This window comes from Acomys russatus, chromosome 1 (genome assembly GCF_903995435.1).
Source record: "Acomys russatus chromosome 1, mAcoRus1.1, whole genome shotgun sequence".
NCBI classification, from domain to species: domain Eukaryota; kingdom Metazoa; phylum Chordata; class Mammalia; order Rodentia; family Muridae; genus Acomys; species Acomys russatus.
Window position 1 is genome coordinate 122,789,802 of NC_067137.1, and position 288,358 is coordinate 123,078,159.

Here is a 288,358-nt window from a genome sequence, read left to right on the forward strand (position 1 = left end):
AGAAACCCCGGGGCTTGAACTGAGGCCCATCTGATGCCCTTTGTTTCCGCCATCTTTGTGTTAGCATTTCCTGAAGGGAGCTAGCAGTGGGTGGTGCAGAGGGATGTATTAGCCTATTCCTAGCTTCCTCCCCTCTTATTATCACAGATTTTTAACCTGTACCTTGTAATGGTAGTCCTCAATTATTTGGGGGTTAGTAACTCTTTACATCTTAAAAATTATGTAGGACCCCCACCCAGAGAGATTTTATATGATTTCTAGCTATGGACACTTACCATATTAAAGTTTAAAATTGAGAATGAGAAAAATTTAATTATTGTTTAATAAACAAATTGTAAGTTAACATACAAATATTATACAGGAAGAAAATCAGTGTTTTCTAAAAACAAAACAGAAGATAGTGAACATAGTGGCACTGCTTTTACTTTATTAATTTTTTTTTCCTAATGCCTGGCTGAAAAGAAACAGTTTCCATCTCACATCTGTTCCTGTGTTCTGGCTGTTGTAACACCCCGTAGCCATAGCCTCTGCACACAGGACAGAGTGAGAGCAAAGGGGCAGATGACATTTCAGTACAACAAGGAAATGGCTGGGGGCTGAGAGGATAGCTCAGAAGGGCAGAGGATTTGCCCTCTCCACCCCGAAAACTGGATTTTGTGAAGCCCTGGGTTTGCCCTCCAGCATTGCAAAAGGAGCAAAGATAAACGAAAAGGGATTGGTGGTTGGTTTTTTTTCTCCCCTTCCCTCCCTCCCCCCTTCCTTCGTTTTATTCCTTATTATTTATTTATTTATGATGGGGTGCTGTGCACCTGTCAGTGTTCGTGTGTGGAGGTCAGAGAACAACTTGGAGTTGCTTCTCTCTCTCCATCAAGTGGCTTCCTGGGTTTGGAAGCAAGCATCTTTACTCACTGAGCTATGTTGGCTAATGTTTTTTTTTTTTTAAGACCCACTCAGAACCAACCCCTCAAAGTATTGTGAACCGGCTTAGTGTCCCTAGACCACACTGAGACTCCTGACTACAGACATTTTCTGTGTACCAGGGTTAGTGAAATTACCGTATCTTTGATTAGAAACAGTGTCTCGGGTCATTCTAGTTCAATCCTCCAGCTGAGGAAACAACTCCACTGAACCCACTCTAATGTTTGAAGAAGCAGCAGCCAGTCTTGGTTTCAGTAGCACTTTAATGGACAGAAAAGAGTTTTCCATGCGGAGAAGACACTTTTTCTGTAGCGTCCACTGGCCTTAACTCTGCATCCAGTGAGTCCGATACCCTTCATTGTATTCATAATAATCTGAAAACCACCCCTTGGGTGGGGTCATATATTTAAATCAGGATCTTCATAAGCCAATTGAGCCCACACAAAATTCCTAATAGGCTCTAAGATAGGTTTGCTCAGGGCTTATTCTGTGCCTTGCTGTGGTCAGTTTCCACAGATGCTTAACATTAACAGGCAAGAAGATGCATACAGTGGTGCCCACTCATCTGTGGGGAATATGTTCCTGGATTCCCAGTGGGTAATTAAGACCCCCATGTATGTGATGGGTTTTCCTATGGAAAGCTGAGCAGGGTAGGCACGGTAAGAGACTGATAGCAATGCAGAGCTGTTTCAGTGTGGAGTAAAATAAGAGTTAGCTGACCACAAACCGTGTGATACGGCAACAGTTCATTTGGGAGTCAAGAATCCTGCCTGGATTGGTCACTTTCCATCACAGCAACAAAGCACCTGAACCGGTAACTTAAAGGAGGAAGACTGTGTTCTGACTCACAGTGACACGAGTTCAGTAGACAGCTACCTGGTTCCACTTCTCCGGCTTGGTGACGCAGAGTACCATGGCGAGGGGGGATTCTCAAAAGCTAGAGGAGGCTGGCCTAATGGCGGCAGGGACTAGAGACGGGTGGAGGAAGAAGGAAGAGGGCAGAGAGGAGAGAGACAAGTGGACTAGACTACTTCTGATGATAGACTGCTTCCTAGCAGCCCGTGTGTATCTAATTCACCAGTGGATCAACCCATCGATGATGTTTTCCCCTCAGGATCCAGTCGTCTCCACATACTGTTGCCAGCAGCTGGCAGCAAGACTTTGAAAAGGCCCTCGGGAAGGGAGCGTTCCTTTCCACTGGTGATTACCAGGTGAGCAGCATGTCCTGCAGGGGGGCACGCAGCATGGAGGAAAAACGGAGTACAGCACCCCTGAGAGCTTACCGGGATGCTCAGTGCATAGTTTGACATTTGAAAGCTGCTTATTCTAGAACTTGCCATTTTGTCTTTTCAGGCCATGTAGTTGCTGGTAACTGAAGCTGTGGAAAATGAAACAGAGAAGAAATGGGCCTATTGGGTTATTGCTAGTGGCATTTTCCCCCCTCGTACTGGAATCATCAAAACTCAGGCTTTGCACACACAGTAGGTAAATGACAAAGCACTGAGACAGACAAGATTTCACCGTGTAACTCAGGCTGGCCTCAAGCTCATCATCTTCCTGCCTCTGCCTCCGCACCACGCCCAGTTTAGACTACTGTATTATTAAATTCGGGGACCAAGGCACAGTGGCACGTGTTTGTCTCATTGCCCACTGTTGGCCTTGCTTCTCCATCATGCCTTCTGCCTCTTCCCTTTCGCTCCTGCCAGGTGTGTAGTGCTTTGAAGTCTACAGCCTTACAAACACCAATCACCTTGCCCAACCAGCACAGAGAGGGGACACACAGAGCGTACCACCAGGAACCAGTACAGGAGAAACACGGGAGCTACTTCTGTTAACTCCTCGAGGGATTACTCTTTGCATTCCTCACGCCTGGGATCTTGTGGCCCGTCTTGCTGGCTTCCCAGTGTTCGGCATCCCCCTGTGCTACGGCACCCTATATACCGATGCTAAAATCATCTTCCTTCCCCACTGATCTGGAACATGCCACCATCTGGAGTCCGTTTATAGCCTCCCATCACCCTTGGGGGTAATGTATTTTCTCACAACCTTAGAGAATCTGCATCTGTCAAGACCTCTCGATCGCCCTCCTTAACTTAGGGCACCAGGGTAGGTAAACGACACTGTGTTCTGGAGGAACGACCTTGCCCCAGCTGGGAACAACAGAGAAGGCTTTTAAGAGGAAGTGTTCTTTGTTGTGTGCAAAGATGCATAGATTTTCTTAACCAGAGAAGGGAGATTAAGACATGACTGGCCTGGATTTGATGCTGCCTGATGCTTACATCAACTCTTTCATTACTCTCTTGTCATCCTGGGCATTTGACCATCAGGATTTGTTGTTCCTTTATTTGTCTGTTGTAGCAAAAAAACAAAAACAAAACAAAACAAAAAAAACCCAACCAACCAAAACAAAAAACAAAACAAAACCCAAAAAAACCCAACCTACCTACCTAAGAGGGCCTGATGACTATGAATACCTAACTTAAAAGGTTTCCAGGGTGACAGCTATACACAGTGTATGAAAAGGCACGGAGTGGTTTTGTTTCAAAACTCTCAGTACAATGACTAGAAGAAGAACTCATGTGGTGGGCGCACATCCACCTCGGCACCTACTCCCATGGGCACTTTGTTTGGCTGGAGTCACTGATGCAAAGAGGAAGGGAAATGTTATCATCCGCTGGGGGTGTATTTGCATAAGGCATAGTGCATGATAACACACACACACACACACACACACACACACACACACACACACACACACACCCAACCAACGCTGTACCACACAGGTTTGCAATGAGCAGTATGAGGGTAGATAGCTCTATTTGTGATTCTTGGGGGAAAAAATAAAATAAAATAAAGCAAGCCTAACATTTTAGATCTGAAACATGTTTCATTATTTTGCTACATTTCTCCCAATTGCATATTCATTTCGTAAAGACCACAAAAATAGCGTGAGTATTGAGCACACACATGGTTCTCCCTGGCGTTCCCGGTAAGACAGTCTGGGAAGTGAGTTTTGTGTGACGTGATCTGTCTTCTGATCACTTGCCTCCCTTGCTTTGATCCTCAGAAAGGACAGGCTCCAATTTGTGTGTTTTGGTCATCAGATGCTGGGATGTTGGCCCAGATGGGTAAGAAGAGAAACTATGCATGTTTACTTTTGAAAGCCGATAAAACAATAAAAAATATTTCAGTGAGGCAAGCTTCACAGAGGGGTATGTGAGGATGACTGTACTATAAAGAAGGCAGCATGTCAAAGGCCTGGTAGCTGTGGCGTTACAGGACTCGTGAGCCTGGCATACACTGTGCCCCAGGACAAGCAGGTGTGGGACACAAAAGGAGTATCCACGATGTTCTGGTATCTGTGGCAGTCACACAGGACTACATAGCTAAGTGAGGAAAAGCCAGGAGAATCACTGCCCTGAATTTCATAACCCAGGGATTCAAAGTCACCTGCGGAGTGTTCGCTAAGGCCTGTGCACCCCCGCCCCAGACGCCACGCTTTAGGGCTCGGACATAGCTCTCTCTCTAGTCCTTCTCATAAGCTTCTGACTCACACTGTCTTCCCGTTGGCTGAGTTTTCACTCGGGTGGCCCTAACTAGCGAGCGTATCTGCTATATAAACCACAGCCCACAGAACCTGCCTGCCCAACCTCTCTCACGTCTCTAAACATGGTGCCATTAAGTTCTCGTTTGATTGGGTAATGGGTATGTATATAAACGCACATATACACACAATTATACCAAGAAAGTCTTCTACCTATTCTTTCTTTCCAATTCCAAGGATATTTTTCTTTGGTGCTAGGGATTGAACCTAGGGCTTTGCACAGACCAGGTAAACACTGGGCCACTGTGTGCCCCTAGCTTTTGGCTTTTTGAGACAGAGTGTCGCTATATAGTTCAGGCTGTCTTTGAACTTACAATCCCTCATTCCTCGTTGGCTGGCATTGCAGACATGAGCCACTGCACCAGGTAAAGCATTTCTACAGTGTTCTTATGCATAAACCTCCCTCCACGTGCTTCTTCATCTATAGTTATGAAATAATTATTCTATAATTAGGGCTTAATACAATGTATTGTTTTGCCTCACTGTTCAGTGGTTGACGGCACTCAGTTGGCTACTGCTTGCTGAGGTGTCTCAAGTTTGGTTGCCCTCAAATGAAGACCAGCCTGGGATGGGCACCCCAAGTGGCTTATGGATGGTCAACCACTGGCAAAGTTTTCTGCATACCTTGGGCTCCTCACAGCAAGGCAGCTGGCTTCCGAGTGGGCAAATCCTCAGAACACTTGTAGCAGGAAATGGAGGCTGCCGGGCCGGTTAAGGGCTATTTACAGAACTGGTGAAGTCACCCCTGCGTATTCAATGGGCCGAGGCATTCCCAAGCCCGTCCACATGGGAGGAAGTACAGAAACAGACCCATTGGCTTTGGGCGACAGGAGACAGCTCCATGGTCACCTTCACAAGATGCGGTCTGCAGTCCCACGTGAAGTGACTTTGCACCCTCTTGCCCTTCTCTTGCTCCATGTGACATCTCAGTCATTTTTGTCCCACTCCCACTCCCACCACACCTCAACCCTCACCATGTTGTAGGTGGGTTCACTGTCAGGGACACCTCCCAGCCCCTCGGTTTCTCTTCACCATCAAAGCCTGTTTAGTTCATGGCTTCTCACTATAGGGATTTCCACACGTGAAGCCTTGGTGGTGCCATTTCCGTAAGTAGAAACCACCAGCTCTGGTACCCCAGCCCTTAGGAATAGTTACAACTGCTGGCCTGTTGTCTTGTTTGAGTGCTGCTGTGTTTATAAATACAGGCCCTATAGTCTCTACGTTTTCAGTAACTCAAAATCAGGAGGTTTTGCATTGGGAAGCCAGGTTAAGCTAAAAACCCCTGAGTTCTCACAACAGAAGCATTCAGTTATTCTGTGATTGTGGCGTACTGACTAACACACTAGAGGAAAGAAATCTGCCATTGTAGGGTGTGTTTCTAGTTTCAGAGAGGCAGCAAGAGACTAAGTCAGTGCATATATAGAGCCATCATGTAGACCATTGGACGGCAACAAACTCTGGGAGCGGCTGGGAGCGGGTGCAGCTTTACATCACGTGATCACCAAAGGGCTTGTCGAAATGGTGACATTTGAACGTAAGAAATGAAAGGCTCTCGGTAAGGGAAATGCGGACTTCTAGAACGGTGCTGTGCCACATTGGACAGCCAGTGGCCATATGCTGCTATCTAAATTTATATAATTTAAATCAAATAAAGTTAAAAGCTTAGTTCTTCAGTCACACTTGCCGCATTTCAAGCGCTCAGCAACCACAAGTTCCAAAGCACTGGGGAAAAAAAAAACCCCAAAACAGATCTGGAATATTCCCTTTAGTGCTGTGGCACAGCTCAGCAGAAGGAGTGGTGTCTCAGGCAGAAGAGGCAGGAACAGAGTTGCTAGGGTGGGCTTGGCTAAAAGCAGTGATGCAAATAATCTATGTACAGATCCCTGCTCTTCCTGATATCTCATTTGTATACGTGCATGTGTACATGCAAATGCACATGTGTGTAGGTGCCCATGTGTGTGTGTGTGTGTGTGTGTGTGTGTGTGTGTGTGTGTGTGTGTGTATGCATGCCTACATGTGGCAGCCAGAAGACAGTCTTGGTTGTCAGTTCTCGGGTAATTTTCCTACTTAATTTAAAAAAAAAAAAAATATATATATATATATATATATATATATATATATATATATATATATATAGATATATATATATATATATATATATATATACACATATGGCCTCTTTCTTGCCTAGAGCTTGCTCCTTTAGATAAGGCTAGCCCCAGGATTTGTCTTCACCGATCTAGCACTGGGACCAAGAGGGGTGACATTGTGTATGGCCTGTTTTCTTGTCACTGTTTGCTTGTTTATGAACACAGTTCCTTAGGCTCTATCTTGGTCCTTGTGCTGGCAAGGCAACGGCTTTAGCAACCAAGCTACTTTCCCTGCTCTCACTTGCTTACTTTTACCCTGAAGACGCTCGGCCTTTGTTATTGATTACTTTAACCTAAGCAGACGTTTCAAGGGTCCTTATTGATGCTGTACTTCAGATACACGGCCTGTTCTATCCCATAGAATCTATGCTGTGAGTTTCAGCCGCCCTAGGTCCTACGGTGAAAATTGTGAATCTGGGCTTTGTAGCTCATGCCTTGTAGCATTTGGGAGATGGAGAAAGCAGTGCCACAAGCTCAGAGTTATCCTTAGCTAAGTAGGGTATTCCAGGCTAACCTGGGCTACGTGAGACTTCCTCTCAAACAAAACAAAACAAAAACAAAAACAAAAATCCAAAGGAAGGAAAGTTGTGTGGACAAGTGTGAAGACCACGAATGTCAACTAGGAGGCAGAACAGGAGTTCATGGCTAATTCAGTGTTAGTCCTCAGGGATGAGACAGCAGACGCCCCACAGGTCCGAGTGAGTGTTAATTACAAGTGTGTGTGTGTGGGGGGGCGGGGCTGGCTGCTGTGAGCCACGCACCAACCCTTCAGCTGTCTCTTCACCAGGAGTTTGCAGTAGGTGACATCTGAGAACTCAAGGCAATGAAGACTCAGCACTCGCTGGAGCATAAGTAGCTTATCAAGAGAGTCCGATGTCACATAGAGCTATGGAGTTTCATTCTTAGATAAATCTGCATCATAGGCATTTTCAGCCACAGATTCTAATTTCCCTACTTCTTTATTACGCTATCACCCGTCTGTGACAGGACACACTCTCTACGTCCAACAGGCCCTGTGTGACGTCACCTAGAGTTTGAAGTCACAACTTCAAATCTCCTCACTCGAAGGGTGAAGGCCTCTCCCTTCCACCCAGTTGAATCTTCGTCACTAACCCTAAGACACAGTGCAAACTCTCTTCCTGTTTTGGCTTACAAAGTTCAAGAGTTTAGGCACTACCTGATTTCCTCACGGTATTTATCTACACCAGGCTGAATTTCCCTTTCCTTCAGGACAGAGGTCACAGATCTCTCTCTCCCCACCCCTCCCTACTCTCTTTCCCTTCAAGGCCACATTTGTTGGCCAAGCGTCTACAGTGTAAGAGGCACAATAGTAGCCCTGACTTCATACTCTTGTCATTTTACAAAGAGTAAGCATGAACAGGCTTTTTTTTTTTTTCCTGCTCTTGCGGGTCATAGGCAAAAAGCAGGCCTCAGGGGTTTAACCCTGCCCTCAGTGGTTAGGGGTAAGAGGTCTTGTTGAGTGGAAGGCCTTCCTGGAATGGTTTTCCACTCAGCGCTACCGCAATTCCTACCGCCTGGAATTGTACGAGCAGTGATTCACACTGAGCCAAGCCTTTACAGTTTACCAAGCACGTTCATCACATGCAGAAGGCTTCCAGGGAGCTCAGGCTCCAACACGTTAACAGAGACTCACCTTCAGGCCACCAGACTTGCACCTACACTTTGCTAAACACTCATCAAACCCAGCAAGTTTTCTCCGCTCTAGAGGACCACCGAGCTGTCCCAAGAAGCTCCTGCTGCCGCTTTTAGGATAAGAACTATGCCGCGGGAGGGAGGAGGACCTCTTAGCCCTCTGGGTCGCAGTCCAGGCCACTCCTGGTTGGGGCAAAGGGGCTTTTTAGTCTCAAGGGGAGGGGGGGCCTCCACGGAGGAGGATTCTGGGAATGACGCACCTGTGCAGGCACGGTGCACCCTGAGCTCCGGGGGCCCTTCCGCAGGCGGTGGGAGTGTCCCGGCCTCGCAGAGGTGAGCGGCGGGGTGGGGCGGGGCGGGGAGCACCTGGGCGGGGCCGGGGCGCTGCGCGGGGCCGAGGCTCCGAGGCCGGGCGCGCGCCGATGGGCAGCGGCTGGCAGCGCGTCCCGCGCCGGAGCCGCAGTCGCGCCCTCTCGCTCGCTGCCTAGCGAAGGCGCGGAGGCGAGCGCGGAGAGCTGCCGCCGGCGCCGCCGCCGCCGTCAGGGCACCAGGATGGCCGTGGGCTCTGTCAAGATGCAGCCGCCGTGCGAGAGCCCAGCCCTGGCCTCGGCGGCCCCGGCCGACGGCCCCCTGCGCCGCAGCCCAAGCGCCCGGGAGCCGGAGCGCGAGCCGCCCGCCGCGTCTCTGCGGCCGCGCCTGAGGGACCTGCCTGCGCTGCTGCGGAGCGGGCTCACGCTGCGGAGGAAGCGGAGCGCCGCCGGGGCCCGGGTGAGTGGCCCGCGCGAGCACGTGGAGTCCTTGGCTGCCCCTCCACCCGCACCCCCCCATCCCGCGGGCCCGCGACGGCGCGCTCTGGAAGTTAGGGAGGTGGTGGGACTCCGCCGGAGAGGGGCCCGGGACGGCGGGGTTGGGGGAGCCCCTCGGGTAGCAACGGCCACCCTCCCCCCCCCCCCGCCCCGCCATCCCCCAGATGCACCTGACCGAACCGGAGGACCCGGGCATCGCCGGAAGAAGGGATGTTGGCTGCTTTCTGAGGGGAAGCTGCAGGTGTCCGGTGAATAAGTCAACCAAGCCTGTCCCTCAGCAAGTCTCAGGCCCCCAGCGGGTTCCCTTTGCAGGTGGCCTGCTACGTGCATGCTTGTTTTGGGTGTCTGGGCATTGGGACTGCCACCACTGAGCGGGGAGACTTAGCTGTTGGAAGAGCTTGGGTGACGCCCCCTAGAGCAGGAGACTGTAGGACCCCCGGGAATCTCAAGTATCGACTTTTCTGATGGTGCGTTCAGATAGGACTTCCTGGTGAAGTAACATTCCTTGTGCTCCGAATGCATCTCACGACCTGAGCAGGCCGGGCATGTTTTTCTATGTTAAAAGGAGGGCCTGCGTGCCTTCCTGCAGATACTTAAGCCACTCAGGGTGCACCGGTAGGCTGTCAGAGACTTTGCTACTCATCAGAGCTTGGGGATACCTTGGTACATCCTACTCATTTAAAACAGAAAAAGCGATCACTATGTAGCGTTTACTGAGACATTGCAACAATGTAGAGGATTTTTATTTTATTTTATTTTTTGAGGATTTTTGACTTGGAAGTCTCAGTTATCTGCCTTGAGAGGAGAAGATAGTTGGAGCCTCACGGGATATTGGTTCGTGGAAACATCAGAGCTGGGGAAACATTTGTTTTGTTATGGCTTTCTGTGGATGAAAAAGGATCGGATCCCGTACCGTTCTGCTTCTCCCGGCTGTGTTTTCCCTTCCTGTTTTCTTCTTTGGGCTACCTTAAAGGGTTGTTCTTAGGGTTCCCTCCTGCAATGGGATAATTTTCTAAGTCAGCCACCAGGAAAGTTTCAGAATTGCCCACACAGTAATCTTACAGTGTTGTATATAGGATTTCTTGCAAAGAAAGCCAGGAAGTATGTCCTCAAGATATGATGGCTAAATAAACACAAGATGCAGTGTTATAGAGTTAGCAGGAATCTAGGGGAAAGTAGGTCAACTTGTGTTCCTGTTACCCTTGACAGTTACGTGTCCACGGCACAATACTGAAGACGTGAGGGCAGCTGGGCAGTCTGTAACAGGAACTGCCCAGGTTTCTGCATAAATCCATCTGCAGTGTTCATCTTGACAGGGACCCAAGTTCCTTGATGCCTGGAAAGATGGTACATGTATTTTCCAAACTGCTCTGCATGTGGTCCCTTCAAATAACCCACTTGAATAACTCTTCTTTGCCGGTGGCGCGTTGGGGGTGGAGGGTGGGAAACTAGTTTGTTTTCTGTTGCTGTCAGAAAACACCATAACCAAAAGCAACTCTGTGAAGAAAGGGTTATCTCATCTTACAGCTTATGGCCGGTCAATAGGGAACTGAAGGCAGGAGCCTGGAGGCCAGAGCTGAAGCAGAGTCTGGGGGGGGAGGGAGTGCTGCTCTCTGGATCGCTCGCCATGGCTTGCTCAACACTGCTGAGAGCAGGCAGCGGCCTCCCACATCATAACCGACTCAAGAGAATGCCCTATAGACGTGCCTGCGGGACGCCCGATTGAGGCATTTTCTCAATTGGAAGTCCTCTTCCCAGATGACTGCAGCTCCTGTCATGTTGAAAAACACTAACTAGGGCAACCCCTCTCATCAAAGGGGACAGGAAGGAGTTTGAAAGAAGGTGAAACAAAAGTGAAATCACGTGCTCCTGTGTCAGGCAGCTCCAGCCACTGTAACTAAATGCCCTAGGCTGGGTAAACCTCACGACGAGTTCGGCTTTATTTCCTCACATTTCTGAAAGCTGGCAAATCCAACCTCGGGGCTCAGAATGATTTTGTTTCTTGACAGGACTCTGTCCGCCTTGCAGGGGGCCATTTTCTTTTGCCCATTCCTGTGGCCTTTCTTCAGCAGGCACAAAGGGAGTAAGTACACTCTTGGCCTCTTTTTATAAGGCCATTAATCTTATCATGAGGGCTTTGCTTTCACAACCAAATATAATCTAAATACTGCCAAAGTCCCCATCACAGTGTTTTTCCCCCAAGTTTCCAAATAACCATCACAGTAAGGGGTTGGACTTCAACATAAGAATTCCATGGGTGCCATGAAACAGTCCCTAAAAAGGAGGGATTTGAGAGGAAAAGACAAATAGAAAAATATATCCCAGGCTGGTTGGTGAGTTATGGACATCTGAGACTAACTGGGTAGCCCTCCTGGTTAGGACACTGATGTGAATTTAAAGGCATCGTGGCTCAGAGTATCTTGAGGCTGGCGAGGCCATCCCTCCCGATAGGAGCTGAGGGGCCTCTGTTGATAGTGAACAAAGAGCTCAGAGCATCACACAGTGGTGAGGAGTTGAGTCCTACTTAGATCTGACTTAGTGTGTATGTTGTCGAACATGCTGTCTTAGACTCCCACAGATCGGGATGGTCCAGCGCTGTCTCAGCTCCCTGTGCACTGTGTAGCTTAAGCCAAGTACACTGCAGATTCTCACTGCGGCAAATTCACCTGCCATTTGCTTAATACCTCACAGCTCCTCGGTTCCCTGGTTCCTCAGTTCAGTCACCGTGCATACTCAGAAGGCGGCGGCTCTCTTGCACAAGTAGAGCAAAAATAAGTTTTGCACTGTGGGAAGACTATCGCCACATTTTACTGTCATACCATTTTAAACCTCAGTGGGAACACCAGGTGCTCTGCAGTCCCACCACACCATCTCATCACTCTTTTAAATAAGAGTTTTATAAGACCCCCCCCCCCCAAATTCCAGCAGCTTCTAACAGTTTTACCCATCTTGTTTTATTTGTGCTGGAGGTGGGTGTCAGGGTCGGGGTGGAGGGTTGTTGGGTCTCTGGTATAAATTTAAAGCAAGCCTCTAAGTTATCTCACGAAAGTTGCACCTTACATCTCTGATAAGGGCACTACCGCTAGCACCACCCTCCTCTGAGCCAGCATGGTAGCTTACGCCTGTCTGCCAAGGTTGCAAGCCTTGACTACAGAGTGAGCTCCAAGCTCCTTAAAACAAAACAAGTCAAACAAACAAAAAAGAAAGACAAAACAAAACAAAAAACCTTGTGACCTTTTTTCCTTCCTAAGAACACTGACATTTCTTAGTACAATCCCTACATTCAAATTCTCTCAAAGACGCCTTTCTTGTTAGGATAGTTAGAACAAAGAACTAAATGGTTGGTTCTTAGACTTTCAATCTGTTTTATTTTCCTCCCTCCCTCCCTTCCTCCCTCCCTCCCTCCCTTCCTCCCTCCCTCCCTTCCTCCCTCCCTCCCTCCCTTTCTTCCTTCCTCCCTCCCTCTCTTCCTTCCTCCCTCCCTTCCTCCATCCCTCCCTCCATCCCTCCCTCCCTCCCTCCCTTCCTCCCTCCCTTCCTCCCTCCCTCCCTCCCTCCCTTCCTTCCTTCTTTCCTTCCTTTCTTCCTCTTATGTTACTGATTTGCAGGCAAGTTGAACCATTAGTCCAGGACTCTGTCCTACTTTCTGAGCTGATTATCTGGGTGTTAACTTATTCTTCCATCCCTATAACCTGGCAATTCCTTATGGAAGCTTGATTAAATTCCAAAGCTAATACTCGCTCTGGGGGTTAGTACTCTGCCAAGTCTCTCATGTCACACCATGGTGTTGTGATGTCAGAATGCCTTTTCGAAAAATGATGATTGGCTGGTAGGGTCGGATGGCATCACTTTTCTGCCTTTCACCTAATGGTACTAGCCTCCTAATGCATAAAGCCATCTTCATTAGGGAAGGAAAAAGTGGACAGTCTAAACACATAATTCCTATTGCACTTACTATTTGGAACAGTGTTGGTCAAGAGCGTTCTATCATGAATTATTTGAACTACATGGGAAAGAAGGGGAAATGCTGTTTTTCCCATTGATAATTATTCATAGTAATGCTTTAATGTACTAACAACCTTTACCAACAACCAGAGCTGTTCTTTTCTTCAGTATCATTAAGAATCGAGGCACTTGTTTCAGTCTCTTCTGGCAGATTCTCTTTCTGACAGTGTGCCCTCCCTTCCCTCCCACGTAGTCTGCACATGGTCTCGGAAGACTCAGAGGGCTTTTTGACTTTCTGGTTTATCATACCCATTTTCTCCTTCACACTTGAAGCCTGCCATTTGCTCAAGGAGCGCTGATCTTTTAAAAACTGCTATTAAAAATGGTTAATTTATCCTATGCTTTGCTTCTTTTAGATTCTAACCCTGTTTTCCTTGGTCTTAGCCTTAAACTTTAATTTTTAAAATTCTTTTAAAATATTTCTAATGAGGCTATTTCCAAGATTGATGTTTAACAGGTGCTGATGCTCACTGCATCTCTATGAGCTAAGATTGTTGTATAACAGGTGCTGATGCTCACTGCATCTCTGTCCATGAGCTAAGATTGTTGTATAACAGGTGCTGATGCTCACTGCATCTCTATGAGCTAAGATTGATGTATAACAGGTGCTGATGCTCACTGCATCTCTGTCCATGTGCTAAGATTGTTGTATAACAGGTGCTGATGCTCACTGCATCTCTGTCCATGTGCTAAGATTGATGTATAACAGGTGCTGATGCTCACTGCATCTCTATGAGCTAAGATTGATGTATAACAGGTGCTGATGCTCGCTGCATCTCTGTCCATGTGCTAAGATTGATGTATAACAGGTGCTGATGCTCACTACCTCTCTGTCCATGTGCTAAGATTGATGTAGAGCAGGTGCTGATGCTCACTGCATCTTTCTCTGTGTGCTGAAAATGCTGGAAGTCACATAATTTGGCCTTTGCTATTGGGATGCTTCCTCCTAGGCTCCGAGATGCTCTTCCTTGTCTAAGCTGTTTGTTTACAGTAGGCAGATGACTCACTTGTTCACAATGGACAACAATGTCCTCTAGTGATGCTCTGCCTTAGGCTTTCATTCCACGTGGGTGGCTTTCTTTCCTCCTGTGACCCCTACACTTCACTAAGCGGTGGCCCTGTGGCAGATGCAGAATAGAAAAAAAGTAGGAAGGACCACTGGTGTCTACTCTACCCCCTTTTAGATTCAAGGTTCAAGTCAGCCTGGAACTCATTGCCTGCGTCTCTCAGCTTGATGTTGATGGTGTGGTGTCTCCTTACTTCAGCCTCCCAAATTCTGGGATTGCAGGCACAAGCAACCCCACTGGGCTGGCATACTTCTGAAGAGAGACAAAGTGACCCTTCCCCTCTGCCCAACCTGGAACACTCACTATGGGTATGACACAATACCCGCCTCTGCCAGAAACTTGTCTTTGCTGGTTGAGAAATACACAGTGCTCCACATTACACCAGTATGCCTTGTGTTGTTTCAAACATGGGCTTCATAAGCTGAGAATATGGCTTGTTCTTTGTACATATATTAAATCAGAGACTTACACCTCATGTATATGTGTCAGAAATGCCATTCAGCTCTTACAGCAAGCTTCTAAGTTAGATGTGGCTTCGTGTATTCTATAGATGTGGAAAGTAAAGCAGAGAGCGGCTTGCCCAAGATCTCAGATTGTGTAGGTGGGAGGACGGAGAGAAGTTTGAATCCAGGCAGGCCAGTTCGCGGAGGGCACTCCTTGAGTACTGAGTTGACGGTCCAGCCCTCTAGTGCAGAAAGGACAAAGGGTCTGTAAGTTGCACAGCATGTGGGACTTGCTGGTAGCACCTTGCCACTCTGAGAATACTCAACACATTCGTGCAAAGCCAGACTAACTTTGCTTTCAGGTTAGCACAAGTAGATTATCACTGACACAGCTGGGTGTGTGCCAGGGCGAGTGGCGGAAGCATTGTCGGTGCGTGTGAGTGGTAACTAGCACTTGCCAACATTAAAAATAGCAGTTGGAATGTCGTGAGCAAAAAAAAGAAAAAAAATCACCTTGATAATAAAGGTCAACCAAAGGCCTTGTGCATTGGCCAGCTTACTTCTTCATCTGCTCACGGTAGCCTGTAAGAAACCCAGACCGAGTCCAAGGGATATGTACCATGAAAAACTTTACTTACCAAAAAAGTGGGTCAGAGGAGAGGACATCCTATTGAGACTCTAGGCGAGAGCAGCATGGAAGAATGGGGAAATAGTAGGACCCACAGGGTCCTGGAAACCTACAAGAAGAACTTTATGACAGGCAGATCTGGGTCCAGGGGTCCTCCTCAAACTAAGGCACCAGCCAAGGAGAATATAGGCAGTAAGCTCCAAACCCCTACCAAGACCTAGCCTACGAATAGGGTATTCTCCACCATTGAGTGGAGAGTGAGATCTGACTCTTACACGAACTCTGGTGCCCCTTTTCTGACCACGTCCCCTGGATGGAGAGGCCTGGCAGCACTCAGGGGAAGGATAGCAAGTTACCAAGAAGAGACTCGATATTCTAAGAGCATATATAGGGGGAGGAGGTCTCCCTCAATCACAGACATAGGGGAGGGGAGAAGGGGGGAGTGGGAGGGAGGGAGGAATGGGAGGAAACAGGGGAAGGGCTAACAATCGAGATGTAATAAGAATAAATTAATTAAAAAATGTAAAAAAAAAAAAGAAAAGAAAAGAAAAGAAAGAAACCCAGACCGTTAATGGAGGCATGCACATGGCATGCACGGTGAGTCCAAGGGGTAAGAGGAACACATGATGAACTTTCCTGAGAATCGGGACATCCTCGCATCTGCTTGCTGATGAACTACCAGCAGTGAACCCAGCATTTAAAAACCCTGTTAAGTATGGCTTCAGATAAAGTACAGTTAGTTGGTCCCCACTGTCCAAAGGCTTCTGGGTCCTAAGATTTCCCATAGGAACCAAATTGCTGTTGCTCATATCCCTTTATCCCTTACATAAAACAGAACAGTACTTGCATATGGCCTACACAGACAACTTCATTTGGGTTGTTTATGACACGATGCTAATGCTATGCCAATAGTTCAGGAGGAGAAAAAGTTTGTATGCGTGGGCCCTCCCATTCCCCAAATACTTTTGATTTGTGGTTGGTGATTTTTGCAGGTGCCAGCCCCATGGAAACAAAGGACCAACTCCAGAATTCTGTAGTAACAAGTGGGTATAGTGGTTCACATCTGTAATCCCCGTGCGTGGGACAGTGAGGCAGAAGGCTACAGAGGCATGCCTGGGCTACATTGTTTCAGACTAGCTACAGCGAGCTATAGTGGGACCCTGTCTCAGAAACATTGAAAACAAAACCCACCACTCCCACAGAAAAATCCTCTATTGACATCACTCCCGAAAGTACTTATTTGCGAAGAAAGGGAACTGTAGATTCATCTATTCTGTTTTAGTTTCATCAAATTTTAGTAAGAGAATTGCAATGTCATGTTAACACTTCATTCACTCTTTCTGTGTTTTCATCTTCCTCCAATTCCTGCAGTAGACGAGAAAGGCGCCTGTGATGGTTGGGACGGGCGTGGTCCCCATCCTCTCACATGGGGCTGTTTTGGGAAGGGACAGTTGTAGCCTTGTCGGAGGAGGTGTACCACAGGAGCTGGGCTTTGAGGTTTCTTCGGACTTTGGCCATTCCCCAGTGTTGTCTCTCTGTCGCCTGCGTATGGGTCAGACGTGAGCTCTCAGCTGACCCTGACACCAGGCCTTTGCTCTGCCACCATGGACTCTAATGCCCTGAAACTGTAAGCCCAATTAAATGCTCTCTTTTATAAGCCGCCTCGGTCATGGTGTTTTATCACAGGGACTGTACGGTAGCGCCACCATCTTGTCTGCGTGTACGAGTTATGCCTTAAGCAGCCTCAGCCCGAGCTTCCGGGTGCAGATAGCGTAGGTGAAATACCAGAGTTGAGGTTTTCTTCTTTACCTGGCTAGATGCTTGTTTTAGGCAAATTACATCTTATAAACGTATTTACAGAAGCGTGGGCACAAAAAATTTTACTTTTGTATGCAATGTCAAGTTGTATGTTTTTAAAAAATGTGATACTCTAACATAAAGTGACTATTTTAGGTGATGTCTAAGTCTTGGTAGCATAATGAAATTTCACACTTGCCTTGTCTCTTAAATTGAGTTGGCAGTAATTGGTAGCTTGTGTAGCTAAAAATAGATGGAAAGACAGGAGCTAAGTCACTGGTAAAGGCTTGGAATATTTGTGCTTAAAGTTTTTAAAATTCAATATTGAATACCAACGCGTATTATGAATACTGGTAGTTCCATGGTGATAAGCGATCTGGAAGCTTTTTGTAAGAATTTGTAAACTTTTTATGTGAGTAATCAAAGTTGATAACTTGGCTTTTTCATGTGTGTATGTGTGGCCAATATTATTATGATAAAACACTTGTCAGCGGGATACAAAGGCGAGACCCACAAGTGTGCTGTGGATTGCATCCTCAGGCATGAGGTGTGTTCGCCTGTGAGGAAACTGTAGGCCAGACAGGTTAAGAACTCCCCTCGGATTACCCAGTGAGGGAGCAACAGAGGAGGGATGGGTGGAGCAAGTGACTGTGATCGCAAAGTGGCCTTTTTCCACCGTCACAAGGTTAAATCTGGCAAATTAGACAGTGGTCACATGAAACATTTCAAGTCTTAGTGCCAAGTGTCAGTACATTTCTTCCCAGTGTTCTCAGTGGTGGCTCCCAGGACTGGGTGACAGTTCCCGTGGTTTGAGCAGCCCATCACTGCATCAGCACCACTGTCATGCTAGAAGGTGAAGGTCTGGAGAGCCACATTATCCACAGAGAGACTTAGAAAGCGAGCAAGGCTCTCTTACGAACTATGTGAAAAACTGGAAGAAGAGGGAAAAGGAATTTCTTACAGAACCCGGAATTTACATTGGCGATAATAAGCTTGAGACGTAAGAAACATGAGAATGCGTGGCACATGCCTGCAGCCCCGCTGCTGGTGACGGGGAAGCTGGCCCACGCACTGTTTGAATACAGGAGCTGGAGCTAGTCTGTTCAATACGGCAAGACTCCTGCCTCTTAAACATAAAAAAGAGATGAAAGAACATACAAATTAGAAAATCAGAAGTATGGAGGTAAGGTCACCGAAAATTTACGATAAAAATAATTAGGGATATTTAAACATGGTTCAAAGAAATTGAACTTTGCCATGTTTACTTTTTAATATGATGTTATTATCTAGTGAAAGACTTTTTTTTTTTTATTTGCGGGGGTTGGGATGGAGGAGATAAACTGGATTGCAGCGATTTAGAAATCAGAAGATCTCTGCTAGGGCAAGGTGGCCTGTAGCTGCAGAGGCAGGGAAGGAAACGGGCGTGTAAGGCTAAGTTCGCATCCTACTGAGCCTTAGTCACTCACACCTGGCTTGAAAGCCTCTCTGACTTGCAGACAGCTGCGGTGTGGGTTTTTTTTTTTTTTAACTGCTTTGCTTGGTATTTTCTCTTCCCCTAAACATTTTGATGTGTGTCATCATTTCAGTTGTGAACAGATACTCTGTTACCATGCGCTAAGATATTTTATCAGTCTGTTGATTGGACATTGCTCATGCTTGTAGCAGAAGCTTCAGGGAGGCCTGGTCAGCGCTAGCAATGATAATCATAGATACTGTTATTTATCAAGTCCTCCTGTACCATCTCACAAAAGCAGAGTTGTTTGAAGAAGTTTAAGGACAGTAGTACCGTGAGCCAAAATGTCTTACTGCACAGAGAGACGCTGAGTAACTTGCCTGAGATCACTCGGGGAGCAGAGGAGACAAAATGTGCCCCAGGAAGCCCAGTTGGATGGGAAGCAGACTGCCTCCGGGCTTCCCCGGGACTTCTTCTAAAGAACGTGTGTCTGCTCTCTCACTTTTCTATCTTTACATTGCACTAATATGGCCATTTCAAGGAGCAGCGTTGCTTCCAGTCATGGCTAAAGATGCACCATATTATAAAATCATTAAAAAAGTAATAGCAAGCCATGTTTTCATTCAAAACAAAACAAAACTACAAGCCAGGCATGGTGGCGGACGCCTTTAATCCCAGCACTCTGGAGACAGAGGCAGGTGGATCACTGTGAGTTCGAGGACAGCCTAGTCTACAAAGTGAATCCAGGACAGCTAAGGCTACATAGAGAAACCTTGTCTCAAAAAACCAAAAAATAAAAAATAAAAAACCACCAAAAAACCAAACCAAACCAACAACAACAACAACAACTACATAGTTTGTAAAAAGAATCAATTTAACTGCATTAAAATGGTGCATGAAACTAAAAATCTAGGAAAAAAATAAGAAACTAAAAATCTGTATTTGTGTAAGTATGAAATATGTATAATAAGACTCCATGAACAATTCTCTGTTAAAATATTTTTTTATTTTTATTTTATGTGCATTTATTTTTTAAATTTTATGTGTATTGGTGTTTTGCCTTCATGTACGGCTATGAAATGTCATCCTTTGGAGCTGAAGTTATGGACAGTTGTGAGCTTCCCTGTGGGTGCTGAGAATTGAACGCAGGTCCTCTGGAAGGGCAGGCAGTGCTATTAACCCCTGAGGCATCTCTCCCACCCCTCCACTAACAATTATTATGAGCATTGAATGCTGATATTTCTTAGGTAACGATTTAAACTTCAAAGGAGAATAAATTGAAAACTTCTTATAACAACTAAGAATAATTCATGTTAAATATAAAGAAAAATTTAATGAGGAGAATTAAAAATACGTGTGTGAACATGTATGTGTGTAGGGATATAGGTTTAAATTATTACCGGCTTCCTCATAGTTCTTCTTTTTTTTTTTTTCTTTATTTTAAGAATTTAGGTATAATTTAAAAGTTAATGTTCCCTTCCAAGCTTCTTAAAGCCGATTCATTAATACAAAAATGAGAGAGGAGATCTGGGCTCACCCTGTGTCTGTCCCTGTGGTTGTGTCCTTAAGTCTGCATGTCTTTCCGGGAGTGACTTGGGGTCCCTTCCTGTGTTTATCTCTTCTGTTCACAGGATGCTGACTCCCGGCTTCCAACATGCTTTCCCTGTGCTCTGTTTACATTGTCTGTAGAGAAAACAAGAGGCAGGATTCCCAGTGAGCACATCGGGCCTTCAGTAAAGTTAAAAGGTGCTGAGAACAGGAGTTTTGCATCCTAGCAATTTTCTCCCTGTACTCTCTGCTAACTGGTTTAGCAACTTGAACTGCAGCCCCATTGGTGGTTTTGTTCAGTTGAACCTGACCTTGTCAAATCATTTACTTGAAGCTATTAGGTGGGGTAGTGCAAATACTCGTGGTTGCCCAACACATATGGCTTCCGTGCTGATGGTAAATTTGTTTTTCTCTCTTGTCCCCATTGAAGGAGGTTGAATGGCTTATCAGGCCTAGATGTTGGCTGTGCGGAACAAACACGGCCAGCAGTTTGCGCCTCATACTGTGCTGTGGGCTCATGTGCAGGTATGGGGCTATGTGCAAAAAATTATAGGCATTAAAGAAGAAGCTGGGTGACTTAACTTTTAAAAACCTGGAGGAGTGTGATTTCTACTCATCTGTCCAGATGCCATTTGGCTGTGATAGCAGGGAACGTATTTCTATGAATTTGTCACTTAGTGGCCATGGGAACTAGATCAGGTCAAATGACTTGAGTTTCTGTGTGTAGAGAAAATGGGTGTTTTTGGTTTTTTTTGTTGTTGTTGTTTGCTCTTTTTCTGGCTGACGTTGCAACAGTGCTCTTTCTACATTGAGACCCTGACTCCACTACAGAGCTCTCTGGGTGTGTGTCAGACAGATAGAAAGACTGCCTAGTGTTCGCTGAACCCTGGCTGAGGGAACAGCTGAAAGTGAAAGGGATCTGATTAAGTCACTGTCTTAGTTAGGGTTTATATTGTAATAAAAGACCATGAACAAAAGTAACTGGGCAGTGGGGGGGGGGGGCGGGGGCGGAGCAGCTGGGCAGTGGGGGGGGTGGAGCAGCTGGGCAGTGGGGGGGGGGGTCGGGTGGGCATTTCAACTTGTAACTCCCAGGGCAGACATTCATGCTGGCCAGGAACCTGGAAACAGGAACAGAAGCAGAAGCTTGTGTGTGTGTGTGTGTGTGTGTGTGTGTGTGTGTGTGTGTGTGTGTGTGTGTGTGTGTGTGTGTGTGTGTGTGTGTGTGTGTGTCTTAAGGAGATTGCGGGGTGGGGTGGGGGGGTCCTGCTTACTGGCCTGCCCCTCGTGCCTTATTCAGACTGCTTTCTTATAGAGCCCAGGACCACCTGACCAGGATGGCACTGACCAAACTGTGCTGGACCCTCCCACATCAATCACAAATCAAGGAAACGGCAGATCTCAGGGAGGCATTTTCTCCATAAATGTTTCCTTTTCACAGCTATTATTTTTATGTGTGTGTCAAAAACTAACTGGCGCAGCCGACCTCTTGTCAACTTGGTGTACAGACTCATCAGTTATTAAACTATAACCTTTCTTTTTGTGTTCCTCCTTAAGGTTGCATATTAATACCATGATACAACTTTCAAAGTGCACAACATAAAAATCTCAATACTTGAAAGTTCAAAGTCTTTAGAAAAATCTAACATTTGTTTTAAAAGTTCAGACTCTCTCTAAAACATCCAAAATCTCTCAATCGCGGCCGCCTATGAAATTGAAAAGGAGTCAAATACTTTCTTATTCCAAGAGGGAATGACCAGGGCACGGTCATAATTGAATAAAAGCAAACCCAAAATCTCAACAGTATATATAAAACGCAGTGTCAGATTTCTGGGACCCAGTCCGAGACGATTCTTTGGGCTCCGAGGGGCTTTGGCAACTCTACTTCTGGCTGTGCCATCCACAGTGCGTACAGCCTGTCATAAACTTAGGCCAGGTCTGCTCCACAGCTTTCTGCTGCCCTCGGTGGTCTTCCTGTGATGTTGGCATCTCCAAGGAGCTCGGTCTCTGCTGCAGATGGGCTGCACCTTCACCAACAGCCTCTTCCCAGCCCTCCTGCTACATGGTACAAAGCCACAACCCCCTTTATGACCCCTTCAGTCCTTGGGCTAGCTAGGGTTTCTATTCCTCCATAAAGTACCACGCCCAGAAGAAATTTGGAGAGGAAAGGGTTTATTTCATCTCGCATTGGCAGCTAACAGTCCATCAAGGCAGGAACCTGGAGGCCATGGAGGGTGTTAATTACGGGCTTGCTCCTCATGGCTTGCTCAGCATGATCTCTGACGCAACCAAGCACCACCTGCCCAGGGGTGGCACCACACGCACAGCACAGGCTAGGCCGTTCCAACCTCAATCGCTAATTAAGCAAATGCCTCACAGACCTGGAGGCGTTTTCTCAATTAAGATTCCCTTTTCCCAGGTATGTCTAGGTTTCTGATGAGCTGACAAAAACAAAACAAAAAAACAACAACAAGCGCAGCCATGAACTAGTAAAACGAAGGAACGCAAATCTGTTTCTAGAAGGTTGCTCTTTTGGTCCCATGGAACTCTAGGAGAGATGCTAGAAGAGGACGCGGTGGCAGTCCTTTTCTTTGTCTGGTAGGGGTCTTACTGGTGGCATTTCCCTTTTTCTTTACTGTGTTTGTGTGTGTGTATGAGTGTGTACGTGTGTCATATGCACACACCTGTGCGTCAGTATATATGCCTAGATGTCTCTACTCTCTATCTCCTTGAGGGAGGACTTTGGCTGAACTGGGAGCCAGGCTGGCAGCCAGCAAGCCCCTGTGACTTTTCCTCCTGACTTTACCCCATGCAACTCCGAGGTCATGGGTAGCTATGAACATGACTGTCTATTTCCCCTCGTACTGGGGATTTGAACTCGGGTCCTTACGCTTGCACAGCAAATGCAGCTACTTGCTGATCCATCTTCCCAGGTTCAGGCACTAGTTGCTTTTTCTTAGCATCAGTGTTTCCTTTAGTCTGTCCTGCCAAGCTCAGTACCAATCAGGCAGCACCTGGTGAAACTTTTATATTTCTCTCTGTTCTTGGCACATAACCCATCAACGAAAAGGCCTTCTAAATTTATTCCAGCCCACCTTAGTGTCTCAGCCATCCGCCTCCGCTCCTGCATGCTGGATCAGAGGTTTGAACCACCACACTGGCCTTACCTTGCTGTCTTAAATCACATAGAAGCATAGAGAGCAGCCAGCACATTCTGCCTGGCGAGCTTTGTGTGCTTGCCCTGTTGTTGTCTGCACACGGTGCCTTCTACTTACAGAGCGTGTTTCTTTCACGTGTGTTCTTAGTCCGCTTGCAGCTCTGCAATCAGGTAATCCTTTCGCAGTTGCAGCAGTGGGCTTCTGAGCTGCCCCGTGTGTGGCAGCATCTGTGGGCAGAGATGGTGCCTGCTGTAGAGTAGCCAGTCTGGCATGAGCCGCTGCCTCTGTGGTGATCCTCAGCACCGGCACTGCCCCAAAATTACGAAACTGAGGGATGGTCAGTGCCTTTGAGAAACTGAAAGGGGTATTAATGGTTATAGTGGCGAAAAATGTGTAGGACGGTTGAGGTTTGATTCAGCAGCTGGTGGGCGGGGCCCCCTGGAATGTGCATTTTGGCAAGTTCTGGGTGGTATGGTGCTGCCTACAGGGTCACTCCGGTCTGGTGGGTGATTCCTCCCGACTGTCAGAGGGTTGGTGGAGCCACTGAGGAACCCAGTGAAGGTGTGAAAGGGATTTTTGATAGCATTAAGGAGGGGTGGACAGTACATCTTTGGGGGCCGGGGTGGTGGTGCGTGGAGTGGGGGGGGTGCGTGGAGTTGGGGGTGAGTGGAGTGCGGACACGCAGATAGAAGGAAAGCAGAGGAAAGGGGCAGCTAGTCTGCACAGATGTTGCATTTCTGTCTCTGGCTGCTGCTCTGTGAGGCCCTCTGCTCCATCATGCCTTCTCACCGTGATGGCAAGAGGCTATAAAGCCTGGAGCTTCAGGGAGTCTCTTCTCCTTTATTTCTCGAGTGCATTCTCACAGTGACACAGCTGGTCTCATTGGCCAAGGCCAGAAGTTCACGGATTTCTGCTTACAGGACGGAAGAACTCTGAACTGACAGTACCCGAACACCCCTGTGTTGCTTTCTCCACTGTACCTGGCAGCTAAGGGAACTAGGAGAAGTGACAGCGAGCAACCAGTGAAGGGCGAACGGCGGGATCGTGGAGGGTCATCATGGCTGCAGTGGCCTCTCTCTGCTCTTCTGCCTGGTTTGACTGTGGATTCTCACCTCGCCTTTGCCTTTGTTCTAGGTCCTATCAGTAAGGGTGGGGCCAGTGCATCTCTTCCTCCTAATCCCCTTACCATGGTGCCGTAGAGACTGACCTTCTGGGACAGCAGCATGTCCAGGGCTGCCCTCCCCCCCCCCTTAAACTCATCTTTCAACATCTGTGAGAGCCGTGTCGTCCTGGGTCTTTCATTTCAGTCCCTGTGGGTTCTGGGGAGCTTGCCTGCGTTTGCTGGGCTTCCTTCTGAGAGTGTGGGCCCCAGCCGTTGGGAAATGTGTCAGAGGGAAGCTGTGGCCACAGCATGAAGAAGCTCATGAACACAGTGGGCATTGGCTGTGATAAAGGCGAGGATGGTTTAAAGGGACTATGAGGAAAGAGGTCATTCTTTAAATTAGGCATGCCGGGCTCACCCATGAAGGATTGTGAGAGAGATCTCTGGACCTTTGGCAAAAGGCCTTTGCTGTGCCGGAATGTGACCACCCTTGTGCAGCTCCTGTGTGTGACCTCACCATGGCTGGGGATCAGGATGGGAGACATTGCTGATATGGGACATTTGTGCTCCATCTCACTGGCGGCCTCTTTCCCAGATACCTCAGCACTGTCGGCCCATACACAGGAGCTCTGAAACCTTTATGTGGGGCTTTGATCTCACTGGATTTTGCCATTGTGTATTGAACATGTTCTGAAATGCCTGCCAAAACTACATTCACGAGGTAACAAGCAGTTGAATGGAATAATTACACCTTTGGTTCCTTTGCCCATGGGTTCCAGGAATGGGTGTGTCAATGAGATGAAAAAATATTTCTCAGGGATCTGGCTTTCTGCCAAGTCATCTTCTTCACTAGCCCTCACCACAAGACAGGACCACAATTACTAATTCTGTGTGTTTATCTTTTATATTGAAATTTCACGTCAGGTTAAAACTAATTCCAAGCTTTTATAAGTAATATTGAAAAATAAAAAATAAAGGCTGGATAGATACCAACATCTTGTCCTAGTAAATGTAACATTCAAAGACAAAGTAAATCCTCACTCTCAAGTTTTCCATTGCTATAGTTTGTTGTTTTTATTTGATATAGGGTCTTACTGTGTAGCCCAGGCTACCCTTCAGCTCATGAACCCTCTCTTCTGAGCCTCCAGTGCTAGGACTGTATTATAGGCATGCACCATTAGGTCCAGCCTTGCTACAGTTTTGTTCTGTTTTGCTTTTTTGAGAATGGGTCTTAAGTAGCCCAGGTTGGACCAGAACTTACATCATAGTTGAGGCTGGTCTTGACTTCCTGATAGGTTCTGCTTCTATCTTCCATGTGCCTGGATTACAGGCAAGCACCAGTGCACCTAGATTGTTGCTGCAATTATTATTATTGCGATTGCTAAAAAAAAAAAAAAAAAAAAAAGATGTTTTCTCCCTCTTTAGGGATTTCTGTGTATTTATTTGTAAAAAACTGTACATGTATGAGGGCATCATGTGTAGAATTTTAATACAGTCAAGGCAGATCATGCTGGATCACCTCGTGTTGTTCGGTGTGGCCATCTTGAAGCACACGGTCCCCGTTGTTTGTGCATCCCCTTCTTTTTTGTCGTCTCTCCAGCAGAGCTGGCTTACTGACTGCTCAGAGAAGACAAGCCATTAGTAGGAGAAGCTTGTCTGAAGAGGAGGGGCTCTGGTCTTCCAGGAAGGGTGGGAGTGATCAGAAGTGATCATGTCTGATAGAGCAGAGCGTCCATCGGCAAGAGGAGAGGGGCTCCCACGCAGCGGTATGGGTGCAAGAGCCTGTGTCCTGCTCAGTATTGTGGCTTCCCCACCTGCTAGGGATCACTGGCCACCGGATCCTAAGGACAAAAGGAGCAGACGTGGGGAGCAAGTAGGGTTTGTACGGCTTGAATACGATGGAGTAATTTCCATTAAATATATTCCAGGAGCAGCTTCAGTTGAGGCAGCTCAACTTTTTATTCGAGGAAAATGAAGAGACTATATAGGGTGGGATGGTAGGTGGGTGCCCACAGAGTGCTTTATTTGCGTCTTGGGAGCACACTCCTGTCATATGAATGGGGACACAATACCTAATTACCCTACGGGCAACAGGAGCGCATTTGCAGGGAAACAGTGTCAAAGTTATTTTCCATATACGCTTAGGCATCTGTGCCTAAGGACACAGACAAGGCCAGGTAGAGTAGGAGGCCCCTGGCGGCGGAGGAGGGCGCCCTCCACTTCACACTGATCTTGGGGAGCAGTCTGGACATGGCAGACCGCAACCTTAAACAGCAGGCTCCTCCAACACAGTATGGCTGGGACTTGGTGGGTGGGTAGGTGGGTGGGGCTTCCCTTTCCAGTTCCATACCTTGGATAGAGATGGTTCTTGTTAATCTGCCTTGTTTCCACCTCTAGCCTGGAGTGAGAATTCCTCCCATTCCCCGGGTAGGGAAGAGGTCCTTTCTGTGGAGATGAGGTTAGTTTTCTGGCCTTGCATCACCCACCTGTGATGCCCTCAGGTAGTTGTAGTTGGCTTTACTCTCCCCTTACTCACTTCCTTGGATGAGCTATTCCATTCCAGGCCTGGCTTCCCGCCTTTGCCCTTCCTGCTTCCCTGTCTTACCCCTCCAGCTTGTCCCTGAAGGCTTCTCTGGTGGGCTGTGGTCATCCTGGCCCCGATTCTGAATCACCTTTCCTATGGTCTCCTTGCTCAGTGCGCCTGTTGCTTCACCCTTGCACTAGGCGGTCACACCTGGCCCTGCTCAGGACTATCTTCCTGTGAGTGAGGAAGCTGAGTACCCTTTTTAGGCACTGGGGTGGTTGACACCTTTGTGTGTTAAGGTGATCAGAAAAGCCCTCACTCAGTCCACTCTCATAAATTTCCTTAGACTGCTTGCATCCTTAAACACACAGTGTCCTGAAGAGGAAGGAGGGGACTGCTAAGAGGCTTGAGTGACAGCCATCTACAGTATACACTGGATGTCTTTTTTTTTTTTTTTTACATTTCTTAGCTATTTTTATTTCTTCGATTGATAACTCTATGGTCAGCTTCATAGCTCATTTTTAAATGGGTTGCTTATTTTTTTTATTTTATTTGTTTTTTAAATTAAAAATTTATTATTTTTTCCTGGTTTTCTTTTTTTAAATTTTATTAATTTATTCACATTACAACTCAATTGCCATCCCATCACTTGTATCCTCCCATTCCTCCCTCCCTCCTGTTTTCACCCTATTCCCCTCCCCTGGGTCTAAGACCAAGGGGGACCTCCTCCCCCACTATATGGTCATAGGCTATCAAGTCTCATCTTGGTATCCTGCTTATTCTTTCTTTGAGTGCCACCAGGCCTCCCCACCAAGGGGAGGTGGTCAAATATGGAGCACCAGAGTTCATGTCAGAATCAGTCCCTGCTCTCCACGTAACTGTGGAGAATGTCCTGTCCATTGGCTAGATCAGAGTAGGGGTTCGATGTTTACTATTGTATTGTCCTTGGTTAGTGCTATAGTTTGAGCAGACTCCCCCTGAACCCCAATCCACCCATCATGATGTTCTTCTTGTAGGTTTCTAGGACCCTATGGGTCCTTCTATTTCCCCATCTCCTCTATTTCTCTTTCCTAGAGTCTCAGTAGGATGTCCTCACATCTATCCCAATCTCCTGGTAAGTGAAGACTTTTGTGGAACATCCCTTTTGGGCGAGTGCCCAATTATAAGTGGGTATATACCACGTGAATCTTTCTGCTTCTGGGTTAACTCACTCAGTATGACCATCTCTAGTCCCATCCATTTGTCCACAAATTTCAGGATTTCCTTGTTTTTAATAGCTGAGTAGTATTCCATAGTGTAAATGTACCACAGTTTCTCTATCTATTCTTCAACTGAGGGACAGTTAGGCTGTTTCCATGTTCTGGCTATTATGAATAAGGCTGCTATGAATATGGTTGAGCATATGTCCCTGTTGTATGCTAGAGCATCTTCTGGGTATATTCCAAGGAGTGGGATAGCTGGGTCTTGAGGAAGCCCTATTTCCAGTTTTCTGAGAAAACGACAGATAGATTTCCAAAGTGGTTGTACAAGTTTGCGTTCCCACCAGCAATGAAGGAGTCTTCCTCTTTCTCCACATCCTTGCCAGCATGTAGTGTCACTTGAATTTTTGATCTTAGCCACTCTAATGGGCGTAAGATGGAATCTCAGAGTTGTTTTGATTTGCATTTCTCTGATGACTAAAGACATTGAGCATTTTAAGTGTTTCTCAGCCATTCGATATTCCTCTGTTGAGAATTCTCTGTTTAGCTCTGTACCCCATTTTAAAATTCAATTATTTGGTTTGGTGGTGTTTAATTTCTTGAGCTTTATATATATATATTTGGATATATATATATATATATATATATATATATCAGATATATGGTTGGTGAAGATCTTTTCCCAGTCTGTAGGCTGTCGCTTTGTTCTGTTGACCCCCATGAGGTCCCATTTATTAATTGTTGACCTTAAGGCCTGGCCTGGTGGTGTTCTGTTCAGGAGGTTGTCTCCTGTGCCAATATGTTCCAGGCTCTTCCCCACTTTTTCTTCTAACTGATTTAGTGTCTCTGGTTTTATGTTAAGGTCTGGTCTAACTGGATGTCTGCATGTAGAAAAATGCAATCGGACCCATATTTGTAACCATGCACAAAACCGGATGTCTTACATTTTCAAGCCTTCTTGCTTTACATGGACTTTTGTCATCGATACCAGATAGACACAAGAAAGCCTTTCTCTAGTGAGAAGTAAAATTGTAAAAGTCAAAACCAGTTTTGTTTCTTAATGGCTGTAATAAAACATAGAAGCTTCTACCTAGGCAATTAGCTTTGAGAATAAAAGCTAAACACAAGACCAAGTAAAGCAGATGATTTGTTTCATTGTTATTTCATTCTAGGTTGGGTATCCTGTGGCCTGGCGTGGGTCCCTTTCCCACTGCCATCCCACATGGTCACTTTCTTTGGCTTATTCTGGTGTCTCTTTACCCCCTCTAAGATTCATGTTGGGCTCTGTGTGTCGCTGCAACTGTCAGGACAGACGGGTTTGCTGCAGTAAGAAAACATCAAGCCTAACACAGTAAAACCTGTTCCTAACAGAACACTGAGCACCTGCGTTCTCCTGAGGACAATTGTCCTCGACACGGCAGCCTTGGCTTCTGTCTTAAGACGCTTCCATATCTTTGTCTTCCGCAGAAACTTAAACATGTGAGCAAGCATTTGGCCTCGACCCAAAGTCACGCTGGCTCATATTTCGTGGTGTCACTCACTTGGGACACTGGGAGGTGTCATCCTTTCAGGGAACGTGAAGCAGAAGAAAAGCAAGAATATTAGTATTATCTACCTCGTTTGAAGCTGAGAATAGGGAAACGAGCAAGGCTTTATTAATCCAGTCCTCAGGGGGCAGGAGAGAAGTGTTAATAGTTGCAAGTTGGCTTTGCAAAGCAGTACACACTGCACAGTGGATTATAGTAATTCCAATGAGAAGGCAGAGAGGGTTTTGAAGGCTCAGGAACCCACTCTCTGTACTCAGTGAGAGGGCAGTAAGAGGGTGGTGTGGAGGAGGAGGGAGGAGGCTTGGTCTCTCCTCGAGGGTCTAGGTCTGCATCACTGGTGAGGGTGGAGTGTGACTTATGCGCATCAACACCTAAAATAACAACGTGTGATCAACTGTTAAGACACAGGCTTTACTTGTTCTTTGAGACCTCAAGACACAGAACCAGCTTGTCAGCCATAGACCCGACCTGCTAGTGTTTGAAGTGAGCACACCATTGTTTTGATGAAGTCTTGCTAAAAATACTTTACTGAGCAATTATGCTACTGACAGTTCTTTGATCTCAGAAATTAGACTTGCTGTTACTCTGTGAACGGAACAAAGCCACTTGTAAAATAGCAATCAAAGTTAGTTATTAGGCAATACAGGTTGTGGAGACAGCTCTCTGGCTTGCCCAGTGTTTGACTTTACACTGGGATGGAGGTGACTGCATGTTGTTTTCAGAGGATGTGCTTTATAAACAAAGGAGGCAGTGTCTTCCGTGGGATGTGTAGTCCTGCTAGGCTTCTTGCCCACCATGCTGAGCACCCACCCACCCCAGGGCCTTTGCTCTGTGTGTTTTAGTCCCAAACTGTCTTTCTTCACTGGGTCTGGGTTGCCCAAAGACCATTCTTCAAAGGAGGTTTCTTAGCCACCCTGTTAAGACTGTCTTCTCTCTCCCGCCATATTGGATGCCCATAGCACCTTTGAGGATGGGTAAGATAGAGCTGCCAGGTTCTTTCTTTTGACTTAGCCTCAGTCTCCTACCAGCTCGTAGAATGGATTCTACACCATCATGCAGTAAGTAGCGTCTGTAGCTGAGTAACTTTAACTTTATAAAAAGATTGTTTCTTACTGTGTCTCAATTGGAGGGCTCGGGAACCACTTGATGCATTGTATGTCCTCAAAGCCCATGACATGTCACATTGCAGTCACTGCCAGCTGATGTGGAAAGCCCAGACTGGTTGAGTGGTGGGCGTAACGGAGAGGGGAGAGATGGAAGGCTGGACAGTCACTTGGGCTCAGTCCTGGCCACAGGGCGGAGCCTGTTCTTAGGGCAGTGAGAAGTCAAATATTAGGAAGAAAAGGGGTGCTGGGACTCAGAAATAAGCTCTCCGGTTCCGTCAGCTTCTGTGAATTCCTCACGTGAGGAATATAACTGAGAAATATCCCAGGACTCCAGCAGGTAACAGAATAGTGTCTACGGGCGACATTGATTCTCCTGGTTGTCGAAGTTTCTCCTGTGATAGAAAGACGAACAAGTGTTTTAAAATGACTTTTGAATGACAGCTGTTCAGTCTTTTGACCCAGCTGATGAAGTGAACATCAGCCTGTGGCTATTCGCTCACCTGCTTTATGGCTCCGGGCAGATTGAAACAGATACACGCCCCCCCCCCCCCACACACACCTTGTCCTCACACTGCACCTGCCCAGTGCCAGCAGCTTCCCGAGTTGGCCTTGAGCTAAGTGGAGGTGATAAGGTGTAGGGTGGGGCTTGGGAGGGAGGCAGCTGCATAGAAAGGGGGTGCTGTTCTGGAAGGGAACTTCATCCACCCTGACTTTCCACTTCTTAGGTTTCTGCGCCTTGAGTGCAGGGGACTGTGTCCTGCGGATTTTTGGACCTGCTTTTCACTAATGCCTCTGGCGGGCTCTGCGGACTTTGGGGTGACCCCAGCTTCTTGAATTGACAAGAACAATGGACTCCATTATTTCGACACTAACCACATATGTCCCCCCCACACAACCCCTCCTCTCCTGCTGTCTCTCAGGTGACTAGTCGGCTTCCGGGGCCTGGTAAATTGGAGGCTCTTCTGTGTGCACACTCTCTCTTTTATAATCGGGTCCAGGGCTGAGGCGGTTAGAGGAAGTCTTGATTTCAAACATGGAAGGATGTCGTGATGCAGGGCAGCTTCAGAGTGATTGATTGGAAGGCTGGCACAGGCTTCAAAGGGGCAGGAGCCAAGTCATTTTCTATGGAAAAAGACAGATGGATTGGCCCAGCACAGACAGTGCAGCCAGCCAGCCAGACCTTCTCTGACACTCACCAGCTCAATGACTGATAACAAGTGGCTTGACTGCTCTGTGCTTCCAGAGATGGCCATGACTGACAGATGAGTTCTAGCATTGGTAGAAAGTGCTAGAACAGTGATTGGTAAGAAATGAGTGGTATATCAGACTTCGGTAGGTACACACTGCTCAGTGAGCTAGTGGGTGTACAGTTGGCCCCACGTTTACATGGCTCAACTTAAAGAGGGTTTAACCTATGGCCATGGGAAAGTGAAACCACATTTGCCAGAAAGCAAAGTTCACGTTCCGAGTGTGGATCTTTTCCTGGGCTAGCAGTGCAGCGCAGAGACTTTCTCTCTGTGAGTGCCTCAGCACTCCGTCGTGTGTGTGATCAGTGTGGGAGTCAGCCCACACTTTGCAGTGTGCTGTGGGATAACGCCAGAGTGAGCAAAAGGCTGAATGAAGCTTAGGCTTAGGACAGTTTTGTTGGGGATGGAGCCGCATGGCTGGTGAGGACCCCAGTGTGTATGAATAATATTGTCAGTGCTGCAGAATACACACCAAATGGCTCCTAGCTGCAGATGCACCCTCCTCGCCACCACTCCTGCCCTGCCTGTCTGCCTGGTTCCTAATGGCTCGCTGGACCTTTGTCTAAGGGCTTTGGGTCATTCCTTCATGGACTCTAGAGTTAGGCTCTAATTTCCTTCCCCTACTGTATCAGTTAGCTTCCTGTTGCTGTGGTAATACCATGACCAAAGGCAGTTCGGGCAGGGAAAGTTTTACTTTGCTTACAGTTTATAACCCGTCACTGATGGAAGCCAGGGCAGGTGCTCAAGGCAGGAAGGAACCTGGAGGCAGGGACTAAAGCGGAGGCCATGGAGGGGTGCTGCTCACTGCCTGGCTTTTCTTGGCCTGTTCAGCTACCGGTCTTGTGCAGCCCAGGACAACCCGCCCAGGGTTAGCTCTGCCAACAGTGCTCTGGACCCTCCACATCAGTCACCAGTCAAGAAGATGCCCCACACACTTGCCCACCGAGCTGTTGAATGAGACTCCATTTTGTGACTAGTTTGTGTCAAGCTGACAAAAACAACCATTAGAACGACCTTAATAATGGGTGTGGTCAACACTTCCTGCCACTTTTATGCTATTGTTTTCATATTCATTAATGGCATCTCTCTCCTCTCTTCTTCTGCTCTCTTCTTCTTCTTCTTCTTCTTCTTCTTCTTCTTCTTCTTCTTCTTCTTCTTCTTCTTCTCCCTCCCTCTCTCTCTCTCTCTCTCCTCCTCCTCCTCCTCCTGTTATTTTGTAAAATGAGAAACAGCCCTAATGGAAACTCTTATAAATCAATCATCCTACCTCTGAGAAGGTGTTTAGGAAGTGTTGTCACCTAAATAGCAGCGCTGATGTTTAGAAAGGAGAAGAAACAGGCCGACTTTGCATCACATACCCTTCTTCCATTTGATTCAGAGAAATTTACATCAGCTCATCCCTTTGTTGTTTGTGCAAATGCTGGGGATTGAACCCTTGGCCTTGCACATGCTGGTCAAGAACTCTATTCCTTTGTTGAGAGAATCTTTCCTGTCAGGTAAGGCTGTTAGGAACACTGGGTGCGCTGGAGAATCCAGAATACAATCTATTTATATAGACACGCTGCTTTAAAAAACTAGTGGTGAGTCTACATGTGTGCATTGCCTGTGCCATGGGTCCTAAGGCTGACTGGTCATTTGGTCCCTCTCTCGCCTCTTCCTTCTTTCCTTCCTTCCCCTTCCCTCTCCTCTTTTCCCCTTCCTTCTCTGTCGTCTTCTGACACACAGAGACACGTAGACTATCTAGGCAGTGATGATGCAGTACAGACTGGTTTTAGCTCCTGGTTCCTTAAATATTTATCTGTTGAATGCCTTAAATATTCAAAGTAGCTTTAAAAAGTGGAAGCTTCCCTCACCCCCCACTGACAGTTTAACATGAGGACTGTGGAATTATTATACCGAAATGTTAACATTTGACACGGGTATATTTACGTTACCGAACGTACCGGGCTGGGCTCCGTGGCACACACAGCAAGAAGATCAGCGTCATTTGTTTCAGCTACACGCATGTGCGCCTGTGAACAAATGATTGTGTGGCCTTGGTAGTCGTATGGCGTATTCTTCTCACTGGATGGCCATGGCATCCTGCGCTGTACCTCTGCTTACCCTGCGGCGAGTTGCTCTCGAGGGCACGGAGGAGTGTGAGGAAGCCGGCGGAGGGCGTCCGGCAGCGCCTGAGGTCTCGCCTGATAGGATGATGACTGCGCAGAAGTGCTTGACATCCAGCAGGGCTGAAGTGAGGGCCACATGAAAAGAATTGCCTGTCGTGAGTCACGGAATTAATTTATCACCGAACTCTTTTCAAAGTCAAGCTTCCTCCTGGGTGTCAAGTCCTGTCAGTAGTAAGAGGGAGCGAAGGTTGAAAACCGGACAGCCATTGCACCTTTATTTCAGAAATGAGGGTGGAGGGAGAGGCGAGTGACAAGAGCTGTTCTCTAAAGCTGGACCGATCATCACCTCCACCTTTATCTGCATGGCTTGTCTCGCTGAGGGCTTTTTTGGTACTTTTGGTCGAGTAGAAGGATGCTGGTTCTCGCGCGCATGGCCACTAATGCTCAGCTTTGCTGGCCCAGGAGTTTATTTGTAGAATTTCCAGTGAAACCTGAGACGAAGAGGAGGGTTTGGCAGGCACTGGCACAGAGGGGAGTAGCCCTCAGGTGATGGGCAGCACCCTGAAGGCAGTCTTCAGCCTGGAGCAGAAGGCATGGGCTAAGCCATGGCTGGTTTTGGAGATTGTAATCTCCAAGCAAGTTAGGGATTTCAGGATCCATCAAATGTAGTTCTCCCATGATTCTGTCTTCCATTAAGGCGAAATGCATGTAGTGTATGTTACCAACATAACTGTTTTCAGTGTACAGTTCCGTAGCGTGGAGCACACCTACCGTGTTGCACAACTGATGTCTAGCATCATCTGTGACTTTGAGTCCAGCTGGGAGTAAAGCCCTATTACACATGTGCTTAGAATTTCAACAGTGCCTTACTGTTCTAAGATTTGCCACCACGGTCAACAAGTGCCCTTTAACTCGTGACTTTTGCAATAGGTAATTGACTTAAGGAGGAAATCCTTGGTCACCTGCTCACTTCTACTCCCTTTCCAAGTATACTTCTTACTTCCTGAAAGTTCTCAATCAGCTCAGTACTTCCTGTAACTATTCTGATTTCAAGGAACACAGAACACCAAACTGAAGAGGGTGTAGAAACACTAGCTGCCACGTGCCTCAAGTGCTGGGAGAGAGTTTTTTTTCTCTTAGAAAAAAGGGAAAAAATTAAACTACTCAGCTTTCTATTATGTCCATGAATTCTGAAACACTTTCCAGGGGTAGCTCAGAGGTCAGGAGCACTTGTTGCTCTTGCAGATGACCCAAGTTTGATTCCCAGAATTCATGTGGCTGCTTAAAACTGTCTGGTACCAGCCATGTAAGTGGCACACCAACATACATGCAGGCAAAGCACCACACACATTACATACATACTATCTGTGTATAAAGAATGGTGACAGGCTGGTATGGAGAAGTCAGTTGTGCACATTTTGAGGCTCTGTCCACCCAGCTTCCCTGCAACGGCCACAGTCACTCACTCACTGTGTCCGTTTCTGCGCTGAGACCAGGACACTGCAGTTAGGACTCAGAAAGGGATGCGATGGACAGGACAGGGCCACCAGGCGGGGGAGAAACTTACATTCTTGCTTTCTCTGTTCACCAATCTGCTCTACAAAGGCAGGAGGAGGAAAGCTTTAGTCTACAGAAAAGATTGACTTCGTTGGAAAGGACACAGTAAGCGATCCCAGAACAAGCCATGGGCAAGAAGGAGGAAAACACGTCACCACAGCAAGATAGTGGAAAGTAATACACAGCGCTCAATAATAACTCACCATCGGGCTGGGTGTGGTGGCGCATGCCTTTAATCCCAGCACTTGGGAGGCAGAGGCAGGTGGATGGCTGTGAGTTTGAGGCCAGCCTGGTCTACAAAGTGAGTCTAGGACAGCCAAGGCTACGCACAGAGGAACACTGTCTAGAAAAACCAAAATAATAATAATTAATAAAAAAAATAATAGTAACTCACTATCGAGGACAGACATCTCCTTAGAGGAAAAGGTTGAAATAAGATCAGTGTGTTGTCCTGTCTTCATCCGGGAAACGTCCTGCCGCAGGCAGTGATTAACACAGAGACCCGAACTGGACCATGTGCAGAGAGTGAGAGACTGTGGAACACTCAGCCCTGAATGGGATGATGTCCCTATTAAGTCCTCCCTCTCAAGGTTCAGACAGAGAGATTGTAAGAGCCAGAGGTGGTGGATTAACTCCAAAGAAACAGAATCATCCATATACAACAGGCTGATACACATAGGAACGTACAGACTGGGACAACCCGCACGAGACCCACCCAAGTTCAAACGGGACAAAATCCCAGCACTGAGAAGGGGGGTGGTGGACACAAGGCCTTACCCCTTACCTACTCAGAAAGGGAAAATCAGTTCTCTCCGACAGAGTGACGCTGGGTGTATCATTCATATGCCAGGATGGGCTCTCGCCCCGGAGTAGTTAGTGAGCACAGAACAGACTCCGTGCTCCCGGTGAGCACCGAGCAGACTCTGTGCTCTTTGTTCTGCTTTGCTGAGTTTTTTTTTTTTTTTTAAGTTTTGTTTTTGTTTTGTTTCTCAAAAAGAGAAGGGGAATGGAACCTGTGACATTGTGTGGGTAGGGAGGTGGTGGTGGGGGTCTGCAAGAGGGGAAAGAATATGGTCAAAATATATAAACAGTTTTTAAGGGGCTGGAGAGATGGCTCAGCAATTAAGAGCATTTGCCTTTACAGTGGGCCCAGGTTTTATTCCTAGCAGCTATATATATATTGGTGGCTCAAAACTGTCTGTAACTCCAGTTCCAGGGGATCTGTTATCCTGACATCCGTGAGCACTAGGCACACATGTGAAACACAGATGTCCATGTGAGCAAAACAGTCATGCACATAAAATCGTAAAAGAAAAAAAATGAAAAAATAAAAATTATCCAGTGCTCATGAATACAACAAAACAAAAACAACAACAACAACAACAATAACAACACTACTTTGCATATGGAAGAGTGAGCCACGAATGTGGCACCTGGGGAGTTTGCCGTCTGGGTTTCAGGGGAAGCAGCTCTGACTTTGTGCCGTCGAGTCTTGTGAAGGAGGACGATGGTTGCCTTTCATGCCTCTCTCATAGTCTCCACTTTGGAGCCGAGGCAGAACTTGATTGTGTACAAATGGAATTATATCCACACATTAGGGACCTAACGAGCGAGCTATTACTTTTTGGCTTTGCGATGTTTATTTCCTGGGTTGTTTGACTGTGCAGAGCGTTGACAGGAGAGAGTTAGCGGAACACTGCAGCCGAGTGGCCACAGAGCAGGCATCCTGGCCGTTGAGGTGACTGCAACAGGGACGGTGGCAGAACCCACGTTGCGTCCTTCACTCCTGGTCAGCCACTCGGACAAAGGAGGGTTGCCTGGTGCCTTCCTGCGCGGTGGTCTGAATGTCTGCCAGGCTCCTGTAGCGTCTTCCCTCCCCTGGCTAGCGCCTTCCACTGCTTCATTCGTGGTCTCAGCCATGCTCATGTCTGCTTAGGGCAGGCAGAGTGACTGCAGGGGCCCGCACAGCAGGAAGGGCAGTGAACGACCTTCCTAGAGCTGTCCTCAGCCTTGTCTGTCGTCTTAGCTCTTACCCAGGGTCTATCTGTTCTTCTCCCATCTATAAACACATCAGAGTCCCTTAAGTTTGGATTTCCATCTGAGTGGAGATACGTTCTTTGGGTATATAAGAATGTATATATACATGTCTGACATATATATATATATATGCGCGCTGTTTTAATTTATGAGCTCTCCTTCATAGGGTTGGAGGTGGGAGAATGGTGAGAGTGGGAATCTTATCTTTTAAAAACATTGTCGTTTTTATTCATGTGCCTGCGTGAGTTTGTGTACTCTGTGTGTGTGTGTGTGTGTGTGTGTGTGTGTATGATCTTGTACTGCGCATGCACGCACCAGTGGAGGACAGAGGGCGTTCGATATCCTGGAACTGGGGTTTCACACTACCCTGAGAGCCGCCTGAAGGGGGTGCTGGGAACTGAACTCAGGTCCTCTGCAAGAACAATAAGTACTCCTAATGGCTAAACCACCTCTCCAGCCCTTGGAGAGTTTGTATTAATTTTTAGGTTTTTTACTCTTGAATAATTTATTTAATAAAAGAAATTTGGAAGTTGGGAAGAAAGAAACAAAAATCTACTAAGTTTTCTGTCACAAAAATCCCATTACCATTTAGCTATATTATTCCTTTCTACCTTACCCTCTACCAGGGTCATCATTGCCCAAGTGGGTCCCAGGATCCCTGAGCTCAGGTGGTCCCACTGCTCCAGGCACAGCTCCGACTGTGGTACTTCCCCCGTTCTCTGGATCAGGCAGGAGGAGGGGAGGAGCTGGCAGAGAGTGAGTGCCTTGGGGTCCCCAGGAGCCAGCATCGCTCACCAGAGGGCCCTCCCCACAGCTCGCCCCGCAGTGTCCTGCTGATCCTCCGCTGTCTGCTTTGGGGGCCTGGAGGGCACCTTGTCAACTTCAGAATTTCTGTCCCTGTTAACATGTTTGAGAGAGGCCTCCTTTGGAAAGTGTGGGTTATGCTAGCTGACCTGAATAGAGTCAGAGAAGAAATGAAGCTTGTTTCCTAATTTAACCCAAACACAAAGGACCACAGCTGCAGACACTCAAAGGGTGGTGTCGTTGCAAGTGATAACCGAGAGCTCTAAAAACAGCCCTTTATGGAGTGTCTCTTAACTGCAGTTGTGCTTTCAGAGAGTGGTAAACACAAGCATGCTTGCTTTGGGATCACATGCCGGGGTATATATAAAAATTAGGATAACAATGTGTCTTTTCCATCAAACTGGGGGGAGGGGCGCAGTAAGGAGAGGGGGCGAACTGTGTGCAGACGTTGAAGGTACTTGCAGAATCCGTCTTGCTGCTCCCTGTTGCTCCTCTTGCTCTGTTTTGGGCACCTGCTCTGCTTGGCTCCCCAACCAGGAATGTCGGAGGCAGGCTCACATCTGAACCTGATTTCTGTGCGGCTGAGAAGTCATTGGTTAGCAGGTTGGAGGGGCGGCTTTGGGGGAGGGGGCAGGTAGAAGATTTTGCAGTTGTCTGATAAGGCGATTCGACATCTAGACATCTTTTAAATTAGATGCTTCCCGCCAGCACTAATAAATGTGTTTTAGATGGTAGATTATAGATGAATACATTTAGGAATGTTGGATTAAATAGACTTATTTAACTGTAGCAATGCTCTGACACCTCCACTATGCTTATGTGCTGTTTTTATTTTTAAGGAGACTCTAATAAGCAACACCTTCCACTCGATTGTACCTGTGCAATGCTTGCTGGGAGTACCTTGGTTGGTGTCTGCAGGAAGCAGGGTTGGTATCTAGGATGTGTGGACCAGCCTTCCCAAAGTCACTGTGGTATGAGTCACCTGGCCTCTGGTCCCCTTCAACCTTGTCCCGGTAGAGACGGAGAATCAATATGGCGCCCGTCATTGGGCTGAGGCTGGTGCTGCTGGTCCCCAGACCGTATGTGGACTGTCATTCGGGTAGAGTTAGGCTGAAGGAAGGTGGCCTTTGCCAGGTGGGTTCTGTAGCATTCCAGGAGTCCAGCAGGAGGTCCCTAATAGAGGAAGACTAGAGGGCCAGGTGCTGAAGCTTGCCACATTTCTCCAGAAGAGAGATGTCTAGGGGATCCAGGGCACCAGAGATCCTTGAACTCCAACACTGCTGTTGCCTGAAGGTTAGGCACCTGCTTCTGTCTGGAGGGGTCATGGTTACGCTGGCGCCTGCTGCTGCTGCTGCTGCTGCTGCTGCTGAAGGCCACAGGGAGGAGAGAATATTTGACCAAAGACTATGATGAGTCCGTTGCAGTGGCTTGTGCCTGTAATACAGCATTAAGATAATATGTCAAGCTGAAGAGTAGCCTGGACTACATAGTGAATTCAGGGCTAGCCATGGATAATGAACTCCTGTCTGAGAAAAAAACAAAAAACAAAGTGATTTACTAAAGAAAAGAGCAGATGCCCAGGCAGAAGGAATAACATAGGATGTGAGTTGGCTTAGGGGGCATGACCTGCGGTAGCCATGTTAGGACATGGTCTGCTGAACTAGAAGACCTACAGTAGCAGCAGGAGGCAGGGAAGGGAGAGGATATGTAGACAGACCCTCACCTGCCACAATCCGGCTTGTATTTGGCACAGGCAGTGCTCAATCCAGCACGCATCGTACTTTGAACCTGGAGTTCGGATCGTTTCCCAGGTTAGCCCTATGTGGGTTATAGGACTTCATTAAGACTTTGCTCAAAGGCAGCTCCCAGTCAGTCACCTAGCCCACCATGGTAGACGCCAGCACCGCTGTGTGGAGGCGGGTGGTAAGTCAGCAGGTTGCACTCCCGACTTACAGTGGGCCTGTCAGCACGCAGCTCCCGAGTACCCATTGAAGCAGTAAAATGTAGATAAGGCTTTCACACTGGGAGGAAGGACTCTCCACAGAAGGTGACTGTCCAGTCTGATTATGGTAGATGAAGAGAAACGACGGGCGCCATGCCTGGAGACGCGGGAAGGAAGCTCATCTCAAGGTCCGGGTGACACTCTGATTCACGCCTGGAAGAGTAAAGGATGAGAAAGCGGCAGAGTGGCTTGCTGCCACTGACTCTGTGAACAGTGATGTTTTGTTTTAAACTAGAATTGCCCAAAGTTGCCAGAAACAGAGTTCCTCAATGACTTTGGGGGGAGTCAGAAAAAACGAAGTTGTGTGACACTATAAGTCGGCCCGTGGAGTCACAGCAGAACCCAGGAGTTGTACACTGAAGACTTCTAACTTTACATTTGATCCTTCTGATATGTGTCTGTGGGTGTGGTAGTTTTGTTTTGTTTGTTTGTTTGCTTGTTTGTTTGTTTTTGTTTTTTTGTTTTTTTTGAGACGGATTCTCTCTGTATAGTCTTGCCTTGAACTAATGGCTTCTCCTGCCTCAGTCTCTGGCATGCTGGGATTACAGATGTGTATCCCACTATGGCTGGCTCTGATTCTCTTGAAGTCTAAAATAAAATAGTAATTAAAAGGCTTGGTGAGCACCAAGGAAGCGACCTAGTCATAAGTAGGAGATGGGTTTGGAGTAGATTGCAGGACCTTTCTTTCATGTCAACATACAGGTAAAACTTGTGGTGCCATGTGACAAAGGCTCAGAGGCATTTGTACCCATGTGGGAGAAGGCCCTTTTGTTCCAACCGTCCAAGACCAGTGGATGAGCCTGTGCTAATTCTTCTAGACTCTTGAGTATGAGAACTAGGACTGACTCTAATGTGCCAAAGGAGTGAGCAAAATTGCCATGTCTGAAAGATGCTTGATGTGACGGTTTCGGGGGTGGCATGCGCTCCCTCCTATCCAGGAAGGGCCTTAGTTGATTCGATCTTGCCACGAGGAGTGGAAGGGAAGATGAGATCTGTCCCCTGAGAAGCTCATTAGCCAGTGTGTGGGTCCGTGCCGCTGTGCCTCCCTGTGGGAAAGCTTGCTGCTGTGCAGTGATGGTTACAGAGTGCACAGCCATCCGTAAGGCGCTGTTCTAAGTTGTCTGTGTAATTTAAAGCCTGTGGCCCTTAGGGGGTCGCCTCATGACCTCAAGCCTCAGCCCACTCTGAGACCTCATTAAAATTCAGGTTCTTCGGTTGTATTCTAAATCCACTGAACACAAAACCGAGTAGGAGCCCAGGGGTATTTCATTGCGCTCTCTAGGACATGGTGAAAATTGAAAATCACCACTTTAAGTCATTTATTCTTCATAACGTCTTTATTAGTAGATTTTATTTCACTGGAGCAGACCCAGTGGAATAAAGGGGATGAGTAACTTGTCTGGAGCACAGGCTCTTACGGCCGTGGCTTGTCCTGGAGTGTACGGCTCGTGAACGCAGGCCTCTGCGCTGGTTCTCACCACCTCGTGCATGCTCGCGCGCAGCTGCCTCTCAGGGAAGGCGCTCCAGAGAGGCTGAAAGCAGCAGAACTGAGGAGGCATTTCCCCTGTAGCAGTGCGTAATAAGAGCTAACCACACGCAAAGCCTCATGGAAGTGTGAGCACAGGGTAGACCCAGTCTTTGAGATTTGCAGAGTAGGAGGAAGCCCAGGTGCAGTGAGCAGCTGACGTCTGGCGTGCAGCCTTGGAAGCACTCGGGAAGAATTCTGAAGGGGGACGCAAGCCCGCGTGAGAGCACTGTGATGTCAACTGTGTGGAAGTGTAAACATGTGGGAGCCACTCTAGGCATAGGCTTTGAAACACCGCTTTGTTCTCATAGGCTTACCGGTATTTCTGTATATTTAGTCCTCATCGGTTTTCTGTAGTCTGTCCCCGCCTTCCGCCCCCCTCGCTCCAGCTTCCTCCCCCTCCCTGTCCCCCACCCCAGCTTCCTCTGTGCTTTGCTTTTTGGGATAGGTTCACATGTGTCTCAGGTTGGTTTTGAATTCACTGTGTAACTGAGGTTGGTCTTGAATTCCTGATGCCCCTGCCTCTACTTCCCAAGTGCTGGTGTTATCAACCTGTGCCACCGTCTCAGGTTTCTCAAACTGTGGTTGTGATACCCTTATAGGGTCAGGTAACTAAAGGTGAAGGCTTGACCAAAATAAAATTAGGCAACCGTGAAAGGTTTTTTAAATATGCAGCAACCAAAAAATTATTTCAAAATAAAGTGTATAAAGAGGCATTGAGAGATGGCCCCAGCCGTAAAGCCCTTGTCTTGTAAGCATCAGAACATGGCTTGGATCCCCCGCACCCAAGTAAAAAGGCAGGCACAGCAGCTCAGCTCACACTTGCACTGGAGACAGGGGGATGCTGAGGACTTCCCCGGCCTCTGCCACTCTAGCCTAACCAAGGAGCCCGGGCTGCGATCAGAGAGTGTGTTAAAGAAAAGACAAAGTGGATGCTTCTGAGGAATAACACGGAAAGTTGATTTCTGGCCTTCACACTCATGTGCACACATGCTCAATATTATCACCCTATACACACACACACACACACACACACACACACACACACACACACACGTATGTGTGTGTAACAAATCCAGAGTGTTTGCTGTGCCTGTGTGCGCACCTTGGTTTTGAACACACAGAATGGCACATGCCACCTCCTCATGTGCACCCACAAACCCTACCTGAAATACTTGGGCTCAGATGTTTTGATGAAAGTATTCTTATCATATGTATAAAGTTTACTCCTCTTACAGAAACACAGTAATTTAATTATGGAAAGCAAGGACTTAATGTTTTCCTGCTGCCGTTCTTCAGCACGTACCTAATTAGTAGCTCCATGGACTGAAATGTATTAGAATGTTTGATTTTAAACAACGGTTGTCTGGGTTGATGGCTTGAGTTTTATAAAAAAGTTGTTCCATGGGTTTGGGTTTAGGATGGAATTTCCAACAATTTCTAAAGTGGCCCTAAACATACCCCTGCCGTTTTATACTATGTACTTATGCAAAGCAGTCTTGTCAGCATTGGTGAGTATTCAATCAAAATCTCTATCAATTATGAAAAACACTGAAGATGGGCTACCTCCTGCAGCATCACACATTTAGCCAAATATTTCATTTTAAAAAATTGTGTGTGGGGTGTGTATGGCACATGGAGGCCGGAAGAGGGTATCAAATCTCCTGGAGCTAATGGTACAGGTGGTTGTAGGCTGCCCAGTGTGGATGCTGGGAGCAGAACTCTGTTCTCTGGAAGAGCAGTGAGTGCTCTTAACCACGGATCCATCTCTCTAGCTCCTAATTCTTGCGTAAAAATGAACAGCTACTACGACTGTTTTGGTTGGAAACTACATTAGTATGGAAATTGGCTTTCTTTTTAAATAAATTATAAAATTACATGGATCCCAAAGACGACTTCTTAAAATAAATTTTTTATTTATTACCAGTAAACATTGGGGTTACATTAAAATTTTTTTGATCAAAAGGTGCAATGAATGGAGGAGTGTAAGAAGGCCTAGTGTAGCCAGGTAAGGAGTGTATTAAAGGCTAGGGCACAGGGAGCATTGTTCGGAAGCACACAGGCAGTGGAGGGGCAAGCTGAAAAATATATTTGTTTTCTTTCGTGTTAAAGATAGGGTGTAAGAAGGTGTTTGAGAGGTTTAATCTGATGTGTGTGAAGGTGCCAGAAGCCCACATGGGCAGAAAAGCAGGTGCAGAGATCTGTTCAGGAGTGAGGACCAGGTAAGCCATGTTAAGGAAAGTGCAACTTTTAGAAAGAAATACGTTCTGTATTTGGAAATAACACTTGAATGATTTCTTGAGATTGAAATTTGTAGGAAAGAAGGATACTATTAACTTCATTTTGAAACAATGTAAGTCTTTCCTAGTTGCATGCTGTGACGATGAACAGCTGGATCCTAGCACTGGGAAGGCTGAGGAGGATGGAGGAATGGAGGAAGGCTGAGGAGGATGGAGGAAGGCTGAGGAGGATGGAGGAATGGAGGAAGGCTGAGGAGGATGGAGGAAGGCTGAGGAGGATGGAGGAAGGCTGAGGAGGAGAGCTTGTAGGCCAGCCTGGGCAGTTTTATTTAGTCTTCTCCAATGCTCATTAATTTCCTGTGACTCTTCATAAACTTGAAATTTTTACCAGAGCACAGACCAGATATTTTAAAGAACACCCTTCAACTTAATATCTTATCATGAAACTCAGGAATGCATTTTGGTAGAAATAATGCAAAACTTGGTTTTTTTCTAGTTCATGCATCTGGAGAAAGATGATATTATTTTCTTGTCTGATATGTGATTACTTTTAACCATGTGGCTAAGGCGGATCTCCCAAGACCCACTGCAAAGTGACTGTTTCTGCATGTACTTATCGTCTTGTGGGGAAATACCTGGATGCGATGGCAAGAGTCTTGTGTCTTAGCATTCACTGTAGGCATTATCCGCAGCCTCCATCACTGCGGTGTTGGCCTCAGAGCTGCTTTTTCTTCTGCTTTCTTCTTTTGACTTCATTTATTAATTGGAACTGTTCTGGGTTTTTTTTTCTACCCACACACACTTGTTTTTTGGATTATTTATTTACATCGCTGTAGTCTCCTGGGTATAAGTTATACTTTAGCACTTTCATGATTTATTTTGCTGTTCAAAGTGTTCTGCATTTGAGCTGTCTGGGAGGCTGTTTCATGCCGGCTGCTGTGGAAAGACTCTGTGTTGGTGTGCTCATGTTAGTAAAAGGAGAGAGTTCAGTGACAAATAGGGTAAGCTTGCTAAGGTTTCTCCATGATGTTTTCTTACTTGATCTCTAAATTTTGGTTAAAACTGTTCTCTTGTTTGTAAAAACAGCCAAAAATAAAGGTATTTCCTCAAGGACTGAATAAATTCAAACTGTCGAAGCTTCGGGGCTGTTTTATGTTGTACTGTACTGTCTGCTCAGGTGGACAAGCGTGTGGGTGACTTGTAATTCCTACCAGAACCCACTTCACCTTTCAGCCCTAGCTTTTAGCAGGGAAGCATGTTTGCGCCGGAAACGGAGTGCGTGCCATTAGGAGGTATGGATTTCAGAAAGTATATGGGCTCTGCAGACATGGGGAGACTGCCTGCCTTGGGCTGTGTCTACTACAGGGGTTTAGAGGAAGCACATACTGTGTGAGCAAGTGCTCCTGATAACTAGCTATTGTGAAGTTTACGTTCAAATCTCAGTGCTGCTGGGAAGTGGCTTGTCTCCTTCCCTCAGCAGGGTGTGTGATGGAGGTGACCGTTGAAGAAAAGCTTCAAATAGTCACACAGTCACTTTTTATTTTTACTTTTTAATTTTAAATCATGTGTGTGGAAATGTGTACATGTGATTGGAGATACTTGAAGAGCTCAGAAAAAAGTTTCAGAGACCCTGGAGCTGGAGTTACAGGCGGGGCTGGGAACTGAACCGGAGGTTCTCCGGAAGAGCAGCAAGTGCTCTGAGCCATTGAGCCGTCTCCCTAGCACCAATTCACTTACTTTTTACAGTTTTATTCAAACCTGGCTACACATTAGAACCAACCGTGGATTGGGTGAAAACAACCCAGGCTCCATTTCTTGAGATTCAGTATGCTTGGCATGGAGCTATGATATTTCCCCCTTAGTTTCCCAAGGACTTCTATGCCATCCAGGCTTGGGAACCACTGAATAGAGCAGGCATTATTTGTACCCCACCCCACCCCCCAACCCCCAGCACTCAGACCTGGAGATTGACCAGAACATGCGAGCATGCAAATGCTCTACTTCTTAGCCACACACACCTCTTAGCTCCTTAGATGACTTCCTGCTGTGGTCCCTAGGGGGTGGGACTATCTAAGTACTTGGCAGTTGGAGGAGGAGACACTGGCTACAGTTACCAGCAAGCCAGAGAGGCAGCTTTGAGTAGGTTCTTAGTCTTGACCTATTGACCCTTCCCATCAACCTTCCTCCTTTCTTAACACATGACAGCGCAGTGGAAAAATAGTCTTAAGAAAGTCATTGGCTTGTGTGGTGGCACTGGCTGCTGTGTGGCATGTGTCTAGAAGCCCCGTGGGATAGTGTGGGCCCCGGCTGCAGCCAGAGATCACAGAGGGAGCAGTTAGTTGCTCCCTGCCCGCCTCAGCAACCTGCCCCGTCAACTGTTTCCATTGCACCGAAGAGTCTATGATTATGTAGGCCGCGACGCTACGAGCAGTGGGACTCTGTCCTCTAAGTCTTGACCAGGGTACGGTTGAGATGCCTATTTATCCTTGGCCATGAGAGGGACCAACCCACAGTCTTAGAAGTTGCTAGAAAGTGACAGACAGCCTTGATTGTTTTAGTCTGTGATTTCTTCTAACTATGCGTCCACGCGTTGGTTATGACGCTTTCTGGATTCCTGGGTTGGTAAGATGCTCAAGTGTTATTCCACGGTTCCAGCTTCATATTCTGCTTGGTCACACCGAGTGGGGGAATGAGGCAGCGGCCGTGTCATCAGTCAGCCTGGCTGTCCCTGTTGTTTCATTTTAGTGCTAGGACAGGTTGCACCTCACTGGTAGTTGAAGTGATTCAGATCTTTTGCCTCAGGAAGTCTCTTTTCTTGGCAACCTAAACAGGATCTGAGGAAATGTGGAAGCATCTCCTCTAAGAGCTGACGAAATCTGAGGCCCCGCATCTCTAGTTTAGTACGATATTTTTATCAACTGAGTTACAGGCTTGGCTCTTGGACAAGTGCAGCTTAGTTTTAATGGACACCCACCTAAAAGGAAGTAACATGCCCGCCAATCAGTTGTCCCTCTGAGTTTTCACATCACTCCTTTTCTTGATGTCCATTAGTGTACAATAAAGGACTGCAGGTCTTCCTCCACGTTTAAAACATTAAATTTCTCTGAGTTTATTTAATGAACTATTTTTTGTGATGCCTTAAAATAAAAAGGAGGAGAAAACTTTTGAATTAAAGTTCATTTTTATTCATGTTATCAGTCTATCTGTGGGATGCATATGTCTTTCTGAATCAATGCATCCATAATAACTCCTGGAAGTTGGCAAGAAGCAGGAAAGGAACCCAAACACTTCCTGCTCCTTTTGTATTCAAACACTTCCTGTTCCTTGTATTCAAATACTTCCTGTTCCTTTTGTATTCAAATACTTCCTGTTCCTTTTGTATTCAAATACTTCCTGTTCCTTTTGTATTCAAACACTTCCTGTTCTTCTTGTATTCAGATACTTCCTGTTCATTGTATTCAAACACTTCCTGTTCCTTGTATCCAAGACCGAATACTGGAAGAGCCTTTTAAAGAGAGGACACTTGAGTAGCCCACTCCATAATCCCAGCACTTGGGAGGCCAAGGCAGGAGAATCATGAGTTTGAGGCTGGCCTAGGCTATGTATAATATCCTGACACAACCCCAAACCAACAACAGAAAGACGTTGGCACCAAGAGACCAGTCACCCGAGGTTATAGAGCAAACTGATGGGGAAAATCAGGACCAAGAAAGAGAATTCATGGGTTTAAATGTATGGCTTGTGTCTTCTGTGAAGGGAGGGTCTCCTCTTGTTCTTGTGTTTGTTTCTGGAAGTCTTCACAGTGTCTCACAAGGAGCATAACAAGTGCTTCATAAATACAAAATATGTAGAAGGAAACCGCCATAGGTAAGAGGAGATAAGGGGAGCCCTGTACACTTACTGAGGGAAGAAGTGAAACCAGGACATTGAACGGTGGGATCACAACAGCTAAGTCATAGATTAGGGACAGAAGCTTAAAAGGGAGGGACCTTTGTCAAGAGTGTTCCTGTGGATGCCGAGCTGCCCTCTAGGAAATGCAGCCGTCGTGTGCTGGTCCTCTTGTACAGTGAAGAAGCAGGCCTCCCCTAGGCTGGTAACACAGAGTGATGGGAGGCATAATCCCTGTGCTCTCTTTACCTTGTCTTTGTTCCTTCTGTCAACCCTGAGCCCTCACAGGAAGTAGTCTCTACAGGAGCAGTTAGAAGGTCGGTTCAAGTTTAGCAGGTCAGTACTTCACAGAGATCTTCTCTGCCTCTGCCGCTTCCCCAGCTCAGTGAGTTGTTAATGAAACGAAGCTCCCCTGGGCCTGCTCAAGAGACTGCCCAGGAGATCCTGACAATTGGATTGTGTTCTGTGAAAGACCGGCCTTATTATGTCGCCCACTCATCACTCCCCAGGGACTAGCAGCTTGTTTAACACCCTTATCTTTTCAGTGTTGAGGAGTCCCATCACTTTGCCTCCTCCCCTTACCTGCCTTTAGAAAGAGGCCATGGTGGCTTGGTTCTCTTTAGCTGGATTGTGTGACTGTAACCCTGGAGGCTGCCGGTTTAGGGTGGCAGTGGGCAGAAAGGGAAGTCGTTTGTTTCCTTTGTGAAAACACCCCTGCCCGGTTGTTTAGAACTTGTCTTCACCCAAGGAAGGCTTTTTCTCAAATCAGTTCACATGAAGAATTTGTTGAAATGGTTGAGACAGTTCATGAATACATGAAGATTGTCACCTTGTGTCTGCCATAATTTCATTTTTAATTATTCTAGTTCAGGACAAAAAGAAAATAACATCATGACAATTCTTCTTCATAGGAAAAATCTGGTGTGTATGTAATTTTAAATTATTTAATATCTCAATAGTTGAAGATACTATATAGGCTCAGATGACGGAAGGTCTGGGAGGAGCTCATTGGAATTGTACATAGATAAGGTCAGAATGTCAGGCATCAAAATTGGGATAGCTTATAGATTTTTCTTTTTAAAAACAACTTTCAGATCTTTAACAGTATTTATCAGCATTTCTAGATAAAGAGTCAATACTTTTATTTCTTTAATCAAAAGATAATTAATTAATTAATGTGGGAACTTTCTAGAATAGCAAAGAATCAGAACAAGATTTTAAAAAAATTTTAAATTAATTCATTTATATTATATCTCAATAGTTATCCCATCCTTTGTATCCTCCCATTCCTCCCTTTCTTCCTGCTTTCCTCCTATTCCCCTCCCCTATGACTGTGACTGAGGGGGCCTCCTCCCCCTGTATATGCTCATAGGGTATCAAGTCTCTTCTTAGTAGCCTGCTATCCTTCCTCTGAGTGCCACCAGGTCTCCCCATCCAGGGGACGTGGTCAAATATGGGACACCAGAGTTCATGTGAAACTCAGTCTCCACTCTTCACTCAACTGTGGAGAATGTCCTGTCCATTGGCTAGATCTGGGTAGGGGTTCAATGTTTACTGCATATTTTGTCCTTGGCTGGTGCCATAATTTGAGCAGGAACCCTAGGCCCAGATCTGCCCATCATTAGGTTCTTGTAGGTTTCTAGGACCATCTGGATCCTTCTATTTCCCTATTCTCCCATGCTTCTATCGCCTAAAGTCCCAATAGGATGTCCTCCCCTCTGTCCCACTTTCCTGATAAGTGAAGACTTTCGTGGGACATGCTCCTTGGGCTAGTGTCCAGATATAAGTGAGTATATACCATTTGACTCCTTCTGCTTCTGGGTTAACTCACTCATTATGATCATTTCTAGTTCACTCCATTTGTCCACAAATTTCGGAAATCCCTTGTTTTTAATAGCTGAGTAGTATTCCATAGTATAAATGTACCACAGCTTCTTTATTCAATCTTCTACTGAGGGACCCTTACCCTAACCCTGAGGCTGAGAAGCTTCTGTAAGGCAGGAGACACTGTCAACAGAACAAAGCAACAGTCTACAGACTGGAAAAAGATCTTCACCAACCCTACATCTGACAAAGGTCTAATATCCAAAATATATAAAGAACTCAAGAAATTAAACACCACTAGACCAAATAACTCAATTGAGAAATGGGGCTCAGAACTAAACAGAGAATTCTCAACAGAGGAATATCGAATGGCTGAGAAACACTTAAAGAAATGCTCAACGTCTTGAGTCATCAGAGAAATGCAAATCAAAACGACTCTGAGATTCCATCTTACACCTATCAGAATGGCTAAGATCAAAAATTCAAGTGACACCACATGCTGGCCAGGATGTGGAGAAAGAAGAATACTCCTTCATTGCTGGTGGGAATGCAAACTGGTACAACCACTTTGGAAATCTATATCTGGCTCTATCTCCGAAAACTGGGAATAGGGCTTTTTTTTTTTTTTTTTAAGGTTAACATTTGGTACAATGTTCACATACCACAAGATGATGCCTGGCAGGGTGTAGGGTAAACACAGCACATTATTCTAAGGTGTGGAGGCGGCAGGCTGAAGTCTTAGCACCCAGGTGTAAAGCACGCTTAAACATGGGTTGGAGCTCAGTAAGTGTTAGCTCCTCTGTTCCTCCTGAACCACAGTGGGACGTGATAATCACCCTGCATTGTCTCTCGGCGTCTGTGCTGGTGATGGTGCTCCTTCCTCAATTGTTAGGTAGGGAAAATTGGCCCCTACGGTTCAAACCATACAGCAAATCCTTAGCTGATATGTGGTGCACAAAGGGCTAAGTGAATGAATGAAAAAATAAACACCTGCATGTAACATTGAGTGCTAGGACCAGAGCAATATAAAATGCCAGCATGACCCTCTGTGTATCAAGATGCAGGGCACCCAAGTTCTGTGGCATGAATAGCACTGAAAGAAAAATATCCAAAGAATATCTGGCCCCCATTCTGGGTCTTCCTTCAGATAACAACTGTCTAGTCAGCGACTGTTACCACTCTGAACACACAGCATCGCCTCTGATCATAGGAGTTCGGCAGAGGCAGGCTTGGCTAACAGTTGTGTGGGAAAAGTGCAAACCTGGGCTTGGAGGCCCTGTAGGCCCATCACGGAAGATAGCAGGTTTGAACAGGTGACGGCATGATCAGCTGGGGATGTGAGTAGCAGGTTGCTTTGATGAACATGTGTATGTGTGTTTGCGGGTGGGTATGCTCTTGTGTGCCCATATACGTATGCACGTATGCATGTGTATGTGTGTTTGCGGGTGGGTATACTCTTGTGTGCCCATATACGTACGCACGTATGCATGTGTATTGAGATCAGAAGACAGCCCTGGCTTCATTCTCAGGTGTTAGCTACTTTGGTTTTTGAGGCATGGTCTCTCACTGGCCTACGGCTTAGCAAGTGGACTAAGGTGCCCGGCCAGCATGAGTCTCAAGGATCCACACCCATCGTCTCCGTCATAGTCCTGGGATTACAAGTGTTTGCCACCATGGGCATGGCCATTTTTTCTCTGAACATGGGTTATGGGAGTCAAACGCAGGTCTACATGCAAGAGAAGGGCTTTATGGACTGCTCTGTCTCTCTAGCACCCTAACACTTAGATCTCTTCCAAGTTCTTTATTTTCGTCGGTTTCACGTGTGTATACATTATGTTATGAACATAGCCCATAGTATCCTCTTCAAGTCCCCGGAACCCTTACATCTTAGTGAGAAAATACTTGTGGGGCCAAAGGGAGAGAATGTAAGAAGCTTGTGGACGGTGACTGTGAGCCTGAGGGCTTTAAATTGACCCCTGTAAGCCACCAGTGACTCACTTTAACTGGAAGGACGTGGTTGTGGGAGACCGGTCTGTTGTCTGTTGACGTTTGTAGGGTGGGTCAGAGGTGGGGAAACTGGGGGGCCAGGAGGTCCCCTGAGAAGCTGAAGTAGCATTTGAGGAGGCTTGGTGGGAGTGCTGTAAGGGAAATGGACTCCCAGCTTTCTCGGGAGGGAAGCCAAGCATCAGGAGACACAGCTTCCTGCATCAGTGCTGCTGGCTGTACTCTGAGGCAGGAGCTGTTCGAGAGCAGTGTCCTGCCTGGTTGGTGTGAAGGCCGACCAGAAGCCCTTAGGAGGGTTGTTGACCAGAAGGTGTTAGGAGGGACATGAGGGTTATTACACTCATCGTTTAGCGTGGACATGTCCTAGGCCTGACACTTTTCTTTTGGTTTAAAGTGTCTGAGTCTAATTTCCCTCCTTTCTCTCTCTCTCTCTTTTAAAATAGGCTCTCTCAAGAAGAATTTCCAACCCGTACCTTGAACATAGTCCTTCCCAGGTATGAAACTGTTTTCTCTCTCCATCTGTGTTTTCTTCAATAGCGGCTAACAAATGCTAGCGGAGAGTTCTTGGGTTGTAGCTGCCTTGACCTGGAGTGTTGCAGGGATAGGACAGTTATCAACCGTATTCCCTCTCAGGGAAGACTAAGAAGAAGCTGAAATTTCATGACACTCACGAGACAAGAAAGAACTATTTTCCACATGCCTTGCAACAAATTATCAATGTGACAGGGTAAATATGTATCCTTTGCTTTCTGTATTGATGGCAACACAAGAGTTTACATGTAGCATACATTGCACATAGAACTTGAGTAAGATGTGGGTGTGGTTACCTCTAAGGCCACTGTCCCCTGTGTGATCACAGAAGAAGAGATGAATATGTGTTTATTTTATTGCATTAAAGAATCAAACACACAGCCAGACATGGTGCCGCACGCCTTTAATCCCAGCACTCGGGAGGCAGAGGCAGGTGGATAGCTGTAAATTCGAGGCCAGCCTGGTCTACAAAGTTAGTGCAGGACAGCCAAGGCTACACAGAGAAACCCTGTCTCGAAAAACAAAACAAAACAAAAAAGAATCAGACACATTTTCTAGTTCTTCAGAACAAGAGATGAGGGCGAGGACCTTCTCTGCCTTGCTCTTCAGGGAGTTACGCATGTGGACTATAGCCTGTACTTGTCAACTGCTCTTTAGATGCTTTGCACTTATTGAGTGAACCTTGTAGTGTCAGGACTAGTTAAGCATCATCTGCCTCAGTAACTTGTCCTGTAGCTTGCTTAAGATTTGATTTTAAAAACCTTTTAAAAACAAAGAATTATAAAAACCTTGTTAACAAGGAATTATTTCTGACCTGTTTTACTTTGTCATCAGGTTGTATTCAAGTGATGGTACTGGGAGAACAAAGCATGAGCACTTATTTCCTACTAAGTCATAGCCAATATATTATCAATTTGTTTGCTTTAAGAGACAATATAAATCTCTGTAGGCGAAGAAGCAGTTTACTAAGAGGACCAGAGTTAGTGCAGTGCAGTTATAGAGTGTGCACACTGCATGCACAAGACCCTGAGATCAAACCCAGCACAGCCAGGGGGAAAAAAAGAAAAGGAAAAGGAAAAGGAAAAAGGAGTTTACCAAGAAACAAACAGGGCTGGAGAGATGGGTCAGCCAGTTAAGACCACTGGCTGCTCTTCCAAAAGACACAGGTTCGATTCCCAGCGCCTACACAGTGGCTTGTAGCCAGCCGTCTGTAACTCCAGTTCCAGGGAATCTAGCATCTTCTTCTGACTTTCAACGGCACCAGGCTCATGCATGGCACACACACACATACATAAATACATGCAGGGAAAACACACATAAAATTAAATGAATTTTGCAGTGTGGAAAAAGGGAACAAATGGAACGCTGTAAGCATTTAACAGCGGACAGTAATTTTGAAGTTGGCTCATTACACTTTGCCCCTTGTTTTGTGAAACAACCTTGTGCTATACAGGATGGTGCAACTAAAGAGAGAAGGAGGTAGTTTTAAAAGTAGGGCCTAGAGCTCTCCCCGGGCACCTTCCTTCATCTCTAGGGAGCAGAGACTCAGCTGGAGGAATGAGAAGATTAAGTTAAATGAAATGACTCTCTGAAGATAGAATTGTGGAGTGCTGTCGATCAAATCAGAACGTTCGCAGTTAGCTGTGGGCCAGGCAGTTATGTGAAGCTTCGGGGCAAAGTAGCTGTGGCAGGCCTTTATCTTTCCACTATTCCCAGGCTTTATGTGCGTGGATTACAATATGGCCAAGTTAGTAGATTAACTATTTGTGTGTGATTAATCTACATAGATTAAATGATTCTTCAGCTTACTGCGATGATCACGACACTATTTTTTTACAAATAGTGCATATTTACACAGAAGTCTTTTGTGTTTTAAAAGAACATTATGACTATAGTTAAGAAAAGCACTTTACATTAGGAAACGTTATTATAGTCTAGTAGCGTAAGTGGACCAGCAGCTAAAAAAAAAAAAAAAAAAAAAAAAAAAAAAAAAAAGGGTAATTATAGGCCGTAGCTCCATAGGCTAAAATGTGCCTGAAGCCTAGGGAATTGGTCATGATACTTATATATAGCGTGCTATCGGGAGCTCACAGGTGTCACATTATTCTACATTTACAGTGATTGTCTGTCCTTTCTACTTAGGTTTATGGAGAGAATTCTTCTTGTGCAGGAAGAGCACTAAGGAACATTATTATTGTTCAAGCAGCTGACCTGGTAAAGGACAGAGTGAATCTCAAGGGCTTTTACAGGTAACAAATTTCCTAACACCTTGTCAAGAGTTCTCTCCTTGACAAGAGAAAAATCCAACCAGCCTGTGTTATAATTCCATCTCTCTCTCTCTCTCTCTCTCTCTCTCTCTCTCTCTCTCTCTCTCTCTCTCCCTCCCTCCCTCCTTCTCCCTCTCCCTCTTTTCTCTCTCTGTCTCTCTCTCAATCTCTCTGTCTCTCTCTCTCTCCCTCTCTCTCTCCCTCCCTCTCTCCCCTCCTCTTTTTCTCTCTGTCTCTCTCTTTCAATCTCTCAGTCTCTCTCTTTCTCCCTCCTCCTTTCACCCCTCTCTCGCTCTCTCGCTCTCTTGAATCTCCTGAGATGTGGGTCCATTCTATACTGTGGTCTTCCTCCACATTGGAGACATTGCCAAGTCTCTGGAAAGGTTCACAGGCAGAAAGAGCTGTTCAGATCCTCCGGTGGGAATGGTGTGGGATGAGTAGGCAAGCTGTCTCCCTGGGCCAGTGAGTCAGGTAAACAGGTGGGTCCGTGGCCAGTCTCATAAATGGCTGGGCCTACGGTGAGGTGGAGCACACGTTTCTTTCACTCATGCACAATATTAAAATAAAGGAATATTTTGTCACCTCTTTATTTTGCTATGTGAAGATAGACTAACACTGAATGATACCAAAAGAAAATTATAAAGAAATAAAACCAAAAGGAAAAGAATACCATTTATTTGTCACTCTTCTTAAAGAGATGACATTGAAATAACAGAATAGGAACAGTGTTTAGATCTCACAAAAAAGTAGGACTCATTCTCCCAATAAAGGATGTTCCTTTTAGCTATAGAAAGTTAACACACACACACACACACACACACACACACACACACACACAAAAGTCATTTTACTATCCCTGTTGTTTTCATTGGCCACAGGAAACTAATGTTTCCATTGGAAACATCTCCTGCTGGCCTGGATCCTGGGAATAGTGATTCCCAGCTATTTGGAGTAAGAAGATTCTTGTTTGAGATTTACACACAATTTATACACGAAAGATGCACAAATCTTAAGTGTATACCTTAATAAAGTTGTATTTACTGTCAACTGTGCAGTCCTCACCTGTGTAACCATACTAAGATGCTGACAGTGCTTATGTTCTGGACCTTCCATTGGGCCTCTCAGCAGTAACCGGTTTCTGTGAATAAGATGTTTTAATGTTTTATTAGGAAATAACAACTATACATAATAATGCGACTCACACTCATAAAGAGTGGAGTTCAGAAATATTTATCTCCACCCCTGGTGCTGCCTCACCCTCAGCCATGCTTGTGTTAGCCCCTTCCTGTTTCCCACTAGCCTCCTTTCTACTGTCAATGTCTTTTTTGGTGATGAGTTCTTGGGAAAAAGACTTTCATTACAATTGTTTACAGGAGTGTAGTTGGGAGTTTGTGTCCAGGAGCATTGGTGCCTTGCCAGCACCTTAAGACACAGAAGGAAAGGTCTCTCCTCAGGAAAGGGTGAGGCCCTGGCAACCCTGCCCTCTCCATGACAAGGTGATGGGGAGCCCGGGCTTGTGTAGTCACAGCTGATGTGAAGTCAGAGGTGCGCAGCCAACTTGAGGAAGTCATACACTTTGGCTTATGGCACCTGAGGCGTGATTACAAGGGTGGGATGGCAGCAAGAGGCTGAGAGATCACATCTTAACCGTGAGCAGGAAGCAGAGAGATCACATCTTAACCATGAGCAGGAGGCTGAGAGATCACATCTTAACCATGAGCAGGAGGCTGAGAGATCACATCTTAACCATGAGCAGGAAGCTGAGAGATCACATCTTAACCATGAGCAGGAAGCTGAGAGATCACATCTTAGCCATGAGCAGGAAGCTGAGAGATCACATCTTAACCATGAGCAGGAGGCTGAGAGATCACATCTTAACCATGAGCAGGAAGCTGAGAGATCACATCTTAACCATGAGCAGGAAGCTGAGAGATCACATCTTAACCATGAGCAGGAGGCTGAGAGATCACATCTTAACCATGAACAGGAAGCAGAGAGATCACATCTTAACCATGAGCAGGAAGCAGAGAGATCACATCTTAACCATGAGCAGGAAGCAGAGAGATCACATCTTAACCATGAGCAGAAAGCTGAGAGATCACATCTTAACCATGAGCAGGAAGCTGAGAGATCACATCTTAACCATGAGCAGGAGGCTGAGAGATCACATCTTAACCATGAACAGGAAGCAGAGAGATCACATCTTAACCATGAGCAGGAGGCTGAGAGATCACATCTTAACCATGAACAGGAAGCAAAGAGATCATATCTTAACCATGAGCAGAAAGCTGAGAGATCACATCTTAACCATGAGCAGGAAGGAGAGAGAACGCCCTGGAAGTGAGGCTAGACTGTGGACTCTCAGAGCCCAGAGGAAGAGGTCAAGAAAAAAACAAAATCCCCACCCAGAGATGGAGCCGTACACTGGCTCTGTGCACAGGGTCACATGGCTCCGCAGCTCATCATCTCCGCGTGGCAGTGCCACCAGCTGGTATCACAACTCTGGTTAGATGTGGGTGTGCCCTCGTGGCTTCCGGATGAAATACGAGACTGAAAGTACACTGTGGCTGAGAGCCGCTGGCTGTATTTACATCACTCTGCTCCAATCATTTCAGCTCCTCTCTTTGCCCTGTAGATTTAGGTTTTTAGCTGAATCGTTGTAGATCTGGCCAGCAAGTCAGGGGATTAGAAATTGAATGCATAAGAGCTCATCTCATTTTATTTGCTTTAGAGATATTAAGGGCAGAGTTTTCTCTTTGTCCCTAATGTTTTTCCTGGTCAGCTGGATGGTAAGAGCAATTTAAAACATAGTAATGAGACTTAGGGAGGGGCAGAAAGGGGACCGCATGCAATTAAATCAACAGCTTGCTGGGGAGCGGTACCCAGTTTTCTGTTAAGGTTGCCATGGGAATTCTGTGCTTGAGTGTATTTGTTTTAAGTCTGTGCCTCAGAAAGGGTGAACCGTTCCCACTGGGGAAGGAAGGCTAGAAAGGGGTTTGTGGTCACCAGCAACACCTAAGGGGTCTGATAAGTGGGTGTCTCAGGTTCCATGTAGACTTGATGTGTCAGAATCCGCAGGTGACTGCACCTTTGTCCTTCCTCCCCAGGACCGCTGAGCGCAGTGGTTTTGAAAAGCCCTAGTCGAGGAAACTTCTTCATGGCCACCTGGGCTCGGACAGGCGTAGCCTCGAGTGGCTACACGGGTACAGTGTGGAGGTTTTTTTAATTGATTAAATGGATCATGGGCTTCTGTGCTCCAGGAGATATCAGACACTCAGACGTCTGCCAAGCCTCAGTGGTTTAAGAATGTGAAGAAAAGAAAAATGACACAGTACTTAATCCATAGACTAAGGTGCATCCAGAGGCCAAAGATGTGGTTAATTGAAAGGAGCATTGAGAAATTAGTTAATTAACACTCTGAACCTTAGCATGAAAGGCATCCAATAGAGTTAGAAGTTAATATTGACTATTTGGTCTAATTGCCTGTTTTCTTTGCCACCTGTCTTCTCATTAAGGAGAAATCCATATATCTGAATGCTTATCTTCCTGTTGGTTTAGTGGTAACCTGCCACCCAACGTGTCTGGAAGTGGCTTCCTCACCTTGGAGTGCCTCTCAAGCAGGGACACTTTCAAAATGCTTAAACAAAAGCAGGACTGTTTTATCCAGTAGGTCTGCAGAAGCACAGCACTTCACGGCAAGCCTGCGTATTGCTAGCTAGTGACTGTGTCAGTCACAGGGGCTGGCAGGCACATTCTCCAGTTTAGAAATACAGGACTAACACCTTTACCCCTTAGTCATGTCTGCAGAATAAGGGTCAACAGGGTATGGTGTGCTCTCTCTCTCTCTCTCTTTCTCCTTCTCTCTCTCTCTCTCTCTCTCTCTCTCTCTCTCTCTCTCTCTCTCTCTCGCTCCCTCTCTGTCTCTATCTCTCTGTCTCTCTCTCTCTTTCTCTGTGTGTGCCTTTTTTTCAACATTTTAACAGCCTTTTTTTGCATGAGAGAAAGTAGAATTCAGACACTTCTGCAAATGAAAAGTCATATTTAAAAAGTTCACTTCTGCCTTTTCCCGAGGCCCACACACATGGAAACGTTGGCTTGATGATACTGCGTCTAATTGTCTGTGGGAGTTAGTGTGTGTTTCAGATCTGATTACAGAGGTGGTTGTGTGTGGCTAGTGGGACCCAGCTTACACTTCTGGCTTTCTGGTTTGTTTGTTTGTTTGGTTGGTTTGGTTTGGTTGGTTTTTTGAGACAGGGTCTCTCTGTGTAGCCTTGGCTGTCCTGGACTGGCTTTGTAGACCAGGCTGGTCTCAAACTCACAGAGGTCTGCCTGCCTCTACCTCCCCAAGCTTTCTGGGTTTTGTGATCTAGGCTGCTTCACTAAGTTCTTTGGCTATATTAAAATGATCAACAGTCAAATTTATTATTCTTGGAAGTAAGTTTCGGAGTTTAATCTTTAAAGAATGGTGAACAAAGCTCTGTATTTCAGTCTGTGGTCCATTTTTTGTTGAACCTTTACGAAGTCATTTTGTTACCAATGGAAGCAGGTAAAAAAAAAATCTACAAATGAGGAGAAGTTCATTGTCACTAATTTGAAGTCCAAGTAGAGGCAGAAGTGTTATCTTTCTATAAAGAGCTATTGACTTAATTGCTTCATTTGTTCAGACAAGTATGTTTGAAGAACACACTCTGTGCCATGGGCTCTTGTGATTTCTGGAGGTTAATATTAGAACATACACATCCTCTTGGTGTCTAAAGAATCCTATTGTAGTGGCGGAGTAGCAGGAGTAGGTATTCTTCTTACAGAAAGATACATGGTTACTTTATGTCAGGCAGCTCAAAATGTGTAAGCAAACTGTATTCTTAATCCCAAGGAAGTAACACGTTAGCATTAACTGCAATTTAGAGGACTAGGAGATGCCTTGTTTTCCCTTAGCTTTCATGGAAGGAAGGGATGACACCAATCATTAATTTCTTTTCTTTCTTTCTTTTTTTTTTTTTTTTTTTTTTTTTTTAAACATTTTCTCATTGCTTTTGGCTTTGCTTTGCTCTAGGAGAAGCTGCGTGGGGTCAGAGCTGGTCGACTGGCTGCTGGAGCACTGTCCTTTCGTCCAGTGTAGAGCCATGGCCATCGGGGTCTGGCAGCTCCTCTTGGACATGGGGATCCTGTCCTCAGGTTGGTATCCCATGCTCCGAACATACAGCCACTGCCTTGCTAGACGGCTAGACCAAAACATGCCTGATCTCCCAGAGGGTGTTATCACCTTGATGCAAATTGTTCTCGAGGGTAAATGTCTGCATTCATGCTTTCTAAGTAAAAGTGACAGATCATTTTTTTATTCATTTTTTTTTCCCTACACCTTCTGTGAAAATAGCTGGGTACTTGCTTGGTTGTAGACTTTGCCTTTCTCTCTCTCTCTCTCTCCTCTGCTCATTAATGCATTTATTTTTATTTATTTATTTGTTTGTTTATTTATTGGTGGTGTCTTTTGTTGCTTCAAATGAACGACTTATTATGATGTATGTAATTATCAGACATTGATTTACGAGTGGTATGTGTGTGCTATTTTAATTAAGTTATCATAAACACATAGGTTTGTGAGCTTTGAGTATTAGTTGTTCAGAAGAGGTGGAAAAGATGTTTAAGGAGAAGCTGAGGTAAACGGCGATCTCTATTCCTGATTGAGCCCAGGGAATTGAAAGGGTAGAAGTCAAGCAATCCTTATTTATTTATCTCAGGTGCCATTTGGTGCTGAGAAGCCCTTGTTTCTGTAGATGATATTGAGGGCAACTCCTGGTGTTGTTGTGAGAGAACAGGGCAGATGGGACGTGGCTGTAATCGCCTTAGTCAGTAACACCTGGCTCCTAATACTCTTATGAGAAAGTCAGTTAACTATTTTGAGGAGTGGAGCTCTTACTGGCTCAATGGGTAGCATTAGGTTTCTGGCTAGCAACACATTTTGTGAAAAATGCCCTTTGGAACCACCTCTAACTTTTGATTTCCAACATTGCCAGTATTGGCGTTTTGAGTTAGACAATTCTTTCTCGTGGGGGGGACTATTCTGTACATAAAGGATTTCGGCAGCATGCATTTCTTTTTCCCTATAGATGCCAGTAGCACATCCTCTCACTGTGACCACCAAAAATATCTGTAGGCATTAAGTGTCCCCCGAATCAGGGGCCACAGTCATCCCCAGTTGCGAGCCACTACTTTTGCTAACTGAAATCTACTATGCTGTGTTGGTGTGGCATTGTTTGCTGTTCTCTTTGAATTGATGCTTATTTAACCAGAATTTGTCTGGGAATCAGGAAAACATAAAGTATATGTGAATATATTGGCCAAAGTTGAAGCAGTGAGATTGACCAGCCGGTGTGTCCTTTCATTTTATGGAGGGTGTAAGCTTAAATGAAGTTCAGCTGTGTGGTTATAGTCTTGCCTTCCGTTTCTCCCTAATTATTGAACTCTCAGTTTATTTGATTTGTGACTCTAAAACATAACACTTTTTTTTTTTTTTGGTCTCTTTGCTTCAAACAGTGGACCAACATCTGTACTTTCAAGATAATTACGTTTTTTACCAGTTTTCTTCGGATGAGTGTAGCTACTTGTACTGTGAATTTGAAAGAGAAGAAGAGTGGCAGAACGGAGTGAAACTTCTGCTGCAGCTTGTGCGGCTCATCCCTGCAAGAGCCGGCATCTGTGACCAGTGAGTAGGTGCCGTGGGGTGGTGGGGTACCGTTCCTTCTTAGCAGATGTGTCTGTAGCCCGGGGCTGTGCTCTGGGCCGTCAGGTCACTGCCTTGATACACCGCTGAGGGAGTCACGGTAGCTCCTGTGTGACTCCACGGCTGTTCCGTTGCTGGGCATGACTGGCCCACCTGCTCCACCATGATGCTCCGGATTCGGGTAGAGGATTGAAATTAGCTATAAACCTATGATTGGGCTGAAGTTGGAACAAGATAATAACTCACACCTTACCCACTGCCCAAGTCGTGACTGTGCTAAGAAGGATCCCAACGGAGATTTCTGAAAATAATCTGGAAGCAATGCTTGGCGAATTAAAACTTGTGAATCATTATCACATGAAGATAGTGAATCACAGCACGGTTAAAATTAATTACAAGAGGCTTTCTTGAGTCATGATATGGGGACGATGGCATGCGTTGTCTGTCCTTGGCAGTTGTGACAAGCTTGTTTCAGAAGGGAGTCGCAGAAATGTCAGTTGAGTCACTTGGAGAGGTAGAAAGCTTCAGGTATCAGAACTCTATCGCCCACTGTTGGCACTTACAGCAAGTAGAGTTGTCTCCGCTTCTCAGGATGGCTGGTAGCTCCTGAGAGATGCGCCCCTGTGACCAGGACAAACAGCTGTCCCTTATTAGCTAAAAGTGGTGCCACTGAATAGTTAACTCAGACTTCTGCAAAGGGACGTCTTACCCTAATACTGCATTTCTGACAGAAGGGTTGGGTGTCAGGAACACGCTTCATGTCAGGTAGTGCGCCAAACCAGTGCCTTACGTTTTCTGTTGCACTTTGGGAAGATTCTTTAAGACAAGCACTGTTAGTTTTCGTTTTGTAAGTGAGAAGACAGAGGCACAGGGGTCAAGCAACCTGTGCACAGTCACACAAACAGCGAGAACACCTGTCTAGCTCTGTTACCTCAGCTATTCACACCTGCTGCGGTGTGTTCTCAGAACTTAGGGAGCACCCGCAGCACCCTCTTCTGAGAGTTGAAAGCACCAGGTATGGGAGTGTTAAACGGTGTACAGAATCTATGCGTCTGTCGTCGCTGTTGACAGAGGACCGCACAGCAACACTAGTGGCACTGAGTGAGCGAGGCATGGAATGCCCTCAGGTGTGTCTACGAGAGGTCAAGGCACACCTCAGTAGATTCCAAGAAAGGACTGGCATGCATTTAATCAGGCACAGCCACGATGAGGGATCTTAACTCTCAAGGAGTTAAGCTGCCTTCTACCATTTCCTGTCTTGTGCACTTGGTGTGGTGGACACGTGGAAATCCCTGGGCATGCTCAGATTTAAGGAGGCAGGAGGGTAGAGGTCATGGTTAAACCTCCCAGCCCTCCCCAGACCGCAATTTGGAGTGCCAGTGGGTGAGATGGCCTTGTGGTGAGTACATCCTTGACCTAACCTTTAAAAGTGACAGTTATTTTAAAAATTCAAACCTTAATATCAACTGCAGATTGCTTACTGTGTTTTGTTACCCTGATCGTTATGGATGCAGATGTCAGGTCCTGGGTGAGAACCGACGTCGCCTTCTTCAGCAGGTTTTGTCCATTTGACATAGATGGGAGCATTTGGTCGGTCACTAACCGGTAGAAATGGTCACTGAAGACATGATGACCTGCTTGTTCTTATTATACATACCACACGTACAAGAATAAAGTTGCTAAATCACAATTCTCTTCCAGAGAGAGAAGATATATTTCCCTCCACCCCTGCACTAGAAGTATAGGCCAGCCTCTGTGCAACAGCAGAGTTTTCTTAGGTTTCTGAAAGCCAGAGTTGGAGCTAGCCCACTTGGAGTAAAGGATGGTCAGAGAGAAGATGCCCAGACACTGTCTCCTTTTAGCTGAGTTGCCATGACACCTCCCCTGGTTCCTGGGTGGATTTTCATTATAATTCTGGCTTTGACCTGGAAATCTCCATTGTTACAATTTCTGGGCCACATAGATTATCTTCTCTTGCTAGTGTTAGGCTCTGTTTGTCTTCTGCCTTTTTTTTTTTTTTTTTTTTCCTTGTTAATTCTGCCCAATCCTCCAGGGGGAGCCCAAGTCCTGTGAAGTTTCCCTGGTGTCCTTGGACTGTCTTGGACTTGTTTTTGGTAAATCGCTCATCTTGCCATTGGTAATTTTAAAAGAAAAATCCATTCTTCTAAGTCATTCTTGGCCTTACGTTGTTTCACTTTTATTTCTTCTTCTACCTGAAATGCCCTCTGAAGGCCCTTTGGTTCCTGTTTTCCATTTATGAGCTAAAACCCCATCCTGTGGTGCTTTTATTAACCTTTCCGATATTTAAAAGCTGTTAAGGTCTACCTACGCAGCTCCATATTAGGCCCCCTAATTTTCCGTCCTTTCTAAATGACTTCAAATGAAGCCAGAAAACCATTTAATGTCCCTCTATGAACACAAATCTGTTCTGTACAAATGTGTTTCAAAAAAGAAATAAATAAAAGGGATTTTATAATTTAAAAAAAAAAAGAATGTCTACAGCAGGAAGAGAGATGGAGACATGCAAGCTTGCTGCCTAGTTTGAAGACACAAATAACTGGCTCTCTATGAAATGGTTTTTAATTGCTTCCAAAAGAGATAATTTGAAAGGATTGAGTTGGTTGTCAGGGCGTACAGCCTCAGAGAAGGAGGCCAGCTGTAGTGTCTCATTCAAACAGAAGCCCAAACTACATTACCCAGAATGCTCTTTTTCCCGACTCACTTTTTATTATGGGTGGGAGCAGAGGAGAACAAGTGAGGAATAAGGAATGAGCCATATCAAGGAAGACAGCCTAGTAATTACATTAGGACGTGTACTGTGGTTCTTCCTAATAAGACCCTGCTTGAGACCTGGTGCTTTGTGAAGCCAAGGTCAGTGCAGCTGCAGTGTGGTACCGCTCAGCTTGCAAGGGTGAAGAGGCTGGGCCCCAAACAGTCCGTCACCATAACCTTACAGTCACAGACAGGTAATAAGCAATAACATTTATACTATTGAAAGGCTTGCTGAGGATTGTTAGTGCTCAGCTTGGGCTATCAGAGGATATGTAAAGAAAAACATAGGGTGTGTGTATGTGTGTGTGGTTTTTGCTAGGGAGTCTGGGGTCTGTTGCCTACATGAGCACTCGTCCTATGGGAAGCCAGAGAGTTCCTAATTTTGCTCTAATACAGCAAAGTACTCAAATCCAGTATCTGCTCCTTTCTCTGGTCTTCCACGGGATCCCCTGTGGGGGGCGGTGAGTAGCAAGGGGGTGTAGTCCTGCCTATCCAAGAAAAGCCTTTCTTCACTTAAAACTTCCTTGTGGTGACCACAAGCCTACTTACTGTGTTGCCGAATAAATGCTTCACTCACTCTCAGCCCTGGTGCTGATGGACCAGGTCAGCATCTTTGGCACTTTGCCTCCTGTTCTCTTGAGAGCAGTCATTGCACACGCTCCTGGGACAGCTACACTGCTTATGCGTCCTGCCTGGCTCCATGGGCTCCGTGCGTCAAGGCTGCGCAGTTTGGGGCCTTGCTTGACCCTGAGGAGATGCCCTTCCAAAGAACTTCACATGTGGAGCGGTCAATGCAAAAATCCATCTTCCAATCACTTGTTTTGAGCCTTCTCCTTGCCCTGAGCACTGCAGGGCCAGGTACCAGGCAGCTGGGGAGAGCCCCATTCTCCTAAGTGAGGTAAACTATTCAGACCAGCCTTTCCTCAGCCTGTTTAATCCTGCCTCACTGTTACTTCCTGTGGGAAACACAGAAAAAGGTTCTTCTCTGTGTTTTCTCTCCTGGCCCCTGACTGCTGATTCTGGGACTTCCTTTGTGTAGCTCCTTGGAGTGGCATGTCTCCTCCTCCTGGGGACCGTAACAGATTGTCATTTCTTAGCACTGTGTTTTCAGATCTACTGGTCTCTGGTTATTCAGGTTGTTCATGCTTTTCAAACCCTGACCTCTAAACTCGAAGTGTTCAGAGCTGAGTCACTGGCTGTCTCTGCTCTTTCTACTTCCACTCACCTATTCAGCACCATGTCCACAGCAGTGACTTCTAACCCCAGATCCCTGTGCTGCCTAAATCCTACAGAACAGCACTGCCTCCCTGAGAAGCTCCCCTTCCTGCCCCCCCACCTCCTATTCCCCTACCCTGCCTCCTTGAGGAGCTCCCCTTCCTGGCCCCCACCCCCTATTCCCCTACCCTGCCTCCTTGAGGAGCTCCCCTTCCGGACTCCACCCCCCTACCCTACCTTCCTGAGAAGCTCCCCTTCCTGCCCCTCACTCCCCTACCCTGCCTTCCTGAGAAGCTCCCCTTCCTGCCCCCCACTTCCCTACCCTGCCTCCCTGAGAAGCTCCCCTTCCTGCCCCCCACTTCCCTACCCTGCCTTCCTGAGAAGCTCCCCTTCGTGCCCCCCCACTTCCCTACCCTGCCTCCCTGCGAAGCTTCCCTTCCTGCCCCCCACTTCCCTACCCTGCCTCCCTGCGAAGCTCCCCTTCCTGCCCCCCACTCTCCTACCCTACCTCCTTTAGAAGCTCCCCTTCCTGCCCCCCACTCCCCTACTCCCCTACCCCGCCTCCCTGAGAAGCTCCCCTTCCTGCCCCCCACTCCCCTACCCTGCCGTAGTTTCTGTCTGACACTTACAAGCAGCACAAGACATTCCAGTTCCTGAGTAGCACATGCTCCACAGCTCTGCCCAGGGAGTTCAAGCTCAGGTCTGCCATTCATTCTTGTCCCAAATCTGCCTTTTGTACTTCTGACATACCCTAATTAGATTCTTGGGACATTTGGAGAGGGAGAAAAAAAATATGCTGGGTAAACAAACGTTTTTGAGTGGCAAATTTTCTCATGCTGGAGCTCGGCATGTTTTGCATTTGGATCTGGATCATAGGTGAAGAACGTTTCCACTTATCTTTGTTACCCCTGCAGCTGAGGAGAGACTGAGTTCTCCAAAATTTCCGTGGTTTATAGATAAACCTTAATCCACACGTGGGAACAGATTGCTGATCGTTGTCAGGCCACATCTGTACTGGAGAGTTGTGCAGGGATTGCAGCCACATCTGGGCTGGAGAGAGAGTAGTGCAGGAAATGCAGCCACATCTGGACTGGAGAGAGAGTAGTACAGGGAATGCAGCCACATCTGGACTGGAGAGAGAGTAGTGCAGGGATTGCAGCCACATCTGGACTGGAGAGAGAGTAGTGCAGGGAATGCAGCTACATCTGGACTGTTGTGGCTGCTGGCATTAGTATTTGAAGCAGTGACAGGGATTCAATTTAAAATCCCTAAGATGAAATGTGGAATTGGTCCCAGGACACCTGATTTTATTCCAATTTAGATTGGTTTTGTCAGTGTGTACCTGGGCCAGGAAGCCCATGACAGTCACAGTTTATTGCTGCTCAGAAAATGTCTTTTGTCAGCATAACTATCCATCTAATGATGGAGAAATAGTCTCTGAAGAAGTCAGCTTGTATTCATTTTATAATATGTATAATTTTGCTTTTCTATCTTACTTCTTTTCCCATAGGTAGGGGATGGGAAGGTGTTGACTGAAGTATCTAGACTTCATTGCGAGATGAGCAAGTTGTGGGAATCTAATGTGAGTGGTTATGCTGATTACTACAGACCGTGTGGAGGTCAAACAGTAATGTCTCTATCAAACAGATTCAGCCTTTATTTTATGTTTTTTGAGCAGAAGACGATTTGCCCTTCATCTGTGTGGGGTGTGTGGGGGCATCACTTAAGGATTTAGGACCCCAGGAAGGCTGTTGTAGTTTGCTTTGTGTTGTGATAAAATACTCTGGCCAGAAGCATCTTGGAGAGGAAGAGGTTTGGCTTCAGCTTCTAGGCCTCAGTCCATCACTGAGGGAAGCAGGGCAGGGAAGCCTCAGGCAGGGACAAAGCAGAAAGCTTGGAGGGACGCTGCTCACTGGCTTGCTGTCCAGCTCTAGCTCATGTTGATGACCTTCTTTCCCACTGGTCCAGCTAGAGATGATGCAGCACACAGTGGTCTGGACCCTCCAACCACGTCTCAAAAGATGTGGTGGGTCAGTCTGTCCTGTGAAAACTGCTCAGCTGAGGCTCCTCTTCTCCTGTGACTTTAGGTTGTAGGGCTACTGCGTGCTCTTAACTTACAGGCTTCCAAGGCCGCACTGGCCTCAGGGCTGGGTGGTAGTGGTAGACGCGATCAGCCTTGCGAGAAAGAGGAGTGCCCCGAGGGAAGAGCCAGAAGTACTGCTGGGTGGATGCAGTAGGTCAGTGTGCCTCAGTGTGTGTGGGGTGTCTCAGTGTGTGTGAGGTGCCTCGGTGTGTGTGGGGTGCCTCAGTGTGTGGGGTGCCTCGGTGTGTGTGTGGTGCCTCAGTGTGTGTGGTGTGCCTCGGTGTGTGTGTGTGGTGCCTCAGTGTGTGTGGTACCTCAGTGTGTGTGGTATGCCTCAGTGTGTGTGGGGTGCCTCAGTGTGTGTGGGGTGTCTCAGTGTGTGTGAGGTGCCTCGGTGTGTGTGGGGTGCCTCAGTGTGTGGGGTGCCTCGGTGTGTGTGGGGTGCCTCAGTGTATGTGGTGTGCCTCGGTGTGTGTGTGTGTGGTGCCTCAGTGTGTGTGGTACCTCAGTGTGTGTGGTATGCCTCAGTGTGTGTGGGGTGCCTCGGTGTGTGTGGGGTGCCTCGGTGTGTGTGGGGTGCCTCGGTGTGTGTGGGGTGCCTCGGTGTATGTGGTGTGCCTCGGTGTGTGTGTGTGGTGCCTCAGTGTGTGTGGTACCTCAGTGTGTGTGGTATGCCTCAGTGTGTGTGGGGTGCCTCGGTGTGTGTGGGGTGCCTCGGTGTGTGTGGGTGCCTCGGTGTGTGTGGGGTGCCTCGGTGTGTGTGGGGTGCCTCAGTGTGTGTGGGGTGCCTCGGTGTGTGTGTGTGGTGCCTCAGTGTGTGTGGTACCTCAGTGTGTGTGGTATGCCTCAGTGTGTGTGGGGTGCCTCAGTGTGTGTGGGGTGTCTCAGTGTGTGTGAGGTGCCTCGGTGTGTGTGGGGTGCCTCAGTGTGTGGGGTGCCTCGGTGTGTGTGGGGTGCCTCAGTGTGTGTGGTGTGCCTCGGTGTGTGTGGGGTGCCTCAGTGTGTGGGGTGCCTCGGTGTGTGTGGGGTGCCTCAGTGTATGTGGTGTGCCTCGGTGTGTGTGTGTGTGGTGCCTCAGTGTGTGTGGTGCCTCAGTGTGTGTGGTATGCCTCAGTGTGTGTGGGGTGCCTCGGTGTGTGTGGGGTGCCTCGGTGTGTGTGGGGTGCCTCGGTGTGTGTGTGGTGACTCAGTGTGTGTATGGGGTGCCTCAGTGTGTGTGTAGGGTGCTCAGTGTGTGTGGGTGCCTCAGTGTGTGTGGGGGAAGAGAGCAAAATCTTTTGTTTGTTTCTGTGGGCATGCGGGGCCATGCTTGATGGCTCGAGGGTCAAGGGACAAGGAGCATAGACTTTGCCGTCCCTGCATCCACACAGTAGAACTCTAAGATACTAGATTTCGCAGGTGTTTAAAGACCTCTGCCTCTGGCAGTCAGTACATTCCCTTGGAGAACTACTGGTCCTGCCTTCTGTTGGAAAGCAGATCTTCCTCTGTGGCAGGCCTGGTCCAGAGCTTCCTGCAGCCGCAAGTTCTCAGCCAGCGGTCTCTCTCTTCTCTCTCTTCCCCTGGCCACTTCCCTGTCCTTTACAATCCGTTTACAGTATAAAGCAAGCATGATCCTTCTTTCTAGCATTTTGCTAAAGAGCTGGACAGGGAGCTAAATTCCAGGTGGCCACAGTGGGGTGCTGAGCGCAGAAGGGGAACCAGTGTCTCCTCTGCTTTCCTAAGTTTTTTAGCCTGTGATGGATCACCGGTCCTGCTCCCCTGAGCTCCTTGGGTTCCATGAGATGGACAGCATTTCTGATTCAGCGATGGGGATCGCTTAGCACGGAAGGAAAACAGTTTCCAAACTTTGCTGTTCTCAGGCTGCTCTGGGTGGCACCTGGGAGTCCGGGGCTTGGGGAGATCTCGGTGTCTGTAGGAGATTGAACACAACAAGAGAGACCAGAGTCAATCTGGTTAAAACGTGATCCACTTATGTCTTTGAGAGCAGTTGAGGGCCTGGACGAAAGGACACGGAACTGGGGGAAGGACTGTGGAAGGCTGACTGATGGCTGAACAGCACAGCACAGTGCGCGCAGAAAGGACGGGCAACCACGACCACAGGTTACCAGAACACCATGAAGGGAGCCATGGGGCCTATGCATGATGTGTGTGTGTGTGTGTGTGTGTGTGTGTGTGTGTGTGTGTGTGTGTCACACAGAGCTGGCTGGCATGCAGAGCCGCTTGGAAAGTGGCTGGAGAAACAAGGCCTGTTCGGCAATGGTCAGAAACTAGGGAGAGGCCTGGGGTTCTGTGCGTTGACTCTGTAAAGATCGTGGTGCCTGACTGAGGAGGTAGATAGAAGTAGAATGCGGGTTACAGCCAACTCCAGGGAGCGCATTGCACATCTTCAGAAATGTGTCTGCCAGTGTGTTGTGCTGGGAGTGTGCTGCCTCTGAGCAGGCATAGAATTATTTTTCAGCAAGGCAGTGGTAGCTCGGCTGCTGCTCATGAAATAACCATCAACACAGGAGCTACCCTTGGAACCACAGCTCCTCACAGCAGCTCTTTGAAAACAGGTTCACAGCTGGGTCTGTGCTAGTGCAAACCATCTATCTCATGCCTGATAACTTAACTCTCAGGTGTTGGGTCAGATTACTTAAAGCAGCTGTGGTGACAGAAGGCAGAAAGACAGGCGTGGTGTGACCTCACGCAGGATTTTCTTGTCGCTCATTGTGTGGGTGGCCAAAAGGCCTAGGGAAAATGGACTAGGGCCCCTTATAGAGGCGGGAATGACTTCCATACTGAAGTCCCTTCCTTCCGGAACTACTTGGCTTGGCCGCAAGGAAAGCCGGGAAGTGTAGTCTTTTATCAGGAAATGTCTGGAAAGGCACTGGCAGTCAGTGTCTTGCTGCAGAGATGGGCAGAAGCGGCCACAGAGGGCCACATATGGTTGGTGCTGTGCTCTGTGGTATACTTGGCTAATTTCCTGTCAGATCTGTTCCATTACCGAGCCAAATCAAATAAGGCAAGTTTGAGTTGTGTAGGGTTTTAAATGTCCCTTCTCAGCACGGCCTCCTTTTTAAGGAAATGTGAATTTTCATAAGAAGGATTGTTGTTTGGAATACTCATTATGGGGCTGGAGAGATGGCTCAGCGGTTAAGAGCACTGACTGCTCTTCCAGAGTTCCTGAGTTCAATTCCCAGCAACCACATGGTGGCTCACAGCCATCTATAATGAGATCTGATGCCCTCCTCTGGCCTGCAAATATATATGCAGGCAGAGCACTGTATACATAGTAATAAATAAATAAATCTTTAAAAAAAAAAGAAATACTCATTTGCAAGTGACTTCAAAAAGACACGCTAAAGTAGAATGCTCAGTTCCCTCTGCAGATCTTTACTGAGCAAGCGGTTCAAACACTTAGCTGCTACACCAGCAATTAAGGCACTTGACAAGCTGAGCAGGGTGGGGAGCCGTAGCTGCCATTTACAGTTCTTATAAAGGCATTAGCTTGCATTTCTCCTCAGATTTGAAGGTCCTGACTTTCTTTCTGAAAGGGGGTTGAATAACATTTACAGAATCAAGAAGCCGTTGCCAGGATTGGTCAACTAGCTCCTCCCTTCTTACAAAGTTGCTATCTGCTCTGTGGAGAGCTGTGGAGGAGGCTACCTGGCCTTAGGCACATGCTCCAGCTGGCTCACCCCTGATCCTGAGATGGGAACCACTAGGCCACGTTTCTGGTGCTCGGCTCTACAGATCAGCTGCCAAGACTCTCTCACCCACAGGATGGCTGTGGAAATAAATCTAGCCTGCAATTTTACATATGCATTTAGCATTAATTCATTGTTTTCTTTGGCCAAACCAGGGGAAAAAAAAAAAGATTTAAGAGTCTTTTTTTTCCCTCAAGATTTATTTAGTTATTTATTTTATGTACATGAATGCTCTATCTGCATGTACATTGCATGAGATCCCAATATAAATGGTTGTGAGCCATCATGTGGTTGCTGATGAACTCAGGACCTCTGGAAGAGCAGACAGTGCTCTTAACCACTGAGCCATCTCTCCAGCCCCAAGAGTCTTTTTTTTTTAAGTAGAACCTTTGTTATTATATACATTTGTGTAAAACAATAAAGGTGATTTTTCCTAAACAAAATGATCTTGTGTCATTTATTGCTTGATATTTATATAACTGTTTTTTCTCTTTGGCTGCTATTTCCTGAAAGAGAAAAATCCTTTCTTTCTTTTCCTTTTCCTTTTCTTTTTTGTACTACTTATAATTTCCGCCATGGGATTAGGCCTAAAATATACTATTTCATAGTGCATTTGCTTGGGCTAAAACTCAAATGTAGTGATAAATTCACATTTCACAGCTTCACAGTTTTATTAGATTCAGGGGAATTTGGCCTCTAACCATCTTACATTCACATGCACTTTCCCGTGACCGTATCTGTAGATCTGGTATGCCAGGGTTATCCTGTGATGTCACCTGGGGAGCAGCACTTGGTCCTCTGTACTCAGCTGGTCCATCATGAGGAGGTGTTGGATAATTACCCTGAAGAACTATTGGCTGCTGAAGGAGCGTGTATCTTTGGCTCTGCCAACACAGTGCTATTTGCATGATGGAACAGATGACATAATGACAGTGTCAATTTTTTTTGCCCTTTATTTCCTATGTTTGGTATGTAAGTTTGAGCAGCCAGTGCTAAGGAGTAATTTGTTGTTTTGGTTTTGTCTTGTCTTATTTTTCAAAGGTCTCACCAGAAAGTGGAGGACTCAGAAGAAAGCAGCGAAGAAATTCTTGCTCGGCTAACATCTGCGGTAAGACAGTTACCTTCCTCTGTGAAGGGAGAGATAGATACTGAGGCCAGGTCACAGGAGGGAGGCAGTTCGGGTGCAGCTGCTTACTGGTGTGAGAGGCCCATTGCAAGGCACCAGCAATGTTGCTCGAGCCTCCCAGTGATGTCAGAGACCTTCTGGCAGAAGGTGTGTGCAGCCTTCCTGCTAAGCCAATAGCTCCCAGGCCTTGGAATCTAGTGGGGCTCAGCCCAGGGACACAAAAGAGGTAATATTCTGGGTTTGTTTGTTTGTTTGTTTTAAGGCAGAAAAAGGAACCATGTCAAGAAACCAAAGGTGGTGACACTGGTTTTCAGTATGGTATTACAACATTGTCACTAAAGTTTGTAAGGCCATTGAAAAGAATGGTAGTGGCTTTGCTGGCCGAAGGGGTATTTCATGACTCTCTTTGTTGTGAGAGCTGGCTGTCCATGCTAGACTGTTTCTCTTTCCTTCCCTTCTCCTTTCTCTTTCCTCCCTCCCTCCTTCCCTCCCTTCTTTTGAGACAGGGTCTCATTGTGTGTCTCTGGCTGACCCAGAACTCACTGTGTAGGTGACCTCGGACTCGCAGTTCTGCCTCCAGAGGAATGGGATTAGAGTTGTGCTCCAGGCCACCATGCTTGGCCCTGTGCGTTCTAGTCATTAAGCCCATTTTTGGCAGGCTGTAGAAATCCCAGGTATTTAAATCTTTAACCATTTGGCGTGGGCAGATTCTGAGAAGCTTCTCTGGCCTCCCTTGGGAATTCTTTTGTGCTGCCTTTGGACCACTGTCCGCTTGGTTTGCTATTCTTGCTTTGATCAACACCAAAAAGAACATAGGGAGGAGAGGGTTTAAGGGTTTGTTTCAGCTTCCGCTTTATAGTGTCTCACTGGGGAAGCCAGGGAGGAACTCAAGGTGGGGACCGGGTGCAGGAACTGAATCAGAGACCACAGAGAAACACTGCTTAGTGGCCCGCCCCACCTGCCTCATGCTCAACCGGCTTTTTAATATAGCGCAGGCTCTGCCCAGGGCTGGCACTACCCACAATGGGTGAGGCCTTGCTACATAAAGTAACAATCAACAAAATGCCCCCACAGACACGCCACAGGCCAATCTGACAGAGGCGGTTCTTCACCCGGGGTTCCTGCTTTCCAGGTACACTGCACATCGATGGCCAGCATTAGCCCTGACCCGTTAGTAAAGTGCTAATTGGAGAAAATCATGCTTTATTGGGTTGTATGTGAAAGGAAACTGCATGGAGTGTGAGACACCAGGCCTTACCACCTGTACACACATGGAGGGAAAACGCTCTTTATTACTCTGGAATGAATTTAGAAAAGTGATTCTGGACTTAATATGGTAAGCTTTGCTGCAGAGCCTTACATGAGAGGAAATCTTGACAGTGTGTTGGGAAAATATTTAACAACACACTTTAGGTTAAAATATAGAACAAAAGGGAGTGCTTGTTTTATACAAAGTAATTACCATCTAAAAACCTTACTCTAAGTCTGATGCCGTGTTAAGTTTACTGTACGTGCACCTGTGTGCCTACTCTTGTTAGGGTGCCCATAAAATGGTGAAGCAGCTGGCATCATTTCTGTTTTATAAGTAGGAAAGCTAGTAGAGGTTCTAATGCCACTGAGCAAAAAGGAAGTGCAAGTAGAGTTTCTCTTTGGCATTTCCTTAGAAGGAAAGAGGATGTTATAACCAGATACTTAATTATTGTAGTGCACCAACTTCTCAGGAGCTTCTTTTTCTGTTTGGCGCCTGTGGTGGTTGAATAAAGTTGGCCCCTATAGGCTCATGTATTTGAATGCTTAGTCATCAAACAGTGGCACTACTCCAGCGAGTAGGAGGCATGGCCTTGTTGGAGGAAGTGTGTCCTTGGGGGTGGGCTTTGAGTTTTTAGAAGCCTAGGCCAGGCCCAGTGTTTCTCTCTTCTTGTTGCCTGCGGATGCAGAAGTAGATCTCTCAGTTCCTCCAGCACCATGTCTGCCTGCATGCCTCCATGCGTCCTGCTGTGATGACTAAACCTCTGAAACTGTAAGCCAGCCTCAAGAAATGCTTTCCTTTGTAAGAGTCGCCGTGGTCATGGCATCTCTGCACAGCAGTAGAACACTGAACAAGGCTGTCCGAGGTTGTGATGAGCTCGGTTCACGGTGGCTATGAACTTGTCCTCCCAGGCTTTTTAATCATCCTTTCTTGTAAAAAGTCTTATTATTATCATGTTTCCTCCATTTGGGCATCCTACTTTATAGATAAAATGGTCCAAATTCAGCACCATGTGCTGGGTCCTGGTTTCCCATCGGTCTCCGTCTGATTTCTTATGCCTTCTTTTCCACACAGTTCTCTGGGGTAATACTTGTTAGAGAGCCAGCAAGAGGCAGGTCCTACTGAGAACCATCGTTTTGTCAGGTAAATACCATGAACGCCCAGGGCTCTTTCCCCTTTGCTTATGTACAGCGCCTCTCTACTTTGTCTTGTGCCATCTTTCCCAGGGCTCCCTGTTCTCTTTCTTAGTCTATTAAGATGGCCGGCATTTCTTTAATCTCTTTGATAACTCAACTATTTGAATTTGAAATGTTGGAGAGATTCCCTTGTCAGAAATTTCACGTTGGTATCATTTCGTGAAGCAGCAACAGCATGAGATCTAAACTAGGTGGTGGCTTTTTAAGAAGGTGGGGTGTAGAGGCCTGGTCAGTGTGTAAGCCACACCAGCATAGATGTAACGTTCAGCATGGGTCGGGAGAGTGGAGGGAGCTGTAGCACTGAGCACACAGTGAGCACAACCATGCGTTCATTTTTAAGCACTTGAAGCAGTGATTTTAAAATATAAACATTTTGTTCCCACTCGCCTGTTTCCTGCCATCTCCCCTTTCCTTTCTGGAGAGTGGAGAAACTGAGTGTCGTTACTCTCCTCCCTCCTTCTCTCACCGACCTGAGCGGGCTCATCTATTCAGAGAATACAAGTAAGTCCCCTCTGCACCCCTGAATGACTAACCCTCTGTCTGGCTGCCTCAGGCGATCACCCACATCGGATTATCTTATACTTTTATCTGTGAAATCTGTAAAATGACTATTTGGCATCCTCAGTCTGGCTCTGGTTCTTTCAGTGGTGCAAGAGACGTTGTGCAGTTTGGGGAAGGGCCGTCTAGATTGAGCTTTTGAGAGGAGGCCCACATGTCAGATCTGGTTTCAAGTAATGTTAGCACCAGTGGAGCTGGGGTATAGCCCAGTGGCAGAGGGCCGATGGCACATCTCTCGTGGTGATTCTGTTTCTTTAAGGAGCGTAGGGCTTGTTCCTACCTTCCCCACGTGTGTGTCAGTGCTCACTTCATCCTTCTAGACTGTTTAGAGGCCACTGGTCTGTGGGCTGAAGATTTTTGGGGTCACTTGGAGAGAGAGATAAGGCTCCATCCCAATCCTTTCCGGTATCCCAATACCAGGTAGGAGAGACAGACAGCTAAAGGGGAAGAGGTGGCAGAGTCTCTTGAGACTGCTTCCTACTGATTAAGGATATAGTTCCTTGGGGCAAGTCCAATCTTCATCACCAGGATATACAGCAATCCAGCAAACCAGCAATAGCAAACACAACAGCAACAACAGCAGCAGCAGTGTCATGGACTGGCTCAGTCGGGGATAGGTCCTTGGAAACGGGGGTTCTCGAAGTGTCAGTGAACAGAGATAAGGCGTGACAGACACAACCATACAGATGAGTTTGTGTCTGTTTGTCACGCCTTATTTCTGCTCCGAGAACCCCCGTTTCCAAGGACCTATCCCCAACTGAGCCAGTCTGTGACACAGCAGCAACAGTAGAACAAACCAGCATGCATGCATACACACACACACACACACACACACACACACACACACACACACACATGGCTATAATCTGTAATCATGAGAATAAAGCTCAGTAATGAGTGAGTCCCTTAGGACTAGAGGAAAGAGGCCATAAGTGTGTACTGTAGCATTCTGTGTGTGTTGCCTCAAGGGTCCAAGACAAGGCTCATCACTGTGAGAAAGAATGCACATGGAAAACGCAGACCTTATTAATCCATAAGCAAGAAAAATAAGCTATTGAAATCTCAATCTGGACATTGGCCACCGTGCGTTTGTGATGTGTGCTTCCTGTTTGGTCAGCTCTGGAGAAGTCTGAGGAGCTATAAAATGATGTTTTATGGTGGACTGCTTCCCCTTACATTGGCTTAAGTAGAACTTTCTGTAGCTGCACACATGGATTTATTATCTTCCTCTCTACTCAACATTGTGGATATTTTCAATCTTGGGTTGTTACAAACAACACTAACAACCCCTGCTGACACTGAGCCTTGACCCAGCACTTTGCCCATGTTATATGCTGCCACTGAGCCACATCTCTAGCACGTGTTTTCTGTGTGCCGTGAGGCAGACAGTATTCATCACACAATGAATTTACAAGACATGTGAAGCTAGCAGTGGTGGTTGTCACCCAAAGTCCTAGTAGTTAGAGGCTAAGGCAGGAGTGCCCTATGTTTGAGACCAACTATGCTATATATAATTATATAGCTACATTAAATAAATAAGGATTCAATTAAAATATGAGGCTGCAGTGGTCAGTTTTTCACATAATTAACACCCAAAGATCTATTTATTGAATGGTCAGATAGGTGGGTTTAGGGCTCCATTATGAAATTCTTTTTTTTTTTTTTTTTTTTTAAGAAAGACTTATTTATTTATTATTTATACCGTGTTCTGCCCACATGTGTGCCTGCAGACCAGAAGAGGGCACCAGATCTCATTTGAGATGCTTGTGAGCCACCATGTGGTTGCTGGGAATTGAACTCAGCACCTTTGGAAGAGCAGCTAGTGCTCTTAACCTCTGAGCCATGTCTCCAGCCCATTATGGAATTTTCAAGATTTGTTGCAGTGATGCCTCTGGGGGAACTATAAATAGTACCTTAAATGTTAACCTTGTAAAAACATTGGTAAATGTGGCTTTATAGTTTAGAAGTTAATTCAGATGGTTTATCAAGTCTCCTTAGACCACAGTGTGTACTCAGAAGAAATGAAAAATAAACAAACAAACCAACTTGGTATATGTGTGTTGATAGACCCTACACCAGTAAACAGTCTGTGGTGAGTGCAGAGCTATGGAGGTCATAGGGAGGAAAAAATCAAGGCTGTCAATAGTCTCATGGAGGGAGGGGTGTTAGGTAAACATTGGATATGAGGGGCAGAGTGGGTGACAAGAGGGGACACCATTGTGTTTGGAAACAACAGCAAGAGCATAAAGGCCCAGTGCTGTTTGCTGTGTTTTGGAGCAAGCAGGGCAGGGTACATGGTGCTAGGTTGTGGGGGAAAAAAATCTTCTGTTTAACACAGGCAGAGCCGGCTAACAAATGCCTGGAGTGGCAGGAGGAGGAGGGCCTGAGATTCCACTTAGGTAAAAATAGGTACTGAGTCTCCTGAGAGGATTGCAGTGTGCATAAGAGGCTTTGTCTGTTAAATGGATTAGAAAGGCAGAGAGACCTGGCGCTGAAGCTAACCCAGGAGACCCCATTAGCTCTCCTGCTTTCCTTAAACTCATTTCAACCCACCTGAGCTAATCTGGACTTTGTCTGTACATGGCAAATACCACAGTGTTCCTTAGTAACTGGAGTGTGTCCATGCTTCTGGCTAGTGGACCTGTTGATTTCTTAACAATGTTGTGGTTGGTTTCAAGACAAAGTTATAAAGGGAGAAACCCTTAGAAACTGTCTTCTCTTTTTATATGTTGTTCTGGCTAGTTTTATGTCAACATGACACAAGCTAGAGACATCTGAAAGGAGGGAATGTGAATTGGAAAAAAAATTCCTGCATAAGATCCAGCCGTAGGGCACTTTCTTAGAAACTGATGGGGAGAGCCCAGCCTGTGTGGGTGGGTTTGTCCCTGGGCTGGCGGTCCTGAGTGCTGTTAAGGATGCAGGCCGAGGCTTTGGGAGCAGATGCCGGCTTACCATCAGCCTTTTTTTGCTGCCACAGTTAAGATCTGGCTTCAGGTCTCTGTGGGAACCGTGGAAATCTACACAGGGTCACGTGTGGCTTCACTGTGTACTCCCACAACCTGGAACTATGAATTGGCCATTTACCACCTTCCCCATAACGTCTCTTCTTTCTGAATCTGTAGGACCTGACTCTCAACAGCCTGACGCTAGTTTCTTCCATTGGAATCATCTCATTCATTTTCTAAATGACTTAACAGCAAGCTTCTTCAGGCTCCTGGGAATCACAGAGGCAGATACTGCTTGCTGAAGTTCAGAAAAGCCTCCTATCCCATCCCAGCAGAGGACCACCGTTCTCTCCTCTGCTGGCCCACTCTGTCCCCTTTGCCAACCTTCTTGGTCCCTTTGCCCATTAAGCTCTATGGCTGTCAGTCCGCGAAGTGATTAACACTGTGTTCATTTGAGTTTTGCTGTCCCTGCAGCATCCCCTTAATTCCCATGAAGTAAATGCTCTTTTTTTTTTTTAGTTCCCTGCTGAGTAATTAAGCCTTCAGGGAGTCGATGAGGGCTGAGGCTCGCTGCAGGGGTCTGGGAGCTGCACCCAGCACCTGCTTTCAGAACTGCTGAGACACTGGACCACAGGGCAGATCTCACCTAACACCTGTAATGTGAATATGCAACTTTGTCCAAGAATATCCCAGATCCACATAGAAAACACAGAAACTTCGGTAGATCCTGTGTCAATCATGGAGAAATTAAAATGTTATTCTAATTAGACTTAGACTAAATTTAAGGGATAAAATTACTATTTTAAACATTTTTTTCAGTAGGAACGTCTTAAATATTGTAAATGTAGATTTTCTTTTCTCAAGAGAGGGAATGAGATGAGAGCCATCCCAAGCTTTACAAATACATGGCTTGGGCTGAGCCTAGAGTGTTTCTATCTAACTATCCCTAGGCCTGGAAGCTGCTAGCTTCCATAAAACCTACTTTTCTGCAAGCCCTCGAAGGCTCCAGCTTCCAGCCTCCATCTGCTAACCTAGGCCTAGAATGTTCTCAGCCTCTGAGACTTACTGCTGAATAAGCTCACTCTTTCTAGTTCTTTCTGAACTGTGACTGTCTTGTTCAACTCAGCTGTTCTGGCTCAGACCACCTCTCCAGGCTGACTGATTCAATCTGGCTTCTGTCTACTTCTCACTGAATTGCTCTGCTTGGAAACTGCACTCAACTGAACAGCACCGAACTGTACCGCATTGCTGAACTCTGCTGTCTCCACAAACTCTCTGCGCGGTTCTTCGGTAGCTTCTCCCTCCTGTCTGTTCTTGTGAGAGCTGGGCATATCCTATCTCTGCCCCATTCTGTCAGGTCTTTCTCCAATTTGTCATTTTGTCTGCCTCTCCATCAGGTGTCATAGTATGGGATTATATTCTAAGGGCGAGTCTGTGTTCCAGCCAGATCACAGAGATCTTGCCAGAGCAGCTGTGTTGTTGGATTAGCGTTTCCTCTAGAAGCTATATTAACGCCTAATGAGAGTCAGCATAAGTACATGTGAGGCTCAGAAAAATGAGCAAAAGAAAGAGTGAAAACCATAGGGGCCAAGGGCTGGAGAGATGGCTCAGCAGTTAAGAGCCCTGATTGCTCTTCTAGAGGACCTGGGTTTGATTCGCTGTGCTTCTGTAACTGTCTGTAGCTCCAGCGCTGGGGCATGTGCCACCCTCTCCTGCCTTCTGAGGATACCAGGCGCATACATGGTGCATAGCCATATATGCAGGAAAACCACCTAAAATTAATTAAATTAAATTACATAAAATTAATTAAAATATTTTAGTAAAAATACTTGAGAGGTTGAAGTTGTAGTTCAGTGGTAGAATATATGTTTAGTATGACTGGAGCCTTGGGTTTGGCCTCCACCACCACCCAAGACAGGGAAGGAGGAGGGAGGGAGGAGGGAGGGAGGGAGGGAGGCCAGGAGAGGTGAAGTTATCATGAAACCCTCAGAAAAACAATCACTAGAGTCACCTAACAAAACTGTGCTCGTTAAAACAGAAGAATCCCTTGGAAATTATGTCGTAGCATGTTCTGGCTGACCTATAGAAGTGTCTGGAGAGGCCAGGTTAGTTGTTTGAACCTTGGGAAGCAGAGCCTAAAAATGAGGAACTAAAGTGTCATGCAGTAGCCAGCCATTTTCAGGGCGTGGTCGGTTTATGTTCTGCAGGTCTCTGAGGGTTAAGCAAGGCCATAGGAGCAAAGGTCACTTGAGTGTATGCTGTATATATTCACAAGGGCAGCCTATGCTTCAGAACACTTTTAAATACCCAAAGTGAGCAGCAGTCTGTACTCTGAAGCGAACCCAATCGTATTTACCATACTGGAGAGGGGCACAGAAGCGCGGCCCCAGAACAAAGCCGCGTGATGGAGGAACAGAGCTTACAAGGCTCTTGTCTTATGTACTTCGAGTTTCCTCACAAGCTCTCAGGGACCTCCTCACACAGCTCCATTGACTGTGTTCCAACAGGTGGGACAGGAACATGTAAGAGAGGCACTGCACTGCGTGAGTGAATTCAGCTTAGTCTAAATCATCCTCATACATGGCACAGATCTGCACTGTTACCGTAACTCAAACAATAGGAAGACAAATCAGCCAGTGGGTACTGGAACAGTGCCCTGGTGTGCAGCAGGTGCAATGGCAGCGAGGCCCTTTGCTGCTTTATTATTTTACGTTCTGTACTCTGTGTAGGGACCGAAGCCTCTCAGCGTGGAACGAACAAGTGCTGTTCTGACAATTCTGTGATGCTGGCCCTTTCTTTTCTTTTTTAACTTTTTATTGATTCCTTGTGAGTTTCACATCGTGCACCCCAGTCCGACTCATCTCAACTTCCCCTCGTATTTGGTCTTCACCTTTGCACACTACCCTGACTCCACCTTCCTGCAAGCAAAACAGAAACAAAAATAAAGCATGCAGACAAAAAGCAAAAAACAAACAAACAAAAAAACCACCACCACAACAACAAAACAAACTATAGAAAACAGCTCATCATGGGAGCTATGGTGTGTCACAGTGTGTCCCACAGTATGTCCCTCTGTCCACACGTCTTCTCTCGCAAGTGCTCATTGCAGTGAGTCATTGGTCTGGTTTGAGATCTCTGGCTTCTGTGACACCATCAGTGTTAGATCATCAACAGGATTCCTGAGGGTCTCTTCTGGGCCATACCATTGCTGCCCTGTGTACAGAGATCTGCAGCTTTGGATCAGCCGGACTGGCCCAGCCATTCCCAGATGGTAGAGATTTTGGGATGGGCCAACCCAGAGCCCTGGATCTGGGCCTGAATGGCAGCCTGGTTGGTCAGTGTGCCAGCTCTCCCTTATCTGCACCACCAGGGTGAGCTCTTCACTGATCTGGCTAGACCACCCAGTGCCAGCATCGGCAGGAGGCAGGGTCAACTCTCCTGCTGTCATTGGCTTGGGGTAGCCCACCCGCACCCACACCTCCTGAGCCAGCTCCACTGTGCTGCCCAGTCAAGGTGTGGGGCCCACTCTTCCTATTGTGGCAGCCTTCGAGGGCCAGGGACAACTCTCCTGCTCCCACACCCTCAGGGTTAGCTCACCAGCATCTTCACCATCAGGACCAGCTCCGCTGTGCTGTCCAGGTAAGGTGTAGGGCCCGTTCTCCCAAGTGCTAAGGCCAGTGAGGGGACAGGACCAGCTCTCCCAACTACTGCAGGTGACAGAGCAGGGCAGAGGGAGGGTGTTAGCCCTGCACCCACACTACTTCATGGCAGAGGAGTAGCAGGGCCCGCTCTTCAGTGCTCTTGCTCTCTGGGCTGGCTCACCTCACCCCCTCCACCAGGGCAAGCTCTACCATGCTTCTCAGGTGAGGTGCAGGGCCCACTGCAGCCAGCGAAGGGCAGCACCAGCTCATCCGTTTTCATGGCCCCAGGGCCCACTCTCCAGACCAGGTGGTGGTGGTGTGGGGAGTCCTTTCTTAAAAAACCAGAAACAGACTTGAACCACTTGCCAGCAAAGATGACATCAGTTTTTATAACTTGCACCTGGTGATCAGCATCACATGACATTTGGTGGTTGCGTTTAGGATAGGCCGTTGAGATACTGTACCCTGGGCTGTTTTCTCACTTCTACCGTCCTAAAACTTGAAATTAAAAATATATTGCTATTAGCAAACAACCCAACAGAAATACAGAAAAGTTGTTTTCTTTTCAAACTAACTTAAATATAAAATATAATGCTTTAAAGATCTTCAAGGCCGATCTAGATACATGATGAGATCCTTCTCAAAAGAAAAAAATATTCAAAAATGTTTGTCTTGATCATTAACTTTAGTTCCTTTCGTGAAGTGGGAAGCCATGCTTTGCCTGGATGAAGGGAAGATGGGACCGCTCAGAAGGTTAAGAGGCACCTCGGTGGGTGGGAATAAAGGCAAGATGAGTGACTAGCTTACATTGAGGCTGGGACTGAAGATGAGAAAGAGAAATTAGCAAACTGAAGAGTTGGGTGTGACCTGGTAACGACGGTAGTGCGTGAAAATCGTGTTGCGGTGAAGCCCTAGAAGGAGTTCGGGTGGCCTATTCAGGAGGACTCTGGGGACCTCCGTGTTCTGTGATGCTAAATTGCTCCCCCCACCCCCAAATCTGAATGCCCTACAAACCACCTGAAAATGGCTGCAGACTTGTATGCGTAGAGCCAGTGTGATCATAGGGGCATTTAAAAGCAGGGGGCTTGTCCTGTGGAAGCTAGGAAGAAACGTCGGGAGAGAAGGAAAGGGAAACAGAAGCTTGAGGGTGCAGCTTGCCGTTTCAGCGGGTGAAATGTCAGAGTCAGTACACAGGGACCAGAAGCAGACTGGTCGGAGGAAAGGCAGCCTCTTCAGACCTAGTCTATAAGGAAGCAGATGCCCGCAGCCTTCAGACAGATGCAGGAAGTGAGTTCCACCCTCATCTCTGTGAGCTTGGGGACACACTGAGGCTGCAGTAAGAAGTATAGTCTTGAGGGCCCCGTGAGAGACTCTAAGTAGAGGACCTGGCTGAGCCACGCCTGGACTTCCCAGCAGGGCGAGATGGGTGTCATTCAGCAGTTGATCCGCCATGATTTGCTGTGGCAGAGATAAAACTTACTCCATATTCTTTGTGGAGCATGAGCCTGGTAATTCCCCTGGTTCCTAAGATGCCCGTTCCCCGGTGACTGCCAGAGCTCCCAGGCCGCAGGCAGCCAACATGATGGATACCTCTGAAGTTGCCAAGTGAGCTTCTGTAACTCGAGTGTGTCCTTCATATCTATGTGAAAACCTCAAAGTTGTGTGAAAATCTGTAGCTTTATTTCTGAGGTAAACTTGGGAGCACAAGCACTTGAAATACGGTCAATTTGCATTTTCATAAAATGTTCTTATCTTTTGTTGTGACTGTGGAGGGTGGGCCAGGGAGGGTGGCATTTACAGTGATTGGAAGAAGTCATTGGCGGGACTTCAGAGCTGAGGTGGGAGGAGGAAGAGCTTAAGCACTGTGGTTCAGAGATCCTCCTAATTACGATGTCGTGGTGTCTCTGATAGCTGGCAGCCAAATGACAGTCTGAATCAGGCCCTGTTCCTGATGCTTTTTACACATCGGCCCCTCTGGTCACACAGCAGCCCTGTGAGATGGATGGCTGTGATGACACTCTGTCCCTGGAGTCCTACAGTTGATCTCAAGGTAGCATAAAGTAATTGGGGTTGGGTCCTACTTTTGAGTTTTACATCCTGAGTTGACTTTTCGGAGGCCGTCGTGTGCTAATGAATTTTGTAGATGGACTTCCTAGTTGGGAAGGGCCTTGGTTGGTCAGGTTTTATTTATTTATTTATTTAGTTAGTTAGTTAGTTAGTTAGTTTGTTTGTTTTGAGACAGGGCTTCTCTGTGTGGCCTTGGCGATCCTGTGACTCACTCTGTAGGCCAGGCTGGCCTTGAACTTGCACAGATCTGCCTGCCTCTGTCTCCCTGAGTGCCGGGATTAAAGGCGTGTGCGCCACCACCGCCTGGCAAGGTCAGGAAAAAGGTTAATATGAGTTTTTCTGATATAATATCCCTTCAAGGAGCCATTCTCACAGGTGAGATCACTACAGTGTCTGGGCTTTGACTGTCAGGACACTGTGTGCTTCTACATCCTGTCTCTCTGTCAAGTACAACAACCGGGAAAAGATGTTTTCCACAGACTGAGATATGATATGGAATAAAAGGCATGCATACTAAAGCATGAATTCAAATGTTTTTTTTAAAAAGAGATGTCATTTACTTGCTTTGAAATTTCTCTCAAACATTTGTGCCTTTGTTCTGCTCTTTTTACCAAAAAAGATTATGCAATTTCTCTGTAAATGGCTCCAGCAGTTATTTTTTCATGTTTGTTTGTAGACTGTTTGTTCATAACATCTCCAGCTTTTCACCTTCAGGGTATCAGATGCCCCTACTGAATGCAAAAATAATAAATAAAAAAGGAAAGAAGAGGAAATGGCTATTCCTAGTAGGGTGGTGAAAAAGAAAGTTTATTATAGATACGTGGGAGAGTGTAGCCAGAGTCAGAGACGTCTGGGAGAGTCCGGAGCATGCATGACCAGACTGAGATGAGCCATGTGGGGAGAGGGGGAGGGAAAGGAAGAGGAGAGCCAGCCGCCAGAAGAGCAAAGGTACAAAAGGGGCGGGTAACCAAAATGCCCGAATTGTAGGGGAGAATGAATGGGAGTGAGACCAGGAGCCCAGTCATTCCTGAGGGTTGAGGGTAGAGGGTGGCTCTGGCAGCCATAGGCTGTAGCCGGTGGGGACTGAGGGATGCTGGGAGAACCTGGACATTCTCCCTTGATATCTTAAATAGGCACCTCAGCCATTTGTCCCAGGCTTGAACCTTAGCAACGGCCTCTCTAGACAACATACACACCCCCATGTAGAGCCATCTACCCAGCCGCACAGCGAACCACCTTTACCACGCACAGCTCCGGCCTTCCGAAAATTCTCAGTTTGAGCTACAACACGCCTTCTTGCAACTTCTGTTTGTTGGCTTGAACTCCACCCTCCCTCCACCTTTTATGATCACGTTCCCCTTCCGTCTTCTAAGAAGCAGCTGTCACTTTATTTGTGTGTTACATCGTGTGTCTGGGAATCTGTACTTGGAGCCAGAGCCAGACCGAGGAGCAGGGGCGTCCACAGCACTAGGCTTGTGGTCCGTACTTGTGCCAGAGATTCTTAGCTACGGAAGGGGCCTCGCTAATGGATGCCAAGTGCTGCTGTGACAGGTGAAAGGTGTTGTTGGAGCCATGGAACTTTACTCAGCTAGGAGAGGCGGTTGGCGTATCCTTACACAGGTAAAGGGTAAAGATGGAGCTGTTGCTTACTACTTAGTGGTCTCTTCTTTCTTCCACCCTTCTCTACCCCTCTTTTTCCTCCTCTCCAACCCCCTAACACTAGACAAGAGGGGAAAAGTATAGAGAGGAAAGGAGAGGGAGCCCTGGATAAAGTCAGGGCTCAGAATTCCTGCTGATTACAACTGTAGAGTTCCTTGGGGGGCAAATTTGATCTTTGCTGTCAGGATATCTAATTTCTTGGGTTTTTTTTTTTTTCTTCTCTGTGCACAACTGCTTAACAAACCATGACCAACAAGAGCCAACAACAACCAACAACCTCACCCCTTGGGAGCCCTAGCATTCATTTCTATGCCCTCTGAAAAGTCCCCAGAATTCCAAACATCACACAATCACAGAGACTATCTGCACATCTAGCAAAATCATGCCCCCACCAGAGCATGAGTCAAATCACAGTCAGCCACTGTGGGCAATCTGAAGGTTGACAATCTGGGATTAAAACAAAAATTCCAAAATTCTCACTGCATGAAGATATTATACATGTCAAGATAAAACAAGCGACGGCCTCACAAAAGTGGTAGGCATGCTGGACACGGCGAGGGAAGTCCCAGGAGAAAGAAAGGAGACAGTGCATTCAGATAATTGCAGCACTGTATTTTACTATGGGGGTGTTTGATGGTTATTTATTTACTTATTTATTTGACAATAACTTTTGAAAAGACTGGGAATACACAGGAATATGATATACGTAGTATGAAACCAGATTCTGCCACAGTCTCATGGGGAAGTAGTAAAATTGGCATCTTAGATTGGTTAGTCCACAAAGCAAAGGAGGGAGTGGGGAGAAGGGAGAAAATCAACGACCATGGTTGGGTGGGAGAGAGTGGCGCCCTTGGCTGACTCAAAGATACCTTCTGCCTGTCGGAGACCATATTTGTGGTGGTACTGTTCCCAGACATTACTTTACCATCGGAAATGTTAAGTTTAATCTGCCATGGGGTTCCGGTCCATAAGGTGGGAGGATATGGAACCCTGGGGCCCAGAAGAGCTAAACAGACACAGATAAAGTTGAAAACATGTGAGTGAATGAGAGCAGAAGGTTATGGGGCTGGATCACCAAGGAACCTTAAAACCTAAAAGTAGGTGAAAGGAAAGAGGGAGCTGTGAAGACGAAAGTCACAGCCAGGTAGGAAAGAGAAAAACTCAAAACACCTGGCAGCATGGAATCCCAATTGTTAGGAAGAAAGAATGTCTTAACACTGTCAGATTTCACAGAGAGGAGGACAGAGTAATGAGGATGTTAGTGTCCACCAAGTTTGGCTCCGTAGCTCCCAGTGGGCTCTCTACATCTCTTGAACAAAGAGTACCAAAACCAAGTAAGTTATATGCCGGTCTTTCTGGGGTGTTCATTTCTGTTCAAACCTACATCTTACTTGTCTGTTCCTCTTGCCATATTCCTGAAAATACTATCCATTCTAAATAACTCCATTTCCATTATGAATTCATACACTGCTTGTGATAAACTAAAGCTCTCATATCCATATAGTTGAACCTGTGTCAAAGTTGTAAGTACGGCAGACTGAAGTGTGGGTCTTTAAACCTCACAAGTGCACTTTGGCACTTCCAGACCAGTTCTACCTGAATTCATCTTTGAGTGGCTAGCCGCTGGCCAGTCACGGCATCGGGAAGACGCACATCGGTTTGTATTCAAGCAATCTACATGAGAGGGCCTTAAGCATCCCTGGTTGTGCTACAGCAGATGTGTAAGCATAACATTTATTTTATCACCCCAGCATACTTAAACTTCTCTTTGCTGTGATGACAGTAACTGGTGGGGACATAAGCCTTGGTTACGTAAACTGCTGGACTGGAAAACAGTAGTGTCTACACAGATATGCGGCTTTCTTAGCTAGATGGTTCTGACAGGGAATTGTGGAGGACAGCGATGGGGGAGTTTGGGGGCCTTGGTCTGGTGCTAAGTACTGGCCCCCAAGATCTGATTGTAGATGAGATGAGCGCGTTCACATGTACACGGTCTTTGTCGTGTGAACCATGCTCTACCTAATTTAAAGGTAGTTGGTTAATAAAGTTGCTGATGCCTATAACTGGGCAGAAGAGAAGTAGGCGGGGTTGAGGCTCCCGGGCTTGGGGGTCTCAGGGGACCACAAGGCTGGGAGAAGGAGAGAGGAAGAGGAAGCTGTGGCAGGAGGAGAGGAAGCCAGAGAGAAGGAAGTCGCCGTGGGGCAGTGTGGACCATGAGCACACGGCCGCGAGGGCCGCCCTGATGGAAACAGAACAGACAGGAAGGAATATGGCAAGTAATTTGGGGTGTGTGGCTGGTAGATACCAGATTATCTTAGAGTGTTGATATCTGCCTACTTACTGTGCTTTAAAGCTTTTGTAAATCCCAAAGGCCTCTGCCTTGGTTATTTGGGAACTAGCTGGGGTAGAGAAGCCCGCTAGAGTCTAATATCAGTTCCACAGCAGGTAATGGCAAGATTACCCGCCTGTCAGAACTGTGATGATATTACCTCTTAAGCACAGAATAGTGTGGGGCCAGAGAGATGGCTCAGAGGTAAAGAGCGCTGTCTGTTCTTCCAAAGGTCCTGAGTTCAATTCCTAGCAACCACATGGTGGCTCATAACCATCTATAGTGAGATCTTGTGCCCTTTTCTGGTGTGCAGGCACACATTCAGATAGGATACTGTATAAATAATACATTAAAAATCTTTTTAAAAAAGAATAGAATAATGCAACTGAAAGTAGAAATAAAAGGGGAAAACTGCATAAGGAAAAAGCTCCACCACTATCTTTGCTCAATTTTTGTAGAAAATACCTTGATTAAATAGGTGCACTCTTTCCTTCAAATTCTTAGTTTATACTAGTTTAAGATTTGTTATTTTTAAACTGTGTGTTTGGGTGTTTAGCCAGCATGTTTGGATAGACACTACATGCCCGTGTTTCCCGATGAGACCACAAGAGGGCATCAGATCTGGATCTTGAGTTAAAGATGATTGTGCAGCCTTTTAGGTGCTGGGAATTGAATCTTTGTCCTCTGCCGCCGCCAGTGTTCTTAACCTCTGAACCATCCTCCAGTCTTTATCTTAAGCTTTTAGAGTGGTTTAAAACTTAGGATATTTGGTACTAAAACTCAGAACTTTTTTTTTTTTAACATTTAATTTAAGCAATTGAGAAAAGATGTATACACATATTTAAGCCACCTACCCATGTCTTAAAAACATTTCTATTGTGGTATCAAAAACTTCACTATTTCCAGGTTTACTAAAAACCTTTACAAAATTGTTCACTGTTGATGCTGTTTAAGTTGGTTTCTAAGAACGGCCCTTTAGTTAGCCAGACGCCTTTACCGGTACTGCTCTGTCCTCCTAGTGACCTCCACTGACCTACCCAGATTCGCCCAGGTCCACAGTTCCTCAGGCTGCGTCTCTCAGGAGACTAGTTCATGTGTTTGCATTTGAGGCTTCCTGTTGGCCCCCTGTCTGACCTGTCTGTGGTGCACAACAGCTTTGTGAGCATTTGGGATACTATTAATGAGCCAGGGAGAAAATAGAGCATTAGCGATGAGATGGATCAGCTTCTTGTTGACTGCCAGTGCTGTCTGGGATGTTGAAAGCCAGGCTATTCCCAAACTAACCTGTGCAGTTCTTCTTCCTGACCGCCCATCCCTCTTCTTCCTGCCCCTCCCGTCTACTGCTCACCTCACTCATGTCTTCCCCGTCAACTCCTTGGAAACAGTGCGGTGTCATATAGTTGATAAGACACTGTTTCTCTTTCCTGAACTGTTTCACTTTGAACCTTGGAGAGTCAAGGCTGAAGACTCCATGGAAGGAACCTAGGTGTGGAGATCCAGAGCTCAGCTGCGAAAGGCTAACGCTGATTCTCTAGGAGCAAGTCCCGAGATCCAACCCCTCTGTCAGTGTCCATCTCTGCCGCTTTTCTGTCTCTGACTCACAGTGAGGCGTTCCCTGGGAGGTCATAGGTCAGGCAGCCACTGACAGGATGCCAGCCAATGCTCATAATCTGCATGTTTGTTCCATTCCCAGAAAATTGTGGCATTGTAAGGGGAGGGCGGACCCGAAAGCAGGTGGCAGTGCTACAGTAGCAAACCTTGTAGCAACTCAAAGTACAAAGTGTTCAGTGATTAATACCGTATTTTGTTGCTTTTTTTTGTTGTTGTTTATTTGAGCAAAGAAACATATTTTATACAAGTTTTCCTGTGGTCACTCGTCAGTTCTCACGTCCACAGTATCCTCCCCACCTCGGGCTTTCCCCTTAAACTTTCTATTCAGGAGCATTCTAGACTCTAGACTCCCAAGGTTGCTGAGCAAGAGACTGCCAGTGTGGTCACTGTTGTGTGGTCGCTCTGAGAGTCTTGGTCCTTAAGAAACCAGCTAAATCAGGAGTATTCGCTTTCGAATGACATGCATGCCAACCCTCAGGGAAAGTGTGTCAGTAAGACCTGCTGAGCAAGCTTCCTTCCTCAGGAAGGCTATGCCTGGGCCGCTGGGAAATGGTCCTGGGTGGAGTTGCAGGGTCTAGCACATTAGCACGCTTGCCTTCCAGTAAATGAATATAAATTAAGTTAATTTGAATGGCAAATCTGCAATTTAATCTTGAACTCCCATGTTTCCCCTTTAAAGTGTCATTACTGTAATATATTCAGGTACACACACTCACACACACACTCACACACACACTGTAATATATTCAGGTACACACACACACATACACACTCACACACACTCACACACTCACACACACACTGTAATATATTCAGGAACACACTCACACACACACACACTGTAATATATTCAGGTACACACACACACTGTATTATATTCAGGTACACACACACACACACACACACACTGTATTATATTCAGGTACACACACACACACACTCACACACACACACACTCACACACACACACACACACATGTTGTGCCTTGACGAGAGAAGAACTGTTGGTAGTAAGTATAGGTCTTCTGTGATTCTCTTTGCGGATGGTGTAAAAGACAGATTAAAGCTTTCACACCAGGGAGGGAGGGCATCAGCATATATGTGCTAAAATTTTGGAAGACAGACAATGGTTAAAAACACAGGGGATTTAAAAAATGTTGTCTGTTCCCATTTGACCTGCCCTGTGACACAGTGCCAGTTTATTTTACCTTGTGCATTACCCACGGTGGCTCCTGTCACCTGGTCAGCCTGCAGCAAGAGTTCATCTATTAATGCAGTACCACCCATCTTACATGTAAACCAGCATCCTTGGGGATGAGTAATATTTACTATGCTTGCCAGACCACCGTTACTGTGCCTTTTCTCAGTGCTATACAGTTCTGTTTTTAAAGTACTCATCGTGGCATGTGTACCTCACACTGGGTGCCTTTTGGCAAATAGCCTTTAAATTAAAAATAAATAAATAAACAAAATGTCACACACACCTTTAATCCCAGCACTTGGGAGGCAGAGGCAGGTAGATCACTGTGAGTTCGAGGCCAGCCTGGTTTATAGAGTTGAGTTTGGGACAGCCAAGGCTACAAAGAGAAACCCTGTCTCAACCTCCCTCTCTCCAAATAAAATAAAATACGACTCTTTTAAAAAATTAAGTCAGTATGATTTCTTCCAGAGTTTTGGCCTGAAATGTCACCACAGTTTTGCTCACATACTAAAGAAAGAAAAGGAGGCAGTGAGGGTGCCAAAGCTTGTCTGCCAGGAGCAGCTCCTGATGCCGCTGCCTAGCTACAGAGTGCTGCCTTGATGGCTCCATCTTTTTTCTTATTCTAATATGATTTCTTTCCCTAATATTTTCCTAGGTGCAGAGAGAGCTAGCGGCTGTTATTGCTTTGAAAGCAAGAAAGTCTGGTGAGTAACGCCTCGTGGGCCGGAGGGAGACTGTAGCCCTTCACGGTGTTTCATGTGTCTCTGGCGGTGTGTACTGAGGACATTTCATGGTGCTCGCGATAGAATTCAGAAAGATGTCACCATATCGTGAGGCATTTCTACTACAGTCTAAATAGTATAGGGTGTTATGGATAGCACTTCCTAGTAAAATGTTAGTCCTCTCCCCTGACTTATTTCCAACTTTGAGGAAAAGCTAAAATATTGCTATTCAAGCGGAATCAGGAAAGGAATCTAAGTTCATGATGACAGCAATGAAATTACCTTGCCTCACATAATATAATGATCGAGATGAATGAATGCTATACTGCTGTTGAGACAGGGCCTGACTGCACAGCCCTGGGTACCCTGGATATCTCTCTCTCTCTCTCTCCTCTCTCTCTCTCTCTCTCTCTCTCTCTCTCTCTCTCTCTCTCTCTCTCTCTCTCTCTCTCTCTCCTCTTTCTCTCTCCTCTCTCAAGCTCACAGAGATCTGCCTGCTTATTGGTGGATTTGAGACATTTTTAATAAATTTCAAAATGACGTCTAAAAATACTTTATTGAATGACATTTCCTAGCAAACATTTTTCATAGAGCTGATTATATAAGTACAGCGCTATATTTCTGAGACATAATCTGTGGAAATTATGTGTGGCGGAGAGCAAAGGGAGGCTCTGAAGGAGAGAAACCTGTTCTTTAGGATCCCAAGTATGGGATCTAACAGTCTAGTGAGAGAACAGGTGATGTTAATTCACTAGAAGAGCAACCACCTCGTGCAGGAGCTTAATTGCTACCAGATGAAAAAGACCCTGTGAGCAGACTCTGGGAAAAGCTATATAAATGAGCCCAGAACTGGCGGCTCAGCGGATTGAAGACTTGGGATAGATTTGGCTGTTCATCGCTGCCCTTCAAGACACTCCTAGAGAAAATCGCTTTAGGGAAGGTTTCAGAGCTCTGACTCCTGCTGAGGCTGTGAGGTCTTGTTACCCCTGGTTCTAGTGAAAGAAATCCTGCGGCTCCCGAATCTTGCGGCTCCCGACCGGAGAATCGTTCCTCGGGACTGATAACCTTAAGGTTTTGTTGTTATGTCAATTAATCTTCATTTCCTACTGTTTTGGTTAATCGGGTTATAATTGACGTAGGCTCGGTCAATAAGTTGTTAATAAAATATTTTGGTTAAGAAAACTGAGTCTACAGCTCCCAAATAGACTTTGGAGGAGAGCAAGAACATGTTCTGCTAAAATCCAGTGTGGAAATGGAGACCCAGCAAAGTGGGAAACCGCTTGCTTGGGGAGAGGAGAGTCAGCAGTGGCCTATTCTCCCTCCCTCCCCCACTCAGAGGGGAGGGGAATATTATATTTATTGTATTGAATTGTATTGTATTGAATATTATATTCATGTAACTTCAGTGACCTTGCTGATTAAAGATACAGAGACCAGGTGTTGTGAAGGCTGCAAAGAGTTGTCACGCGGGGCGGGTGTGTGTGTGTATGTGTGTGTGTGTGAGCAGAGCTTGTTGGGGATATTTGCAGAGGAGGAAGGAAGCCGAGCTAGAGAAAGGGCATTACTTTAGCAGCTGTGAGAGGGACCAGACAGAAAGTGACTGCCATCCATCTAGATGCTCGTGGTAAAGAAGCCAAACTTGAAGTTTGTGTGAGTTGCAGTAGCCACGTCTTTGAGTGCGAAATGTGACCTTTTAATGCCTCAAAGTAAGTTTGGGAGGGTAAACACAGAGCGGCCATTGCCAGAGGAAAAGCAAGGGAGTACAGAGGAGGCTGAGCACGTGGGCTGACGCATGCTCCCTGTGATCTAGGGAGAGGAGAGTAGATGTGTGGGTGTTAGGCTAAGAAATGGCCTGCTTGGTGGTGGTGGTGCATTGTTAACTGAAAGCGTGCTGCCCCTCACCACCGTAGGAAGTTAGACCGCCTGCCTTTCTTGACCTGTGGAGCTTGGAATCGTTAACACAACTCGGCAGCGTTTCAGATGTAGATGTGTTCTCACACATGCACAAAGGATTGGATATAAATTCACAGCTTTTCAGGAAACTGGGGTTTGTTGTATTGCTTTGTTTAGATTTTTTAATGATGTAAAGATTTTTTAAAAAATATTTATTATTTATACAGTATTCTGGCCACATGTGTGCCTGCACTCCAGAAGGGGGCACCAGATCTCATTGTAGATGGTTGTGAGCCACCATGTGGCTGCTGGGAATTGAACTCAGGATCTTTGGAAGAACAGACAGCACTCTTAACCTCTGAGCCATCTCTCCAGCCCCGCTTTGTTTAGATTTTTGTTTGTCTGTTTAGACCTGGTCTTACTATACCATTCTGGCTGGCCTGGAACACTCTATGTAGACCAGGCTGACCTCAGACTCACAGAGGGCCACTTGCCTCTGCCTCCCAAATGTAAGGATTAAAACCGTAACATCTGGCCAGGAGAACAGGTTTTTTTCCCCCAGAGTGTTCTGTCATTCCCAATACCTTGTTCCTGTTGCTCCAGGCTGGAGGTGTAGCCACAGCATGTCAGCAAGAACACACTTGTAGATTAAGGGACAAAGGAATGCATCAATCTGCTTCGTCTCTCTCATTGTTCCGAGTCTCATGTACCCTCTGCTGGTCTTGAAATCACCACGTACCTAATAGTGACCCAGGGCTTCCTGTTTGCTTGGCACTTCACGTGCGGCAGCCCTTGTGTTACTTCCTTTAGTGGTAGGGAAAGTACAGTCTGCTGGGGAAATGGCTTAGTTGGCACAGTGCTCGCAAGCACGGACCTGGGCTCATGGCAGCACAGCCACACGAAGCTGGGCAGGTAGCTTGTTCTTGCAACCCAGTGTGGGGGAGGCAAAGGCACCCAGGTCCCAGACTCTCGCTGGGCTCTTGGCCTAGCAGAGTCCTTGAGCGAGCAAGAGACTCTGTCTCAGTAAGTGAGGTGGAGAGCAATTGCATCAGATACCAGATGTTGTCCTCTAGCCTATACGTACAGCCACGCATGCATGCTCCCACACAAACATGTTTACGTCACATACACACCACACACACACACACACACACACGAAGAGAAGAAAAAGCAGAAGTAGCTCTTAAGTCCTTGTCATGGGTTTATGTTGTAAAATACTCAGCGAAGTGTGTATGATGGTGTGTACTTACTTTTCTTTTTCATAACAAATATAGATTTTTTCATTTTTTTCTTACTATTAGATTGTGCCCATTGAAAGAAATTTTATTCTACTTTCATGTTTGAAGAAGAAATTTTCTAAGTCTCATATCTCACCAACATCGACATTAATCTTTTTGTTATATATATTTCTAGATATTCTTCTATTAACATGTAAATATTATTGCATATCTATGTATAGATTTTGAGGTAATTATATGTGGCACCCGCGCCACCGCAGTACCGAGTCGAGGGCGAGGGGCTGCGGATTTAACTCATGCACGCGCACGCGTGCACACACGCACACACACACACACACACACACACACACACACACACACACACACACACACACACACACAATAACACAGCGGGTCCTTCGTGCTAAGAGCAGCAGCTGTAGCAGTGGTTTATTATTCTTCTCCAGAGTTCCAAAGAGCCTTCTTATAGGCAGCAAAACAGGAATCCTCCTCCCAGGTGAAATCCCTCAAGAGGTAATCGCACACAGGAGGAAAAGTCTCGAGGAAGGGAGGGGCGCGTTCTCAGAGCAGTAAACACGACTAGCTAACCAAGATAAACACAGACATGGAAGCTGCTAGAAACAGGACATGAAACAGCAAGACAGGCAGGCAGCCCAGTCGGGCCTGGGTCCTACAGGTCCACCCTTTATATAAAATACAAATGAGCTCCTTTCTTAGGTTGCAAGGACATTGGTTTCCTATCTTACCTGTTATTGGAAAAGCTTTGTACTTCAAAACCCTCCTGTCTTAGGTGGGTAGGTACCTCCTTGGTCTTACCCGTCATTGGATACTCATTGATCAAGGCTAAAATACAAATGAGCTCCTGTCTTAGGTCGCCAGGACATTGGTTTCCTATCTTACCTGTCATTGGAAAGGCTTTGTTCTTCAAAACCCTCTGTCTTAGGTCGATAGGTACCTCCTTGGTCTTACCCGTCAGTGGATACTCATTGATCAAGGCTCAGCCAAGCCAGGGCAGTGGGTTATCCCCTGCCAAAGGCACGAGGACCTGTTGTGTATGGAACTGTTGAATGCTTGTTGCGTTCTTATGCGACAGAAGCTCCAGAACAGAAAACCTCCTAAGCCACATAGCAGGATGCTTAGCGCGATAGAATCACTTCAGCTTTTTAGCAAGCTTCCCACATCTGTAGGCCCTTTATGAAGGCATCCCCCCTAATGGGTGGAACTCTAGTCTCCTGTAATAAGGCTATTCACTGATTAAGGTTTTAGTTAGCCAATTGTATCATAGAATTTAGAGAATTCTGAGTAACCAACGCACTGGCCACCTCTCCTGAGAGTTTATCCATCGTGTGCACTGTAGTTAACAGACTGAGAAATGGCAATGCCCGAAGCAGCAGTGGCAGCAGTAGCTGCTACAGTAATGATGACAATAACAGTGGCAGTAGTTCCGAAATCTCTCCTTTCATGATAGATCACCAGGCCTTGCCAGTCGTCATGCGTCACAGGAAAGGGAACCACTCCAGGTGTCCGTGCCACCACGGCAGTCTTCTCATCATTCCAGCAACTTCTTAGGTGGCAAACCTGCAGGGAACAATTTAAAGTCTCCCCCTCAAGGGAGTCATTAGTAACAACAACAAGGAAAGCTACATCGCAGATAGCTGCACTTATGATATTTTTACTCCTTTCCAAATCCTCAGGTATAGCAGCCCACCCAGGCTGCGATTAGTCAAATACGGCCGTACTGGTCTGCTCAGACCTACTGGCATCAAGATGGGGGAGCTCTTCACCAGAGCCCAAACTGTCTCCTGTAGTCTGGGCTGACTCTTGTGGAACAATGCACAGGTTGAATCACTTGAAGGGCAGGTGTCTGCAAGGCTCCACACACCTGTCTCGATGGGGCCTGGAGCAGACCCCGTGGCTCATTTCCCTGCAATGCCTCCCTTGCCTATCTGTCTTTGAAGCACTTCGACTACTGGAAAGACTACTCCCCGAGGGGGAGCAGAAGGCTCTGCCAAAGGCAATTGACTTTGATAATCTGGGTTATACACCGGGGGCCGCTCTCCTCTAGTTTCTTTTCCTTCAATCTTACACTCCCTCAACAACTTCTTTAGGGCCCGTATCTCAGAGGTTAAAGTTGCCTCTTCCTCCTCAGAATTAGAAGAAGATATATCAGAGGCAATCTCAGACGGGGCCAAAGATTTTACAGATTGCTCCTCCTGTACTTCATTTAGGGCAAGTTCCAAACTTCCTAGCTGCTCTCTTATTTTCTCATCCTCGCTCGTAAGTGCATCGCTCACAAGACGCCATAACGAAAAGGTAGTGATAGAAACACTGTTGGACCCTTAATTTCGTAAAGTCCTCTGGAGGTCAGACTTCACCTGATCCCAATCTTGGATATTTAGCTCTCCCGATACCATAAACCAAGGACTACTCAATTCTATTGTTTTTATAAAATCTTTAACACTCTCATGCTTAATCCCGGTGCCTTGATCCTCTTAACAATCTCACTACTTGATCCACCAGAACCGTGGATGAACCTGCGGCACCCATTTTCAATACGCCCATTTCCTACCACCCTGAGGTGCTGGCCAGCTTCCCTGGGCGATCCAATCAGTCAGCTTCCTCCCTTCTTTCCCTGATCTCGGTGAAACCTCCACTTGTGGCGCCCGTGCCACCACAGTACCGAGTCGAGGGCAAGGGGCTGCAGATTTAACTCATGCACACACACAAACAATAACATAGCGGATCCTTTGTGCTAAGAGAGCCGCAGCAGCCTCCAGAGTTCCAAAGATTCCAAAACAGGAATCCTCCTCCCAGGTGAAATCCCTCAAGAGGTAATCGCACACAGGAGGAAAAGTCTCGAGGAAGGGAGGGGGCCGTTCTCAGAGCAGTAAACACGACTAGCTAACCAAGATAAACACAGACATGGAAGCTGCTAGAAACAGGACATGAAACAGCAAGACAGGCAGGCAGCCCAGTCGGGCCTGGTTCCTACAATTATAGATTCATACACATTTATAATAAACAATGGACAGATCCCAAGCACTTTTAAAAATGGTGCCCCCTGTTCAACCACTTCCCCTTGGTGGGGAGGCCTGGTGGCACCCAGAGGAAGGGTAAGCAGGCTGCCTGGATGAGACTTGATAGGCTGTGATCTTATAGTGGGGGAGGAGGTCCCCTTCAGTCACAGGCCTAGTGGAGGGGAATAGGGTGAAAGAGGGAGGGAGGGGGGAACGGGAAGATACAAGTGAGGGGATAGCAACTGAGATGTAATCTGAATAAATTACTTAAATTTAAAAAAAAAAGAAATATCTTTAATTTGTCCTTTTAGAATTTCATACATGTATATGTGTGTGTTTTGATCAAACCCAGCCCCCACTCCCTCCTCTCAGCTTATTCTAGAACTCCCATCTCGTTCCCCTTTCCCACTTCACGTACTCCTTTTATTTTTTAAACCGCTTAGTTCACTTGGTGTTCCCAGCATGTGCATGGGTATATGGAGGTTGAGGTTCGGAGAACTGCCAGCTTGAGGTTTCACCCGCCCAGAGTGGGAGTGTCCCTCTGATTGGCTGCCCGCGCTCCAGTGTGTGGCCCTGCCGAACTGGCAGCTCTAAATGCTCTCTGTGGGCTTCAAAAAAAAATTTTTTTTTTCAGGAAGCTGGGATGGAAAAGTGATAGTGGCGGGCTATGGGCAGCTCTGGAGGGGAGAGCGGGCGGGGGGGGGGTTGTTGATCAAACACACTGTATGCATGCATGGAGTTGTTAAATAATCAGCAAAACCTCCACCCCCTGAAAAATGGAGTAGAGTAAGGGGAGAAAGAAAGGGAATGAAAAAATACAAGGAAAAAGAGTGCAATGTACTTCGTGTATTCTGTGTCATTTTTTCAGTAAGTCTATGAACACTTTGCTTAGGACTCGATCCTCAAGAATTTTTTCTGTGTGTGTGTTTTATAATTTCATGATTTGCATTTAAATCTTTGTTCTATTTTGTGTTGGTTTGGCTTAACGTATGTGACTTTGGCTACAGTTTTTTTTTTTTTTTCCATTATTTTGTACCTGTGAAACTGTAAAACATTTCTTGAAAGGATAACTACTTTATAGAATAATTTTTTTACCTTTGTAAAAAAATTCCTTTGTGCACGTTTGTGTGTATGTATTTCTAGTTTTTCTGCTCCATTGGACAAATTTTCGTAGCTATACATGCTCCATTTTCATGGTATATTTATGTCAACGATAGAGACTTGGGAGATCATTTTGATTAGCTGCATGTACCGTACAATGTGAGCAAGTCATGCTTGGTTTACACGTGTTGGTTTTGTTTTTGTTTCGTGGGACAGGGTCTTATGTATCCTGTGCTGGCTTCAAACTCACTGTATGGCCAAGGATGACCTGAACATGGCATCCTCTGCCTTTGCTTTCTGAGTGATAGGATTAGGGGAGTCATCTATACTGTGTGTAGTTTGTATGGTGTGTGGGCTCAAGCCGTGAGCATGGTGTGTGCTAGGAAGGCTTTATAGTAACTGAGCCATGTTCCCAGATCTACATTTGAGTGATCCCCCCCCACACACACGTATAAATGAGAATAGAAAGATGAAAGCATGCATTCTTGAACTTTCCTAAATAAGTGACTAAAATTAGACTAGGCAGGTCAATAGGTACGGGCAGTTTTACAGCTTTGCCTTTCTTATGTATGGCAGGAAGCCACTGAAATTTGTTTCTGTATGTGATGTGAGGTAGAAGTTTAGTTTTGTACATACACACACCTGTGCACAGTCATGTACTCGCATACACACACACACACACACACACACACACACACACACACGTTGGATTTAAGGACTGAAGCAAGCTTTGAACTAAGACTTCTGGGTAAGGAGACAGTGAGTACTTATTTTCCTTATTCTTAGCCCACTTTTAATTTGTCAGGTTTTATTAAGACTTCGGTGGGCATCCTAAAGTGAGAACTGTTTGGACTGACCATACAGCTCAGTGGTAGAGTGCTTGCTTAACATACACAATGCTCTCTCCAAAGTCTGAGGAAGAAAAAAAGAATCCTTTGTGCTACACCTGCTCATCTCTGCCCTTGGCCTCGTAACCGCCACGCCAACCCCTTCTAACTGTCTGCAGTTTTGTCTTTTCCTATGGGTGAGATTACACAGTCTGAGGCTATTTTTGACTGGATTCTTCAGCCCAATAGCATGCATTTCAGATTCTTCTGGGTCTTTTGTGGTTTCTTGGTTCACCTCTTTCTTTCTTTCTTTCTTTCTTTCTTCCTTTCTTTCTTTCTTTCCCTCCCTCCTTCCCTTCCTTCCTTCCCTACTTCCAAGTAATGCTCTGTTTTCTGGATTTGTACTTTGGTTCATCCACTTACTAAGAAATACCACTTACTTTCAAGGTTTAGAAGTTGTGAACAACGCTGCTTGCTTGAACATTTCTGTGGGCTTTGTGTTCAAGTTTTGAACTCATTTTAGTTGAACGCTAAAGGATGTGTTTGCTGGGTCGTGGGCTTTGAAAGTGCCTACACCTGCAGTGACAGGTCCCCTTGCCTCAGGCTGCAGCCAGCGTGATGCTGCCTTGGGTCTGGCCCCTTCTGATGCTGTGCGCTGTAGCACTTCCTCCTTTGCCCTGTTCCTCCTACAGTCACTGTCACTTCATATGGATTTCATTAGTCAGGGCACAGAGATATGAAGGCATATACTATCCATGAGAGTTGAGCAGTGGTACTTTTATTTCATTCCTAGCTTTAATTAAATATGATGCTTTCTGATTAGAAAACTAATATGAACAAAGAAGGGTTTTTTTTGTTTTTTTGTTTTTGTTTTTTTTTTTTTTTTTTTTTTTGAGAAAAAGGAAGATAATTCTATACTCCCCTCCAACCACAACAAATTTGGGAACCAATCAGGGGTAAATAAATAAATAAATAAATAACCAACAAGTTGTATGCACTTGTTCCATTTAAGAATCCTGCTGTCTGATTCACACTAAGAGTGGATGAAAAGTGGTAATGATAAAGCAGAGAAATCCTGAAATCTAGGGAGTCGTGTTTATTCATTCTTCGCCTGCTTCTGACAGACACCCTGCTATGTGCAGTAAGGCAGAGAGCATAGTGAGAGAGAGCAGAGCTCACTGTCCCTTCCCAGCCTCAAACTATTGCTTGTATTTCATAAGTACAACGTGTTACTGAACCAGTGCTCATCTGATAAAGTTAACGCTGTGAGGTTAGGAGGAGATGGTGGGACACAAAGCCGCTGCATGGCAGTACTTCCCATGGAAGCTTCTTGGCTCTCAAAGTTATGCTGATTTTTTAAAGGAAAAATAAAAATAACTGGCATGCATCCAGTTAAAAAATAGTGTGACAATGAAAGTTGGCACACCTGGGCTGGACAGCAATAACGGATTCCCCTGGTAGCCCACGTCTTTCAGTAAAACTACTAATTAGGGCTCAGGTGGCCGTGCCGTGTTTATGTCTAACTGCAAAATGTTTTTTAAAATGAACAGTAGTAGGAAAAGGAAAGGTTTTAGCTGCATCTCACCATACAAACAGATATACCAGTAACTGCCAATCAATATAGGTTATATAAATGATTCAAGGCTGTAGTTAGTTTTAAAAAAAAAACTATTTTGTTGTAATTTTCTAAGAGGCTATTAGGACCTGCCTTTAAGCAATTTTCTCCTCTCAGCTTACTGTGGTGGGTGTTGAGGTGCTATAAGCCTCATAAGATTTACTAAATTAACGGGTTTTCCTGCCGGTCTTTGTCTCCGCTGGGTTGCTTGTTCTGGTGCTAAGGTCAGTTGGTGAGTGTGCTTGGTTGGCTTCTGGTGACTTCTAGCAAGCAGGAAGGTTACGTTAGCAAATCTGTCACTCTGCCAACTTAGCTCATAGTTAATGAAGTGGTTTTGTTGCTGTTCTTAACTTAAATGTCTGGGATCTTATAGCTTAGAAAAGAAAGGTGCTCTCGGCCTGCTTCTGTCATCAGGAGTGTTTGTGACAGCCGGTCCCTACCTTAGTCAGGATTTTTTTTTAAGGTGCATATGATGGAAAAACAAGCTGAAAACCAAAAAGGGAATTTACTGGCTCACTCCAAGGCTCTCTGGAATTTAAGGATCTGAGCAGTAGACAGTGGTCAAACTGTCCCTGCAGAAGTATGGGAGAGGGGTCTGGTTGGGAGCCAGATGCCCCTATATGGAACAGGTGGAGAGTGACAGGGGCAGGGAGGTAGAGAACCCTGGGCAGGTCAGAGCATGCTCCCCAAAGCAAACCACAGGGTGTGATGCAAGCGGGGCTGCTTTTACCGTGCAGATATGAGCCAGGCCTGAAGGAAGTTCCACAGCTAGACGGTGTGCAGGTGACAAGCTGCCCTGAGTTTTCCCAACCTAGGCTTTGGCATGTGAGCAAACTCCCACTCTTGGCTAGTAAGTTTCAGCATTCGGGGAATAGGGCTGCAGTTTGTAAACAGGTTACAGTTAAACACTACTATTCCTGGGACTAGCAAAGAGTAAAATGGAAACTCATAAGCTGTGCAAATCATGGGCAGGTCAGCACAGACACAGGTTACAGTGTTGTTATTTTTTTTAATCATAATATAAAAGCATATAAAATGGTTTAGCTCATTTTTTAAAATTTTAGCTTCTAGAAAACATTATTTTTTAAATGGTCCAGAAAGAGGAGAAAGGTGTCAGTGTTTTACATTTGTTAAGTTGTTTCCTCTAGCCTTATTTTTTAAAATCATGTTTAAAGAATGTCTGCAGCACTTGGGAGGCAGAGACAGGTGGATCTCTGTGAGTTCGAGGCCAGCCTGGTCTACAAATCGAGTTTTAGTACAGTCAGGGCTAGACAGAGAAACCCTCCTGTAAGCGATACAACAAGAATGAATGAATCTTGAAAGGCTTTGTAAGCAGTGAGGGGACAGGGACACAGCTCTGCCCTGTCACCCTCAGCAGCTCCACTCAGGCCCAACAGGGATCTGCGGCTTTTATGAACTAAGAATTTCAGAACTAGCTAGTCTGAGGCGTCACTGAGACTTTACTACAGATGCCGTAGTAGGTAGGTGCTCCTGAGAACAGTAGGAACACGTCCTAGAGGACGGCGCGCGGCTCTCAAAGAGACCCACATTTCACGCGCCCCACTGGGAACTGACGGAGCAGGACTTCAGAACTCCTCTGGAATTTCGCTGCTCAGCAAGTTTTGGGGACCTCTCTCCTCTCCTGCGCTTGCTCCCCTGTTTGATGACGGAGACACAGAAATGCCTTGAGTGAGATTGCAGTCTGCTGAGACAAAACCCAGAGCCACCAGAGTGGCGGCAGGACACTTAGGACATGCTCTCATTGTTAATGGGATTTTGGTGAGATTCCTAGGAAATTATAGGTTTGCAGCTGAGAAGGGAGAAGGAAGGGCTTTAAGCAGTTTTTAATTTTGCTGGAAATGTTCTTGCTGCCGAGGAGGGGTCTCAGCCAGGCTCCAGGGTGAGAACATCTCTGTCTCACATTTCCACAGTTCCCCCTTCTCTCTGGCCTGTTTCAAGTAGTGTCTGTTGGCTATATTTTAAGGATCCAAAAGATCATGCTTTTTAAAATGATATTTCAACCACTACAGTCTTCCCAGGACTCCCACATCTGTTCTGACAGACACACCATGTCCTGCCAGGGTTGACTTTTTCTACATGGCTTGCCCCTTCCCTTCCCTTCCCTTCCCTTCCCTTCCCTTCCCTTCCCTTCCCTTCCCTTCCCTTCCCTTCCCTTCCCTTCCCTTCCCTTCCTTCCCTTCCCTTCCCTTCCCTTCCCTTCCCCTCCCCTCCCCTCCCCTCCCCTCCCCTCCCCTCCCTGTCCCTTCCCTGTCCCGTCCCTGTCCCGTCCATCCATGGCCACCTTCTGAATGTGGTGCTTGCCAGTCCCTCCATGGCCACCTTCTGAATGTGGTGCTTGCCAGAGTCCGTTAGTTTTACTTGTGGGTGGGCAGGCCTATCCTGAATGCCTGTAACACCACTGGACATTTTGTTTTGTTTTTTTTTGATGGGCATGGTCTTTGTCAACCAAGAAGGTCTTTCATGCTACGGGTTTTCTCCTGAAATGGTTGGCATAACACGTTCTTGTCTTCTCCGTTGGTGAATGACCTAGGATGTTCCCTGTAGAAGAACTTTGCCCAACACAGTGCTAACTGTGGACACGTGTAAACTTTCCGTCTCACGTCTAGCATTTCCAGAGGCGATTCTTCTGTCCCAGGCAGGTTTTTAGTATATTCATCCTCGGTTTGACTGGGGACTGGGGCAGGGAGCAGTGCAGTGCAGTCATTTTCTCTTGCCGTGAAGTCATCCAAAGAGGCTTGAGGCAGCAGCTCTCAAAGCCATGTAAAGTTGAAGGGTGCTAGAAAACACGAGGCTCTTAGAAGTAAGAAAACAGTAGCACCCATGAAGCCTTGCTATAATTGGAAATGTATGCAGCAGACACTTTGTACATTTTTTAAGCCTCCCACTGGGGTACAAAGAAAATTGCCTTTTGAAAAAAATCCCATGACACTGTCTTTTGTAATTAGAGCTATTAAGTCGAAATAATAAATACCATCGATGGCTCACTATAGAAGAAAATAGCCCTGTGCACTGATCTCTTTTGAATAGGGGGAGGCTCAGAGGTATTGAGTGTAGGAAGTCAGAATGCTTTAACCCTGACGATTGTTTAGAATTAAGTAAATTACAAAGCAAAACAAGATGACTTTCTTTTCAGTATGGTCATTTCCACTAAGATAGTAAATGAAACTTATTTGCCAAGAAAGTTAATAAATAACCGTAATAGTGTGCGCTCCAGAAGGCAGGTCTTTGGAAGCCTGCTGAAAACAAACAGAATCAACAACAGCAAAAGAATGAATGGAAAAAAAAAAAAAAAAAAAAAAGCCTAACAAGCCAAGCACTACAGAGCAGTTCTGTGGTGATGCACAGCATTTAGTGTGCCCAGCAAAGGTTATTAAATTACTTGAAATGTCAGCTCTTTCCTCTTGTAGAGGACTGGATGCTGGAAGAGAGAGCTGGACACTAGTGGCTCCTCTTCCCAGAAGACAGAAAAGTTCTGTTCTGGTTTGTGTGGTCCGGAACAATGTTGCAATTGCACATGTTTTGTACACATAGGTCAAGGCTGAGAAACGGTTTCTTGGGGTCAGGCAGTCAAGGGGGGAATAAAGCTTCCCAGCTAAAACCCAAGACGCGGCTCCTAGCATGCTCCTGGGAGCATGTTTTGTAAAATGCACCAAAACCAGGATAATGAGAGTGCCTTGTGCATAAATCCATTATTAGTTCCATACCCAAGGTCAAACAAAAGTTAATGACCATTTGCACACCAGAGAGCTAAAACCCTCTTCTTATTTCTCTCTCATCATGACAGAAAGGGAGAGCAATTTTATATTTGAGTTGATTTAAATTTCAAAGCATAAACACCGAGGTCCCCCTGGTACTTTTTGTTGTTAGAGAAACATCCTGGCGAGTCACAACTTTCATTAAAAAAAAAAAATTAAGTCTCATCACTTTCTAGTTCCCAAGTGTTCCACTCCCCCCTCTCCCCTCAAACCCCCCCCCCCCCGCTGGGTTAGTGACACCAAATCAGAAGCCAGCAATGCAATCAGGGCTACTTTGTTTAATGATTTAGTTTTGCGTTTGTTGAGCTAATTAGCTGATTGAAGCAACTAATGGGTGTCTTTAATACACTGTTGACTGGGCAGCCTCTCCCTTGCAGGCTGCCAACTTCTTTGTCCCTGGTCCTCTGGGGAATGGAAGCCATTTCCCTGATGAACACATGATATATGGCACCCAGCACTGGGAGGCGGGGCCCCGGAGGCCATTATGCTAATTACCAGGTGCCCTAAACAGGAAGTGCATCCATTCAAAACCATGTGTCTGGACATCTAAATACACGTTTGTATTGTTGGATTGTTGGATTGTGTCTCATGGGCCAGGGTGGTGATGGAGCTAGGCCTATAGTTCACTGTTAGAATTTATAATTTTGTGACTACAATTTGGCCTGCCCCTAAGGTATTGAGCAAAAGTAATCTGCAGATGGTTTAAAATATTAAACACGAACATCTTTAAGGAACGATTAGAAGAAAATGATCACGTAATTAAAAGGAAAGCTGTATTAGCGGCTAACATCATCTCTCTCTCTCAGGTACTAAAATATTCCTTAAGAAGAATTCCTGCTATGCGCAGTTTTTCTAGAGCCATGGAATTCAGTAGCTTAGTAAATCACATCTTCTACAAAAGCCTCGTAGATACGGAGTCTTGTCAGAAAGTCTGAAGGCCACATTGACTATTTTACCTATTCACAGTAAATTGTCTGGCATTCTTCTTAATAAAGGGAAGAGGTGGGGACTAGGGTATCACATTAGCAGCCAGGTGCCGCGAAATCATGTCTCCTAATAACGCGTGTGGCCGACTCCCTACAAATATGGGAATATCAATTGCACATAATACAATATCCCCTTCCTGCTTTCTTTTAAAAATTGGCATTTTTCATCATTGAAAATCTGAAGGCCCTCTCCCCCACATCCCCCGGGGCACATTTTCTGCTGTCATTTGTATTGACAAGTAAGAGGCATCATGGGAAATCTTTGTCTTGACCATATGACCCAGCAATTGTCCATCATTCGTCACATTAAAAGTCTAGTTGTATAAGTAGCCGTGAAAGCGGAGCTGTTCCCTGGAGCTGAGCTGACAGGACCCGAGTGTGTTGGCTGTGCGCATTGCACGCGGCTCCTCGGCTGAATCCCGCCTCCAGGAGAGACGCTGCACAAAGTGAACCTTGCTTCGTGCGTTACTTCCTACCATTTGTGTAACATGAGCATGGCGGGGGGCAGTTCTAAGTCAGTACTTTTCTTCATAACTAATCAAAACACAGTTCTGTTTGCATTCCTTAGCAGGCTCTGAAAACACGCAGTGCCTTAGGGTGACTGAGATATGCTTGGGGAGGAGATGGGTGAGACCTTCACCCTACAACCCCTGAAGACGTGTACCGTTCAGGTGTAGCCTTTTGTCGTGTAGTTGTTTGGATGCAGGAACAGAAGGATGGATACTTGATGAGATAAACCTGTCTTTTTCTGAGCAGCAGGTGCTTCCAGCTTCCTCCTTGACTGACTGAAACGTTTTTCCTTCCTAAAGCTCTGACTTTCAGCTTACACACAACAGTGCTGCACCTGGGTCCTGCCTCTGGGCTATCATTTCAGTGTGGGGCGAGGTCCGGGCACCTGAATTTTTTAAAAAAGATTTATTTATTTATTATGTGTACAGTGTTTTGCCTGCATATACAACTGCACTCCAGAAGAGGGCACCAGATCTCACTATAGAGGATTGTAAGCCACCATGTGGTTGCTGGGAATTGAACTCAGGACCTTTGGAAGAACAGCCAGTGCTCTTAACCTCTGAGCCATCTCTCCAGTCTGGCACCTGAACTTTATTTTTTTATTTTAATTTTATTAATGTATTCAGATTATAACTCAATTGTTATCCCATCACTTGTATCCTCCCTCCCTCCTACTTTCATTTTGTTCCCCTCCCCTAGGTCTAAGACTGAGGGGACCTCCTCCCCCACTATATGGTCATAGGCTATCAAGTCTCATCTTGGCAGCCTGCTTATTCTTTCTTTGAGTGCCATCAGGCCTCCCCACCAAGGGGAGGTGGTCAAATATGGAGCACCAGAGTTCATGTTAAAGTCAGTCCCCGCTCTCCACTTAACTGTAGAGAAAGTCCTGTCCATTGGGTGGATCAGAGTAGGGGTTCGATGTTAACTATTGTATTGTCCTTGGTTAGTGCAATAGTTTGAGCAGACCCCCCCTGAACCCTGATCCACCCATCATGATGTTATTCTTGTAGGTTTCTAGGACCCTCTGGGTCTTTCTATTTCCCCATCGCCTCTATTTCTCTTTCCTAGAGTCTCAGTAGGATGTCCTCACATCTATCCCAGTCTCCTGGTAAGTGAAGACTTTCATGGGACATGGCTTTTGGGCTAGTGCCCAATTATAAGTGGGTATATACCATGTGAGTCTTTCTGCTTCTGGGTTAACTCACTCATTTCTAAGACCTCAACATAAAACCAGAGACACTAAATTGGTTAGAAGAAAAAGTGGGGAAGAGCCTGGAATTCATTGGCACAGGAGACAACTTCCTGAACAGAAGATCAACAGCCCAGGCCTTAAGGTCAACAATCAGTAAATGGAACCTCATGAGGCTGAGAAGCTTCTGTAAGACAGGAGACACTGTCAACAGAACAAAGCGACAGCCTACAGACTAGGTAAAGATCTTCACCAACTCTACATCTGACAAAGGTTTAATATCCAAAATATATAAAGAACTCAAGAAATTAAACACCACTAAAACAAATAACTCAATTGAGAAATGGGGCTTAGAACTAAATAGAGAATTCTCAACAGAGGAATATCGAATGACTGAGGAACACTTAAAGAAATGCTCAACGTCTTTAGTCATCAGAGAAATGCAAATCAAAATGACTCTGAGATTCCATCTTACATCCATCAGAATGGCTAAGATCAAAAATTCAAGTGACACCACTAGCTGGCGAGGATGTAAAGAAAGAGGAAGACTCCTTCATTGCTGATGGGAATGCAAACTAGTACAACCACTTTGGAAATCTATCTGGCACTTTCTCAGAATACTGGGAATAGGGCTTCCTCAAGACCCAGCTATTCCACTCCTTTGAATATACCCAGAAAATGCTCCAGCACACAAGGACATATGCTCAACCATGTTCATAGCAGCCTTATTCATAATAGCCAGAACATGGAAACAGCCTAACTGTCCCTCAGTTGAAGAATAGATAGAGAAACTGTGGTACATTTACACTATGGAATACTACTCAGCTATTAAAAATGAGGAAATCCTGAAATTTGTGGCACACCTGAACTTTAACCAGCCTGTTTTTAGCACTGGGTGATTCCAGTTTCAGACCTTGACAAATCTGAGTGAAAACCGGATTTGCTTTCAACTCAGGAAGTGAGCTGGTGTCTGCTGTTGGAATTTGTTGTTGGCCTCAGGAACCAGGCACTGTCTAGAGCACTGTTTTTCAGATCCCTTTGGCAAGCCTTTTGTCTCCGAAAGTTATTTACACTATGAAAATAATTTTATGGTTGGAGTCACCACAACATGAAGAATGGAAACAGGGTAACTGATTAGGAAGGTTCAGGACCACTGGCTCAGAGAATCAAAAGTATACTTGAAACCTGTTACTACTAATTGATTTATTGGAGAATTTCCTGTTGTTTCTGTTTCCTTACCTGAGATTTTCACGTGTGAGCGGTAACAGAATTGCAAGTCTTTGGTCATAGTGGCAGTGGAAGGTTCCACACGTGAGAATCGTGTCCAGCCTTTGCCTTGGGGCAGTCAGCAGCATGTCTGTATTCTGACCACTGTTTGTTTGTTTGTTTGTTTGCTCTTCAAGACAGGGTTTCTCTGTGCAGCCTTGGCTGTCCTAGACTCACTTTGTAGATGACCACGGTTTCTAAATGGGCTTGGTCAGGAAACCTTTTTATTGAAGCTGATTTTTATTGGCATGTGAGAAAGCAATTTTAAGTTTTTATTTGTTTTTACGAATCTCATATTTGGGGCTGGGGAGATGGCTCAGAGGTTAAGAGCGCTGACTGCCCTTTCAGTAGGTCTTGAGTTCAGTTCCCAGCAACTGCATGGTGGCTCATTAACCATCTAAAATGAGATCTGGTGCCATCTCCTGGCCTGCAGGCAGAACACTGTGTACATAATAAATAAATCTTTTTTTTAATCTTATATTTAGGCACAATATTTACATAAACCCCCTCTTCTTTCCATTTCCTCCCATATCCTTCCTAGTCCTCAGATATCTTAGCTTCTTACTCCTTAGTTATAACTATTATGCACACACAATACACATACTGTACATACGTATGTGTGTAAGTTTATAAACACAGCCTGCTGAGATCAGTCGGTGTTGCTGCCTGGGTCAGGCCCTTGGGATTGGCTAGATAGCACAGTGCTTGTCCCTGCAGAGGACTTGATGCTCCCTCTCTCGTCATCATTATTTACCCATGACACTTTCTTGCAGCAGAAATGTCATCCTGGCCCTCTGGCTCTTAGAGTTTCCCACCCATTCCTCCACAGTGATGCCTGAGCCTTAAGTGTAGGAGGACACATTGTAGATGTGTCATTTGGGGCCGAGCACCACAGTCAGTGGTACTCTGCATTTTGAACAGTTGTGGTTTTTCTGGGGGGGCAGGGGTGAGGAGCTTTGGTAAGGGTGAGAGCTACATGTATCTGTGGGTATAAGGATACATATTTAGAATACAGTTAGAAATTATAAGGGTTTAATAAAGTAGCAGTGGTAGAATCTCTTCCACGGTCCGTGCCAGGAGTTTACAGTTTACAGAATGAGGAACAAATTCCCTCCTATTGAGTGTGACTTGTGCCTAATGAGACAGCTGTTGGTTGCCCTCAGGACAAAAGTCTTGCCATTCTGGTCACTGTTACTTGCTGTTCAGATCCATAGCGGTAAGAACTTGAAGGATACCCTGCTAAGCGAAATAATCCAGGCACAGAAAGACAAACCCTGCGTGGCCTCGTGTATGCGCCCAATAACAAAGTCAAGAAGTAGAAGTGGGAGGCAGAGCAGAAGTTTCCAGGGGCCTGCAGGATGGGGAAAGCAGAGCAGGGGTTGCCAGGGGCCTGCAGGATGGGGAGTGAGGGCAACTGGGGCATGACGACCGAATACAAAGCTCCAGTCGGTGGAAGGAACGCCTCCTGAAAGCCATTCACAGAATGGTAAACAAGTCAGTTGTCACAATCTGTACACTTCAGAATTGCTTAGGGTGTATTTTAAATCATTTTTACTGTAAAATGATAAGTAAGTGAGGGGATCGGATGTGTTGGCTTGCTGCAATCACTCCACGGTGTCTAGGGGCCACAAATTGTCCTTCTGCGTTCTAGGTTCAGTCAACCATGGACAAAAATACTGTTGACCCCAGAACTTTTCACAAGGCAAAACTTGAGTTTGTTACGTACTGACACCAAATCAGTCCTGGGCACGTGTGAGCAGAAATCAGCCCTGGACGCGTGTGAGCGGGAATCAGCCCTGGACGCGTGTGAGCGGGAATCAGCCCTGGACGCGTGTGAGCGGGAATCAGCCCTGGACGCGTGTGAGCGGGACTCAGCCCTGGACGCGTGTGAGCGGGACTCAGTCCTGGACGCGTGTGAGCGGGACTCAGCCCTGGACGCGTGTGAGCGGGACTCAGCCCTGCGACTCAGCCTGACCTGTGAGCGGGACTCAGCCCTGGACGCGTGTGAGCGGGACTCAGTCCTGGACGCGTGTGAGCGGAATCAGCCCTGGACGCGTGTGAGCGGGACTCAGCCCTGGACGCGTGTGAGCGGGACTCAGCCCTGGACGCGTGTGAGCGGGACTCAGCCCTGGACGCGTGTGAGCGGGACTCAGCCCTGGACGCGTGTGAGCGGGACTCAGCCCTGGACGCGTGTGAGCGGAATCAGCCCTGGACGCGTGTGAGCGGGACTCAGTCCTGAACGCGTGTGAGCGGGACTCAGCCCTGGACGCGTGTGAGCGGGACTCAGCCCTGAACGCGTGTGAGCGGGACTCAGCCCTGGACGCGTGTGAGCGGGACTCAGCCCTGGACGCGTGTGAGCGGGACTCAGCCCTGGACGCGTGTGAGCGGGACTCAGCCCTGGACGCGTGTGAGCGGGACTCAGCCCTGGACGCGTGTGAGCGGGAATCAGCCCTGGACGCGTGTGAGCGGGAATCAGCCCTGGACGCGTGTGAGCGGGAATCAGTCCTGGACGCGTGTGAGCCAGGCGCTGTGTAAGCAGAGGCTGCTATAGTCTCCTCCCACCTCCTAGAAGTCCGCTGTCCTTCAGCAGGTGCCTCCTGAGTTTGTGCACTCTTTTATTCCTGCGTGTTTGGTTAGGCCCACTCGGGTTATATATGTGACAAACATATACAGACGTTTCCCTCTTATTCTTTGAAGAGTAGCTTAGCAATTCTTTATATTACATTTGCACTGTCGGTTACTACAGCAGTTCATAAAGTCCGAGAGCCTCTGTATATGCTATAAGCAAACAGAATACTGTATAGGAAAAGGGCCTTGAACATCTTCAAATTTAAAGACCAACCCACTGAGAACAGTCTTTGTGGATGTAGTCATGACCAGGTGTAAGCAGTGACCAGGTGTAAGCAGTGACCAGGTTTAAGCGGTGACCAGGTGTAAGCAGTGACCAGGTGTAAGCAGTGACCAGGTGTAAACGGTGACCAGGTGTAAGCAGTGACCAGGTGTAAGCGGTGACCAGGTGTAAACGGTGACCGGGTGTAAGCGGTGACCGGGTGTAAGCGGTGACCAGGTGTAAGCGGTGACCAAGGTGTAAGCGGTGACCAAGGTGTAAGCAATCATGCCAATCATTCTGCAACGTGTACCTGTATTGAAACATCCCAGTTCATCCTTCAAATATACACAGCCATTATTAGCTTAATTCAACTTTTTTTTTTTTTTTTTCCATTTTGGCTTTTTGAGACAGGGTTTCTCTGGGTAGCCTTGGCTGTCCTGGACTCACTTTGTAGACCAGGCTGGCCACAAACTCACAGAGATCCGCCTGCCTCTGCCTCCCGAGTGCTGGGATTAAAGGCGTGCGCCACCACACCTGATTGCTTAGTTCAAATTTAAACTAAAACTTAGTTTGGGCAAATAATCAGTGCCACATCAAAACTTGTGTCTTCGAGTATATCTTGGCAATCTTAAGAGATTACATTTTTTTTTTTATGAGCCACTAAAGTTCTCTTATTAATTCTATGCAAGGATAGCGTGAAGTTTCAGGTATTCTTGGCAGAGAGATACACTTTCTTATTTTTGAGAGCTGCCTCATGGCCCCCACAGCCTGCCACCTACCGCCATGAGCAATGTGCTTGCTGCTTCTGACTTGCATTCCCTTTGGGGTTTTGGCAAGCAGTCCCTTCAGGATGTAGCTCCTGCCCGTGGCTGGTTAAATCCCCTTTCTAGATTATTCACTGCCCAGCACGCAGGAGTTGCTGAAGGATGCGGGTGTGGAGACCACACACACCCGTCGCTACTTTCACAGTGAGGAGCAGGAGCTGCCTCAGCTGGGCCTTCCTGACTCCGCAGCCTCCCTGCCCCACATTCCGTGCCGTCCGTGTTGGGTTGCACCAAGCTGGCACGTGATGCTGAAGTCCTTGTGGTCAGCATCTTTAGAGGTCTTCCTGGCCTCACCTCAGGCCCAAGCCTGGCTGCGGCAGAATGGGTGTGGCCCTCACAGCTCTTGTCTCTCATCTCCACTGCCTTCATATCTGTCCTTCCCCGCTGTCCACTGGAAGCAATGTGGGGGTAACCATGAGCCTTTCCAGCCTGTCATTTAGTGGGTTCCTCTATCACGGGGACAACGTATGGCCTTTCAGTTACAGGAGAGAAGAGTTTGAGCTCTGGGTCCAACAGAGCTGGCTCTTGATGTGTGAAGAATGACTATAAAAACGAAATAGAAATTGGAGAGGACTCTAGAAGATGAAAGGCCTCCAGTGTCATAGTTAGACAATTAAATTATGAAAATAGCCATGTTATCAAAAGTAATAGTCTATGTATGCCATGTAATCCTATCAAAATTTTCAATGATATTCTTCGTATAAATAGAAAAAAAATAATTCTAAAATTCCTATAAAAGCCAAAAGGGCCAGAAATATTATAAAGAACCAAGAAACCAAGCACCAACAGAATAAACAACCCAGTAAATAAATTGGCAAATGAACTAAACAGACATTTCTCAAAAAAATATTTAGTCAGTAACTATATGAAAGATATCCAACATCTTTATCCATTAGGGGTATGCATTAGGGAGTGCCCATCCTTATCATTAAAAATAGTATCAAACAGAAAATAAAAAACAACCACTAGCAAAAATGATGAATGTGGTAGGGGAATGGGCAGAGAAGGTGCCTTATACTATACAATAATGAAGGAAATATAAATATAAACATAGCTAGGAAGGGGTTCCTAAAAAAGAAAAAGTAAAATAAAAATACAATGCCATATCATCCAGCCATGTCACTTCTCAATATACACCATAGGGGATCTGAGTGGCTTACTTAGGAGATGCCTATCCGTATGTGTTTATCAATGTATTATTTAAGGTAGTATGGGAGCCAGATTAGGGAACCAAGCAGGTTACTGCTCACCAAAAGATGAATAAAGAGATGTGGGAAAACCACACACACACACACACACACACACACACACACACACACACACACACACACACACACACATACACGCCATAAAGAAAAATAAAATAATGTTATGCCCACTGGTGCTAAAATGGCATGACTGTAATGGACTAACCAACCACCATTTTGACTGGATTTAAACCCCACTGCACGTGACTGAACCTGCTACCATTACGTGAGCCAAAGCCTCGCGGGCTCAATACTAGGGGAGAACCTAGCATGATTACTCTGCTAAAAGGACACAGCTGTAAGCTGCCCCCCCCCCTCGAGTTCCTTATACCCTCATCAGAGAAGTGTGCTGTGGCAGAAGTGTGCTGTTGCAGTAAGTAGCTGGTGACTAATAGACACAACCGCTTAGCACCACAAATACAGGCTGGGATGCTTAGCTCGAAATGGCGTCTCTGTAGCATCCCCTTGGGGGCGGGGGGTCAGGGCCATTGTGGGAGAGGGGGCAGCAGGATTGTATGAGCTCTGCGGGGGAACGGGATCTCTGCTTTGACGGTGATGTTTGCTCTCCAGTTTCCTGTCTTGAAGGCATGATTATGTAGCTGTGAAAAGCAAAACGAGGGGCTAGGCAGTGTGACTTAGTGGCTTCCAGAGGGTCATTTCTTACTCTGTGAAATGGAAGTCGTAGCACATGCCCCTGGGGCTTGTGGGTAAATAACACGGCATAAAGGGCACTGCTTTGTGCTGGTGTACTTAGGCCTGGAAACCATCTCTTTCACCAGCTGAGATAAATCTTTTAGAATTTAATTCCTGGGAGAAATGATATATAGAGAGTGATACAGTGCTCTAGGCTCTTTTTAAAAACGAATGGGCACTTTACAGTGTCTCAGAATCATATCGGCCATTGCCTGCACGTGAGATTATAGCAGCATGTCTTCCATCTGTCCCCTGGCCAGAACACAGCCTTGAAAGGCACATCAGAACCCTGAAGTGTTCTGCTTCTCAAGAAAAATACAGAAGAAAATTGGTAACTAAGGGTTGTCTGGGTTTTTTTTTGTTGTTGTTGTTGTTTAAAAAATAAAAGCTGAATGAAGCATGAATTATCTTCATACAAAATAAAACTTTTCTCTTTCCTAGTATACTTTCTGGTAAACATAACAAGAAAACAGGTTACTTGCATGGGTTGGGTATATATTACTTTTTTATTGCCCTAGCCGATGGGGTAGATATTCATGTTCTAATTAAGGGCCTGATATGTCACACTCTCTGTTCTAGTGATGTTATCATTTTTTTTTTCTGTTGAGTAACCTCCATTAACTAGACTTATTAAATCATACTTATAAGTAAACACTATTTTAAACATCCTATAAAGTAAAAGAGAAGGAAGTTTCCGGATCCTTGGCCGAGAGACTGACATAAGAATTAAAATAGAATCCTTTCTCCCTTAGAGCCAAGTGAATGAAACAGCAACAAAGCTGCCCAATGGAGCTGGGGCCGTCAGGTGTGCAGGAGTGAGGAGCACCGGCTGCATGTGCTGCTGGCTCCAGGGCAGCTGCTCAGCTGCCTCTTAGCTCAGCCTCCTCACTGCTAGCATGTCTTCCTGACTGATTCTGGTAGACTGCTGCCCACCTGGCTGGAAAGCCATGCAGCAAGCACTTATCTGGTCTGTCTGGATCTGTGGTTCGAGAAGCGGGAGGGTTGAGAAAAGGAAGTTGCATAGGGGCACATAAAAAAAAAAAAATAGGTTAAGTCATGACGGCTCCAATGTTTAGAACCAAGTCAGGTCCGTTCTTGTTTGGAGCTTGCTTCCTTTATTTTTAGTTTCACTCTTGTTCCTTTCCAACAATGAGGCTTTTAGAGCATTTTGATGCAGTCAGACTGGGTCTTTGGGGCTTAGCTTTTTGTCTATTAAGTGAAGATAATCTTAAGAGAGCTTAGAATCGGACTGGAGGCAGCTAGGCCTTCCCCTGCTCCAGAGCCTCACGGGGGTAGCAAGAGCGCCTTATCTCTAAAAATGGACTTGTGGTTGTCACCATAGGAGAGGAACCTGTTTTGGCCAAGGATAGGACTCGTCTACTGGAAATTTCCAAATTGCATCTGCTGTGTACTTACATCACCAATCCGGGGAGCTCTCACAGGGAACAGGGGTGCACTGATGGGCACCCACAAGGCAGCTCCATCAGTCTGCAGACTTGTTAGCATAGGGGTGATTAGTGGCCAGTACAGAGCCAAGACACATGGCACGCTCCATAGCTTGGTCATGACTTCATTCGTGTAAATAATTTAACTCTTAGTAACTATGTCAATACAAATGTCTCATAAAATTACTAGAAACATAAGAAAGTGCATGCAAGTGTAGTTCATCATTTCATTTAAAGTAAATACTTAAAGAAAAGTGTTGGCAAACAAAAACCATAAAGTATCTTGGTGTAACTCTTAACCAAGCAAGTGAAAGACCTGTATGACAAGAACTTCAAGTCTCTGAAGAAATACATTGAAGAAGATATCAGAAGATGAAAAGATCTCCCATGCTCATGGATCAGTAGGAGTAACATAGTAAAAATGGTCATCTTAGCAAAAGCAATCTACAGATTCAATGCAATTCCCATCAAAATGCCCACACAATTCTTTACAGACCTTGAAAGAACAATTCTCAACTTCATATGGAAAAACAAAAAACCCTGAATAGCTAAGACAATCCTATACAAGGCTGGAGAGATGGCTCTGAGGTTGAGAGCACTGGCTCCTCTTCCAGAGGTCCTGAGTTCAATTCCCAGCAGCCACGTGGTGGCTCACAACCATCTATGATAAGATCTGATGCCCTCTTCTGGCCTGCAGGTGTACACACAGGCACTGTATACTTACTAAAGAAAGAAAGAAAAAAAGATCTTCTGGAGGTATCTCCATCCCTGATCCCAAGCTGTACTATAGAGCAACAGTAATAAAAGCAGCATAGTACTAGGAAAGAAACAGACAGGTGGATCAAAGGAAGACCCAGAAATAAACCCACATAACAATGGACACTTGATTTTTGACAAAGAAGCCAAAACCGTACAATGGGGAAAAAAGATAGCATCTTCAACTAATGGTGCTGGTCTAACTGGGTGTCTATATGTAGAAAAATGCAAATAGTTCCATATTTATCACCCTGCACAAAACTCAAGTCCAAGTGGATCAAAGACTTAAACATAAAAGCAGAAACACTAAACACTAGAACATTAGAAGAGAAAGTAGGAATCAGCCTGGAGCTCATCGGCACAGGAGACAACTTCCTGAGCAGAACACCAACACCTCAGGCCCTAAGACCAACAATTAATAGGTGGGACCTCATGAAACTGAAAAGCTTCTGTAAGTCAAAGGACACTGTCAACAGAACAACTACAGCCTACAGACTGGGAGATCTTCACCAACCCTACCCTACATCTGACAGAGAGCTAATATGCAAATATATATATAATTAAAAAGCTCAAGAAATTAAACACCACCAAACCAAATAATTGAATTTTAAAATGGGGTACAGAGCTAAACAGAGAATTCTCAACAGAGGAATATTGAATGGCTGAGAAACACTTAAAAAAATGATCAATGTCCCTAGTCATCAGGGAAATGCAAATCAAAACCAACACTGGGATTTCACCTTACATTGTGCTGGCGAGGACGTGGAGAAAGGGGAACACTCCTCCTTTGCTGGTGGGAGTGCAAACTTATACAACCACTTTGGAAATCAATCTGGTGTTTTCTCAGAAAATTGGGAATAGTTCTATCTCAAGACCCAGCTATTCCACTCCTGGGCATACACCCGAAAGATGCTCCACCATACAACAAGGACATTTGCTCAACTATGTTCATAGCAGCTTTGTTCTTAATAGCCAGAATCTGGAAACAACCTAACTGTCCCTTGACCGAAGAATGGATAAAGAAACTGTGGTACATTTATGCAATGACATACCACTCAGCTATTAAAAACAAGGAAATTTGCAGGCAAATGGATGGAACTAGAAGCAATCATCCTGAATGAGGAAACCCAGACCCAGAAAGACAGGCATGGTATGTATTCACTTATAAGTGGATATTAGCCACATAATATAGGATAACAACACTACAATGCACAGGCCTATAGAAACTAAGTAACATGGAGGTCCCTAAGGAGGATGCTTAATTCTCATTCAGATGGACAGATAGAATAGACAGGAGAAGAGGTTGAAGAGAGGGAACAGGACGGGAGCCTACCATAGAGGTTCTCTGAAACACTCTACCCAGTCAGGGCTCAAAGCAGATGCTGAGACTCACAGCCAAACTTTGGGGTAGAGCACAGGGAGTCTTACGGGAGAGTTGGGGTGGGGGGTAGAAGGCTGTAGAGGGGACAGGAGCACCACAAGGAGACCAATGGAGCCAACAAATCTGGGCTGGGGGAAGGGGGTGTGTGCTTCAGAGACTGATGCACCCCCCAAGGACCATGCGCGGTGAGGACCTGGATCACTGCTGAGATGTAGTTGAGAGGCAACACGGTCTCTCTGTGGGCCCCATAGTATGGGGGTATGGCTGCCTCTGACACGGACGGTGGCGCCATTCACTTCCCGCTGACAGATGGCCTTGTCAGGACACGGAGGAAGAGGACGCAGGCAGTCCAGATGAGACTGGATAGGCTGGGGTCAGATGATAGGAGAGGAGGGCTCCCCCCCTTTCTGAGGATTAGGGGGTGGGGGAAGGGGAAGAGGGGAAAGAGGGAGGGAGGGTGGGACTGGGAGAAGACGAGAGAGGGGGCTACAATCTGGATGTAAAGTAAACAAATTAAAATTTTTTTTAATTTTTAAATGCTAAATGAAAAAAAAGTGTTGGCAAAACTGCTAAGTTGAGTAATTAAATTTTTTTTTTTTAATTCGGGAAATGATATGTACCTTTTTATTCATGGAAACTCAGTTTCCCACTTGCCTGCTACATAGATGCTAAGTAGATATGTAATGTGTTAGCAAGGCATCACATTATTAGCCCGACACCAGGAGCTAGGCACCTCAGTCCATCTTTGCAAGGCACCTTAGGGAGGGACGAAGATTAAACGGAAGTACCCTCACAGTGAGAGGCCATCGTGTGCTGCAGTGGCCAGAGCTGAGTGGAGCGTGTTTGTTATGGGGACTGGGCTTTTTAAATTTTTATTCTTACCTTCCTATATTCCTTCACATGCTGTCAAATGACCTCTACGTTCCTTGGGCCTGTGCAGATCAGCTTTCCACCACTGAAATCAGCTTAGGAAGACAGAGGGGCTCATTATTGTCCATAGGGCTTGAAGTTTCAGTCATGACCAGTTGGCTCCATTGCCTTGTGGGTGTGGAGAGTGGCTCATCGTGCTGTGAGTCTGTGAAACAGGAAAATTGCTCACCTCTGGCCAGGAACTAGGAGCGAGGAGGAGAAGGAAGAGGCTGGAGTCTGAGGCCCTACGTGTAACTGGGATCTCAGTCGCCTTACACCCCAGGGGGTTGATCCCCCCTGGGGGCAGAGGCTGTGCCACCACACCTGCTGGAGATAGAGGCTGTGCCACCATACCTGCCATAGGAGCTTGTCCACAGCTGATGTCACGCTTGTACAGAGATGCAGGGATTCGGTGTGTGATTTTTAGTGTGTGCCTGGGCCTCACAGGCCAAGGCAGAGATAGAAGCCAAGACTGGTGAATGAAAACTGAAGCAGCAGCAGCAGGTCTGATCACTGAGGGAAGAGACAAAGAGAGAGGAGAGCCCTGAGCAGGCTTGTGGGGTAAGGGAAGGACATGGGAAGGGGGTTCGAAATGAAAAGTCTCATCGTCAGCTGACAGGCTGAACAAACCAGGCCAGAGAGAACACAGGTGGTTAGAAGTGTGGTGGGTGATCACTGGCCGCCATGGGGGGGGGGGGTTGGCGAATCCAGGCTGAAGACCGTGTTGTGTGGATGCCCTAGGGTGCAAAATACCGACAACCCCGCCCCCAGTTTTCAAACCAAGCCTTGCCACGGATGCAGTGAAGGTTTGCAACGGCTCTTCTTTTTTTTTACTATAAGAAGGGATTTGAGTGTTCGGAAGCGGCTGTCAGTGTGTTGGCAACACACGCGCGTGTTGCTGCAGCTGGCTGCCCTGCCACTTCACACAGAGAGAGTTCCTTGCTGACTGTGCAGGGTGTATTGTGGAGGGGTGTCCTAAAAAAATATTATGAGCCCTCTGCAGGGTGGTACAAAACAACAGCTGATTAGTTACATAAAGAGGAACTGGGTCCTGCCTGCTGTGGCTGGAAACTGTGCAGCGTTTTCCTAACACTTTCATGTCCACAACCCACAGAACGCATGAAGGACCCAGACTACTCCAGCATACACACAGTGCTCCCACCTGTGAAAAGTACCAGTTCTAAGGCATTTTAATCTTAACCTTTCTAATCTTTCTGTTATATTTCCCTGAACAGGGCAAGATTGGAAAGGAATCCATTCCTAGATTGACATCGGTCATGTGTGGTAGCATTGGCCAATAAACCCAGGACTCAGGAAGTGGAGGCCGTAGGGTAGCCTGAGCTACAGTCAGACCATCTCAGAAAAACAAAACACCAAGAAAGGACTGTCTGTCCTGCAGTTTGGCCAGTACTGGTGCCTTTGTAGCCCAGCCACAGATATACCTGAGGCCCAGGGTGGGGGCCTCACCTGGATGTTTCCTCATCTGTACAGAAGGTGTGAAATGCTTGCCTAGCCCCTTAGCCTGAGTGTCAGGTGAGACCCCAAGAGAAAATGCTGATAAGCAAGGGAGGCTCCTGTTGCCACATCCGGAACTCTGCAAAGTTTCAGTAAATTATTTTTCTGACTATTCGCAAGTGACTTGAGAAGCTGAATTTGTATCTGCAGGAAAAGCTTGTATTGACCCGTAAGTTCTTTGAAAACAAAACAGGCTGATTGTTTTTTAAAAGAAGCATCCCTGCTCTAACGCTCTGCTCCATGTGGTGTGTGAGGTGCCCCCTGTGAGTGCAGGTCTTACCTCACGAAGCTGTGGAGGAGACATTAAGGGACCCTGCAGTCACAGCATCAGTGGGAACAAAGCAGGAGCTCTGCTGCACTTCAGGGCAGCCTGCACTACACAGCAAGGGCCAGTCCAGCGAAGGGAACGTGGCAAGGTCCTGTCTCAAACAAAAATAAATTACTACATGCGAAAAGCTACCGGCTACACTTTCGGCTTAGGTGATGACATTAGTGGAGTCACTGGGGGAGTTTCCTCAGTATCTATCATAAGAAGTTGTTGGGAGAGAGAACTTGTTCTGTGGGCCTGGGAGATGGCTCAGCGCTTAAAAGCACTGGCTGCTCTCATAGGGGAGCACTGCTTGGATCCCCTCACCCACATAGTGGCTCCCAACTGTCTACCCCAGTTCCAGGGGATATGACGCCCTTCTCTGGCCTCCACGGGCACCAGACACGCATGTAGTGCACATGCATATGTGCAGACAAAACACTCGTGCACATTAAAAGGCAATCTTAAGAGGGGGAAAAAAGCAAATAAGAAAGTGACTTGTTCCTGAGGAAATAAAAGCACTAGTTTTCTGGATCTGGGTTACCTCACCCACACGCTGTTTTTCAGTTCTCTCCACTTCCTCACAAATTCCGTTTTTCTGTACAGCTGAGTAGAGGTCCACTGTGTATGTGTGCTACACTTTCCTTATCCACTTCCCAGTCAAAGGGCGTTTAGGTTGTTCCTGTCTCCTGGGTGCCTCAGACACAGCATCCATGCGCAGGGCTGAGCGAGTAGCTGCAGCAGGATTTCCCGTGCTTTGGGGACAAGCCCAGGAGCGGTGGCGCCCAGTCACATGGTAGACCTGTTTTTGGCTTTTTGAAACATTTCCATCTGATCTCCAAACTACACCGATCTCCAGCCTACGCTAGTTTGTGTAAACAGTGAGTGACGGGGTCCCCTTTCCTCCCTCCCAGCTTTGCGTAATGAGAGCACCAGTCAACATGCCAGTGTGCGTGGGGGAGTTTTTACAAGCACCTACCTAAAATGAAGAGAGAGAAAAATCGGCTTCCTCTAGGGATGACCCCGAGGCAGGTTACACAATCCCAAATGATCAGCCATAGACACATAAGTACAGACAGCACTAATGGACTCATAAGTAGTGTGTGTCTGCATGTGTGCATGCGTGCGTGCGTGTATGTGTGCATGTGTGCATGCATGTGTGTGTGCATGTGCGTGTGTGCATGCATATGTGTGTGTGCAACAGTGCAGAGGTCATGAATCTGAGAAGGAGTCAGGGGCACGTGGAAGGAGACTGAGGAGATAAGGGAAGGGTGGGACGAGAACACAGTACTTAACGCACCATGTTCTATAAGAGAAGCTGGAAGGAAGAAAGGGAGTGCTACGAAGGCAGGCTGGAAGAGCCTCTGGAGCGGTCAGCCCCAGCTCTCCGCTACCCTCCTGGCTAACTTACAGATAGACACGTTTAGACTAAGTACTCCTGCGTGGATTGGCGCTAAGCAGTTCACATACACTCAGTTCCCACGAGGCCCCTGCTGTTCGCTATTCAAAGGACACGCTGCTCTGCATCTCACCCTTTTGTTTTGTTATGCCAAACATGACTTTCAAAGGCTGCTTCTTGCTTTTAGATTCTGTGGTGCAGAGAGATAAGGGGGCGGTTTGTGTTGGCAGAAGGCGAAGCTTCTAGCTTCCCCCGAAGTGTCGTTCCTGTGAGGGAACTGTCCCAGAATCAACATTTGTGCAGAAACTCTCCGCCAGCCTGCCCTCATCTGATCAGATAAGAGAAAAATGGGGCATCTGAACAGCTGCCTGCCCCTTCTTCCTCGTGCTTTGCTGTTAGGAGACACGAAGGGAGAAAGATTGTCTCCTAATGTAACTACATATTTCATGTGCACGATTTCATGGGTGAACATAAATCCTTGGGAGTCTAGAATAAACAAGTTTGTTCTCCTGTAATGTACGTGAACTGCAGGGTACATGCACCCCGAGAGTTATAATTAGTCTGTAGGTTTGTTTTTAAGACTAAGGTTACTTATATGCTGGGATAGGACCTTCATTTTTCTTTATTCTCCGGTATGTAGATGTAGTCCTGCTGCCCTTTAGGTAAGTCACTTATTTTGCCTATATATTTTTTTTTAACTTCCACTGTTATTTAATACCAGACAGTGGACATTTGACATCTTTAAATATATGAGAATAAATGTGTTATTGTTGAGAAAGATAAGTGGTAGGGAAGACCCTAAACTCAGTTCCCAGCATGAGTGAATGAATGAACGAGTGAGTGAGTGAGTGAATGAGTGAATGAATGAATGAGTGAATGAATGCAGTATTGATGCTGGAGGCAAACTCATTCTGTTTGCACATATGCTAATCTACTCTTCTTTTGATTCTACTTTGCTTTCCAAACTCTTCTGTAGCTGGGTTTGGTGGCACACGCCGTTAGCACGTAGCTGGGTATGGTGGCACACGCCGTTAGCGCCGGCAGAGAGGCCGAGGCTAGTGGATATTTCTGAGTTGGAGCCCAGTCTGATACCAGTCAGGGTTGTTACACTGAGTAAACCTGTCTTGAACCCCCCCCCAAAATAATACCTATTCGTGTATGTGTGTGTGTGTGTATGTGTGTTTAAAAGTCAGTATTAACTCTGCCTGACTTTTAAACATCAGTTGACATGCATTATCCTAATATTCTGTATCTTAGTTGAATCAGATGAGAAAAAGAAACATCTAGGCCCCAGAACATAGGGGTTTTTTGGCCAACACATTCCAAGGTTTTATTTTCTTTATTATTAATTAAGAATAAGGGCTGGAGTGATGGATCAGAGGTTAAGAGCATTGACTGGTCCTCCAGAGGTTCTGAGTTCAATTCCCAGCAACTGCATGGTGGCTCACAACCATCTATAATGTGATCTGATGCCATCTTCTGGCCTGCAGGTATACATGTAGACCACTGTGTACATAATAAATAAATATTTTTTCAAAAAGAATAAAGGTTCACAGAATGGAAGAAAATAAGTAAAGCACAGATGAACTGCCCAAGAATTGTTTGCTGTCGTGTGGTGGAAGCCTCCGTTCGTGCAATGTTAACTTGCTCCCAGGATAAGACTTCTTAGGAACTTCATTTGGTGCAATTGAATTGCGTGCTTTCAGGCCTGTTGCCTTTTTAAGAAGAGATAAAGATGTTTCTCTAGATTTTGTTTTTTCTTTCCTAGGCTCTCCTAGCAGTTTTTTCCCCTTTAAATTCCCTCCTAAGTGGCCCACAGTAGCAGTAGGGGACATCTTTGAACAAGCATGAATGAGACTTTTTGCTGGAAACAGGGCCAAAGCATCTGCCCTTGCTTAGCCTGTGGATGTTCGGCTGTAGGCGTGGTCTGGTTATCTGTGTAGTTTAGCAGGGAAACTATCCCCCCTTATTTCATGAATAGTTCAGAGAAGCAGCTTATTGCAAGTGGTGCCGACCAGAGCCGTTCTGCACCCTTGGCCATGCGTCGTTCACCCACGTTTGCTTGTACAAGGCCATACTGTGTGCATAGCTCTATGGGGGGTTTAATGGAAAGTTATCGCACAGCTGGTGCCAAAGCCATGCAAATGTGTGTGAAATGATTAATCTAAACGCTGCTCAGCAGAAAGCATAATATTTTTAAGTCCACAGATAATGCAAACTGAGCCCAGGAGTGCTGTGAGGGTGGGAGGTTGTAGGCATTTGGCCTCTTTTAACGAAGAGGGCAGGAGGATGGATGTTACAGTGAACACAGGACTCTGCCTAAGACCAGCTCAAGAGCATCTCTGACCACCGATTTTCTGTCATCTCTCTTCCCTGCGCCTCCCTGCCAGGCTCAATTCACTGTAGGTGGAGTTCATCCTAAATCCTCCATGTTCATCTTCCTCTTTGCTGCCTCCTCGGCCTAAGTCATTCCATTTCTAAGGAAGGCTACTGTAGCAGTCACCTGACTGGTCCCTCTGTTTCTGCTCGCTGCCATGATTTCTATCATCATCCACAGATAAGTTACAGAACTTGAGAACAAATGCATCTAGTGTTACAAGTTCTTTGGTGGCTCTGCCCTGTCCTTTGGCTCAAGTCTAAACTTACTGTGATTTGTCACGTATCACTGTGTCCTGTCGTGGCTGCTTAGCTCAGCCTTAAGTCTGTCCCATCACAGAGGAGTACCACCCAGTGTCCTCCTAGCTGCCATCATCTTCCCTGTGAGTTTGGGGCAACTATTTCAAAGTTGTTCTTGTATGATTTTCATCTTAGCTTAGTTAAAAGATTGTGTTTACGTTGATTTGTTTAGTGGCGTGGGGATTGCTGGCGCTGTCTCCACAGCCTCACTTCATCTTACATTTATTCCTCCGTAGTTGTAACTGACTGTTTGCCCAGATAATATGTGCACTCCATGCCTTATTTGTGGGGATAACTCCAGTGCCAGCACATCGTAGGCTCTCGGTACACAAACAGTTGTACGTATCAGACAGCTGTCCAGCCACCAGGCTTAGACCAGAGTTGTCTACGTTACATTTTTGACTGAGTGTCTGTGTGAGAAGAGAGACCCCAGGAAACCTGAAGAGGGGGGACCTCTCAGTAGTGAGCGGACTTCTAAGGTAAGGGGCCCACAGGCCAGAGCTTGGCACGTGTGCTTACAATATTTGAGATTGATTAGCAGTCGTGCCATGCTGGATCAAATAAAAAGAGGCTGGAACCAGGGCTTTGTGTAGGAGGTTGATGTAGACACAAGAAAAGTGTCGTTTTTTGTTTTTTTGTTTTTTGTTTTTTATTAAGGAAGATCCCAATCATTCAATTTTATCAATAAAGACTCAGGAACCAGATGCCTGGGGGGAAAGGGGAACCTGCTTGCTCAGAGAGACAGAGAAGGCACCCAGATGACCTTCCTACTCAGCTCACGTCTCAGAGGAAAACTCCCCGAAAGCTCACCAGCTCAGCAGACAGCCCAGGAGGAGAAGGCCAAAGAACCCAAGGCCAATGGCTTGTTAGCTCAAAGCTCAAAAGCCCTCTTCTTTTCCATGCTGTCCTAAATACCCTCCAATGTAAAGTCCTTCCTCCTCTTTAATCCCTGTCAGCTGGCTTCTTGCTCCACCTCTTGACCTAGGGTTAACTTTACCAAATCCTGAGTACAGAAAGCTCTTGGAATAGAGGTGTGTGCTAGGGCTGAACTGTACCAAACAAGGAATGCATGTTTTACAGTTCACAATCTCAGAATTCACAACAGGAACAAATATCCTGCAATAGGAAAGGGCAATACAACAAGTGATAAGAAGGTGACGAGGAAGGAGAAAAGTGAACCCAGGGCTCAAATTTTGTGGTGACAGTGCACCAATTAACTGAGCCATAAAGTACTGTTTCCTTTGTAATGTAGACATTTATCTTGTCACCGAGAACACCGCTTACACACACACACACACACACACACACACACACAGAGAGAGAGAGAGAGAGAGAGAGAGACAGAGACAGAGAGACAGAGACAGAGACACACACAGAGAGTTTACAGTCCCAGCTACTTGGAGAGTTGAGGAAGGAAGGTCGTATCCAAGGCTTACCTTGATAACTTAGTGAGATGCTGTTTCAACTTTTAAAAAAAAAGATTTATTTATTTATTATTATGTATACAGGGCTCTGCCTGCATATATACCTGTAGGCTGGAGGAGAGCATCATATCATATAACAGATGGTTATGAACCACCATGTGGTTGCTGGGAATTGAACTCAGGACCTTTGGAAGAGCAGGCAGTGCTCTTAACCTCTGAGCCTTGTCTCCAGCCCAACTGTTTCAACTTTTAAAAAAATTAAGAGAGCGAGTGACCTGTGAATACAGTTCAGTGGTGAGTGTGAAGCCCCGGGTTCAATCCTCCATTAAAATAATTTTTAAAAAGTACTCGTCTGAATGAAAATGTGAAAACGTGCTTGCCTGAGCCCCAGAGCTCCTTTGGCAAAGACAGCACTGAAGGGACGATATCAGGACGATGGAGAGAACTGAGAGTGACACATTCCCGCTGCCATTGAGTCAGTGGGTGGCGTCATGAGTCAGTGGGTGATGTCATGAGTCAACGGGTGACATCATGAGTCAGCGGGTGACGTCATGACAAATGCCCAGTACGACAGGTAACGGCCATGCAAATGTATAGTTATCAACACATTTTTGTTTAATGAATCTATCATTATTTTTTTCCTGAAAAGCTGTTATCTGGAAAAACATTTTCTTATGCACCTTATATGTTTGTCTTTTTTTTTTTTTTTTAAGCGATTGAACAAGATGATGAAAGAACTGACAAGCACCTAGACGTGACAGAGGCGAGCGGTGACCCTGACCCTCAGGTATGATGCAGTGTTGTACCTTTCTCCATCCAGGGTGGCTACAGGGGGCCAGTATCCACAATGAGACAGTCTTCATTCTGGAGTATATTTAAAGCAAATTGACACCAGTTTCTTTTTTTTCTTTTTTTAAAAATATATTTTATTAATTTATTCATATTAAATCTCAATTGTTATCCCATCCCTTGTATCCTCCCATTCCTCCCTCCCTCCCATTTTCCCCTTACTCCCTCCCCTCCCCTATGACTGTGACTGAGGGGGACCTCCTCCCCCTGTATATGCTCATAGGGTATCAAGTCTCTTCTTGGTAGCCTGCTATCCTTCCTCTGAGTGCCACCAGGCCTCCCCATCCAGGGGATGTGGTCAAATATGGGGCACCAGAGTTCGCGTGAAAGTCAGTCCCCACTCTCTACTCAACTGTGGAAAGTGTCCTGTCCATCGGCTAGACCTGGGTAGGGGGACACTAGTTTCTATTCCTTCTTCCCAGTACATGATAAAACATATCAGTGTAAGCTGTGTGCAGTGCTGCACACCTGTAACCCTAGCACTCAGGCGGATCTCTGTAAGTTCGAGGCCAGCCTGGTCTACAAAGTGAGTCCAGGACAGCCAAGGCTACGCAGAGAAACCCTGTTTCAAAAAAGCAAAATATAGTGTGTGTGTGTGTGTGTGTGTGTGTGTGTGTGTGTGTGTGTGTGTACACAAAGAATGTCCGTTGCTTTTGAAAACTTTGGGCATACGAAGAAGTCATATTCCTTGTAGGTTTTCTACCTACCAAAGAACCCCAATGCCCCGTCACACATGTTGATGTCTTCCCTTTTCCTGTTAACATTGTCTCTTTCTGCCTGAGAAACTGCCTATTTCTGTGCTGAATTGTGTGGGCAGAGTGAAGAGAGTGTTTACACTCGGGTTTGTATACAAAGTCCTTCTTCCATTTCTGTTGCCTTTGGTGTGCCCCTTAACTGCTATAAATTCTGTAAATTCTTGTAAGGCAGCACCCACTGTGCATGGTTTTCAGGTGCATAAAATGTGTTTTAGGAGGTTGCAGGGAAGCGGTGTGAAAAATGCCCACGAAGGCTGAATGTGTAGCTCAGAGGTAGAGTGTGTGCCCAGCACGAGGGCCTGATTCTGTCTGCAGTGCTGCAAGAAAACAAAGCCAGTAGCCAGACTGCACCAAACAGCCGAGCAAGTAAACACACCCGGAAACCTACCGTCCTAGTGCACAGCGTCCAACAGCGTACTACTGTGGGCTCTGCCTCCTGGCCTGAGAGGTGGCTCAGGAGCTATGTCTGGTGACTTACAACCTCCGTCACTCCAGCTCCAAGGGATGAGGACCCTCTTCTGCCTTCTGTGCCACCTGCACTCATGTGCACACACCCACACACAGATATGCACTCATAAACTCAGTTTTAAAAAAATTTTTTTAATACTGAAAAATTTACTTTTGTGACAAAGCTACCTGAATTCCTTTAACTCCTTGCCTTGGGAAAGGTGATTCTCCTGCAGCCGCACGTCCTTCTCTATGACAAAGTAAGTGCAGAAACCTAGACACCCAACACACACACATTGGACGCTTCTCTGAGTCTTTGTCGTTGTTGTTGTTGTGGGTGATGATGATGACGACGACGACGCACTAAAGCCTTACACCCAGTCCTACAAGGTTATAATTAGCCCTGCTTTACATATGGGGTGGTGAGTAGTGGTCTGGGATTCTGACCCAGGCAGCCTGCTCCTCCGTACTGCTTGCTTTTCACCACTACGCAAACTGCCTTTCTGCCATCTACAGAGTGCGGACAATCTTACTGAAATTAGGTGGTGTTTTTGAGTATTAAGTGAAGAAAGGAAAGGAGAGGGAAGGAAGGAGGGGAGCCAGGGAAGGAGGGTGAGGAAGTACTGAGTTTAACTTGCACCGCAGAAATTGACCAGGATGGTGCATATCTCAACACTGCGGAAGTGAAGACTGAGGTCACAGGTTCAATGTCATTCATGTTGGAGAACCGATGTGAGGCCACTGGTCGGTCCATAGACCTCATCTCCAAAGGCAAAAGCCAAAAGGCAGAAAATCATACAGTGAATTTCTCTTCCAACTTTTAATTTTTAATGTATTAAAACATATTGCATAATAATCAATTAGAATGTATTTGGGCGTACTGAATTTATGGCCAGTAGAATTTGTGCTGTGATTTGTTATTAAAAACAGGCTTTCACAAAAGGTGGAAACTTGGTTTAACTTCTCTTGGTAACAACTTTTACATTGTGATTTGCTCTGTTGTTCTAGAAAAAGTGATTTGTGTGTGTGAAAGAATGCGTATGGTGGAGTGTGTGTGTGTGTGTGTGTGTGTGCGTGTGTGTGCGCGCGCGTGCTCACCTATATGCCCGTGGAGGCCTGAGACGAGGCCTTTCACTGAACGTGGAGCTAGGTTGGCGTCTTAGGTGTGCACATGGTCTGATACTCATCACGAGCACCGGGCACTTGAGCTTCGGTCCTTACGCATGTGCAGCAAATGCTCTTACTGCTGAGCCATCTCCCCAGCCCAGAAAAAGTGAATTTTAGTGTTAAGGTACCACAGTCATTGTTTTAAAATGGGAAGATGGCTCATTTGTCCTCTATGTGTCCTTTTCTAAAGGATGCCTGCCCATGTTTCAGTTTCACTCCCAAGGGAGCGGACTCGACATGAGTCCGTTCATAGAGGAAACAGACTTTTCATTGGCGTTGGTAACACTGCTCATACTGGAACCCATAAGAATAGCTTTAATTATACATTACAGAAAATGTTTTTCTTCCAAGAGAGACCTTGAAATAGGCTCTTAAATAATTCTTCTGACAGTCACACATTAATTCTCTCTCTTTTTCTGGCTTAGCAGCATTAGATAAACTGTTTATAATTAATTTCACATAGATAAATTAAACAGACCATGAACATGAAAGTCTGGATCAAGGGCTCCTAGTTATTTTGCCTGTTTGTCCCTAGCAAAGCTCCCAAGATATATTAATAAATTCATGGGTTTCTTGAATTAAATCACTAAATTACAAAGCCGTGAAAGGGACCCCGAGAACATCTGGTTTTATGTTGTGTTTCCAAGTTCACTATCTCATGAACCATGGTAATCTGTGATCTCTCTGGGCTGAAAGACACCCCCCCCCCCAGGGAATAAAGTGCCACCCAGAAACTTCGCTGAACACCCCCCATAGTGATTTTGTAAGGAGTGATCTAGAATTATCTAATGAAAATATTAGTACACCAAAAAAATTAAATAGAAGCTAGAAAACCAAGACAGCAATATCTTTCTTTAATAAAACATGAAACAAGTATAAAAGTTAAATTAATCTGAAACATAATTTTTAAACTAATAACATTGTTATTTAAAATGCAAGATGCAAATATTTGATTCCTGCACCCATGTGTTTGATTCAGATAAAACTGTTTCCTTATTTAAAAAAAAAAAAAAAAGCCTGTATTTAGGATCCTCATCATGAGATGAAGAGTTTCCTGACAAATTGTGTTTTTGTGAAAACTAAAAACAGAGCCAGAACCTTTCATCCCCCCCTGTGCTCTGCCACTGAAGCAGGTCACAGTTATTTACAGAGCCCTGCCTGGGACTCTCGGTCCTTGCCGGGGTCCATCCACTGTGTTCACACAGTGGCTCCCAGCACTCCCAGCTGGGCCCATCCCTGCCTGGTCCGGGACACACATTCCCTTTGTTGCCTTGCATTCTATCTGTTGGTTAGTGGGCTGTCAACATCTCCACTACAGTAGCAGACAGTGAACCACTGAGGGTGACGTGGAACAGAAAGAATTGTCAGAGGTAAGACCAGAAGAATTCTCTAGATGCCAGACATTTCTCTTCTGCTTAGAAATAGAACCTTTAAAGAATGCTAATCAACAAGATAGACAAATCCTTAGCCAAACTAACTAAAAGGCAGAGAGAGAATATCTAAATTAATAAAATCAGAAGTGAACAGGGAAGGGCAGATAACAACAGGCACAGAGGAAATCCAAAAAAGTCACTAGTCTTACTTCAAAAAGCTGTACTCTACAAAATTGGAAAATCTAAAAGAAATGGAAATTTTTCTTTTGTTGTTTCTTGCTTTGTTATTTGAAACAGGGTTTCTCTGTGTAGCCCTGGCTGTCCCAGAACTTGCTCTGTAGGCCAGGCTGGCCTTGAACTCACAGAGATCTGCCTGCCTCTGCCTCCCAAATGCTGGGATTAAAGGCATGTGCCACCATTGCCTACGGAAAGATTTCTTGATAGGTACCCCTTAGCAAAGTTAAATCAAGAACAGATAAACAATTTAAGTAGACCTATTACCCTTAAGGAAATAGAAGCAGGCATTAAAAGTCTCCCAACAACAACAACAAAGCCCAAGGTCAAACGGTTTTAGTACAGAATTGTACCAGACTTTCAAATAAAGTCTAATACCAATACTCCTCAAATTATTCCACAGAATAGAAACAAAAGGAACATTGCCAAGTTCATTTTATGAAGCCACAGTCACCTTGGTAACTAAACCACACAAAGACTCAATAAAGAAGGAGAATTTCAGACTTATTTTCCTCATGGACATTGATGTAAAAACACTCAATAATTATTTGCAGGTAGACACACCCCCCCACGGAGTTTCCTTGTGCCCCCACCACACGAGGAGGGTACTTGGTGCCGTTTCTTCCCTTCTGCTCTCCATTGCGTTGATTGAAAACACATCTTCATGATTGGACCATGTATTTGGCACCATCTCAGATTATAGGGCCTACTAAAATTCTGACAAGCAAGAAATAGGCCCTTAGGAGGAAGGCTAGGGTGGTAAAGCATTTTAAGAGTAAAAAAAAAAAAAAAAAAAAAAATCAAACGGCCCCTAGTGATGCTCTGTCTAGGTCAGTGGTTCTCAGCTGTGGGTCGTGACCTCTTTTGGGGATTGCCTGTCAGATATCCCCCATGTCAGGTGTTTATCTACATTACGATTCATCATAGCAGCAAAAGTTACAGTTATGAAGTAGCCACGAGATAATTTTTATGGTTGGGGGTTGTCACACAGGAGGAGCAGGGTGGCAGCATCGGGCGGGAAGCGGGAGCCACTTCTGTGAGCATCACTGGACATAGCCTAGCCCCATCTGCTTACCCAGCACCCCTTGCTGCTCCAGCATGTAACCCGCAGCGCTCAGTAGTTGCAATGCAAAGCCTGAGACGGTCACTTGTCAGGCCTGGTGTGGACATTGTGCTAGCATTCACCGCGCGGATGTTTGCTATGTGCCTTTGCTTCTAGTCCCACCGGCACCTCCTCCCCAGATCCCTACTCTTTAGTCAGTAACTTCTCGGAAAAAAGGACATGCCCACCTGCAGGTCGCCTCCTGTCCCAGAGGGTGGAACATCGGTGTTTACATTCTCCCCGCCTCCCCCACCCTCCTTCCCCCTCTCTTCTCCTGTGGTCAAATTTCCCTGTGTGGTAGATGATTTCTAACAGAGATAAACATGCTCCAGTGTCACCCTCATCATCTCAATTCCATCGAGCCAGCAAAACTTCCCGTTCTTGCCGGTCTTCAGCGGGGGTGGAGGGTGGGGGTGGGGAGGCATCTACCACACGGTCCACCCCCCTTCCGCCCCTTGGGATTCTCTTGTTGGCTGCGTGATGGCGAACCTGCCCCCTAACCACCTGAAAATTGTTTGGAAGCGTCTCACCCGGATGCTCTGGCTGGCGGGAGGCTGGCAGATTCTTAACCCCACCAACTGGAAGCCAGGGAGCTGCAGGCTCTTCTTGTCTCCAGATTCTCTGCATCCTCCCATTTCCTTTTTTCTTTTGTTTGTTTTTCGAGACAGGGTTTCTCTGTGTAGCCTTGGCTGTCCTGGACTCACTTTGTAGACCAGGCTGGCCTCGAACTCACAGCGATCCGCCTGCCTCTGCCTCCCGAGTGCTGGGATTAAAGGCGTGCACCACCACGCCCGGTGTCTTCCCATTTCTAGACACTGCACTCAGCTCTTTGGTTTCTGTCCTAGCATACAACCAGAACAATGCGGCCTGTACTCTGGACGGCCCCGGCCCCGTACCCCACCCTCACCTTTGCTTTTAAACCTACAGACTGCCAATCCCCACCCCTAAGGGTCCTTCAAGTAGGCACCTCCCTTCTATACGCCCCAAATATTTACAAATATTTGGGAAGCTCTCAAACAGTGTCTGCTGGTGCTACTTTGGAAGTGCAACCAGATGCCCATCAAGTCTTATCGCTTCCGCTGCCTCAAGCTCCCAGGCGCATCCTGGGTGAAAACTAATCTTCATGGTCTGCTGGTCCCAGCGTCCTCATCTTCCCCACTGCACGCAGCTGTCCTCTAAACTGTAAATCCCTTTGTGGGAATCCTCTGCTCAAGCCATTCCAAAAAGTTTCATATTGTTCAGGAATCCAAACTTTTTATTTATAGGCAAAACACTGTCATATATATATATATATATATATATATATATATATATATATATATATATATATATTTAATTGATACATTATTTTTTAAAGATTTATTTATTTATTTATCACATATACAGTGTTCTGCCTGATGTTTGTCTGCACACCAGAAGAGGGCACCAGATCACATTATAGATGGTTGTGAGCCACCATGTGGTTGCTGGGATTTGAACTCAGGACCTCTGGAAGAGCAGACAGTGTTCTTGACTGCTGAGCCATCCCTCCAGCCCCACGGTCATATATTTTAATATTATTCGTTGTATTACAGATTAGTTAATACCAAATTTAAATACAACATATTTTATAACATCTGATAGGATATCATTAGCTCATATCTTAACTAAGAAACATGATTACTTTTTAAGTAACAGCTTATTTTAATGAAGACTAATTATTATAACTCCCATTATTAAACTAAAATTTACATCCTGTGACGTCTGTAATTTCTGGGGTTTTTTATTATTATTCAAAGCAGTATTAACTTGTTGATGCAAGGTGCCAAATGTTCAATGTCCTAATTTTCTCCTCCAAAAAGCAGAGAACATGATTCTTTAGTTCATTGCTGTGTGGATCTTCGTAATTCATTTACTTAATTTTAAAACTTAAATTGAATGTATTTATCTTTGGCAATACAAAGTATATACAGTAGGTATGACTAATATTAGGCAAAATTCTTTTCCAGGCTAACATGAATCTATTTTTAATTGAAACACATATACACACATAAACACACACAAACACACACACACACAAACATCTGTCTGACTATATATATATGTAATGTTTGTGTATGTGTACATATATATATGCATGTGGTATTTCAGTGTATTTATATATTCTATAAGTTGAAATCAGGATGAACATACTTATTTAAACATTTTTTATTTATTTATGATAGAAACTTTCAAAACATATTACCCCTGCTTTAGGAAACATGTTCATTAGTGTGATCTACAGTCACTTCATAGAGCTGTATTTTATTTTATTTTTAGCTTTTTTTTTTCTACTTTTCTTGAAAATAGGGTTTTTATACAATATATTCTGATTACAACCCCTCAACTTCTCCAAGATCCTCCCCACTGCTCCTCCTATCTGATTTCACATTCTGTCTCTTGTTAAAAAAACAAAACAAAACAAAAGTCAACTAGTCAGATAGTGGTAGTGATGCTTTTAATCCCAGCACTCAGAAGGCAGACGCAGGTGATCTCAGTGAGTTCAAGGCCAGCCTGGTACAGAGCAACTTCCAGGATAGTCAGGGCTACACAGAGAAACCCTATCTCAAAAAGCAAAAACAAAAACAAAAACAAAAAAACCAAACAGGCATCTAAAAGATAAAATAAGGTAAAACAAAACTGCCATATGTGGTGGCACATGCTATAATCCCAACACTCAGGGAGGCAGAAGCAGGCAGATCTCTGTGAGTTCGAGGCCAACCTGGTCTACAAAATGAGTCCAGGACAGCCAAGGCTACAAAGAAAAACCTTGTCTCGAAAAACTGAAAACAACAACAACAACAACAATAATAATAATAATACCAACACCACCAAACAAACCAGAATGTGACAAAGGAAACAGAAGAAAAAGCCAAAGAAAAGTACAATAAACACATATAGATGCAGAGACACAATCTGTACACACGGGACTCCCAGAAAAACAGAAAACTGGAAGCCGTAGCATATATGCAAAGGACCTGTAAGGCTTTTGAAAATATTGTCGGCCGTCTGCTGCTGGGCGTGAGGCCTGCCCTGAAGAGTGGTTTGTCCCCAGTGAGACTCCCTTGAAGAGAACTAGTTTTTCATACGCAAGCGGTTATCAGTTAGAGATAGCTTCTGGGTTAGGGATGGCTGCTGTGTCCACTTCTCCAGACCGTGCTGTCCCTGTGCCTGCTGCCACGGTCTGCTGAGTTGATAGATGCGTCCGTTCTGCTGTGTGTAGGAGGCCTTGCTTCCTTGGTGCCCTCCGTCTTCTCTGGCTCCTAAAATCTTCCTGCCTCCTCTTCCGTGCCTCCTCTTCCTGAGCCCTGAGGGGAGGGGTTGGTTACAAACATCCGTTTAGGACTATAAACTCTTTATATAGCCTGTAAGAAAGCCATGTGTCTGGACCCTGCACCTCACTGGCCATCTCAGTGGCTGTCCCCTTGCCGGTTCGGCCCTACCGTGATGATGTGCCAAGCCTGTGGGCCCCTGCTCCTCTGCTTAAAGCACACTTCCTCTGCATGTTGGCATCATCTTCCCCAGCTTCTTCTGAGTCTCTATTCAAATGCCACCTTATTAGGAAATCTGATTAAATGGGGGCCTCTGTCCCCTCTTTTTTAAACCTAATACAGGCTTTTTCTTGTTTATTATTTATTTGTTTGTTTGTTTATTATGTATACAATGTTTCACCTGCATGTCAGAAGAGGGCACCAGATCTCAGGATAGATGGTTGTGAACCTCCATGTGGTTTCTGGGAATTGAACTCAGAACCTTTGGAAGAGCAACCAGTGCTCTTAACCTCAGAGCCATCTCTCCAGCCCCCCTCTGTCCCTTTTTACTTCATTTTCCTTCCTGTTCTATACCATCCAGTATTTCTATTTGTGTGTGTGTGTGTGTGTGTGTGTGTGTGTGTGTGTGCGCGCATGTATGTGTGTATATATCTCTGTGTGTATATATGTTTATCTCTGTAAGTGTGTGTGTGTGTGTGTGTGTGTGTGGTATGTGTGTGTGGTATGTCTGTGGTGTGTATGTATGTGGGTGTGTGTCTGTGGGGTGTGTGTCTGTGTGTGTTAGTCTTTTTTCCTCTGTTGAACACAAACTCCCAGGATGTGAGGGACTTTGAGGAGTTTAATTCTGCAGCCTCAGGATTTATTGTTGGTGTTTATCAAAGTCTCTTGAATGATGTATAAAAATAGACAACTCGAAATATGTATCTGGAGAATTTCAAATGATTGCAGTAAAGATGTTTAATACTAGGAAGACTGTGTTAGTGGATAAGGGAACACTGTGCTCATGGATTGACATGAAATAACGTCAAGAGTTATCTAGGGTGGTATGGGACTTTCCAGAAGTTCTGGCTATCCACCATGTACAGGATGTCTTAAGATAAGATGAGGTCCTTGTCCAAGGAAACTTAGGAAAGAAACTAAAACATGTGTGAGGAACGTTAGAAGCACAGACTCTCTTCAGTGGGGGAATTCTGCTTGCTGCCCTCTATGGGTCTGCGATGGCTGCTTGGAGAATTTCTTTCCTTCTGAGCCCTTGAGAATAAAGTTGCTGCTTTGCATGTCCAGTGTTGTTTCTGTGATACCCACTGGACAGTGTGGGTGACTTTCAAGACAAGCCATTCAGAGCATGAAGCTTGAACACTCTCTCGAGCCCCCGTCCCCATATTTGGTCACACTACCAAGTATATTCAAATCCTGTAGGTTATGTTGGGTGAATAAACCCAGCGGCTCTGACTAACCCTGCCAAGTTAGCTTCAGGTTTCTTTATTAGACCACACTTTGTTATGTCTGTGTGAACCATTTGGGAAAGAATTTGAGTAGAAATAGTTTATAATGTCTGTGTTAGAGTGGCCTTTTTTTTTTTTTTTTTTTTTCCTGTTCTAAACTCCTATCTATTATTACTACTTTAAGCCCTTCAATATATAAAGAAATGCATGATGCTTAATGGATGTTACTCGGTGCTCATGAGGGCCACTTGTGTTCTTATAGTAATTTTCCAGTTGGGAAAAAAAAAAACCCAAGTCTATCTCCTAATCTTTTTGGTAACTGCGTTTGTCTGTGGAATGACCCGCTGGAACTGAAGAATTGGGAAGTTGTAGACTGTTATTTTTAGGACTCTGTATCACTTCACCGTTTTTGCCAGAGTGGTTCCTGGCTAACTTTCCCATGAATTTTTAACCTTTTGCTAGGCTTTGCTTATGTAACAGGAAACAGGCTGTCAGGAACAAACAAATGCCAGCATATCAGGCACACACGTAGTAGCAAATGATTTAGTTTGCCTTTCCTGCTCTTAGGGTAGGCTGATACGCACTCTGGATCTGAAGTCTCATACGTTAAAATAACGCAGATTTCATTTTGGAAAGGCGAAATCGGTCACGAAAGCCACGACTTAACTCGGGCCACAAGGAAAATGCGCTTATTATGAGGTGAACTTTGCCGTGCTGACATGTCCTGGGACTGTGGATTTAGGTATATCTTCGCTTTTTCTCCAACTCTTAAGGCTGGGGTGATGTGCAAGCTTCGAGAGAGAGATGATACGGGCCGCATCGAGCTGGTCCAGAAGCTGGCAAGAGAAAACTGTCAGTTTCTACAGACGGACAAAAAAGAACTGGAGAAGTCGGAACAAGTAAGCCTTTTCCTCTTGGGGATGTGGGTTTGAGTGAGTGGAAGATGGTCCTGTTTGGTTGCATATATGAAGGCAAGACTATTTTGTCTGTAATCGTTTAAGACTTTATCTCTGTGGAGCATCGCTGGTAAAGATTGATTCTCTGCGCTCTTAAGCTAGTGGCTTTGGAGCTGGGCTCGTGATGGAACTCCTCTCAGAAATAAGCCCCATGGAAATTTAGACAGCCCCAAATGCATATCTAACATGGCTCTGAGTTCACAGCTTCCTGGCCTTCCATTGGAAATTGTGTCCCATTAAATAATACAGAGAACACAGATTTTTGAAAGAACATTCCAGCGTACTTTTATGTCCACCTTGATCATAGATCTCTTCTCCAAAGGAATGTATCCTGGGTCACTAGAAATAGATAAGGACAGAAAAACAGACTATAGCTGTGGCCGCTGAGGGCGGGTAGGATGGAGACTTCCCAGTAGCTTTCTGAACGCTATGTTCCAACAAGAGTGACATTGTGTGGGTACAGTGAACGCTGGGAGGTTGGGGGGAGGACAAGCTGCCTGGCCCCCTGAAAGCAGTTATTCAGCCGGAGCCGTAGGGCCGAGGGCTGCCCTCCGGCTGGGAAGACAATGTAGCCGCTTTCTTTTGCCACATATGTAACCACTGATTGTTACTGTCCAGGACGGCTGACAAAGGAGAACAGTTCTCTTGACTTTCTCCCAGCAACAAATTCTCTTTCACATCTTATTTTCAAGCCTTTCAGGGGAGAAGAAGCTGCTACCTGTCTTTTTAGCCCCAGGTCCATCTGTACAAATGACAGGGTTTTCCTGAGCAAGGCATGGCTTGGGACCGCCAGGGCTAGCTGTTTAGCTTATTAACACGGACTATTTTCAACAGTTTGGTGGCTAAACGCTGTTAACAGTTGACACCTCGAGTGGCGGGAATGGTAGGATAATTTCAAAGCCTTGAGACTGAGCTTGTTGTAGGGCTAGCTCTTGGCTTTTTAGTTGGACGATTCAGACACCTACCCTTTGCTGGGTATTGCAGGAAAGATCCAGTGCTTGTGAACAGCACCCTGAAGTCTGCCTGAGTCGCAGCCTGAGTCTCACCCAGTCGTACCCTCAGGTTATTCGTTTATCTTACTGTGTAGCTTCAGCTTCCCAAGATGGTATCCCTGTGGATTCATTTCAGTTAGGAGACCAGCAGCCTTCATCATACGCCTTTTGATTTCAAGATGCACTGTGAGCCTTGACTGTTGATGGCGTGAAAGCATGCCATAGTGTAATTTGAGGTGTTCTTCTTTCCTGCTGGCCTTTTAAATGAATTCTGTATCTTACGGGTGACTGCGGATGAGGTGATAGGGCAGAGTTGTTCAACACCAAACGGCAATCTCCTTCCACAGGAACTAGGTTTTAGGCTATGAGGAATCCCAGGCTGCTCACAGGACACCTGTGTTGCCTTGGTTTTGTATTATAACCCAGAATATTGTAGACATGGCGATTCGCATTGTAACTCCCTCTAAACCTTAGAAATGCAAAGCGGGTGCTAGTCATTGGGAAGGCTTTTAAAGGAGCCAGAAATTTCATGTGAAGATTTTCAGTATAGTCTATCATTATTTTCTTTGTTGCTTTTAAACTCTCTAAAATGGAACAGTAATGTTTTTGATAGTTCTTGCGTGAATGTCATGTGACTGGTGCACTCACAGCTCTGAAATGTTTGCATCTGAGAGCAAAATATAAGCACACATTGGAATCATGGCTTTCCCCACGCAGATTTCCTGTGGAGCTTAAAGTAAGGGAAGGTGACTGTCAAGGGCCTTCCTTTCTCACAAGCAAGTGAAAACTCAGCTGCAGTGTGATCCCTGTCTGCAGGATGACACCACTTGAGCCAGTCAGCGCCCAGAGCTGAAACCGATGTGCTGTTCCTGAAAGGAACGGTGGCTTACTAGGTGCCTGTGTTTTTACAGTCATTATCTGAAAATCCCAGTCTTCTGACCTTACTTTAACCTCTCTTGTCTTGAGAATCTGTTGGGACAATACTTTTGCTAAGTTCAGCACCCAGTTTCAGCTTCTTTGCAACCCCGAGCCTCTGCTCTCGCTGGTGGAAGCTCAGCTGGAGCACACAGCACCAGCGGAAACTGCAGCTCACCAGAGTACATCCAAGTTCACAGCTTCCTTGCCTCACTTCCATAGTCCCGACTCAGCCCCGCAACTGCGTGCAGATTTCCTCATCTACCTCTCCTGGCCGAAGTTAGCTAGCCCAACACTTGTGTTAGAGTCCCAACTGCTTACTAGATTATTCTTTTCACTCAACTCTGTTCCCCAGTTCCAGAACACCACTTTCCACCCCTCTCATAAGTATGTGCCCAAACAGGAAAGTAACTCTGTAGGATAACTACTGGGCATGGCATAAACGCAGCAAAACAAAGCCTTTCTGGCCCTTCCTGTCCTATCACAAATCGAAGGGGACTAAAGTCTTCTGAGTGGGCACTTCTAGTGTTATCTTTAAACTGAGAAATGCTATGATTATAAATTCATGCAGTCATAAAATAAAGTTTCACTGTGTACTTATGCCAAGGTCTTTCAGGAGGAAAAATTTTAAAATGCAATGCTGTTTCTCAGTGTAAGTGTTCTATTAGCCAGTCATAGGCAAAACTGACAGCACTTGTTTCTAAGTGTTGACAATTAGGAGAGCTAGCACCGAGTCATTAATTCTTGGAAGAAGTTAACCTCTTATGTGGGCATAGAATGTATGAGTCTCCACTCTGTGGTCGTCTCAGTAGAGGAAAGGGACAAGCAGGAGCTCTGCACTAGTGGTCAGAGAGAAGGGCATGGTGGGGAAGGACAGAGGAACCAGCCACTGGTGAACCCTGCGGAGTGGAAAGGGGTGGCCAGGAAGAAAGGCTGACATGCACCTGTGAGAGACCGAGGAAGCCACCGAGTGAGTCCAGATGAGTCCTTGTGGCCAAGGGACACCATCAAAGAGACCAAGTAACACAGGCAGCCGTGGGCTTTGTCAGATGGCTCTGGCTTCAGTTCAGAGGAATGAGTGGGTGAGGAAGTGGGAAACACTGGCTAGAACCTTCCAGAGTCCTTGCAGTCAGGCGGTGAGAGGTGCCCGCCTGTGGGAACTGAGAAGGCGGTGGATGTTAGATGCTGCATAGGCATGAGACAGAGCTTGACAGTTGGTAACTGAGAATGTGGGTTCTACTTCATAGTTAGTAATCTTTGAAGACTGGCTGTTTCTTGAACACAGTAGAAGTAAGTGTGCTGTTGTTGTTGTTGTATTGTTTATTTCTATCTTTTGAGACAACTCTCACTGTGCGGCTCTGGGTGGCTTCAGATTCATGGTCCTCCAGTCTTACCTCGAGGGCCAGGATTATAGGTCTGTGCCAACACACCTGGCCAGGAGTGCTCTGTCTGTCACCAGGATGATGCTGTCTTTGGGGCTTTGTCCCAAGACAACATGAGTCACTGACCTTGCTTTGTTTTCCTGGGCTATGGTGAAATTGCCTTGGATCTTAATGTATATCTGGTTTATGAATTGCTAGCTGCCTGTTAATATAGAGAACACATAGACTTGTTTTGTTTTGTTTCCAGAACAATCACTTTGAAATATCTAGTTATCCCCCCAGTGAACTGGTCGTTTGGCCAAATGTTGCTGTTTGCTGCAATGCCATCTGCTTTGTTCGGAAGAGGTCGCTATTAATGTTAGGCTTGCTCTTTTGACCTATGTCTTCTGAGTTAGTTTAGCAAATACTGTTGTTCTAGAATGTTCACTTCGTATTCATCTATTCACTAAACTTTTACCCCCTTTGGTTTCTGAGACAAGGTTTCTCTGTGTAGCTTTGGCTGTCCTGGACTCACATTGTAGACCAGACTGGCCTGGAACTCACAGGGATCCACCTGCCTCTGCCTCCCAAGTGCTGGGATTAAAGGCGTGTGCCGCCACCACCCAGCTATTCACTACTCCTCGTGATGCTGGCCTGGTTGTGAAGCAAAGACATCAATACACATAGTGGCTCAGGAGAAAGGATGCACAGAGAACCCACAGAGATACAGATGTGTGAGAGGAGGGGGCTTGGTTACAGCTAGAGACACTAGATCCTCCCCTATAGCAGAGATAAAACTTGACCTTGTTTTTAAAATAAATTTGGGTTTGAATTAAACAATTCTAATTGAAGCCTCTTCCAGTCTGACCGTTTGGAAAACCAAGGGTGGCCATGATTAGGTAGAGCTAGGCTGAGTGAACTCCAGTGTGGCTGTCTTGGGAACTCATCTTCCCTCAGCACTTGTCTTTGGAGTAAGGACACACAGGAACAGGTGACAGGACGCATGCTGTCTCTGAAGAAGAATTCCATGAGACAGGCAGCCCTGGAGGAAGGGGTTAGAATGCTGGAAAGATACCACAGGGAGGCAGGGAAGGAAAGGCAAGGTACTTGGAACTCTGCACATTCTAGTGTCCGTAAAGCGGGTGTCTTGACCTTTCTGCAGACGTGGGTGCCATTTTCTGGAATGCAGGTGTCGTGTTTACCAGAACACTGAGACTGTCTCTCTTGAAACGTCGCTTGTGCTCTGCATACTTTACACTGTGTGTTACACCAGGGGTGGCTCCCGAACCGACTCCCCCCAATGAGGATGCCCACTTGTAGAAAGTGTACATAAGCGATTGTTCAGCTTTCCTGAGGGGCTCTGTCTCCACCCGGCCTCTCCCCACCCAGTTCTCCTCAGTTCCTTTGTTGAGTCTGAGGACCCACCCTACTTCCTTCCCCTTCTCCAGCTCACTCATGAGATGTGGGTGGGAAGGGGACTTGGCTCACTCTGAAGCTGAGGCTTGGCATGCTCTACGCCAGGGAAAGCTCGCTATCACTCCCCCTGGGCCGGAATTTCCTTTACCCCTGTTTCCTGCAGCCTCATCCTGCAATTCTGCAGATGTCAAAGGGCCTCCTTGTCTAAGGAACTGCTGAGCAGTGCATGGCTTAAAGTAGCCTGATGGCTGTCACTCTCATATTACACACCCAAAGCTGGTTTCTGTGACTTTGCTTCATTTAAAAAGTAGGGCTAAATGTAGGGTGACAATGTTTTTACTCTCTATAAAATACAGGAAAGGGAAGGGTCGTTTTACCACACAGTTTGAATTCAAATTTTCACTCGATATCTAGGTGAGAATAATTTCAAATAATCTAATCAGTATTTAAAGCTTTTCATTAAAATGATTTAACCCAAAAAGTACTTAAATGGAAATAGAAATTTCTAGCATCGTTGTTTATACTAAACGCCAGACTTCAGATGTAATAGTGACGTCTTCAGACCTTAAGTTGCCCATCTATAAAACAGAAGTTACCACACTGAAATCATGTCACTTTTCTTGGTAACAAAAATCCTGACTTTGGGCTTGGGTTGGTACTAATACGGCCTTTTCATAGAAAACGGACCTCCTTGAGAGAACTATTTTGATGATCCATTTTGAATCAATATCAGTCTGGTCACAGAGTGACACATTTTTTTTTTCTCTCAAGAAGTTTACGATCTAGATTTTGAAGAACACAGACCCCTTCAAGGCCGTGGTTTAGTGAGGTCTCGGTAGCTCCATCCACAGGCGTTGAGGAGAGCCATAACCCAGCAAACACGTTTCACAGCGGTCATGTTTGACTACCCACTTAGGAGCAAGACCTAGACTGTTTTTTGTTTTTGTTTTTGTTTTTTGTTTTGGTTCCCCCCCCCCCCCAAACAGGAGCTAGACTACCAGTGTGTCTCAGGGCTGCCTCGTGTGTCTGGTGCAGCCATCTGCTCATTAACTGTTGTTTCAGCTTCTCAGAAGAAGCTCGTTGCAAAGTCTGCCCCTCCCCCCCGCCTTATATTAGCTTCAGTGTTTTTAAGAGAGAGAACTTTTATTATTATGTTTTTTGTTGTTGTTGTTGTTGTTTTTCTGAATATGTTCATGTTTGTTTTGAAAGCCAAGATAAGAGAGCGGATCCTGGCTCCGTTGGCTTGATTTATCAAGCTCCTGTTGTCAAAGAATCTCCCCCCCCCCCATTCTGCATAAGTGTTCCCTAAGTTTATTAGGTTCTTGTAAATTAAGATAGCCACATCATCTCCACCGTGGCTAGGAAATAATTAAAACAATGTGTTGAAAACCGGATTTTTATTTATTTATTAATTTATTTTTCTATTGTGTCCCTTGGCCCTGCTCCCGTGGCAGCTCTTCCTGAAACTTTGGCGATGCTACAGTGGCCCCGCCTTCTCCACTTTCAAGTGTGATGAGCTAAACTAACATAATTACATCAGTACCTCATAACACTACGGCTCCTTGGCAGATTGGTTTCATTTAGGTGTGCAGGGGACCCTTGAAGAGAGACGGTTGTGGAGAAGATGCACAGGCCAGTGGAGGTCCTATAAGAGCTATGTGCCGGTGAAGGAAGGCAGAGAAGAGCTAGGGGAGAGTTGCAGGTGTGTGAGCACTATGAATAGAGACTTCAGATAGTCAGAAGAGACACACAGACTTCCCCAGGAGGAAGGCAGAATATAAATAGGTGGAAGTGTAGAGGGATGAGGAGGGCTGGGCGTGGCAACCAACTGTAGGAGCAGAGACATGGCCACAGCGTCAGGTGCCTGGCATTGGTAGGTCCCAGTGACAAAGATCTGAGGGTGTAGGACCTTGTGAGTTGGGCCTAATGTTTATAACAACACGGATATTCATCTTAGGACACCGAGCTGGGGAAAACACTAAGGTCTTGTGAGGATTCCTAAGCAAGAACATTAGGTTTGGCTTTTGAAATTCCTCTGCTGGAGGGTGGGGCTGGGCTTGAGGGTGAAAGGAAAGGTCACACCCACTCCATATAAAGCTTGCTTTCAGCCCCTTTCCCGTGGTTTTCACTCTTGTTTTGCATGAAACAGTAGCCAGCGTGTGCGTTTAGAGTCTGAAAAGCTCAACTCAGGGGCTTCGGTTCCAAAGGACACAGCGAGCCTGCTTATCGCACGGTTTCAATTTATTGTCTTTTGCCTGAAGCATACCACCCGATCACCACTGATCTTTAAAAAGTTGACTTGGATTCAGCCCTGGCTTTGAAAAAATCAAATTGTGAGCCAACATGCAGCTACAATGAGGGAGCGTCGGCTGGTGTCCATCCGGCAGAGCCTCACTTAAGTACAACTTACACTGTTGTATGTCGGCCTCTTATGGATTCAAACACAGTTTACTGATCTGAAGTGATTCAGAAACTTGAGTTGAAAAAGAAGAAAGGGAAATTATAAAAGATTTTTATGTAGAGTTAAAAAGCCCTTTTCCTCCTGTGGTGTGAAGTGGGTGGGAAAGAAAAAATAAAAAATCCCATCTGGTATCTAACAGCCCTAACTGTTGTGTTAAGGTAACGTGTTAAAATCTCCTAACAGAGCACAACAGACTGTGGGCAAGTGTACCGTACATATTTTTCTAATAACCCATGCTAAATATCCATATTTTTCTTAAAATAAGACTATGTTCCTATTTGCCAACCCATGGAAATTTTTATCTTTAACTTTTTGTTTGGTTTGTTTTTGGTTCTGTTTTAAGAGAGAGAGCCTCACATGTTCTAGGCTGGCCTCACACACTCTCTATGCATTGGAAGATGACCTTGAAACCTTGGTCCTCCACTGCCACCTCCTCCTCGGTGGAATTGCTGGTGTGTGCCAACATGGTTATGAGAGGAGCTGGGATGGACCAGGGCTTCACGCATGTTAGGCCGGCACTTTGCCAACGAAGCTCCTTTCCCTGGCTTAAGAAATTGTCTATTCGGTTACTGAAAATGCAAAGATTATTGTTTATAGCTTTAGAAGTCGATGCTGTAGCACTGGGGTTTAACTGGAATAGATTGAGGGGCCTTGTTAACAATGTTCCCTCCCCATATCAAAGGGAGAGAAATAAGACATGGCGCATTTTGACAGTCCTTTATAAACGTCTTCTCACGGCATGCCCCAGGCACAGGGAGTCACAATAAAGAACCAGGGGATCATCTGGCTGCAAAAAACAGTTGAAGAGAACAGGGCTGACCACAGTTCGGTCACCTCCGGGCCAGGGATTGGTAAGGGGCTCAGGAGAGTCGACGGTTCACGAGGACATATGTCCTGTGACCCACAAAGGTGGAGTGTGAGTGGCTTTGCCAAGCTAGTGTGTGGCACATGGTGTAGATGACTCTTGAAACCTTAGTGTGACTTTGCCTTGGCCGAAACTTACTGCGACACTCCCGGGAAGCGAGCGCTGATGGTCCTTCACTGGAGACACCCATCATGAAATCCTGGGCTGAGTTTGTGCTTGCTGAGTGCCCTGCACAGTGAACTCAGCCTCACTCTTGCTACAGATTGTGGAGTTTTCCTCTAAGCAGCGTAGGCTTTGGAAGGAACTTTAGCTACCGGGTGCCCTGTGTTAGTAATAAGCCACTCCCTAAACTGGCACCTGCTAATTAGGGTTTATAAGCAGTCACCTCAAGATAGGTGGCAAATAAAACACGATTGAATAGTTCTTTGGGAGGCTCATTAATCACACAAAAATATTAAAATATTTCTATCTGTATATAATATTTCCTAGTAAAGCAGATATCTGCTTCCCTTTGGGAACGGGAAGCAGAAATTCACTAGTAAAAGTGCAGCGACTGGACCGCCTGTAGGGTTGGAAGAGCATGTACGTCTGTTTAGCCCTAGGTGTTCTTTTATATTGTGGGGCCCTGGGTCAAGGCTAGCATGATTGAAATGGCCCTTAGCTACAATAAACTGCTTCTGTTAAGCAAATTCCCTTCTTTATTAGCAGTTACCCCCATCAGAAAATTAGCATCTCATGAAAGTAGAAACCAATAATTTTGTCAGCAAAACATAAATGGGGTCACTCGGTACTTCTCATTAAAGGCCCATCAGGAAGCACAGAGCCAAAAATTATCCCAGTATTAAAGCAGCACTCGGATATGTGTGTAAGGACAGGGTGGGGAATGGGGTAATTGAAGCTGTGAAGATTATACTGTCCCTTCGGATAATAGGTGTGACTGTAATTTTAAAAGATGCAATAAAAGGACAGAGACCAGAGCGCATGTGGCCAAGCTGGCAACAGTACACTCCCCCTGCAGCTTAAAGCCCTGAGGTGGGCAAGGAAGAATTGGAGGCTGAAGGAGGTAGGATTCAAAACACTGAAAGAAAACAAAGGGGGAAAACTTGTGGCGGCAGTGTAGCTCAGTGGGGGGAGGACTTATTCCACCCCTAGCAACAGAGTGGGGGTGGGAGGGTGGGGGGGAGGGTAGGGGAGGAGAGAAGAGAGGAGACAGAGAGACAGACAGACAGACACATACATGCACACATGCGCTCTCTCTCTCTCTCTCTCTCTCTCTCTCTCTCTCTCTCTCTCTCTCTCTCTCTCTCACACACACACACATGAATGCCAGGTATCTTTGATGACTCTCTGAACTACTTACTAAATGGCATTTTCATTGTAATTTGGCAAGTACCTCTGACCTTTATTTCACTTTTAAGTATATCCCATTTCCGTCCGAGTCACTAATAAAGTTCCTGGCCCTCAGTGTTATTCATAATCTTGGCATACTAAGGAAACTTGCCCAGACCTGAGAAAACTCACCACACCCTGGAAAAATCCTCCCATCTGGAGTTGCGCTGCTCTGTGCCCTGCCCTCTGTCCTTGGCCATTTTTTGTGTCTTAACCTCTGACTTACACCTTATATTTTATGCATGGCGAATTCAGGATCTCTAGGAAGGGATATAGCGAGACTGTCTGGTTAATCCAAATCCTAAACTGTGAGGCTGCCTTGGCGTAGGATAGAGGAACCAGAAATGTTCTAAAACGCAGAACAGCAGGCGGGATGTCTCAGCCTGGTGACCCCATGGAGGGATGAGGGCTTGGGTAGACACAACTTCTGCTGTGTGTTCCTTGGCTGAGTGCAGTGGGCTGCAGACGCTGGGAATTGGGACACTTTGGTCATTGAGCCGTCTTCAGGCAGGGCCCTTCATGTGAGAGTCACTTCCACAATATTCACACTGTCGAAGACTTGGACAATGTTGACTTAACTTCTCTTCATGCATAGAGGCATGTTGTTTGTTTGTTTTAAAGACCTGGTAATATTAGTTCATCACTGCCTCCTGCAACCAGATAGAAACAAGCCAGGTGCCATTTGAGCTGGAAGACACCACCACTCAGCAAGGGGAGGGTGAGCAAACAGCAGGAGAGCAAGGCAGGGCAGTGGGTACAGCAGGGAGGCTAGGGCAGGCTGTCTTTCCATGGATGCTGGTAAGACCTTAGCGCCATCTCTCTCACTTCCTTGACGTTATTACCCTATTGTGACACTAACTATGGGTGACAGAGACCCTAAGCCACGTGTGGCCACCATTTACCACCATTCCTGGCTCCTCAATTTTCTAGCTATGAAGAAACCCCCAAGATAGCATTTTGTGCAGTTTCATATAGACCTGGGTCTGGATTAATCAATGCCTCAATCTGTTCTGAAAACAAATTCCATCTGGAAGAGATGCATTGTTGTTTTGTGGTCCAGAATTAGGTATTGGGCAGTGTGCCAGAACTTAAGGCACATTTTCTTAATGACTGAATCTACCAGTTGAAAAACTAACATATAAATTCTGTAGAGAATTGAGAGACAAGGGGCAGGCCTCTCTCTCTCCCCTGCTACGTCCAACATGAGCATGGGGAAGCTGCCCCGTGATTCCAGGACACACTGAGCTCCCTTCCCATTGGGACAAAAATGTTCTACAGGTACACAGGTCTACAGAAGTCTCCGCCTACGCTGTAAGGGGGTGCTCCTAGCCTCATTTCTACATACCAGCACGAGCCATGTTAATCCCTTTTCGTGTTCTGGCCCAGTTACATCGCATCAAGGCTTGTGCTAGTTTTCACATGATCAGCAGTACATGAAAGCACTTGTGGCCCTCACTCTGGCTCTCTGAGATCTTTTGTCAGTTGCTGGGAAGAAAGGGGAATACCAGCTTGCTCAACTTTCCATTACTTTTCTTATATTTTTGGTTGTGAGCCTGGCCTTTAATGGCTGATCCACCTCTCCAGCCCTCGTTACTTTTTTAGAAAATTGAATGTTTTGTAACTTACATTTATCTACTTCTCTTTCCTCCTAACTAGCCCATCTGCCTCTTTGGTCCAGTTTCCATTGATTGACTTGAGTAAACTCTTTTTCTTTCTTTGATTCTTTTTTTATTAAATTCTTTATACATAAAGGCTACATATAGTTTCCCATCCCACCCCCGATTGCTTCCTATTTAGTTAGTTATTTTTGTGATCGGAAACTATTTCTCCTACTCTTCTTCACTCTAAAATTTGCCTTTATGATTAGAAAGCCTTCCCACTCCTCAGGCCAGACTGATGATCAACATTGTTATGTTCTAAGTATCTTTGGGACTTGTCTTCTGCATCTAGATATTTAACATTTCTCTAATTTATTTTTGCAAAAATCAGACTTCTTTCTTTCTCTCTCTCTTTTTCCTTTCCCCCTGAGACAGGGTTTCTCTGTGTAGCCTTGGCTGCCCTGGACTCGCTTTGTAGACCAGGCTGGCCCAAAACTCACAGAGATCCACCTACCTCTGCCTCTCAAGTGCTGGGATTAAAGGCGTGCACCACCACACCCGGCTGAAAGTCAGATTTCTTTGTTACCTATCACATGTATAAGTTTACTTCACTTAATTTGGAATTATTATAAAACATTTATTACTTGAGAAAAACCAAAATTCTGCTAACAGATCTTCCAAATTAAGTATTTTGACTGTAAGTTGGATGGTCACTTTCCTTTGCAGGCCTCGTTTTCCCCATATACTAAATTAAGACTTAGAGAGCTATGATTTCTTTCAACTCTAAAACCATTCTTCTCAATTCATTGCTTAGGGGAACTTCCAGTAGCTTTTTTCCTACTCAACTGAATATGCCTCTCAATGCCAAGAATCACTCTGTTCTTTTATATTCTAAAATTAGCTAGAACTTCTAAAAATTTATTGTCAAATGGCGTTGCTATGAGGTGGATGGCTCATCTGGCCTAACCAGCTAGAATTTGTCAGCCTTATCAGGCTATAAAAGCCACATTTCTAAAAGTCAAGTTGTTAAATATTTGGAATTGTTTTCTGAGCTCAGAATGTCCCGAAGAAGACAGAGATTTGGAATTTGTAAATCTTGACAAATAGTAGATCTTAATTGCATTGAACTCTTGCAAATGCCAAGCAAGTGGTTTGGTTATTGGTATCAGCCCAGCTCCGTTACTAACCGCTCCACAGCACCACCCCACAGGACTGTTTTTCTGACATACAAATTATCTGTATCCCCAGCATGCCCCGCCACTCTGTGAGTGTGGCTTCTGTGTCCTATTTGATCCCCAATGTTGAGCCCTGACCTCCACAGCACCACCCCACAGGACTGTTTTTCTGACATACAAATTATCTGTATCCCCAGCATGCCCCGCCACTCTGTGAGTGTGGCTTCTGTGTCCTATTTGATCCCCAGTGTTGAGCACTGACCTCCACAGCACCACCCCACAGGACTGTTTTTCTGACATACAAATTATCTGTATCCCCAGCATGCCCCGCCACTCTGTGAGTGTGGCTTCTGTGTCCTATTTGATCCCCAATGTTGAGCCCTGACCTCTACAGCACCACCCCACAGGACTGTTTTTCTGACATACAAATTATCTGTATCCCCAGCATGCCCCGCCACTCTGTGAGTGTGGCTTCTGTGTCCTATTTGATCCCCAATGTTGAGCCCTGACCTCTACAGCACCACCCCACAGGACTGTTTTTCTGACATACAAATTATCTGTATCCCCAGCATGCCCCGCCACTCTGTGAGTGTGGCTTCTGTGTCCTATTTGATCCCCAGTGTTGAGCACTGACCTCCACAGCACCACCCCACAGGACTGTTTTTCTGACATACAAATTATCTGTATCCCCAGCATGCCCCGCCACTCTGTGAGTGTGGCTTCTGTGTCCTATTTGATCCCCAATGTTGAGCCCTGACCTCTACAGCACCACCCCACAGGACTGTTTTTCTGACATACAAATTATCTGTATCCCCAGCATGCCCCGCCACTCTGTGAGTGTGGCTTCTGTGTCCTATTTGATCCCCAATGTTGAGCACTGACCTCCACAGCACCACCCCACAGGACTGTTTTTCTGACATACAAACCATCTGTATCCCCAGCATGCCCCGCTGCTCTATGAGTGTGGCTTCTGTGTCCTAGTTGACCCCCAGTGTTGAGCACTGACCTCTTTGTGAGAGTGTGAGATCGGGTGTGGTAGAGAAGGCAACTGCGTAATAGGAAATGCTTTTCCCAAGTTCACGCACTAAATTACACCTGTAAAATTCAGAAACCTATCAGTGATAGGATTCCAGTTGATTGTAGCCTTTACCCTTTGAATGAAAGGTTTGCTGTCTTCACCAGCAAGCTGGCTCATTGATGAAGACACTTGGGCATGTTGCTGTGCTAAAACACTCTTGACAAAAGCAGCTTTATAAAGGAAGGGTTTGTTTGGGCTTACAGTTCCTGAGGGGGTACGGTCCGTCATGAGGGAAGGCAAGGCGGCAGCAGTGTGAGGCCAGTAGATCACATCTTATCAGCACACGGAAGGCAGCAAGTGAGCAGGAACTGGAGCCAAGATGAATAAAACCTTACAGTACTCCTCCAGCCAGGCCCCAGCTCCTCAGGGTTCGGAAGCCACATGAGCCTGTGGAAGACATTTTCCATTCAAAGCACAACTGGTGACCCAAGTTCAATTCCAGAATCCACATAAAGGCTAGAAGAGAGAAGCAACTCTGCAGAGTTGTCCTTGCACCCACATATATGTTCCGTGGCATGTGTGCCCACACAGATACACCGTGCCCACAAACATATACACATGCACAGTATGCTTTTTTTTTTTTTAATTTTAAAGTTTCCTGTCTTAAACATCAGCCTGAACATGCTAAGCAGGAAAGTCTGGGAGCTCCATCGCCCACAGTCTGCAGTGGGTGGATAAGGCTTCTCAAGTGTGGATCGTTGTCAAAGAGTACACACACGGTTACTTTTAGTTTGTACAACTGATTTCGCCTTTTCCTCTGCATTATCATGTAAATCCTTTTCAGTCCCCCTCCCCCTTTTTTTTCATTCTCTCCATATTATCTCCAATTTAGAAAAATATCAGGGAGATATTCCTCGTGGATCCAAACTTATACCTCCTGGTTTAGGCTTGCTTGCTTGCTTGCTTGCTTGCTTGCTTGCTTGCTTCTCAGAGCACTCTAGCAACCTGGCATAGCATTTTTTATAATTCTCCTAATCGATTTTAATAGCAACTTTGAGCAGTTGCACAGTCCATGCAGAATGGCACAATGTTTTACTTACTCTTCTTCCAGTCTAACTGTGAAGTGCAAGTTTCTGAGATGGCTGGTACACAGACTAAAAGCGTCTCTAAAAACACCCAGGAATGTACAAAATATGAAAAAAACATGAGTGTTTACTTAAGATGCCTCCTTTCTCCTCACACCCAATCCATGTGATCCTGCAGTTGCCGTGGTAACTAGGAATTTTTCATTTCATAACTTGCATAAATACTGAGGCTGCCCTTTCATTGCAGCTTTGCCCTCTCTAAAGCTCACACACGTGTGTGTGTACATATGCACAAAAACAAATCCTTGCACATACATGGGCAAGCACAGTGTACACACACACACACACACACACACACAGTTACTTGGGAATTCTTACAAGTTTTTTTTATGACATTTATACTTGCCCTTTTTATAAAACCTCTATAGAAACTAGATCAGATCAGATTTAATCATTGATTTGCCTTCTTGAAAATGGTGTGGCTAGAAATGAATTATGTCTCTTTTTAGTTCCCTAAGGGCTGTGGAGAGAGTGGAGGGATGAGGACTGACCATCTCCCTGTTACAAGGTCCAGCATGAAGGAATCTGGGGAACATTATGTGCCGTTGGTATGGTCTGTGGATCGAATGAGTTCCCGCGGTCCAAGGTTTGACAGATTGAAGTTCTTCAAGGAGCTTGGTCATCGACAGTGTTCTCCTCTTCCTCCTTCCCTCTACTGGGACATACAGAAGGGCGTGGTCTGGATGTGAGGTTCTCCCTTTCCTCTAAATTACCTTCAAATAGGTCTTTCTCCCGACCCTCTTTGTGTGTGTGTGTGTGTGTACATATAGTATATATATATATATATATATATATAAATATATATATATATATATATATATATATAAATATATATATATATTTGTGTGTGCGTATAAAATTGTAGCAAGACCCAGAACTTAGGTCATTTTGGTTTTTTGACACAGGATTTCTCTGTGTTGGCCTTGGCTGTCCTGGAACTCGCACTGTAGACCAGGCTGGCTTCAAACTCAGAGATCCACCTGCCTCTGCCTCCTGAGCGCTGGGATTAAAGGTGTACGCCAACACTGGCTGGCTAGTGCTTAGGTCTTAATAAACTGGAATGACATGTGGTTTCCCATATAATTTGTCTCTCTGCTTTGAAGGATTCTTTGTTTTGTTTTCGCTTTTCTCTTGGCGGAGCTTTCTCTGAATCCAGTACTTAGTTTAAACTTTCGCATACACATTATCCCGTGCAAGGAAACTAATATTCAAAGAGATTGGGCAACCTGAACAAAACCCGCCTGCCAGTAAGTGGTGAGTCTTGGATTGGAACCTAGAAACACCACTTTTGCTTTGATGGAGTTAATTGGCATAGTTTGATTCAGGCCATAAATTCTTTCAAGAAATGTCACCTAACTTTTATGTGATTAATAATTGATTATTACCCATAAAGTATGGAGAACAGAGCATACCTCTGGCAAACCTTTAGTGGGAAAGTCTGTAAGGTGTGTGGACTGATAAACACCTTAAAAGTCTCTAGTCCCTGCTGACTGAAAGGTAGTTGGGGTGAGGCTGTGGTATGTCTTTGCACACATTACCTTTTTAGTACCCTTAAATCCACTGAGGGGCACTATTCTAATATTCAAGTCATGCCTTGGAGTTCAGGAAGTTTGTTTTCCTCTAGCAACATGACTTAACAGGCCTTGTCAAGATTCGGTTCTTTATTAAGCGGGTCAAAGCATCCCAGAGTCTGTCAGTCAGTCAGTCAGAATCCAGTTTGGCTTTTCTCTGGGGAAGCTGTGCCTGTGACTCAGACTCCATTTGGGTCTAACTGGGCAGCCTCGGTTCCTAGACACAGGTGGACGCGATCCTGACCCCTGCTCTGTGGGCTTCTAACTGGCCCCTCTCATATTCTGCACTGCAGTGTCTAGACTTACTTTCTCTAGGACTGACCCTCTGACCCTGGCCTCCACTGACCCTCTGTCTTTTATTAGCCACCCAACTCTACTCTGGATGATGGGCGACAGAAAACTAAGTGCCCCTGTTCTGTGCCGCCCATATCTACCCCCATTCCTTCTCAGACGTCACGTGGGAGTGCTGTGTGAAGCTGGTGCAGCGGTTAATGTCCGAGGTAGACAAGAATTAAGGCAAGCACGCAGGAATTGGAAACATATGTACCCGAGCGCTTTCAGCTCTTCTAGATGTTCCCCTGATAGCAGGAAGTGGACACCACATGACCCTTACGACCTTTATGTTGAGGACCGACAAGTGTCTCTGGAGACTGTGAGGTGTGGAGCTTGCAGTTGTCTGGTCTCCGCTCACGCGCGCCCCCAAGTAGTGAGTCCTGACCCCTGCGGACCTGGGTCGGCAGGAAGCCTAGGGCAGGAAGAGGCCAAGCTCAAAGGCTGCAGCGCGGTCTGTTCAGCCTGCTTCATGGCTGACTCCCGTTTGTGTCTCTGGCTCCAGTGGGATCTAGTCCTCACTGGCATAGTTATGCAGCCCTTTCGGCTGTAGCAACTCTTTCTGCTATCCTGTGATCGTTGCATTATTTTTACGTGGTTTCTTCAAATCTGCCCACATTTCTGTCAATGGATCTTTCATTAAATGCCTCAAGTCTACTGGTTTTTCCTTTTTCTTATCTTTTGGTTTTGTTGTTGTTGTTTGGTTCTGGTTTGCTTGTTGGTTGGTTGGGGTTTGGTTTGCTTGAATGAAGAATTCAGTCCATTAGGCTTCAGCCTGGGTTGTTAACCTAATGTGTATGATGGAAAAATAAAGAACTAATTATCTAAATTATAATAAAAATAGCAATGAATAAAAAGTTCTAATGATTATTGTTTAATCACTCTTCTTGTGCTAGAGCAAGCAGGACAAAGATGAGTTTCTCGGGCCAGAGCCTTTGAGTTCTGGTCCTCCTGACAGCTGCTCACCTGGACAAGCCTGCAGCTGCTTCCTTGGTGTCTCTCTCTCTCTCTCTCATCCCTCCTTCTTTGTGCTGCTGGGATGAATCTAAGATCCATTTACTCAGCTTAACCTTTGTTTTGATGAGTTTTGATGAGTTCTGTCTTTCAGCAGTTTTTTGTTTGTTTGTTTGGTTGGTTTGTTTTGGTTTGGTTTTTTTAGTCGTCATCTACTTTTAAAAAACTGATATCCATGAGGGGGAAAAAAAAAATCATTAGATAAGTTGTCAGCAAAATCTGTGGAGTTTGGTCTCGAGTGAAGCTCTCTTTGGCCCGAGGAGGATCTGTTTCATTTAACCCCACCCCTTCGAAAAAACTGTAATTGTGTGGTACCCACATTTATAGCACCAAACCCGATGCGGGCCCTGCTGGTTTGGTAAGCTGTGTGCAGACTGGACTTCCAGTACAAGATGGGAGAGATGTCTCCCTGCTGAGTCAGGTGCCTTGTTCCTGATTGGGAGAACAGAGTGGAGTCAAAACAAACGGATTATGTAAAACTTCAGCAGTGGAAAAGAACTGTCCCTTCTCCATCCAGACTTTCTAGACTCCAGTCCTGACAGGCTCTGACTCGGCCCTGTTTGTACAGCCTGACAGTGAGCCGCCTCAGCCTCTTTCATCCTGCCACCCACCAGTGGAAAATCACCTGCAGCATGTGTTAGTAACCCAGGGCTCCTTCTCTCAAAAGGCTCAGAAGCTCCAAGTGGAAACAGTGCACCGCCATTGGTTTTTTTCCCCCCTCTGATCTGCCTTGGACATCCTCTGAAGGTGTGTTTCTCAGGCCTTGACAACTCACGGGCCTCTGAGAGCCAGTCAGACAGAACCCTCGTGTCCACAGGCGCATGGGTGCTGGGGAGGGGGTTGAGCCCAGGTGCTTTTCCGTGTGTCACTGATCAACAGCACTAACCTTCCTCCCCCTTGTCACTTTTTGAGACAAAGTTTACAGAACAAAATTAATCAACTAAAACTGAACGGTGCCCGCCGAGTTCTTGACTCTGTGAGGACAGGCAGCTTTCATATAGGGAGTTCTGCCTCTGTCAGACTTGACCTTCTCCGCTCTGGGTCAGACCCAGTTTTGCTCTTTCTGCTGGCTCGAGCTTTGCCTGAGAGTAGTTGGCTGGGTTGTGCATTCAGCTCACACGGAGCACTGGACACTCTGGTCACCTCTCCTCTTCTCTTGAAATGTGGTCCCTAAGGTGGGTTTCCTAGACCAGCAGGCCACCCAGTAGTAAATACTCTCTTGGCAGCTCTGAACTTTTTTAAGGCTTCCACCTACCTGTGGCCTGAGGCATCAAGCTGACTGACCTGCTCTGGCCCTTAGCACCACATAAGTCAAGCTCCCGTGGTCTCTCAGAAGAGAGCATCTTAGGGTTATCTGTGGCCTGACCACAGGCGCCAGGGCACGTGGAGCCTCTCTGTCTGTCATATCAGCTTCATCAAGCTTCCTGCTTTGTGTTCCAGCCCAAACAGGTGACGTTTCCTGCCTGTGCTTCTGTCTCTTCCTGCACGCGCTGGCTTCTCACAGTGTTCACTTTGTAGGGCCGCTCCAGTGGCTGTGCGAGATAAGGGCCACCCAGCCTCTAGCTTTCCCAGCTAACTCATGAGCCCTCGGCAAGTGTTAGATGTTGCATAGCCTTACCTGCCTGTCGTGGCTGGTTCTTCCTGGTTGTGCCATTCCTCCCGGGTCTGTTTATTTCTCAAATACGGCAACACCATCTCACTAGTTCTGCTACCTCTGCTACCGTGTAAGCAAACCGCATTAGCTGCTTGTGATTTAGTGACTGGTAACTCCATGATGTCTCACACATCAAAAAATACATATCAGAAATTATGTTGAAAAGCGGCAGAGTCCTAGGGTCATCTCTCGCTGAGGTGAGGACACCCAGGTGAGGGGAAGCCATACGGCTAGTCACAATCCAGCTTCACAGGCAGCCCGAGTTCAGCTGACGGTCGGGGTGGCACAGGGGCTGATGTCATCCGCTGCAGGGTAGCCTGGTGCCCCCTCATGAGAGGCACAGCCTCCTGGCAAAGTGTTTCCTCTTCCTATCTCTTACTTTGAAGTCCACACGTATCCACTCATCCTTTTTATTCACTCGCTTGTTCAGTAACCGCTCACTGGGCGGGTGTAGCCTGTCAAGATCCAGCTGGTTGCTGAGGGTGCAAAATAAAAGTGTCTGCTGCTGGGGAGTTTATAGTTCGTGCAAGACAGCAAACTGTGAGGATGCCAAGTGAGAAAGGCTCGTGTGGTTCACACAGGGTCACGTAGGACCACCAAAGCAGCGTGGAGGACGAGGCACAGAGTTCCTGGAGGAGGCCAGGGCTGTGCGATGATCGGCAGGCTGTTGGCTGTAAGCAGTGTGCTGCGTCACACACTTAAAGGGAGACCCCACTGGGACATGTTCTCACCGCCGTGACCTCCTCATGCTGTCCGCCCACGTGGCCGTCAGTGGCTTCTATCTGAAAAGTTCTCCCTGGCTCTCCCACACCAGCAATGATGTCAGAGCGGTGGGTCCTGTGACGGGAAATCTGGCTAGGGGGGGACGGAGTACAAAAAGGAGGTTAGAGCCTCCCACTTGATGTGATCGTGGCCACCTGCTTTTTTGTTGTTCACATGGCATAGGCCAGAAGGACAATGCCACTGAGTGCCTGCCTTACTGATGCCCAACCTCTTACACATCGGTTGTACAGGACCTTCTTCTGCTAGAACCCCGACACACGTGGAGTGGGAAGTTTGAACACTTAGAAATGTGTTCTGTCACGCTCTGAGCGGAGAGTGCGTGGACACACGGGAGCCTCAGTAAGGTGGCCTTGAGCCCCATGAGGGAGCTGCAGTCCCTCCTGTTTTGCTTGCTTATGGATTCGCATGCCCAGTTCATCTTTATCAAGTGACTATCATGTGCCTGGCCCTGACCTGTTCTTTAGAGAAAGGACAGAAGGCACAGTTCTTGTCCTTGGAATGTCATCATTTAGTGGAGAAAAAAACAGAAATCAGATGACCAGAGGTCATGTGGTCCGCTGACAGGCGTTGGAGTAGGGTGCTTTTGGACATCTCATCTGAATGAGGGAGCCAATGCCAGGAAAATTATCAAAGAAACCAAACCTCCTTAGATGAGGCAGTAAATCAGAATTTCTGCACCTAAGATGCTTTGTGCCTCTGTCTCAGTACACTGTCAGAAGGTTCTTGGCTCTTAAAAAGTGTGTCTCTGAGGCCCCAGGGAAGGACTCTTACAAAGTATGTGCTCATAGGGCATGAGAGCTGTGCTGCTCCAGGAGAACCCAGAGGATGCTTTCAGGAACACCGGGGAGGGAAATCAGGAATAATGGAAAAAACTCGAACAGGCTAAGAAATGCTTGGTCATACCAGGCTGCATGAAAACACAAATTTAACCAGAGCCTTGGCTCAAGAGAGTAAAATTGCACTGTGAACACCAGTTCTCCTTGCCTTTAAAAATAAGTATACTTACAACTCTATAGTGCTCATGTGAAATAGTAGGGGAAACACACGTTTGATGTAGCGCGCTCGTGGAGGCTGACCTAAGTTACTGCAAGGCTGTCATTCTGTTGTGCACCCAGAATTCAGACTCAGGATAGCGGTGTAGCCGGACTGAGTTCGACACCAACATTGTCCATCCCGAGAATGGACCAGGCACACACAGTGGGAGATTTAGGAGCCCTTGCCTGCTTTCCTCCTCCAGAAGGCTCTTTGCGGCAGGAGGCCATAAGTCTCTGCAATCCAACTGCCCTCTTATCTCTCAGACTCCTCCACTGTCAGCTGAGGACAACTCACTCCTTGCTTCTGTGTTTCCTCCTGTGCTATCTCCAGTCATGTGCTATGGGTGGACCTGTGAGAGTCTGCTTGGCCAGTTGCTAGAGCTTCTCATCCTTGAAGTGGGAATGAGAGCTGAGACTGAGGTGTGTGTTAGGGCTGAGGGCTTCCCTGAGGATGTACACACAGGCAGAAGAGAACACGGAACTCCCTGGCACTTGGCCCGTTGGTACCGTTCCCCCACCTCCCACAGCCAACCCTTGCTCAGAGTCCATGCCACTGGCTTGGCCCTCTCCTCTGGACCTTACTCCCCGATGCTGCCCCATTATCCTTGGAGGACTCACTGTCTGGCCTCTGCCTTCCCGTCATGAACCCCATTTCCCTCTGTCACCCACAGGAACACCTGGCTCTTAACACCTTAGCAATGGAAAAGTTTTCTCCAGAGCTCCATAACCACGATCTCCTTTACCACTCCAGGGCTAGGGCAGTACCATCGGTGTCTCACACCCAGAGACCACTGCAATGGCGTCTTCTGCAGGTGCCTGAATCGGGCTGATTGCTGCTGCCTGCGGGTCTTGAGCCTTCATGCTCCTGAGGGCCGTCCCAGAGAAAGAGGATCTGACCTTGGAAAGATCCCGAGGAAGTGAGGCCTTGCTCTGCATTACTGTCTGGAAACTAGGGTGGTTCTGCAACTACATCTTACTCCCCCACAGGCAGTGCAAAGCTGAAGAAAGACAGCAGGCAGCGGATTGGCTTTGGGGGATTTTGTGGGTTGGACAGCATCCATCCTTTGCTCAGGTGTAAATAACTAAATAGCCGTGTTTCTGTTTTGATCCACCACGAGTGTGTGCCCCAGTGTGGCCGTGTCTGATGTTTATCCTCTACTGTTGCCAGCCCGGCTCCCATGTTTCAGGGTCTAAAAAATATGGGGTGGGGGGTGTGTGGGGGGGTCCCATACCAACAAGAAAAATGGTCAGGTCTGTAGCAATTCCAAGCTCAATGACCCACAAATCAACTGTATTATGACACTGTCTGCCAGGGAGTGGCATCAGATCCCACAGGCTGAGCACTGAGCCCCAAATTTTGGTACCAGCCACAAGCTTCAGGATATTTTGTCCATGCTTCCGGTCTGTTGGCTTCCGGTCTGATTCTGATGCACTGGAGTATCCACGGCCCGCCCTTTGTTCCCACCAATGTTCTAAAGTGGCTGCAGAATCCAGGGAAATAGGTTTACCAGTTTATTGTAAAGAATATTTTAAGGGATACAAATAAGTAGCAAAGGCATATGCAAGACAAAGTCTAGAAGGGTCCCAGGCACAAGAGTCGCACTCTGAGCTGCTGGCCTGCGCTGCCTTCTGGACAGCTAGGTGGACCCTGACCCACACACACCTTCCCAGAAGCCCCGGAACTCAGTCCTTCAGGGATTTTAACAGAGATGTCTTTGTGTAGGCATGATTGATTAGGCCAGTGAAACCTTTATGGGTGTGGGACAGGGCTGGGAGTCTCCAGTCCTCTGAGGGGAGTGGGGGAGTGGGGGGGGGTGGAGGTGGAGGTGGGGGCTGGATGGTTCCCCTGGCAACCAGGCCTCCTATGGTGGCGTTATTTGGTGACTTTCCCAAAGTGATCCCATTAACATAAATTCCAGTGGGTCTGGAAAGGACTTTAAGTAAAGGAAAACTGCCTTCTTCCTTTATAGTTCTGGACCTGTTCAACACCGCTTCAAGAATCAAGGGCAGAAGGTTAAATAATTAGACTAAAGATGCTCTTCGTGCGCTAACCACTCAGGAAGTTGTCAGCATCACAGGTGCTGTAAATCTGGAACCTAGGACCCAACCCAAAATCCATGTGTCACTCAGGGGCCTCTGTCCCTCCTCTCAGTCCTCCCATGGAGCCTTGGCCTCTGAATGCATTCTGTGCCCTCGTCCCTGTGGCTGATGGCCAGCAGGCACTCTGCGATGAAGGGCTGTCATCTTACCGTGTCGGAGCCCTGGATCCTCTCCCCACTCTAGTCTCTGAAGTCCCTTGCTTTATCCGTTCCCCTGGACGGGCCTCATCAGTCACGATTTCCCTCCGAGGCTCCTGGGCGCTTCGAGCAGAAGGCCATAAAACCACAAATGTGTTTTCTGGCCTCAGCAGTTCACAAAGCTGCCGGGCCACCCTTCTCTTCACAACTGGCTTAGTCCCCGCTACATCCCTGAGGCCACTTTCCCAGTATAATCTTCTTTAGATAACCAACCTCACCCAACACTAGAAGCCGCCTCAGTACCAGCTTACCAAGACAAGCCACTGCACGTGATCTCTGCAGCTTCCTTATTTCCGCTTATTTTCTTATTTGAGCCAGGTGGATTCTGTCTGAAAGGAAGGAGTCTCTTTTGTAGCCTACATTCGGGTTCTTTGTTCCTGCTCCCCGTCTCAGGCAGGGGTGCATGCTCTTCAGTGCCCCCACCCCACCCCGCCCTTCATATTAAAAGTCTTATGTTGTCCCTCCCTCCCTCCCATGTCCCTCCCTCCCTCTCATTCCCCCTTCCACCTTCCCTCCCTTCCTTCCCCCTCCCATCCTCTCTTTCCCCCTCCCTCCTTCCTTCCCCCCCTCTCCCTCCTCCTGTGGATTAAAAGCAGAGCCTCTGTACCACTAAACTCTGTCTCAGGCCCCTCTTCAAAGTCACAGTTAGTGGTTTGGGTAAGTGCCCCAGGTTGGCTTGAACACGTGACCCCCCCCCTTCCCCCCCCCCCCAGCTTCCAGAGCACCTGCATGCACTGCGGCTTCTTCTTACCCCAGAGTGGTGGCAGCAGATTTTGGGCCTGTTGGTGTGAACTTGAGAGTAGCAGGCCCTTCCAGGACCTTCTGAACCGCTGCCCTGCTTCTCCTTGCAGCCCCTCCCGTGCCCTCCTCTCAGAGTACTTTCCGGGAGACTGTGACTACTCCTCTTCACCTTTCACTCCATTTCCCCCCATCCAATCTCATCTCATAGTTTCCCCCTCACTTTTCAGTCCCCCCTTGACCTTAGCGACTGTTACATTTTGACATTGTTAACCAATTTCCGTCCTTGGCCTTTGTGCAGAAAACTGTTGTCATTTTTCCCCTAACTGCCTGGTGAAGACCCACAGTACCCTGTCTGTCTGTCAATACTCAACCATCAGCCTTTGGGTCTGAGTCCTCATCCTTGTCCTGTTCAGCACATCCTCAGTCCCTCGGACCACCTGTCTGCCACCACCAAGCCCTGTGTTTTCTGCTTGCCTTGTCCTCTGAACTTGGCAACACCTTAGGGTGTGCTCCAAGCTGTACTTCCCTTTTCATGGTACCAGCTACCTCAGTCTGGAGCAGAGCTTGTCTTTGCTTGCCACTTAGTGTCATCCAGCAAGGTGTCCTACCCAGAGGAGGCCCTCTCATAAGTCTCCACATAAATGATAATCTTAGGAGTTTTAATGCTTCTATTTCAAGGACAACCTGTCATTGAACGTATTTTCCACCATTAGGCCCAATACTTATTTTTACCCTAGCAAGTACTGAAATAAAAATTTCATACCCCAACATCAATGATGCTGTGTTCTCTTTTTTGGGTGAAGAGAAATAGGTGACAGGAGCCCATTTTAGGATGGGCTAGTTTACCTTCCTTCATAGGTGGCTGTAATGCACAGGGCTCGTGGGTCTTCACAGCAGCTTCCACTGATTTACATCTCCCCTTGGTCATTGATTTTTCCTCCTCCTCTTCCTCCTCCTCCTCTTCTTCCTCCTCTCCTCTTTTTCTTCTTCTTCGTCTTCTTCTCCTCCTTCTTTTCCTGCTTACTCTTTTTTCTTTTTAACAGGTTTCAAAATGGGACCTATCACAATGGCATAAGATGCTATTGATAGTGTATTAATCTGATTCAGCTAGGCTCCTGCCCAGTAAAGTATGACTTCCACGTGCACAGCCATGTAATACATACCACTTACACAGGCATTAGAGAGACCCTGCCCATCCATATGTATGCCTGCAGCCTGCAACAGTTAATAACGCCGTATATCACACGCACTAGGATGTAACGTGTACTTCAGGGCGACAGAGCCTCATAAAATGAGTATTGGCTTATGATTACAGGAAGCCGGGGAAAGGATTTTTCTCTTTTCACATCTCTTTTTTCAAAAAAATAGAAATATTGGTCTGATTCAATGTGTCTCATCCCAGTTTTCTTCTGTTCCCCTCTCCCCCACCCTACCCCGTTGTTTTTGGGGTTCTGGGTTTTTTTTGGCCATATATGCCCCTCTCTCCAGCCACTTTAGTTCACTTCAGCCGCGAGGATAACAAAGGAGCCGCCTTGGTGAAGTGAAAGATAGCAGTTACACATTGGTATTCATGGTACAGGGGCCACACCGGCCTCCTCGGGGAGTTGAACAATGAATACCCAGCATTAATTGCCACAGACGTCATGTGTCTGACCTTGCTGAAACATAACACATCCGTTCTCCATAGCAGAGTTATTCGTCAGTAAGAGATTTAAAAAGAATGATCATACAATTATATTGCTGCTTAGCACGACCCCAATATTGTTTGTTTTTAAGTAAATCCAGGAGGACTTACATTTCCTTAGAAATTAGGAGTCTTAGGTCAGAGTATTTGCTGTGGGCGATTTGCTGGTTTGCTTAGCAGTTATGGTGACATCGGTGCCTTTCTAGTCTTTAAAAAGGGGAGACCTGGTGGCACTCAGAGGAAGGACAGCAGGTTGCCAAGAAGAGACTTGATGCCCTATGAGCATATACAGGGGGAGGTAATCCCCCTCAGGAACAGTCATAGGGGAGGGGAATAATGGGAAAATGGGGGGGGGGGGAATGGGAGGATACAAGGGATGGGATAAACATTGAGATGTAACAAGAATAAATTAATTTAAAAAAAAAAAGGAGAATAAAACACACTGATCAGCGATGGGTCTGTAGAAGCAATTAAAAGGCGCATGGATAAGGCACCTTTATCTACCCAGGAGGGCAGGGTGTCCTGCTTTGCGTCTGCACCCATTCATAGGTAGGAGCTGTCAGTAGTGAGGCCGAGCTGGCACAGGTTTCCTTTGCAAAGAGGTGATGTCATCTTTAAGAGGAAACCTACTTGCTATCAATTTTTCTTGTTCTAATCTTTGTTTTGTTTTTTGTTTTTGTTTGTGTGTTTGTTTGTTTTTCAAGTCATCAGCAGCATAGAAGTCAGACTTTCTCATATGCCTCTCACAGTTCTCTTTTCTGGCTGTCCTCCATGCCTGGGTGCTGTACATCCAGAGAGTTTTATAGCAGATGCCCTGAAAGTCTGAATCCATGGCTTAGACGTGGGTCCATCCTGCTGGGTCAGCAGGGACTGTCCCCTGACTGAGCCAGGTCAGACAGGCCACACTGGGGAAGCTGTGTGTGCAGAAATGGAGGGTAGTTAAGCTTCTCGCCTTTTGAAAAAAAAAGGGGGAGACGGGGGACACAGAGATTGGAACTGCAGCCTGGATGAGATTTAACTAGACATCCATTTTTGCTTGTATTCTAGTAAAAACCAAGTACGGATAAGCGTGAAAGTCCAACTCAAGTGTGTATGGGAGGCGGGTGGGTGGAGGGGGGGTGACCCAGTGACCCAGTGGGGGGAGGGGCCGGCTGCCCACCCTTTAAAGCTTTACTCACCGTCTTAGTGTTGAGTGGCAGGTGTGATGTGATTTCCAAGAACATTAGCAGGTAGAAGACAATAGTACAAATGCACTTACTATGCTGTACACTTGGGACTTTAAACTTTCTATTCTCCAAACCAAATTGTTCTTGGAGGTGGTTTAAAAGACAAACTCCTCAAATCCTAATTCCCCCTACACACACACACACACACACACACACACACACACACACACACACACACACACACACACACTTTGCTTTAGTCTGTTTACATCTCTAAGGCTGTGTGTGTGTGTGTGTGTGTGTGTGTGTGTGTGTGTGTGTGTCTCCAGAGCCCTTGAGGCTGGTTTCTGTACTATTAGATGCCTGAACACACCCCTAATTTATTCCATCTCTTTAAAGAAACGAGGTGAAGCTAGTTGGCTCCTTTTTAATTTTCTCTTCCCCTTTCCTACTCTCATCCATCACTCTGATCTACAATTAAAGCAAGAAGATGAAGTGACGATGGTTCAGGTTAAAGAACAAGGCCAGAGCGTGCTGGTGCTGAAGAAAGTAGCAAGCTGTGGCCCAGCCCCCACCACGGGGAGTGCGGAGAGCGACGCGAGGTGAGACCCCCAGCAGCCCCTGCACGCTCAGCTTTCCTACCCTAGCGCTGCTACCCTTCCCGCTCCCTCACTCTCTGGCTCTGCCCTCCCCCTCCTCCCTCCCCCTTCCCCCTCCTCCCTCTTTTCTCCGCCTCTCCGGCAGCGTTCTAGCTGACTGCAGAGAGCTCTCGGCAGCCAGATGGACTACTCAGTTCCCAGTGAAAGGACAAGGATGGCAAGATCTTTTAGCCTTTAAGGGGATGCCTTTGTTAGGCACCGCTCACAATGGGCAGCTCCCGCCTGCGGGCCTTTGACCCCCACCTAGAGAGGAAAGATCCCGCCGCGCTCTCGGAGCGCCAGCTGCCCTTGCCCACCTTCGATGTGCCTTATTTCAAATACATCGACGAGGAAGACGAGGACGATGAATGGAGCAGCCGCTCTCAATCCTCCACTGAGGATGACTCAGTGGAGTCTCTGCTCTCCGACAGATACGTGGTGGTGTCCGGGACCCCGGAAAAGATCTTGGAGCACCTTTTGAATGACTTGCACCTGGCCGAGGTCCAGCACAAAGAAACAGGTAAGCCGGGGTGTGTGTGGGGGGGACAAGGGTTGGGGGTTGGAGGGGGTCTCCTGCCTCAAAAGCAGCGGCAGCTGATGCCCTGTCAGTCTCCCCGGGAGGGCGAGGCTCCCGCTGTTTGGGAAATCGGGATGGGCTGGGAAAGCATATGCTTTGTGTAGCTCTCCCCGTGCGCCGGTGCTGTTTGTTTCAGTCCAGTAAATGGACACACGGAGTTCTTGAGCAGCTGCCTGGGGAAGTCGCTGTAGAAAGAAAATGAGGTGAAGGCAGATGTGTGTACTTGGTAATTTTTTGCCAAATCGCATGCAAAGCCATTTGGCAAGAAGCCAGTATTCAATAGCCTTGAACAGGCTTTCACCTGGGCTGTAGCAGTCCTATGTAGCCGTGCCCAATGGGTGGTCAGAGCCGGTCCCTAGGCTCCTGCAGCAACTTCTGCCACTTTTCCAGGTGGTTACAAACTGCTTGCCCAGAGTAATGGTTGGGTGGCCTGTGTGACACAGCTTCCCTAACCTGAGACCAAAGCCTCAGATGTCTTAAGCATTTTAGTCAGCGCTTTTAGCTTTGTGCGCCTTTGGAAACACTGTTACTCTCTGTATAGTTGACTTGCCTGTAATTTCTCAGGGTCCTTGCTTCTCCTAAGGAGCATTTGTAATCTGTTTCAGCCTAGAGCAGTTACCCCAGTGAACAGACTTCTGACAGTAGCCTGAAGTTTGCAATTGATATGATTACTGCTACATGGTTTTTTTTTCTCCGCTGCAAACAGCACCTGTGACCCCTAGAGTGTGCAGTGTGTTGATTGCATCCAGAAAAGGCAGCTGTGGCGTAACTGCTTGAAGACCAGTTCAGGAGCAAATTTCCTAGTGTCCCACTGATTCTGTCTGACTAGGAGTGGTATTTGGCTCTGAACTGCTTTACACAGGGCAGTAAGAGAGAGAAAAGCAGTGATGTGTGAAATATGTACCTTACAATACCACTGTTTAGTTGAGAAGTCCAAGTGCTTTATTTTGCATACAATTGGGAAAGAGTAATTTTATGGCTTACACACACAAAAATAAGCTGTTCTCAATAAAATTAAAGTATCACCATGGCCTTCATTGCGTTATCTCGTATGTCAGCAAATTCACGCTGTGCCTTTGAGCGGTGCTCCAGTGCCCTGCCTACAGATGTAATCGTGAAATAAGTCCCCCATGTACTAATAACGGTTGTTGAGAGTAGACCACAGGCAAGTTGTCTGGCACAGAAAGGACGGAGCAGTGGAAGGGGCAGAATGAATTCTGGGTTTTTATTTCCTAAGCACAGAAATTGTTTAATAGCAATTTGTTTGCTTTTCACCTTCTTTCTAACTTGACTCAGTCCCCGTATCCCTTTCTTTTACTCTCGTGTGCTTCTGGAGACCAAGCCCAAGGCCTCCAACAAACTAGGAAGTGCATGCACCACTGCAGAGTGACACCTGTGGCCCAGGGACTCTGGAGACTGCCTGTCACCTGATTGTCTCACAGAAGTTGCCTCCTTTTTGCAAGGGGATTTACACGTTATCTAGTGACACCACAAACACACACACAGTTTCTCTGTGTAGCCTTGGCTGTCCAGGACTCACTTTTGTAGACCAGGCTGGCCTTGAACTCATAGATCCGCCTGCCTCTGCCTCCCGAGTGCTGGGATTAAAGGCGTGCACCACCCTGCCCTGCTTCTCTAGTGGCTTTTATTTTTGCTTGCTTCTCAGTTCTACTGACCATAAGGTAAAATATGCCACTTCAGACAAACACGCACAAAAACCAAAGAGGACGTTGGATCTAGCCCCATTGTAGGCAGTTCAGGAGCGGGCCTGTCTGAGTCAGCCTCATCTGAGTTCTTGCTCCTTTATTTGGAGTTCCAGTGAGGGACACATAGACACATGGACACATGCACTTTTTCAGAGTTTTGTAAAGAAAAAAAATACAGTAATAACTTCTCTCATCAAAGGAGAATTTTATGAAAATTAAAAAGCCCACTTTGAAGAAAGTGACTGATGTAGGTATGTGAGAGAGTCATGGGGAAAATGGTGTGGCTCTTTGAAACTTCAAGGAAAGAGCTACCACGTGTTTTTTTGTTGATAAGTTTCAAGGACATAACTATGAAGTGCATGTGTTCACACAGGAGAAAAGTGGTTGTGTTCTAGCCTGAATACTAAATGAATTGGATTTTTAAAGCAATGGCGGTCCCTTGTCACTGACAGAGGTGTGTGGCAGCTAGGCCAGCTCAGCAGAGCCTCATATCAGAGATTTGCGTCTGGGGGCCCAACAGAGGCACAGAAGCCGTATGGGAGACAGGTGGAGGGAGTGACAAAGGCTGCAGTAAAAGTGTAGAGCAGCATTTTTATGTTCTTGAGGGTCTCTCTTGGTGAGGTGGAGCCCTGTGATGCCCCTCCCCTTGGCCCTGGTGTCACGGAGGAGGGAAGGGTAGAAACGGAAACCTGTGGCAGCCTGGTTGAGCTGCTCGGACATCCCCTCATCCCTATACCCACCAGAGGCTGAAAGAACAGCCAGATGAGATGCCTCCTCACATGGTTGTCACAGAGGCCACTCGCTTGTGGAAATGCGTGTGCAAGCCCCAGCAAAAGAGGCTCCAGTGATGTCACAGAACAGATTGGCTTGATCACCCTGGCGTTAACGCCAAAGTGGAAGGAGTTGACTGAGTTGGAAAGAATGGAAAAGAGAATGCCACGGCTCTGAGACCGGAGGCCGTCATCTCTGTTGCTGCTTGAGTCGAGGCGAGGACAGAAACAGTCCAACAGTTCACACAGTATCCCATCACTAAATCAAGCTGAGTTTAAGCATCATACTTTTAGAGATGCTTAAAGGCAAGCTACTAATAATGCCTTTCTAGATAGTTTCTAAGTAAACAGTCTCCAGAGTGATTTTGTGATGCCGCATGTCATCCCTGTGTGGTGACACCAGACAGAGGAGTCACCCACTGGTGTGAATGGATGAGTGGATTTAGGTTTTATACTTTTATCAAAGAAGACTGAAGATTGCTGGGAGGGAACAGGCAAACATTCAAGTGCTTGAGTCTTCCTTTGCAGGCAGCTTTGAAACCTTCAGCAACCTATGATGAAGGCCCTTCTCCTAGTAATAGCATACTCAAATAGCAAGTAGCAATGGAATCCACTGAAACATAATTTTTTTTAACAGTTTTTATTTTCAGATACTTCTTCATTATTGTAACTAGAAGAAAGCCAGAGTGTAGCAATTGTGTGTTGACTCATGACGGCAAGAGCTGATTGAAGCTGTTTTCAAAGGTTTTCTTTTCTCTCAGGTTCTGATGTGTTAGAGGAAAATCCAGCAGTTTCTGCAGCTCTACCTTTCATGTGCCCAGAAATAGGACAGACAGCACTGGGCATTCCCAGCCTGGGAATTACAATGCCAGGAGGATGTGGGGGGAGGGAAGGGGGGGAGGACAGGTGTGAGCCCAGGCTGCCCAGTTGCCTTGCTGTGCACAGGGGTCCTCTGTCTACTTAACCCTTTCCCTCCTGCAGAAAATGAAGTATTTTTGGCCTGCAGGTGCTTCCGCAGAAACTAATGATTTCTATTTCAGAGCAAGAGAGAAACTGCCTGATAGGTTACTTTCTTTTTTTTCTTATTTTTATTTCCTAATTCCTTACCAATCCCTTTGAATGAAGCGCGTTTGTGAAGGCAGGTTCTCAGGAAAAGCAAGCTAACAGGAGAGGTGAAGCCTACCCTGGTTCTCATTAGACCTGACCTGGTTTCTTTCAGCTGTAGCTGCTTTTCCCCTTTATTTTCACGAGGCTGTCGTTCTGTGTGTCCTATGCAGCCTGTCTCTGTACTGATGGGTAACTGGCTTTAGGCAGCATTAGTTGGCACAGCCCGAGCCCCTGTCTGTTCTTCAGAGGCTAAGCCTAGGTAAAAGCAGAGTAGTGGGTGCGGGGACAGGGTGTTGAGCCCAGGACAGAAGTTAATCAGCCTGTTGGTCGCAACCCACTTTGGGGGTCGAATGACCCTTTCACAAGGGTTGCCCAAGACCATCAGAAAACACAGGTAATTTGCATTATGACTCATAATATTAGCAAAATTACCCTTATGAAGTAGCAATGAGGACTGTATTTCTAAGGGCCACAGTGTGAAGCCACACCAGACACTGGCCTAAGAGATTTGCTGAATGCCCTACTGATAGAGTCCTGATTTAAGGAGGGCAGAGCCCTTGGTTGTCTGTTGTTTGTTTGTTTGTTTGTTTTGTTGTTGTTGTTAAATTTCTATCTCCTTCCATGCCATACCAAGTTAATGGTGACCTAGAAGTGTGGTTTTTACAGAGCAATGGAAAGAATACTGGTTGGAAAGGTAGAACCAAACTTTGCTGAACTTCTTCCTTGCTGAGTGTCCCGCTCGCCAGGCCAATAGTAAACCTGGCACAGAGCCTGTTACAGCTGAATTCTATGGGGCGGGGGGGGGGGGGCAGAGAGGTTTTTAAGTCTTTTCGTGACTTTATATAATTGGTATGCACGTGAGCTTATTTTGATGTTTTCTTTGTAGTTTACATCGGTTTTTATGCTGAAGATTTTAACTCCTTGTACACACTAGGCAAGCATACCACTTCTAAGCCACCTCCACTTGTCTCTTGCCTTTTATTTGCAGTGTCGTGTGGCAGGTGTAGTTTACCTGTAGCCGTACATGAGCCCCATTGAAGCATGCTAAGACAAAAGCCAGTGCTCCGACATTCAGACTTGGTGGCCAGAGTTGGGGATCCCACCGTACCCTAGGCCTTAACAAGCCCCAGTGGTGACTAGGTTTGCAAGCTTCTAAAGTAGGACGCTGTCTCTGTCCCACTGCCGTTATCCTGAGAACCTTTTAAACATCTCTTCTAGCTCTTAAACTCCTGCCTGCGAGAGTGGAGGCCACCGCTCCCTTTCTTCAGCCCCTCTCTAGCTCCCCTCTCCAGGGCTCGGTCTAGCCTCACAGCCACAGGCCTCTGCATCCTGCCTGCGCTGTCTGGTGTGTTCCAATTAACAGTTTAAACTGCACTGAAAGGGTTCCCTCAGAGGGATCAAAAGAACTGGACGCACAGCTGCTTGGGATGGTGAGGAAGTGAGGAGAGGGTGAACAGAATCCATGTGGGTTTTGTTTTGCTTTTGTTTTTCAAGACAGGGTGTCTCTGTGTGGCCCTGGCTGTCCCAGAATCACTTTGTAGACCAGGCTGGCCTGGAACTCACAGAGATCTGCCTGCCTCTGTCTCCCCGAGGTCTGGGCTTACAGGTGTGTGCCACAGCACCCGGCTTCTGTATAATATTTTTTACTTACTACTATGTAGGTACCATTTTATTACTAATTGCTATGTATACAACTGAAACCAAAATAGGTTTGCTCTCTTTGTGGAGGCTTCTAATAGAGTGAAACAACTGGAAAGTGCTTTGACAGATGCAAAGGTCTTAAAAATTAACACAAAACAGAGTTTAGAACTGCAAGAGCTAGAGAACCTGCCTCCCTGGGAATGTTTAGTAAGCTGTCGCCTGCAACCCTCTGAAACTGGGAAAGTAGCTTTCTCCAAGACAGAGAACAAAGATGCCACTTGAGGTATTTTTCAGCTCTGTGAACTGTGGCTTTTAAATATTGGTTCTTTGCTTATGTGCATATTAATAAAGTCAAGGAGAAGCCGAATTCATGAGGCCAAGCCCCAGGTGCCCCAAGTGCCTCAGAAGTAATGAAGCACACCGCCAATCAGTCGGGGCTTGTTTCCCTACAAAGGGCAGAGGCCTGACCCAGCTAAGCACAGTGCCAGCAAAAATGTCCCCAGTGAGCGATAGCAGAGATGGACGGAGCAACTGGGATGTGGCTTCCGTTCTGGTCCAGGCTGCCACTGTGTGCCTTTCTGTGTGGTTTGTTTGGGTGAGGCTGTTTTTGATATTGTGTTTAGTTCTTGCAATGCCCTTAGCTTCTTTCCTAACTGCTAATACGGAGAATGTGTTTGCCAACCACAGCTGAAGCACGGGGAGAGATGTTCATGGATTCCCATGGACTGAGTGATGGGTAGAAATAACTCTTCAGTTGTCTCATAAACAAACAAGCAGACAGAACAGCAGAGGCCTCAGATCACACAAAGCCCAAGGTCCCTGCAGATCTGAAATCCAGGGTTCAAAGGTCACTCACAATGACAATTCATTTATCCAAACCTTGCCTCATTAGATGGTGGGCCCTTGTGCGGAATAATTGTCCTTGTTTAGTGGACTTAGACGTTGAGGCAGAAGTTAATTAAACTGTGCCGGTGACTCAGTGTATGTTTCAACCTAGAAATGAGCCACATGTACTTCTAGCTTTATTCCAAAGGCCGTGCTTGTTAGGGTCTGGGCCCGTGGCTGAAAGGCCGAACTGACGTAAGCCTAGAGTTCAGCTCAGCGGCGGCACACCCCTGAGACAGAAGCACACGGGACTTGCTTCCTGTCCTCTGAGTGGGAGGGCAGCCGCCTGGGCTGCTAACTGTTAGAACGAGAGGAAGATAGGAAAGGGAGGAGAGATGGACAGACAGACGGACCAACCTAGACCTGCACTATCAGGCACTCAGATGAGAAGTGGGGGAACAGCAGATTTGTCTGGCTGATCTGCTCACCCCACCTTTGAGCATGCAGTTATGGACGGTAACAGGGGAGCTGGGGTCTTCACACTGCTAATAGACTGTGGGTTACCTACCTTCCTGTTAATGAAGCCAGATGAAGGGCAGTGAGACCGAGCTGAGCGAATGGTCTCTGGCACACGCTGACTGGCCATGGGAATGTGGGAGTTTCCATGACAGTGTAACACTCGGGCCAAGAAGCTGTTTAACGGACAGGAGTGTAGTGAGCAGCACACCGGACACAGAAAGGGTGCCTGTTTAGACAGGACTGGACCATTGGGATGGTTTTGTCTTGGTCTGAGACAGGACCTCATATAGCCAAGGCTGGCCTTGTAGCCAAGGATAACCCTGAACATCTGTGCCTCCTGAGTGCTGGGAGAACAGGCATGCACTGACATGCTGGTTTTTTGTCCTACTGGGGAATCGAACCCAGATCTTTGTGTGTGGTCGGGCTGATCTCTACCAGATGAGCTACATCCTCAGCCACAGGTGCCTGGTCCTTGAAACTTCTCATGTTTAGCTCACATCTGACCTATAGTTTATATCTGAATTCTACTTTTAACAAAAGGAATAGCATCATCAAAGTTAATACAAACTGTTTCAGTTTTTCAACCAGTAAATTTTTCAGTGAGAGGTAACTTATGCCGGGATTAGACAGTGATAGCATTGGACCACATGGAGTGGATATCTGATTAGGCTTTGAACTTTATGATGATCTTTCCGTTGACGTTCTTTCTATTCTGTGCCTACTGCTGTAATGTGTGCATAAGTCTGCGAGCGTATTAATTAACAATTTAAATGGAGATGGCCGTGTGGGCAACTTCTGTTTGTTGTCTGTCACTGGTTCTTAGAGAAAACAGTCTCCACAGTACAGTTTCTTAGTTTTGTGCTAACTGCGATTTTGTGCTTTCCAAAGCAGTGGTTCTCAACCTGACCCCACAGAAGTCTCCTAAGACCATCAGGAAATACAGATATTTATATTATAATTCATAACAGTAGCAAAATTACAGTTATGAAGTATCAATGAAAATGATTTTATGGTTGGGGGTCAGCACAGCATAAGCACTGTATTAAAGGGACACAGCATTAGGAAAGTTGGGAACCACTGTTCTGGAAAACTCTGTTTTCTTATCTTACAGATTCTTAACATTATTTTCTCAGTAAGTCCTGGGTATTTTATTGGCATGTGTAATTCTGTCTTCTACTAGAAACACATGGGAGTTTGCCTGAGTCTTGCTGTTTCGTGTGTGTGTGTGTGTGTGTGTGTGTGTGTGTGTGTGTGTGTGTTTGTCAGGCCATTGTGGAGATACTGAAATTTATGAGCCCAGACATTGTCTATAGTGAGCTTGACATCCCCTCTTATATCCCCTGTAACCACTGCAACCTAAGGTGCTTAAAGATTAGGATATAGCTCAGCGGTAATATGCTTGCCCAAGCATATGTAAGTCCCTAGTACCTTAACAACAAAAATTACCCAAAAATATGTTTCAGATGATGTCAAAGTTTGGAAAAACAAAAACTGTTGTATGTCTCTTTCTGTGTCTTCCCCTGAGCCAGAGACGTGTGCTGTCTTCCCCCAGGGTGGCAGGCTTAGAGGGGGATTGCCAAATTCTTATTTATCTGGATCTCAAAATGCTTGTGACATATTCAAGTGAAATTTAGCATCTTACTAGAAAGATGGAACCAAGTCTCTGTCTTTCTGTCTCTCTGTGTCTGAGTCTCTGTCTCTGTCTCCTTCTCAGTCTATCTCTGTCTCTGTCTCTGTCTCTCTGTGTCCGGGGGGCAGGGCTTACTTAGTCTTGTAATTGTGAAGGACTGATAGCTGAGGGTACTTCTTTGATTATAATCACCGCATGTTAATCTCTCACAGCATGTTTCAATCAAATTATTGCCTCATTAAAGGACATAGTGTTGCAGAATTGCTTTAACTGACAAGCACCCGTCAAAAAGGAGTTGTCTTTGTATGGGAGAATTTTTGCCCTTTCTCTTCCAGTAATGAACCTTCCCCTCTCTTCTTTGCCCTCTGGCTTTACTCTTCCTTCCACTTTCCAGTGTCCTCCCTTTCTACCCTCAGGCTTTTGTGCCTGACAACAGCAACCTTGCTTCCATTCTGTTTTGCAACACTTAGCTTCCCGCTGGGCCGGCAATCCTTCCCCAGATCTTAGAAATAAATACAAAACTAGTCATGAATGTCAAGTAAGGATGAACAGTACGAAAAGCAAAACCAAAACCTTCCAGAATGCAGTTCTGGAGGCAGAACACTGCTTTCAGCGAGGTTCCTTTTTTCTCTACACCAGGCCTGGTGATCTTGCCTGTACTCAGCCTGTAAGGACAGTCAAAGGCAAGCCCTGGCCTTGAAAGGAGCACTGCTTGGTGAGAGCATGAACCTACGAGTGAAAGCAACCCATGTAGGTGGGTTTGTGCCTCAACACCCAGTCTGAAGGGAACAGAGCTTAGAGCAACAAGGCGTGTGAGCTTCCGTCCGCTGTCCTCCTGTATCCATGTCAGGTGCTTTATACTTCTATGACAAAGGTTGGTGTAGTACGTTGGGCCAAAGCAGTTCCGTCCTGCATTTCTTCTGATCTTTCCTGACATCACACCGTGCTGTTGAATAGCAAGCTACTACATGTTAAAGCTGGTGTCCTATCACGCGGTTTAACAAGGGAAAATTAGGAGCATGGGCAAGTGGCTCGGCACCGGAATGTGTGTGTTTCGTCTCCAGCACAGAGAAGAACCCTCATGACTGGTCCATCCTAACTTTGGATCATCTCCTCATACTCAGGCATGTAAACTGTGAACTCCCAGGCCCTGGTTCAGTTTGCCCTGAACCTGGTGGCTCCGCAGGCCAGCTTCCATAAAGCGGCACATGGTTTCTGTTAGTGTTGATTGGCGTGGAATGTACATCTCAGCATCCTGGTGGTGCACATACTGCCTAAGAGCCTCTCTGCAGGGATATCTGTTCTCACCAAATAAGGAGACACAGGTGGAAGAAATGGCTTCTCAAAATCCACGGTACTGTGGCCAGTCAGGATAAATTCAGAATACTGATGGCTGTGGATGTGTTTCCTTCCTACTTAACTAAGAAACCTAAGACCCAGACCACATGAGCTTGTCTTCGAGCCATGAAAACTTCTGGTACGAATGTATCCTTTGTGACTGGACATGGCTGCATACTCTAACAATGACCTAAACTCTTTCCTGTGTAAACAAATGTGAAGGATGGGTCGCAGCTCTGCTCAGGCCAGGGCACTCTGCAGTCAGTGCTAGGAGTCCTCCCTGGTGGCTGTCCCCGTGCAGCCTTCACTTCGCAGGAAGGATGGGTGCCAGCACACCTGTCTCCGCAGCGGCATGGTGAAGGCCCGAGCACCCCTGGGTGCCGCGCACAACCTTTATCTTTTTCCCACTGGCCAGAACTTAGTCTCAGGGTCACATAACTCTGCAAGTGAAGCTGGAAATACACCGCTTTGTTTTGGGGTTTAGTATCTGGGGAGCAAGGTGCCCAGCAGGAGGGGGGGGAACATTGATTCTTAAAGAAGGACAAAATAGCTTATAGCTTATAATTTTATAAGTAGAAGTCTGCTTTTTAAAATATAAGTGGATGTTTTTCCTGCTCTTTAATACCCTGCCTCTCTAGGTTTTGTTTGTTTGTTTTCTGAAGCAGAGTCACCCTAGCCTTGTGCTTGGTAGTCTTCCTGCCTCAACATCCCAGTTGCTAGAGTCCTGGAATTATTAGGGTGTGCACCACTCGCAGGTGTTAGCTGACCCTGGGGACGTGAGGTCACAGTAACTTTTTTTTTTTTTAAGAAATGCAAACATACCATGATTTAAAGCATTTAGAAAGCCTACAAGTGGAGCTGGAGAGATGGCTCAGGGGTTAAGAGCACTGGCTGTTCTTCCAAAGGACCTCGATTTAATTCCCAGCTCAGAACTGCCTGTAACAGTTCCAGGGGATCTGACACCCTCTCACAGACATACACGAAAGCAAAACACCAATGTACATGAAATAAAAATAAGTAATAAATTATAAAAAGCCTACAAGTATTTTATAGTAGATTGGCCCTTTTACTCACGTCAACAGTGAATATGCACTTACAGATGTGTCCTCTTAATTTGCACTGTCTACTTCTTCATGTCTGATATGGGTTACTGAATTTATATTAGAAAATTCTACATCTTTCCTTCCAAAATTTTTTGAAGTATTCTTTATAAATTATATAATATATATCTATATATCAAGAAGTAGTCCATTGTCTGTGCCTTGAAAGTTAACAGTGACACAAATAAAATTTTACAAGAAGAGTAGCTTATTTATACTATACAATTGTCTATAAGTTTTGTAACATTATAGAAAAAACACCGCTGTTTGTCCCTTGACACATTGTTCTTGAGGCCATGTAGTGTCCTGCATGAGAGACATGATAGGAGCAACTTTTCTTTTCAGTGTTTGGTTTTAGCCGCTGGCCCCTAATAGAATAAATTCAAGACCTTAGGATCTCCAGAGGGTAAGACTGGCTTTCGTACACTAGTGAGATGGCTGGTAGCCACATCCCAAGGAAACTTCAGGATGGAGGCCGGTCACTAGGAAGACAAAGATGTCGGGGGAGCAATAGGGTTTTAGCCCCACCCCCTTCAGGTCCCGTAATTCATCCAGTCATGTTTGTATAACGAGGCCTCCATAGAATCCTGGATCAAGGGATGTGCAGAGCCCACAGGTTGTTGGATTCGTCCATGTGGGGTGCTTGCTCAGGGACAGTGGTTCTAGACCTGGTCCTATTTAGTCCTTCATTCCAAAGACGGTTCACCTCAGGGATGAACCAGGAAACGGGTCCCTGGGTTTTGTGAACCAGTGGAACAAGTTACCAAACATGAGCAGGTTATTAGTGGGGATGGGGGACTTCTAGTTTCTAGCAGGTTATCAGAAGTACAGGCTACAACCTGGGCCTTGTGATCGGCATTTAAAAAAAGAGCACACCTGTAGGGTTGGCTTTTCACCTGTACTAACTCTGGGCATTTAGTCTCAGAACTGAACTGCAGGATGCCAAGCTGGTGGTACCAAGAGGAGAATACTTATTTTATTCTATAGAATTTGCTTTATGTGTTGTTGTGCATCTGTGTGATGGACCCGTGTGCCATGAGGTGTCTGTGTGTGTGTGTGTGTGTGTGTGTGTGTGTGTGTGTGTGTGTGCGCGTGCGCGTGCGAAGGTGATACTCCTGAAGGGGTCAAGCGACAACATTATGGAGTCATTTTTTTTTTCCTTTCATCTTTACATGGGTCCCAGGGATTGAACTTAGGTTTTCAGGTTTCCACCTCAAATCTTTTTTTTTTTTAACCCCCAAGCCATCTCACTGTCATTTGTATTCTGTTATATTTTCTGTTTATGTCCTTGATGCTGTTTATAATGTATCATCACCAAGAGCCAAGTGATTTCTTTCTTTCTTTTTTTCTTTCTTTCTTTCTTTCTTTTTTAATTTTTATTCCATGGGTTTTGGTGTCTTGCATATATGTTTGTCTGCGGGTGTCAGATCCCCTGGAGCAGGAGTTACAGACAGTTGTGAGCTGCCATGTGGGTGCTGGGAACTGAACTCGGGTCCTCTGGAAGAGCCGCCACTGCTCTTAACTAACCGAGCCATCTCTCCAGCCCAGCCACGTGATTTCAATACTAAGACAAAGACCTGGAGGTGTAGGTAGGTTTAAGTGGTGTGTTCATTTTAGAACAGAGTGAAACAGGACAGGGAACGTGGCTCAGTGGCATTGCGTGTGCCGGGCCGAACAGTTCTTTCTGTTTGAACTCATTGAGACCTGTCCTCAAACAAACAGCAGCACAAACCAAAAGACTTCCTGGACCATATAGGAGAAGGTGTTTAGTGTGCTTTCAGTGCAAGAAGCTATAAAAGGCGGTGTTTGTCCTTTAAAATGTCTTAGTCAGTGACAGTTGCTGTGCATTTAATATTCTGTTTCCCGGGTGCTGAGATGGAGCCACAGCTGAGATGAGCAAATGCCAAGGCTGTGACACGCAGCTCAGTTCTTTTCCCTTAGGAGGGACTGAGCAGAACACAATTGCGATTCAAGCTGCTCAGCGTCCGCATAATGCTTGTGGAGAAGTCCGTCCAGAAGGAGAGGCTGATCATACAGTTTGGTCTGTGAAGGTTTTGGTTGACTAGAGTGTTTGTTTGTTTGGTTGTTTGGGGTTTTTTTTTTTCCTAAACAAGATTTTACTATGTAACCCGAGGAGACTTTGAACTGTTGAACCTCCTTTCTCATTCTCCTGAACGCTAGGATCTCAGACATGCACTGTCGTACCAAGCCACGTGATTTGGATTTTGAAAAAAGTTTGTGCCTTAACAGTTTGAGTTTTAACGTAAATGTGTAGTCGGTCAATTCATGTGTTTCGATAGCATTTGTGAATCGGAAACTTGTCTCAGCCCTTCTGTATGATTGTCGGTTCTTAGCACATGTCAAGGGACAGTCAAGCTTGGGTTTCCTTGGCCTGGCACTCACGCAGGGCGGTGATGGCAGCCAGGACACAGGGCGTGTAGGCTTGCTCACTCACGGTGCCCCGGATGCACCATCCTGGGCCTTGACAGCTACTGTGGGTCCTTGGATTAGCTCTCCAACCACGCCCAAGCCCAGTGGGCATCTCTGCCGTTAACTCCTCAGAGGGCACAGCGCTCAACCTGGAGGAATAGGGATTTGGGTACTTGGTTCCCTACCCAACGTTTTGTGACCCTAAATCACAAATCTGCCTCTTACCCGCCATATGTGAAGCAAAGCAGTTGTGCATTACCGAAGGCACTCCCGTGACTGTTGTGGAAATCAGGCATGCCTGCTGTCCAGCACTGGTGGACATCACTTTCCTTAGCCCACTCAGCTCCACCGGGCTGAAAGTTTTCCATTTGTATAAGATCTTATGCTGAATCGTGTAGAAGACTGGGAGTCGTCAGTTAGTTTAGAATCTTTCTGTCTTTCCTGTATCCAGCCATCTTGCTAAAAATGCCAAGAGCAGTACTTGTCTCTACATTACTAAACTCTGAGGAAAATAACCACTCCAGTGGCCCTAATTTGCCAGATAATAAACAAATAAAGAAATAAATTTTTTTCTGAAATGCAATGCTAAATCTTCCAATGACCAGAATATTTCAAACTTTGGGAAGAGGCTGGTCGTGAACATTCTTTTTGGTGCTTTAGAGTTTAAAAAAAAAAAAATCACACCAGGACTTGGATTGACTCAAGTGTTAGAGTGATTATTAATTGCTTGAAATAGTCTCAGGCTTCTAATTTAAAATACTGTGTTTAAATTAAATTTTTTTTTTGTTGCCTGAAGCCATAGCATGTTTACGAGACAAGCGCTTAGGAACACAGCTTGGGTCTTTGTGCGTGAACCAGCAGTCCCTCGGTGAGGCCAGTGATGCTAGACCCAGCGACTCTTGGAACCAGGATGCTAATTTCTATTGGTGGTCACTGACAAATTGGTATTAAAGGTTTTGTACCCGTGACAGTTTCCAATCTGATCTGTGCTGTTAACTGAAATGCCGTTGCATTGATCATGAAGACTTTTTTTTTTCCCTCCTGGCTCATTTGTGAGAGCAGCCGCTGTGGCCGATCAATGACAGCCGCACAGCTGGATCATGAGTCTTTGGGGAGAAGCAGTGTAGCTCTGCTGCTGCAGCAGGTTGTGAGCAGAGCCTCCCTGTCCACAGGCCTGTCTTCCATGACTCTGCCTAAGAATTCACCTTAGCTCCAGGCTTCCTCTTTGCATAGGCCCTGTTCCTGTAGCTCAGGCTCCTGGCTTTGATGCTTTCGCCTAACAGTTTCCTTGGGTTACCGTAAGAAACCCAAATGCCGTAGTTTGTAGAGGGCAACTAAACTCCCTCCCCTCTCTCCACTAAAACAGGCCCGATGTGGCTGACTCAAGCCATCAGAAACTTCCTTGGCACTCCTTGCCTCAAAAGCCTCCTTGTAGCCCATGTAGCTCTTTCCCTGAGGAAGGAGCCCTGGGCTTCCTAGGCTAGTCTTGAAGGCCCACCAGGAGCCAGCTCTGACCTACATTTCTAGGTTTACTTTCAATTAGACCATACTGTCTGGTACTATTCACTAATGTGTCCCAGTTGAAGGCTTACAAACCCACAAGTCCATATGGTACTATATGTAGCCCAGGCCGGTCCCGGAAATCACTTCCACCCTCCTGCTTCCGAGTTCTGGGGTTATAGGATACACTGTGCTCCAGTCTGAAGAAGGAGGGGGCGGGGCCCCATGTGCTCCCTTCTGCTCTGTTCTAGAAACATTCCTAAAGGCCCTGTGTTTTGACAGTAGCTAAGAACAAAAGAACAATTCTATTCACTTCATTCCTTCCCAGAGGAAGAAATGCGGGGTTCCTTAGCAGTTTTGTAACTTAAAGTGTACTTGGTTATTTGAAAACCTAAGCCCTGTCTGTAGTAAGTAAGTGACTGGTTTTTGTTTTTTTGATTTTTTGGTTTTTTTTTCTTTCTTTCTTTTCTTTTCTTTATTTTTATTTTTATTTTATTTTATTTTATTGAGATAGAGTATCTTCATGTAGCCCTGGCTGTCCTTGAACTCGCTCTGTAGACCAGGCAGGTCTTAAATTTCCAGCAATCCTCCTTCCTCCTCCTCCCAAGTGCTGGGATTAAAAGCGTGCACCACCGCTGCTCAGCTAACGGGAGGCTGTATATCTTGGTTGTGAGCCTAGCCTTTCATGGCTGATCCATCTCTCCAGCCTGGTTTACTATATAAACATCATTAAATAAATGAACATGTGTGTGTGTGTGTGTGTGTTTCAAACTTATGCTTAATCAAATTGCAACATGCAGTCTGGCAGTACCTATGAAAAAAATAATGGTAAGCTGTAATGTTCCAGGACCAGAATCCAGATCTTTCAAATTCAAAGCTTTTCTTAGCTCCTTGAAACCAAGGCTAGGGCTGGGAGTGTGGAGGGGGGTTGGGGGAAGGGAAGGGGGAGTTTAATCCCAACACTTGGGAGGCAGAGGGAGAAGGATCTCTGTGAGTTTGAGGCCAGCCTGGTCTACAAAGTGAGTCCAAGAGAGCCACCGCTCTGTTACACAGAGAAACCCTGTCTTGAAAATAATATAAATAAATAAGTAAATAATAAATAAATAAAGGCTAAAGTAAGGTGTATTTTATGGTACTTTATTTAAAGTTGACTGTTCCTGGAGCAGAAACGATGGTGAACAGGTGTGCCAGCAATGCTTCAAGGAATGTGAGTCAGTGCAAAACACTGGTATTCTCAGTCGCACACTTCCGTGAAATGGTGTGGTCGCAGCTTCCGATCAGAGGCTTTCGTTGCTTGCTTGACAACTCACTGGACAGATGTGTGCTTTCATTGTCGCAGTGCGTTCTGCCCCTAAGTACTGAAAACAACTGAGGTGAATTTCAGTAATTGTTCCTAAGTAACCCTAAACACCTCATGTTAGTGTTTAGGGTGGGTTGGGTTTTGGTTTCTTTTATACTTTTCACACAAAAATAGGAAGCTTACCCCTTTGGGTAATACTTAGATCTATTTCATTATTTTGATTATATTTGCGTAACAATCCTGTTTTTTAAAAAGGTCTTAGCAGACCTCTTAGTGCCCTCCCACACCCCTACCATACAACTTGGAGAGATGCAAAAAACATATTTCTGTTGCAGAAGTAAGTGGGCTGCAGTTGACATGAAAATGAAAAACTATTCTCATTGTTGCATAAAAGAAAACAGATCTACGTAAGATCAAGTCAAACTAGACAAGTGATTTCATATGCCTTAATTATTTATTTTTTAAATCGAACATTTTTATGCAATATATTTTGACCATGTTTCCCCCTCTCCCACATCCTCCCCACCTCCCTACCCACCCAAATTATCTTCCTCTTTCTCAAAAAACAAACAAAAATAAACCTCACATATAAAAATAAATGAAACAAGCAAAAGACCAGTAAGAGGCAAAAATTGCCAATGCGAAGCAAAAAGAAACGGAAAGTCCACAAAAACACCAGTGAGTTTGTTTCATGTTGGTCAACTACTGCCAGGCATAGGGCCTGCCCTGCAGCATGGTCACTCAGCGAGACTCCACTGGTGAGAACTGGTTTCCCTTTGCCAGCCAGTACCTGGCTTCGTTTGCAAACAGCTTCTCGTTTAGGGGTGAGCCCCCATGTGCACAACCCCGTCTCAGTGCTGGGACCCCTTTCAGCTTGCACTGTGCAGGCCTTTTGCCTGGTCTGTACACTGATGTGTGTGTCAGTCCTGTTGTGTCTGAAGGACAGGTTCCTTGGAGTCAGCTGTCACCCCTGGCTCATTAAGCCTTGAGGAGACAGGTTTGATGAAAATGTCTCACTTAGGACTTGACTGCTCCTTAAAGTCTCCGAGTCTCTGCACATTGTCCAGTTGCGAGTCGGTGTTAATTTCTATACACTGCAAGAAGAAGCTTCTTCTGGTGAGCTCCGAGCGAGGCACTGGCCTGTGGGTGTAGATAGCAGCGTGCCCTTGGCAGTCATTTTATTGCTGTGTTCCTTTAGCAGAGTAATGGTAGTAGCTTTTCACCTAGGCCCGGGTCCTGTCCGGTCTCAGGTTCTCGGCAATTTTATCAGTGTCAGGTTCTTTTGTTTGTTTGCTTGCTTTTTAGGCATAGGAGTTAATTTTTGTTGGTGTTGTTGAGAAATGTTTTTGAAACAGAATCTCACTATGTAGCCTTAGCTTTCCTGGAACTCCCTATGTAGACCAGTCTGGCCTCAAACTTACAGAGGTCTGCCTGATGCTACCTCCTGAGTGGCCGCCCAGCTAGGCCTTAATATTTTAAATAGTGGTAGGTGATAGGAAAAGCCTGTGTCATATGGGTAAACATCATGAGAGGCCTCCGTGTAAAAGCTGTGTATTTGAATGCATATTTATCGAGTTATAGTACTTAAAGCCGTATTTCTTTTCACTCCCAGTGTTAATGGTTATTTGAATGTCACTTTTATGGTATGAAAGGAAAATTGAAGCAGCAGCTGGGCGTGGTCGTACGCGTCTGTAGATCCTGGTGCTTGGGAGATTGCGGTAGGAGATAGTTGGGGCTCAAGGGCTTGAGTGTCAGGCCAGCCTGGGCCGTGTGAGACCCTGTCTCCATATACAAACATCAGCGAGGTTCGAAAAGCTACCTTAAATGTTCTTTGTGTGTGTGAACTGGGAGTGTAGAGTACATGCTTAGCCTGTGGATTTAGTCCCCAGAACCCTACCTAATGAAACCTTTTTTTTTTTTTCCTGGTAGAAGGCCTAGGATCTTCCCCAAGAGTTATGTGATGAGCCAAGATCTCAGGATTAGATTCAATGACTCAAATCCTAAAGAATAGTTTTCTTTGTGTACTGATACCTAGGAATTCAGTTAGAAATAAAAAATGAATACATCTCCTTATCAGAGTGTGGGGGTATAAAGCAACTATGAATTTGTTTAAATGAAAGATGCTTTTATGAATACAAAAGTGCTTTTCTGCCTATGGTTTTAAATTGCTATTAATTAAGCACTATGTAATATAATAGATAATTACCTCACTTTAATACGGGTGCTAGTGGATTTGGTAGTCATTCTAAGTAGCTATTGTTGGCTAATAGTCTTTGGGGAATCATTCACACAGCCGTTGTGGCGCTAAAAGAAATCTCTAAACACCAGTGGGGGCAGACGTTTTTGAAGCATGGCTGATATAAATAAAATGAGCTTTTGTATGAAGTACATCATTTTGATTATAGTTTTTATTCCTATCATTGTCGCTCAATAACATTTCAGAATCTTTGCAGCAGAAGAATGCAGGAAAGCTGGCTATGTGGAGCGGGCTTCTCAGAGCACCACAGTAACTCGGGCATGTTGGGGATCTGGCCTGTTTATCAGGACTGTTCAGCGTTCTGATCATTAGAATTTTAACTGGAGATGTTTTTATTCGGCCTCATTGTTTTTCTTTTAATTAATATTTCTCTGACAGATAATTAGGTAAAAGATGTTGAATATTAAATATGGCTGTAGCTTAGGGGGAAATAAGCATTTCTGGGCCAAGGCTTCTCACAGACTGTTGTGTGATATGTGAGCTGATCGGTTGACTAGAATGCCAAGTGGGCTGCCCCTGTCCAACCGGACTCACAGTCACTAAGGCTGCTCGCTCCATGGGCCCGGGATGGCAGCTTATGTGGAAGTTAATGCTGCTCTTGCTAATCTCAGCTGCTAATGGATTAACCGTCCCTAGGTTAGCTCCAGCTGAGTGTGAGACTGTCACATCAAGCATTTTAAAGTCAAGCATTTGGAGTCCCCGATGCGACTACCTGGTGCTTTCTGAGCATTGGCGGCTCCGACCTGTAAGGTCGCTGAAGACCTTAGAACCTCCTACTCCTGCAGCGGGCCAGGCTTTGGGTTCCAGCACACACAAAGGAGCTCACTACTTTCATATTTCTAGTTCCAGGACATCCAACAGCTTCTTCTGCCCGCTACAGGCACCAGGCACACATGATGCCCATGCACAAAGCCAAGCCAAACACGCACACACATAACATAAAAACAAATGCTATAACAGAACTTCATCAATCACATTTAGCATAATTTTGCTATGTACGGGGAAAGTATTCCAAAATGTTAGCTTTCAAATACATTTCCAAATTACCACAGATTTTTTAGGTATCATGCACATAGTTGATTTTTTTTTTTTTTTTTGCTTCAAATATTTTTAAAGCTGTAATAGAAGTCACTGTATAGCCCTACATCTCTCATAATTACTAATCTCTAAGAACTAAGGCTGTTAGGTTAACTGGTTTGGAGCTTCTCCTGCCTTTTATAACAAGAGGCTGTGATAAAGAGCACTATTGCTGAAAAACGACTTCCCTTCAGTGCTGGGGATTGAACTTAGGGCCTTGTATAAATTATAAGTATCTTTGTTAAGAATTCTTCCTTCTTTGACCACGTCCCCTGGATGGGGAGACCTGGTGGCACTCAGAGGAAGGACAGCAGGCTACCAAGAAGAGACTTGATACCCTATGAGCATATACAGGGGGAGGAGCTCACCCTCAGTCACAGTCATAGGGGAGGGGAGTAGGGGGAAAGTGGGAGGGAGGGACGAATGGGAGGATACAAGGGATGGGATAACAATTGAGATGTAATATGAATAAATTAATAAAATATAAAAAAATAATTCTTCTTTCATTAGCACCTTGGTTTGCTTTAATGGCTTCTTGCAATTTAAAGGCAACCCAGGCTAGGAAGATGGCCCTATGGGTAACAGAAGCCTGAGACTTTAAGAAAGAATCCTGGGAATGAATGTAAAGTTGAGCTTAGCTGTGTGTGTGTGTGTGTGTGTGTGTGTGTGTGTGTGTGTGTGTGTGTGTGTGTGGCCTGTAGCCCCAGCACTGAGGGGGCAGTATCTTAGCCGCTGTCCTGTTCCTGTGAAGAGACCACGGCAACTCCTGTTAAAGAAAGCATTTCACTGGGGCTGGCTTATGGTTCCGAGGTTTGGTCCATTGTCATCGTAACAGAAGCACAGCAGCATGCAGGCAAATAAGGCCTTGGAGAAGTGGCTGACACTTCTGCATCCAGGTCCATAGGCAGCAGGAAGAGAGACCCACCAGGCTTGGCTTGGGCTTTCAAAACTTCAGAGCCCACACCCAGTGACACACCTCCTCTCACAAGTCCACACCTCCTAATCCTTCCCAAGTAGTGCCACTCCCTGGTGGCCAAGCACTCAAGTCTCTGAGCCTGTGGGATCCATTCTTATTGAAACCACCGCAGCCGGAGACAGAACCATCCGTGCTGCTGGCTCTCGCCCTAGCTCTAGGTTCAGCGAGGGACCTTATCTCAAGGGAACAAGGTGGAAAGTGATAGAGCAGGACATCTTGTGCTCTCCTCTGGCCTGTGCACTCACACACACACACACACATACACACACACTCATGCCCACACACGCATACACACTCATGCACGCGCATACACACGCACATACACACACATGCAACCTTTTAAACATGACTGTCTGCAGCCAGTGCCTAATGTAAAGCAGAATTATCTTGCCATATTCTGTAACCAAGTTAAAACTAGAAACAACCTTGTGGCCGATGCTGACTACAGCTGCCGCCTTGTTAAAGTGGGATTTGTTTTGTGGATACAACCTTATTGTTTGCATTGGTCTTTTTTTTTTTTTTTTTTTTTTTAGTGCAAATGTAACTAAATCATATGTACCTAAATTGTGGGAATTTTTCTTTCGTTCCGACTCTACAGAGCTGAGAGCTATGTGCTGGGCAGTTAGTTGGACCTAGACACTTAGTAAGTGTAGATCTTAGACAGCATAAGCTATTACTTGTCCTAGGTCAAACCACTCTCACAAAAATACCACACGTACCGAGTAGTTCTCAAAATATAAAGCTGTTTATTTGCCACAGTTTTGAAGGCTGGGAAGTTTGAGACCTAGTCAGTGTCTGAAGAGGGCTGGGTCTTGGTTCAAAGCTCGTCGCCCTGGATTCTCACATATCAGATACAAGAAGCAAGCGCCCAGGACTACTACAGCGCTGCCCGTCCCGTCCATAGAGAAGCTGCCCTAGTCTTAGTCATAGGTCGATAATCCACCGGCTGATTTATGCAGCTGCAAGTGACATCAGTCTTCCATCTACAGTGTCGTTAACCTTCATAGTTTATTACCGTTTGGGCTTCTTCTTGTTGTTTTCAAGACAGGGTTTCTCTGTTGTAGCCTTGGCTGTCCTGTAGCTCACTCTGTAGACACTGTGGCCTCGAATGCGAAGAGATCCGCTGTCCCCTGCCTCCCGAGTGCTGGGATGGATTAAAAGCGTGTGCTGCTACTGCTTGGTTTATTAACTGTTCCGCACATCTAAAGATGCGCTGTTCACAATGTAAAAGATAAGTTAAATTGTGTTGTAAAGTGAGTACCGAGGAGACTCGGCAGGGATCCCCGTGGGAAGCATCTTGGCATTTCACATACAACCTGTTACTGTGGAAATTCTGCTGTTCTGGAACTTGTGTTGCGGTCAGGGTTTACCTGTTCTTTGCAGCCCCATATCATGAGTCAGCTTTTCAAATGACACATAAAATACAGGTGGGAACAAAAGGGAATTGGAGGCTGTGGGGGGTGGGGTCTCTGGAAGTAAGGGAGCAAAATGAACAAACTGCGATGATCAGTGTACATAAAAGTGTCATAGTGAAATCTATTATTTTGTATATTAACTACAACTATGAAATTACAAATGGAATTGGGAAGAAGCATGTGGGTTTTTTAAGCTAGAATTGCTCCCAATTTTTACTGGATTTGGGTCAGCGTCTCTTCACCATAATAGTAAGAAAATCTTGCATCATTTTCCTGACTTCCTTTTTTGTGGTACTGAGCTAGCAGTTTATCTACCACTGAACTGACTTTGTATAGATATATTTGAAAGGTGAAAGTGAGCGGCCTTGGGACCTGATGTCTATCTTGTGTGGGTTTTATTATCCATATTCGTGTCTTACATGAGAGCAAATGGCTTTAGAAAGTCTTACTTTATCAAAACACGAAGGCTTCGTCCCCTGTGCACCTGGGATGGTCTGCTTCAGAAGCCTTAGCAACTTCATTTAAAAAAAAATTATTTATGCACTGGCTTTTCATAAACACCTCTACTCTCAGATGCAAGTGAGTGGAATAAGATAAGAATTGTATATTGAGAAAGGTTTATTAGGGGAAAAAAGGCTTCAGTGTCTGAAACATTCTGGGTAAAGAATCTTTCACAGCTTATCTTTAATAAACAGTGCGTTTGTGGGTAGAGTTTCGCTCCAGCCCCCATCACTCATTGTGGTATTGCGATGGATGCTATTTGGGTGCCTTCTTGTCCTCTCTTGGCTCAGATTGTACTTGTTTTCCTCCTTTGCAGAGACGCTGCTCGATGACTTCCTTCTCACGTACACTGTCTTCATGACCACCGACGACCTGTGCCAGGCGCTGCTAAGACAATATCCTTCATTAACGTCAGGATGCTGTGCAGGCTTCCTCCCAGACAGATGCTCCACGTTAGGAATTAACTGCCTTTCTTAATTTACTCAACCCACAGTGGAGGGTGGATGTGTTAAATATTAATGTAGTGATGTCCTAGGCGAAGGTGGAATGAGACAGAGTAGGCGGGGCCCGCGGGGAGGGCATTGCTGCCGCCTTTACATCCTGTTCTGCGGGCAACGCATACTGTTTGTGTTATGCTGCTTAGGGAGCTGGAGGTAAAATCGCCCTCAGGGTAAACCCAAGTCAGCAGGTCAAGAGGACTGACAGTAACAAACAAAAAGTATTCTTACAGAAGTCAGACCTCTTGTGCCAGAACACCTTGAGGTGTGTGTGTGTGTGTGTGTGTGTGTGTGTGTGTGTGTGTGTGTGTGTTATGTCATATTTCTGGGACAGTGCCCCTGGACACCTGAGCTGCTCTCCCCTGTGGATGTCTACTGTCATCTCTGGGTGCAGTTGTCATCTTTTTGGGATGTTGCCACTCACTGGATACTTTCCTCAGGTGTCAGATGGGATTAGAAGGTTAATTGCCAGCTAAGAAAGCCTTATAGTTTTACTCAGTAGCCAGAGAGATGCTGCATTAAATTAGGCCATAAGCCCAAATAAATTAATTTGGTTACTTAATTTCATTGCTAATAGTAATAAAATTGATGATATAGCCTTTAAGCATTTAATAAAAACTTTACTGCTTTTATTAGCCCAAACTACATACTCGGTTTCAATCCATAAAATGGCTAAGAAAATGGGTTATGCCAAAGAGTTTATTAAAACCTAATGATAATAGCCATTTAAAATTCCTGTTAAATAATTGTTATATGTCTCCCAACTATACTGCATTTTTTCTACCTAAAAGAATGCCTTAAAACTCCATAAAGTATTTAAAATAAAATTCTCTTGAAAAACACATGACTGACCCAGACTTGGTGGCACATAACTGTGACCCCAGCACTCAGAAAGCTGAGTCAGGAAGCTCACTGAGTCCAAGGCCAGCTTGGACCTAGACAGCTGTCTCAAAAGGAAGGCAGGGCTAAAAGATGGCTCAGTAAGGCTTGAGGATTTGAGTTTAGTCTCCAGAACCAAAGCAAAAAGTGCTAAGCATGGTGGGAGGCTCCTTGGTAAGTCTGTCCTGCGAGAGACCTTGCCTCAAACAAAATAGTAGATGTATATGCTGTCTAAGGAGTGTCATTCGGGGCTGACCTCTGACCTCCACCTATGCGTGCACTCACACAAACAACAAACGTGTTTATATATTGGTATATGTATATGAACTAGAAATGGCATATATGTATATGTGAGCTGTTTTGGTGCTTTACTGCATCTGACTTAGCAAAACTATAGATAGTTTGACAATTTCTAAAAACTGACACATAAAACTGATCCTGAAATGCTAGTTTTGAATTTGGAAAATTTCAACAATTTGCAAGTTTTTCTCATAGTTTCTAAGTTGAGTCCTGCCAAACAAAAATCAGCAATAATTATGTTTTTAAGTTTCTCCTTGAGATGTATTTGGAAAAAAAAATCTGTGAGCTAATTTTACCCACATCTTTAATGCTTACCTACTTTAAAGCAATTATCACCCATTAACTACAAGAATTATGTCCTGTCACAAACTAGACGCCTTCAAACTATTGTCTTCAGCTACGATTCTAATATTTTTATTACCACTTAATAATTTCGTGACCTTGCAGGTATTTCCAAAGACTGTCTGAGTGTCTCCTTAGACTTTGACTAGGACATTTTATGTGAAATTTTAGTTATTTTTGCAACCTTTTTACTACCAAAGTCCATGAAATAGAAGACATTTTAAGTGGCAGGTCTTTCTGCAAAGCCGTGTTTCTTTCTTGCCATCTGTGAAATACAAGACAAAGTCAAAAACTCTGACATCTGCACCAAATGCCATCAGTGTTGGTCTAGTCTTCATGAAGATCCCTGCCATATTCCACCACTAAAGAGTGACCTAAGTCATTCTTGTTTGTTTGTTTTTCCTGTGGTTTTTAAACCCTGTTTATAGATTGGAACCATTTTAGAGTGCTTGGATATATGGATATTTTCATTGTAATAGGATTGAATGGCTTTCAACTCTGATCATAGGAAAGCACATTATTTAAGCTCGTAGCCTGGGCCAGCTAATATTCGATGCATTACAATGAACCTGCAGCTCGCCCATGGCCCTTCCCCCACCCCCACTACCACATTTATAGATCAGTATGATTAAGCCTGAGCAAAGACACAAAGGAACTTATATCCGGTCATAGCAAAGCAGAACAGCACAGATGCAGATTTAATCAGTAAGTGTCCTACAAGATATAGATTAGATGTAGGTAGACATTGCAGGAAATGTGAGGTTAGGAAAATAAATATCAATAACTATAAACTGGAAATAGTGATTGAACCCTCGTCTTGAAATTGCTTTATTGCACTGACGTGTAGCCATGGAACGTAAATATGGATGGGGAACTCGGATGTTCACTAGAAAAGAGATAAAAACTGTTGATGTTTTTCAACTGGCTGTCTTCTTCCTTACTGGGCACTGTTGAAAAAGAAAAGGGACACAGGTGCAAACAGAAATAACACAGAATTAGCCTGTATCTTTGCCTTTTAAGAAAAAAAACTAGGTGGCTGGAGAGATGGCTCAGTGGTTAAGAGCACTGTCTGCTCTTACAGAGGTGCTGAGTTCAATTCCCAGCAACCACATGGTGGCTTACAACCACCTATATACCCTCTAAGGCCCTCCTCTGGCATGCAGGTGTACATGCAGATAGAGCACTCATATACATAAAAATAAAATAAATCCTTTAAAAAAAAAAGAAAGAAAGACTGTAATCCCAGCACTAGGGAGGCAGAGACAGGAGAATCGCTGTGAGTTCAAGGCCAGCTTGGTCTACAAAGAGAGCCCAGGACAGTCAAGGCTACACAGAGAAACCCTGTTTCAAGAAGACAAAAAATAAAATAAAATAAAAAGGAAGAAAAGAAAAAAAACTAAAAGAAATAGATGCTTTAACAGGGCATATTTTGTTTGTTTGTTGTTTGTTTGATGGTTGTTTGTTTGTTTGTTTGATGGTTGTTTGTTGTTTGTTTGTTTGATGGTTGCATTTCACAAGCAGCCTTAAAGGTGGCCACAGCACATTCTTGCAGGTTAGGAAGAAAGTGACTGGGTCGTGTTTTTTGCATATTTACAACATCTAGTTTTTACGTACTTACAACCCATTTCTGTTTTGCAGCTGTTTTGCATTAGCAGATAGCAATCTTACTGAGCTGTCCCCCAGTGCTTTCTGTGTCCTGTTAGCGGTCCACACAATCAGGATAGCCAGTGGCCGGGAATGGGGGTGTTTGCCTGCAATCCCAGCTCTTGGAAGGTGGGGGCCAGAGAGTGGAAAGTTGAGGCCGGCCTGGACTGCAGTTCTGACAAAGGGAAAGAGGAAAAAAGGCTGAGATGACCATTTTGAGGAAAAAAGGAATAGATGAGTTTAGACGATGCTGAGTCTTGTCTCATTCCTAGTCACTTAAACTTTTTCTTTGAAGCTATTTTAATGATGCAGTCAACACAAAGTCATTATATATAAGGTAGGCAATATTTATCGGTAAAATGATTCAGATGTTCTCAAATATCACTCCATTGAAAAGCCACTGTTAACCATCTATATGACTTTCCAGGTAATTAAAATATTGATGTCAGCAAGCATTAACCCAAGTAGATAATGCTGCCAGTTGTTTTGTTTGTTTGTTTTTGTGCTCAGCAATATACTGGGAATGTTCATCTCAATACACGTACTTCTTACTGGACCCCGTTGCTATGGCTGCTGTGTAACTTATTTAGTGAACATCTGATCATTTATTTAACTGACTATTTGCTGGAGCACTCAGCCCCTTCCCCTGGTTTGTTTTCAATTTATACTGATGAAGGTGAAAATCAGGGGCCCTTTTTACCTGTGTCTTGGCACATTAATCTGGTTCTTCCTTCAAGCAGATCCGTAGGAGTGGGCATGTGGGTCAGTCAGAAGTGTGTTCCGACAGCTGCGCCCACCTGGGGCAGCCTCAGGAGCAACTGGTTTTTATAAAATATGAATTTCTGGAGATCAAAGACTCCAGGCTTCCTGCTGGTGTTCCTTGGTGAAATAGTATTCACCGCTTCTTCTGGGGTGGGAGGGCTACTCTCGACACCAGTGGGCACCTCGTGTCACTTCAAAGTGACCTTAGTTCCACGCAGCTGCCAGTGTGACAGCCCAGCCCTCAGCCGCGCAGCGTCCACCAAGGGTGCGTCCTTCATCCTGGGCTCACTTTCATCCTTTTCGCAGCACACCTCCTGTCCCCTCACACTCAGGCTCTGTTCTTTTGCCTTTATGCTGTTTTGAATTCTTCGGAAAAGAGCCTTTAGCCTATTTTGTGAAAACTAGATCAAACGGACCTTTTCATATTTTGTGTTTCAACGACGCGCTGTTCTTTCTTAACCGTGTGCACCTATTCTGCTAAGAGGCACCACGGGGAAGAAGAAAACTCAGATGTCCCGTGCCGAAAGCGCAAGGTCTTACATCTGGTTTCCCAGTGGATCTCGTTGTACAAAGACTGGCTACAGGAAGATGAGCATTCAAAAGTGTTCCTAAAGGTACGCCGGCACTTCCGGGTGCTCTGGTGCCAAGCAATTGGCTTTATTTTCAGCCATATGCTCTTTTAAGTGTAAGTTCATTCTGACTTCTGATACCTCTATGTGAGTAGGGACTGCCTTTTAAAATTATTAAATATGTTATGAAAAACTGAGTGGAAAATTTTGGATGATTTATTTAAACCATTGGAATTTTTATTGTAAATTAATTTTAAAAGGTAAGCCAAAAATGTATTTTAAGATTTGATGTCCTTTAATGTTAGATTTACGATAATATTAAAGTAACAATGCCTATTAGACAACTAGAATTTAGATAAGCATTTAAAATCATCTTAATCACATATATTATATCATATGAATTTTAAATACTATGTTTGAGATAGATATTTGACAATATACTTTGAGATCAGTAACAATCTTAAAGACACCTATGTAAACCGGTTTATCTCCATGTTGACGGTTTACGGTATGTATTTACTTACCACAAACAGTGCTCTGGACTAGTGTTAGCTTTCCTTGACCACTGTATTGGATGTACAAGTCAGCACAGAGAGAGGGTAGAGTAGGATTTTAGCAGGAGGTCTGCCTTAGGACAGATAAATACCTAAGCTGGCTCTGCCTGTCACCGAGGAAATGACATGGAATTCCACGTCCTGATACCTTTTAGACACCCAGTGAAAAGCTCATCCGTGACTCATGTTATTCTTCAAACCCACTGGTTATTTTAACATGTTTCCCTCCCAAGTATTGGTGCAGGCATTCTGTTTTGAGATCTAAGCTACTCGTGGGAATCTCTACTAGCCAAATAGGAAGTCTGTTTTCAGGCTCCCCTACAGACAGCCCTCAAAAGCAGCCTGAGCGCAGTGCCAGGGAGCTGAGCAGCTAAAATGAAACTCCTACCTGCCCTGGATTCCACCTTACTTCCCGGAACAAGATAACCATTTCCCGAGCCTTTATTCTTGACGGTGACCCTGGGGTTTAACTCGGGGCTGTTCACATCCTGAACGTGTGCTGCCGTTTGTGTCCCCTGTCCCCTCCCCACAGACCATATACAGGAATGTGCTAGACGACGTCTACGAGTATCCAGTTCTTGAAAAAGAACTGAAAGAATTTCAGAAGATCCTTGGAATGCATCGCCGCCAGTGAGTATCCTCGTAGCAGTTAGAGAACACACTCGCAAGTGTGAGGATTTGGGGCTGCCGTGCACATGAGCCAGACAGTGAGTCATAGAGAATTTCACAGCCTCAGTACCTTATGAGGTCTGTGAGGTTTCCTTATCCGTTAAGAGAGATTGGAGAAAACCAATTCCTCCAGCCACCGCCCCCTAAGTAGCACTTGTGAATCTTACCCTGGATTTACTGGGTCTTAACTGCCGCTCTATTAATTATGGTAAATGAGAGCACCAAGTCTTTGTTCAGATCCGAGGTTCAGTCTCGGCCAAGTTTACACAGTTACTTGTGTGGTCGCTTCTTGTTAGTCACGTGAAGCAAGCGCACCGTCAAGTTAGAGACACTTTTAAAACCTCAGCAACAGCAAGTGCATGTTCAGGCCTTTGAGACTTAAGGCCTGTGGTGGTGGGGGGGTCCCCATTGCAAGTAAAAGATGTATATAGGTCAGTCTTAAAGGAGCAAACTGATCGTGCGTAAGCCTTCATCTCAGTTGTCAGAACTGCACGTTTAGAAATCAGATACTGTTTTAGAAACGATTGCGATAAACTATGGTGGTCACAGTCTATGTCACATTAAATATGAATATCCTGATATTGATGTGAAATTATAAATTTAATCAAAAAAGGAAAGAAAGATAAACCTACATTGTGACAATTATTCTCTCTCTTAGATGTGGCTCTGTACTACAAGGCAGACCTCTTACAGTTAGAAAACCTTAATGCCTGGATTAGTGCAGTTAAATGCATTAACCATATCGCTGAAATCTCATACATTCCATTAAATTTTTTACATTATAATGGGAATAGCAAATTGAAAGAGGAAACGGTATAAGATATGGTTGGGCTGGAGGTGAGGCTCAGAGTTAGCAAACTCAAGCTGAGGGTCATCTCCCCCACCCCCCAGCCCCCTGCAGCATAGGCACACAGAGAAGGAGTGGGCGGGTTGCTTATTTGGTATAAGACTGTGAAATGTCTTTTCATTTTAGAATGGGACTTGGGCCACAGTGTTGTGCTCACTACACTCCCCCAGATGGACAGAGAGTGTGTCACTTTCTGAGGATACAGTGGGTACCGTGATTGATGGCTAGCCTGATGGAATGTGAGAATAGCCGCGTGCAGCTCTCTTCAGAGGGGATAGCTGGCTGCCAGAGGCACTTGGTGATACAGGGTCAGCGGTCAGACAGAGTGTCCTCGGCGCTGCTTTACAGAGCAGGCATGATGCTGAATCCGTTACCCAGATACCTGGAAGATGCTGCCCCCTAAAATCTATTATCTCTCCTGTTAATCCATACTGCTTTTCAAACAGGGCAGGGGGAGGAAAAGAGCACACATGCCGTCTACTTATGTAGATGTGTTCCTGTAGGCTGACAAACCTAGCATTCCTCTGAGTAATTAGCTTTACTTTCTCTAGGGTAGAAAGCACAGTACATACGATCAACAGGGAGCTTCTTTTTTTCCCTCCTTGTTCACTTGAAAGATGTAGTGCACTGTCCAATGCGTAATGCGTGGTAGATTAATAAATAGAGTGCTTTATCTTTTTATTTTGTTTTTGAGGTAGTTTGGCTCTATAGTCCAGGCACGCTACCGGCCTGCCTCTGCTCCGCCTCTGAGTGCAGAGACTGCAGACACACAACCACGGGTTTTGCCCCAGTGTCCTTAATGACATTTCTTTCTACTTATTTAGTGACTCATTCGTTCCGTTTACTTGGTTGTGTAGGCATGCCGTGGTGTTCTAGTTTGACTCCCTGTCTGTTGCTGTGATAAAACACTTGACAAAAAACAATGTAGAGGTCTTATTTGGCTTCAGATTATAGCCCATCATTTAGGGAAACTGAGGCAGGAACTGGAGTAGAGATCTGGAGGGTGCTGCTGACCGACTTGTTCCGCAGGGCTTGCACAGTTTGCTTTCCTCTACAACTCTGGACCACTTGCCCAGGGGTGGTGGCACCACCCACATCAGACATGGATAATAAAAAATGGCCCATCTAAGTGCCAACAGGCCGGTCTGGTGGAGGCAAATCCTCCTTTACGACTCGGTGTTCCCAGTTGTCACACTGACCAAAACCAGCGCACAGAGAGAGTGCTCAGAGGTCAGAGGACAGCTTCTCGGGCCAGTTCTCTCAATCCACTCTGTAGGTTGTGGGGATGGGACCCGGGTCATCAGGCCAGGCAGTTAGCACCTTTACTTGCTGGTTTGTCTCACTGGTTCTGTTTTTATCTTTCTTTAAAGAATGAAATTCTCTACAGCCTTCCTGGAAAGAGTCTCATATCTTACCTTTTTCTTTGTAGCACTGTTGATGAATATTCACCACAAAGGAAGGTAGGCAAATGCTTTTACGTTGTCAGTGGAGGTGGGGGGATCTGGCTCAGAGAGCTTGCCCTGTCTGACTTGGCATTTCCTTGTAATTAAGGTGACTATTGCCCAAGTCTTACGGGGTGAGGTGTGGAGGTCCAGGGATGCGTCTAGCCTGCACTTTCCTGCTTTGCCTTGATTCAGGCCTATTTGCATGTGGACCCTTGACTTTTTGACAGTGTACATATTTTGTGGTGCATTTTTAAAGGCAAAAAAGGTGCCTTCTGTTTCCAAATTGATAAAATGTTTAATTTTAAACCATGCATGTCCCCCCTCTAAATCCAAATAAGAATCTTAACTGAAGGGTTTTCCTCACTCAGAGAGCAGAAGTCTTCTGAGGAATGTCACTCTTTGAACATGGCAAGAGAGAGGGCACAAGTATGTTGTATTTCCACTGAACTTGATGAGGGGAAAGGCAGGAGAGGGCATTGGTCAGGGGAGGGCAGAAGGTGGGGAGCCAACATAACCTGTGGCAGGAGTGTGAGATGATCTCACACAGCTCTGTGCAAACTGTGAGAAGTCAGGAGCTGAGATTGCGCAGCTGTGGCTCAGGGCTCAGGGCGGCATGGAGACAGTGTCTGCCTGAAGTCTCCTCAAGCCACCCGCTCTGAGTAGAGCGAGGGACCTTGTGCCTCCTACTGGCCCTGGCTAACCTCCACACTGAGGCTGGGAGTCTCCACGTCTACGTGTGCTAATGGAAGCAACTTCATCTTTATTTCTCTAAGATTTTTTGTTGTTTTTTAAAGTCGGCTATCTCTTTTGGAACACGTTGTAAACAGCTGTGACTTTCCAAAGGGCCAATGTGCGCTTGTTCATTGTCCTCTTTCTTCCCTTTGACAGAATAAAGCCCTTTTCCACCAATTCAGTCTTAAGGAGAACTGGCTGCAGCACAGAGGGACTGTGGCCGAGACCGAGGAAAGTGAGTAGAAGCTTGTGGAAGAGTGTTGGTCGCCCGCCGTCCTGCTGCAGGGACACGTCCTGCCTGCCATTCCTGGCCATCATTCCTCTTTGGCAGGAATATTGATATCAGACGGCGTGGCTTTTCTTTCTTGGTGTAGGCGTTAGTTCTGTTAGGTACTGCCCTGTTCTTTTAAGGACCCGTCATGTTCTTAATGTGTGAAGCAAGAGCGGGGGTGAGTGCGCGGGGCCCTCTTGGGCTCGGCAGCAGAGGTATGAAATATGCTGGAAGCTCAACTTTTTCTTTCTTGAACCTTCATCCTGGATCTGGCTACCCATGGCCCAAGGTCCAGGATTGACCAGAAGAGTCCCCAAAGCTGAGTCCATCCCTGAGGGCTGGAAAAGAAAATCTACAGAAGGAGGATGGGAGAACTTATCCCGAGGCTGGTCAGTCTGTCGAGTCCCCAGGGTGTGCTCCGTCAGTGTGCCGTGCCTGGTAGGACTCATGATATCCCACAGGGGCGGGGCCTTCACCAAGTATGAGGGAAGAGTCCTCGTCAGCAACCCGAAGGTGCTTCTTCTAGGAGACTGTTAGAGCAGAGCTGGCATGGTGGAGAGGTTCCCTGTCGAGGTAAAGGCTGAGTGAATGGCAGGCAGAGGGTCAGGGACCTGAAATCCCTCAAGAAGGTTTCCGCTCACCTTTCTGCACATGCTGCCGCTCAGAGTGTCAGCGTTCCAAAATAAAATGTCCTGTGGCACCTTGTCTAGTGCCTCTGGCAGAAGGCTTTCTGTTCTGTCCTGTTAGCTGTCATCTGCCCCCAATGAAAGAGTGAATGCAGTTACGTTACCTCCTAATTCGCTAATCCTTGACCTTCCCAGTCTATTTCTCTTATAATTTAACTGTGGAGTTTGCTAAGCTGAGCTACAAAGAGACTCAGGATTGCAAGCCCCCCCCACTCCACCCCCCCCACCTCTCCTTGTTTGTCAGTTTATTGAGCAAGGGATAAACTTGACCTCCCATCTAGGAGTTTATAGACTGGATCTTTGCTCAAAGTCTCCATTTTGAGCAACCCAGCCAAAGCAAAGACTGTCAAGATCCCGGTGCAGGGTCTGTGTTTGTTTGAGGCTCAGTAGCAGCAGCTTACTCTCTGTCTTTTTGCCTTTGCATGTCTGGAAACTTAGCCCTGGGTTTAGTTTCACGATGCCATTTAAATAGCATATAAACTTTCTCTAAGAGCTATAGCCCTGCCCTCCCGCACACACACCTTGCTTGTTTTTGAGAAACTATAGAACAGAATGTCTAAGTATATTACTGCATGTTTAGCAAAAGAAACAAAAACAAAACAAAACAAAAAAACCCTCTAATGCTTATATGCTAAGGAAAGCTTGACTATGCAAATCATAAGGAAGATGTTTTCCCAGGACACATCGTCCTGGCATTGACAATGCCCTACTAATCACTAGTAGCAAACAGTGAGAAGAAACTTTAAAAGGCTAGAAATATGACCTGTGCTTAAAACCCGTCAGCACTTCGATCCGGGTCAGGGCTGGAGGGTCATTCTCAAACGACTGAGAAAGCTGCACACACACACACACACACAAAACCCAAGGCAAATGACAGGCTTTCAGGTAAGCTTACGAGAATTCTAACAGCAAGCATGCAGCCCTTGATTGCGCCACAGAGACTGTCCTGAAATGGAGTGTAAAATAAAAATTTATGTGTTAAGACATTTTAATATGCTGCTTTGGGAGTTCAAAAGTACAGTCTGCAGAGCGTGGCTCCCAGTGTCCTCTAGCCAGACAGTCTGTCACAGGCACACGCTGCTGTGCAGTATGGGAAACCAGTCAGCTGCTCCTGCGTGGTCACTGGGCTCCTGTATTTGCAAGCTGAAGCTGACAGGCTGGGCCCTCGCACATTGTGTCGTCCTAAATGCATCTAGCCGTACGCACTTTACACGTAAAACAGCAGCAGCAAGGCAGACACCTTGATTAAAAAGTCTGCCCCTCACAGTCACAGTTCTCTGATTACAAACTGTTCTTTTGACCTCTGCAGTTTTTTGCCACGTGTATATAACAGAGCACTTCTACGTCAGTGTGAAGGCGAAGGTTTCCAGTACAGCCCGGGAGGTCCTGAAGGTCGTGGCTGAGAAGCTGGAGCGAGCCGAAGAGGATCTGGCTCTGGTGGCCGTCACGTTCTCGGGAGGTCAGTTACTTTCTTGAATGTTAACCTTTCGCTGGACCTCCACCAGAAGGGATTTGGCATTTCCTAGAGCAGGCACACTGCTCCTCTTTTTTTCTGCCTGTAGCTGGATGACCACAGTAACAAGGAGAGGTGCCTACCAGAGGTGTTCCCATGACAACAGCGGGTATGGCTGGGCATTGAATTTCCTCCCTCAGAATTGAGTAGGAAGACAGTGCCAGTGTTTTGAAATGTATTAAAGAGCTTTTTGTGCTTTTTACATTAGATAAGCCTTCCATTTTTCGTATTTAAATTAACTTCAGAAAGTGTTAGAGGATTAAATTACCATGGGGGGAGGGGTGGCCTTGACCTAGTCATCTTGCTGGCTGAGGATTCAGTCTCTGTTGGAAGATGGGAGACTGTACAACTAGCCACAGCTGGCGAGGCAGGGCTCTCTCAGGTGCATGTGGTGAGCAACCATTAATCAGTGGTGCAGCCTGGACAAGGCTCCTTGTTTTGCTGGAGTCTGTCAGATCACAATGTCACGTCACTGGCTCCCTTCTGGGCTTACAACCTTTATTTAATATCTCCTTAACCCTGAGGGGGAAAAAATGTGAGCGTTTGGCAGCTAAAAAGGAAATACTATACTAACTAGTATCAACCAGTGGGGTGTGTAGGGGAGGGAAGCAGAGACAGCGCATTTCCGTTTGCCCTCAGTAATTGTTCTAAAAGGAGAGATGGAGTCAGAACGCGTGTGAGGTAAAGCATTGCTCTTGCTTCCCTCATCACAGGCAGGCCAAATAGTTTGACAGGTCAGTTATTACACATGAAAAAAAAAAGCCGTTCTTCATAAGCCTAACAGAGTCCTTCCTTTTCCAGACCTCTCACCGTACAGCCTAACAAAACGCCATCCAGGGCTGAGGGTGCAGCTCACTGGTGGAACCTAGGTCTAGTGTATATGAGGCTCTGGGTTGAGTCCCTAGAAAACCATCTTAACCCCAGATTACGACTGGGAAATAAAAGCAAAGCTTTGCAAAGCGCATGGGCCCCCACGAACTTTAGTAAGGAAATGTATTCTGAGGTTTGTTTGTTAAGTAACAGAGATGGGAGCTAGAGAAATGACTCAACGGCTGAGAGAGTGTGCCACAGAGGACACGGATTCTGTTCCTAGCTTACGACCATCGGAATTCCAGTCCCAGGGGCTCAGCCTCCCTCTTCTGGCCTCCTGGGATACCGCATGCACACGGCACACTGTTGTGCATGCAGAGAAGCGTTCATACACGTAAAATAAAAATTTTTAAATGAACAAAATCTCAAAGCAGAGGAAAGAAATAGGAACAGTTCATCAAGAGAGGGAAAGCACCCCCAAGGATGGGAGCAGCTAGTGAACTGAGGAAGGCGTATCCTCAAAAGCTTTGGATTTTTAATAATGTGTTTCAGGTAGATTTGCCACATGTATGACATATTTTAAATGACCAAAACACTAAATGAGTATAAGTAATATTAAGCTTCATCAAAAATCACCATTTTCCTCTCACGGTAGTACTACTGCAGAGGACTGCCTCTGGATCCCCATTCCAACAAAAGGTTTGAGAAAAGACAGGCATTCAAGTGAACTCCACAACACAACTAAGGCCCATGTCACCTTGAGAACGGACTTAAGCCAGCCCAGAGCCATGTGAGGATCTAAAAACTAAAAAGTGTCTTTTTCCCTACAACATATCTACCGGATTACTGAGAAATGTCATTTTCACATCCTGTTGAGTCAGTTTTATCAGGGTAGGCAGTGGTTTCTGTTGTGTGTAGGTCCTTTGACCGTCATCACTAGATATAATAGCTTATCTCAAATTATCCATAGGTTTGGTGATGTGAAATAATTTTCCACCCACTGAGTGGGTTTTGCTGGTCAGTTGGTGGGTTGGTTTTCTAGACTGGTCAGTGGTGCAATGGTCTGTGAAGAACTTTCTTGCCTGAATTTTACTATCCTTAAAACAACAATGTGGGCAGGAGTGATGGCTCAGCAGTTAAGAGCACTGACTGCTCTTCCACAGGTCGTGAGTTCAATTCCCCAGCAACCATATGGTGGCTCATAATCATCTATAATGTGATCTGATGCCCTCCTCTGGCCTACAGGTGTACATGCAGGCAGAGCACTTTATACATAATAATAAATAAATAACTCTTTAAAAAATATAATCTTTACGTTGGGGTGAGAGGCGGGGCTTACTATAGCCCTTGCTCTAGTTACAGATTACCTCATATACAGTGTTTGCTGCTTCATGCAAGCACCATGACCTGGTTTTTATTTCATTCTGCTTTTGAGAAAAGTTTAAAGAATTTGTCGATGTTTCATAAGCTTTTTTGACAGAGGCACCAAGTATTCTTGCAGCTTCAACAGGTGTCTAGATATTTTTTAAAGATTTATTTACTTATGGTGTATACAGTGCTCTGCCTGCATGTACACCTGCACGCCAGAAGAGGGCGCCAGGTCTCATTGTAGATGATTGTGAGCCACCATGTGGATGGTGGGTATTGAACTCAGGACCTTTGGAAGAGCGGTCAGTGCTCTCTTAACCTCTGTGCCATCTCTCTAGCCCCAGTTTCTAGATATTTTGTGCCCGAGGTGATGTCATAGCAGCCTACCCATTTTTATTTTAGAAGCTAAAGCTTAGTTTTAATCTTTGATTTTTTGGGTTTTGGGTTTTGGGTTTTTTTTGGGGGGGGGGAGTTGTTTTTTGTTTTTGTTTTTGTTTTTGTTTTGGTTTTGGTAGCCGACTTGAAAGGACTTCAGGCCTCAGATGTTTGGGACTATTTACTACCTGTGTTAACAGCCTTCCATTATAGCATTATTAATCTTTATAACGCTGACCCAATTGGGAATAGATTAGATGATCATTTATTCACCCTGTATTAACCAGAAAGGTTCAAAACAAAATTTGACACTTAAGTTGATTAAAATTATTTAGAAAAAGGTATGTCTCCCATTCATCCCAGTAACTTAGTGCCACCTTGGGAGAAGTGGGTTGTGTTGCCACAGGATAAATCTCACTGTTACTTTATCCTCGTGTGCACGCTGTGGTGTGGGGAGGGTGTTCATCTGTGGAAGGAGGCGTCATCATGTGGTAGAGGAAAACCTAAACTCAAAACGCTCTGTAATAAGGAGATAAAATAATGTCCTCTAAGGAGCATCCAGCCTCATAAGTAGCCAGAACCTAACCAGGGGTCAGCCTTTGACTTGCATGTAAAGGAGACGTCCCAAAAATAATAGTAATAGGTGTGTTCATCCTACAAGCTCTATATCTGACTTTAGGGAAACACATTTACTCTCTGAAAAAGGAACTGGTAAGCAGTTTGGCAGTGTGTAGCTTTGTACTGGGAAGTCTGTCTTTAAAAGCTCGCATGTAGCCAATAAGGATTTATGTGCAAGGATGTTGGCTTCAGCTATGTGTGTTGCGGCTGCTGAAATAATAGGCCCATTTATCAAGACTCTGTGATGTGCCAGGCCCTGTGCTAGTACTTAACATATATGAATTTATATGACCAAGTTTTTTTTAAAAAGGAAGCCATTAAATGTCCAACAGTAGAGGAATGGTTAAATGATGGTATATAATGAGCTGTTATTATAGCCAATTAAACATGACGTGTAAACGAAAAGGGAGCAGGTGCCTGCAGTGAAATCAACCGGAGAATCACATAGGACTCATTCCTAGTGTAAGTACGGGGATGAGTGTGCAAGGGCTATAGTAACTGCTGATAGATGGGCTGTCCTGGCTGTTTTGGACAGAGTAAATTTTGCTATCTAGCGTAAACTGTCCTGCATAGCTCAGGAGGGCCACACTCTGATGGCTTGGGTGGTGACATTCCTAACATCACGCTGAAATGTGCAAAAATGAACTCACTTAAGGTCTGTGTACATCCTTTTAAATATTTTACCTGGGCAAGGTTCACTCATGGTGTGTAGCCCATGGCCTTACTTGTGTTTCTAATTTCTCTCTCTCTCTCTCTCTCTCTCTCTCTCTCTCTCTCTCTCTCTCTCTCTCTCTATATATATATATATATATATATATATATATATATATATATATATATATATATGTGTGTGTGTGTGTGTGTCTGTCTCTCTCTCTCTGTCTCTTTCTTTTTTAATAAAGAGAAACATGAGCTTCAGCCAAATGACTTGGCCATTTCCAAATCCCTGGAGGCATCTGGCCGGATACATGTCTACCGGAAAGATCTGGCTGACACCCTGGTAAGGACTTTTATGCTTGCACTTAAAATACAAGTGTCAGACTCGACAATATTTTCATGCTTTATAGTGAAAAACAAAGAAAGAAAGAAAGCTATTTCCTCTTGAAGGCATGGCTCGGCTGCCATGTGACCTGTCTTTTGCCAATCAGAGGCCTGACTTAAGGAGTTAGCCTCCCTAAGACCAGCCCTGCTCTGTTCGATTATGAAGTATTGTGACTCCCTGCCCCTTGGAATCTTGATTTAGTCTTTTCTTTCTTTTGGGCAGCTGTGTGGGCTGAGAGAGATAGACCCAGGTGGATGGAGAAGGAAAGAGCCTGTCCTTTAGAATGCCCACCCCCCACCCCCGCCCTGTGTCCTCAGAGAAAGGCGGCCTTTCATCCTTTCCTGAGATGAGTCAGTAAGAATAGCAGGTGTCTCTCAAGAGTAAGATTTTGAAAAAAAATATAAATAAACCTGCCATTCAGATTACTCTCATCATGAACTTTAAAAACATTTATGGCTAAGGGGACAACGTAGGTACTCCGCAAGACTTTTTGTAGAAAGTGAGTTTGATTTTAGTCGTGCCCTTGAAAGTAAACAGTCTGAAATGCCGCTTTTGTGGGTTTGCTCCCAAGAAGAACCCACACTCTAGCCATCTCCAGTACCTCTCAGAGAGTCTTAACATAGGCCTGAGTGATGTCACGGTGGGATAAGTGGGTGCCGTGTTCTGAGAGGACTGAGGCTCGGTCCCGCCCTCCGGCGTTTGCTACACCAGCTTAGGACAAGACCCCAGGTTAACCTGTGATTCCGCCATCACCCAGTATCCTCTCTTGTACTCCGTGCCACACTCTTGTGCTATCCCAGCAGGCGATCCCGAGAAGCCTTGGCTTCCCTACCCCAGCACCGCAGAATCTGTAAGAATGTGCCAGTGGCTCTGGCACAGCACTGCATCCTCTGGGGCACAGGAGGTGCTTGTTCTTGGCCACCCACAGGCTTTCACCAATGTCTGCAGAGGTCTGCTGTAGTTAGGTTCTGGGTTTTGCTTTTTTAAGTAGGAACCCTTTTCATAAAGTTCCAAAATGGCATGCTATCCACAGCATTTATTTTTTTCTTCAGAATAAGCTTTGTCCTTTTTTCAATACTCTTACTGGGAACGGCCCCCGGCTGTCTCATGGATGGTAGGATCATTGAGGTATACCATGCCTAATTTCCATTACTTTAACTTTTCAAATCACTAACTCTTTGACTTTAAGCTCTTAAATGAGAAGATGTGTTTTAATTAGAAAATACCAGTTATTTTAGAGAAAACACAAAACTTTATTTAATAGCTTCAAATGTGATGATAGACTTAGGCTGCATTAGCAATTTAATCATCTTATGACAGATTTTAAAGGAAGTACTGTTAACAACCTCAGCCCATCTCCTTGAGGAAAAAACAAAACCAAACAAAACAAAAAAAAAATAGTTGTTACATAGAATATACTAGCCACATGGGCTCTAAATAAAATAGCTTTTATTTTTATTTCATGTTATTCTTTTCACGTTCCAAGGGCATTGTAATAAAATTTGTAAACGTGTGTCTGGGACGAGGCTGGTAAGGCACGTTTCCTGTGCAAACCATGTCTGTCTTTACTGGAGTGCTCTATGACATTTCTTTTGTTTGTTTTTATACTAACCCTCCTGGCACATTAATTCTTACCAGAAGCCAAAGTGATTCCAGGGCTTTCACTTTCATTATGCTGTCTGTCAGGGCTGTGTTTTATAATCAGATTTGTGGGTGCGTGGATGTGTCTGGGCTGTGGGGGATGGGGAGGGGCGGCTCACCGGGTGAAGTGTCATTGATCATATTCTTCCGTTCAGGGCTGTTTCCTAAATTGGCTGTAACTCACTGGAGGTGAACAGAGCAGGGAAAATATTAAGTGCACTCAGAAAAGATTACTTTTCTAATCTGAGTTTCTAGAGCCTTCTGACAGGCAGCCAATTCACTGTGAAACATTCGGGAATAACTAAAGACCTTTTTGCTCCCATCTGTCGGTTTAGAACCCTTTTGCAGAAAATGAGGAATCACAGCAAAGGTCGATGAGGATTTTGGGGATGAACACTTGGGACCTTGCTCTGGAATTAATGAGTTTTGATTGGAGTCTGTTCAATTCAATCCACGAGGTAAGCGGGGAGCAAAAAGATGGGAGAGCTGATGCCGCTTTAACTTTTAACTGTGTGGCGATATAGCTATGCTAGGAAAGTGCAGTCTGAAGCTGTCCGGAGGGTTAAAATGGGCTGAAAGTTGGCCCTGTCCTGGGGAAGTTAGACTATGTGCCATGCTCGCTCTGCCCCTGTCCAGTTCCGTGCTCCGTGTGAGGTAAGTGTGGACACTCAGGGTTTATATGTATAGGTACCTGTAGGGAAGTGTACGCTTTGTGGGGATTGATCTTACAGATTTATACCAATGTGTGATGCTGTAATGCGACTGAAGAGGGGCTTTACCTTTGGGGTTAAGATTTCCATTTCCCTCTATACATCTATCTTTTTACTTAAGAATATTTCACAAATTTTAGAATGTGCTATGAACTTCAAATACTAACTTATACATTTTACATCTTTGTGTTGTGTGGACGTCTCTCCTGGGGACAGATTATAATGTTTATAAATTCCATGCTAGGAGCGAAGTGCTCCTGACAGCTTGGTGGTAGCAACGCTCCCAGGGACTGGGAACTAAAAATGCCACAGCGCTGTAGCCATGTGGTGCGTCCATCTTGCATGTGGAGGAACCCTTCCTTCTGGAGGGAAAGTCATGGCTGATAATTAGGGACCCAGTAGCCTTTTCTTCCACCATCTCTGTTACATTTTCTCATCAAAACATTTCAGCATAAGCTCGTTTGAGCATATTGTGAGCTCACTCAGGCGAGACGGCTTGCCTCTTCAGAAGTGTCAGACAAGTGGGACAGTGTGAGTGTGATGGCTCCTGTAGGGCACATGCACTCAGTTAAAAACGAATCTCTGTGTGCTTTGTCTGTGAGCACACTGTGAGCACACTGTGAGCACACTGTGAGCTTTTGCACTCTGCCCTTAATCTCCATTTCATTTCTGGTTGTGATCTTATAATGTCTTTATAACACCGCTTCTCAGAGAGCAGAGAGTCACCAGCACCGCCTGGGGCACTGTGCACAGGCATGGTGGTGCCCACCTGTAGTCTTGGAAGGCTAAGGCTGGGGCATCGCTGAGGCCCATGTTCAACATCAGCCTGGGCACTGTGGTGAGACCTAGTCTCCGAGGATAGGCCACTAAGAAGAAATGACGGAGGAGGTCCAGGAATCTGAACTTTATCAGTGTTTTGGGTGGTCCTCGGACCACCGTAATACTTCTTTATCCATTGGCTCTGGTGTGTGGTGCAAATATTGGTGCCATCAGTTGCCACCTTTAGGGGTTCGTTTTAAAAGTCCTGTGGTTTAAACTTTAGAATGTTCCAGATTTTGTACCAGGATGTCTTCCTTATATTCTGAAAAAAAAAAAAAAAATTGTATAAGATTCCCTAGGTAAACAGTATTGAACAAAGTATCATAGAAACTAAAGATAAAGTAGTTTAAATCTGCTACATAGTTATCTGTTGTATTTTGGGTTAACACACTAAGACTATGGGAGTGGCCTCTTAAAATGGCTCTTAAAGTGATTAGATTTTGCACCAGTTTAAGTTGGGCTAAAAATAACCATGTTTCTTTCAGCAAGAGCTGATCTACTTCACGTTCAGCAGACAGGGCAGCGGGGAGCACACGGCGAACCTCAGCCTTCTGCTCCAGAGATGCAACGAGGTGCAGCTCTGGGTGGCCACCGAGATCCTGCTCTGCAGCCAGTTGGGCAAGCGTGTGCAGCTGGTGAAAAAGTTCATCAAGATTGCGGCTCAGTAGGTTTCTAGTGGTGAAAGGGACCATTTCTCTTATCTCCTTGAGAAAATGTGGTGGTGTGGGTTTTTATTATCATCACCATCCTCACCACCAACACTACCAACAACCGTCATCATCATCACCATTACTTATAAGGATAGGAAGGGTTAGGATATAAAAATGTAATACTGAGTTAAGTGACCAAATCCTTAAAAGGTCTGGTTTTTTAATATTTATGTCTTTGCATTTGAAGCTTTCATATCCTAAAGTAAATGTCAAAATACCAAGCCAAAGCACTGATCTTTCTGCTTAGAAGCTGTAAATAAGCACTTGTACAATATGGCTGATGGCACTGCAGTGGGCTAGGGAAATGAGAGAAGATACTGTGTTTGTGTGTGTGTGTGTGTGTGTGTGTGTGTGTGTGTGTGTGTGTTTATGGTCTCATGGACACTCAGGGGCATTGGAGGATCCTGATGCTGTGTGTGTGTGTGTGTGTGTGTGTGTGTGTGTGTGTGTGTGTGTGCGTGTGTGTGTGTTTAGGGTCTCATGGACACTCAGGGGCATTGGAGGATCCTGATGCTGTGTGTATGTGTGTGTGTGTGTGTGTGTGTGTGTTTATGGTCTCATGGACACTCAGGGGCATTGGAGGATCCTGATGCTGTGTGTATGTGTGTGTGTGTGTGTGTGTGTGTGTGTGTGTGTGTGTGTGTGTGCATGTGTGTGTGTGTTTAGGGTCTCATGGACACTCAGGGGCATTGGAGGATCCTGATGCTGTGTGTATGTGTGTGTGTGTGTATGTGTTTAGGGTCTCATGGACACTCAGGGGCATTGGAGGATCCTGATGCTGTGTGTGTGTGTGTGTGTGTATGTGTGTGTGTTTAGGGTCTCATGGACACTCAGGGGCATTGGAGGATCCTCGTGGCTCCTGATACTCGGTGCTTGAGCCTTTGCAGACCTGTCAGTTGTAAGGCCCTGGGCTTCGCCCTCTGGGTGCATCCCACGCTCAGCCACTCTGAGCATATCTCCCATGCAGTGTATGCTTCAGCCTTGAGTTCATGTGGTTGACCCCGTCAGGAAGGGCTCCTCATACCCATCTGGTTGCCGTCATTCTTCAAGAATGCGGGTCAAAGTTTCTTCCTACGGGCCATTCCCGACTTACATGTGCAGGATCAAGACTTCCCCATGCATACGCACATGTTTCACCTTTTAAAGTTTTCTTTCATTATAGTTATCAAACTTACCTATTTGTATAGGAATCCTTCACTGGCTGAGCAACATTCATTTGCAAAGGACATGGGCTGTTTCTGATGGATCAGTGTCACTGGGAGACTGTACAGAACATGACCATTAAGAGAAACATAGGAACTGTTGAAAATGAAGTCTTATACCTCACTGGGGGCCTCTCCTGGAGTAAAAGTGTAGCTTGGGGTGGGGCTGGAGAGATGGCTCAGAGGTTAAGAGCATCACCTGCTCTTCCAGAGGTCCTGAGTTCAATTCCCAGCAACCACATGGTGGCTCACAACCATCTATGAGTTCTGGTCCCTCTTCTGACCTTCAGGTGTACATGCAGGCAGAACATTGTATATGTAATAAATAAATAAATCTTTTAAAAAATTAAAAAAAAAAAAAGCGTAGCTTGGGTGATGGTCAGTAAGGAGAGTCCTCATGCAAGTGTGCGCCTGGGTCTGGATCCCTAGGGCGGTATAAAAGGCAGGTGTGGCCCTGGGGCAGAGGCAGGAGAGTCCTGGGCTCTGCTACCAATTTTACCCTAACTGATAAGCTCCAGATTTAGGGAGAAATCTCATCTAAAAAAAAAAAAAAGATGGACCTGAGTATGATGGGACACTACCAATAACAGATCTCTCTAGGCAGAGGCAGGTGGATCTCTGAGTTCAAAGCTGGCCTGGTCTCCAAAGTGAGACCTTATCTCAAGAATATAAAGACAAATCAAATAAGGCACTTATCCATTTAAAAAAAAAAAAAACCCTGTGGCCTCCAAACAACAGAAAATACGCACACATGTGCTAAACATGCACATAGATGCATTATAAATAAATATAAAGTATCTTTTGCACAGCTTTCCCATATAGGAAAACAGCATAAATCAAAATCTCCCCCAGTGTTGTTGTGGGTTTTTTTTTGTTGTTGTTGTTGTTTTTGGTTGTTTTTTTTTTCCCCTCCACAGTGTCACATTTCATTCTCCTTTGTCTTTTGAAGTAGTTTTTACAACAGACAGTTTTCTTTTTCTTTTTTTTTTAAATATTTATTTATTTATTATTATGTATACAGAGTTTTGCCTGCATATACACCTGCAGGCCTAAGGAGGGCATCAGATCACATTATAGATGGTTATGAGCCACCATGTGGTTGCTGGGAATTGAACTCATGACCTCTGGAAGAGCAGTCAGTGCTTTTAACCGCTGAGCCATCTCTCCAGCCCCCAACAGACAGTTTTCAAGGACAGGTGTCTCTTGATGTCTGCGTGGGATAAGATTCAGGACCTCTTTGTATATCAGAGCCCTTGGGCATAGGGCAGAGCTTTGTGTGCAACAGGCACACGTTCTCTCCTCAAATCCTCCTAGGCATGTTCGCTACACAATGCCGTGTGATGCTGTCGAATACTTGTTGTATTGTCACATTATTTTAAAAACCAGCTATAGAGAAAGAAAGACAGGATTGGTCTCACCTTAGGCAGGACCACAGTTATTTACAGGTGAGGGAGAGTCTTAATGCTCAAGTATATTGGTGGCCTAAATGCCTACGGGGGAAGATGGGATACAGCTCCTCAAAGGAGCAGAAGTGACTTCCATGGTCCGCAAGGGAAGCTGGGAGGTGTAGTCCTTCAGCAGGAAGCTGTTATTCCTGACTCAGAGAGGATGCAGTAATGCAGGGCACAGGTGTTAGAGCTGTTTTCTGCTGAGCACCGTCTTTGTTGGAGGGGGTGGATCTGGGTCCACTAGAGATGCTCTTCTGGTCGTGGAGCCGGGGGAGTGTCTTCTTCGTCTTGATTCACCAGAAGAGATGTGGAAAATAATTACTAGACGGCCGAAACCAGAGGATCTGGTTGCAGAGATATTTCTGGGAAATCTGGGAGGTTTCCTGGGAAGGGGGAAGGAGAGAGAGGAGCAGAGGCAGGAGAGAAAGTGGGGGTCAGTGAGAGGAAGTGAGCATAGAGTTGATTCAGGCTGACAGTGACTGGACCCGTTGCCAGGACTGCTTCACCAAAACGAGCTAGGAGAAATATCGGGGAGCTACAGAGCATCAAAGGAAGGGCACAGAGGGAAATAGAAGACTAATGTCAGAATTGTATCTGGTCTGGGATGAAAGGCTTGAAGGCCCCTTTTGGCCACACATAACTCTCCGCAGCATCTAAAAGGTCTTTGCAGATGAGTCAGGAGCAAACGGAGCTGTCGGAGGGTGAAAGCTGTTGGGAGAGCTGGCATGGACCATTTAGTTTGAGTGGACGGTCAAGTTCAGCAAGACACTGAAAAGACAGGGTGAAAACATAGGTGTGAGGATAACAGGGAGGAAAGATTAACAGGAGAGGCCAGAACCAAAAGGAATTTGTGTCTGGTCCTTGTGTCTTTAGCCCCCATTTCAAGCTAGTTAGGGTTTGTTGTCTTGGAAGCAACATTGTTGCAGAGGAGGACATGGGGCCGGTCCCCGCAGTCGGATGCAGTCCTTTTTAATTGTGGAGTACTGCAACCATGGAGGATCTGCGCTGGTCCTAAAAGGTGTTAAGCTGGTCTGAGCTGGTGAGACAGAGAAGTTAGCTGATGCAAGGAAGGTCCAGCTGAGTTCCCCAAACAGTGCCCTGAATGGCAGGAAGAGGGATGGCTTGGGTGGCCCTTGGCCTGTCAGTCCCCTTTTAGAGGTCACATGCACTGCTTTCAGTGGCTTGGGGGGCTTGATTTCTCAATAACTGCTCCAAGGCTGACAGGAGGGCAGTAAGCAGCAGTTAGAATTCCTCAGAAGAGGGTCCATCCCATGGGCTGTGATAAAACTTAACAGTTGGCAGAGAACCCACTGGTAATAGCTGTGCAGCTTTGTGCGGAACATTGAAAGACAAAGTCACATGAGGAAACCTCTACATCAAGATTACCATGAACTAACTGGCTGGACCAGGCACCAGAGCTCTGTGGCGGGATAAGGTAACTGTAATTAGCTGTTTGTTAGCTCAGTCTCCTGCATAAAGTAACAAGCACCTGGAAACTTTGAAGAAGAAACCAGCATCCAAGTCAGCATCCAAGGAAGATGAACAGAGAGTGGCCCCATGATAGTCCTGGCTTTTATGAATATTTATTTATGATGTGTTGTGTATTTCCTTGAAATATTAACAAATCCCAGTTATTATTTAATGAACAAAAACAGTATCTTAAGTAAAACAAAATTTTTGGTTAAAAACAATTTGATGAAGTAAAAATTTAAAAATTGGCACTATTGCCTTGAATGACCATATGTAGTATTTGAAAACATGATGGCACATGTTTTTGTTAAAATCAAAGCGTTATACCTATATTCTATGAAACAACTTAATTGTAAGTTGTTATTATTTCCAAAAAAAGAAGCTCTTTTCCAGTTTCTAGTTTAAAAAAGTATACTCCCAGAGACAGCGTCTGCCTTGCCAAGAGTAAATGATCCACTTTACAAAGTTTTCTAAAATTAACTCTCTTAAGAGAACCCTTTAAAAAAATCTCTGTTTTCATTCCATACACTCAACCAACATATGAAAGCAACCAGTCATATCAAATCTGTAATAAATAATTACACGCAACATAGACTGAACTGACAAAGAAGCTAAAACCAACCCTTTGCTCCTTTTGTCCGCGGACAAATCTCCAGGTCACCACATACTGACACCACATACTGACTCAACACCGTCCTATTTAAAGTAGGTTGCTTGTTTAGAGGCACAATTTGTAAAGCATGGTAACCAAATTAAATGCGCTCTAGCAAATGCTAGCTTCTGGCATCTCTTCGGAAACATCCGCAATGTAGAGCTGTCAGAGCTTTTGGCTGAACGAATGGTCAGTGGTCTCACAGCCAGTGCTGTCTCTGGCACTGGCTTCATCTGAGTAGACCTTACGAGAGTTCCGGTGGGCTGAGCTCCAGAGAGACTCCAAGCCTAACTAGTTCTCCAGAGTTAAGCCCTGATAGCTTTGTGCTGGTGTTTTTTTTGTGTTACATGTGTGTTCTGGTCGAAAGCAGCATGGCCTCCCACCTTGGCCAGACTGTGTGAGGGTGAGGCAGTTAAGGTAAGAGAGAAAGGACAGAGAGAGAGAGTGAAAAGAAAAGGCTGTCTGGGGGGGAACTGCTGGCTCTGCTGAGGCCTGAGCTTCTGGTAGGCTCCTGTCTCCCGTCCTGGGTTTTCAGGACCATTGTTAGAATATTTAGGCAGCTGTAGAGAGAGCGACGGTGGAAAGAAGAGAGGCTCCATCTCGGTGGAAAGAAGAGAGGCTCCATCTGACCGTAGATGGGACCATGTTTATTCACTGTGAGGGGACATCTTGTTGCGCATGTGTGTGGATGGCCGAAATGCTTACAGGGGAAGAGGGGTCACCTACAAAGATAGAAATGGGCAAGGAATGACTTCTGTACTCCTCAGGGGACTCAGGAGAGTTTAGTCCTTCAGCAGGAAACTCATTTATACTGACTGGCTTAGGGAACCAGGACAAAGAAAAGAGCCTCGGTAGCTCAGTGTAGATGCAGCTGTGTTTAAGTCACTGCATAGCACTGCTTGTGTGTGAGTATGGATAAGGCCTTGTGGGAAATCAGGCGGCAGGCAGAAGGTGCTCCTGTAGTTCTACAGACGCTCTGTAGAACAGGAGGAGGATGTGCCTGGTTTGGGATCTGAGTCCATCCTGGCCTTAAGGAAGGAAAAGCTGAAGCTCGGGGGTGTGGGGCTGGAGTTTGACATTTTCAGTGGAGAGGCCTCTGAAGGTGGGCTACAACAGGGCAGGCAGCTTCTGTGGCTATGATGCCCTCATGGGGGGCTGAGAAGGAAGCTGATTGGCTGAAGGAGTCCTTGACCAAGAGACTGATGGGCACAGCATGTTCTTTAGGAAAACTCTCCTGAAAGTAGACAAGAGACTGCCCTGTTCTCTAAAACCCAGAAGCAAGAGCTTGAAGCAGCAGCTGTCTGAGGTCTGCAGTGATTCAGTGGAGGAGCAGGCGACCGGTCTACCCCCTTTGGTTGGTTGTTAGCTCAGCCAGAGTGTTCCGAGGTGCCGCATGCGTAAAGGTCTCTACAGTGTGAGTTAGAAGGAGAAAGGGGACACCAGTGGGGCTCCACTGATAAAGGTGGAGCCACCCAGCTCCTTCCCCATGTCCTAGGGAAATGAAATACCCTCATGTCTTCTCCTTCTAGCTCCATGCTCCTGAATTATTTATGGTTCTGGTCTCTGTCCTAAGCCCGTGGAACAGGATGCCAACTGAAACATGGAGTTAAATTCTTTATACTCAAGCTGTAGGAAGAGGCGAGGGAAAGCAGGCATTTCCACAACTGTGAAGTGTTCCCTGCCTCCGGCATCTGATTTGCATATTCATGTTTCCTTCCTTCTCCGCCCCCCCAACCCCATCCCCCACCTCTGTGGATTGAGTGGGTTTTATTTCCTAACGCAGACAAAGGAGCGGCTGCTGGACAGGGATGCTGCCTGTCAGACAGCCTGCTCTTATCTCGGAATGAATGAGCCACTGTAAAGGATTCCAGGCCCGAATGGCATCTAATTTCTGCTCAGAACCAATTTGTCTTATTCAGAAATTGTGTCTATATAAATTTAATTTCTTTTTAAAAAAACAAAAATCAGATGATGTGCGGTGTGTGTGTGTGTGTGTGTGTGTGTGTGTGTGTGTGTTAATTTTATGACTAAAACAAAGTTATGTGGACCAGAAGAAATGGCATATGAGGAAGTAACAGCTAAAAGATGTGAATCATCTACATAGAGTTAAAAAAAAATAATAACCATTTACCTAAAAGTTTTTGTTTTCAGCTTCAGCACTTGCTCCGTGCATGGCTTGCTGTGCGTTAAGCAATTGGATATACACATTAAAACAGAAACGAGTAGGCCCTCAGCAGGCTTATACTCCAGCGTCGGCGAGCTTCTTCCCTGACGGTGGTTCTAACCTGTAGGGCCTTCTTTGAGTATGAGGACTTGGGTAGGAGGTGTCCTCCATCACGGGACATCCTCACTGACTAGAGCCCCAGCAGAGGAGCTGCTACCTCAAAACATTGTCGAGAGATGAAGTTAAGTCAAGCCTTTTCTAGATAGTGTGATCTGTCTACAGTGTAGAACGCTGGAAGAGACAGTACCAAGCCTTAGGCAGCAAGATCTCAGAGGTCATCATAACGAGGGGGCACCTTGAGTTCAGTGTGTTGCTGGACGGTACCAAGCAAGGCCCGTGGGAGGGGGGTTGACTGAGGCCAGAGGAAGGATCAGCACTACGCTTGCTCGAGGGCTTCATGCCTGGGTGTAGGAACCGGAGGATGCACTGAAAGCGGCCAGACTTAGGGACCAGCCATAGCTGAGGAGGTTTGGTGGTGATGTGCCTGCTGGGCTTCTGTCCTCAGGTACTTTCTGCTCAGGTGTGGAGGGAGGCAGCAGTGCCCCGCCCCCTACAGCTCCTCAGGTGTGGAGGGAGGCAGCAGTGCACGCCCCCACAGCTCCTCAGGTGTGGAGGGAGGCAGCAGTGCCCGCCCCCCACAGCTCCTCAGGTGTAGAGGGAGGCAGCAGTGCCCGCCCCCCACAGCTCCTCAGGTGTAGAGGGAGGCAGCAGTGCCCCGCCCCTCACAGCTCCTCAGGTGTAGAGGGAGGCAGCAGTGCCCGCCCCCCACAGCTCCTCAGGTGTAGAGGGAGGCAGCAGTGCCCCGCCCCTCACAGCTCCTCTCTTCGTGGGGAGTAAACTTCCTTCCAGACTTGGAGCAGTGTCTGGTCCACAAGGCCGACAGAGCTTGCCAGAGCACAGCCTAAGCCGTTTCCTTGCTTCTGAGCTGTATGTTCTTATTCACTCTAGTGCCACCAGAACGTCACAGCTTGGGAAGACGCTTAGCACACAGCAGAACTTTGGGCTGGCAGACACAGTGGGAACAGAAGCTGAGGCCGTATAACAGGTCCAGTGCAGCCTGGGCTGATCTGGCTCAAAACAAACAAAACCAAACAAACAAAAAGCAAAAACACTTTTCATGTTTTATACCATCGTTTGTACTAATGGAAAAATAAATCACACATATGTAAAGTTTCATAACAAAGATGTCTACTGCAGCATTTGTGTAGTAAGAGTTGAAACTAGCAAAGGCTACAACTAGAAAAACTAAAACAATCATGAAACATCTTTTTTTTAAGGAGGTGAGGTCTCGTGCATCTCCAGGCTGGCCCTCAACTCTCCTTGTAGCGGAAGGTGACCTTCTCGGACTTCTAAATCTACTGTCCCCAGCCCTAGTGCAGAGACTGCAAAAGCCCTTCATTTCATTTTCTTACCTTTATGAGTCCGAAATGTGGAGTACTATCCCATAATATGTGCCATATACTCAGATTGATAGATGATATGATTGATAGGTAGATTGATAGATAGATGATAAATGATAGATAGATGGTAGACGGATGGATGGATGGATGGACGGACAGATGGATGGATGGAGTGTGGTGTCCACTTTGTTGTTAGCAAAGAATGACATATCAAAATGAACGAGAGAACTTAGACCTGTGAGGTGAGAGAGACCGGTCAGCCAGATACAGGAAAAGCTGAGGAGGCTGCAGGAACAGCCTTGTGGTGGCTACAGAGAAGTGGGTGTTTCAGAGCACAATCATCTTAGCTGTGAGCAAACAGGTGGATGTTGCGGGGGGGCGGGGTGCTCCTGCATGTCAGAAGGCTTTCCTTGGAGGCAGCGAGGACCCTGGGAGCTAGACATCCTTTCTTCAGCACCAGAAACAGCTGGGGCAACCATCCTTCTGTCCATGGACAGTGGCAGGTGTGAGGGGCCTTGCCGGCGGCTGCCCACTATTTGAAGGTATGTTTTCTCAGTCTCCTCTGCTCTCCTTTATCCATAGCTGCAAAGCCCAGCAGAACCTAAACTCTTTCTTTGCCATCGTGATGGGCCTCAACACTGCCTCGGTCAGCCGGCTGTCACAGACCTGGGAGGTGAGCCTTTCCGCTGGGAGCTGGGCCGTGGGTGTGGGTCAAATGAAACACTCCTCGGGAGGCTTGTGTTAGAAATCAGTGGGTTTAAATGGTTTAAATGAGACGAATTCTGCTCCGCTAAAGGTACTTTTAGTGGGACTGTGACAGGGTGATAGGGACCATTTTTAGCAAATGGCCTCTCACACAATCTTTAATGTGGCTCTCTAATATATACGAAAAAGTGTTTTGTTTTTTTTTGTTTGTTTGTTTGTTTTTGTTTTTTGTTTTTGGTTTTGGTTTTTCGAGACAGGGTCTCTCTGTGTAGCCTTGGCTGTCCTGGACCCGGTTTGTAGACCAGGCTGGCCTCGAACTCACAGCGATCCACCTGCCTCTGCCTCCCGAGTGCTGGGATTATAGGCATGAGCCACCACGCCCGGCTTTTTGTGTTTTGTTTTTTTTTAAGTGTTTTAAATTTCTCTTCACCCTCCTGCATTCCCTGAGGGTAGCTCTGACTCCATGCTGGCTAGTCATTCTCCAGTCTGCCCTGTGATATGAAGCAAAGTGCGCACAGAGGCAAATAGGGTACTGGGCCTGAGTGAGAGGGTGGCACAGAGGTGACGCCAAGGTTCAGGGCCTCCGCCTTGGATGCTCACATGGGTGAACTGCCTAAGTGATTTTGCATTCTAATTTTCGTAAAGAGGACCTTTGTATATTTATAGAAGGCACGAGACCTCCCAAATTCTAGGTCTGCCCTGTAGATGGTGAAGGGTTTGGGTTAGTTAGGAGATTCAGGAAGCCAGTCTGGGAGACCCACTACTGCCCTCTTCCACTCTGTCCCTCTAACGCCCACGTCATCAGCAGCATCCTTTGGTCTGGTACCCTGTGTGGTCCACTGTGGTGTCCTTGGCCTCTCCTGTTCCCTGTCACTGACTGTGCCATTCTCCCTATAAATTCTCGCCTTCTGAGTCAGGAGCTGTGCCCAGTGAGTGCACTGTGCGACCCGGGGGGGGGGGGGGGGGGGGCGGGGCAGGGTTCATGCTACCCTTCAAGAGGGTAGCAACAACAACAACAACAACAACAACAAAGGGACACGAAAGGGTTGCCTGTTCCGGTTAGGCAAACAAGATGGGCCAAGAATTAAAGATTAAAGGCGATGTGAGAGACCTGCCAGGCTGATTAGAGCCAGGATGACAGAGGAGAGCAGCGGAGGGTCTTAACAGAGTGGAATTTGAATTAAATCTCAGAAGAAACTTTGATTTGCAGAAGTAATTGAATTACATTTACAAAGCTGAATCTGCATATTGACTGCCTGCTGTGTTACCACTGAGAGCACCGTGGCTGCCATACAGAAAACAAATGCCCAGGACAGAGTGCTGTGTGATAAAAGGCCCTGGGAGAAACAGGGGAGGAAGCGTTCTGCAGCTGAGGAGCCTGGGCAGGGGGCTTTGCTGGGAGGGGAGGCTGGGCTTCCCAGCAGGGGCGGCCCGCAGGGTGACCACAGGGTTTCAGAGTCAAAGGAAAGTGGTCATCCTGTTGTGGAATAAAGAAAAGGAGGGAGTTTAAGATGGTCCCTGTTGCAAGGACTTAACCCTGTCATTGTAATGGCAGCAGCCACAGTTAAGTGTTCCAGTATGAGGTTATTTACAAAAATAGTCTCTGGGACAGATGTGCCTCTTTGCTGACCCCTGGCTAAGCACGTTTGAGTTTGAGGCGCCACTGGGACATTCATTGGAATGTCAGGCAGACTAAGATATGGCTCAAAGGAAAAATTGGAAATAACTGCAGAAGTCTGCATTTTATATTTTATTTACTGTCAAGTCATTTCCAGATGGGTTAGACTGCTCACTATGGAGAACTGAGTCGAGTCAAAATCATCACATTGAAAACTTAAGTAGTTGTAAAGTTTAGTTATTGTAAAGTGACCATCAATTATATCGATCCGGTTTGAAGACAGAACCTCCCGGGGTATCTTGAACCTCGTCGAGATTGTTAACAGCTGGAGTCTGCTAGGCAGCAACCATGGACAGTTGCGCATTTATTTCACGTGCTGTTACTGAAGGCTGAGACCAGAGAGGGCGCAGACTCACACTAAACACACAGCTAGGAAGAGGCGGGAACAGAATTCACAGAGCCTTGGTTAGTTAGGTCAGCTTTCTATGACAGACCACTAAGCCAGTATGAAAGGATCCATGTTTTCTCCCTATTTTTCTTCCCTCCTTTCTTTCTTTTTGTTTGTTTGTTTTGAGACAGGGTTTCCCTGTGTAGCCCTGGCTGTCCTGGACTCGCTTTGTAGACCAGGCTGGCCTCAAACTTGCAGAGATCCACCTGCCTCTGCCTCCCGAGTGCTGGGATGCAGGTGTGCGCCACCGTGCCTGGCTTCTCCTATTCATGTTAAAGGCCGTCTGGCACATCTCCAGGTCCCTGTCCATGGGGCCTGCTGTTCTACCTGGGAGGATGGAACAGGCACACAGCCCTGTCTTCTGTTATTTTATAAGCACTCAGATTCTGTCCGCTAAGGTGCAAGCTGCGTCACCTAAGGGTCTCACCATCTTTTATGATCTTACCTCTGCCGCACAGGGCAGCGGTGCCATTTACATAAGAAACAGTCAGCCAACACTGCTGTTTCGGGCCAGACGGTCTGAAAGGTGAGCACATCCATCAGAGACACGGCACAGAACTGAGACTTACTTGTTTATTAAATAAGCACCAGTGTGTAGAGTGTCTAGCCAGCCAGATCCCTTTATCATGTGGCTGCCAAGGTATTTTTAGCAGCATGCCTAACGATTGTCATATCGAGGGGGTGATGGAAATTGCATAATGGGATGAAATCAAGGCAGCACCCCGTGACAGGTATTTATGCTCAGAAGCAAGCAGAACTTAGTGCAAACGTCCCTTCGTGCCACTTCTCAGATCAGCTGCCTTCTGTGACCTCTGTGGTTTCTGAGCGTGGTGTTTGTTTTTGCTTCCTTTTTTTTTTTTTTTTTAGAAAATTCCTGGGAAGTTCAAGAAACTTTTCTCCGAACTTGAGAGTTTAACGGTAAGTAAAGGAGACTTGCCCTTCAAATCAATTCGTGCCATTTCCTTCTGGGTTTCAGGGTTTAGCTCCCTGCTGTTCGTGATGTCAAAGCCTGACCTGACTGACTGCATCTGAAAATACAGTTTTGAAGCCGGCCGTGATGACAGAATCCTGGTGCTTTGGATTTGGAAGAGGAGGATGGAGGAGTATAAGTCCCAGGCCAGCCTGGGCTGTGACATAAGACCCTGACTGGAAAATAAATAATGCAGGAGCATGCTGAGGTAGAAGAGGCACCCACTGTAGACAAGGAACTGCAGGCAGCTAAAGGGTACAGCAACCACCCAGTGCCAGCTCATCCGCCCTAAGGGCATTTTACATTCAAGGATCATCGTGCAGGTAGAGCAGGCTGTACTTACATAGGAACACACACACGCGCGCGCGCGCATTTTATACAAATACATACACACTCATGTTTTATACACATACTTGTATTTTATACACATACACACACTCGTATTTAACACACATACATGTATTTTATACACACAGACTCGTATTTTACACACACAGACTTGTATTTTACACACACTCGTATTTTACACACACACACGTGTTTTATATACACACATTTTATACACATACATACACTTGTATTTTATACACACACATGTATTTTACACACATACACACACATTTTAAACACATACACATATATTAGAGAAAAGGAGGCTGTGAATTTGCAAGGGAATAAAGTGTCAGGTACACGGGACGGGTTGGGGGAGGGGAGAGGAAGGAAAGACTGACATAATTTCAAAACATTTTAATTTACAAATAAGAACAAACGACAGACCGATGGTGAACAGGTGCGCAGACAGAAACATGTAGGTGCGCAGACAGAAACATGTAGGTAAGGAGTGAAGCCGTGGTGGCCGTTAGCGCTGCCTCCTCTCCTCTCCCCGCGAAGCCCATGTGATTTTTCACAGGCCTTTTCTGTTTCACAACATGGAAGCGATCGGTATAAAACGTGCTGAGTGATTACTGTGCTGCGCATTAATCTTTCCCCCTTCCTTGCTGTGCCTTGGGTTTCTAGAAATTGGGCATTGTCTTTGTGTCCCGAGGGCAGTTTCCCGGTCCAGTGTACTTAACAAAAGACTTTGAGGTTCCCCTCATGGCGCGGATTATGCAGAGGAAACCGCACCTGAAGAAGCTAATTGAGGAAAATCACTAAAGTGCAATCAAAAGGTGTCTGTCTCCTTTGCAGTCGCCTCCCATTATTGTAAACCAATAATATCTTGGATTCCATGCACTGCCTAGATTCCCTCCCCTAATTAGTGGACTTACTCTCCAAGGAAACCTTTACCCACCGCATTCTCAGGAAGAATCTATCCGTATCTAATCATGTCCACGTTGTGCAGCAGATGCAGACTGAGAAGTGCTTCTTCTATAAGTGCATTGATTTTTTTTTTCTCCTTTTCTTTGTGATCTCCTTGGTTTGCAGGACCCCTCCCTCAACCACAAAGCCTACAGGGATGCGTTCAAAAAGATGAAGCCGCCAAAAATCCCCTTCATGCCCTTATTGCTTAAAGGTAATGATTTCCTATCTGTTGGGGTATGCAGTGTCATCTTCTAGCTACAGCTGGAAAGAACAGGACTCTCGGTTAATGCCTTAGAGCAGCCTCAGCTTTCATACCTCCATATTTGCACGGAATTCTTTTTCAACTGTCTAGAATGCTCATTTGTGTTTGAGGAGTGTCAAAGTGTTGTCACAAGAAAAGTGTTTGTGTTGCTTTGTCTCCAAGCCCTGTATTATTTTCTTTAACGCCGTGAAATAGTTAAACAAGAATAAGGCCTAAAGCACCAGCAGTTGTCTGTCTGCATCGGAGTTCAGAGGCTGCAGCTCACAGTGCTCTGTGTGAGAGAGGCCCTGCCGTTCAACAGAAGCTACATGGCACGTGAGCATTGCTGGTAGAGAGTGTTCCTTCCAGGAAGTGGACACTAGCTGGTGTCTGACGACAGCCCCACAATCACCATCAAGCTCTCTTCTGCAGAGCTGACACGGTTCACGTGAAACCTGTCAGTTACACTTGCTGGCATTGCGGTGATGTGCCAAGCAGGCCATTGGTGGGAGGGTAGCCCATAGAATCCGGCCCCGGCTCCTGACATTCTGTGCTCCCTAGGGAAGTGGGACCGAGGGAATTTTCTTTGGCCCCGTTTTAATCGTTTCAAGGGGTTTTATAGAAATACGTCTTCATCAGACCTCTGCCTCTCAGAGACAATGTCTGCAGCATCGGGCCCCACCCACTGGCCTCATCAATGACCCTGGAGAGGAGTTGCATTGCTGGCTGCCTGGCCTGGCCACCTTTCCCTCCCCCCACTTCCACCCCAGCTGAGAGTTAAGCTGGTACCCCTCTTCTGCCTGTCCTGGAGGGCCACAGTGACTGCCTCTCTGAAGTTGCACATTAGTCTCCATCTTGTGAAGCTAGAATTGCTGGGGGGTGGGGGGAGGAAACGGCATTAGGACAACTGAGGGAGGCACAGTATAACTGCTTCAGGCCAAAAAGCAAGTGGGAAAAGTAAGAAGAGACTGAAATACCAAAATTACAGCTTAAAGGTTCATTTGCTTCCTTCCTTCCTTCTTCCTTCCTTCCTTCTTCCTTCCTTCCTTCTTCCTCCCTCCTTCCTTCCTTCTTCCTTCCTTTTTCCTTCCTTCTTCCTCCCTCCCTCCTTCCTTCCTTCTTCCTTCCTTCCTTCCTTCTTCCTTCCTTCCTTCTTCCTTCCTTCTTCCTTCCTTCCTTCTTTCTTCCTTCTTCCTCCCTTCCTTCCTTCTTCCTTCCTTTCTAGTTCTTTATTCTTTTTTGTACTTGTTCACTTCTAAGGTAGACTTACACAGGCTCATAGACACATTGCAAAGGGCAGTGCCTTCAGTTGGAGGGCTGGTACTGACAGTTGGGAAGAAACACTTGGAATTATTTAGCCACAAATAGCAACAGTAGGAAATGAGAAAATAATATGGAAAAGGAATTGCTTTTAATAAGAAAAACTAGAAAGAAGAAATGGTTATAAGGCACTGGATTCTCTTACAGTGTCTCTTTAGCTTAGAAAAAAGCACCCACACATCCCTACACCCCCACACACACACACCCATCACGCCCCCACTGCATACCCCTCACACCCACACACCCATGCCCCACACTTCACACACACCCATGCACACCTGCTTAGTGCTTTCTCCCTGAAACCTCTGGCAGTCAAGGCACTCACCTGAGCTTGAATGCAGTTTTATGCTCCAATAAGTTTAGACCTTTTGTTGGCAGACAAACAAATTTCTTTCTTTTTAATCAATATTAAAGTTAGATAACATCAGTATTGTATTTTGTTTAAAGCTTTAATTTTTGTCTGAAATAATTTCCAAAGAAAAATAGAATGAGAGCTGAGGGTGCAGCTCAGTTGGTAGAGCACTGGACTCCATGCAGGAGGTCTTCAGTCCTCAGTGGTGCATAAACCTGCTGTGGTGTTGCAGGTCTAAAATCCCAGCGCTGCAGCTGCTGGCCAGGTGGGTGAGGACCTCAAGGCCATCCTCAACTGCAGAGCTAGCTGGAAGCCAGGCTGACCACATGAAACCTGTCTTTAAAACGAAGAGAAATGTGGGGGCTGGAGAGATGGCTCAGTGGTTAAGAGCACTGTCTGCTCTTCCAAAGGACCCGGGTTCAATTCCCAACACCCACATGGCAGCTCACAACTGTCTGTAACTCCAGTTCTAAGAGAGCTGACATCCTCACACCAATGCACATAAACTAAAATTAAATAAATTATTTCTTTTAAAAAAAGAAGAGAAATGCAAACACGTCCATCACTGGACACTCTGGAAGTAAAGAACTTGAATTCTTGGACGTTTTCATTGACGGGACATTTGAACTATTTTAGAGTAATCGGCTTAACACTTGATGATGGCTCCTCCTCTCACTTCCATACATTAGGAAATAGGCCACGTTGAACTCAGGGGCTGTGTGTTAGGAAGCTTAGACGTCCCGTGGTCACATGGTAAACAGTGGCTCCCGGTGAGAGGGCACGTAGGTGGAAACCTGACAGTTCTACCTGGGCACGTCCGCCCTTTGCATCCCGCGGCCTCTCCTGCCCACCCTGTTGTTTGTTGTTTCTTAGGCCAACCTCGCTCCTCACTCCTGCTACACACACCCCATGCTGCACACACGCCCTGAAACCTTCAGCTGTTAAAGCCGCCTTCTCGTGCCAGCCTCTGTCCCTCTGTCACCTGCTCAGCTTTCTGTTCACCAGTCCCTTTTGTACTGCAGCATCCTGCAGCCCACAGCAGCATGCGACACATATGTGTGTGAGTGCACACTCACACAGTCACTAACACAATACACAAACACACATACACATTCACATACTTACATCATACAACAAACACACACACATACACACACTCACACATACATTCACACACATATACACACACTCACACAAACACACTCATACACACATACATACACTCATACACTGACTCACAGACTCATAGACTCAGACTCACACATACACACTCACAAACATACACATTCACACACATATACACACACATACATACACTCAAACACTCACTCACAGACTCAGATTCACACATAATACTCACAAACACACACATTTACACACATATACACACTCACACAAACACACTCCTATACACACACATACATACACTCAAACACTCACAGACTCAGATTCACACATACACACTCACAAACATACACATTCACACACATACACACTCATGCACACATGTATACACACTCACATACATAAACACATGCATACACACACTCACGTACACTCACACACATATGCACACAAACACATACGCACTAACTCATACTCACACACATAGATTCCCACACAAAAACACATGCACACTCATTCAGACTCACACATACACACATGCTCACACTAACACACACACTCACACACATACACACATACACTCACACACATGCTCACACACTCACACACACATCCTCACACACATTCACACTCTCTATAGCACACACACTCGCACACACATATACATATATGCTCACACACAGGCTCACACACTAATACATCACATGCTCATACACACTGACTCACACTCACATGCACACACGCATTCTCATACACTCACACACATGCTCACACACTCACACACACATGCTCACACACATTCACCCACACTCTCTTTCTATAACACACACACACACTCACACACACATCCTCACACACATTCACACTCTCTATAGCACAACACTCGCACACACATATACATATATGCTCACACACAGGCTCACACACTAATACATCACATGCTCATACACACTGCCTCACACTCACACACACACGCACACACACATTCTCATACACTCACACACATGCTCACACACTCACACACACATGCTCACACACATTCACCCACACTCTCTTTCTATAACACACACACTCACACACACATCCTCACACACATTCACACTCTCTATAGCACACACACTCGCACACACATATACATATATGCTCACACACAGGCTTACACACTAATACATCACATGCTCATACACACTGACTCACACTCACTCTCTCACACACACGCGCACACGCATTCTCATACACTCACACACATGCTCACACACTCACACACACATGCTCACACACATTCACCCACACTCTCTTTCTATAACACACACACACACACACACACACACACACACACACACACACTCCAGAGTAGAGCAGCCATCCCACCTGCTGCCTTCAGTAAGCCCTGAGGGAGCTTAAGAGAAGCGGTTCAGGAAGACATGCGGGAACAACTTACAAGCCGCAGGCGCAGCTTGTGTGCAAGTCGGCTCTAACGACGCCAGAGACATATAAGGACCCTGCCCTCCCTACAGCTGACCCCTAGCTCTGCCACAGTGGTGTGAGCATGGCTCGGCTGTGACTGTCCAGTGGGCCCTGGTCTCTCTGCATGCTGGCTTCCTACAGCCACCTTAGAAAGCCTTTGCGAGACTGAGTGGGTTAATTCAGGTAAAACACTCGAAGCTGTGCCTGCTGATATTGTCACCGGCCATCCATCCCACCCTTAGGAGCAGGGTTGGGGTGGAGGTGGGAGTGGAGCCTGTTATTTGAAGCTCTGTGAGGCGAAGCTTCCAGACTAAATTTAATGATGCAGGGCGACACTTGCTGTAACCAAATGTAAGAAAGCTCACTCTTCGAAGTCTTGTGTAGCGGGGTCAAAGCTTGCAAGGACTTCCTGAGTAAACTACTGTGGATCAATTGTGAATGCTTCTGTAAAAGGCAGTTTATAGAACTCTACAAAAGACAGAAGCTCATGTCACCACAGCAGGTCCATACTGTATGCAAGGGACACTCTAGGCATAGGGTGTCACAGTGTGTGTTGTCTTATGGCCTGCCGTGGGAGTACAAGCTCACTGTTGAGTGTGCAGGCAGTGCCTGTCTCAGCAGCTTTGACTGAATCTGCATTTCTATCTTTGGTGGGTTTGGTCTGTTGTTGGTGACAGCTGGGATATTTACATGTCCTTTAAGTTGAATAATTTGTACTGCGATGCTCATCTGTATGGATGAGACGGCTCCATTATACACTGTCCCGTCCATTTTTGTATGCCAGAGATTTTCAGAGCCTTAGATGCTAGCTTAATGTATCTCAGTCCCAAATCTTAATCTCACGAGGTGCTAACTTGTCAGACAAAGAGGCTTTTCTCTCAGCGTCCTCCATCATTTCTCTGGGGCAGTGAGTAAGATTCACTTTCCACTGAGCTCAGACTCAGCCACTGAACTGGACCCATTCCTTGGTCACTTTATATCTATCGAGTCGCAAACCAAATTTAAATTTCCTCCTTTACAAAAAAACAAACCTCTGTCCTCCATCCCATCCCTGTCCTGTTTTATCTTCACCAGGGAATGCGGTTTCTCTACCTGTTAAGTGAAGCCAGCATCTTGCCCTTTTCTCATTTCTGATACGCAGGCTTTGGAAACCAAAATTTTAAATTTCTTTACTGTTTTAATGTAAATTTGGGAATCTGAGTCTTAGCTGTTTTAACTAAACCCAGTCCCATTTGGCAGGCAGGGAGTATTTCTTAAAGCAGATATACAAATAGTAAGTCCCTGTTGCTTATGAATATTCACTTATTTTCTGCTCAGTCTTTTGACCTACAAACATAATGGCCCGAGTAAGTCACAAAATAGCATTAGTTTATAGCATGCAGGTTAACTGCAAAATACTTCCAGAAGGCTGTACTGCCCTCTAAACATTTGTATCAGATTTTACACAGTTTTAATTTCAAGTTGCCTTGTCAAATATGCAGCGTAATTCCAAATGCTTTAGGAAAAAATCATGTTGCATTGTTTCTAAACAACTTTGTTCTCTCTCACAATCTCTTCCTCATAATACATTTATCCTATTGTTTTTAACTTTCAGATGTAACATTTATTCATGAAGGAAATAAAACATTCTTGGATAATCTTGTCAATTTTGAAAAGCTGGTATGTAAATTTCATTACTTCTCCTTTCTTCTCTGTGTAAGGGAAATGCATGCTTGTCTTTCCTGCCCTAGAAAGCAAACGCTCTGAGGGTCTCTCTCTGCTGTACGCAGAAAGACCTTCCAGGGTCATGCTGCATGTGGGACAGTGTCAACACTAGGCTATCAAGATTTGGAGAATCTGCCCTTTATTCTTTTAAATAGTATTTCATTAGCTTAGTGCCAGCAACTGTGCAAACACAGAACAACCAGGCATAACAGTTGATGTCAAGAGCAGTTCCCACTCACGAGAGTCCGGTAGCTTCATAAGCACTCTCGATGCCCCAGTGTAAACCACTCTGAGACAGTAAGCAAGACGCCTCAATAGATGTGTCTGTCTCCTAGTACCCCAGTCTTGGACGTGCACTTGAGATTTGTGGGTTCTGCAAGTGAGGGGAAAGGCCACCTCCTCACTGGCCTCTGATGTAGGCCTCTGATGGATGCAGGGACCTGGTCAGGCCTCTTGTGTGCGTCCCCGAGAAGCTTCTCCCAAATCGCCCATCTGGGGCAGTCACAGGTGGTGTCCTCAGTGGGCTCCTCAGCCCTTCTGCTCTGCCCTTGAGCCAGGAAGAAGCTATCTACAGGGCTGAGCAGGGCTGAACGGGTGCTCCACAGCAGGGCTCCAGAGAGACAGTTAGTGACCAGGGGAAGGCAGCTTGCTGACAGATGACCCTCAGTGTCATGGAGGGAATGCTACATCCCGGCATGCTTCTCTGGGGATCCTGACCTTTGAATGACCTTTTCACCTGTGATAACAAATTTGAGCTATCCCAGCTCCCTATGAGACCGGAGCCAGGCTTCAGAGCCCCGCGCCCCCCACCCACACAAATCCTATATGGTAGTGTTTATAGAGCACTTCAGAGTAAAGTCTCCTGCTGAGGCCTGGTGTCTGACATCTTAGCACTTACCAACTCTGTTCTAGTCACAAAGACCCCTAGAACACACAAGGGCTGGGGTGCACAGGAGGAGTGAAACTAGATCCCCACAACCCCTAACTTCAGACTCTCTCAAAGACAGACATCCTCCAGCCGCTCTCTGTAGCAACCCTTAGCAACCCTGAAGATGCTGGCTTCATAGCTAGGTAGTTTTTGGGAGTGGAGATGCAGACAGTTTTGTTTTCAAGTCTGTCTGTCTGTCTGTCTGTCTGTCTGTCTCTCTCTCTCTCTCTCTCTGCCCTGCGTATTTTAGAATCAGAACTCTGTTGTTCCATGTGCTACAGTGACACACCATCATGGTCAGCAGGGGTAACGTGGGGTTTTCATCTTGTATTGCTCTGTGGTGCCCCAAGGATCCCACTACACCTCGTAGCCACCAAAGGCCTCAGTCACTAGAATTCTCAGACTGAGCCAGTGCCTCTCCAGTATGTGGTATCTCTGAGTGATCACAAGTATATGAAACTTCTGGTCGGTATTTACGTTGCCTCCCGCCGGCAACGTAAGTTGGTATCACACCACCAGAGGAGCTTTGCAGAGCATGTGTGACGATGTGGGATATACTATGTTAGCCAGCCTGGAAATGTTTGTAAAGGTCCAAAGCATTTTTCCCTCTGACCCAGCGGGGACACAGGAAAAATGCTTTCCTCCTTATAAAAACTGTCACTTCTCACGAGCAGACTTAGGAGTTGACCTTTGCTAACGCAGACAGTGCCCTGGCTGCATTCCTTGAGTTGTTTCTCCCTCATCTGATGCCAGAGAAGTGGAGGAGCAGTTCCATGCAGGCTCAGATGGAAAGCCACAGGCAGCTTCGAGCATGCTTTCCACCCTTCACATCGCTGTCAGGGTCTTTTTGTTTTTCCTCCAGCAATTCAGCAGAGCCCAACAGTAGGGACTGGCATTGGGTAAAAATACCGACCTCAGTGCCTGTAAGAAAATAGCATGGAAGCTGAGCGTAAGTCTATAATCCCAGCACTCAGGAAGGAGAGGCAGGAGGATTGCCACGACTTCAAGATTAGCCTGAGGTACATAGTGAGTTCCAAGCCAGCCAAGGCTGCAGTACAAACAAACGACAGCAGCTTCTTGACCAGCAGACAACTACCAGTGGCACATTAATTCTGTGTGTCCATGTGTGTATGTGTGTGTGTGTCTGTGTGTATATGGTGTGTGTCTGTGTGTGAGTCTGTGGTGTGTGTGTGTGGTGTGTGTGTGTGGTGTGTGTCTGTGTGTGCGTGGTGTGTGTCTATGTGTGTGTTTCTGTGTCTGTGTGTGGTGTGTGTCTTTGTGTGTGTGTGTGTGTGGTAATGTGTGTGTTATATGTGTGTCTGTGTGTCCACATTATTCCCTGGAGAGAGGGTCCCCTACTGAACCTGTAGCTAAGGTGATAGCCCGCAAGCCCCAGCAATCCTCCTGTCTTTGCTTCCTGTTCCCCGCAGTGCTGATGTTATGGGCACATGGAGCCATGACAGGCTTTTTGTGTACGTTCAGGAGAGTTAAACTCATGCTTTGCAGCTTGCTCTGCAAATGCTCTTACCCACTGTGCCATTTATTTCCTCATCCTTGGTACATAATGCCTAAAGAAAGGAAACTACAGTGGCCTGGTCCCCAAAGCAGGTGCACTTCAAGCTGACTGTGCCTTTAGTTGACGGTGATAGTCGACAGATACGGTTAGACCTTTTTATTTTCAGAAAGACTTGTATCAGGCCAGGGTTCCACTCCGCAGTAGAAACATCTTTGTAGAGACAGCATTCTTGGAGAATGTCTCTTAGCAGAGGCCAAGGCTTCACTGAGGCTAAGGCAAGATCATTTTTCACAATAACGAACCAGCGGGACCTAAGTGAATTAGCTTATGGGGAGCCAATTCCTCATGGTGGGTGTTAATTTAAGCCAGTGAGCAGATAACTTGGGTGTTGTCTTTATCTGGCTCATACAGGCCACATGTAGATCCAGAGTGCTCGCTGAGGGCAGTAAGATTCCCGTTGGTCCCTGCTGCCTCAGCAGCTACTAATGTTCCCACCTCAGACTATGAAATGTTGAAGGAACAAAGGGATCCATCCCTTTCTTTCATCCCCCAATATTATGAGCACGATCTTTTACTGTGCCTGCCTCTCTCCCTCCCTCCTTCCGTGTCAGAAAACCCAGAGATGAGAATCAGATTTCAACGCTGCACACAGCATTGGGCCTTGCATCAGCCCCAGCCTTTCAGGAGTTGCACAAATGGCACAGGATAGGAATCAGTGTGACGCCACAGACTGAAACGACGGGAAATCTGTCCTGGGAATTGGGGTAGAATTTGGGAAGGAAATGTAACAATGTGTTCACACAGACATGAGTCAGGTCCCATTTCCTTTGCTAATGCCGCCCGGGCTGCTGCTGCGATCACCACCCGGATCACTGAATCTCTACTCCGGAGAAACCTTGGCTTAGCCTAGCCGAACTGTAGCCAGCATAATTTAATCAGACTGCCGATTCAAACAGCGCTTCTGTCATTCCACTGGGTTTTAAGTGAGAAGATTTTAGCCATAGCGTTATTCTTTCAGTAATAACTTACTGTTTGTCATCTTTGGATGCTCCAATGTCTGGCCTGTGCAGGCAGAGTATGAAGGTGGTGCTTAGGGGAACAGAGACTAAAAAGGCATCCTTGCACAGCGGGACCTTTGGGGTTCTGCAGAGACCGGGACCCACTGTGGCGAGGCAGCTAGAGAGTACATGCTGGGAGCTCTGCAGGACCAGGAAGTTGGTTTCTTCCAAAACACTCTGTCACCCACCGTTAACGGAAAAGTGAAAGTAGCGGACACAATATGGAGTGGAGGGCTCTTGCTGCACCCAGGCCTGATGTAGGGCTGTAACCCCAGCTGCTCAGGAAGCTGAGGCAGGAAGATTGGGCGTTCGAGGCCAACCTAGGCAAGCGAGATGCTCTCTAGAAGTTTTAAAAATGAAAAGACTGTGCACAGGGCTGGTCTTTCTCCCCCAAAGCTGTCCACTTCAGGTAACTTTTGTCTGGAGATCAGCAAGGAGCTACAGGAAAGAAATTAAGTTAGAGTACTAGAGAAGACAGTGAGGAAATATAAGTTAGAAACAAAATGGCTTTTGTTAAAAAAAAAAAAAAAAGGCTGCTGTAGCTACTTTTCTTTGTGAGCACTTCACTTCCTGCCATTGTCTGGGCCCTCGAATCCACAGCACTTTCTGCCTCTGTTTTGAACACGCATAGGAGCCCACGGATGTGCTCAGCTAGAAGTCCTGCCAGCTGAGCATTCGAGAGTCCCTGGGTTCGATCCCCAGCGCTGAGGAGAGTGGGGCAGTGGCACACGTGTGAGCCCGTGTCCTGAGATTGCAGAGCCTGGGTAGGAGGAAGGTAAAAGTCCCAGCAGTGACAGTTACGTGGTCAGTGTGTGCTGCATTCCTCAGAAGCGAGGCCTCAAAAAGGCAACAGCTCACCTGCAGGGGAAACACAAGCAGCCGAGGGCAGGAAATCAGGGGCAGCAAAGATAGCATGTTCTCCTGTGGTTTGGGATGACTCTGCTATCTGGGAGCCACTGTTCTCGCATATTCAGATTCGGTGTTCTTGAGTAATCCAAGCTGCATACAATCCACTAAAATCACGTCCAGCTCCAAGTTGGGTTAGACTCCTGCTGCTTCAGGAAGTGAGCCTCCATCTCCGTGTTCCTCTTCTGTCTTTCAGCACATGATTGCGGACACCGTCCGAACCCTGAGGCACTGCAGGACTAACCAGCTTGGTGAGTAGTTGGAGTTGGGGTGGGATGCACAGGGGCTTCACAGTGGCGCTCGCTGTGGCCGTTTAAGAAGTACTCAGCGACCCTAAGTGTAAACAGACTGTGACATGTGTCTATGAGTGTGTGTGTGCCTTATTCATAATCTGGATTTTTATCGTGTTCCTTCACTGCACGTTTGGGATGGGGAGTCAGACAAGATATGGCAAACCATTGCACCCTGGTGCAAGCAAGTTCCATTGTCCTGGTTGACTTCAGACAGACAGAAGGCCCCAGCACGTGTGCGCGCGCTCGCACAGACACACACACACACACACACTTTCCCAGCCCCTCACATTTACTCGTGAGTTAAGCACCCTGGCCCTATCTCTACCCTTTTTGCTTGGAGTCCTTCCTGGAATAGAAGTGGGGTCCGTTAGGCTGCCCGACGCCCCCTTCCATTGGTTTTGTTTTTCTTCAGCCCAAACTTCCTATCTGGAGCTGCCTCTCAGCCGAGAAAGTGTTTTGTTTTGTTTTTTTTTTAAGTCTTAGCACTTTTGTAGAATCACTCTAAGACTACATATGCAGGTATATTTTTCCATTTGAACCTCAGACATATCTACCCTGCATTTAAGTGGGGTTAGCATTTTGCAGGAAGGGAGGAAACTGCCTTTACTGCATACAGGAGGTTTCCCCTGGGCAGCAGAGTGCTGCTCCGTGGAGAGGCATTGTAGTCTATGGGTATAGCGAGGCCAGCCCACACAGCCGGTCGCGTCTTGAGTGTCCTGGCTTCCTTGTCCCAGCTTCCTTGCCCTGTCCACCACTCTGCCTTCTGCTGATTCTACAAACAGAGACAGAGAGGAAGTGGAGAGGGCCAGAGAGACACATTTGGAAGTTTGGAGCCCTCGCTGCTCTTGCAGAGGGCCATGGTTCAATTCCCAGCACCCATGTGGTTGCCCACAGCCATGTATAATAAATCCAGGGGATTTGACATCTCTTCCGATGTCTGAGGGCTCCTGCGTGCACACGGTACACATAGATACAGGTAGGCACGCATGCATATACATGAAATAAAGTACAGTCTGTGCGTACAGGTCAAAGACGAGCAACCTGTTGTTAAGTAGAACTTAAGTAAGACATCTTTGTTACATTTTAATATAAATGCTTACAGAGAATGTAACTATCTGGTGTGCATCCTTTAAATGCCTTTTCTGTGGTGCTCCGGCTCAAGGCTAGCAACAGTATCCCCAAGCAAAGCCAAGGAGAAACTGAATCTCCAGCTTGAGTTACAAAGTAGGAAAGGAGAATTACCAAATGCAGGACCTAATTATCTAAATGTTCACTCCGGTTGGCACCACTTGATACGCACTTACAAAGTTTCCATGACGTCCACACGCACAAGGCGGTCAGAGGAGAAAGAGCGGTACTGTTGCCACAAAGGGTCCTTCCGATGCCCCGACTGTGTCGCTGGTGGGAATGCTTTTATATTTCTTCCATCAGCCTCTGCTTCCAGAGTGATCACCTCAGCCAACTCTAAAGCCACAGTCTAACTTGTCAAGGCTCGCTCCTTTACGTCTGTTCCCAGTATGGTCCCGAGAGTCATACTGGCTTGACTTGAACTTCCCACTCACCAGAAAGACCCAAACAGAAAGAAAAACCTGGTGTTGCCTGTGCGTTCTTAAGTTGGGCTGTGGCTAAGTTATCTGCACTGTTCTTAATAATTTCTTCCTGTGAGCCTCATCAACCAATGTTAGTATTCGGGATAAAATAAGAAAATGTCATTCAAAACAGCTTTGTACTGTGAGGTGCCACGTAATGTCCAGTTGCTGTTGTCCTTTGTCGGGACTGTTTTTGGTGTTTGCTTGTTTGTGACATCATTTGGATGCTTGCTAGTGACAAACTTACCTGTATAGCCAGCCAGCATTTATCAAACTAAAAGCCATTTCCTCATGTCTTCCAGAAAGGCATTTTAGAATAACAGCGTATCAGTCGTGGTTAAAATGCTGAACCTATGACAGAAGGCTCTTAAATTATTTTTCTTATTAAACATACTCTTCATAGAAGAGGGGGACACTGCTTTTCCCAGAAGTGCTGCTAGGCCCACTACCTGTAAGACTCTGTGGACCCGTCAATCATGGGTGGGTTCCCTAACGTGGGTTATTTTTTGTTTCCTTTTGCCTGTGGTATTAGGCTTGCCCCATGGTTCATGTACTTTATCTCAGGATACTTATGAGAGCTGTCCCCAGCGCAACCACAGCTCACTAAAGTATTGTAGCCTCTGGATTCGGTAACCTCCTTGGATTGCATTATCTTCCTGGTCACACTGTAGCCCATACACATGCTTTGTAAACCTGCTGTTTCTATACTCAATTCTGAGGCTCTATGCTGTGGTATGTGGGTTTTTTTTTTTTTTTTTTTTTCCCTCCTTTCAAAACATAAGGACACAGGAAGAACTGTACAAAATCTAAAACAGAAAGAAATAAGTAGATGAGTAAATAGCTTAGCAAGCTGTTAAGTTCAGATACTGATTCTTCACCATTTCAAACTGAGTGCAAGCGTGTGCATGGAAACCTGCGCTTGAGAGCCACTGGGGCCTGGCTTCGAATCCTGCCTATGCCATTTACTTTGTGGCCGCCGAATTTTCTCATCTGTAAAGGGATAACAGCAAGCCTTCTAAATAGTCTTTCAGGTGAATACTATGATGCTGTGCCAGCCAGCCTGCCTGGTCCGAGCTGAAGCTGTTTATCTTGGGGAAAGCACGCTGTTTCTAGAACTAACCTCCTGTGAGCTCTCACTATTGCATCTAGAGGGAGCACCACTACCCCATGACATTGTTTGTTTTCTCTCTAAAATACAGGAAGTGACATGTCTCCAAAGGAGCAGCAGGAGCTCAAGTCCTATGTCAACCACCTGTATGTCATCGACAGCCAACAGGCCCTGTTCGAGCTCTCTCACAGGCTGGAGCCCCGGGCCTGAGTCGTGCCAATCATCGCCCCTGAGACTGTGGCACTCGGTGCAGAGGGAAGGTCTCTGTTCAGCATGTTGCTTCCTGTGAGAAAAGAGGTTGCTGAGTTTTATTAGCATTACCACAAGACACGTGCAGAAAAGCTAGCCAAAGCAAGTTCCGGAAGTGACGTCAGCTACAGAGGTGGGAAAGCTCCCCGCTGCTGTCAGTGAGAAGACGGGAGCCACGGCATCCTTGGAACAGGGTCAGCTTGTGGTGTGGCAGCACTAGGAAGAGAAAGCATGTCAATACACAGCAGCCAGTTTCTCTTCAGTAAGATTGTGTGTATAGCAGGAGGGACTGGCACTCTGTCTGCTCACCTTTCTGCCTGTAGGCTGTTAAGGCAGTGAGGGCAACTCCAGATGTCCCACAAGAGGAGAGCCCTCCATTGCTATAAACTTAGCATGACCCTGGAAGGCATGCCCTGCTGTGCACATGGGAAATGCCTGGCACACACTTCTGCATCCACAGCCGTTTACAGTGTTTGCGCAGATGAGACTGCTTCCTGCTGGTGTTCTCCTGTCAGCAAGGTAGACGAGTTCCTCATCCAGCACGGGACTCAGCATTGCTCAGTTTCTGGGAACTTTCTTTACATATATTTTTGTTGTTGTTGTTGTTGATCTCAGTTTTCAGAAATTTTGAGCCAGGATTGTGGGTGCTCAGTGTCCACTTACTGAGGTGACAGAATTGCCAGTTTCTGCCTCCTTGTGTCAGATGGAGCCTTGGTGTTCAGGGTTTACTCCACCAGGCTGCCTGCCTGCCCACGGGGTGCAGAACACCAGCCTGGGAGGGAGGGTGAGTGAAGCTGAGAAAATAAAGTGTGACAGTTGAGCTCACTAGACTCGGTAGCTGGAAAGTACCCAGAAATGCCTGAGTCTGACTTAGCTGGTAAAGCCGAGTCTCTCTATAGTTTGCCTTGTACGCTGCAATTACAAACTGAGACTCATAGACCAAGTAAGGCCTCTTGTCTTGTCAGGGACTGGCTAGAGGCTCTCTCTGAATCCTCAGGTGAGCAAAGGGGTTGTGGTCAGAGCAAGCCTCACACACACACGCTCCCTGCTCTTGCTAGCACCTTGTCTGTTCTCATGACGGAGGTCCGTTGTATGCTTCTTGCCTCCTGACTCCTTGAGAGCCATGCAGTCTCGCGATCCTGGGACTGCAGTGAGCCGGAGATACTGCTAGAAGGAACCAGATGGAAAAATTTCAGTAGCACTTTCAGAGAGATTGCATCTGATCCAGCACTAAAATTTCAGTTCTAGAAATGCACAGGAGGTTATAGAGACACTCCACCTAGGGTTGGTTCTCTCAGAAGACGCTTCACGGGGCTGAGGGCCAGGAGGTGAGAGCAGAGCCGCAGATCAAGGGAAGCGGGCTTTCCTGGTGTATAGACAAGCACAAGCTCTGAGGACGCCACAGACTTACAGCACTAACACTTGTGTCTCTCCTCCCGGCTGCCCACTAGGACCGGGCTAGGGCAGTCGTACCAGGCCGTTTTGACATTGCCTGGGTTCTGAGGGTCTTGACATGAGCTCTGCATTGCTCCAAGCAGAACCTCACCTTTAGAACTCACTCTACCTGAGATCTGCTTCAGTCAGTCCCGTCTGTTTAAGGCTCGATCTCAGCTGGGCTGCACAAGCCACACCTGCATCACGCTTAGCACACTTAAGGGAACCTGCACACAGATGGGAGCAGCGCGGGGGAGATGGCTGAGGCAGCTTCCTTCCCTCCGAAGCAAAAGTCAGGTGGGATTCATTTTCCCACCCTGTCTGCAGGACATCTGACATCTCGAAATCTTTCTCAACCTTAACACCTGTTCCTAGGGGACTTCTCAGGCAGCAGATTTGGAAACTTCAGAAGCTTTGCAGAGTCTTATATCTAAAATTAAAGAAAGTCCCAGATTTGTCAAACCCTGTCTGCTCCACAGGAAGCGCTTCCTAAGGAAGCCGAGCAGTAGTGGAACAGGTCCACAGGAGTCGGCTCTCCGTGCGTGCATGCGTGGGTTGGGTGACGTACTCCTCCTCCAGAGCCCCCCAGGCCTCCCCAGAACCAGAACCGCTCTCCCCGAGGGTGGACTAGATGATGTCGAAGGCCTTTTCTGATTCTTCTCTGGGTTTTTACGATTTCATGAATCTCCCACTTCCTCCCTGGGATCCTGTGTAACTGTCGTCTTCATCGGTGAGCGGAGCCTGGGCCTCTCTGTTAAGAGCACAGCTCTCATGGGGTCATGTGGGTTTTTGAATACCGTTCCTGCCCTGCTTGCACGTCCCTCCAGGGGTCAGAACACAAGTCCATCTAGGGAAAGTCACCAACTTTCCAAGTATTTCAAAGGATTTACACACACATTTGCACACACCCTACATGTGTGAAATTCACGTACAGCCTGCATAATTGCCAAATGGTTATTGTGGCACATTCCATGATCCACATTCACTCTTTCCTAGTGTCCTTACTCGCATTGAGAACAAAGCCCTTTTCCTACTCCAGTGTCTACAAGCGAGCGGTGCGGCACATACCTTGAATTTAGAGGCGTGAGAGAAAAGACCTCCTAGTTTGCAGGGAGGTATTTTATAGACGCACACTCGCCTGGGTGAAGCAGTGCGTGGCCAAGCGGCTGCTTGTGGAGATGTCGGGTCCTGGAGCTGGTCCCTTGATGCTGCCTTGATGGTTTTGCCACAGACAACACATGCGCTGCGACCCTGAGCCAAATGGCACAACGCACCCAGGCTTCTCAGAATTGGGCAAAATCGTCAATGTTTGGAAGACAAGAGCTACCGCAGCTGTCCAGCGCAGGGTTTCTTCTCTGCTTAAAGACATGTCCTTGAAATTTCAGCCTGTTCATTACTGAGCGGGCCAGTTTTGCTCTAGAGAAAATACATTTTGAAAATTGCCAAACAGTCAGATGAGCTGTCCTACTGTATAAAGCAAGGCTGTATAGGCGAAGCCTTTTTGGCAGAGTACTATTTATTTGCTTAGCTTATTTATTTTATCCGTATCACACTGTAATTAAATACCAGGATGAAAACAACGACCAGCAGCAAGGACTCTGGATGTCTTACTGCTTAGGGCGGCCGTGACGTTGTCAGCTTGCGGTAACTACCGGAAGATAGCAGGCCCACGGTCCGGGCATCTACTAACCTCTCAGGGACTACACCTCGTAGTTTTCCACCATTCTCAGAGCTGGTAAAGATGAAGCCATTGACAGTGTTTGCATTCTCACAGTTCATGCTTTCTGCCTCTGTATATATAACTATGCTGTGTATATATCAAAGTAGGAAGCAATAATTTATATGTAAAAATGTCCAAGCAATATAAGGTTAAAACTTACATAAGTAACCATTACCTTTACCTTGTATTTTCAAGTGTTTTTTTTTTTTTTTAAATCTGCTTTTCCAAATATAAGACCTATGTTAAACATACCACTCACGCCTATACTCTTCTTTGTTGAGCGACAGTGCCGTCTGTGGGCCTGTGCTCCAGCACCATGTGGTGCCCTGTCAGGAACTCAGGCTGTCCCAATGGAAGAGCTACTCGTAGGTGGAGGGCTGCTGGAACCCACCTGCTACTGAACAACACTGCAGACCCTAAAAACCGTCCGTTGGAAATCACATTAGGGCTTAGTCTGCGCCTCGGAGAATAATTCCGTAGCCGCATAATCGCCCCCACTCTACTTGAGGGATGAAGAGAAGCACCAGGCTCCGTGATTCCCATGCCAGGATGGACGACCTGAGTGGGCGGGGCTGCCGCGAGCTCTGGTGATGCTCAGGGAAAGTAGGCGGGGCTCCCGCGGGCTGTGATGATGCTGGGGAAAGTGGGATGGCTGCTTGTGCCAGCACTGGTGGGCCCTGTCAGTGTTTCAGGCCTTCTGCTCCTCTCCCACCTGGACTCAACGCCCCACTTGTCAAATTCAACCCGGCCTGTGGCGTGCGGCACCCCTCCCCATGGGAGTGTTATATAGCTCACCATGTTGGACTCTGGAATAGCCAGGTGTCTTATTCCGTCTAGTAAAAAGTAAAAGGAGTGACCTATGCAGTTTGTTGTTAAGGTTTGCAGGGACCTCTGCTTTCCATGTCTGTCTCAGGAGGAGCTCCGTGCTGCTGCCGTGGGTAAGAAGGTCACCGGTCTGGGTCTTGGAGCAAACCACAAAATGGAGCCAAGCCCCAACTGAGGAACACCTGTAAAGCAATGTGTAAAGCGTTAGCAGCCCCTGGGGCTTGGCAGTGGTTTGTTACTCAGTGGAATTAGCCTAAACTGACTGACACAGCCTTCCGAGACACTTCTCGAAGGACTTCATTTTGCCTCAGACCATTAACAGGGAGCATTCTGCTTTGCAACATCAGACGGATGAAGCAGCTGCATCTGTGCAGTGTATTTGCCTTTATGTGAGAAAAGGTAAAATGGTGTGAAGACCATTTCCTTGGGCTTTTAGTCACCAGGAGTTAGCCGTTTGTCCTTCTGTACAGTGGGAGAGATGGAGAGAGGGGCGTGCCCTGCACTTCACTGTCTTAGCCTTGGTCCCACTGTCACTTCATCCTTGGGGGCTTCCGCACAGGGTCATCCCAGAGCCAGGAGCTGTGTGGGAGGTAAGAGGGAGCCAGTCCAGAGCTCCAGACTCAGGAGGAAATAGAAAGAGTGGGCGGCAGTGCCAGCTGGAAAGGTCCCTGTCCGATTCCCTCTGGTTTCAGTCAGAAAGAGACCCCCGAGGAACCAGGCTCACATGAGTCAGAACCTGGCACTCTTTCAACTCAAGAAACCACAACATGAAATGTGTGGTCCTGGCCCAGTGAGCTAGCAGCAGCATCTTCTGGGGGACAAGTGTAGACCCTGCACCGCCAGACATGGAGCCTCTCGGTTGTCTCTCTAATGGTGACGGGTCAGGGGCTGCGTTTTACCCTTGCTATGGTTCCTAGCCACCCATCCCTCTTCTAGGGCCTGGGTCTCCCGAGACTCAGTTAGGATTCCCTAAGGGGGCATGGTGAGCACAGAGTCACTGTGCTTTCTCCACAGCAGGCCCAGGGTAAGCTCTGAAGCTATCGCTCTCACTCGTCAGGGAGTAACGCTTTCTAGTTTCTCTCACATGGCTCTTGCACAATAGGGTTAAATGGCTACCAGTGCCCCCCCCCCCCACTCCCCAGGAAAGGGAACAAACGCTTCCTGTTACCCCGCCACACCTTGTCATGACGTGTTTCCTGCTACTGGTGCATGATGGGCCTGGGAATTCTTCCCTGAGGAGAGGACTGGGTGCTGCTGAGGGTTTTCCCAGCATCTCAGGAGTTTCCAGCATGAAGTAGGAAGTGGGAACGCCAGGCACTCCTGGCTGGCGTTCATCTCTTCTCCTGAAAGATTCTGAGAGGCAGTCCCAGCTTTGGAGGGCAGCCTGCCTGCAGCCGTGCCCATGAGAAGGTCTGAGCTCCCAGGCACTCTGCTCCTGTGCACCTGCAGGGTCCAGGGTGTCAGCGTGGTGGGAGTCTAATTTCTCTCCAGAACCTTTGGAGAAAAATTTCTTGTCCAGAGCCCTGGTGAGTTATAAATACATGACACGCACCAGCAAAGGGTAGCTGAAGTCTCAGCCACAGCCACTGCACAGGAGAGACTGGCACCATGGCAAAGTCATCACCAAGCTCTACAGCCCCTGTGACTCGGAGCTCTTAAACCTGGGGTGGTGAGGAGTGCGACATCCTTTCCAGCCCAATTTGCAGTTCAGGTAAGAGAAATTCACGCTGCTGTTAGTAACACAGATGGCAGAGTAGGCCTTTGTGCGCCTATCTCAGGCGGAGTAGGCCTCTGTGCACCTGTCCCAGGAAGAGTCAAGGCAGGAACCTGGAGAAAGGAACTGACGTAGCAGTCATGGAGGATGCTTCTCACTGGCTCCTTCCTCATTGGTTCCTCATCTTGCTGTCTTGTAGAACCCAGGATCGCCAGCCCATGTGTGGCATTGTCCCCTGTGACCTGTGTTCTCCCACATCAGATATCAATGAAGAATGCACCATGGGCTTGCCCGCAGGTCAGTCTGGAGGGGGCATTTTCTTAGTTGATGTTCCCTCTTCCAAAATGACTCTAGCTTATGTCAAACTGACATAAAACTAGCCAGCGCAGCTATACATGCTATTCAAAAGTTTTAAAGTGTGTGTGTGTGTGTGTGTGTACTATGTGCATGCTTGTGTGGTATGTGTGCACATGGGTACATATGTGTGTGCATGTGTGTGGTCTGTATGTGTGCATGGGCATGTGCATGTGTACGTGTGGTGTGTGTGCATGTGTATGTGTGGTGTGTGTGCAGGTGTGTGTGCATGCTTGTGTGGTATGTGTACACATGTGTACATATGTGTGGTGTGTGTGCATGTGTGTGCGCATGCCTGCATGTGGTGTGTGTGTATGCACACGCGCGTGCATGCATGTACATGTGTTAATGACCATGAGTCACCAGCTCAGGCACTAGGTGAGGTTCAGGCAGGGAGTCAGTAAAAGCCCTCATCGCTGGTGGCTTTAAGCCAGTACAGACCTGTATGTATTTTTCTAGGTTTTGGGGTTTTGTTTTTGTGATTTGGCTGCTGTAAGACATAACTGTTTGCACTCCTCTGTACTCCCTTGACTTGTGCGTGGCCTCAGAGGGAGCAGGAAGGGAAAAGGCTTTGGGAGGAGGTTGGGAAGGAAGGCCTTGCCCCTTCTTGCCCATGCCCTGTGCTGGTTCAGCACTCCTGCCTGGGTGTGGTCTGCAGTGAACACACAGCACACCAACACACCAGGGCCTGCCTCCTCCACACATGGCCCAATACAGCAGAGAGTGGGGCAGTCCACGAAACACTGCAGCGTGTTTACAGCCGGGATACTGGGGCCCATAGAACATGTGAGAAACCCTGAGGACACAGAATGCCCAGGGCCCAGTCTTATTAGAGGCGATTACATGTAAAAATACCGTGCAATCCTTAGACCATGCCTACAAGGAATAAAAGGTTCTGCTTAGCACATCACCAGGGAGAACAAAGACAAGGAAGTGTGGAGAGAAAAACACACAGGACATGACAAGTTCACACACTGAGCACACACCATGACACACTCACTGTCCTTGCAGGGCATGGCGGAACATGGCCCCCATGTCACCACTGTGTACATAGCTGGGCAAAGTTCAGGACTGTTCCTGTCTTTATCCCTGGTATGAGTGTGTGTGAGTGCATGTGTGTGTGTGTGTGTGTGTGTGTGTGTGTGCGTATCTATGTCTGTGTGTGTGTCTGTGTCTATGTGTGCTTTAGTGCATGTGTGTGTGTGTGTGTGTGTGTGTGTGTGGTGTGTCTGTGGCCAACCTTGAGTGTCATTTCTCAAGAGCCATCCACTGTCTTTGTAGAGGCCAGAGGCTAATGTTGGGCGTTTTCCTGGATCCCTGGAAACTGTATCTTTGCGACAGGGTCTCACTGAACCCAGCACTTACTGCTTGTAACAAGCCAATGACCTCCCTGGATCTTCTAGCTCTGTCCATTCCCTGCCCTACAGTCACCACACCAGGTTGTTTTCCCCGTGGGTTCTGAGGGTCTGATTCTAGGTCCTCAGCCTGTGTGCTGTGCACTTCACTGAGACACCTCTCTCTCTCTCTCTCTCTCTCTCTCTCTCTCTCTCTCTCTCTCTCTCTCTCTCTCTCTCTTCTCTCTCTCTCTCTTCTCTCTCCTCTCTCTATCTCCAGTCTTACTTGGCTTTTTGAGACAGGATCTGTCACTGGGACCTGGGACTGGCCAGTGAAGTGGGGCTGGCTAGCCAGCAAACTCCAGGACCTTCCTGTTTCCGCCGGGGCTGGGATTACATGGCCACCCCGCCTTTCCTGGCTTTCCATGCGCGTGCTAGGCATCAAACTTGGGGCCACGTGCTTGCCCATCAGGCGTTTTACCAACCAAGCCTGTTCCCCGTCTCCTCTTATTGCTGTTCTTGAGGAACAATATACTGGCAACACCTCCGCTGTGGGCAGCTGGAAGAATAAACCCGGGGAGGGCAAAACCCCACGTGCAAAGCCGAAGCGGAGCAATGACTCTCTGGTGGCTGTTGAAAGATGTCTGCCCCTCTGAGGTAACACTAATGATACTACTGTGTGCTTACCCACTCTGACCCAGCCTCACAACTGCCTTCAAGACTTGGCAGCGCCTCGTGAAGTGCGCCTGTGACCGTCCAACCCTTTCCTCCATGTTCCCCTCCAGGCACCACAGGCCACGAACTCCTGAACAGCAGTTCTCCCAACAAGCCTCAGACTTCTAGGTGGAGGCTGAGAGGCACAGACTGCTCAGCTCACTGGCCCGTGGTTGGCAACATCTCTGGCCTCACTTAGAAATCACTCAACCAGAAGTAGCAGGCTGGGCATAGACACTGAGCCCTGAACAGAAAAGCAAGAGGCTAAGGAAGGAACGGAGCCTCCTAGACCTGGTTATGTTTAGTGTTTCCCTCCCACAAACCAACTAGTAGCTTCCATACTCCATAGATTTGACCTATAGTGTTAGCAGCCTGCCGCTAACCTGCCATGGGCCCCGGCACCATCATCTCATGCATGTTTGTTCAGCATCTCCTGTGGACCAGGGATCCCTGTAGGTGACAGGGAATCAACCCAGAAGAAGACAAAGATCGAAAAAGACAAAGATCTCCCTCACAGAGGTGAAACCCCATGGAAAACAAAGTCCACAAGCACACTGCATATGCTCTAAACATTAAATAGTAGGGAGGCTATTAGGGTGAGCAAAGCTAGAGCTGGGGAGAGTCACAGAGCCAGGAAGGACGGGTGGTGTTCTCAATGCAGAGGTTAGGAAAGGTCTTTGTTAAGGCTTGAAGAATGCCACCCCTGAGCTAAGATGTGGGGTCCAACCCACACTCTGGGAAGAGGAGCCCTTTTTAAAGATAGTCTTCACATACATAAGCGCATTACAGGGGGCTTTCAGGGTGGGTCCCAGTATAACTAATGTTCTTCTTCTAGCTAAGTGCGGAGGTTTGGAAGGCAACGTGGCCAGGAAGAGGAGCACAAGAAAGTTCTGGAAGGCAGCAGACATGATGACCCCTCTGTCTGCCAAGCTGCACAACAGAGGTGAGGATTAGGACCACAAATAGAACACAGAGGAGAAAGGACAGCTAGCGGTGCTCCCAGACCTCCAGTCCCACCCTTCCGTCACACCACCAAACTAACTGTCACCTTACAGAAAGGAAGTGCGTGTCGCCTCCTATAACTGTGCCCTTGAAGCACTCCAGTGAAGGCTGGGCATGCAACAGAAGGTTTGCTTAGCGTGCCCCACGTGCGGATTCAATTCCCAGCACCTAACATGGGCATGGTGGCACAGGCCTGTAGTCTCAGCTCTTGGGAGGCAAAGCAGGAAGACCAGAAGATTCCCAGCAGCCTCAGCTACATGCGACCTTGTGAGGCTTCTGTTTTCTTTTTCTTTTTTTTTAATTCTTTTTAATTTTGAGATTATAATTATATAACTTCTCCCTTCCTTTTCCTCCTTTCAAATACCACATACCCTTCCTTGTTCTCTTTAAAATTAGTGGCTTTAAAAAAATTCACTGGTATGTGCGTGTGCTTGTGTGTGAGTGTGTGTGTGAGTGTGGGCTGACCTTTTGATGTAAAATAACCACTTGCTGTGCTGTGTCTTGGCCGGTACTTCTATCCTCGGCATTCCTTAGTTGTCGCTGTGTGGGATGGAGCCCCTGGGCTTTCCCTCACTCAGCACACCGAGTGAGTGTCTGCTGTTGTCTTTTCTCAGCCTGCGTGTAGGCAGTCATGCTGGTGAGACTCTACGGTGTTGCTTCTGATGTTCCTGAAAGACACAGGTTCACAGCAAACTCCCCGATCCTCCCTCCGGCTCTGCAGTGACCCCTGAGCCTTAGGCGTGGGGTGTTCTGTAGGCATCTGCATGGGAACTGGGCTCCACACTCTGTGTTTTGATTGGTTGTGGTTCCTGTATCGATCTCATTCGTTGGAAAGAGACGTCTCCTTGGTGAGGGCGGAGAACTACACTTACCTGTGTCCTTATGTAAGGGTGCGTAGTCAGAAGGGGGTGGGAACTGTGCTGGTATAGTAAGGTGGTATTGTAGGCCCTCCTCCAGCACCCATGACGTCACTAGGTGGCCGGCTAGGTGTCTGTCAGTGGGTATGGCTTTCCTCTTGTTGATCAGGTAGGGGGTTTTCTGGTTTTGTTTTTGGGTTTTTTGTTTTTGTTTTTGTTTTTGATTTGTTTTGTTTTGTTGCTTTTTTGTTCTTGTTGTGGATGCTGTTTTGATTTTTTTTTTTCAAGACCGAGTTTCTCTGTATAGCCCTCGTAGCCCTGATACTCTCTCTGTAGACCAGGCTGGCCCAAACTTTGGATTCTTTGAGCTCTGCCTTCCGAGCACTGAGATTGCAGGCATGTGCTCTGCAGCGCAAGCTCTCCTCAAACTCACTTTGTAGCTGGAGATACAGTTGACTCCTCGGTCCACCTCCCTCTGCCTCCTGGAGTCTGGGATTAAAGGTTTTTTTTACCTACAGTGGATTCACTATGGCAGCGAGTGCTCACTTGCTGGCACCATAAGCTTTGTCCTAGTAGTAACTAAGACATTCGCGACATCTGGTGGGCACATGGTGATCCTGCACATAACTGAAGTCAGAAATTGTGTTCAGAGAGGCCCTGGTTAAATCAGATGGCACACGTGGCTGCTGTTCCTACAAAGCCTGGGTCAGCGTGATGAGTAGAGCTCTGCAGCGCTACTGAGATGAGGCCCTGAGAGTTACTTTTTTTTTTTTTAAACAATGCAACACACCCCTTTTCTTTTTTAAATACAGATGTCTTATGGGTAAGTAGCCCAACTGGAAAAGGTCCCATCCCACCGCTCACCCACTGGAGGAGTGGAAATGCCTACCAGGCTCCCCAGAGCTGCATCTGCCCTGCACCCTGCCAAATCTCACTTCTGGCTGCTCCCTGACTCCAAACGCACCCTGCGAGAGAGACTTCTGGCTAAACTCAGGGCTGAACCTGTGAGATACACAATGTCCTGTCTCTGCGGAGCTTGAGGATCACAGGGTGGCCTTCCTCTGTCTGCATTCTGTGGCTCCTCACTGAAATGACTCTTTTTCACGTTCTCAGTTCTCAGTCCCTGAATGTCCCTCGTGGGCCCATGGCCTGTTCTGGTCACCCCACCTGGATGGGGCTCATCCCCAGCCAAGAGAAGACATCTGAAATGGCCAGCCTCCTCCAGACATCAGCTTGTCTCCGTGTGTGACCAGACACACATGTAGGGTTTTGTGCGATTATTGAAAGAGCTATGGTCACCGTCTCAGATTCCATAAAGGATACATTTTTCTACCCAAGAGGACACCATAAGGGGGTGTGAAGATGACCAGTGACTCCTCACCCCGAGTGAGGCAAGGAGCCATGGACCTGTTGGGGTGCCAAGAGAATCCTTCCAGACTCTTCCCAGCATCCTGCTGTCTGTCTGTCCCCAGAACTGGTGGCAATCCCAACACACTCCTGAACATCATTTGTGACTGTGAACGGAGTCACTGTCCCGTGGGTTCCTGCAGCCACACCTGAGGCCCTGGCACCATCAGCCCGTCCTTCCTTAAGGCTTTGGAACAGAGTCCCACTCAGAGGAGACCAGATGAGGCTCAGCAGGCTGTGCTCAGGGTGTCCTCTCATGGGCTGGGGGTGCTAGGAATCTGTCCCCTGCTCCGCCATGCCAGACAGGGGCCAGAAGCACAACGCTCACACCAGATGCAGGCGTCTTCCCGTCCTCCTCTCCACAAAAAGTGGCTTGACAGCAGGTCTAGAAGAGAGAAACCATCACACACACACAAACACACACTCATACATGCACACTTACACACATGCACGCATGCATGCACACATGCGTGCACACACACAGGCATGCGCGCGCGCACACACACACATACACCGGGCTTCTATCCTTCCAGCTGTTGTATCAGCCCCAGTGCTTGTCCTTCCAGGTCATTTGTTCTTTGATGTGGGTGGAGTCTGTGGCGCCCCCTTCCCTTCCTTTTCCTCCCTCCCCCTCCCCCCCACCATCCCCCTTTTGAGACACAGTCTCTCTCTGGAGCCTGGACTGTCCTAGAACCCACTTTGTAGACCAAGCTGGCCTTAAACTCTTCCTCCTCCCTAGTACTGGATTAAAGCCATGGGCTACCAATGGCTGTGGCCACATTTTTCCAACAAGGCCACAGGTCCAAATGCTACCCAACCTCCAGATCTGGAGAAGCCTGCGTTTCCTATTGTGTCTAAAGGCCACTAAGTTCCCAGGACAAAGCCAAATAGGGCCTGGAAGCCAAGAGGCATCCACAAAAATGGGGATAGATAAACAGGCATTTGGGGACAGCGGACAGGAGGTGCGGGACGCTGTCCCGTCTCTGTCTGGCCATGCCTGGACACTTTAAATAGTCCTTGTGTTTTGGAGATGCCAGCTCTGTCTAGATCTGAGTTTGGCTGTTGAGGGACCAGCCACAGTGGGATGCACGGACAGGAAACAAGGCGTCCTATCAAGCGACAGGTAGTGGACTTCATAACCAGGTGTGTTGGCTCCTACCTATCACCCCAGAACTTTGGGGGCTGAGGCAGGAAGAGTGCTGCTAGTTTAGGTGCCACATAGTTCCAGATCCGACTGTGTAACAGACTGAGACCCAGACTCAAGACCTAATTAAGTAAATGAAACTAATGCTTTCTGCATTTCTTAATTCAACTCAAAGTCCTTTCAATATGACTCACACTCCTTTTTTATGTGTGATTTTTCTTTTCTTTCTTTCTTTCTTTCTTTTTTTAAATAAGTGTCCTTGCTGGGCACGGGTGGTGCCTGCCTTTAATCCCAACATTTGAGAGGAAGAGGCAAGCAGATCTTTGAAATGAGCTCAAGGCCAGCCTACTCTATAGAGCTAGTTCCAGAACAGACGGGTCTACACAAAGATACTCTGTCTCAAAAAGAAACGGACAAAAAGTTACCAGTCTCCTGGGTTTCTACTACATTTATTTTTATTTATTTTGTGTGTATGTTAGGGATGTGTGTGCCATGTCTGGCGACAGTGTTCAGGAGCAGGTTCTTCCCTCCCACCATCTGGGTTCCTAGGGCTGCTTGTGGGTTGTCAGACGTTAGCAGCACGTGCCTTACCTAAGGAGCCACCTCACTGGCCAGTAGGGGTGTTTAAATGAAGGAATTCTGTCAGTTCAGAGCTTCTCAGTAACTCCAGCTAGAAACCGAAAATAAACATCTTCTTTATTTGTTTTTGTTGTTATTGGTTTTGTCTTGTTTTGTTTTTGGTTTTGAGACAAGATCTCACACTGTAGTCCAGGCTGGGCTGGAACTCGCTATGTAGCCCAGGCTAGCTTAGAACTTGTAACGATCTTTCTTCAGCTACCCCAATGCTGACATCACACACTGGCATCACGTGACTCTGCTCTTACGATATGGACCATCGTACAAAGGAAAGCTCTGAGTTGGGGGCGGGGCCACAGCCAGACCTCAGTTTGTGGACTTAGATGAGCTTTTATTACTTCATAATTTTGTCATCTATGGAATTAATCTAAGTTGGCTAACCACCCCAGTCTGCCTGGGTGGAGAGATTTCCTACGGCACAGGAAATTTCCGAAGTAAAACCTATGAAGTACATTTAATGAGTGTATCATCTAAAGAAAAGATGAAGAAAACAAAAAATGCACAAAGGGTCACATTCAATGGCCCTGGATGTCACACACACACACACACACACACACACACACACACACACACACACACACACACACACACACACAAAACCTCCTAACATAGTAAAGAGAAAGCACTTTAAATGAAAATACAGTCTATCTCAGGGCATGGGAAGGCAGGTTCAGGGGAGCTAAGGAAACTGGGGGTGAGCTGCAGCAAGTGAGGGGTGTAAATCAGGGATATTACACGTTTGTCTTATTCTTATTTTACAAGGAAACTGAAACACGCTTATGGTTCCCTTAACGTACGCTGTCCACAGTGCCGGGGGAGTGGGGGGGGCGGACACTAAGATGACCTCACACATCCAGGTTCTGTGTGTGAGAAAACTGACAGGTTCAATGTGTTTCAGGCGCCCTCTTGTGGCCATGTGCTCAAAAGGCATCCCAGCCATTTCAGCCGTGCAGGCAGAAAGGTAGGTGCCCAGGCAGGTAGCTTGATTCGCCCGCCCTCGTTCAATCTACTTCTTCCGGTTTTCGTTCTGTTTCCTGTGCATTGGATTCTGCTGTTCACAGACTAGTTCACTCCCTCCCTCCCTCCCTCCCTCCCTCCCTCCTTTCTTTCCTCTCTTCCTCCCTCCCTTCCTTTCGTTTTACTTTTTATAACCTCAAGAGGAAAACACGAGACGTCAGACCACCTGGAGAAGACTGAGGCCCAGAATTTCTATTAGCACAGGGCCACGATGTGGGGTGTTTGCTGCTAAGCCTGCAGCCCCCTTTTCCTTTATTAGGTAATAATACTCTGCAGGAGAACACAGATTTGAACCAGACAGCTGCACCAGGCAAAACACATCCAAAACGACAGCTAAGTTAGCTAAGTTACACTAAGTGAATTTTAGCCAGTTTCAGAAGGCGCCACATCCCGTTAACTGGGCTCTAAGGAGGAAGCTAGCAAACCTGCAACCAACTGACTGGCTGATTGTCTAGGCTGGAGCCAACCTAGTCACTTTCAGGCTTCACGTCTGTTTCCTGTGTGTGTTGCTATTATTCAAAGACCCTGTCCTGGCTGGAGGGATCCCAACTCTGTTACTGCACTTTTCCCAGTTAGACCTGTCAAGGCATCTTGTTTTGTTTTTTGTTCACATGTCTTCATGTTTGTGTGTGTGGTGCTGGAGACAGAATCCAGGGCCTCTCCAGTACTGAACTCTGCTGCTGAGTTATACCCACGGAAGGGACGTGGAGCTGGGCTGGGTGCCAGCTTGCTGCTCCCTGCTATAACTACGGAAGTTAGCTAGCAGCTGGCCCGAGGAGCACTCTGGGAAGCCAGGTAGTATTGTGGGAGTGCAGTTAACCCCTCGGAGCCTGCACAGGACACGGGGCAACTGCAGACGCCAGCCCATCCTGTTGGAGTGATCCCATCAGGCACCGAGTGGCACTGGTGGACCATGCTCTGCAGATGACCTCCACTTCCCAGACGAGCAGAGTCAATCAGCCTTTCCTTTTATTTATTTTGTTTTTTAAGAGAGGGTCCCATTCTTCAGTGTGGTCTGGATCTCACCATTTAGCCCTGGCTGGCCTCAAACTTCCCATGATCCTCCGGGCACCAGCCACCACACCTAGCTAGAACAGCCTTTACAACAGCACAGGGCCTCTGAGGTTGGGGAGCCCCCACTCCCCAGCTCAGGCTGGCTCGTACCTTGGGAAGACTTCAGTCTCCTCTGCAGCAGCTCAGGGCTGAGACAGTAAAAGGAGAGAGTGGCTCTCTGCACGTGAGCGTGAACACTGGGGAAGATTTGGAACTGTCGGTCACCTCTCCTCCCCTGAAGGACAAAGAGAGGTGAGAAAAGTAACATCCCTGAAAAAAAAATCTTTTCCTGTTTTAACATGGAGGCTGGGAGGGCGAGGACGAAGAGCTTCATTTATTTCCACTCGTTTCGGCTGCTTTAATGAGCCTCACACCCAGAGCAAAGCACTCACAGGCCATTTGGAGGGTAGATAAGGACCGTTGGTAATGGGCAGAGGTACTTACAACCAGGGCAGGCTAGGACAGTCCTGGAAGGCAACTGCGTCCTCCACAGAGAGCTTTCAAGGTGAGGAGAGCTTCATCAGAGCTGAACACACCATTGCCTCTGGATCCCCCCATTTGGTTCCTGTCCAGATCAGTGGTGACCAGGAAGAGTGGCCATCTGTCCACTGTTTCTTAGGCTCCAGCTGGGGCCAAACAGGCTTGGCATGTCCCCCCTCACTACCCTGCTGCTCGGGTCTAGCGCCCCCTTGTGGAGGCTGTGTATAGGATCACGTTAGTCTCCTGTAGTAAGTGGCAGGCTGTGGCGCTTTGCAGACTCTTAGTGCCATGGACCAGACCACCACCGTGCTAAAGAGCCACAGGCCAGGGGTCTTGAGCTACATGGCTTTTCCTGGGTTCTGGACACAGGGCAGAGTGAGATTTCGGGGTGTGCTGACGCTCCGCTCTCTCTGAAGGCACTATGTCTCTCTTGGCTTCCGAGAGTTCAGTGTTTAACACCAGCCTTCATGTGGAATTCCCCTTGAGTGCTTGTCTAACTCCAAGTCTCCCCTCCATGAAGACATTAGCAAATTAGGGGCCCATTGGTTCCCAGCAGTGCCATATCTACAGTGAGTGGCCCTGTAGGGACACATTCTGGTCCTGGGAGTTAGGACCTACCTGTGCACGGGATTATTAGAGACTCCATCACATAACATCCCTCGCCAACAGATAAATGACAAGTCTGAAGCCCAGAGAAGTTAAGTAACCTGGCTGGACAGAGACCAAGGTGGCACTGTGTCACCCGAGGGCTTGCCAAGCAGCTGCTGTGTCTCCTGTAGCGCACCAGGGCAGCAGGTATGGGGTAGGGCAGGAGTGTGCGCATTTCTGAGAAGTTCTAGTGGACAAGGCTGTTGGTACAAGAAGACACTGCAAGCTGCTCACCCGTCAGCTATCAGTGGCCGTTACACACAGAAATCACCGAGAAGCACTAAGCTCATTCCAAGAACTTAGGATTCCGTTAGTCTGGGAGGGACCCAAGAATCTACTGTACACAGCTGATTCTGAGCTACATGCTTATGGGTCCCACCTCCCACTGACAGGGTTCCCAATGCGGGACTGGCCCCAGGAGCTCCAAGCTTATGCCTGGATCCACCCTCAAGGAAATTCTCATTCTGAGAGGTGTGCCTTAAATCACTGTTATTTTATTTATTTTAGGTTCTTGTAGGTGCTCAAGCCTATACAAAAATTTGAGACCCTCTGCCACAGTGCCAAGGCTAGTAAAAAGCTGCCAGAGGCCTGTCGAGCAAGTGAAGCGAACTGCAAGTATCCTTTCCTCTAGGGCTACAGGGCCCACTGGTGGGCATTCTGCAATTCGCGTATGGTCCTCTTGGGCATCTAGTGCCACTCAGAGGAGAGACCACTTTGATTGCCACAGTGCTGCTCACTACTTAAGGCTACTACTAAGCTTGACCCTTTAAGGCTGCCTGTGCCTTCCAGCCATGCAGTACCCTGTTGCTTCGGCAGGTGGCAGTGTGGTCAGGAAAGTGAGCGGGCCAGATTTCCTGAAGCCCGAGGAGCAAGAAAGAGCTGTAAACAGTCACAGTTGACAACTGGACCGAGATGTAGGTCCTGTAGCTGCTTGCTGGGTCTCCCACGGATGTGGTGTTGGAGGTAGAGCGCCCTTCGCAATCCAGGGACAGGACATGAAGCAAACCCTACCGTGCTGGGAGGGTCCAAGGCCCCCACTCACCCTGGACCTGCTGAGCTCCAGTGTGTGGAGCAAGGAAAGGAGAGACGGTCCATTGTGCCTCCTTACCTGGCGTTGTGACCTAAGTGCCCAATACTAAACTCTGTGTGTGTGTGTGTGTGTGTGTGTGTGTGTGTGTGTGTGTGTCCAGAAGTTAGGTTGTATACACTGTGCACAATCACCAGAAACGAGATGTGTACATGGAGAATTTAGTTCTTACTAACTCCTGGCCAGAAATGTTCTATCTTGTCTGGAAACTCAAAAGAATTCCTAAGAGGTCACCCCCACGGCGCCACAGGACAGGCTCACATTTAAGGGGACTTAGCAGTTTCCTCGTTTGACATCAATATGAAGAATTTATGTGATATTAAGGATAATGACTGAGTGGTGGAGTGGACAGAGAGATGGCTCAACGGCTGAGAGAGCCTGCTACCCCCAAGAGCACACACTCACACACACACACACACACACGGACACACACACAAGGACACACACAAAGACACACACACAGACACACACACAAGGACACACACACAAGGACACACACACACACAAAAGGACACACACAGACACACACACACAAGGACACATACACAAGGACACACACACAAGGATACACACACAGACACACACACAGACACATACACAAGGACACACACACAAGGACATATACACAAGGATACACACAAGGACACACACACACACAAAAGGACACACACAGACACACACACACAAGGACACACACACAAGGATACACACACAAGGACACATACATACACACACAAAAGGACACACAAGGACACACACATACACAGACACACAAGGACACACACACACACACACAGGCACACACACAGACATACACAAGGACACATACACACACATTTTAATAACTATATATAATTACGCTATATGATGTCAGCTATGGACATCATATTTGTCAGCTCGTTTTACTTTTACTTTTTAAAAATTGATTGTGGTTTTATTTTTCATTTTATAACTGCTTTCATATCCCCAGCTCACATGTTAAGGTTCTGAGCAAAATATGAAAACAGTATCGCCTTTAGCAGAGGTTCTCAACTTCTTGACTCAGGGAGGTCAAGCTATCCTTTCCCAGGGGTCACGTATCAGACAGCCTGCATACTGATATTTGCATTATGATTCATAACAGCAGCAAAATCACCGTTACGAAGCAGCAACAAGATAATCTTGTGGTTGGCATCAACACAGCACGAGGGACTGTATTTAGAGGGCCACAGCATCAGGAAGGCTGGGAGCCATGGTCCTGCAGCGACTTTCTCTGGTGAACACGGGCACACACTGTGCGTTTCCACGACATAACTAGCAAGGGGAGGAAGAAAATGCTCAAGAGAGGGAAAGCTGTGGAGAGGAGGCGACCTGGAGCTAAGGGCTGAGTGAGCAAGGAGAGCGACCCCAAGCGACCACTAACCAAGGACAAAGCAGTGAGCAAACTGCCAGTCTTACAGATACACAGAACCTTCTAACTGTGCTAGTCCTGCTCCCGAGAGCAATAGAGGCACTTGTTTCAGTTAAATCTTGCTTAATCTATAAGAAGATGAGCTAATTTTTAGTGTCACAAATCCTTGGAACAGAGCCATGGGGTCAGAAAAAGCGCAGTACTGGTAGGAGGGGCAGGGGGTGAGCCAAACATTTGCTACTATGGATTTCCAGGATGTTTCTGGTATTGGTTCATGTTTAAAACTTCTGTCACCCTCTGACAGGCACTTCCTCCTTAGTGCAGAGCCAAAGTCCAGCCCCAGGAAACAACCCACTTCTTTAAGGAAATCCATTTCTAAAATCCCCTGAAAACAAATGTAATGAAAAAGTGAGAGCTTGGAGGGTTTCTCTGTGAATGGCTTTCTTGCCACATTCTTTTTTTTTTTTATTCTTTAATTTTATTAATTTATTCATATTACATCTCGATTGTTAGCCCTTCCCCTGTTTCCTCCCATTTTTCCCTCCCTCCCATTTCTCTCCTTCTCCCCTCCCCTGTGTCTGTGACTGAGGGAGACCTCCTCCCCCTATATATGCTCTTAGAATATCAAGTCTAACTTGCTATCCTTCCTCTGAGTGCCACCAGGTCTCCCCATCCAGGGGACATGGTCAGAAAAGGTCTTGCCACATTCTTTATAATTATAGCTTATATAAAGATCTTTGAATTAGAAATTACTTTTAAAAACAAGAAATCTGTAAGATTTAAAATAGAAGCTGGGTCTGGTGATGCAGTCAGTAGGTACCTGGGGTACAGTCTGGAGGGTCAGAGTTCAAGGTCATCCTCAGGATGTGTATAGCCTGGTCTACATGGGATGATGTTATGAACAAAAAAGCCTAAAAATTAAGACAAAGTTGATGCTCTTTGTATTGAAGTCTCCCAGATGGACAGACACAGATAGAAAATTAGAATCTCCTGGCATTGGAAACTAGCTTTGATAAACCTTTGTATTGCTCTCACAGGGTTTCAGATGGGCTGCTTGAGCAAAGCAAAGGACGGAGACCACAGGGTCTAGTTTGTCCCATTTCTCCGAAGACTCTCAACTTCTTTGTCCCCTGGACACAGTGCATGGGGAGTCTCCAGGTCCTCCCAAGCGCCTCTACCCAATTCAAAGTCTTGGCCAGACAGCTGGCTTCCTCAAGAATACTCAAGAGGCTGTAGCCAAACCAGATTGTTTTTTTAACTTTCAATTTTCGTTAAACAGTAATTTGGGAGTCGGAAACACCCCCAACTTAACTTTCACAATGCTGTGACCAAGTGGCCACAAGCAGTCTCTGGAAAGCCAAAGCCAGCAGGTGACAGTGAACAAAGTAACAACCGTGGTGGTCAGCAAAGCTCAAAGAGCCAACGATGCAGCAGCGTGGCCAGCCGAGTGCTGCTGTGCTCTGCTGAGCCTCAGACGGGAGACCAACGTGCCCAGATTGGTGACATTTGGACAGGAGCTGCCTGAGCAGCTTCTGCACTGAGTGTTCAGGATGAGTGCTATGGTCATTAAGAATTAATGACAATGTCTAGCGGGAAGCCATTTGCCTGTGCTGACCTCAACTTGGATCAGGTGCTGGGGACAGTTCACCTAGGGCCGGGGAGTGGAGGTAGTGTGGCATTGTGAAAGGTAGCGGACCTAGTTCTTAGCCTCCCGGTTGCTTCCCTGCAAGCAGCGCCAAGGTTGGCATGTTTGTTACCTTGTTCGTCAACTTGAGGGGACTTAGGGTCACCTCAGAGACAAACCTCTAAGCCTTCCTGTGAGGGCATTTCCAAAGAGACTTAACTCTGTAGGAAGACACACCCTGGATGAGAACAGCGGCATCTCATCTCATGGGCTGGCATCCCAGGATGAGTGAAAAGCCGAAAGCAAGTGGAGCCCCAACACCCCTCTCTGTGTGGCCAGCCGCCTCAAGCCCTAGCCGCTGAGCTGGAATGTACCCTTAAAATGAGCCAAAATCACTTCTCTAAGTTGATTTTGTCCCAACAGTTGAGAAAAGTAAGACACTCAGTAAATGGCTCCACCGATTGGAAGTGGAACAGTAGAGTGACTATACTACCCTGGGCAGGTGAGACCAAGTGACCGCTGCTGTGAAGGGCTCCACAATGCCTCCACGGATGTGACCGGAGGTGTCACACAGATGGAAGTCCCACTAGCACTACGAGTTGTGACCTCCTCACCTCACCTGTGAAGGAGAGATAAACCTGTTTTTTAGGATTCTAAGTGCAGAATCGGAACGGTCTCGTGAGAGAACAGGTGAGGTTAATTCACTGGAAGAGCAACCACCTGAAAAACCAGCTGAAAAGATCCCGTGACCAGACTCTGGGAGGAGGTATATGAGTGAGCCCAGAACTGGAGGCGGGGCTTTTTGGAGAGTTGGGATAGATTTGGCTGTTCATCGCTGCACTTCAAGATGTTCCTGGAGAGAACTGCTCGAGGGAAGGCTTCTGGGCTCCAGCTCCTGCTGAGGTTCTGGGTTCTGGTTACCCCAGGTTTCAACGGAAGAAATCCTGTGGCTCACGCCCAGAGAATCATTCCTCAGAACTGATATCCTTATGGTTTTGTTATTGTGTCCATTAATCCTCATTTCCTATTGTTTTGGTTAGTCGGGTTATAAGTGACATATGCTCAGTCACTAAGTTGTTAATAAAATATATTGGTTAATAAAATTGAGCCTACACACCTGTCCTTGCTAATGGCATGTCAGCATGTGAGGACTAATGCTGTGGGGTCCCTTTGCCTTTTGGACGTGATTCCACAGTTGAAGCAAGAGACAGAAGTGCCTGGAAAGCCTGTTAAGACTAGACACGCTTCACAGCTCTCTTAGTTCTGGGAATTTGGCCTGGACCTCAACCAGGTACTTGCAAGGGCAGGATGACTGGTAAGCACATGGTAGCCGTGCCCAAATGACAGAACTGGTGCAGTGCACACAAATGGATGCCCAGGGAGTTCTGGCCAGCCTGCAGAGTGCAAAGCTTAAAACTAGAGTAAGGTTTTCCTCATCCACTAAGTTTTCAATCCCCTTAAATCAATGTCCGGAGAGCATTGCCAACCCAAGGAAGCGCACGCCTCCTCCACTTACAGCGGGGCTTTGTCCTGACACATCGCATTATAGTTACAAATATTCTAAACCGGAAATGCACAGGAGACATCCGACCTCCAGTGTCACACTTCACCTCAGAGGAGGGCTGGAGCTCCTGGTGATTACCTGGTGGCTAGGAGCTGTGGGGCTTCTGCAGTTGCCCAGGGTCATAAGAGATAGCATGACCTGTTGCCAGACCATCTCTTTCTTTCACCATCATTAATTAAGACTGTCATAGTGGAGTGACTGTCTGTTGTCACTACCTGCTCTCTGGAATGATCTTTTTCCAGGTTATTGATATGTTTCTGTTGGTTGTCATGCAGCCCAGCTATAGTTTTCTGTTTATTTCTATTGTACCGTCCTCTAGCCTTAAACTTTCCAAGCCAGTGGCCATCCTCTCTCTCCTTAAATTTTTGTTCCATATTGGGAAAATAAGAACATTTCTTCATGGGTCAAATAAGAGAGTCCTTTCCAGGAATAGCTGTTGCTTTGGAGGCTTGCTAGGCGTCGCAGATTATCACAGTAAGCACACATATTGTGGAACATTGATGTGAAAGAGACGGACAAGGGGGGAACTAGAAAACCACTGCTCCACACGAACAGGATTTCCCCAGTGCTATTTCATGCCTCAATTTGTTTGTGTCATTGTGTGTGGCTCAATGCTGGGTGGACGTGGTGCACTAAGACCACATGGTCAAACAGGACACTATGGCCTGACTTTGTGTCTGTTTCTTCAGGGTTTCCAGGGCTCTGGTCAGTGTCCCATGGCGTGCCTGAAGCCTTGAGTGTTGGTTAACAAACACATGACTCTCTAAGCCACACAGAAATCTCTATTCCTGTCTGGGAGTTGAGGAGGTGGCTGGGTGGGCAAAGTGTCCCTCCCCAAGCATGCATTCCTGAGTTTGTGTCCCCAGCATAAAAGTCTGTAATCTGGGAGCATGAGGTGGGAGATCTTGGGGCAGGACTCACTGGCCAGTCAGTCTAGCTCAAAGGACAGGCTCTGGGCTCAATGAGACCACCTCAAATAAAAAAGTGAGGGACAATGGAGGAATATCACAGGATGTTGGTTTCTGCCCTGTATACCGAATGCATGTAACACACACACACACACAGACACACACACACATGCACACAAGAGCATACACAAATGCACACACACATGCACACATGCATGAGTACACACATACATGCACACATGCACTGCATGCACACATGCACACACGCACTGCACATGCATACAAATGTACACATGCATGCGCGCGCGCACACACACACACGCATGTGCATACACGATGTAAGCATACAGTCACTCTAATGTAGCCAGGGAGCAATGGGCCAGACAACTCCCACTCTCTTGCCTAGCAAGCTCACAATTTTCTACAGCAAGGAGAAAAGGAGCACACGACCTGCTTCCGAAGTGCTTGCTCCAGTGCCGTGGAAACTCGGTCTCCACCTTCGTTTCTGTGAACATATCTCTGTAGTCTCCTGGGCTTGTGCCCAGAGGACTCCACAGCCTACCACGGAGACACCTGCACATCCACGGTTACTGCCATTTGGTTCTCAATAGCAAGTAGGTAGAATCATACTAGATGTCCATTGACAGATGGACAGCTAATGAAACTGTGGTTCATATGCACACTGGCGCTTTATCCTGCTGTAAAGAAAAGCAGATATTCAGGAAATGGATGAAAATACAAAATGCTATATTAAGTGAGATAGCCCAGGCTCCCCGTATGTGTGAACCCTACCTTCTAATTTTAGTGTGTGTTTATGTGGGTGGGTGTGAGCAGAGGACAGGAAATCAGAAGGGGGCCCATGCAAGGAATAAAAAGCAATTGCAAGGGAGGGATGGAAAGGGCCTGTGGTGGTTTAAATAGGAATGGCCCGTAGGCTCATATGTTTGAATGTTTGGTCGTGAGGGAGTGGCACTACCCAGAGGCACTGGGAAGTGTGGCCTTGGTGGAGTAGGAAGTGTGTCACAGGGGGTGGGACTTGAGGTTTCAAGGGCCGGAGTCAGGCCCAGTGGCTCTCTCTCTCTCTCTCTCTTCCTGACAATGTGAACGTAGAACTCTCAGCTACTTCTCCAACATGGGTCTGCCTTCGCGCCACCATGCGTCCCGCCATGACGATAATGGACTCAACCTCTAAACCGTAAGAAGTGCCAGTCAGAGGCTTCCGTTTGTGAGAGCTGCTGTGGTCACAGTCTGTTCACAGCAGGAGAACAGTGACTAAGTGAGGCCCTCAGACAGTGGGAAGTGGACTGCTGTGGGTGGAGGAATCCACGTGGGTGGCACGGTAGACAGAAAGCGGGGGAGGGGGTGGGGGAGGGCGGATGTAGAGGTGGGGCGGAAGAGGAGGGCTGAGCAACAGGAAAGGACGAACAAAGATGCCGTAAGAACGCCTATGTTACTTTGAAGGGGAGTTCTGTTGTTGAATCCAAGAAGGAAAGAGGTTCTGTTTCCCACTAAATCATTAACACCTGAAGAGGTAGGTGCAGGTCATTAAATACATAGAATGTATCAACTATTCTGACCCCTCCCACCTCCCGCTGACTCACAGGGCCTTTCTCTCTCTGCTCACACGGAGACCCCACCCCCTCTAGTGCTTTAACAGAATCGTCTAAACATCTGTACATGGTGGCACTTTGAGGACAGTGTTCACAGTGGCTTAGTAGAAAAGAGCCAGGAAGGGTATGGCAACTTCGGTCTTCTTAATGCCGGGAGAATTCTTGAAGGCTATCCACATTATGTTAATATTTTCTGTCTCCATATTCTAAAAATAAGTCAGGTCTGGTATCTTTCATATTGTAAAAGTCATTGAGCATAAGTGTGCAGATTAAAGTTTTCACCATCCTAATAAGAAAGGTGATAAATTCATTGAGAAACATATTGGCTGCTGTCACTCATTTTAATTTAGGACAGAAACTCTAAAAATGTTTAAGACCATTCATCTTTAAAAATGTTGAAAACATATGAAGTAAGATTTCCCAGGGGTCTATTTAAGACAGTAATCTTACCGTCTGCGAGGTTCCTAGAAAATAAATGTGTGGCCATGTGAATAAACACACACACACACATTTTATACATATATGTAAATGCCATGTAAATATAATGATGAATTTTTATTTTGGGAAAAAACAGATTATTGGCGTAGCAAACCTTTGGTTAAAAATTCCTAAAGCATTGGCTCTTAGATGGTCCATGAACCATCTGGGGACTTGTTTTTTGTTTGTTTTGTTTTGTTTTCTAAAAAAAGCAAATCCTAAAGTTTTAAATTCCCAGAGTGCCTGACTGGATAGGTTTTAAATATCTATATTTGAAACACAGTAGTAGTCAGTATATATATATATATATATCCAGCTGTGTTTGAAAGCCACCATGTTTAAAATATGTTTGCCCAGTCCTAAGACATGAAAAGCCATACCAGCTGCCCCACAATTATAGTGACCATGGCTACAGCCACTGAGCTATTGTTCTGTCTTAGACCTGTGCAAAGTGTCTCGGAATATCTCCTTGGATGAAATATGTAGTTACTGAGAGCCTAGAATTGATTTGACCTTGAGGTCATCTACCTGAAATTGAAAGTGCGTCTTTGACTTTAGGAGAATGTTTTTACACTGCATAGTGTATAATCTGTCCTTTAGAAGGTGTACCTCGGGTTCCTCACTCTTGCTTTCGGCCAGCTTTGGTGGCCTGTCATTGCCATGGGCAGAGATCAAAACTCTGAAGAACGGTTCCTATTGCTCGTGTGTTGCTTTAGTACCATGGGATGGAGGGGGAAGAGGAGGGAAAGAGGGCTGTGACACAATAAAATCTCTCAAATAGACAGTTAAGAGACAACACTGAAGATAACAGAAAGTTTATTGTTAAAACACAAAAGAAAAGGGTGCAGTTTTGACACGTGAGCTAATAGTCTGTCCTTAACTGTATTATAGATTCCTTTGTCATGTTGATAGAAAGCATGAAAAAATGCCTCAAAATACATCACAGGAGGGCGGGAGCTAGGCAGACAGAGAGAGTCACCCTTTAACATAAAACTGGCTGTGTCCCAGTAAGTTGAAAATACTGTGAACTAGAAACTCACTGCAGTAGGAAGCCCACCCACCAGCTCAGCTTAGCAGGCCAGCCCAGTGTAGACACTGGGATGCTCACCGTCCAAGACCAGCACTGGACACAGCGGTGTGCTCTGTCACTGGCATGCAGAAGACCCGAGTCCACACAAGCACTGGCTGCCGGTCGCCTCTGCCCCAGAGCGAAGTAGAAACACGGTAATTTGAACCACCACAACTCAGACACTAGAGAAAACAGGCTCCGGTAAAGGGCCGTTTCAGCTTGTTTGCCTTACCAGTGTTACTGTGCAACTGTGCTGACACTGTCACCATCCTTACTCCTTATTTTCATGTACAAGGCAGAATGATTTCCAGTCCTTAATTGTGGGCCACATCCCAAAGGACAATCCTGGGCCAATCCTTACGATGTGGATGCAGGACCAGCTTGTCAGGGGCCACATCCGTGATGGAACTGGAGACCTCCCAACACCTTTCTTACTTCTCTCAGCCACTCTGTTAAACGCTTCTGAGTTTTACATCTAAGACGCTGCCCTCCACCCTCCATGATGACGCAGAGGCACTAGGGGACAGAGAGACCCACCACATATCAGTTTGCTCTGCAGACCCGATACCCATGGCAGAAACTGTTTGTTCTGAAGAGCTTTGGCAAGTCTGGGTGTCAAGGATGTTTGCTGCCAGTGCCTTTTGGTTTGTGAAGCCATTGATTTTCAGACTGTGTGGCCCTGAGGCCCCTGCATTCTTCTGTGCTGAGGCTATGAATATATGTGCAGACGAACCATTACAGTCCATAGGTTTTGAGCAATTTCTTCCCCTGTGAGCCAGAACTGTGTCTCCAAGGCTCTCAGCCAGTGAAATCAGAGCTGATGCTTGAGGACACTAGACTGGCTTCCTCTGCCCATCCATGCAGCTGTGTGCTCCTGAGTTGAAGAGTGGCCAGCCATTCGCTCAGAAAACCTGCATTAAGCATAAACCGTGAGTCCGATGCTGGTCTAGACGCTTAGAACCCACTGAGCGGCCCAGGCTTTATTCTGAATGTTCCTGCTTCTTGCCTGCTAGAACTTGACTCCTGGGAATTGTCACAGGCTGCTCAGCAGAGTCACCCTTCAGCCCACGGTGAGTTTTTACACCTGGGCCGAGCGGGCTTCAACATGGCTTGAGTTCTGCAGAAGAGCCAGCATCCTCCTGCGCCATCTCTCCTGGGTTTGCACCCCTTCCGCTTTACTCGTGCGCTGGCTGCCTGGCCCTGACCGTGTGCGGCTCCTGTCCTTCATGCTCCATTGGTCCCCACGTGTCCATCTGGGATCGCTGCTCTTAAGTCTTTCCGAGCTTCCAGTGCTCGGAGCATATCCCGAGCTATCTGAATGACAGTGAAGAATCAATTCGTGAGAGTGTTCACATGTGAAAATTTGAAGCCAAAAAGGCCAGTGACTGGCTTAGTGACTCTTAAGCTGGTTCTAAAACTGACTGCGTTGTAGGCAACGGGTAAAGTGAATGCGTTTTGTTCGCATGGGGCGCAGCCATAGCATGGACCCCAGTGCCTCAGCCCCACGGGAACAACAAAGTTTCACCTTGGGTGAGGCTCAGAGAGACGACAAAGCCATCCTCAGACTGAGGAGGAACTCTGGCAGCGTGTGCAGAGAATGCCCACCACAGCTTTCTCGCCTGGAGGGTTATGCCCTGACGCCTCTTCCCCACAGAGGCTGCCCTACTGAGACCAGCCAAACCTGCCTCCTTGTTCAGCTGTGTAACAAACCCTGCTCCTTGGTTATCTGTGTGCAACAACCCACCTTCCCACGCAACTATGTGCTTCTGGGGTGCTGAGACTCCTCTGAGGGCCCGGACTACCTGATCTCAGTGTGCGTGCGTGAGAGAGAGAGAGAGAAAGTGACAGAGAGACAGACAGAGAGAGAGAGAGAGAGAGAGAAAGTGACAGAGAGACAGAGAGACAGGCAGAGAGAGACACTTCTTCATCCCCTTGCCCTTTCTAGTCAGGGTTCCAGTTTCCAAACCGTGTGAGGACTTGACAATCAGTCATGGGGACATCAAGCCAATTTGTTGGTGTTGGTAAAACTGTGCCTGGTGGCTTCAGGGGAGATGAGGTCTTGGTTTATTTTGGGGGAAGGTTATGGAGGGTCTTGTCTCTTGTTCCTTTCTGGTGTTGCCTACTGTACCATGCTCTCTCATGCTCCCGTTAACTCCTCTGAGAAGAGGGGCCCCGCCCCTCGCCTTTTGAAGTCCTCCCTAGTCATTTGGTCCCACCATCAGCGTTTCCATCTCATGGATTCAAATAATTCATTTGGCTTTCTTGTTAATCTCCCCTCTCTGAACCCATCCCAGCCATAGTCGGCATCACCCGTTCATCTATTAAACACTTATTGATTTAGTTATTAAATACTCTCCCCTGCTCCAGGCCTTCCCACGTTAGCATCTAATTGCATATTGTAGAGTTTAGTGCTAGCTGTGCTATATTCGTCTTGCCTCTTTAGCAAAAGGTCCATCTTCTACAGCTGAGGCTACAGCTTAGCCCTGCGCACATTTTAAAAGTCATTCACTTTGATGAAAACTCAGACAACTGTCAGTTGACAAATGCCAGTAATAACAGGATGGCTTTTCCTAGTTCTGGCTGACCAGCGGCCAGCTCAGCGCCTACACTGCAGGTCAAATACAAGGATGCATCGTCAAATCCTTGTTGTAGCACTTTTACACCAAAGAGTTAGAGCAGCAGTTCTCAGCCTATGGGCCGCAGCCCCTTTGGGGGTCATATTTTACATATCCTGTATGTCAGATATCTACAATTCATAACCATAGCAAAATTACAGTTATGAGGTAGCAATGAAATATTTTTATGGTGGGAGGGGGGTCACCATAACATGGGGAAGTGTATTAAAGGGTCACAGCATTAGGAAGGCTGAGCACCACTGAATTCAGATGTCGGCGCTGCTCTCTGACGACACGGGGCAAAGGCACACAGGCTGCCCTCCAGGTGAGGTCATCCTCAAGGACTGTTTCAGTGTTCACATGATTAAGTGCAGGGTCATGCCCTTAGATGGGGTCACATGCGTTAGGATTCTGCTTCCGTCTGCCTACCTGTGATGTCACTGCTTACCTGCCACAGGGGCGTGGCCCTGCCCTGGCCCATATAAAAGACAGACCTCCACGTGGTTCTCTCTCTCCACTCTTTCTCTCCCTTTTCTCTTTCTTCTCTCTCTCTCTCTCTCTCTCTCTCTCTCTCTCTCTCTCTCTATATATATATATATATATATATATATATATATATATATATATATATATATATCTCCCTCTATCTCTCTCTACCTCTTTTCCTCTCCCTCGGGGGTACCCCTTCCCCCTTTCCTTCTCCCCCCATGCCCATTTAATAAACTCTATAAAACATAATATCTGCCTGGTACCTTGTGTTCTATCATCTGCCTTTAATTTTTATATATAACAACATGGTCATTGTGTTTCTGGTCCCCCTAGCCCTTTAGTGTTGTTATGTGAAGACTTTCCAAAATATGTCTCCCTTACCCAGTGAGAGGCTGTCACCTTGCAAGTTTCCCCAGCTATGCCTGGATCAGCCATTATCATCATCATCACCACTACCACCACCATCATCGCTAGCACTTAATATCTCAGCACCCAGCTGGCTGGAGAAGGAACTCTGGGGAGAGCTGGTGTCCTTTTTCATCCTAGGTCATCCTTTGGTGGTCATTTGTTAAGTACCGATTACAGATGTGCCTGTGGGGCTCGGGTGGGGAAATCTTCCCACCCCGTGAAGCTGGCAGAAGGGGACTAGAACTGCATGGATCCTAAAATGCCAGTTTTCAGAGCCAGGCGTGATGTTCCTCCTTGTGGTATGACTGAAGATACAGGAAGAGGGCAAGGGAGGTGGCCTGTCCCCTGGACGCTTCTTTAAACTCAAGATCCAGGAGGAGTTTGTACTTGACTCCAGAGTCCTTTGAAAAAAGTTTTACTCTCCAAGTCTTTAAAACAGAGGCAAATGTTGCACTGAGTCTTTCAGGAGCTTCTACTCTATTTGGGGACACACCAAAATATTTTGAGCCCAAGTCTTTTTAGACTAAGGCATCACATCGGACACGGTTGCACAAGGTCCTCCGTGTTTACTTCTATGTGCGTATCATCTTTCTGTGCAAATAGATGCATACAAACACCTTTTATCTCGATAAAGGAAGTTCTGGTCTATTCATAGGAAAATAGTTAGGTCAGGCTTTCTGGGCTTTTTGTTTGTGCTCTGCAGGGTGCCTAATAGCACTGCAGGGGCAGGCATCCAATGTCACGCCAGCCACCTACAGCACGCAGGGCGCCAGAGGCAGTGAACAGAGCGCTAATTAGAGGGTGTCAGAGAGGAGGAGAGAAGGGACAAAAAAAATTTCATGAAGATGGAAAATAAAGGGGGGGGTGGGCTTCCCTTTTTTTCTTTCTTTCTTTCTTTTTTTTTTTTTATTTATGGGAATTCTATGCTTTTGGACCGCATTCAATTCAAATAGTATTCTCAGGTTCCATAGTTGGTGGAGAAGGACCGAGCTGGGGAGGATGGAGAGTTATCTTCTGTGTGTCAACCATCTGCCTATGTAGGCAATGCCTACCTTGTCTGGCCATACTCTGTCATGACACTCATTCCCGGTCAGCCACTGACAAAGAAAGCAAGCCACATGACAAAGCCTTCCTGAAGATTCCTCAGTGTCAGCAAGCTGCTCCACACATCATCCAGTTGTCTTTCTAAGAGTCCTGGGAACGTTGCTTCTTACAGACATGCCCCCCGTGCCCCCCCCCCAGTTGACCAAGGGGAGCATTATTGTCAGAGCCATTAGGTTATAATCACTTGGGACTTGGAGGGTCCCAGGTTTTCCATTGGCTTTTCACCCCTGAGACTTTCTGCCTGCAGTTATGTCTTCTCTTTTCCCAACTCTGCTAAAAAAATAAAACTGAACAGAACCTTTAAAAATATCAGCATTGGAGTCCTGCTTAGACTGGTAACAGCAGAACCAGGCCAGGGGGGCCAGGCTCTGGTCTCCTACAGCCATCCCCAGGTGACTTCAGGCCTCAGCTTGGTCCTGAGCAGGTGGCACCTGGGCTTCGGGTACCCAGCCTATGAGCAGCAGGCTCACGTGGGCTGCCTGTCACTCACATTTCAGGACTGAAACACAGCAGTCACCCCAGAACACTAGTCCTGGCCTACTAGGTATTTGACCTTCGTAGAAGGTCGCTTGAGTCTCCTTGGACAGAAACCGGTTACCTCCTTGGCTACCTCCTCCTCTGACAATCAGCGATGCTCTATTTTAAGGAGACAGGAGAGACACCCATTTAAATTGCCTCCAGAGCTAATTTCAAACATTGTTTTCTTCCCTTTGGAGGCACAATATTTTTACCGAAATACTTGATCTTAATTTGTTTCACTTTTTCCAAATGCGGTTCCTCCCACAAAAGACCAAATCCCCCAAATCTCACTCTATTTTTGAAAAAAAAAAAAAAAAAAACCCACACACACCAAGGGCTCTGGGTGCCACATTGACACCACAAGCCACCTTAGTGTGGAGACTTGCTTGACTTGCAAAAAGATTCAGTGACAGACTATATTCCACGGGGCTATTGGGGCCCCTGGTGTCACTGCTAATGTCTGTTCTCTTTCCTTTGGATGCCTCTTTCCAGTTGCCCACAGCTGTCACCTGCATCGGGAGGCACTGAGTGCTGAGAAATGAATGCGGATGAAAATGCCTCCTCACCAGCCTGCCCTTCACACTTCCTGCTTCCCGGTCTCCCTCCCCATGTCCTGCCCACTGCCCCACCCCCCCCCCCACCCTGCTTTTCACCCTCTACTCCTGGGGTCCAGGGAGACAAACATGCAGTGCTCACTCATCCTTCAACTAAGCTTTCCGGATCTGCATTCTACAGACACCTAAGCAGCTTCCTTCTCTCTGTAGCTAGCAGCCCCTGCTCCCTGAGCCACCACCTCCCCTCCCCGACAGGCCCCTCCCTCTGCTCTCTTGTGTCCCTTCACCTTCCTCCTGACCCAACCTGTAACCTCCGTCCAAGTCCTTCTCACAGACGCGTTCTTTGGGCCCTCCAGACAAGGAACTCCCAGTTGAGATTCATTACCCCAGATGCGGGACACCCTGGCCATACTCATTGTGACTCGGCTAGGCCCCTCCCCCTTCATGAAACCCTAGCTTCCTTGAGGACAAGAATGGCTTTCCCTCTTTCTGTGCCTTCTATAACCTTCAGCTCAAATAATGAATGGCAGTTAGGAGGTTCTCTCTCTGTCTCTCTGTCTCATCTCTGTGTCTCTGTCTCTGTCTCTGTCTCTGTCTCTGTCTCTCTCTCTCGTGTGTGTGTGTGTGTGTGTGTGTATGTGTGTGTGTGTGTGTGTGTGTATACATAAGTGCGTGTGGAGACCAGGTATCAATGCTAAATGTCTCCCCAGGGGCAATAACTTTGTTTTTAGTTTAAGTTTTTTGAGATTTTATTTTACATGTATGAGGGCTTTGCCTCTGTATGCGTCTGTGCACCATGTGCATGCATTGCCCATGGGGGCCAGGCAAGGTGTGTCGAGTGCCTGGGATTAGAGTTACAGACCGTTGCCAGCTAGTTGACAGTTACAGACAGTGGATAGTTCTGTGTGCAGGACTTGAACTGGGCCGGCTGGAAGTGAAGCCAGTGCTCCTACCTGCTGAGCCACCTCTCTAGCCTCTCACTTTTGCTTTTTGAGATAGGTTTCATCATCAGCCTGGAACTTGCGCAGTGGGCTAAGCCAGGGGGCTACCAGGACCCCAGGACCCAGCTCTCTTCCCAGCACTGAAGTCACAGTCACATGCCACCACACCCAGCTGTGCATGCTAGAGACTGAACTCAAGTCTTCAGTGCTTTCTAGGCAAGCTTATAGGTATCTTCCCAGCCTCTCCAAAGAATGCTTGCGAATAAAGCCCAAGACCTTGGGAATTAAGCTGCTAGAAATCACACATATCAGCCCCACTCTTTGCTAGTTACAAAAACTCAAGCAAGTTCCTTGAACTTTCTCTACCACAATTTTTTTTACATTATTTGTATTGACTTAAAGGACCGTCTTATATTGTGCAAAGAGTGAGTGAGCTGGTGCTGAGGAGATGAATGACTGGATAAGGTGCTTGTTATGCAAGCTTAGGGACCCCAGCACAAATGTGAAAGGCAGCGTTTGTCTGCAATGCCTGCACTGGGAACTGAACATGGGAGGCCCCCAGGGCTCACTGGCCAGTCAGTCTGGCCCATCAATGAGCTCCAAGTTCAACAAGAGGCCCTGCCTCAAAAATCAAGATGCAGAACAGTAATGAGAGACACATGGCATCAACTACTGCCCTGCCACACACACACACACACACACACACACACACATGCACACACACACATGTACACACATGTATGTATGCCCACACACACACACACATGCACACACGTGCGCACACACACATGTACACACATGTATGTATGCCCACACATGCACACACATACACACACATGCACACACGTGCGCGCACACACATGTACACACATGTATGTATGCACACACATGCACACACATACATGAATGCATGCTCTTTCATACATGTGCACATATAAGCTTATTCTATCTCACACACACACACACACAGGGATGCTTGCACTCTCACACATGTGCACATACAAGCATAATCTCTCTGTGTCTGTCTCTCTCTCACACACACATGTATACACACACACACACACACACACACACAGGGGTAAATGTGTTAAAGTGGGCTGGGGATGTAGCTGCGTGGTGGCACACTTGCCTAACATGTTGAAAACCCTGGGTTTGATCCCAGTATCCCCTCCCAGCAAAGTTAAAACACTTTCTATCCTTGAGACTTAAACGTTCTATGAAAATGCTTTCTCCCCTGGACCCAACAACGCAAAGGGCTGACACACAACCATTTACCACCCACCATGTTGCTGCTGCTCCATCACTAACCCTTCAACAGCTCCTGTAGAAAGAGCCCAAATAAAGGCCAAGGCTGTGACGGGTGCTTCCATGTTTAGCCATGGCAAGCACTTCACTGACGCCAGCTCTTAGACCCAACACCCTGCAAACCCCACTCGCTTTTATTTGTTAGAGTGTGTCCGACCTTCCAGTGTATCTCAGAGTTAGCTTCTTTACTGAAACTGTAAAAAATTCTAACTACATGCACATTTTTTTTTTATTCTAACTGGCCTGTGAACTAACTTCAAACTTCCCGACTCTCTCGTTGGCCTCCCAGCGCCCTCTTCCTCCGTCGCTTGCTTCTCTTTGTCTCTCCACTTCCACCTTCCCCTTCCTTTGTGGTAGTCGAAGTCTGAAAGGATTCAGAAGTAGAGGGCATTGTGGCCAGCTGGGATCCCACCTGTGCTCTTGGTTTTGTCCACTTTTATGGAAGTCAGCCAGAATCTTCCTTTCCTTGTCGAGAGGTCTCAATCCTATGTTTTGTCTTCATTACAGTTTCTTTTCTGTTGTGAAAAACTACACTGTCAGCAACTTTGGGGGGCGGGGGGAGCATTCGCTTTGGCTACAATTCCAGGCTACAGCAGAGGAACCAAGGCCACGGGTGCTTTAGACAGTCAGTCACATGACACCCACAGCCACGGCAGAGGGAGGTGAGTGCGTGCACACTGCGTTTCTATACCCGTGGCGCAGTGCTGGGTGCAACCCCAGGGAACGGTGCTACGCGCGGTCATCTCGCAGCCATCTGGGTCCTCTAACGTCAATGACCAATGTGGCCCGCATGGTCCCTCACTGAACTCCTCTTCCCAAATGCTGTACTGTAACAGTGAAACCAGCCACCATGGTCTTGGCGCACAGAGGAATGTCTTAATCACTGTAATCACCCTCTAGGATAGAAATAACACATTTATAATGTTTCTCAAATTTTCATCATGTATCCTAGTTAAGAAATACAGATCTCACTTAATTTTGACAGTAGAGCGATCATAGTGACCTGTCTTAATTTTTATGAGCTGTATGTCTCCTCTGAAATGAAGATTTAGTAGCAAGACTACAAAACAGAGAACCCTGTTGCTCATGTGAGCTGGCAGCTGGCATTTCACCTGTTTGTATCTTCTTGTACTTTGACATGTTCCCAATTGGCATAAACCCTGCCAGGTCTTCCTCCAACGAGTCATCTGTGTTTAAACACTTAAAGCCTTGTGTCAAGCCACTTGCTTGTCAAGCCTCGCTAGGACACTGGCTCAGGAGTCAGAACATGACCAAACGGCGTGTAAATTACCTGAGAAACTTGACTTCCCTGCCAGCCAAAAAGGAGAATGTGTTGCCTGTGGAACAAGATTTACAGTGCAGTAGCCCCTGCAGGCTGGTGGGCATGTGGTACCCAAGTGAGTTCACACAAACATGAACGCTGGCCCCATTGTCCTTCATGCTCAGCTCGTGTCTTGGTGCCAAGAGAGACTGATCCAAAGTCTTAGGAGTTCCCGAGCTCTCTGGATCTGCTTGGACCTGTCCTATCGGGAAGAGCTTAAGGTCATGAGAGAAGGAGATGACTTGAGATGGTAACTCTGGCTTCCTCCCTATCTCCATGGTTTTGATAAGACTTCCTTCAGCTACTGTTAGCTTGACTCCCTCTGACCTTAGGAACCCCGTCTCCAGCATACCTGTGGGCCCTTGGGTTGGAAGGCTTGTCATCTGCTTCATCCCAAAGACATTTCCGTGGTCTCCGACTCAAATGTAACTCAAGGTCCTTAAGTTTGGGTCTGTCACCTGTTTTCTAAATACTGACTGACTCACAACCTGACAAGGCTGTGGCTCTGTCTCTTGAAGTATTTAACCATCAAATAGCTGACCAAAAGACACCCAACTGAGGTCATTAGGTCTTTCCAAATTCAAATAGGTTCTAATTAAAGACCCCACCAGAGCTCACAAGGAAATGTCTGGAGAAGAGAAAAAATTTCCCCTCTGAGTGGATTTCAGAGACTCAAGTGCATGTATGGCTGAGAAGACGAAGACACTGCTCTCGTAGTTATTGAAGAGAAACTGTCCCAAGTGAGAAGCTGGAAGGTGGCAGCACATGATGCGCCAGGGGAAGCTGCCACTCTTCCACACTGAGGAGATAGTTGCAAAGTGGAGTCTTCATTCTGGCCTTAATTGTGTGGCGGGATCTTCATGGACTCTCAGTCTAATGTGCATAGATACAAAAATTACCCAGCAATCTGGAAGCTAAAAAAAAAAAAAAAAAGGAAAGAAAAGAAAAGAAAAATGGCAGTAATTAAATGACAAAAAAACTATATTCAAATAAAATTAAGGGTTTGACTTAAAGCCATGGGGGGCATCTCCCTTTGTTTCATCCTCTACGGCATTTAAAGGAGAATGAGACAAAGTGAGCATTCTGGAAGAACCTGAACACTGACAATTGGCCCCATCCAGACGGAAAGCACTGCTGGTCCAAGGTCCCCTGTGTGTCCAGCTCATCTATCATGGCTGCATTTTTATACCTTATACAAATGATGCAGGAGAAGATGTTCATGATCCTGGAAGAAAGAAGAACTTCAGAGCTCAGCTGTATCTTCTTTAAAGATTCCATCACTGTGATAAAATACCACAACTAAAAGCAACTTGAAAAAGAAAGGTATTATTTCTGGCTTACAAGTCTCGGGTCACACTCTACTGCTGAGGGAAATCGGCAGGAACTGGAGGCAGGAACTAAAGCAGTGGCCACGGAGAACTGGGCTTATTGCCTTGTTCACCATGGCTTGCCCAATCTATCCAGCCCCTGTTTTTGTCAATGTTTCAAATAGTAAAGTTGAGGATTACATTTACCCACTGATGTTTTATTTGCAGCTCTTTGGTTCCTAGTGAGGTTACTGTTTCCTCAAGTGTTTGTTGGCTATTGAAATCCTTTTCTTTTTTTATAATCTTGTCTTGGAGCTGGTGGCCCCTGTGACTCTGGATTGTTCTTTTCCTGGAAGACTTCTGCTGAATTCTTACCCTTTTCAGTTACATGTATCATAAACTTGTCTTAGGAAAAAGTGTGGGGTCTAAGTGCCTGGTGGTATTACAAATGACACTCGATTCTGGGGTCAGCCCCAGGTTTTGTCAAAGGGAGATGTTAGCCTGTGGTGATGTGTATTGCGGTATAATCTGTAACAAAGTAAGCTGCAGCCCTCTGGATGTAAGACCTGTGGTACTAAGGAGAGAGATCTTGAGTGCACACCAAAAGCAGGAACTGAGACTCTGTTGGAGAGGAGGTCAAGGGTCATAAGTCAGGAGGCAACCTGGGAACTTACAGGACAGTAGCAGAAGGATTCAAGAAATTGTGTCAATTGGGTTCTGATGTGGACTCTCTGATGGGTAGGATGACTCTCTGGTAGGATGGCTTCTAAATGGCTTTCAGGACGTAGGTCAAATGGTGACTCCCTGCCTATCAGCCCAGAATCACAGCAGAGGGAACAGAACAGAGACGGGGCTTGAGAAAAGCCCTGGTGGCCAGCAGCTCTCTCCACTGGAATCACTAATGGCTTTTCACCGATTGCCAATTACATTACCAGCAAGGAAGGCTGGAGTCCACCAGGGCTCTCTGCACCACAGGCAGGCTGTGGCACCAGGCCTCCATCTCCGCACCACAGCCAGGCTACGGCGCCAGGCCTCCATCTCCGCACCACAGCCGGGCTACGGCGCCAGGCCTCCATCTCCACACCACAGGCAGGCTACGGCGCCCAGGCCTCCAACCAGCACCAGATATCACTTGACTTCAGGACTGCTCTGTGCAGACAGCAACCAGCAAATACTAAAACCAGAGGGCGTGCATGTTGCCCTCTGTCCTTCCAATTCCTACTCCTCAGATTGTCAAGTAGAAGACAGTAGAGACTTGTAAGAGATAAAACAACCCTCATGTAAGAAGCAAGAGAGAGGAAATCCTCAGCATACAAGAACAGCCATTGAGAGGATGGACTGATAGGAGCAATATTGCAACATTGGCCCTGTGTGGTGCTATGAAGTTCAACCCACCACCTCGTGTTAACATCTCAGCAGATATGTCTAAGCTGCAAAGCAATTAGATGTAAGACTCCCCATCTCCCAAATGAACATTTCTGCTTTTCAGCTACTTCATATCCAAACAAAACTGCGTGAGGCGCTCATCTCACTTGGGCAAAGAATCAGGGTCTCATGAGTCAAGTGAGAAAATTTAATAAAGTCAGTGTGTGCACATTCGCTGCCTCAGTGCAGAACATAAGATGCCTCCTGCCCTCACTGCTGCCACCAATGCACTCCTCCCTCCCTTCCTTGTAAGATAGTCTCCAGCTGCCGCCTTCCTCCTCTTCCTCTTCCTCCTCTCCTCCTCTTTTTCTTCTTCTGCTGCTGATTTAGGTAGTTTATGTATGAGTGCTCTTTCTGCATATACACACACATGCCAGAAGAGGGCATCAGATCCCAGTATAGATGGTTCCAAACAACCATGCGGTTGCTAGGAGTTGAACTCAGGACCTCTGGAAGAGCAGACAGTGCTCTTAACCACTGAGCCATCTGTCCAGCTTTCTAGTCTTCTTTTTGATGACACACACCTGTGGTGTAGATGCAAAGCAGGGGGGTGTATTGACTGGCAAAGCATGCTGTGAATATCTAAGTAAGTATGCTAATACATAAGCAAGATGCTGGTCCCACAGTGTTGATTAACCCAGGAACTTTCGTCCTCTCATTCTGTCTTGTGTTACCTTCCTTTTCCCATCTACTTATCCTCAGAAGACATTTTGGAAGGCAAACAAAGGCAGATCAGAAAAGTCCCAGCTTTCTTTTTGGCAGCATCAAGAGACTGTTATCCCAGAGGCAGGCAATGGTGTCAGAGAGGTTGGGGTGGGGGTGGGTGGGTGGGAGGGGGGCGCTGGCAGGTGAGAGGAGAACCAAATCAGGCTCCCAAGAAGTGAGTGAGCGAGCGCATGTTAGAGGATGTCTCCTGCCTTCACCAGCATTTAGGACAACAGGGAAACAACTTCTTGAGTTTACATGAAAATCCAAGCACAACAAATGCCTAGCTGCCCCGCTGACATTCATCTCTGCAATCCTAGTAAGGGAGATTTTCTAGGAGATTATTGGGTTCCTAGCAATGAGCTGACAATCACTATGGTATAAACAGGCTTACTGGGGGTGTTACTGGGTTGCAGTGTCGGGACTTTCTCCTTCGTTGCAATTTTAAGGAGGATTTACTTTTGGCAACAAATCGACCTCTAGCCCATTTTATGTGTGTATTTTTGGTAAGGAATCCATAAGAATCCAACTCTCCATCAGGTTTTCAGTTATTTCGATTACGGCACCCACAAAATGTATCTCCTTTTTGCCGTTTTCTCCTGTGTATCCTTATGTATCCTGTGTATCCTCCAATAATAAGAAGTGCCAAAGGTGTGAGGGAGGCTGAGGATGCACTGCTGCCGCTGTGGGAGGAAAGGTCAGGTGACAGCAGCCACACGTGTGCCGTATCAACTGTCCATCAGAATGGCCCAGGGACCTCTCAGGACCGAAGGACACACAAGCCCCAGCATACGTGCCCCTTATGTAAGGATAACCTCAAAGTCCAGCAGAACTTGCACCTGGCAGACTGGCCCAGCATAAGGTCGACCAGTTGGCTCTGATCTCCATCAAGTTCGAGGGGAAACAGCCCTGCCATCAATATCCTCACACATTCTGCAAGGCCTCCTCATTGTCTTCCCTTCTCTGTGCGATAACTTCTGCTTGGTTTCTGTGAAGCAAAGGCTAAGTACTTATTTCACTCCTGGACCTTAATCTCCAGCCACAATAGATAAGGCAGTTTTTGGCTTCCTGTGCTGGAATTCTACAGATCTCAGACTAAACTGTTTCTGGGACATTGCAGAATCAATCCTTTGAGTAAAATAACACCCCAACCCAGAGAGCTAAGGAGCAATAGAAAGTCTTTAAGAGAGATGAGCAATGTTATCAATTTCCACAGTACCACACATACAATATTCAAAGTCTTAAGACAATTTCTGTTTGTTTTATTAAAGATCCAAGTTCCTTGCAATTTTTATTGCTTGATATCCTGATGGCAACTCATCTATAAATCTCAAGTACAGTATTACTGAAATCTGACATTTGATTGCCATAAAATCCTACAGATAAATAAATGTGCTAAGTCATTTCCTCCCTTTCTGTCCTGCCTCTGCCTTCCTTGCCCATCACAGTCCACCCTGCTCTTTCACCAGCAAGCCTTCTGCTCCTTTTAGGACAACTGGAGCCACAGTCTCCACACGAAACTCATTGGGACCACATTGTGAATATTATCAGGAGCTCTGAAACAAGAAACATAGATATTCACAGAGCGGAGTTGAGGCTGTAAGCAGCCATGTGCTGGCCAAATTAAAATATTTTCCATTATTATAAGGACAACCCCCCAACTTTAAATTTTCTAGTTAAAATAGAGACTCCAAAAGTCAGTAAAGGGCTGGAGGGAAGGCTCAGCAGCTAAAAGCTGGATTCATAACCAAAATGACAGTCATTAAAAAGAGGAGTTTCTGCTGCGTAAGTACCAAAAATTTCCCTAGAGAGAAAGTCACTATGAAAACACCCAAAATACTTGGGAAGAAAATTGGGTAAACATTCGTTTAAAAGGTGCTTTTACAAATGAGTGAGGACTCTTACCAAAAGTACCATGGAGGGGCCGGGGCAGTGCAGGAGTCGGGTCAGTGCAGGGGCTGGGGCAGTGCAGGGGGTAGTGCAGGGGGCAGTGCAGGGGCTGGGACAGTGCAGGGGGCAGTGCAGGGGCTGGGGCAGTGCAGGGGGCAGTGCAGGGGCTGGGGCAGTGCAGGGGGCAGTGCAGGGGCTGGGGCAGTGCAGGGGGCAGTGCAGGGACTTGGGCAGTGCAGAGGCTGGGGCAGTGCAGGGGGTAGTGCAGGGGGCAGTGTAGGGGCTGGGGCAGTGCAGAGGCTGGGGCAGTGCAGGAGGTAGTGCAGGGGGCAGTGTAGGGGCTGGGGCAGTGCAGGGGGCAGTGCAGGGGCTGGGGCAGTGCAGCGGGCAGTGCAGGGCCGGGGGCAGTGCAGGGGCTGGGGCATTGCAGGGGGCATTGCAGGGGCTGAGGCAGTGCGGAGGCTGGGGCAGTGCAGGGGCTGAGGCAGTGCAGAGGCTGGGGCAGTGCAGGGGGCAGTGCAGGGACTGGGGCAGGGGCAGTGCAGGGGCAGTGCAGGGGCTGGGGCAGTGCAGGGGCTGAGGCAGTGCAGAGGCTGGGGCAGTGCAGGGGGCAGTGCAGGGACTGGGGCAGGGGCAGTGCAGGGGCAGTGCAGGGGCTGGGGCAGTGCAGAGGCTGGGGCAGTGCCGGGGCCCGGGCAGTTGCTGCCATGTTCTTGCAGAGGGCCAGGGTTCAGTTCCCAGTATCACGTGATGGCTTAACACATAGAATTCCAGTTCCAGGGACTCTGTTGCCCTCTGCTGGCCTCCCCGAGCACTGCGTTTACACATGTGCAGGGGAAACGTTAATATAAGACCAAAAATAAATAAGCGTGTCATGTGAGCAAACAGTCTGAGACAAAGGGTTGCACATGTTTTTAAAGTATTAAAAGATTTTCACTCTTTTTTTTTTTTTGCAAGATTAACTGGGTAAAAAAGTCAGCTGACAGATTGGTAAAGTTAAACCATACAGTAGCCATGGTTTAATGAGTTTCCTTATAATTATAGTCACAAAAATGAAAATATACGTGAAAAGGTTTTCCCCATAGTTTTATTTTCAAAAGATTGAGAATGCAAACAAACTACTTGTCAGTGGGAGACTTGGTAAATAAATGAAAATTCATCTATGGACCAAAATAATCTACAAGTGTTAAAGGAGGTAGTTAGTTATACAAGTGGCGACATTGAAAAATATACCCATTGGCTCTTAATCCTGAAAACTGCCAACTGCAGGACAGGGTCGAGCTGTGAGTATGGCGGTGTATATGTTGGCATACGAAATGTCTGCAACGGCACGCCCAGCATTTCTACCAGTAGCTCCCTGGAAGGAGGCAAACAGAAGGAATGGGTAGTTTATAGAGTTCTGTGCACTCCTCGGTATATTTACAATAGGCATATATTTAATAATATACATTTGCTAACTTAAGGATCAATGCACCTTTCTTGCAAGTCAAGGGCCGAGTCGATGCCCATCGTAGACTTACAACTGAGCACAAATAGAGCTGGGCGTGAAGGAGTGGAAAGCCTTCCTCTGCAAGAAACCCTTCTTTGCCATGGTCACTTCATTGTCCATTTGCAAGATTTGTATCCTTTTTCTTCCTTAAAAAATTTTTTTTTGAGAGGACAGGGCCTCACATAGACAAACCTGGCCTCGTTACTTTTCTGTTGCTGTGGTAAAACACCGTGACCACAAGCAACTTAGCTCAATAGTCAACATCACAGTTCATCATCCAAGGAGATCAGGGCAAGAACTGAAGGCAAGGAAGAACCCTAAAGCCAGGAACTGAAGACGGAGGCCTTGGCTGAACACTGCTGGTTTGCTTGTAGTGCTCCTCATAGCTCGTGCTCCTCAGAGCTCGTGCTCCTCAGAGCTCGTGCTCCTCAGAGCTCGTGCTCCTCAGAGCTCGTGCTCCTCAGAGCTCGTGCTCCTCAGAGCTCGTGCTCCTCAGAGCTCGTTCAGCCTATTTTCTTAACACATCCAGAACGACTCACCCAGGAGTGTCACTGCCCCCTCTAGATTGCACTCACCCCCACTCAGTCATTACTCACAGGCCAGCCAGACGGGAGCACTTTCTCAGCTGAGGTTCTCTCATACCAAATGTCTCTAGCAAGTGTCAGGTTGACATAAAAATTACCCAGCACAGTTTACCTCCTGTCAACTTGACACAAACACATTCCTGCTAAGCAATAACTTTTCTTTTCTTGTTTATCCCCAAGATCTCAATATTAATATCACAATATAAAGTATTTCCGCGTCTAAAAGTCCCACAGTCTTTAAAAATTTGATCACCTTAGAGGTTCAATCTCCTTAAAATATCCAGTCTTTCAAAGTTCCAGGTCTCTTTAAAATATCCAAAGCTCTTTTAAAACCCCCAAAGCCTCTCTAATATATCCCACACTCTCTCTAAATCCCCAAAGCCTGCCTAAAATTTCAAAATCTTTTAACTGAGGGATAATGTACAATAAAAATAAAGCTCTATTTACTTCTTATTTCAAAAAGAAAGGGCCAGGGCACAGTTACAATGAGATAAAAGCAAACTAAAATGCCACTGTATAAAGCTCGGTGTCACAGTTCTGTGCTCCAAAGCTTGGATACTTGGTTCAGCTCTGCCATGCACAGCACACAGCTTGTCTCACAGGGGCAGGCAGCTCCACTCCACAGCAGCTGAAGTTCTCGGTGGCCATCCATAGTATTAACATCTCCAAAATACTGGGGCCTCTGCTGCAAATGGCCTGCACCTTCACCAGTGGTTTTCCCTGAGCTCTTTTCGGGGTCTCTGACCCTGGTAGGTGGTACCAAGCTTCAGCTGCTCTCCAGAAGCCCTTCAAGCCTTGAACTCCAACTCACCATGTAGCTCAGGCTGGTCGTGAACTTTCTGGTCCACCTATGATTACAGACATGTAATGAGAACATGAGCCAGTGAATTTAAGCCATTCCACAAAAAAGATTCTAGCCTAAACCAAAACAAAAAACAACAACAACAAAAAAACTTAAAAGGGATTTTACAGTGTTCATGTTTCCTAACCAGAAGGGGCATTCTCCCTTCTACTTTTGTGTGTGTGTGTGTGTGTGTGTGTGTCTGTGTGTGCACGTGCGCGCGTGCACACATGCGCGCGCGCAGGTTGAGTATCCACTTTCCGCATGCTGGGGGAGTTTTCAGTTTGGGAACCTCTGCACGTGCAAAACGAGAGATTCTGAGGACAGAGTCTAACATGAGACGCATATATGGTCTATGAGCATCTTATATGCATGGCCTACAGATCTTTTGCGTGATATTTTTAGTGTACTGACTTTGCTTTTTTTTTTTTCTTACTTTTTTTTTTTTTCTTTCTTTCTTTCTTTCTTTTTTTTTTTTTTTTTTCTGAACTGAAGTGAGTACATCTGAAGCCAAAATTGGGATGACCAAGGAAGGGAAAGCTAAGAACTTGGCTGTAGACTTCGTTTTGTCTCTGTTGGCAGAAAAGAGTTGATGTCACGCACCACAGTCCGACCTGTCCATTAAGAACAATGCTGTGTGCTCCATCAGGCATGACAGAGAAGAAACAGTGAGCAAAACCCAATGGGAGCCCGAGAAAAAAGCAACCCCTCCTTGTGCTGGCAATGTAGCCCAAGATCTGCTGGCCAGACGGCAGAAGAGAAAAGACAGGGATAGAAGATCTTTGAGTTAGCTCCTCTCATTTTCCTAATTCCCCTCAGCTAATCTACTGCATTTTAACTTCTAGCACAAGTCAGGTCCCTGTTAGCTTCCAGTTTCCCCGGCTCTCACCTCGGCGGATGAATCAAAAAGGGGTCTGCTGTGAAAACAAGAGAGCGGTGGAAGCTGCCATCACCAGGATTTGCATCACCGGCTTCCCAGCAATCCATCTGACACCAGTGACGTCTTTGGGGCTCCAAATTTAGAGCATTTATTTAGGAGCTTAACTTCGGGTCTCTTAACAGCTCCCTCCTGACAATGCGCACTGGATGTTTTGGTTTGCTAACCCAACAGTCATTTCTGAGATCCGTGCAAATGAAAAACCATACCAATAAGACACAAAAACCCTTAATTACTCTAATGTATGTCCCAAGGCTCTCCTCCCAGCTCCTCCCTCCCCACAGCCATGCTTAACTTCCCTGGGCGCCATCCAGGAGGCTGAAGCTCCCCGCGCACGGATGCTCCCTTCCACGGCTGCGGGGAAATTGTTTTACAAGGCTGGTTTTAGCGGAGCTACCTGCTGTGCGCCACATTGCCACTGTTTGTGAAGTGACTGATGGCAAAGGCAAGTCTGTGATTTCATTTGTTCAGACCGATTACTCACACGTTGCACACGGTATCATTTGCTTGTCACTTAATGACTGACCAGCCTGCCTGGATCATTAGTGCCGCGGGCGCAGTGAAAGGAAGACCTCGGCATAATGAGGCGCTGAAGGAAGCGGGGCGCTGTTTTACCTAAAAGAAATGGTGCGCGGAGATCCAGCGCAGCTGCAGGTGTTCGGATGACAATGTGGGAAGCAGTTAGCTTCCAATTTAGCAGAAAATTAAGAGCGAAAAAACTGTTATTTGTGAGAGAAGATCCTCATGGCGGGCAATCATCCTCGCTCCGCGTCCACAAGACGAGCATTCAGCTGTCTTTGTCGTGACTTAAAACAATTGGTGTCTTGGGCTGCATTCAACACAGATTGGTGCTTATTATCTGCGGTTTATTCTTTCTCGGGATAGTTTGTGTTCCCCCCTTCCCCCATTTTATGGTTAATTTGCTTGCTTGAATGTAAAGCATTTAAGCTGAAAAAATCTGGATCGCGGCTGCTCATTGTGCCAGGGCTCTGGACTGTACGATACAAGATAATTGGCAATTTTCAAATTCATAATCCATTTTGTTCTGCTCTCCTCCCCCACCCACTTTGTACCTTCTGGTAGCTTCTCTTCTGCCATCTTGGTGTAGTTCCTGAAAGTGCCCACGGAGGCAGGATAGAGGGCAAATAAATTCCTTCAGTCAAGCTCCCAAACTCCTCAGACTCACCTTTGGGGATCGTGAAGTGCCGTACTTCATCCTGCAACCCGTGTCCCTCTGGGAAAGTGGGCACAACCGTCACCCAACTGAAAGCATGTTTCCCCATGAAAGGACTCCCATTTGGAGCCAACTTGCTGAGTCACGTTGGAAGGGATAATAAAGGGTGTTCTTTTCTTTTCTTTTTTTTTTTTTTTAAGTTTAATTAGAAGTTTTGCTTTGGAGCAAGCAAGAAACCCCTGATATTCTGTGGACCACTGGACAGTCTCCCACTTGCTAACACCGCATACTGCGTCCTACTCCTCTTGCTTTGGGATGCTCAGCACAGAAGCCAGCCACACCCTTGCCCACTGATGTGGCTTCTTATTTCTAACCAGGTCTAGAGAGTGTGAGTTCTGCTTGGCTCCTTCTTCCCTGTTTTCAGAGTTCATCCATCTTCATCAGGCTAGTCCTGAGCATCAGAGTCTCCCCTCCCCCACCCCAACCCCAACCCCCACCCCCACCCCCACCCCCACCCCAACCCCCACCCCAACCCCACCCCGGGCTCCCTTTGAAGAAGAAGTGACTTCTGTTTCTCAGGCAAACTCAGGGTAGTGGCGAGTTTCCATGCTCATTGCCAATGGGGCTCGCACGGGTGATAACAGCTACATGTGAGGCAGACTGGAGTGCTGTAAACTAAGATCCTCTGCCTCTGCTAAACAGGGAGGACAGAGTCTCTCTTGGTAAAATGTGTACTTCTCAGTGACAGCTCTTACGCTTCCTAGACCTCGTCCCTTAACATCAGGGAGTGATGTCCTTGTCACCTTTCTTCTGTTTAATTGCTTACGAGGTATTTATCCCAGCACTCTGCTATTTCTATGGACGCACCATCTCACAGCACCAGTTAACACTGCAGTGCATTACTGTCTCCTCATTTTCCAAAACTCACCACTTGAACTGCACCGTTGTTTCCGTGCGCATTCCCCGTACATAAGCACAGAGGGAAAATCAAAAGCAAGAGCAGAGACTGCAACTGTATGGCCAAAGGACAGAGGCAGCGTGGGGCTGGGAAGACTGCTCCATCAGTGCTCGCAATCCAGGATGCTGGGCTGCTGCGCCTCTGTAATCCCCGTACCAGGGAGGCAGATATGGGAGAATTCCCATGGCTTGCTGGCCAATCAACAAGCTCCAGGTTCAGAGAGAAACCCTGCCTCAAAAATAAATAAATAAATAAATAAATAAATAAATAAATAAATAAATAAGTGGAGGGTCACTGAGGAAGACTATTGACTTGTGTCCTTCATGAACACAAGTCACACACACCACACCATCTCCAACACACACACACACACACACACACACACACACCCCAAAAGCCAAGTCACTAGTGAGCAGAGGGCCAGCTGAGAGAGTGAAAGGTGACCTTCCCTCAGATCTTCTTGTGTGCTCGCTCAGCTTTGATTACTTGGCATTTGCTACCCCCCTCCCCTGCTTAAATGCAAAAATCCCCCTTTCATCACGGAGGAGTTTATTTTCCAGAAAGCTGGTAGGCCTAAACTTCCAGTGTGGACACTATCTTCTGTGGTGCAGCTTGGGTTTCCAAGCACTGCCTAGACCATGTGGCGCTCACATTTTACTCGCTCTTTGAATCTACACTCTACTGTCACCAGCTGGCCAGAGAGAACACGTGCTCTTTCATGTCCACCGCCCACAGTCTCTGCTCTGCCAATTTTGCTCTCTCTCTTCCTCATTTCCAATACTCCCGTCAGCTCACGGCATCTACTTCATTAAGCTTTTCCCCTGCGTTAGCAGCCATCAGCCATGAAGCATCCTTAGTGAGGCCAGAAGAGAATTGGTCTTGTTCTCTTAACACGCTGGCGGAGGACCTGTCAAAGCCAGAGGATTGACTGCAGTGTCACACAGGCTGCCTGGAGGACGCCTCTGTGTCCCCATTTGTCACAAGGCTTCCATGGCTCAGCAGGCAAGCGGGCTTGTAAACTTATTTCTGAAGATGTTAAAAGGATTATCCTCGCTTATAAAATGAGAAATTTGCTTAGCTGCTTTAGAAGATTTAAGGTCCCCCCCTTTCAAAGAAAGGCTTATTTGAATTACAAAGTAGGGTTGTGGGGGGATGAGGAAGAGGAGAAGCCCCCTGGCCCCTTACTCCCATCCTCCCTCCCATCCTCTGCTCTCTTTAGGAAAGAACGGGACCTGCTGTCTGTCAAGGGCACAGAAGGGAAGCCATGACTTCCGTGGATATCCTCAAGCGGAAACAAACCCCACCACCGTTGAGTGAGAGCCTTCGCTGTAGCAGAGGAAAAGTGACCCAGGCCCTACCTCAGTGGATGACCCCACACCTGACACTCTGCCAAGCAGGAGACACTCCACTCCCGCCTCCTCCCCACTTTGTTTACAGTCTACGCACACAGCCTTGATGATCAGCAACATCCACTGTTGTTTTCATGGAAAGGACGTGTTGACATGAGCTCCCTAGCTGTGAAAGTAAACACGATGCTGACAGCCCGGCATGAGGTGGGGTTAGCAGGTACCTCCACTTACGGGGGTGGGGGGGGAGGGCAGATGTTTAACCTTGACGCGTACAGCAATTAAGCAGAACCTCAGAAAAACGAAGGCCTCCCCAGGAACCAATTAATAATTTGGTGGGGAAGATGTTATATGCAAATTTCTCCCACAAACCACTTCAGAATGACACTTCTACCCACCACCCAGTGGACTGAGCAGAAAAATCATTTGTAACAAAGCCCCGTGGAGCGGGTGTGAACAAATTGTAATTAGGCAAATTAAGTGAGTGTTGCATGTACATCAATTAATTTCTGGTCACCAGCTACACAGCAACTGCCACCACCTTTGCTGCTTGTGGAGGCTTGACAGCAGTGTTTGCTGCCGCCTCCTCACGCTTGCTCCTTCTAAACCCCTCCCCCTTCAGCCCTTGGGGCGGGTGGAAGGGAGCCTCTGCCCAACACCTAGTTCTCCTCACTCATCGCAGTTTATTTACTTTGTAACAACTGAGTATCAATATACACAAACCCCAAGCAGCCTTCTGACTTTTAGACAGAAAAGCTCCCTTTGCTGGCTTCAAAATGCTGTTTGTGAGCCTGTGGACCCCGGGGTGGATGGCCCTTTCCCGGCACAAGACTGATCACATCCATTTCCTCTCCCACTGAGGCAAAGACACATAAAATAAGGCCCTGTGAAAAGATGCCAGGCACAAGTTGGGACTTCCCCACAGAGCAAATTGTTTGGGGAGGGCACATGATTCAATATAATTGTCCCGAGTGAGGTCCCCCCACTGAGGGTTTCTGTTCAGCTGAGTCATCCCACCATGAAAAGGACCTTAGGAGGAAGTCAGTTAAGTGATCAGGCTCTCAGGCAAGTGCGCAGCAGCTAACCCCTCCCCACTGTCACGGTGCCTTCCAGAACTGTCTAAATTTGCATGGTAACATTTTATGGACAAAAGCAAAATCATTTCTTTACTGTGTAGGGGTTGACAGGAAAAGAATGCATAAATGCAAATTTTAGTCCTCCAGTGTAATTTAGCTCGAACGCCTTTTTCATGCAGGTCCTAGGGTCCAACCTTCAGTCTCTCTGTTTTTCCACAGAAGCTCTGAGGCCTTTTCCCTCCAGCACACTGACCTGTCAGGAGGTGAAGAGTGTCCAGGTAAGAGTGGGGTGAGCCAGCAACAGGGGGTTGATGGGCTGTAGCGGGGCAGTTAGTACTGTCCCTGTCATTTTTCTGGCTGGTCAGCATACAGGGCAGGGGGAAAGACCCAGCCCCCAAAGGATGCTGCTGGGAGTGGGACAGTGTCTTGTGGGTGGTAGTTAGAGTCACTCAGCAGTGCAGGCTCGACTGTCCCTGGTCTCCTCTGTCCTGAGTGGATTGAAGCAAAAGCCCCCAAGGACTGAGATCCCACGGCTCCAAACCGTAGCCTCTTCTGTACTCATGGAGAGTGGCGGCTCCTTTCCCAGCGAGGACCCCGGATTCAGCAAGTTCATTCAGGATTGTGGTTTACGGCTAAGCACTTTACGTAATCACCTTTTGTGCAGATGTGAGGCATGTACTGTGTGGCTGGCTGGCTGCACGGATGAACAAGTTCTTCTGTGGCGGCCTTGATTCCTGGAACCCCATCTGGAATACCAAAACTGGCAGATGCTCAGCTCCTTAATGTAAAATGACACGATATTTACAAATAACTTGTACAATAATCCTCCCATATATGTCAGGTCATCTCTGCTGTGTTACTTACAATACCTGATATAATACACACGCACTGTGTGTGCTCATGCTGAATTGCTTGGGGAATAGTGACATGAAAAGTCCACACGTGTTCCATCCAGACAGTTTGACCGCGAGCATTTTGAGTCTACAGTAGTTTTAATCCGTAGACGGGGACCCAAGGGCAGAGAGGACAGACTGGCTTATTCACACTGCGGTCTTTCTTTTCCAGGCCCTGCCCTGGAAACAAATCAAAGAGTGCCCCCAACAGTTCTGAGCAGCCGCAGAGGCAGAGGAGGGATTGTAACACATTTTCATTGTCCTCCAAGGCTGATTCTCTGTGTCCCCTCTTTCTTGGGGCCATACTCCATTGTCTTTTGGAGTGTTGCTGTTTCCTGGGTTCACCTGGTGTGCGACCCCAGATGCCCCGGGCTTGCTCGTGAGTTGCCCATCACCCCTTTATCTTCCCCTTCAAACGTTTCCAGTGTTGTGGCTTAAACACCCCCTTCCTTTTTTCTTCACCCCAAGACTTCTGCTCTCAGTCCCTTTAAGAAGCCGACCTGGGCTAGACCTGGGCTAGATGCTTGACTGTATGAGGGGCTCCATGTGTACCCACGGCACAGCCACTCAGGGCTGCGGGTTCTGCCTGTTACGTTTTAGCTCCGGTCTGGCCCACTGGGTTCAGAGGGCTTATGAGCTGTGACTTCACCCAGACTCACACCAGCTTGTCACAGAATCATCAGACCCGGTTGCCTCTCCACAGGAACAAGGTGCCAGCATCTTCCTTTGGCATGGTGTTTAGTGGGCATCTGGTCATAGTGTCAGTAAGTATCCAATTTCACCAAGTCAGTCATGCGTCTCCACATCATTCAATAAAGCCAGAAGTGAAGTGGGAGCATATTACGTTACAGTATGTGCATGCGTGGATGTGCATGTGTACTAGAGTGTGTACACACACACACACACACACACACACACACACACACACACACACAGCTACCGTGGGAAACTAAGCCCCTTTCTCAGCTTAGAAGTCACATTGCAATATGGAGGAACTGCAGCCAGGCCGTACTAAGGTTTTCAAAAACACACGCTCTATTTTCTTTTTCTTTTTCTTTTTTTCTGTTACACTTCATAGACTGTGCTGTTGTTAAGCCCCCATGAACTCAGGTCCTGTCACCAGCGTTGTTTTTGCTTAGGCTTCTGTGACACCTCACGCTCGAGCCGATGTTGGTACCATGATCTTTGAACAACAGCAGCACTCGTCCTTGTGGGTTGTCGTCAGTGTCATCGAGGTTTCCTCGGTGTGTGCTGCTGACCAGCTTGGACGCCAACAGTGCCCTAAAGGAGTGGCCCATACATGAAATGGTAACTGAAGGTCACCGTGGGTCATACGAACCAGAGCAAAGAGTTTGGAGAGAGAGAAAGATCTGGAAGACAAAGTATGAACAAACCAGACGCAGGAGCTTCTAACACACCTTTAAAAAAAAACTAAGCTGTTGGTCCAACAGAAGGAAGGCAAAAAAGAAAGTCCTGTCCATGAATAGGCCAGGAGAAAACGGCTGCCGGGACCGCTTGGGACACTGTGTAAGAAGGAACCCATCACAAGGAGTCTGTCCACTGAGGGCTGGAAGCAATATCTGTACCCATGAACACTCTTCAGGCCTTTTGATGTTTGCCCCTGAGCCACCTCTGACAAGATGGCCACCTGGGCAGCCTTTTACAGGGAGAAGTTGCTTACGCTGCCTGTACCCAGGCTCTTTGGAAGTAGCATTTTTCAGGACAATTTTGAAAGAGAGATAAACTTGTTTTTGTTATGATCCCAAGTGTGGGATGGGGAACGGTCTTGTGAGAGAACAGGTGAGGTTAATCCACTAGAAAACAAACCACCTCGTGCGGGGAGCTTGATTGTTGCCAGCTGAAAAGATCTCGTGACAGGCTCTGGGAGGAGATATATAAATGAGCCCAAAACTAGAGGTGGGGCTTTTGGAGACTTGGGATAGTTTTGGCTGTTCATCGCTGCACTTGCCTAGAGAGAACTGTTCAAGGGAAGGCTTCAGGGCTCTGGCTCCAGCTGAGGTTCCGGGTTCCCGTTACTCCAGGTTCCAGCAGAAGAAATCCTGCTGATTACGCCAGGAGAATCATTCCTTCGAACCGATATCCTTACTGTTTTGTTATTCTTTAATCCTCCCTTGCCCAGAAGAAAGATCAAGTTGCTCAAAAGAAAGCAAGCTTCCTCAGAGTTCAGGAGCGGGCTGCTGAGAGCTAAAGCAGTTTTCTGTGAAGAGTTTTTTTTTTTCCCCCATAAAGACAATAAACTTATTGGCCAAGCAGAAAAAAAAAAATCCTCTTTTCCTATTGTTTAGGTTAGTAGGGTTATAAGTGGTGTATGGTTGGTTAATAAGTTCGTAACAGAATATATTTGTTAAGAAAACTGAGCCTACACAATTTTTACTGCATCCTGATGTTACACATTGGTCTCTTTTGAACCTTCCCACATGAGTGTGCCTTGTTGGGGGTGATAGACTCTGTGACTTCAGGGTTCAGATTCCTCTCTCACAGCTGATGGTCAAGTTCTTTACCTAGGGCAGAAGTCATTATTTGTTTTTAAAATCTCTCCCCGCCCCCCCCCCCTGGTACATGCACTGAATATGTGGTGGCCCAGGGCTGTAATCCCAGCGTGCGGGATGCTGAGGAGGCCGAATGTGGTGGCCCAGGGCTGTAATCCCAGCGTGCGGGATGCTGAGGAGGCCGAATGTGGTGGCCCAGGGCTGTAATCCCAGCGTGCGGGATGCTGAGGAGGCCGAATGTGGTGGCCCAGGGCTGTAATCCCAGCGTGCGGGATGCTGAGGAGGCCGAATGTGGTGGCCCAGGGCTGTAATCCCAGCGTGTGGGGTGCTGAGGAGGCCGAATGTGGTGGCCCAGGGCTGTAATCCCAGCGTGTGGGATGCTGAAGAGGCCGAATGTGGTGGCCCAGGGCTGTAATCCCAGCGTGCGGGGTGCTGAGGAGGCCGAATGTGGTGGCCCAGGGCTGTAATCCCAGCGTGCGGGGTGCTGAGGAGGGAAGATCAAGGCTTCCAGACCAGGCTAGGTTTTGCAGAGATCCTTCTCTAGAAGTGAGACAAAGTGAGTAAGAAAAGGCGGGTCCTGGAATGGAGGGTGCGGTGAGATCTGAACTTGGCATGCTAGGAAACAAAATGGGTAAGCAGCGGAGGCCTGGTAGACTGAATCACACCAACTGTCCCATGGTAACACTCAGTGTTGAGCAGTAATTCTTCCTTCTTTTTTTTATTTGCAGTCCCAGACTTCTGCAGTGAGCACATACCATCACCCTCCTCACCTGTCCCCACCTCATTACCTCGTTATAAATCATCTACTAAGTGCCAGGCAATATGTCAGGGTCTAACAGAACCCGCTGAGGAAGAATTTCCACAAGCCGTAAGGTTTTTGATGTGCAGCTATTGGTAAGTCCAAGGTTCCTTTCCCAGCT

At 46.6% G+C, this 288,358-nt stretch overlaps 1 protein-coding gene across 1 annotated transcript; it reads left to right on the forward strand.

Annotated features, from left to right (window-relative positions):
* The first annotated feature begins 8,791 nt into the window (after positions 1-8,791).
* Rapgef5 (Rap guanine nucleotide exchange factor 5) lies at positions 8,792-235,325 on the forward strand. The gene is made up of 26 exons (XM_051152513.1): positions 8,792-9,093; positions 52,385-52,435; positions 54,615-54,721; positions 59,793-59,914; positions 61,274-61,442; positions 72,261-72,327; positions 91,457-91,505; positions 127,061-127,134; positions 137,783-137,908; positions 165,058-165,176; positions 165,644-165,732; positions 188,198-188,276; positions 192,775-192,919; positions 193,961-194,058; positions 196,374-196,404; positions 197,278-197,356; positions 199,388-199,537; positions 203,665-203,762; positions 205,781-205,903; positions 207,460-207,638; positions 216,663-216,753; positions 219,719-219,769; positions 221,247-221,334; positions 227,223-227,287; positions 231,937-231,991; positions 234,822-235,325. The coding sequence occupies exons 1-26, from the start codon at positions 8,878-8,880 to the stop codon at positions 234,938-234,940; spliced, it is 2,640 nt and encodes an 879-aa protein (XP_051008470.1). The 5' UTR covers positions 8,792-8,877; the 3' UTR covers positions 234,941-235,325.
* The last annotated feature ends 53,033 nt before the right edge of the window (positions 235,326-288,358 follow it).

Coding starts and splice junctions, on each gene's coding strand:
- Rapgef5 (XM_051152513.1), top strand. CDS start 8,878: ATGGCCGTGGGCTCTGTCAAGATGCAGCCGCCGTGCGAGAGCCCAGCC. Junction 205,904..207,459: donor TGTTCAATTCAATCCACGAG/GTAAGCGGGGAG, acceptor TGTTTCTTTCAG/CAAGAGCTGATCTACTTCAC. Junction 231,992..234,821: donor CTGCAGGACTAACCAGCTTG/GTGAGTAGTTGG, acceptor TCTAAAATACAG/GAAGTGACATGTCTCCAAAG.